At 41.8% G+C, this 215,651-nt stretch overlaps 29 protein-coding genes, 3 non-coding genes and 1 pseudogene across 52 annotated transcripts; 12 read left to right on the top strand and 21 right to left on the bottom strand.

Moving 5' to 3' along the window:
* Positions 1 to 4,507: 4,507 nt before the first annotated feature.
* il10 (interleukin 10) lies at positions 4,508 to 7,426 on the bottom strand. Its single transcript, XM_047026193.1, has 5 exons — positions 6,802 to 7,426; positions 6,562 to 6,621; positions 6,212 to 6,373; positions 5,064 to 5,126; positions 4,508 to 4,976 (listed from the first exon to the last, which is right to left on the bottom strand). The coding sequence occupies exons 1-5, from the start codon at positions 6,967 to 6,969 to the stop codon at positions 4,881 to 4,883; spliced, it is 549 nt and encodes a 182-aa protein (XP_046882149.1). The 5' UTR covers positions 6,970 to 7,426; the 3' UTR covers positions 4,508 to 4,880.
* Positions 7,427 to 10,430: 3,004 nt separating this feature from the next.
* il19l (interleukin 19 like) lies at positions 10,431 to 12,700 on the bottom strand. The gene is made up of 6 exons (XM_047026192.1): positions 12,662 to 12,700; positions 11,741 to 11,911; positions 11,537 to 11,599; positions 11,083 to 11,235; positions 10,870 to 10,932; positions 10,431 to 10,691 (listed from the first exon to the last, which is right to left on the bottom strand). The coding sequence occupies exons 2-6, from the start codon at positions 11,903 to 11,905 to the stop codon at positions 10,584 to 10,586; spliced, it is 552 nt and encodes a 183-aa protein (XP_046882148.1). The 5' UTR covers positions 11,906 to 11,911; positions 12,662 to 12,700; the 3' UTR covers positions 10,431 to 10,583.
* A 2,441-nt stretch (positions 12,701 to 15,141) lies between these two features.
* LOC124471587 (proline/arginine-rich end leucine-rich repeat protein) lies at positions 15,142 to 21,201 on the bottom strand. The gene is made up of 7 exons (XM_047026146.1): positions 21,069 to 21,201; positions 17,662 to 18,103; positions 17,290 to 17,475; positions 17,038 to 17,195; positions 16,737 to 16,933; positions 16,133 to 16,211; positions 15,142 to 16,043 (listed from the first exon to the last, which is right to left on the bottom strand). The coding sequence occupies exons 2-7, from the start codon at positions 18,094 to 18,096 to the stop codon at positions 15,953 to 15,955; spliced, it is 1,146 nt and encodes a 381-aa protein (XP_046882102.1). The 5' UTR covers positions 18,097 to 18,103; positions 21,069 to 21,201; the 3' UTR covers positions 15,142 to 15,952.
* Positions 21,202 to 22,649: 1,448 nt separating this feature from the next.
* Positions 22,650 to 22,721, bottom strand: trnaw-cca. Its single transcript has one exon. It is a non-coding gene; the product is annotated as a tRNA-Trp (tRNA).
* Positions 22,722 to 25,248: 2,527 nt separating this feature from the next.
* On the bottom strand, positions 25,249 to 25,320 carry trnaw-cca. Its single transcript has one exon. It is a non-coding gene; the product is annotated as a tRNA-Trp (tRNA).
* A 1,396-nt stretch (positions 25,321 to 26,716) lies between these two features.
* Positions 26,717 to 31,408, bottom strand: zgc:113307 (uncharacterized protein LOC553753 homolog). Its single transcript, XM_047026150.1, has 5 exons — positions 31,165 to 31,408; positions 30,052 to 30,406; positions 29,417 to 29,741; positions 28,912 to 29,229; positions 26,717 to 27,384 (listed from the first exon to the last, which is right to left on the bottom strand). The coding sequence occupies exons 2-5, from the start codon at positions 30,355 to 30,357 to the stop codon at positions 27,233 to 27,235; spliced, it is 1,101 nt and encodes a 366-aa protein (XP_046882106.1). The 5' UTR covers positions 30,358 to 30,406; positions 31,165 to 31,408; the 3' UTR covers positions 26,717 to 27,232.
* trnaw-cca lies at positions 28,009 to 28,080 on the top strand. The gene has a single exon. It is a non-coding gene; the product is annotated as a tRNA-Trp (tRNA).
* A 9,609-nt stretch (positions 31,409 to 41,017) lies between the features above and the next one.
* fmoda (fibromodulin a) lies at positions 41,018 to 45,232 on the top strand. Of its 3 annotated transcripts, none has more exons than XM_047026154.1 (6): positions 41,018 to 41,095; positions 42,557 to 42,962; positions 43,279 to 43,401; positions 43,537 to 43,677; positions 43,764 to 44,031; positions 44,125 to 45,232. In XM_047026154.1, exons 2-6 carry the CDS (start codon positions 42,612 to 42,614, stop codon positions 44,274 to 44,276), a joined length of 1,035 nt encoding a protein of 344 aa, XP_046882110.1. In that variant the 5' UTR covers positions 41,018 to 41,095; positions 42,557 to 42,611; the 3' UTR covers positions 44,277 to 45,232. The 3 variants fall into 3 exon arrangements, with proteins under 3 accessions (XP_046882110.1, XP_046882111.1, XP_046882112.1); XM_047026155.1 differs by lacking the exon at positions 41,018 to 41,095 and adding an exon at positions 41,102 to 41,119; XM_047026156.1 differs by lacking the exon at positions 41,018 to 41,095 and adding an exon at positions 41,718 to 41,845.
* Positions 45,233 to 48,630: 3,398 nt separating this feature from the next.
* slc6a14 (solute carrier family 6 member 14) lies at positions 48,631 to 64,324 on the top strand. 3 transcript variants are annotated; one of them, XM_047026077.1, is made up of 16 exons: positions 48,631 to 48,749; positions 49,168 to 49,333; positions 49,492 to 49,623; positions 49,760 to 49,909; positions 50,105 to 50,216; positions 50,473 to 50,605; positions 50,721 to 50,861; positions 51,016 to 51,151; positions 51,265 to 51,357; positions 51,449 to 51,574; positions 51,659 to 51,777; positions 51,938 to 52,037; positions 52,168 to 52,277; positions 59,311 to 59,478; positions 59,600 to 59,711; positions 64,299 to 64,324. In XM_047026077.1, exons 1-15 carry the CDS (start codon positions 48,684 to 48,686, stop codon positions 59,708 to 59,710), a joined length of 1,863 nt encoding a protein of 620 aa, XP_046882033.1. In that variant the 5' UTR covers positions 48,631 to 48,683; the 3' UTR covers position 59,711; positions 64,299 to 64,324. The 3 variants fall into 3 exon arrangements, with proteins under 3 accessions (XP_046882033.1, XP_046882032.1, XP_046882034.1); XM_047026076.1 differs by lacking the exons at positions 59,311 to 59,478; positions 59,600 to 59,711; positions 64,299 to 64,324 and adding exons at positions 52,382 to 52,549; positions 52,667 to 52,778; positions 59,712 to 59,940; XM_047026078.1 differs by lacking the exons at positions 59,600 to 59,711; positions 64,299 to 64,324 and having other exon boundaries at positions 52,168 to 52,381; positions 59,311 to 59,453.
* Positions 53,277 to 56,197, bottom strand: LOC124471560 (acidic mammalian chitinase-like). Its single transcript, XM_047026110.1, has 11 exons — positions 56,123 to 56,197; positions 55,981 to 56,010; positions 55,484 to 55,685; positions 55,256 to 55,312; positions 54,988 to 55,153; positions 54,683 to 54,807; positions 54,462 to 54,585; positions 54,163 to 54,348; positions 53,923 to 54,045; positions 53,689 to 53,827; positions 53,277 to 53,618 (listed from the first exon to the last, which is right to left on the bottom strand). The coding sequence occupies exons 1-11, from the start codon at positions 56,160 to 56,162 to the stop codon at positions 53,374 to 53,376; spliced, it is 1,437 nt and encodes a 478-aa protein (XP_046882066.1). The 5' UTR covers positions 56,163 to 56,197; the 3' UTR covers positions 53,277 to 53,373.
* LOC124471561 lies at positions 60,043 to 66,239 on the bottom strand (annotated as a pseudogene).
* A 4,740-nt stretch (positions 66,240 to 70,979) lies between these two features.
* On the top strand, positions 70,980 to 79,426 carry LOC124471519 (leucine-rich repeat neuronal protein 2-like). The gene is made up of 2 exons (XM_047026035.1): positions 70,980 to 71,156; positions 75,920 to 79,426. Exon 2 carries the CDS (start codon positions 76,134 to 76,136, stop codon positions 78,585 to 78,587), a length of 2,454 nt encoding a protein of 817 aa, XP_046881991.1. The 5' UTR covers positions 70,980 to 71,156; positions 75,920 to 76,133; the 3' UTR covers positions 78,588 to 79,426.
* A 259-nt stretch (positions 79,427 to 79,685) lies between these two features.
* On the bottom strand, positions 79,686 to 91,638 carry elmo2 (engulfment and cell motility 2). Of its 4 annotated transcripts, none has more exons than XM_047026047.1 (23): positions 91,565 to 91,638; positions 90,225 to 90,292; positions 88,571 to 88,671; positions 87,823 to 87,863; positions 86,964 to 87,036; positions 86,812 to 86,862; positions 86,370 to 86,539; positions 86,170 to 86,269; positions 85,509 to 85,660; positions 85,113 to 85,191; positions 84,551 to 84,586; positions 84,141 to 84,191; positions 83,899 to 84,021; positions 83,625 to 83,744; positions 83,404 to 83,508; positions 83,210 to 83,318; positions 82,824 to 82,960; positions 82,494 to 82,657; positions 82,212 to 82,324; positions 81,970 to 82,077; positions 81,793 to 81,875; positions 81,470 to 81,547; positions 79,686 to 81,360 (listed from the first exon to the last, which is right to left on the bottom strand). In XM_047026047.1, exons 3-23 carry the CDS (start codon positions 88,646 to 88,648, stop codon positions 81,160 to 81,162), a joined length of 2,172 nt encoding a protein of 723 aa, XP_046882003.1. In that variant the 5' UTR covers positions 88,649 to 88,671; positions 90,225 to 90,292; positions 91,565 to 91,638; the 3' UTR covers positions 79,686 to 81,159. The 4 variants fall into 4 exon arrangements, with proteins under 4 accessions (XP_046882003.1, XP_046882004.1, XP_046882005.1 ...); XM_047026048.1 differs by having other exon boundaries at positions 85,515 to 85,660; XM_047026049.1 differs by lacking the exon at positions 84,551 to 84,586.
* A 78-nt stretch (positions 91,639 to 91,716) lies between these two features.
* Positions 91,717 to 98,912, bottom strand: arfgap1 (ADP-ribosylation factor GTPase activating protein 1). 4 transcript variants are annotated; one of them, XM_047026132.1, is made up of 13 exons: positions 98,725 to 98,912; positions 98,338 to 98,404; positions 97,926 to 98,035; positions 97,609 to 97,780; positions 97,417 to 97,517; positions 97,229 to 97,315; positions 96,946 to 97,060; positions 96,782 to 96,838; positions 96,629 to 96,661; positions 95,582 to 95,638; positions 95,103 to 95,168; positions 94,689 to 94,744; positions 91,717 to 94,604 (listed from the first exon to the last, which is right to left on the bottom strand). In XM_047026132.1, the coding sequence occupies exons 2-13, from the start codon at positions 98,395 to 98,397 to the stop codon at positions 94,253 to 94,255; spliced, it is 1,266 nt and encodes a 421-aa protein (XP_046882088.1). In that variant the 5' UTR covers positions 98,398 to 98,404; positions 98,725 to 98,912; the 3' UTR covers positions 91,717 to 94,252. The 4 variants fall into 4 exon arrangements, with proteins under 4 accessions (XP_046882088.1, XP_046882089.1, XP_046882090.1 ...); XM_047026133.1 differs by having other exon boundaries at positions 95,109 to 95,168; XM_047026134.1 differs by lacking the exon at positions 95,582 to 95,638.
* Positions 98,913 to 99,202: 290 nt separating this feature from the next.
* On the top strand, positions 99,203 to 100,753 carry LOC124471565 (ammonium transporter Rh type B-like). Its single transcript, XM_047026114.1, has one exon. It carries the CDS (start codon positions 99,243 to 99,245, stop codon positions 100,665 to 100,667), a length of 1,425 nt encoding a protein of 474 aa, XP_046882070.1. The 5' UTR covers positions 99,203 to 99,242; the 3' UTR covers positions 100,668 to 100,753.
* Positions 100,754 to 106,140: 5,387 nt separating this feature from the next.
* On the top strand, positions 106,141 to 109,554 carry LOC124471607 (translocon-associated protein subunit alpha-like). Its single transcript, XM_047026173.1, has 9 exons — positions 106,141 to 106,283; positions 106,995 to 107,104; positions 107,190 to 107,283; positions 107,378 to 107,505; positions 107,697 to 107,831; positions 108,046 to 108,122; positions 108,232 to 108,310; positions 108,569 to 108,662; positions 108,787 to 109,554. The coding sequence occupies exons 1-9, from the start codon at positions 106,214 to 106,216 to the stop codon at positions 108,849 to 108,851; spliced, it is 852 nt and encodes a 283-aa protein (XP_046882129.1). The 5' UTR covers positions 106,141 to 106,213; the 3' UTR covers positions 108,852 to 109,554.
* Positions 109,555 to 109,787: 233 nt separating this feature from the next.
* LOC124471632 (neuritin-like) lies at positions 109,788 to 113,490 on the top strand. Its single transcript, XM_047026199.1, has 4 exons — positions 109,788 to 109,823; positions 110,003 to 110,092; positions 111,172 to 111,325; positions 112,036 to 113,490. The coding sequence occupies exons 2-4, from the start codon at positions 110,041 to 110,043 to the stop codon at positions 112,268 to 112,270; spliced, it is 441 nt and encodes a 146-aa protein (XP_046882155.1). The 5' UTR covers positions 109,788 to 109,823; positions 110,003 to 110,040; the 3' UTR covers positions 112,271 to 113,490.
* Positions 113,491 to 114,472: 982 nt separating this feature from the next.
* Positions 114,473 to 116,838, bottom strand: sys1 (SYS1 golgi trafficking protein). Its single transcript, XM_047026198.1, has 4 exons — positions 116,750 to 116,838; positions 115,997 to 116,241; positions 115,849 to 115,916; positions 114,473 to 115,721 (listed from the first exon to the last, which is right to left on the bottom strand). Exons 2-4 carry the CDS (start codon positions 116,156 to 116,158, stop codon positions 115,481 to 115,483), a joined length of 471 nt encoding a protein of 156 aa, XP_046882154.1. The 5' UTR covers positions 116,159 to 116,241; positions 116,750 to 116,838; the 3' UTR covers positions 114,473 to 115,480.
* Positions 116,839 to 117,177: 339 nt separating this feature from the next.
* On the top strand, positions 117,178 to 120,432 carry LOC124471563 (bile acid-CoA:amino acid N-acyltransferase-like). 2 transcript variants are annotated; one of them, XM_047026113.1, is made up of 11 exons: positions 117,178 to 117,388; positions 117,899 to 118,108; positions 118,199 to 118,298; positions 118,433 to 118,629; positions 118,712 to 118,887; positions 119,013 to 119,129; positions 119,206 to 119,291; positions 119,420 to 119,513; positions 119,599 to 119,679; positions 119,779 to 119,914; positions 120,092 to 120,432. In XM_047026113.1, exons 1-11 carry the CDS (start codon positions 117,328 to 117,330, stop codon positions 120,190 to 120,192), a joined length of 1,359 nt encoding a protein of 452 aa, XP_046882069.1. In that variant the 5' UTR covers positions 117,178 to 117,327; the 3' UTR covers positions 120,193 to 120,432. The 2 variants fall into 2 exon arrangements, with proteins under 2 accessions (XP_046882069.1, XP_046882068.1); XM_047026112.1 differs by lacking the exon at positions 117,178 to 117,388 and adding an exon at positions 117,518 to 117,803.
* A 522-nt stretch (positions 120,433 to 120,954) lies between these two features.
* On the bottom strand, positions 120,955 to 123,669 carry LOC124471640 (protein S100-B-like). The gene is made up of 4 exons (XM_047026207.1): positions 123,545 to 123,669; positions 121,958 to 122,280; positions 121,324 to 121,465; positions 120,955 to 121,152 (listed from the first exon to the last, which is right to left on the bottom strand). Exons 3-4 carry the CDS (start codon positions 121,450 to 121,452, stop codon positions 121,000 to 121,002), a joined length of 282 nt encoding a protein of 93 aa, XP_046882163.1. The 5' UTR covers positions 121,453 to 121,465; positions 121,958 to 122,280; positions 123,545 to 123,669; the 3' UTR covers positions 120,955 to 120,999.
* Positions 122,664 to 126,482, top strand: inpp1 (inositol polyphosphate-1-phosphatase). The gene is made up of 7 exons (XM_047026145.1): positions 122,664 to 123,148; positions 123,241 to 123,326; positions 123,936 to 124,141; positions 124,240 to 124,300; positions 124,398 to 124,601; positions 124,710 to 124,881; positions 125,045 to 126,482. The coding sequence occupies exons 3-7, from the start codon at positions 123,938 to 123,940 to the stop codon at positions 125,550 to 125,552; spliced, it is 1,149 nt and encodes a 382-aa protein (XP_046882101.1). The 5' UTR covers positions 122,664 to 123,148; positions 123,241 to 123,326; positions 123,936 to 123,937; the 3' UTR covers positions 125,553 to 126,482.
* On the bottom strand, positions 126,330 to 134,415 carry dnajc14 (DnaJ (Hsp40) homolog, subfamily C, member 14). Of its 4 annotated transcripts, XM_047026060.1 has the most exons (8): positions 134,322 to 134,415; positions 134,011 to 134,223; positions 130,296 to 131,835; positions 130,009 to 130,115; positions 129,771 to 129,890; positions 129,498 to 129,658; positions 129,241 to 129,343; positions 126,330 to 128,957 (listed from the first exon to the last, which is right to left on the bottom strand). In XM_047026060.1, the coding sequence occupies exons 3-8, from the start codon at positions 131,571 to 131,573 to the stop codon at positions 128,660 to 128,662; spliced, it is 2,067 nt and encodes a 688-aa protein (XP_046882016.1). In that variant the 5' UTR covers positions 131,574 to 131,835; positions 134,011 to 134,223; positions 134,322 to 134,415; the 3' UTR covers positions 126,330 to 128,659. The 4 variants fall into 4 exon arrangements, with proteins under 4 accessions (XP_046882016.1, XP_046882014.1, XP_046882015.1 ...); XM_047026058.1 differs by lacking the exons at positions 134,011 to 134,223; positions 134,322 to 134,415 and adding an exon at positions 132,733 to 133,108; XM_047026059.1 differs by lacking the exons at positions 134,011 to 134,223; positions 134,322 to 134,415 and adding an exon at positions 132,958 to 133,108.
* A 94-nt stretch (positions 134,416 to 134,509) lies between these two features.
* On the top strand, positions 134,510 to 140,629 carry nab2 (NGFI-A binding protein 2 (EGR1 binding protein 2)). Of its 2 annotated transcripts, none has more exons than XM_047026109.1 (8): positions 134,510 to 134,679; positions 134,852 to 134,953; positions 135,421 to 136,338; positions 136,495 to 136,628; positions 136,959 to 137,010; positions 137,598 to 137,712; positions 137,974 to 138,125; positions 139,335 to 140,629. In XM_047026109.1, exons 3-8 carry the CDS (start codon positions 135,430 to 135,432, stop codon positions 139,368 to 139,370), a joined length of 1,398 nt encoding a protein of 465 aa, XP_046882065.1. In that variant the 5' UTR covers positions 134,510 to 134,679; positions 134,852 to 134,953; positions 135,421 to 135,429; the 3' UTR covers positions 139,371 to 140,629. The 2 variants fall into 2 exon arrangements, with proteins under 2 accessions (XP_046882065.1, XP_046882064.1); XM_047026108.1 differs by having other exon boundaries at positions 134,513 to 134,679; positions 137,974 to 138,159.
* Positions 140,297 to 143,029, bottom strand: zgc:113184 (uncharacterized protein LOC553745 homolog). 2 transcript variants are annotated; one of them, XM_047026184.1, is made up of 4 exons: positions 142,864 to 143,029; positions 142,404 to 142,527; positions 141,904 to 142,265; positions 140,297 to 141,673 (listed from the first exon to the last, which is right to left on the bottom strand). In XM_047026184.1, exons 2-4 carry the CDS (start codon positions 142,510 to 142,512, stop codon positions 141,497 to 141,499), a joined length of 648 nt encoding a protein of 215 aa, XP_046882140.1. In that variant the 5' UTR covers positions 142,513 to 142,527; positions 142,864 to 143,029; the 3' UTR covers positions 140,297 to 141,496. The 2 variants fall into 2 exon arrangements, with proteins under 2 accessions (XP_046882140.1, XP_046882141.1); XM_047026185.1 differs by having other exon boundaries at positions 141,904 to 142,172; positions 142,864 to 143,023.
* A 197-nt stretch (positions 143,030 to 143,226) lies between these two features.
* Positions 143,227 to 147,643, bottom strand: LOC124471593 (LETM1 domain-containing protein 1-like). Of its 2 annotated transcripts, none has more exons than XM_047026152.1 (9): positions 147,492 to 147,643; positions 146,857 to 146,990; positions 146,586 to 146,701; positions 146,352 to 146,434; positions 146,038 to 146,224; positions 145,683 to 145,784; positions 145,207 to 145,359; positions 144,670 to 144,766; positions 143,227 to 144,259 (listed from the first exon to the last, which is right to left on the bottom strand). In XM_047026152.1, the coding sequence occupies exons 1-9, from the start codon at positions 147,602 to 147,604 to the stop codon at positions 144,195 to 144,197; spliced, it is 1,050 nt and encodes a 349-aa protein (XP_046882108.1). In that variant the 5' UTR covers positions 147,605 to 147,643; the 3' UTR covers positions 143,227 to 144,194. The 2 variants fall into 2 exon arrangements, with proteins under 2 accessions (XP_046882108.1, XP_046882109.1); XM_047026153.1 differs by having other exon boundaries at positions 146,857 to 146,975.
* Positions 147,644 to 155,378: 7,735 nt separating this feature from the next.
* Positions 155,379 to 164,326, bottom strand: LOC124471545 (nuclear receptor subfamily 4 group A member 1-like). Of its 2 annotated transcripts, none has more exons than XM_047026086.1 (7): positions 164,052 to 164,326; positions 158,793 to 159,628; positions 158,519 to 158,648; positions 158,214 to 158,377; positions 157,835 to 158,037; positions 157,541 to 157,719; positions 155,379 to 157,433 (listed from the first exon to the last, which is right to left on the bottom strand). In XM_047026086.1, exons 2-7 carry the CDS (start codon positions 159,624 to 159,626, stop codon positions 157,171 to 157,173), a joined length of 1,773 nt encoding a protein of 590 aa, XP_046882042.1. In that variant the 5' UTR covers positions 159,627 to 159,628; positions 164,052 to 164,326; the 3' UTR covers positions 155,379 to 157,170. The 2 variants fall into 2 exon arrangements, with proteins under 2 accessions (XP_046882042.1, XP_046882041.1); XM_047026085.1 differs by lacking the exon at positions 164,052 to 164,326 and adding an exon at positions 161,038 to 161,173.
* A 2,162-nt stretch (positions 164,327 to 166,488) lies between these two features.
* dgkab (diacylglycerol kinase, alpha b) lies at positions 166,489 to 174,632 on the bottom strand. Of its 2 annotated transcripts, XM_047026045.1 has the most exons (24): positions 174,420 to 174,632; positions 173,562 to 173,653; positions 173,381 to 173,457; positions 173,037 to 173,181; positions 172,744 to 172,818; positions 172,578 to 172,627; positions 172,411 to 172,485; positions 172,040 to 172,156; positions 171,646 to 171,763; positions 171,345 to 171,433; positions 171,085 to 171,195; positions 170,789 to 170,887; positions 170,633 to 170,704; positions 169,887 to 169,960; positions 169,734 to 169,808; positions 169,339 to 169,424; positions 169,125 to 169,214; positions 168,838 to 168,998; positions 168,540 to 168,604; positions 168,277 to 168,367; positions 167,961 to 168,147; positions 167,734 to 167,854; positions 167,571 to 167,631; positions 166,489 to 167,334 (listed from the first exon to the last, which is right to left on the bottom strand). In XM_047026045.1, the coding sequence occupies exons 2-24, from the start codon at positions 173,650 to 173,652 to the stop codon at positions 167,254 to 167,256; spliced, it is 2,211 nt and encodes a 736-aa protein (XP_046882001.1). In that variant the 5' UTR covers position 173,653; positions 174,420 to 174,632; the 3' UTR covers positions 166,489 to 167,253. The 2 variants fall into 2 exon arrangements, with proteins under 2 accessions (XP_046882001.1, XP_046882002.1); XM_047026046.1 differs by lacking the exons at positions 171,646 to 171,763; positions 172,578 to 172,627; positions 172,744 to 172,818; ... (2 more) ...; positions 173,562 to 173,653; positions 174,420 to 174,632.
* A 196-nt stretch (positions 174,633 to 174,828) lies between these two features.
* LOC124471601 (E3 ubiquitin-protein ligase NRDP1-like) lies at positions 174,829 to 180,857 on the bottom strand. Its single transcript, XM_047026166.1, has 6 exons — positions 180,710 to 180,857; positions 179,648 to 179,763; positions 178,104 to 178,375; positions 177,821 to 177,956; positions 177,626 to 177,729; positions 174,829 to 177,436 (listed from the first exon to the last, which is right to left on the bottom strand). Exons 2-6 carry the CDS (start codon positions 179,735 to 179,737, stop codon positions 177,082 to 177,084), a joined length of 957 nt encoding a protein of 318 aa, XP_046882122.1. The 5' UTR covers positions 179,738 to 179,763; positions 180,710 to 180,857; the 3' UTR covers positions 174,829 to 177,081.
* Positions 180,858 to 180,962: 105 nt separating this feature from the next.
* Positions 180,963 to 183,220, top strand: nabp2 (nucleic acid binding protein 2). Of its 2 annotated transcripts, none has more exons than XM_047026188.1 (7): positions 180,963 to 181,219; positions 181,500 to 181,625; positions 181,781 to 181,919; positions 182,130 to 182,201; positions 182,301 to 182,379; positions 182,511 to 182,568; positions 182,697 to 183,220. In XM_047026188.1, the coding sequence occupies exons 2-7, from the start codon at positions 181,547 to 181,549 to the stop codon at positions 182,834 to 182,836; spliced, it is 567 nt and encodes a 188-aa protein (XP_046882144.1). In that variant the 5' UTR covers positions 180,963 to 181,219; positions 181,500 to 181,546; the 3' UTR covers positions 182,837 to 183,220. The 2 variants fall into 2 exon arrangements, with proteins under 2 accessions (XP_046882144.1, XP_046882143.1); XM_047026187.1 differs by having other exon boundaries at positions 180,964 to 181,219; positions 182,658 to 183,220.
* LOC124471514 (serine/threonine-protein phosphatase 6 regulatory ankyrin repeat subunit C-like) lies at positions 182,997 to 203,098 on the bottom strand. The gene is made up of 28 exons (XM_047026030.1): positions 202,869 to 203,098; positions 201,813 to 201,896; positions 200,534 to 200,612; positions 200,169 to 200,239; positions 199,786 to 199,986; positions 199,584 to 199,671; positions 199,325 to 199,467; positions 199,006 to 199,218; positions 198,773 to 198,851; positions 198,472 to 198,586; positions 198,304 to 198,386; positions 197,984 to 198,101; positions 197,777 to 197,845; positions 197,554 to 197,694; positions 197,333 to 197,392; positions 197,108 to 197,219; positions 196,906 to 196,977; positions 196,555 to 196,756; positions 196,284 to 196,371; positions 195,954 to 196,071; positions 195,607 to 195,826; positions 195,352 to 195,439; positions 195,161 to 195,244; positions 194,887 to 195,032; positions 194,698 to 194,780; positions 194,514 to 194,596; positions 194,278 to 194,369; positions 182,997 to 194,101 (listed from the first exon to the last, which is right to left on the bottom strand). The coding sequence occupies exons 1-28, from the start codon at positions 202,893 to 202,895 to the stop codon at positions 193,845 to 193,847; spliced, it is 3,216 nt and encodes a 1,071-aa protein (XP_046881986.1). The 5' UTR covers positions 202,896 to 203,098; the 3' UTR covers positions 182,997 to 193,844.
* Positions 203,099 to 203,400: 302 nt separating this feature from the next.
* On the top strand, positions 203,401 to 205,807 carry LOC124471612 (coenzyme Q-binding protein COQ10 homolog A, mitochondrial-like). The gene is made up of 5 exons (XM_047026178.1): positions 203,401 to 204,295; positions 204,435 to 204,581; positions 204,803 to 204,995; positions 205,121 to 205,222; positions 205,394 to 205,807. Exons 1-5 carry the CDS (start codon positions 204,147 to 204,149, stop codon positions 205,538 to 205,540), a joined length of 738 nt encoding a protein of 245 aa, XP_046882134.1. The 5' UTR covers positions 203,401 to 204,146; the 3' UTR covers positions 205,541 to 205,807.
* A 48-nt stretch (positions 205,808 to 205,855) lies between these two features.
* Positions 205,856 to 211,265, bottom strand: LOC124471566 (citrate synthase, mitochondrial-like). Its single transcript, XM_047026115.1, has 11 exons — positions 211,073 to 211,265; positions 209,841 to 209,888; positions 209,604 to 209,711; positions 209,417 to 209,482; positions 209,083 to 209,214; positions 208,690 to 208,878; positions 208,387 to 208,586; positions 208,153 to 208,282; positions 207,910 to 208,011; positions 207,589 to 207,798; positions 205,856 to 207,313 (listed from the first exon to the last, which is right to left on the bottom strand). Exons 1-11 carry the CDS (start codon positions 211,118 to 211,120, stop codon positions 207,143 to 207,145), a joined length of 1,404 nt encoding a protein of 467 aa, XP_046882071.1. The 5' UTR covers positions 211,121 to 211,265; the 3' UTR covers positions 205,856 to 207,142.
* Positions 211,266 to 211,470: 205 nt separating this feature from the next.
* Positions 211,471 to 213,463, bottom strand: cnpy2 (canopy FGF signaling regulator 2). Its single transcript, XM_047026191.1, has 6 exons — positions 213,365 to 213,463; positions 213,029 to 213,131; positions 212,784 to 212,899; positions 212,461 to 212,658; positions 212,279 to 212,375; positions 211,471 to 212,070 (listed from the first exon to the last, which is right to left on the bottom strand). The coding sequence occupies exons 2-6, from the start codon at positions 213,123 to 213,125 to the stop codon at positions 212,027 to 212,029; spliced, it is 552 nt and encodes a 183-aa protein (XP_046882147.1). The 5' UTR covers positions 213,126 to 213,131; positions 213,365 to 213,463; the 3' UTR covers positions 211,471 to 212,026.
* Between the last annotated feature and the right edge of the window lie 2,188 nt (positions 213,464 to 215,651).

Below are 215,651 nucleotides of genomic sequence, written 5' to 3'. Positions count from 1 at the left end.
TCTTTAACATATTTGAAAATGACTTACCCACAGCAGTTACTTACTGACAGGATGAAATCTGTCAGACGGAGGCCGGAATGAGTTGCATGACACTGGAAGGGTTGACTTTGTTTATTAGACGAGCTCGGATCATTACATTAAGATTACATTAAGTCATTTAGCAGACGCTCTTATCCAGAGCGACTTACAGTAAGTACCGGGACATTCCCCCGAGGCAAGTAGGGTGAAGTGCCTTGCCCAAGGACACAACGTCATGTGGCACAGCCGGAAATCGAACTGGCGACCTTCTGATTACTAGCCCGACTCCCTCACCGTTCAGCCACCTGACTCCGGATCATGTGACTTTCCCGCGCCAGAGTGGTCAGCATGAGTGAAGAACATGTCTCACAGACGTCCTTTATATAATGGCTGGACAGTACAAATATAGTGACCACAAAACATGCCCTAAGCACAATGGAAGTGGCCCACAGCTGATAACGTAACTCTTAGAAGTCCGTTTCTGCATATTTCATGCTGACTGTCTCCCGAGAGTCTGACCCTGGTGCATACCATATTCTATATGCGGCCTGTAAGGGGCCTCACTGTATGGCCTCTTGACCTCATCAAACGACAGTCTTGTGTAAAACTCTGGGTGTCACTTACTAAGCTAGAGCGGGTACAATTTCTGGAAAAATTTGTGCTTGTGGCCGCTGCAGCTGTGGCAGTTTCTTGAACTACTTCACAATAGTTCAATAATAATTGTTTCAATTTATATAAAATGTCTCAAAACATATTTTTTGAAAGACAAGAGTTTTCATGGGTGAGAGTTGTCATTGGTGTACTTAATTTTTACAACTAACATTTTATTTCTGTGTCTTTTAAATAAGTATTTATACTTATTACTGGTATTGGTGTATACCAATACTGGGGGGGGGGGGGGGGGGGGGGGGGGGGGGGGCTTAGTAACTTCTGCGTCTCTACAGAGCACAACCACTCACAGAACCCAACAGGCAGAAGGACCCAGGGACTCAACTACCTGTCGGGCAGAGGCTGATGAGGCACATCCCTGATCAGACTCCTATTAAAGAGGTGTGTGTTCGAACGCAGCCTTGCCTCCCATCTTTTCCGCCACAGGTGCTTAACTACATTTTTACTTAAAGTTTTCCCCTCAACTCTTTTAAGCATTTATTCATATTACATTTCATTAAAAAATAAATGTCTTGCTACATACTAAGTACAAACATTGTTGTTCACATTTCATTATCACGTAGACTGACTTAACTTACCTGAAATATCAATTTCTTTATTTCTTTTCCAGGCACTTGAAGCACAGTCAGCCTCTGACACCATATACTGGCTTACCAAAATGCTAATGAAATGTTTAGCCTACTTAATTGACTCGCCTATATCGGGCTACACAATTGGTGGATTTTATGAAGATGTAGGCCTAATGTATATGAGTTTGGATTAAATGCGGACCATTGGTTGTCTGGCAAATGTGCCTGTGTCTATAAAGAAACAAAATATACCACCTTCACCACCTATAAGACTTATCGTTCGTTGTTGGTCCCCACTGAACCAGGCTTGTGTTGGACAAAGGTCTGGACAGGTGACAGGACTTTTTCTTCTTCTGCTTTCCCCGGAAGTCTAGAAGCCTTGCTTACAAAATCAACATTATCAATATCTGACCAAGGTTATCTAACTAGAAATATTTGTACAAATGTAAATCTAAATGTATGTTACAATCCCGAGCCAATCCTTACAATCCATTCCAGAAAAAGTAAAGACTTCCTTCAGGACATTATGCTCCGATCCGACTCTTTGTAATCTTACACAAGAGCAAACACAATTGTGCTGATTATGCTTGCATTTTTGTTATTGGTTGTGTGCTGTAAGCCTATTGTTAAGTACTAATATGTTTCTAATAAAAAGTATTGCCTTTCAAATGACTGAAATACACATTTGGCAATTATTTTATAAAATGGCCACTGCACTCTGACCTTTCGATTGACACCTCAGCTTCCATGCCCTGTCCATAGCCTTCTAAAGCCAACTAGGTGGCTCCCAAAATGTGTGCCTCCTTCTAAGTATCGCTTTTCATTAGAGACAACAATTATGGAAAGTAATACCTTTTTATCCTAAGTATTTGACTTTGGTTACCAAGGGTCCTTTTGGATTCTCCAAATTGCCCTTAAAAAAAATGCCTGGATGTACCCTTAGAAAAACGTGTAAAATATTAATATCTTGTGGTATTATATTTGACTTTTGACTTGGACTAGGTAAGGCTTCATGCTGTGATCCCATTATGTCTTCCAGCTAATACCTCCCACCTAATAGGCCTCTTCAGGCATCTGTTTGCTAAACAAAATGTAGGCGGAAATAAAAACCTTAAATTGTGCTAAAGCTTCTATTACTCAAAACCAGTAGGACTTACAGGGGTCCTGACAAAGGAGGAAAGCACTTCAGTGTCACCTTTCATAGGAGACCACAGCCATGCATGTACTCCAAATTGTTCAAGAACAGCTTTCAATTTACTTTGGGTACGCCTTGTTTAGGCGTTTTTGGCAATTTTGACAGGATTCTTTTAACACAAGTCAATTTTTCGACACAGCATACTACAGTCATTGGCCTTCTGAGATTGACAGAAAGAATGAGCAGAGGAAATGTTGCCGTTGATAATTCTATGAGAAGTCCTCTTTTCTTGTGGTTGATGTCATATTGTTATATTATGTCATAACAAGGTTATTTCTGATAATTAAAGTGATCTGTCTCTAAATTGACTGTGGAAACAATGAGCTGCATGTTAAGCACAATTTGTTTTCCCATGTGATCTCACAGTAAGGTGTCACATCATGTTTGCAATGAAGTGCAAGTTACAGCAGCAATGATGGCAGAAAAACATGATTACCTTCTGCAGCCTCTGCAATTTGAGTCCAATTGACGTCATCAGGAGAATACGAAACTGGAAAGTTACTGTTATGAAGCTGTTATGAAGCTGTTACGAAGTATAACTGTGCGGTGTTATTGCTTTCTTATTTTGATTTTTCAGGAAATAAATATGCAGAACACAAACTTAATTATTCATAAATTGTACGTATTTGCAGCAAGAAAGTGAACAATGTGCCAAGTAGAGAGTGGATGATAAAAGACAAACCATTAAATTCTGCTGAAAGAATTAGGGACAGGCTTACACTTAACACGTTAAACACTGTTAACAGATCAAAGAAACTGTCAGGGAAAGGGAGGAATTTGTGAGAAGGTATCGACAAGAGTGATTTGAAATAAGACCAACTAGCAGCTGTTTTAAAGTGTCCTGAAAGATGTTTTAGAGGCACTTTTCAAGTAGTCCTCAATAATTAGGTACAGCTTCATTTTTAAAAGTTCCTGACAGTTATCTATAGGCCAATACACAATCAACACTTCTGGTAATCCATATATGAAACACAATGGTGATTAATTTGCATAATGTGATTATTGACAAGTTTTTGAACAACAGAGAGAAGATGTCCGTTAATGTTGCGGTTCTTTTCTGAGTGTATCTGGATTGCTCCCTCACAGTCATCCATCTCTTATCTGACATGGCAGACGTCAGTCTCACCCACATTATGGATCAGGTGGGGCTCCTCCCCCAAAAGGAGCGAGGGGGGGTTGGGGTCCAGAACCACAGCTGTAGCTTCCAGAATTGCTGACCTTGTTAGAATAGGTCAGGTATCCAAGGTCAGCTGCAGACTGTACACATAAATGTACCTGTGGCTGTATTAGAAATTGATCGATCAGCACCCTGACTTGATACCATTATAACAACTCTGACTGTTGAGTCATTTTTAATTACTACAACACCATCATCCTTTTGAAATGTGTCAGAGCAGTGTCTGTGGAGTGGACTGACTCAACTGCAGAATATCATTGCAACATCACAAGCAATGCCAGAAACTGATTAAATGAGTTAACTCTGTATTTCAATGAACAATTACTATCTGAGAGCTGTGTGTCAACACCGTCTCTATTATCACATCAATGCAACTTTCAAAAAGAACACACCAACTACAAGAGGCGAAAGGTGCATGAATGTTCTTGTGTGTATGTGTGTGCATGTGTGTGCATTTGTGCTGTTAGGACAAGCTGACAAATGGTTGTTACCGTAAAGTACAGGGTGCTGCTGGTAAGTGGTGTATTTGGGTCACGTTTGAGGTTAGAGGTTTGACACATTATGTTGTAGTGTGCTTCCCCCAAATCGCATTGCAGGATGTACTAAGTACCATAGCAGTTACCCCAACCACCCTTGATTATTGATTGGTGACATGGATGCTCAGCTACATAAAAACCCTTGTAGCAGTTACATATTTTGTTATATTATGTGCTTCAGACTAAACAGGTAACCTTTGACAAATATTGTCAATGCTGATGTTGTCATTAATAGATTGACATGTTATGAACATATGAAAATATTTATTTTATAACACTTTGCAAAATATAAAAATACATTTGTACCAAATAAATACATTTTACAAAAGGAAGATTCGGATCATTAAGATTTCATCTCCAAACATGTAAACAAAACTGTGTCCCAGTAGTTTTCGGTAGTACAATTGCATTCACATGCAGTTACTTAATGTGACTCAATATGACTCAGTAAGGATTACAGAAAAAGTTGTCCTTAGGACAAATACACTTTCAAATATCAAATTCAAGTTCACATCAGACAAAGAAGAGGTTGGCTTTATGCTGGCAGAGAGAAGCAGCCAAGTTGTATCTTTGTTTTGCATTAAAGTAACACTTGGAACAATCATCTCTAACACAACCCCAGTCATTGGATGGGAAAGATTATTCCCAAATGGGATTTAAAGTTCATGAAGAAATTTCAGTGTGATAAAGGTTAAACTTAGTGGCACTGTCAGTGATCAATGTTTCCTTCGTTTAGATGCCAGGTACGTCTCAATGTGGTTAAAGAACAAGTCCAGCTCTCCCATGGCTTTGTACAGACCTTTGTTCTCCATCTGCAGATAGGTAGATAGAAAACCTGTTAACTGACAGGCACACACTACACACACACAGTTTGTTCAAGCGGTGTAAGACTCACTCACCTTGTTATAGGTGGAAATGAACTCTGTAATGTCAAATGGTTTCTTGCAGGAAAAATAACGTCTCTGTAAGGAGAGAAAGAGAGAAAATTGTTTTATCTGTCACAACATCAACAAAACATGTAACACTTGATCACATTGTTTCATGTTTCATGGACACAAAGAAAGCTGAACAGATCTATCTTGCAGAGTTTCAGGAACACTTTCATGCAACGTCAGCTCTGGTTGGATCATCACGTCCTAAACTGCTGATGTAATCTGTGCTATGAGAAGACCATAGCCTTCTTACACACTCTCGGTCTCTGTCTCTGTCTCTGTCTCTGTCTCTGTCTCTGTCTCTCTCTCTCTCTCTCTCACACACACACACACACACACACACACACACACACACACACACACACACACACACACACACACACACACACACACACACTCTCCCCCTTTCTTACCCACAAACAATTTTCAAGCGTGGGAACTTAGTTTTGGATGCAGTTCAAGTAGGGAAGTCTACATATTGTAGGCGTTTGTGTTTGGGGTTAGTTAGAGGTTTGCGGTCAGGGAGACATTCCTGCTATATTAGAACCAGGGAGGGGAAACACTACAACAATTACCCAGGGCTCTAAACAAATTCTTATCCATGGTAAACACCTTTTGTAAGATTAATTGATCTCTGGATTATCATAAAACCCTGCAATATCATCACCACAAGATAAGCAGCACAAGTGTGTAAAATACATGATGACAATATACCCAGGTGTGTTCTGGGGGAATCTAGCCTAGTTTCTGACAGTTGCACTGACACGTCAGCTATTAACTATCTATTTACAGCTGCATACATAATTATTTGTCCCTACGGCCCTTAATTAATTCATTGGTAGAAGAATTGGCATTCTATGTAATTCTTGAAAACATAATTTATATATTTATTGAAATACAATTAAATCCCATTTAGCCTATTGCTGTACTGCTGACATCTAGAGGCGTCTATGAAAAAACATTCCCACGGAGGGACAATTGCCAGCTCTCTTCAACATGGACTCGCAGCGTAGAACAGATTAATTGACAAGTGAGGTAGGCAACTATTTACGTAATGCGACTGAAAAATTCAAGGTTAGGTATTGAAGTTTAAATTGTTTTTACCAGACACTTACACATTGCTTAAGCTCCTTCTTGAGATCGTTAAGTATGTTTCCAATGGAGTCGATTTGAGATTTGAAATCGTTATCATTCGTCGTTCCGCTGATAGCTGTTGGCAACACGGTGTCCAGATAGAACTTCAGTAGGTTGTCCATAATGTGACATCCAGAAGGCGTCTGTGGAGGGATGGCGAACACGTTACAGTCATGTTTCTTTGGGACTGTGCAGCGTGGATAACCCAACTGACTGAACTGGGTAACGTCCCTCCTACGTTAAGCCTACTGTGAAGAGTATTGTTTCAAGGTCTAAGATAAGTATTCAACGCATTATAATCTATGAGCATACAGGTCAGTAGGCTACTCACTTGAAGACTGTTTTCAAAACTGTCGTCTAGGAGGGCATTATCCAGTTCATCATTGGCTTCCTGCAAAAAGAACAGATTGCATTATTACAAATCCCAGTCAAACAGACATCTCACTGCACCACTTCTATGAAGACAGCCGAGATGGAGACATGCTCTGAACAGATGCTCTGAAATTGTAGGAATGAGATTTGTGCTGACAAAAGCAGCACACACACTGGACTATGGTGCTGTAGTACTTACATAGAAGTCTCTGATCTTGGAGAAGGATGCGCGCAGCTCCTTGAGCCTGGCAGGGAAGTCCTCTACAAAGGAGCAGCAGCGGTCAGAGCACACCACACGAGAGGTGAGGGCATGGCCACACATACACAGTGCAGCAAGGAAAGACAAGAGTGAAGAGTATGGAGTCATCCTGGAGTCTGGTTCTGCACAAAATGCTGGATATAGAGCAGTCTGGAGAGCTCTTGGATGGAGACGTGGATGGTCCTGGAGCTGAGCAGTGGGTTTTCTGGATGCAGCCAGGAACCTTACAAAGTGGAGACTCGGGTCAAGGTCAGAGTTTCTTCTTAAAGAGAGGTTGATGAAAAGCAAGTATACACTCTGGACCAGATACAGACCTGTATATATACACAGTACAATGTAAAGTGCAAAAATTCCTTCACCTTTATTCACTTCCTGAGGGAGGGAGTTCCTGTAAGTATTTTGGGGTATTGATACGTCATTGGCTTGGTCACATAGGAAACGTACTCCTCCACTAGCATTTTCTTGGTGTTGTTGCAAAAATATAATTCATGATTAATAAGTTTTGCTTATTATGATGCTGCTTTTAATAATACCATCACTAAGTGATGTTTTGCCTTGAATTAATGTTGCCCACAATTGGCACACAGTGCCAGTATGGTATTATAATATTGACATTAGCACTTTGAGATTTTTTCAAACGTAAAGTGCATTACATATCAAATCAATTATTATTATAATTATTATAATTATGATGTATTATTATAATAAAAAGTCTAAAGTAATTTATCATTTTATCTCAAATCATAAATCCATTATCAAATGAGGTTTCCTTTTTTTAAATATAAGATCTGTTTATTGTATGCACCAGGAATTCCTGCCACAGTAAATTCTGTGTTTATGTAAACTTACATGGCAATAAAAACAAATTCTGATTCTGACTAGGACCTCATATGTTTACCAACACCATGCATGTGGTATTCTACCCCCGTGTGGAAATAGTAGTATGTTTGCTCAGTATGGAAAGAAGTTCTTTTCGCTTACGCCATCCACTAATGATGACAAGTCAACTATGATGCTCTTTGTCAGGTGGTGATTTGTTGGGGTTTCTAAGAGAAAGAAAGGAAAGATGAACTTTGCTTTGCTATCATCTTATATTCTGGGCGCTAGGAACTTCCTCTGAGTGTATGTGCATGTGCGTGTGCATGTGTGTGGGTTGGCGGGTTGGCGGATTGGCTGTGAGCTGTATGCCATCCCCGGCGGGTGGCAATGACAGAAACCGAGGCAGAGAAGTTGAAAGGTAGAGAGGTGATATAAGAACATGATACAGCTAATTCTGTGGTCCAGGGTCCATATTCCCCCTGAAGATTTCCCCTTCTAGATTTCTGGGAAGTGTCATAGAAGTTAATACAATTCTCCTAAACCTCTTCTATTGTCACCCAAATCTGTGAGTCAATTATTAAAATTTGTCTTTAATTTTTCAGTATTTTTTGTACGGCTCTTGTAATTAACGTCTACTGGGGTCCCAATGGGATCTGTCTTTACTTTCTTCTTCTCTCCATGTGATTTATTGGCTTGGTCAAGTCACGTGGCCTCTCATTACTACTATGCCCCCCTTTCAAAAACAAACATTTGTTGACACAGACACACAGAGTTGATGTTTGCTTGTTAACAATTTTTGGTTTGTTCAGCCTTTTATGGGAAAGACATTCACAGTGACACCAACATAGCCCTCAAACTGAAGTAGGGGTTTCTACATGTAAATGTAACCAAATCAATGTGTACTTATCTGATTTACATAAAGTACAACAACTTCTCAAACTTCTCTTTTTACCCTTTTTTCGCTATGAATAACGATGAATTGGCAAAATCCTTGTAATTTGTTTTCTGCGAAAATAAAAAATAGCACTTGTTACAGAACAATCATGATCTGGTGTCATTGTCCTGTCATAGTCCTGTCGTTGCACAATGATGGTTAGGCAACAACACATCATCCACTACTGCTCAACAAGCAGTAGTCAATTGGCCACCCTGCTCGGACTTTACCCCCTACCCTCTGCCTTCCCCGACAGGTGTTTAATCCTCGTCCTCAGGGTCCACTGTCCTGTATGTTTTAGATGTTTACCTGCTCCAGCATACCTGATCCCAATGAATGGTTATCACATCCCCGTTCATTTGAATCAGGTGTATTGGAGCAGGATTGAGGATCCTGAAGACCAGGAATGAACACCCCTGCCCTACACCCTGCCACCAGTTCACATTCTGCACCCATATCAGACTATACCCCCACCCAAAACTAGGAATGATTATTACAACTATATCAAGACCAAACAATTATCACATACCTGTACTTGTTACAAATGGCACTAATCTTGATTTACGAGCAGTCTATCAGACACAAATAATCTGGGCCTTCTATTTTAGTGTCTGTAGTAACAGCCCATCCGGCCCTAGCATTACAACTCATCTCTCTGTGTGACAGGTTGTTTGATAGCTGTATTGTAAAGTATGACAGCATGATGTGAATGAAAGTGTGTATGTATTTATCTGAGTGTTAAGAGGTCGTATATATTAGCTGACATTGATTCAGTGTGCTTTATTTGAGTTTTTTACAACATTCTTGACGTTATTTTGTTCTGTGTGTGAATGTGTGTGTATGTTCTTGCTGAAACATTACATCCTGTGTTATGTAACACACTGGAATGGTTTCCTTTTCTCACTGGCACTCCTGTGTAGCTGGAATGCTAAAATCAGATATTCCTGGAAGTTGTTACATCAATATGTAATATACAACTCTGTGTCACTATAGTTCCCTTATCCCAAGGTCACACAGACACACACTGATTCTGACTGGTGTTAAACCACTGATATCAGATCATTATTCTTTTTTGTCCATTCAGTGGATGTGTAATGTTGCCGTGCCCCCTAACCCCCCCCAGTTAATGTGTGTAGTGTTGACACGCATTAATCCCCCTATGAATGGCACAACTTGGCCCAGTTTACTATTTCAATTGGACAAGTATGTAGCAATCAACTGAGGGACTGTCCTGAGGAATTTGGGGTCAGTAAAACCACAGTCAACTGGAACTGACCTTCAACGTCTTGGACACTCCTTATGCTGACCATGACAGTTGGACAAATAACTAAAACAACTTGACCTTGTAACCACAAGGAAACAAAAAACTGTTACATAAATACTGCTGATTACGACACCTCATAATTTCCTGCTGTTAATCACTTCTGCTGTCTTGTAGTGCGAGAGTACTCAGTTTCGAGACATCATCTAACTGAATGAATCATGAAAATAGGCTTCAGTTCCTTGAGGTCAATTGATACATAACAATACAATGAATCTAGTAATAATAAGTAGTATTATACAGATTTTTTACAGTTCCCAAAAAAGTTCCGGTATTAATCAGCCAGCACTGTGCTGCTTTTCTGTTCTATTTAAAACCACTAGATGTCAGTAGCATGAATTTCTGTTTCCAGGTATACCAGATGTAAAGGTACTGAATAGGGGAATGGGAAAATGAAATAACAACATCAGTTAATATAATCAAATACAAATCAAATACAAAAATAGTTTTATTGCAATCTATACCAATGTATAGTGATGTAAGGACAAGGCCACACTTTAAATGTCCCTATGTTTTTCCACAGAAGACATTGTACATACATTAAATGTTCAGAGAACAATAAATATCAAATTAAATAAATAAAATGTTAATAATTGATAATATATTCTTTCGCTAAGTCCATTCTCAGGCCTGATCTATCTCTCTGTGTCATGGCGATGAAGGGTGTGTGTGTGTATGAGGACCAAGACCCTCCAGCCACTCCAGGACAGAGTCCAGCTCGCCCACAGCCTTCAGTGCTGCCTGCTGCACTCCCAGCTGTGGAGACAGAGAGAAAGAGAAGGGGAGGTAGAGACGAAGGGAGGGTTGAGACAGGGAGGTAGAAAGAAAGGAAGGGGCGAGAGCAACAGAGATGCGTTATATCTCGATACATTAATTATATTTTTCTCTATATATTCTATATATCTTATCTCCTGTCACAGGCATGTGTAGTTACCTTCCCAAAGTCAGTATGTAGGGAGTCCAGCCTGCCTCTGGTATTCTCTCCACAGTGGCAGTGCTGCACAGCATCGAGACAGGTGCAGTAGAGAGAACAGAAATCTGGGTTTGACTTGGTTTGACACATACACAGGTACAGAAAACACATAGAGAATACATTTTTATGATGTGTTATGTCAGCGCAAGTGTGTGTGTGTATGTGTTCACTCACACACAGTTTGAGGTCTCTCTTAATGGTGATGAAGGCGTTGGCGAGTGCACTGATGGTACTGCGGTCCTGGGGATGAGAGGAGGCGTGGCTGGTGAACACTCTCTCCACGTAGAAGCGCAGCAGCAGACTCAGGAAACAGCATGTCTCCCCCTCCTGGACAGCAGATGGCATTACAGGTCAGAGTACTAAACAGCATGTCCCCCCCTCCTGGACAGTAGATGGCATTACAGGTCAGAATACTACCACTGGTGGACTGTTATGACTTTGAGACGATGGATACGAGAGGATATAAAACAAAAGTCCTATTTATCATGTGAAATTCAGGGTGAAATTCATGTCAAAGTCCAAAATGCTCAATAATAATTGAAGAGCTATACAGGCACACACACGCAATCTAACAAGTAAGGGGACTTCTTTAATGTCATAGCCAAATTGTGGTATCAGTGGTACTCACCTGCATATTCTTCATCACTGCTCCTCTCAGTAATCTCATGTCCATGTTACTGTCTTCTGCAATCTGAAACATACAGAAAATTGTTTGTCTTAGACTCTGTGTATATGTGTTTGTGTGTGTGTGTGTCTATGTCTGTCTGTCTGTCTGTGTGTGTGTGTGTGTGTCCATGTCTGTGTGTGTGTGTGTGTATGTGTGTGATCTTACCACGCTTGCCCGTATCTCAGAGTAGTGTTTGCGTAGTTCGTGTGTGTGTGCACTGACAGTGCAGCTGCCTAGGTGTATCCTGAGGCCCATGGCACATCCTGTCAGACAGAACAACACAAGGAGGAGCCGGGAGCAGGAGGACTCTGACAACACCTTCATCACCATGACAACCTGACAGGGAGACAGGATCACTGACATCAAATCATACACCTAAGGTTGCTGTTTGAATTTATAATAGGTTATTTGAAAACACTGCTTTAACCAATATGGTATAGCATTGGATTTCACTATATTAGTGTTCTGCTGGATAAGTTGAACAAAAACAACCTCTATAGAGATGAAAGCTTCATCCTGTGTTTTATTGGTGAATGACCGAGTCTGTTTATTACAAACTTGCTTTCTTGTTGAAACAGTGAGAAGGCCTAGGGAATCAATAGTTTCTTCAGAAACCATTCTTGCCATAACTTAGTCATCCTTCTCCAGTCTCCACACCAGTCACTGGACTGTGGTAACAGACCACACCAGTCACTGTCACTGGACTGTGGTAACAGACCACACCAGTCACTGTCACTGGACTGTGGTAACAGACCACACCAGTCACTGTCACTGGACTGTGGTAACAGACCACACCAGTCACTGTCACTGGACTGTGGTAACAGACCACACCAGTCACTGTCACTGGACTGTGGTAACAGACCACACTTGTCAACCAGCATGTCTGACAACAGACAATTAACAATATTCAAAATCTTCTGAGATGTAACTCACCTGGACAATTACTTCAACTCGTAACGATTTCACACTTTCATCATTATATTTGCAAATGTCCAGTAATGCATATTCACAACATTTAACTTTAAACTTTCACGTCACCAACAACAGGTCCCCATAGAACCCAGATGTGCAGGTGTCCTGCCTTACCTTGAGTATGTTTTTTGCAGTATGTTCTCTGTCTTGGACATGTGTGTTTGTCTATGCTGATTCTCAGGTCTCTTATAGTGTAAGGATGGATGGGGAATTCACCCAGATACACACACATACCTTAGCAGAAGGAAATGCATAGGTGAGGCAAACCGGAAAGTATCACTTCAATGTCATTTGGTTTCTTGAAAGAGGAAGGAGCAATGGTTATTCTGGGATTTTATAAATAGCATTCCTGTATGCATTAGGGCATGTGTTCTCCAATAAAGAGAAACACAATACAACAGTATGAACTGTCTTCATTGTTTCAAGACAAATACAATTTCCCAATGGGATTTAAAGTTTTGAATATGAGTTATACAAAAAAATTTTTTTTTTTTGGTATATGTTTTTATGTTTTTTAGAGGTCTCCATCATCTGGTACCATAGAAACCTTCCTTGGGTTGTTACACACAACATATTATACAGCACATTACATTTAGTTGACCTGATGTTCATCCTTGTCATACCACTGCTAACTTTCCATGTATCCTTTAAAAATGTGTATTATATCCAGATTGTACATTACACTATTACACTGTATATCTGTTTGAAAAGATTTCGGGCCTTTTATTTAATTTCATGATCTTCCTGATAAAGATTCCATCTGCAGGAATATTGTAATGTAATTTCAAGTTTCAAGCATTTAGTATGAAAACACATTCATAGTGTAATTTAACTGATGCTTTTTCTTGTATTTTAAATGTGAGGAGGGGGGATCCACATTAAAATTACTATTGGTATAGGCAAATTAGGCTCAGGCCATTAAACCATTTTTGTTCACAATTCTGTTCAAGATGGTCGTTTCCATCATATATCCTTTGGCTTCATGCTGTCTCATTGTGAAAGGCTGAAAGAGGCATGTCGGGAATTTCTTTTTGTCACGTGCACTGTACATTTCCCAGCAGTAATAGAATGTGATGTTACACACTAGCCGCACGCGTAAGTAACAGGTAGTTGAATCAGGCACCTGCAGAGCAGGTTGGGTCCCTTCTGAGAGCCAGTTTAGTAGGCTAGGTAACCAGTATGATTTAATCGGAAACAGCCTACAGCGCCAGGAAATCAGTGACAATGTCAATCAAGGTCAAAACTGTGTCAGTCTATCAATGGAACTGACTGTTTATCAGCAAATGAATATGATCCTTCATAATCTCCTTAATATACAATATATTTTGCTAAAGGTAATTATAGAATTTTAAAAATCGAGATTTATACTGAAAAATAAAAGAATGACAATACTTTTTACAGAAAAATGAAATAATTAAAATAATATAAAGCTTGACAGTGTAGCTAAACTATAACAAGTTTTATTATTAACTATATTAAGTACATATCATTGCTAACTATGGTTAATACTCACACGCGACTAAAGCATCACTCCTAGACCTTGATTTTGATGATAAAAAAAAAAAGTTGTGGCGGGAAAGAAGTTGGTTTATTTGAAAACATAAAGGGGTTATGCGTTTCTCTTCCAGGAGACCCATGTACTTAATGTCTGGGCAGGTGGGTCGTTTGACACATCACTTGGAGGGTGAGTACCATTTTCTGAGATGTACTAGCTGGCTAGCTTTAAATTGGTCAAAATTGGTCAAATGTCAAAGTGTCACTCAGAACATTTTATTTTATTTATTTAACCTTTATTTAACCAGGTGAGCCGATTGAGTACATAATTCTCATTTGCAACGGCGACCTGGCCAAGACAAAGCGCAAATGTGCAAGACATATAGTTACACACAAATACAAGGCACAAAATACAAAATGAGGTAGGGATTGAATAAAAATAATAATAATAATAAATAAAAAACAGTACATAATATATAAACAGAAAGGGCAAAAAAAAAAGCCCAGATTACAGATGTGAAGAAAGACAGGCTAAAATGCAGTACAGGGTATTATATTACCCTGATATTAAAAGGAGCAGTGCAGATCAAAAATGCAAGTCTGCCATGGCATTGCAGAAATAAGTAGGCTCAGCTATGTGCATGGTAAAATGTGCGATGGAGGAGAGCTTACACGTACAATGAACGGTCAGTTGCTCTGACAGACGTTTTTTAAAGCATGAAGAGGAATAAGCATTCCATCTACCCGATACATTTATATTCATGTTACATTCCACACCCACAACTTTTCACCATAAAGTCACAAAAAAATAAGAACGGGCAGGATAAAGTTGAGATGGGAGTGTAGTTCCACTTCAACTGGAAAGCTTGCCAGAATGCATGGTGAATGATTAATGCGGTGCATATGTTGAACCACTAGAGGTCCTTGGTGTTTATCAAAGCCAGCTGCACTGCAATTTTCCAGGCAGACATGCAGAATAATGCTCCTCTCTATACATTAACACACCACCACCACTTGAGGGTATACTAGGTTTGGATGGGACAGGAAGTCGTTTCTTACGAATGATCACTGATGAGTGTAGAAAAGCATTGAGCCAAGACCAGGTTTTAATCGCTTTTATTTGAACATCTGCTTTATACAAACAAGGATACAATCATCATTCTGAACAAATCACCTTAAAAACATAGGTACCTCAAGGACATTTTCAACTACACGGTAGTCATGCTCCACTTCTATATTCACCTGTAGGCAGACTTGCCCCCATGTGGTGTTTCAGTACATTCAGGACATTCAAGTCCTATGGTACACCATAATCAAACCTTCTCTGCACATCTGTAGCATGTCAGTCAATGTACCTTTATTTTCAAGGCATCACTTATTCTGAAGTTGTTGTTCTTTACCACTACTGTATCCTTATTACTAACTATTAACAAAACTTAGCGAAAACAACAAAATCCATGCGTCAAGGAGACTATGTAACTGGTTGATTTTCAGCTTCATACATATTCTGTATGCCCTGATGCTGTCAACTGGCAGCATTGACCTAATTAATTCTTATATTTGAGTGATCAAAGCTGGATACATTCAGGTTACTCCTTGTAGGCATCATCTGACATGAGCTTTGAAAGGATGGAATTATTTGGAAAAACAAAACACAAAAATGTGCTATCACAGGCTATTTGCTATTATATTATTAAGATAATAATAATAATACTTCTGGATATGATCTTGAGTGATGCAACGTCACCAAATAGGTAAACACTCTGGAAGTATACACTCCAACTATAGCATGGCAACTGTGTACTGAGTGTACGAGGTGTGCATTACCCCAGAGTGTGTGTGTGTGTATGTGTTTGTGTGTGTGTATGTGTGTGTGTGTGTCTGTTTGTGTGCAGGCCAGGCCAGGCGTCTTTAGATGACAATGGAGTGAAGGTGTCTGAAGCACAAGATGACATCAATAGGGACAGGAGGGCTCAGGTGGTTTCCGTCCAAACGCAGGTACCTGTGGGAAGGACTCACTGTCATCCACTTTCTCATATGTATGGTGGGATGGTTTAATATTCAGTATGTTTTTGATGTGATGCACTGTACCTTAGTCGGGGTATCAGGGCATCATCACTAAAACTGTCGGACTGCAGGTTAAAGGGACAGAGCTGGGTGCCATTGATACCTGTCACGGGAACAATTAACCACACACAATTACAAACACATTGTATACCTGTGGCAGAACAGATGTACAGTGTAGTGATGTTTTAAATTGGTGTCTGGAAAAGAAGAACCGACAATGAAAAGGGGTTGACCAGATTTATAAGTAGCAGGCCAGGTCTGTAATCATTAAACCTTCAAGGTCTATCAAATGTTGGTTAAACAAATGAGGCAAGAGGTCACAGAAGGCGTCATATACACTGGAGTGACCCTGTACAAAGATGGTTACAGTGCAATACTTAAGGCACTGTGTGTGGTCATCATGTGGGTTCCTATCCTTCAAAGGGAATACATGACAATATCGTCACTCATCAACGTGTTGCAAGCTGCCTTCTCCTCGCTGTCTGGAGGGGAGGCCTTTAAGTTGTGTACACGTATAAATGTGCGAAGCTCACCACGTGACCTATTGACCCCCGTAGAGAGCTAAATCGTCTCGCAGAAATTCATTGTATCAGATAGGATGTTACTGTGGTGTGACGGTGCTACTCACTCTCGATGCTATTGTGGTCAAGGTGCAGATGCTCCAGGTGAGGGTTGAACAGGGGCACAGAGGACAACTGGTTGTGGGACATTTGCAGGTCCAGTAGAGACGACACATTAAACACAGCCTTGGGAACACCCTTGTCACTCAGCTGATTATAGTTCAACCTGACAAACGCCAGGTTAGTGAAGCCTTGGAAGTAGTCCCTGAGCGAGAAAGACATGATTTTATTGTGTGTGTGAGTGTGTGTGCATGTGTGTGCATGTGTGTGCATGCGTGTGCATGTGTGTGCATGTGTGTGGGTGTCTACCTAGGGATGTCGTCTATACTGTTCTTGTCCAGAAATAGTTGTGATATGCCAGTGGGAACACTGGAAGGCATCTTCCTCAAGATATTATGGGCCAGGTTGAGCTGCATCAAGTTCTTCAGGTCCTTGAAGGTGTTCATCCCTAAGTCACTGTCACTCAGCTGGGACAAGAGGGACACAAACACCAAAACCATGGTACCTATGACATCTGGCTGTGGCGGTGTCCTGTTGTCTAGACGGAGAGAGGTGTGTTACCTTGTTGTGGTGGAGGTCCAGCAGGGTCAGGTGCTCCATGTTGCCGAAGGCCCCTGAGGGGATCTTGGAGATCTGGTTCCTGCTGAGGCAGAGCTGCTCCAGGCCCACTGGAAGGTCATCTGGTACCTCCTTCAGCTGGTTACGATCTGCGTAGAGGTACAGCAGCCTCGGCAGCTTCTCAAACACCTGACACAGAAGTACACAGGTGTGTGTGTGTGTGTGTTTGGGAGGGCAGGGGGGGGGGATTCATGCCAATGGTCCAGAGGGCCAAACTTACCTAATTTGAGTTAAACAATGAGGCAGAGTAAAGAAACATCTGACTTCAGATCAGGATTGAGGTGCCAGATAGTGAAAGGAGGGAGGACCACTTACCTGTTTATCGAAGCGTTGGATGCGGTTGTTGGCTAGGTTGACCCAACGCAGCTCACTGGCATTGCGGAATGGTTCCGCTGTCACCTTGGAGATGTAGTTATTACTCAGGTATAGGTAGTGAGTTCTTGACGGGATGAGCGGGACCTCGCGGAGGTTTCGGTTTTCACAATACAGGGCATTGGGTATGGAGGGGGGGCAAAAGCACTCACGGGGGCAGTCAGGGAAGCTGGAGGGGGGGCCCAGGATGGGTGGGGGGAAGTCAGTGGGCTCCTGGGGTTCAGGCTGCCCAGGTGGGGGGGTAGGCAAATGGAAAGTGGGTCTTTTGGTGGTTTGGGGCCGTTTAATTGGTTTCTTGGGCCGAGTTCTCTGGGTAAACACTGCCCCCATCAGGAGGAAGAGAGCCAGTGCAGAGACGAGTCCCACACCTGCCTTCATGGTCCGTCTGGGACAGGAGGTAGAGAGGGAGAAAGGAAAGAGGACAACAAATGGAAAGTAAAGAGAGAAATGAATTAAAAGTATATAGGAAAATAGTAGTATGTGATTGTATTTGTATATGTGTTCTCTCTGTACAGTTACTCCAGTAACTCGCTCTGTGATCAGAAATCTGGGGAGATTTTGTGAGCAGTTGACTGCCTCTGGAATTGGAAGAATGCTGAAGCTCAACTTGAGCTTGGTTATCTGTGGTCTAAACACACAGGCATTTTTTCATGCATGCCTGGCACACACATTTGCTTCATATTCCAGATTTTAAAATGAGACAGGGTGTGTGTGTTTGAGTATGTTTTGTTTGTCTAGGAAAAAGACTCAAAGAGGGAGTGGGATGGAGATAGATTCAAGGAGTGGTAAAGGATACAGACTCCTTTGTGTTACTAATAGAGAGGGAAGCACCAAGGTCCAGAGCTGTGGATGATTTACAGCATATCTGGCTCACCCCAGAGAACACCAGGGGAAACCAGTGTGTCCCACAGTGACCATGAGGGACACACATACCCATTACAGTGCACCAGAGACACAAACTGCCTTTTATTTTTCTATTTGTCTTTTTCTTGTGTGCTACTTATTTCCTTTGAAAGCATATTGCTTATATTCAGTCTAGGCTCAATATCATTTGCTGTTGCATTCATGGAGTTGATGCATGTATGCATTGATGCATGTATGCATTACACTGCGATTGCACTGTTGTTACACTGTTATTGTGTTGTTGTTACCAGCATGACACTAAAAGAGGTAGTAGTGATGGATACTTTTTACTCAAGTGTATGTCAGAACCTGTACTTCTTTAATTGAACTTGATTGGAAAAGTTTTAAACATGTGTATGTGTACTTCTACCTGAGTATAGTGTGTGTACTGCCATCTCTGTGTATGTTTCACCTTCAGTAAACAATCATGTTAATGCCATGTGGGTGGTGATAAAGTATTGCATGGAAATTCAATCAAAACCCTGTCTGCAAACCCCAAAATAGTGTTCAGTTATGTTTTAGTTGTACCTTACCACTGGTCAAATCCATTCTGTATCTACTGTAGCTGAATGGAGATGGTTACAGGATACATGTCATGACTGGAGTGTATTATCAAATCTGATGAGCTCACAAAGGATGTCAATATAGGACAGATGGAGATGACACAACATCTGCAGATGTTTGGTTCTGATCCGTGTGTGTGTGTGTGTGTGCGTGTGTGTGCATGCATGCGTGTGCGTGTTTGAGTATGTTTTGTTCGTGAATGATTGATTGAATAACTAAGAAAGGCCAGAAAGACTGCCATCGATTGATGTTGATCTATCAGCATTGTTGACTTATTTCAGCAGTGGAACTGAACGTTAAGCTGATTGTGTGTTGGTCCAACATCAGTTTCATATGACTTTGTTGAACTAAGAAAGGTTGCTGGCCAATTTGGTAAACATCACATCCAGCATGAGTCATGTGAGTCATGGGACAAGTATGAGCTACAGAGCCTGGTCTGTCCAGCCAGGAAAACAGCTCTGAACCCTCCTTAGTCCTCATGGTGTTCCCTGGCACTGCCCCTTAGGGAGGGATTACTCTGTTATATCCCACCACACGCAGAATTCTATATCCCTAGTCTGGGTGACAACCTGTTTCTATCCAGTCATCCAGAGCCCAAGTCTGTCTGACAGCCTGTTTATGTCCAGTGATCCAGAACCTTAGTTTTGCATCCTGATATGGCTGACATCACTTGTCGACTGTTCCTTGTCAAGAAGTCAGAATAAGAATACAAGTGTTGTGCAGGATGAGTCAAGCCACCAATTCTGTGGAGGCGACAGCTTTGCAGAGGAGCTGTCGAGCCTGCAGTCTGTGCTTTAACAAACAGCCTACGTTATAGTCTCTACAGTCTGTGCTTTAACAAACAGCCTACGTTATAGTCTCTACACTACTCAGCAGCAGGGTCTGTTCATAGGGAGTTCAAATGCAATCTATTTGTAGTTGGGCTGTTGAACTATAACCTTGTTGGACCTAAATCCTATTTATACACTTGCATTCAAAGTTGCATATTGTTCATTTCGCCAAATGATTTATGTAGTCTATTGTAGTGGCATGCATTGGTAAAGTTTCCCAGAATTACAATTCCAGAAGAAAGTTTCTGGAAGTTTTATTTAGAAAGATAACTCAGAGATGAGCAGTGTGATGTCTTTCTGCTCTCTCTTCAGCCTGCATTCATTTTTTTCTCTTAAAGGAAAAGTGGAAAAGAGTCCCATCCATCACAATCAAGCACATCCCATTTGATAGGAATGGAAGTGGTTAAAATATTACTGGTTTTTAAATCTTTCACCATGTTTGTCAGTGCTGATGTAAAATTCAGACCAAGCAAAGCCTTACTTTCTGCGACACAACATTCTGCTGGTATACAAAGCATAATACAAGCAATCATTAGCTGCCCACTCACAGAAAAATGGAAAACAGTATTACTCTCTGATAAGAGTTACAGAGCTTCTGAAGGCAGACTGAAATACTGTAGTACCTACGGCCCCAACCAATGTCAGCACACTGTTGTTTTTCATGATCTCATTAGACTGTGAAAAAGATAAGCTCCCCTTTCTGTTCATTTTCTCACACAAATGTGTCTCATGACCAAAGACAGACAGTTTAAACAGTACCATGCTCTGAGTCCTGAGCAAATGTTTATGGTGTCAAAAGAAGCAGAGCAGCTGTGCACCTCAGTCTCTGTCAGCAGAGGAGGAGAGAGCAGTACCACTCGCATGGCACAGGGTTTCTATAGAAACACACAAGCACTGTTTGGATCTGCCAAGTTCTTCCCTCCACACGCACTCATGCTTTACACGGCTCTCTCTGTCACACTTTATTTCGAACACACACACATTTATGTTCCTGCTGTGTTTACATGCTGTTATTAAGCGTGCAGCATACGTAAAATAAATAATGCGCCTTACCTGCCTCTGGTACCTGCCCTTTTTTTTATCAAGTCACAAGTTCTCTGTCTCTCTTCTTTCTGCCTCTCTCACTCTTTTCCCACCCCTCTCTCTCCTTATCCCCCTCCTCACTGCCTCTCTCCCATTCTCTCTCTCTATCTCTCTGGCTCTTTCCCTCTCTTTCTTTCCTTCCCTGACTCCATCTACTTTTCTCTCTTTCACTCCCTCCCCCTTTCTCCGTCAGTGGACAAGCCAGCTTTGGGTCTGTTCCCTGGCTGTGTTCCCTGTGAGGTCACAGTGCGTTCTTTCTCTCAGTTCCCATTCCTCTAGAGGTGCATTCATTATCCGTGTGTGTGGTGTGGGGGGAGGGGGGAGTGTGTACTGTACTCTGACTGTATGCTCCAGGGATCCATCCTTCCTCTCACTCTCTGATTATTTACATACAGTGATTCTCATGTGAGTCTAATTACAACCACCCTACTGCTTGACTCTCTCGAATGTTCTTCTCTTCTTGCTGTAGGTGTTCATTGTCCTCCATGGTTCAATTCAGCTGTGGTAAGCCATAGCGTTAGGTCGTGTGTGTGTTTGTTGGTGTGTGTGTGTGAATTCATGTATGTATGCGTGTATCAGGCTGTTTTTTCAGACTCATTAGCAGCACATTCCTGCAGCTCAAGGGTAACAGGCAGAGCACGGATGGAGATTTGTTGCCCACTCCCCTTGGTGGCTCCCTCCATACTCTGTCCCCTTTTCTACTGCCCCTCCCTCGTGCTCTACATTGGTACAGCTACCACATCAGTTTCTCCTATGCCTTCTGTTGTCTTCACATTGTGCTCTGCCCCTTCCCTCTCCAACTCCTCTCGCTCCACTCGCTCCTCTCTCTCCAGGAAGCACAGCTGAGCTCATTCCCCAGTTTGAGGCCACTCTGCTGGGAAAAGCCATCTGGTCAGGGGGCAGAGAGAGGGAAAGGACCAGACCAAGAAAAACTAAGGCATAAATCATATTTTCCTCCAATATTTGAGAGACACTCCTAAACACGTCACTTACACATTCTTTAGGGCCTCCCCAGCCCCACCCGCCTCAACTTTTTTATGAGACTGTGGGAATCCTGGTTAATGACTCTTTGCTCTCACAATCAAACCACCATGACTTTAGCTCTCTATGAGTCTCATATGGTACTGCTGCAGGGGTGATGTCACTGGAAGCACCTTTGTCAAGGTTTTACAATGCTTGCCACCACTCCATCTCCTCTCTAAAATACCTGTACCAAATACCAAGCTACAAACAATGTTACAAGAAATCTGAAGTTCAAATGATATTACCAGTGCAAGTCTGCCAGGATTGTGTGTCTGTGCTTGAGTGTGTGCGTGCATCCTGGTGAACAGTGTGGTAAAATAGGTAGCGCTAACGAGGCCACCAAAGCTACTTCCAGTACTAATGATGTTTACACAGTAAAATGTCTCAGGCAGTAATGCTGATGTAGAAGTTTGGGCCTGTCCATCACAGTTGCACTAATGGGCTATATATTCTTGTCAACTCAAAGGTAAGAGCACCCTTCTACCAATTGTGATCAATCCCACGCAGTATACAGTCCCTAAAATACTTTGACCCCGACGTGATTTGAACACGCAACCTTCTGATCTGGAGTCAGACGCGCTACCGTTGCGACACGAGGTCGTGTATGTAGCTATGTTCAAAGTCGTCCTCAATCCTTGTAGCATTTCGTAGAAGCATTTCAAAGTGTGTGGTGGCCGTGTTAAAGCTATTTTATTGTTCGCAAACAGGCAACAACACGAATACTGATACTACAACGAATAGCACAATGCAGCCGAGTATCTGCTAACTGTATCTGGAAACTGTTGTTACAGTGACCAAACAAATGACAAGGCTGCAATATATTTATTGAGGAGGTGAGAAGATTTGTTTGTACAACAGCGAACAAATACAGAGGCAGCACTGGGGCCGAGGCAGTCCTGCAGCAGACAACAGCTGCTCCCTAGGCGAGCACAGGCTGAGATAGTTTGTGTATAATAATTTGGCGGTCCTAGATCGGCCCGTCCTGTAATTTAATGGTCGATTGGAATGATTACACTGTTAAGACCACGAAGGCTTGTGAAACTCAGCCAGAACTCAACGTGGAGGAAATGCTGAGAGATGGTCGGATGATAAAGATGCCGCTGTCCACGTACTCCCTCATGCGTCTTCAATGTACAGTCAAGTGTTCACTCAACGGTTGGTTGGACGAAGGTAGGCTACATATAACGTCACTGGTAAAGTAGCATGTAGTGTTCATTATGCGGTAATGTGAAGTAAACATTCCATCTTTTAATCACAACAACACAAATTGACATGTTAATGAGCCTTGGAAATAAATGTGTAACATATGTACAGCCAAACCGATGAGGACCGGAGATTGGATTCATTAGGTTTTTTATGGGGTTTAATAAACCAACCAACCAACAACGGATCTTTAACTTTACCCAATTATACATATAGGCCTACTTTAAGTATTATTATTTTTTTTTACAATTACATGAATCAAAAGAGCAGCCCTGAAAGATGCAGGGGGAAGCAGTATCTAGGGAGACTCGCTTGTGTGAAGGAACTTTGTTCGGAGCAAGGCTTAAGAAAACTCCACTTTTGTTAGAAGGGTAGAGGTCCACGGGTCACGTTATAACAGGTCACGTTATAACAGGACACGTTATGACATGTCACGGGCGGGAGTAACCAAACCAGCCCAGCAGATCGAGCCTCATGGATGTGTGCATACCTGCAGGGCACATTTCTGCTGCATACAGGAAGCAGCTGAAGTTGGTTAGGCTGCTTATGGGCAGACATCCATATCATATTATTGTCATATGTCCTTTGTTTGCCAAAGCCCATCTATCATCCTTCAAATCAGACAGACCCAGACTCAAACCCAGACTGACTTAACTCCAGTAAGAGGGGAACAGGCTGTGGTCTCAGACTGTTTATTTTAATACACCTGCTCATTGCTCTGGATCCCGGTGTTGGTTTCTGACTGGGCTGTGAATGACTGGATATGACACAGGCACTTTTACTTGAGTAACAAAGACATAAACTGCACAGTTAATGTTTGTAAATCTCAGTTTTATTGTGGTTTAAATTAAGGCAAGTTGACTAATTGGTCAATCAAGGCCTACCTTATATTACCACAAACATATATTACATTATAACATCCGTTGTTTCATCATAGTACTACATTGAATGATATTCATTCTTCCACAACAGATGGATCCTATCTGGATGGCGGCTCATCATGACCACCTCCCTTCAGTGGATGTATATGTGCCTGTGTGTTACCTTATGTAATCCCCATGTGTTTCCCATATGAGGCTGTGTCCCAGAGGACTGCCTGATGAGCAGTTCATGGAAACCCCCCCCCCCCCCCTCTTCCCGTTTGCCCTCAACCTGCTTTGACCATCTCCACCACCGTCATTTGAACCCCCTGTATTATAGAAGGGGTGAAAATGTTTGCATTGAGACGGATAACTGCTGCCAATTATGCAAAATGACCAACATCAACTGCCAGTGTGTTGACTCTAGCCTGCTTTTATGTTCACTGTTAGATAATCAAAGAAAACCAATGAATGTAAACACACATGTGGGACATTATGGATAGGATTGTTGCTATATGGAAATATGTGTTAGTAAATTCCTTGTTTGTTAAACTTACTTGGCGAGTAAAGCTGATTTATTATCAGCTTTATTTTGTCCTAAACTGTCATACATGAACCTGCTCTTATCTTTTAAGACTGTCAGGAACCAATGGGTTGGTAAAACAAAAGTAGGTCAACAGAGAGAGAATAATATTGAGTGAAATATACTACATATATAACTGAAGCATCATGTTGGTTGAGGGAGATAAGTTTGTGTGTTTTTTGCAAACAGTTCTGTAAAGTAGGAGGAGTTTGTGTGGCTAATAAATAAAATGTGAGAGTCAGCGTCTGTGAGTATAATGAACAGGATGGAGGGCTCTGGCTCAAACAGACCTGTTGGTCTCCTCTCAGCCTCCCCTACACAGCAGTCTGTCTAACAGCCCAAGCATGGAGGTCTGAGGCGGCAACACTCAAAGCTACCACACAGGAATCTGACTAGTTTAGTCTGTTCACCATCTAGTCAACAGGGTGAGTGAGGTCTGAATGAAACTGCCTTGAGTACAGTGAGTAAATCTTAAAAACCTTGACCCTGACGTGATTTGAACACGCAACCTTCTGATCTGGAGTCAGACGCGCTACCGTTGCGCCACAAGGTCATGCTGCAACACCCCTTTCAAAGTGTATTAATAGAAAATACAGCCCCTGTTTTTTCCAGTGGCCACAGCACTGTGGAGGTGTGAGTGGGTGTCTACGTGTGTATGATCAGATATGAATTGCAGGATCCACTCATTTTCTACGGTGGAATGCAGCCTAGAGAGCTGGGCCCCTGGTATGTGTGTTACGACCCTATAGGGAGAGCTGTGTTTGAGTTGTTTTCAAGACCGGGTCTCTTCTGGGGGCTGGGGGCTGGGGAAGAATGACCGAGGCAAGTCTCAGTGATGACTCTACCACTCAGGGCAGTATATCATGCTGTCCTAACCTGCGCTGAGCTGCACAGTACTGCCTCTGTATTCTGTTATGTCCTGGTTATACAATATTATTCCACACAGGGAAGGAAAGGAACTGTAAATTCAACACTCACAGTTGAGCTACTTTCAGGAATGAGACAGAATTGAGATTCATGTCCAAACCGTCAGAGTTTTGCAGCAACAACCCTCCATGAGGATCAGTCCTACTACAGAACCATCCACAGTGGTTTAAGTATAATGAAGTGCTAATAGTGATGATGAAACTATGTAACAGCCTTTTTTATCCTCTCTATGACTCAATCCACGTTGTCAATGCTGGCTGTGATTACTGACGTCAGTATTTCCGACCCATATCATAACGTCTGTGTCTTTCCTGTCTCCAGTATGTGTGTGTGTGTGTGTTGTGTTGTGTTGTGTATGGGCAAGACAAATTAATTATTTGGCTTAATGGAAGATGACTAACTCAAGAAAAGGCCCACTCATCCATCACGCTCTGCCTTTCACTCTTTCCATCCCTCCACTTTTCCACTCAGTTTATAGACCACATTAAAGACTATGGATGGTCTGTACGAGACACAGTGCAACTTGGAAAATATGGTAGTGAGATTTTTAATAGTAAAAATGACATAGTAACACACACATAGTACACTCTTGCAAAGCTCAGTAAATGTAGGCTTCTGTCAACCCTGAGTGCTGCCAGGGTTACAGTTATATCTGTTTTGTTTGGGGATGTAGGCTGGATGTAATGTCTCTTCAGGTACTTTAGGGGTCTGCTAATGTGATTCAGGCACAAAAACAGTCTGTCGCTATGGTGTTAACAGCTGGCTACTGGTTATTATGGGATGCTGTCATAATAGAGGAATGTTACTGTGTCTCCTTGGTGGAGACACATTGCCCAGCTGGACACAGCGAGACACTCCCATGCTACCTGTCTGCCACCCAGAGACACAGAGATATGGGCACAGAGAAATGAACCAAAATATTTGAAATGTGACCTTTATTGCCTTCTGTAGATCTTATCTGTAGATTTATTTCTACCACTGCATGGTTTACTTTCTGAGGAGAAAAGACAGTGGACATTCAGTAGGGATTTTGGATGTTTATTGGGTTTATTGTTATACAAAACAGTAAGATACAGAAACTTGCCTCAAAAGAACAAATCATAGGTAGGCTTCACAAAGATAAAAATGAAGTGCTTATGCTCAAATACAATCTGCACATTCATATGTATGTTTGCCACTTGTGTTTGTGTGGGTGGGTTGTGAGCATCTGTTGCTCTTGCTACTCCGTAGAAGCTGACCTGTACAGCACTCAGTGTACACTGTGGACTACGTTCTGGATTGTCCAGGTACTGAAGTAGGACTATATGACGGGAGGTGAGAGAGGGTTGGATTTATAGCTTGTCATACTGAGCTCTTGTGATCCTACTGTGATGAGTCAGGAGGGGTCAGTAGGGGTCAGGAGGGGTTAGTGGGGGTCAGGAGGGGTCAGTAGGGGTCAGGAGGGGTTAGTGGGGGTCAGGAGGGGTTAGTGGGGGTCAGGAGGGGTCAGGAGGGGTCAGGACGGTTCAGGAGGGGTTAGTGGGGGTCAGGAGGCAGCCTCATATGTATATGTGATGGAGCACCCGTAGACAGTAGACCCAGTCAGCAGGCAGTTGGTGGTAGGTCATCTTGTTGCCATCAAGTCGTAGGATCTTCATTCTAGAGTAGGACAGAGGACCCACATCCTGGCAGAAGCTGCTCACGCTGAACTCTGGAAGGAACATAGAATCCAAAGTTACTCCACTCTGGGAAAATGAGAGCAGGCATACTAATGGTGAAATTCACTCTGTCTTCACTATCCGTTTAGCTGGATTGTTCCTCTGAAATTAGTGATCAAACAAAAGCTGACCCCATTAGATAGATTGCTGGTGCTTTAGCTAGGGTGAAGTACAGCCACAGCTTGTCTCTGCCATCATCTGGTGTTTTCTACTGGGTTTGGCAGCAATCACAGTAGCTGTCAGGGAGCCAGACAGTGAGGTGAATGTTACTGAGGTAGAATTTCGCTCTTTTCAGTCCCAAAATGGCACACAGACCTCTCTGTTGGATCCCAGGCTGGAAAACAGGAACACATTCTTTCCTCTGGCCAGAACATTCGCTGTGCTAGTCAGAACAGAATGTCTGACTCTTGGACTGCGAATAATGCTATCTATAAACACAGTTTAGTCAGACAGTCGCACACACATCCGAGCATGCATGCACACACACACACGCACACAAACACACAGACAGAGTTAGCTTTGAAGTTATCCACTGATATGGGAATCTGGTTGAATTCCCATGGTATAGATATGGGGCAAATACGAGTGTAAAAAGTTTTTTTGCAAGACTTGAGCAGGACCTCGTGGCGCAACGGTAGCGCGTCTGACTCCAGATCAGAAGGTTGCGTGTTCAAATCACGTCGAGGTCAGTGATTTTAGAAATTATTGCTGTTACGTCATTGGTATTACATTGTCGCCTGTGTTTATCAGCCACAATATGGCAGTCTGTGTTTGCGATGCAGAAGAGGAGGGGGCTGAGATCATGATTAATGCTCCTAAAAGATAACTGAACCAAGTAAAGACAGATTTATGAAGATCATCGTGTCCATGTCATCCTCCCTCTCATAGGCGGTGGTTCGTTTACTCCCATGTCTACCTAAAGCTGTAGATCTACTGTGGCTGCAGTTCCACTGCTTCCCTCTATCGAAATCTAATCTCTGTCTAAGAGAAACAGACGAAGGAAGAAGAAGAGGATATTATAAAGAAAAGAACAGAGCGTGCTTTTGGCTCGCCTGACACCCCTTGTGAATCCCTCCCAGATGTCTCTAGACCGCTCCTCTCTCCTCAGCGCTCCTCTCTCCTCAGCGCTCCTCTCTCCTCAGCGCTCCTCTCTCCTCAGCGCTCCTCTCTCCTCAGTGCTCCTCTCTCTCCATGTCACCCATGCCTCCCCAGCTCTGTTCCCTCCTCTAGCCCCACCCCCTCCTCTAGCCCCGCCCCCTACCCTCCCCTGAGCACGAGGGGTGTGTTGGACAGCTTGTTACTTTGCTTTACAGATCCAGTCATATTTTCCACATTTCCCCTTTCCTCCTTCACAGCAGGGTTAAGGTGTTGGATATCCTATGCCACTCTCACTGTATGCAGCTCTCCAAACATGCACATTGCCAGTGTGTTTATTTGGTGTGGTGAGCTTGTGTGTGTGCCTGTGTGTGTGTGTGTGTGTGTGTGTGTGTGTGTGCCTGTGTGTGTGTGTTGTCTCCTACGGTATATTTGGTTGGCCTCCAGGTAGAGGTACTGCAGGGTTGTGGGGACAGTGGGGGTGAGGCTGAGCTTATTGTAGGAGAGGTCTAGCTCCACCAGGGAGGACAGGTTGAAGGCCAGGGGGTGGATGCTGGGGCTCTGCAGACCGCAGTGACTCAGACGCAGGTATCTGAGCCCGCTGAAGCCCACCAGACAGTCCTCTTCCAGCCCAGACAGGGAGTTGTTCGACAGGTAGAGCTGCTGCAAGGAGGGAGGGAGGTGGCGGGGGACGGTGGGGAACAGGTTCCCGCTCAAATCCAACAGGTTCAGATGCACCAGACCTGAGGGAGAAAGAGAGCGGGAGAGGAGGACCTCAGAAACATCATTAGACTTGTCATTGCTTTGTCCCTCTGTCAGTTTCACTGCACGTCTGATGCTTGTCCATTCTTCCAGTGTGTGTATGTGTATGTATGTGTGTGTGTGTGTGTGTGTGTGTGTATGTGTGTGTGTAGGTGTAGTACTAGCTACCTTTGAAGTCATCCTCTGTGATGGTGCTGAATCTGTTCCCCTGCAGCAACAGTAGAGTGAGGTGCTCTAGATTCTGGAAGGTTCCTGGGGTGATGCTGGTAATGTGGTTGTAGGCCAATCTGAGCTGCCGGAGTCCGGCTGGCAGGTTTTCTGGTACCGTGGTCAGATGGTTGTGGTTGGCAAAAAGAAAGTGCAGCCTGGTCAGGTTCTGGAGAGCAGTGTGGTCCACTCTGTTGCTCTGCAGCTGGTTGTGGTCCAGTATAAGCCAACGCAGGCTGGTGCCATTGGTAAAAGAAGAGGATGACAGGGATGAGATGTTGTTGTCCTGAGGGAACAGAAAACAAGAAATGGAACTGCTGTCTTTCCTTAAAGCCATGAGACCAAAGCGATCTTCTGCTCTCGAGTCATACCCCCTACCATTGTACCCCAAGGTCTGGCTAATAAACCTAAACACATGATTTGTTATTATAAACCCTGTGCTATGTAAGCTAACGCTTGCTGTATACCACTGCCTTGATCACTCTGACAGTTATTGCAATACAACGCTGCCTTAGGCAACACTTACAATAATTTCCATCACAGGAGTCAAATGCTGTATGTTTTTTGAGTAACTATGACAACATGGTAGTGTTCACCTGTAGGAAGAGGTATTCAGTCCTGGCTGGCAGGTTGTCTGGTATGGCTCCCAGTGTTCTGTGGTCACAGTACAGGGCTGTGGGCCACTGGATGGGACAGTCACATGGCTCAGGACAGGCCTGGGGGTTGTTTGCCCGGTACCATGACGGGTCCATCCGGCCACGCAGGGTCAGGACACTGGGCTCCCCTAGGAAACGGTTTATCCACAGGGGGACGCCTCCATAGTCCGTGTCCACATCAGTGGAGGCCTGGGCAGGCATGATCAGGACCAGGACCAAGACCAGGGTGGATGTGTGGAGAGCCATGGAACTGGGTGCTGTGGAGCCAACACTGCTGCGGACTGGATGTAGGAATCTGAGATGAGGAGTAGTGTACAGTTAGGTAAGATGAGAGTTCATCTTGGTCACCGCATGAATTTACAGTGCAGGAACCATCAAAGTGTTTTTTGGTGATTATCTCTAGTATAGCCAAGTCTACAAGCCAGGAAATAGTGGACTAGCTTAGGAATGTGCTGATAGTCAGGTAACTCAGTACTTTACACATGCTGTAAGTTTTAATAGTAAAAATGTATGTACTACTGCAGCTAGGATTAAGCTGGCAGCCAGGATCATGCACTTGGTTCCTGTTTGCAGACAAACATCTGTGTATGAGAGGGAGGAATGCGTGTCTGTGTTTTTCCACATCTGCAGCCTGTTACAGTACAGTAGAAACACACACTCAGACACACGGAAACACTAACACATGCACATGCCTGCACACATGTACACATACACACACACACACACACAGTTTAATTAACTGGTCTCACAGGGACAGAGACTACATGCTCACCACAGCTGTTATTCATATTTGATGTTTGTCACAATCATCATTTAACATGTTTGGAGACTTGGGGACATTTAAAATCGTAGTGTCTTCGCACTCTGTATTGTATCACGCATCACTTTGTCTTTGGAGCATCATCATCCTCAGCATGCAGTATTGGATTTGTAAAAACCACTAGTTTTCCATTTCTTTCATACAAAGTGTACATCTCACAGCACCATCCCCTCAAAAACATTGAAGAACATTGAACACAAAATAACAGAGAATAGATTTACTAAGACACATACCTTTTGTGCGTCTGGTGCTGCAGATGTAAACTTGCTTTAAAGTTGTTCCTGAGTGGTTCCGTGAGGTTCAGTCGTGGTGGTGCTGCATTGTAGAGAGTGTGTGTGTGTGTGTGTGTGCGTTCTACCTGCAGTGTTTACTCACTGCCTGATACATTCCTCCATTCCACAAAGAACCCACAACCTGGGCCTAGACCTCCTCTACAACCTCCTTTTTCTCTCTCATTCTCTCTCTCTCTGTCTCTCTCTCTGTCTCTGTCTCTCTCTCTCTCTCTCTCTCTCTCTCTCTCTCTCTCTCTCTCTCTCTCTCTCTCTCTCTCTCTCTCTCTCTCTCTCTCTCTCTGTCTCTCTCTCATCCTCCCAGCCTATGGTAACTGTTACACCATCAACATTTGGTGGAAACATGTGTGCCAACCCTGTGGAAAAAAGAGGGATAAAGTGAGGGGAAGAGGGAGAGAGAGAGAGAGAGAGATATAAAATAAAACAGTGAAAGACAGTAGAAAAGGAGAGAGAAGATAAGAGAAGACTGCAAGAGAGAGAGAAAGAGAGAAAGAGAGAGAGAGAAAGAGAGAAAGAGAGAAAGAGAGAAAAAGATGAGTATCAAAGGAGGAGTGAAATGGGGTTTGAATTAGGGTGTCATGAAACTTTCAGTGAAAATAAAATATATACCCTTTGTCTCTCTGACATCCCTTCATAACTCAGGAATCTCAGGGCATCTCAGTGCAGGGTGTTGCACTGCATCCCTCAGAGTTGTGGCCAAGAGCTGATGTCCTTGTTGTTTCATGGAAATCCGCCCCATACTGAGCAGTTCTAAAATACATGATGTATAAACTCTGTGATTACAACAAAAGCTTCCAATCTCCTGGACTGTGATGGCAATGTGTGTGTGTGTGTGTGTGTGTTCTTGTTTTAGCATATGTGTTTGCGTGCTTGAGGTATGTATGCTTTCTGGCTTTAACTGCACACAGTGTAGCCAAATAGGGCACCTGGGGAGCCAAAGAGACCACTGCATGAGAATGTATCTTGCTGCACTTGTGTGAGTGTGTGTGTGCTATGTGTGTGTGTGTGTGTGTGGTGGGGGTACATTACTGTATGTGTGCTTGCTGGTATGTGAATAGCTTTCTAACCCAAAGAGACCACTGGATGAGAATGTGTTTCTTGCTTCACTTCTATGTGGTTGGGTCTTTTATGATGGTTCCCATGTGCGTCTAGATGAGTTGACTCCCCAAGGTTACTGCTGGATATCAGGGGGTTCATCAAGAACTGGGTAGAGAGAGGGAATCGATAGGGAGAGGGTGTGGTGACACAGAGGATGGTCTACTTAGGTGCCATGCGAGTGTCCCGAAGCACATACTTATGGTAGGGCATCAAACCCAAGCCTATTAGCCTGTGTATGATCATGCATTCCATTCCAAATGATCTCATTCAGTAAGAAAAGAACATTCACCCAATCCATTAGGCCTGCTAGACTGCTCTGAGGTTCGTGTGGTTTCCGCTCTGTAGGATTTCAAACCTACACGGTTATTTCTGTCAGAGCTAAGGTTATTTCAACCGAACTGTTTCAGGCAGAGCTAGAACAGGGGTCAAGACTGAAGATGGTGGGATATATAAAGCAAACCTCAAACTGTGATCATTAGATGGACTTAGCAGGAGGGGTTGTGGGCCAGATGGATTGAGCCTGTCTAATGTTAGGATATTTGTGTGAAAGTGAGTGTGCGTGTGTGTGTGTGGGTGTGTGTGTGTGTGTGTGTGTTTGTGGACTGTACATGATATTTCAGAGACACTCAGCTCCCTCCATTGCTCCATTCCCCCCTCCTCCCTTCTGCCATCATAAGCCTGATGGGTTTTCCATAAACAGCAGGAGGAAATGAGGAAACCTTCCATTTCATCTTCCCCCCCATCCTCTCCCCGTTTTGGCCAGGCTCCCCTGCACCAGAACAACACCTTTCACTGTGAGGTAATAAGGATCAGCCTCTCCAAGAAATCCTTTCACTCCCAGACATACCATCAACACAGACAGGAAACTTCTCATAAACACAGTTCCTACAGTGTCAAAAGAAGCTTGAATTTTGTTTTTGTGAAGTGGGTTACTTAATTCTGAACATAGTTAATGCCTATGATTTGACTCATAGGGAAGGTTTGTTGGTTTTCAACTATATATAAGGTGTTTGAGACAATATACAGATACAGAATAACATTCAGGCTGGTATTGTCTGTCTTCAAAGGCTGCATTAGAACCACTGTCTTCCAGCCTTAAGCTTCTTTTCCTGTCAGCTCTTAGTTTGCATGTGGTATCTATTTCCACTGTGATATCTCTCTAATACTGTACTGTATCTCCCTCTCACCCATCCTATCTTCATCTCCTGACTCCACCCCATCCTTGACACCGGCACCCCTCTCCTCCCTGATCCCTATCCTATCCATGCCACACCCCTCCCAAGTATCCACCCTCTCGTACTCATCATCCCCTATTCTGCGCCACATTTCATGGACCACAAATCCTTTCCTTCTCCTCCCTATTCCCAACTACGCTCCTGAAACTCTCTGAACTAATTTCCTGGAGACTCTGTGCCAACAAAGTAGTGACAAAACAAAGAAGGTCTGACAGGCATGAACGTGGCTGGAACCTTGCACACCACCTCACCCGAGCCCCTTCCAGACCCGAAGCGAGCCTCCAACAGAGCAGCACTGCACATGATCTCAGCACCCTGAGACAAGCTGAAGCAGGCTGGAGGGTTCTGCCTGTGTCTGCAGGATGGAAGTGCTGTCTGTACGTCTTGTTTCCCAGTATGGTGGAGGATAACACTGTCTGACTGTGCCGGGTAGGATATCATACATGAGCAGTGAGATAACTGTTAATGGCGTGGCTTTGAACTGCCATCAGAACACATGGGAGTTGGATTTTCATTTTCCGTCTCCATTCTCCAACACAGACAGATTTTTAGACTTGCTTCACTAATCCGGTAAAAAACTCCCCGCTTCTCTCTCCCCTGATGTTGTGTTATATAAGCACTGCCTTATGGCAGATGTCCCATCCATATGTTTCTAGGAAGGTCTTCTATAGGCTCCTTTTCCTCTGTGCTACTGTGAATGTGTGGTCTCGCTACACACACACCCTTGAAGGTCTACCTCACTAAACCTAGAGGGCGCCATTTCACCAAGCACAACCACTGTCCTGTGTCCAGCCTGACAGAGAAATGGGATGCAAAGCATTAGAGTTTGAGTAACCAGTTAGCATTGAGTTAACATTCATATCAATGTACTGTCCCACGGTCAATAGAGAGGCTCTCATCTTGAGTCTTAAGAAATAGCATTTGTGTTTACACTAGTGTTATTTCCACTCACATCAAAATGTTAAAAGATGAGAGGCTTTCAGCTTAATTAGCAACATGTGTGTGTGTGTGTGTGTGTGTGTGTGTGTGTGTGTGCATGTATGTGTATAGTATGGTCACTTAACACATCTGGAACATAGTTCAGATTCATTGAGCCACATTTCCTGATGATGTGTTGTATGATTCTAGCTACATGGCAGACTCAAAAGCTTTCAAGTTCTCTGCCATAATGTCGACATACAGTGCCCTCCAAAAGTATTGGAACAGTGAGGCCAATTCCTTTATTTTTGCTGTAGACTGAAAACATTTGGGCTTGACATCAAACGATGAATGTGAAACCAGAGATCAACGTTTCAGCTTTTATTTCCAGGTATTTACATCAGGATCTGATGCACAAATTAGAAAATATCACCTTTTTGTTCGAACCCACCCATTTGTCACGTGAGCAAAAGTATTGGAACATATGACTGACAGGTGTGTTTTGTTGCCCAGGTGTGTCCTATTACATACATTATTCAATCAATAAATACCACAGAATGTCTACACTCAGGTTCAGATTGGGTAAGATAGGTTTTGTCTATGCAGACTGTATTCAGAGGTGAAAACAACATGAAAACCGGAGCGCTGTCTTTGGGTGAAAAACAAGCAATTGTGAGTCTTAGAGAAGATGGAAAATCAATCAGAGCCATTGCAGAAACATTGGCCATAGCCAGTACAACCATTTGGAATGTCCTGAAGAAGAAGAAAACTACTGGTGTACTAAGTAACAGACGTCGAACAGGTAGACCAAGGAAAACATCAGCAGTTGATGACAGAAACATTGTGAGAGCTGTAAAGAAAGACCCTAAAACAACTGTTAGTGAGATCAGCAACAACCTCCAGATGGCAGGAGTGAAGGTATCACTATCTACTGTTCGCAGAAGACTTCATGAACAAAAGTACAAGGGCTACACCAGAAGATGCAAACCACTCATTAGCAAGAAGAATAGGAAGGCCAGGCTGGAATTTGCCAAAAAGTACAGAGATGAACCTCAAAAATTCTGGGACAAAGTTTTATGGACTGATGAGACAAAGATTAACTTTTACCAAAGTGATGGAAAGGCTAAAGTTTGGAGAAAGAAAGGAACTGCTCATGATCCCAAACACACAAGCTCATCTGTGAAACACGGTGGAGGTAATGTCATGGCTTGGGCTTGCATGGCTTCTTCTAGGACGGGCTCATTAATCTTCATTGAGGATGTAACACATGATGGCAGCAGCAAAATGAACTCGGAAGTCTACAGAAACATTTTGTCTGCCAATTTAAGGAAAGATGCAACCAAACTGATTGGCAGAGCCTTCATCATGCAGCAAGATAACGACCCAAAACACACTGCCAAAACAACAAAGGAGTTCATCAGGGGCAAGAAATGGAAGGTATTAGACTGGCCAAGTCAATCTCCAGACTTAAACCCTATAGAGCATGCATTTTACCTGCTTAAGAGGAGACTGAAGGGAGGAACCCCACAAAACAAACAACAACTGAAAGAGGCTGCAGTGAAAGCCTGGGAAAGCATCAAAAAGGAAGAATGCAAAAGTTTGGTGACGTCAATGGGTCACAGACTTGCTGCAGTTATTGAAAGCAAAGGATTTGCAACTAAGTATTAAGTCTTATTCACTTAAATATGTTTTAAGTATATCTGTTCCAATACTTTTGCTCACATGACAAATGGGTGGATTCAAACAAAATGTGATATTTTCTTAGTTCTGCATCAGATCCTGATGTAAATACCTGGAAATAAAAGCTGAAACGTTGATCTCTGGTCTCACGTTCATTATTTGATGTCAAGCCCAAATGTTTTCAGTCTACAGCAAAAATAAAGGAATTCGCCTCACTGTTCCAATACTTTTGGAGGGCACTGTACATCTAACATGCTTTCTGAGAAAAGTCTACTTTAAATGGCATGTGGGAGCAGACAAGATGAAATGTATTTCTAATGTATTTTGTATTTTGAAGGCATTCAGTGAAAACAATAGTGAGATTCTAATGTCCATGTTTACATATTCATGTGTGTGTGTGTGTGTGTATGTGTGTGTGTGTGTAGGACACATCTGCTTTGCATTGCAGGGTCCATACTGGGGCTCAGATTACCTTCAGGACCAACTCTGTCCTGGTACTCAGTCTTTATCATTCCCTTGAAATGAGAGTGTTCATGTGGGTTTGTCTCTGGCTGAATACCTATTCTGAACTATAATGATAAAAAAAAACATGTAAGGTTTGTTGGGTATTAAGTATTGCTGTGAATGCAATAAAGATGTAATTGCCATACAACGCCCCATAAACTGGTCAGACGGAACTAATTAGGAAGAGTGTGTGTGCTGCTTTTGCACAGGAAGTGATGGAGAGATGACTGGGATTTAGGTCTGATCTGATGTGTCTGTTTGTGGTGTAACTTATGGTTAGTGACCTGTTTGTGAAAGTACAAAGCTGTAATCTTAAAACCCCCACAGGATGAAGTATTCCTCATGTCCTGGAGACACAAACAGAGCATGTTTCCTCACTGTGTGACACCTGGCTCCAGAGATGGAACATCTGGGACACTCTGTGACGGACCACCGGATCAAATAAGATAGTTAGAAAACTTCATGGAACAAAGATCGCCTCAGTCTTCACTGGCCCAGCCTGTCTCAAAGACACAAACACATTCCTTGGAGGTTGAGAGGTTTTGGAGCTCTGTAATTGTATGAGGGGTATGAATTAGTTTGTAGAAGAGTAGATTCCATTCTAAAGCTGGATATCTGTCAACATTTGAAAGTGAAGGAATGAGAAAGAAAGAAAGAGTCAGAAATTACATTTACATTTATTCATTTAGCAGGCGCTTTTATCCAAAGCGACTTCCAAGAGAGACCTTCACAAAAGTGCATAGGTCAATGATATAGCAACGAGATAGCCCCAAAAACATTGCGGGCAGCATACATGTGAAAAGCAAATATGTGCCAATGGGAAGAAACATAAGGGCATGTAGTTAAACAATTACAAAATAAACAACATGAACCCCCCCAAAAGGTGTACCTGTAGGAAAGTAGGTGCTTGGCATTCTCAGGGTGAATTCATGGTATGAGCCAAAGGTTTGAAGACTCCTACTCTCTGATCCCTGCTTAACCACAGTCTTCATGACCTGGGGCCATGGGTGGGGGAGGGGGAGCATCCCTTCAGATTCCTGCCTTTGGAGTTTTGATTACCAGAACGGATTCCTTTCATTCTCTATATTAAAATTGTTGGGTTGCATATAACTTACATTTTTACGCATGAACACACACAAATGCAAAGCCAGAAATCCTTACCAGCTGCAACACATTTAGATATGCTTATACAGTATTCTCGCGTATCAATAGTTAAGGTTAGCAGGTCTCAGAGTGGACAGGGTTCAGGTAAATGTTAGGGTTTCAAAATGTTAACTTAACTCTGAGTTCCCCCCTACCCCATCAGTCTTCTTGTTGTATAGCAGTTGTTTGGGTTCACGTGTTGTGTCTCTCAACAACATGTATAAAACATTTATTAAATACATAATGCATATCAATCTGTTAATATCTTTAAAGTGTTTGTTTACTACAAAATACCAAATGGGCAATGACACGGAGGCCCTCTAAACTAGGCCTTCAAAGGTGTTTGTGTGAACGCCACAAAACCCCGTGAGACCATGTAGCGTCTGGCGTGAGTTACAGCAGAGTTAGGAAAGATAGTTAACCTTCAGCCTCCCCAGCCAGGGTTGACTTAGCACAACAACAACCCTGGAGAAAGAGTCCCTAACGTCTACGGGGATGCACAGCGTCCCTTTCTGGAGCAGAAATGTGGACAGGAAGGGACACAGGACACGTGAGGGGCTGGGCAGCTGCTGTGTAGCAGCGTGGGCATCACATTAGATGAGTAACTTGGTAGGTGAATACCCAGAGGCCCCCGGGGTCACTGGAGGGTCGGAGGGTCCGAGCGCCACAGGCCCCAGGGGATGGAAACGTCTAGAGAGACAGGCAGGAATGTAAAACGTTTCCTGCTGCAGGAGGGAGAAAGTACACCCCCCTAACTCCAACCTTAGTCCTGGAGTTCAGTCATTATTTATCTGTAAGCTCCTCATGCATCATTGTTTATCTGCATGCACCTCATGCACATCATGCATTCTAGGATTAGCCCCTCTGACTAACCCTTCTGATGAGGAAGTTAAACACGTTCCAAAACCAGTTAACCCCAGTTCCTCTCCTACTGTAACTTCCTATCCTTTCTACATGACTAGTTCTACCTTTTCTTACTGCACAGCTACATTTAAGTCAGGCACGGCATATAGACATTAGGCACGTAACCAGACCTATGAAGTCCAAGTCAACAGCTTTATCATAGTGGCTGGCTTCACCCGGACACCTTTAATAGCTACATACTACACCATCTAAAAGAACTGACTGAATTAACACTGCACTGCCAACTCTGTGGCTAGCACTCCAGTGGATCTCATCCTACCTGTCGGGAAGATCCTACCAGGTCTCCTGGGGAGGCAAACTGTCAGGCCCACGCCAGCTCTCCACTGGTGTCCCACAGGGCTCCGTCCTTGGTCCCCTCCTCTTCTCTCTGTACACCACCTCACTTGGACCAATCATCACCTCCCATGGCTTCTCCTACCACTGCTACGCTGACGACACGCAGCTGTACCTGTCATTCCCTCCGACCGATCCGGGGATCTCAGCTAGGATTGAGGCCTGCCTCGCAGACATCTCCGCCTGGATGACTGAGCACCATCTCCAGCTGAACCTTGCCAAAACAGAACTTCTCATCATCCCGGCCAAACCCTCCATCTCCCATGACTTCTCAATCACCCTGGGATCTGCGACGGTGACCCCCTCATCCTCTGCCAGGAACCTTGGGGTGACCATGGACGACGAGCTCTCCCTCACGGCCCACATTGCTGCGGTCTCCCGGTCGTGTAGATTCACCCTCTACAACATCCGGAAGATCAGGAGATACCTGTCTAAGCACTCCACCCAGCTGCTTGTCCAAGCACTTGTCCTCTCCAAGTTGGACTACTGCAACTCGCTGCTCGCCGGTCTCCCATCATGCGCAACCCGCCCTCTTCAGAGAATTCAGAACGCAGCGGCCCGTCTGGTCTACAATCTACCCAGACGCTCCCACGTTACCCCGCTCCTCATCTCCCTCCACTGGCTACCCATAACGGCCCGCATCAGATTCAAGACCCTGGTACTGACCTTCCGAGCAGTGAATGGAACTGCGCCCGACTACATCAAGTCTCTCCTGCAGCCTTACACCCCCACCCGCCACCTACGGTCTTCTTCAGACAACCGCCTGGTGGTCCCACCTCTCAAGACCGCCCGGTCCCAGCACAAGCTCTTCTCCTGCCTGGCACCCCAGTGGTGGAATCAACTCCCCACCTCCATCAGAGACACGGACTGTCTCTCCACCTTCAAGAGAAGGCTCAAGACGCACTTGTTCCGGGAGTACAATGGTACTTAGGAATGGTTTGCTGAATCCAACGCTAGTTTCCTCAAGGTTCACAATGACTCTTGCTTAGACTGTTGCTCTTGTTGGTTAGTGGTAGCTGATTTAAACTGTTGTATTCTTCTTTTTTAGTTAATCCTATTTTTATTGCTTTCCTACAGGTACACCTGCACTTAGAGATCAATGTTGTGTAATTTTAACTTGTTTAACTACATGCTCTTATGGTCTCTTCCCTTTAGCACTATTTTTTGGTTGTTCACAATATGTACTTCTTGTCTTTGACTACCCGCAATGCTGTGGGGCTATCTTGTTGTTATTATCAGTGACCTATGCACTTTGTGAAGCTCTCTCTTGGAAGTCGCTTTGGACAAAAGCGTCTGCTAAATGAATAAATGTAAATGTAAATGTAGCAGCATCAGAGGTGCAATGTGCAGATTTAGCCTTGTGGCCATCATCACAGAAACCCAGTCTAAATTGGTGGCTAGCTTCATCATGAGTGGCCCCACTGGTGCAGAACACTATTTTGAGTTTACCCTATGTCAGCCATGCACAGCCCACACTGTGTATGTTGTCTTGTATGTGCATATATGTGTACATCCTCTTGGATGCCCACAAATGAGGGTGAACATAATGTACAGTCATACATATAGACGACCACAAATCATAGTGTGTGATGCTAAATCGAAAGAGCTGGCAGACCAAACAGTATGGGTGTGCAATCAAATGCAACATGGGTAAGTACAGCCCCTCACTCCACACTCCACACACCAGCCTTTTCACTTTCTCTTTGCCCAAAAATATATTAGGCCTTTTTCGCTCTTATTTCAGTGAAAGGTTTCTCCTCTGTACACAACTAGGAAATGCAGGAGACTACATGAACATTTTCCTGTTTATCTTCTCCTCTGATTCCAGACGGAGCTCCCTTATGAGTTGGAACCCCTTATCTGGAAACACATGCCCTCTCCATCTCTCCCCTCTCTCATCCACTAGTTACAGTAAAGCAAGCAAGTACAATCCCAAGAAAGACAAAGTGAGTGAAGAGAGAAGAGGAGAGAAGAGGCAGACCACAGACTCTGAAGGAGGCCCAAGATAAGACCTCAGAACAACAGTAGATTCTCTCCAGGTACTTGTACGAAATATTTGAACAGTAAGTTCTAGGGCAAACTCATTTTCAGACTGAGAAAAGTGATTTTGTCATTCTAGACAGACTCTGGAGATTAGCGTTTGAATGAGTATTAGCACACAGCTCCTGGCTGTGCAGACACAGCCAGACATGCAGGTATGTGGTATTGCTATAACCCCCGAGAGATGGCTACAGGTCAGTGGAGAGGGATGAGGGTGGAATGGGTAGGAACAGGAGGGGGGACCCTGGAGATTGGGGTAAGGCTAGTCCCCCACCCACCCCCTTTAATGAGAAGAGCAGAGCTTAGAGGAAACAGTGAGTAAAGGAACGCCGGCACTGTGGGGGAACAGAGGGGGTTTAAGTCTGGAGAATATAGAGAGCTTGGCTGAGGGGTTCAATGTGCTCCACAGATGCAAGCAATCCTGCTTAGCCACCCCACTTCGGAGCTCTCACTCTGGGGGAGAGAGGGGCTCCAGGAGGGGGCTGGGAGGCTGGGAGGAAGTTTGGGAAGGGGTGGGAGCTCAGGCAGTGGAAATAAAGATGGCAGACGAGGGGAGGAGGAGAGAAGGGGGGAGAGAGGGGTGGAGTGGCGTGGGGCAGTCAGGGGGACAGAGAAGGGTGGAGAGGGGGATGGAGAAAAGGAAGGCAAGCAAGGAGTGATAGTTTTTCACAGTGTTTGGCAGAGTCCCTCTCAGTGTTGAACAGCTTCTTAGAGAGAGGGGAAGAGGAGGGACTGGCGTCTCTGTTCAGGTAGGGATGTGTGTGTATGTGTGTGTGGTGTGTTTGTGTGCGCGCACTTGTGTGTGTATGCATGTGTGTGTACATGCATTTTTATTTTTAATTTTTATGTTTGTCTTTGTCTTTAACATTTTTAAATAGTTGATTGTAAAATATGAAAGAGGAAATGTAGAAATGGAAAACACAGCTTCAACATTTACAGACCTTTTCCTCTTTGAATAAATAGATACTTATTTAACTTCCTAAAATTGTGCAAGGTTTGGCAGCTGTGGGAAACATTTACTGAGGAGCCATTCAAGGATTTAGTTTGTCCTCAAAAAATGTTTTCCTCTCTAAATTCCCAGTGGATCCCAAAGCATATAAGCAAACATAGCTAACGTCAAGGCAACAACCTTGCTTACAAAACTGTGTCACTGACTTCAAAGTTAATCCTTCCAACCCCACATCTCTTCTCGAATAATAACAGTTATCATGTTTGCAGCCATTAAGTATAAATAATCGAGCATATGAAGATTTTTCAAAGTTAAAAATTTAAACTTTGTGTATATTAATAATCCCAGACTGTAGATTGCAAGAGGGACACTAAATATATCTTATAGGATGAAACATGGTGGTTAAACATGTAAGGAATAATCTTTTACTCCTGCACATCCGAATCCTCCTTAGATGTATTCATGATGTGTAACACTCATGACAGAGCTCTCTGTCTCCCTTCTCTGCCAGCTGTTTGAGCTGTGTGTCCAGTCTGCCCAGCCGTGCGGCCAGCGAGGGTGTGACCATGCGCGTGGTGTGTGTGTTCCTGTTTGCTGCCCTGCTTCCCTCGTCTCTCTCCCAGAGACACGATCCCTTCCAGTGGCTGTCAGCCCTGCGTAGCCAAGGCTACCATGCAGACAACACGGGAGGGGAGTGCCCCGAAGAGTGTGACTGTCCTCCCTCCTTCCCCATCGCCATGTACTGTGACGGCCGTGGGCTGACAGTCATGCCCACTGTGCCCTCCCGTATGAAGTACCTGTACCTGCAGCACAACGCCATCACCGCCCTGCCTGATGAAGCCCTAGCCAACGCCACCAGCCTGGTGTGGATGATGATGCACTATAACCAGCTGTCCTCCGACCGCATCGGCAAGAAGGTACAACGCCATCTGGATCCCATCAACACAGTCATATATATACAGCCAGACTGAACAATTTGACAGATTCTTATGTTACTCCTCTGAACACACCCCTTATGTGGTAGTGGTGCTGGAAATTGTCAGGACAAAGATGTGGGTCTGTACAGTATGTCCATTTGAATTATTTGCAGTGACTACAAGTGCACATGCAGCAAACATGTTATTAAAGTTGATTTACTTCCTTTGCAGGCTAACAAAGTCTAATATGGGCTGGACGATCTGAATACTGTTGTTTTTTCTGACAAAGACCTCCATTGTGCCATATGTTCTCCAGGCATTTGCCAAGCTGCAGAGTCTTGAACGCCTCTATCTGCAGCACAACAACCTGACCCGTGTTCCCCCAAACCTCCCACGCTCTCTCCGAGATCTACGCCTCAATGGCAATAGTATCAACAAGGTAACATTCACACAATTCCCCACCCAGGCACTGCTGAACACCTGTTTACTGGTCCTCATTGCCTTCTCGGGATTATGGTGAAAAATGAACATGAAATATATGATGTAACCTTGAACTGTTGGCTCTGTTGCCTAGGTAACACCTGCTGCCCTGGAGGGAATGGACAACTTGACCGTTCTGTATCTCCATGACAACGCTGTGACAGATGTGGCTGCATCACTGAAGGGGTTGAACTCTCTCACACTGCTGGATATCAGCGGCAACAAGCTCAAGAAGGTGTGTGTGTGTATATGTGCATGTCAGTGAGAGTGCATGTGCTACCTTCTGGTAATGGATAACCGTCCTGTGTGGATCCCTGACAGGTCCCAGACGGTCTGCCAGAGCATCTCCACCAGCTGTACCTGGAGTCCAACTCCATCAGTGCTGTTCCAGAGGGCTTCCTGCGCCAGTTCTCCCAGCTACAGTACATCCGCATGGGCCACAACCAGATAACAGACAAGGGAATCCCCCCAAACACTTTCAATGTGACCGGCCTGGTGGAGCTGGACCTGAGCTACAACAAGCTAGAGAGGATCCCCCCTGTCAGTGCCACCCTGGAGCACCTGTACCTGCAGGCCAACCAAATTAAAGGTAGGGCACAGACACAAAAACACACACTCCAATGGCAAAGGATAAATTCTGAAAACAAGGTCTGTCTGTCTCTCTCTATATATCTCTCTCCAGAGTTTACCCTGGGTAGTTTCTGCAGTGTTGTGGATGTGATGAACTACTCGAAGCTGCGGACACTGCGACTGGATGGGAATGAGATCAGTGCCCAGGATGTGCCCTCTGACTCTGCCTTGTGTCTGCGCCTGGCAGCCACTATCGAGCTGTAGCAAATCCTCCAGATTCTGATCAAGGCTAAGATTAGCCTCCCCAACTCCTAAACTTAGCCATTGGTGGGGGGAAATTGATTAGGGATAAGAATCTAATACGTTAAGTTGGTCTGGCTTTCATGCTGCCACTGGAGGGCAACAGACCTTAACTGCATTGCTGTAGTTCTCCTATTTCTACAGTAGGTGGCAGCGTTTTGGTTTATACTGCCAATGTATCAGGTCCCGAAGTGAAGCCACAGAATGAACCAACAGGCTGAATAGCCCAAAGGTCATCTGCAACATGTTTACCTACAACTGTTTAATTACAGGTGATGATTCGTGTTGTTTTCATTACACATAAAATACTTGCAAAGCCACCTCATAAAAAGAAAAGCTTTTGGAATAAGTTTGTAAACTACGTACCACATAGTCTTGTAGTGCTAATACATAGACTTTTGCCTAAAGGCTTCAGGTTACTCTTGTCTGTGTGAATGAGCATGCATGTTTAATCTTCTCCTCAGTAGGTCATGGTCAGTTTGACCACTCTTTTGTGATGTGTAGATACATTATACTATGGAGTATTTTCAATATCTTTCTTGGTATTCTTTTGCAACCATAATTCTGTTACGACAGCATTTGCAGGGGTTGAACAGTGCTATGAGTATTTACTCAATCACTTGGCCTCAGAGAACTGACTCACAAATGTATAATTACATATCACACTCCCAAGGCCTCCATACTCCCTAACCCCATATTAGTTATTTTTAGTCTCAACAAATTAGCACAACACTTTTATCGCTATGGCGGTGTTGCTTTGTACTATGCAAACTGTTTTGTGCATTTGTCTTATTCTGTGGTGCTAAAATTGACACATGAATGCATAGCATTTATTGATCTTCAAATTGACTAAGGTTGTGGTGTTTTAATACTAAGTGCCTGTCTTATGGAATAAATAAAGGTAACCATTTTTACATGTACTGGGATATGTTTGCTTGGTTTGTGTGTGTGTGAACATACTCTGGCATTGTCTTAAAAGTGGAGTATGACCCCACCCCCATCATGACTATGGACTGTTTTCCTTTCTTGCCCCTCCCGGCTGTTCTTACAAACCTGAACACTGTCAATACTACGTTTTCATATGTCTAACAAAAATGATGTTGGGCCGTTTGTGCTAGTTGAAGTTGTGCTAGTTACTAGCTAGTAGTTTCTTGCAAATGTAGCTAGAAATACATGTATTAAAACCCTTTCCTGCCGGACCATTCAAATATGGGCATTAAAATGCCCATGGTTCCCGCCTTAATAGCGTCACCGTCCAATCACCGATTTTATTTCTGAAAACTGCCAGATACTCATGACAACTTAAGCTCAAAGTACATATCATTGGTTAAGGCGTTAGTGGGAGGGGGAAATAAATCTATCGTCTGCAACGGCAGCCATTGTTTTCCGAGGCGGAGCCAGAGCGGAGACCATGGGAGATTGCCTACAGTGTTAGATTTACAGCTTCGAATTGAAATCGGAGACGATATTATGAGTAAAGACAAGTTCCTTAATATGTGTTGTCAATATTGTCAATTAAAAGTCTAAACTTTTTACTTACGAAGAATTTGTTTGTGGGAGTGAAGCGAGTGTTTTCAGGAAAGAATGACGTGTCCGGCTTGGCCGTTTGTGACAGGCAGCAATGACGGTAGTAGCACTGTTTAGCTTCGATTTGAGCAGATTTCTAAAAAACTTCGAAAAACAACATTAACTAGGTAGATTATGTATACTGTAAGCTAAATGTACATGCCTTGTTTGGCCAATTCGGTCGATTGTGGAAGAAACTCGAACGTTTTTTAGTTATCGAGAGGAGTATCCAGCCATAGAGCTAGCTACTTTTGGGACAGGATAATTCCGGTTTTCCCTATGTCTCCACTAGTCACTAGAATGGTCATAACTTTTAATCAAAATATGATATTTCTAATCCGTCTTCTGTTCTACATTGCCTACAGACTTGTGGATATTCCACCCACTCAAAGTATTTCTCCATCTTGTAATTAAATCGGTGAAAATAGCAGTTGTCTGATGAGGTATGGTGGATGGAGGTTTTTGTAAAGAATGGCTGCCTGAAACCACTTTAATAAAATATGATTTGCCTCAAGTGATCATATATTTATTGACATGATAAAAATCTCCTAGTTCTCCTCTTCAAGATGGTATAAACAGTTAAGGTGTATGATTTAATATGAAAATTCATAAAATATGAATATTAATATGAATATCATATTTCAACAGCTTATGGAATGTTTGGAATGTTGGCTAGGCAGTAAAGGGTTAACATACATTCTAGCCGACTGGAAATATTAGCACATTTTGGGGGGCATTTTGAATTTAAGTGGCGTCTAAACCATCGAGGTGAAGTAGGTTTCATATTCGACTTTCGTCTGACATTTGGAAGACGCTACTTTACAGCGTCACGTTAGGGACCGGGTGAAAACTAAACCGTTCAATTTAGAAAATGTTTCTATGGATATAAAGCCTCAAACTGTCAACAGATTATTCTAATAATGCCTGGCCTACTTCCACACCCTTTACCTTTTCAATCAAGGTCTTAAAAAAATGCTAATAAATAATTGAAATTGTAAAGGGTGTGGAAGTAAGACAGACTCTATTACAATAATCTGGTGTATATTTGAGATTTTTTGACACAATTTCGAAAAGGTTATTAATATTAACGAGGATTTCATGCTATTTTCAGAGATTAGCGATTTTCTATAAAAAATACAAAAAATCTTGTTTGAAAAAGTAAAGGGTGTGGAAGTAGACCATCTCAAATATAAACCAGATTATTCCAATTAAATCTGGCCTACTTCTACACCCTGTACATTTTCAATTAAGTTTCAAACAAAATGATAGAAAATTGCTAATCTATGAAAATAGCATGAATTCCACGCTAATCTTAATACCTTTTTCAAAATTGTGTCAAAAAATCTTTTATGTTATTAGTACAATTTAGAAAAAATTATGAAGATTAGTGAGGATTTCATGCTATTTTCAGAGATTAGCTGTCTTTTTTTTTTCATTTTTTTTTTGAAACATAATTGAAAAGGTAAAGGGTGTAGAAGTAGGCAACCCATTATTAAAATAATCTGGTGTATATTTGCGATATTTTGAGACAAGTTTGAAAAAGTTGTTAAGAATTGCGAGGACTAAGCTATTTTCAGAGGTTAGTGATTTTCGATCATTTTGTTTGAAACTTAATTGGAAAAGTAAAAGCTGTGAAAGTATAATAGATATTGTTAGAATAATCGGGTGTCCTTTTGAGGTTTTATATTCATGAAAATATGATAAAATTCATAATTAAAAAAAAATGTATGGGTAGTTTAAACACGGTCCCTAACGCTACGCCCGAATGCGAGACAAATGTTGAATGTCGAATATTAAACTAACTTCACCTCGCTGTCCAACATTCTACCGCCACGCAGGGCTACATAATGATAGGATCATGTACGTTTCTGTTATGAGGTTGATGTCACATTTAGCCTTCCTTAAGGTTTGGCCAGTGTGGTTGTTCAGGTTTTGAATCCTTGGTTATTTACAGTCCTTAGTGTTGTGGTAGAAGACTGAGCGTTTGGCCACCTGTCATCCTATGATGAGACTGGTGTTGTTCCTGACAGAATCCTTAAGTTGACCACTGTAGTCTGTAATAATTATCATGACATCCACAGCATGTGTTGATGAATTATCCAATACAGTCATGTACACCTGTCATGTTTTCTTGGTCGGAAAAGCCACTGGTTGGGCAACAAGAGGCGGTGTTAGTCAGCTAGTGCTTTGTCATCATGGTAATGTTGAGATGCTTCCATAATGACGTAGGCTTAGCTGCATTGACCTGACACACAGTAAAAAAATAAAAATAAAAAAGCTGTGATAAGTGGTCTAGTAAGAATTGTAGAAGTGTACAGTTTCCCATGAATGCTAAGTAATGGCTGTCATCTTTTATTATTAAGGTAGGGACCTGCTTATCTGCAGAGACTCATAGTCTGAAGACTATGAGCTCAGTTTTACTCACCTGATACACTTTTCCATGTAATATAAGCTACACTAAAGTGCTTTGCCAATCTGCTAATGTTTCGTCACTAATCCATCATCTTTTTGTATGTACATTCGTGTGTTTGTCCATATTGACCTCACGAAAGATCAAATGAATGTTCAAGGCCACTGTATTTTTAAGAATTTGCTCTTGTGTAAATGTCTGACTGCCATTGCTCGTAATTTTGATTGTGTCGGGGCGCAGTTTTCGAGATCATCACTGACCTCTGTCTTCCAAATATGGATCATGACAGTGATTGGCTAAAGACGTATAGGTGTCGCTCCAGCACACCGGACTTTAAATACTGTTCCTAAAGCATCCTGGAAAGACTTCAGACAGCTTCACATCAAGCAATCAGCATGAGGAAAGTCGGATTGAGCGGTTTTACAAACTTGGCGTTAAAAAATTCTGCGTCTACTGACACGGTAGGATATCATACCCAATGTTTAGACAGTTAAGAAACACTGACAGAAGAAACGTCACATAATATCGTTGTATTAGGCCATATGTATTATTTTGGTGGAGCCTTCAGCTTTAGTAATAACTTTAGTATGTACACTGTTTGGCGTAATATTGTGTATTTTAAAGTGAATAGGTTGGTGTGCTGTTGAGTATGGATTTGGAAGAGTGAAACTGCATGGCAGTTTATCAATACCCACCTAGCAGCCAAATGAGAAATTAATCAAACCACGTATAAAATAAAAACATGTGATATGACACTGAATAAAGACTGGACAGGTACCACTGTGCCCTACTATTGCTTGGGGAAGATTTTGACCCGTAAGATAAGCAATACGTTTATTATTTGCAGTATGTTCAATTTGTATGATCTGTCTGTTTCAGTTGAGGGAGAACAAACAGAAACAAGCCCCTGATGGTAACACAGATGAGAATGTAGAGAGGGGAAACTGGAGCAGTAAGAGCGAGTACTTGTTGTCTATGATTGGCTATGCAGTCGGTCTGGGAAACATATGGAGGTTCCCTTATCTGGCATACAAGAACGGAGGAGGTGAGTGGTGTTCCTACATCTGGTGTTTCTACATTTGGTGTTCCTACATCTGAACCACTAAAGCTTTTCCAAAGTTGGATATGTTGGCACAATTACAGGAGGACGATGACATGGCAATTATTGAACCTCTCTCCCTCCTCTTTCATGTGTATTACCAGGTGCCTTCCTCATCCCTTACTCCATCATGTTGTTTGTCATTGGTATCCCTTTCTTTTTCCTGGAGTGCTCCATTGGCCAGTTCAGCAGCCAAGGGCCCATCAATGTGTGGAGGGCTGTGCCAGCAATGCAGGGTAAGACTGGCAATGCTCAATTCTCCCAATTGTGAAAACTCTGTATTGTAAAAGGAAAAATGAATGTAACCTCACAAGTAACTGGAGTGCATTCTCTCTTTCTCTTTCCCTTTTTTACTTCTCTTTTTCTATCCAGGTGTGGGGATAGCAATGGTGTTATCGAACGTCATTGTAACCATCTACTATAATGTGCTCATAGCCTACTCCCTATTCTACTTGTTTTCTTCCTTCCAGTTTCCTCTGCCTTGGAGTGAATGTTCCAGCAACTGCAGCATCACACCTAAAGGTTCTGTTTAACTTCATGCTCTAAAATTGTTACTCTGAACTGTACTCTACTCAACTGAACTGTCCTGTGCAGTACTATATGCCAGAGTGGGTCTTTATCAATAGCACTGACTTGAAGAAGGTGGTTATCTTAGAAACTTTTTAGGTGGCCAATATCTTTACCCTGTCCCCCTGTGCCCTGTTTGCCTTTGTATAGACATCTGCAATGGGACAGGTGTCAATGAGAGTCTCAACCTGATGCTGGGAATGAATGACACCTGTCATTCAAACAGCAGCACACTAAAGAGTGCTAGTGAAAAATACTGGGAGTGAGTACAATACGCACAAACACACACACACACTACGGTGTATGAAACTGTTGTAGACTGGTGGTGTGTTTGTAAAAAGCTGTCTCAAACTGGTAGCTTAGTTTACCACACTTTCTGAGTAGCTTGTCCCTCCCTCTCTCTCTCTCTCTCTCTCTCTCTCTCTCTCTCTCTCTCTCTCTCTCTCTCTCTCTCTCTCTCTCTCTCTGTCGCTCTGTTTGCCTCTCTGTCTCTGTTTGTCTCTGTCTCTCTCTCTCAGTGAGGTAGTCCTGCAGCGCTCTAGTGGTATAGATGAGACTGGGCCAGTCGTCTGGTACCTGGCCCTCTGTCTGCTGTTGAGCTGGATCCTTGTGGGTGGGGCCATCTACAAAGGTGTCAAGTCTTCTGGGAAAGTGAGTCTGAAGCCAGAGGCCTCAATCTTTTTCAGGCTCCCCCAACCCCTTTCAATAGTGACTATGTCTGCATCTGTGTGTTTTGTTTCTGCTTCCTTTGTCCCCTCTCTCCAAGGTGGTGTATGTCACAGCTACATTCCCCTATGTAGTGCTGTTCATCCTCCTGATCCGAGGTTTGACACTGGAGGGCGCTAAAGACGGGATCGATTTCTACATTGGCTCCAAGTCCAACTTCTCTAAGCTGGCTGAGGCCGAGGTGAGGTTCTACGGGTACTGAACCCTCACCGTTACCTCAGTCCCACTAATCCTGTGGCTGGACACAGGAATCCTGTTGTTATGTAGGCTAGTAAACATGACATAAACATCTGCTTGTCAGCCTGTCAGTATATGTCTGTGTCTGTCTGTGGCAGGTCTGGAAAGATGCAGCATCCCAGATCTTCTTTTCTCTGTCTGCAGCAAATGGTGGAATCATCGCCCTAGCCTCCTATAACAGGTTCAAAAACAATGTGTATACGGACTCCATGGTCGTCTGCCTCATAAACTGTGGTAAGAATTTGGAGCGTGCATAACTAATGTCAGAGATGATTGCAGATAAGATCGTCACTCAGATTTCATGAATGACCAAACTTTGTGTCATCTTCCTCTCCGTGTTGACTTAGCCACAAGTGTGTTTGCCGGCTTTGCCATCTTCTCCATCCTGGGCCACATGGCGTTCATCTATGGGAAGCCTGTGACTGAGGTCGCCCAGGCAGGTTAGGCAAGCCTACTTGATGCCCTCTTACAGAACATGCTGCCCTGGCTTCATCTATTTGTTCCCTGAGTCGTGTGTTTGTGTGTGTGCAGACTTTGGACTGGTCTTCGTCGTGTACCCAGATGCCCTCTCCAAGCTTCCAATCTCTCCTCTGTGGTCCATCCTGTTCTTCGTCATGCTCCTCACCCTGGGACTGGACTCCCAGTTTGCTGGGATAGGTGAGAATGTCTGACCACAATGACAACCAGGAACAAGCTTCGGAGTGCTGTTGTAAAGCCCTGGCCCCTGTCTGTGGTCCTCAGAGGTTCTAACCACTAGCCTCGAGGATGCCTTCCCTCAAGCCCTGAAATCCAAGCGCTCCATCATCTCCGTGGTAACCTGTGCAGCCTTATTCCTGCTGGGCCTACTGTGTGTTACCAGGGTAGGTTCTCCCACACTCCTGGTACTGCCCTCACAAGTCTCTGCAAACTTGTTTCCCAGATACATTTTGTGTATGTGTGTGTGTGTGTGTGTGTGTGTGTGTGTGTGTGTGTGTGTGTGTGTGTGTGTGTGTGTGTGTGTGTGTGTGTGTTTGTGTACAGGGAGGGATCTACTGGGTGACTCTGATTGACCAGTTCTGCGGAGGGTGGGTCCGATTGATGATTGCTCTCCTAGAGGTCCTTGGAGTCATTTACATATACGGTACACCTAGACCGAGAGATGATTATGATAGTGATTAATAGTAGTGGCATAATAAGAAACAAATAAAGATATAAACAATTCATAATGAATGCAAATGACAATTGTGTTTGTGCGTGTCTCTAAAACAAAGGTGGAAACAGATTCATTAAAGACATAGAAATGATGATTGGCACCAAGAGCTTATGGTTCTGGTTTTGGTGGAGATCCTGCTGGTACTTTATTTCCCCCTGTGTCATCACTGTAAGCAATTCATCCATCTATCCATACTGCCTCAAGGTATTCCATTCACTCAAGTTCCCTCCCCCTCAGCCTCTCAGCCCTGACCCAGACTGTTTCTGCTGCAGGTCATTCTGGCCTGGTCTCTGTTCACCTTTGAGGTCCCAACTTATGCAGGTGTACAGTACCCATGGTGGGGCATAGCACTGGGCTGGTGTATCACCGCCTTCTGTCTCATCTGGATCCCGATCATCACTATTTACAAGTTCATCAGAGCATTGGGAGGACCATTGCAGGTGTGAATATGTGTGAGGCTGTAGTCATGTGTTAAACTGTATAAAGAATAGCCTACTGTGTAATTCTTATATATGTTCATCAGGTGTCAAAACTAATTAGTGTATGTATGAATGCAGCGTTTGAAAGAGATTTGTTCTCCGACGGAGGCCTGGGGTCCCTACCTGGAGACTCACCGTGGAGAGCGTTACAAACGAGACATCAACTCCTACAGTCTCCCACAACTGTGAGGTGTGTGTGTGTGTGTGCGTGTGTGTGCAGTGAGACAGACAGACAGATGGACAGAGAGAGACAGAGAGAGACTGTGTGTGTGGAAACTTTCAGGCACACGTCAGACCTTTCTGTTTTACAGTTGTATATGGGGGTTCTGTTGATCAGCACTGAGGGACACATGGCAGGTTTTGTTAAGCATTACTTCCTACCTGTTTCTGTTACTATCATCCTGGCGATGATGATGATGATGATATGTTATTTTTAATGCCTTGATTAAAGTTAGGTTTTATTGTAGTTTGGTTGCAGTGCAATTTATATTGTATATCGTCTTTGTGTATTTTTTGTTCTATATATGTGCTGCCTGTGTATAAATATATCTGTTTGCTTTGTTGTGTTGTTTATGATGATGATCACATAGTCGGTTGTTAGAGATAGAAAAAATATAAATCAATGTTACGTGATGTCAGCAGCCTTGAATAGTTTGTTCTTTTTCACAATAGAGGCACACTCTTCTGGGTTGCTTGAAACTATGTTTATTACAGTCAGATCAGAAATGGTTTACAATTGTTACATGTGGCTGATCTTGTTCTACTGAGGGATCTGAAGGGGAGGTTTAAGCCCAGTTGCAGCAGGAGCAGCTGGCATCAAACACCAGTCCAGCAGCACAGTGCTGGGTGTAGGTCACTCCCTGGCTGCATTCATAGAAGTGGTTCTTGTTGGTGGGGTCTGGGAAGAGACCGTTGGCCTTGCCAGCACAGAAGCCAGATCCTCCAGTGGCACCACCACTACCACCACTGGGTGGGGGCTGGGGAGGAGCTTGGGTTACGGGAGGGAGGGGGTCTGTGCGAGCAGCACAACCTGGACAGGAGAGATTATTAGTCAGGTGTGTGTGTGTGTGTGTGTGTTAGCGTGTGTCTGCATGCATCACCTGCTCCTGTGCCCAGACCGCTCTTTATGGTGTTGATCAGAGGGTATCTGCCCTGGCCGCAGAAGGTGCCACTGAAGTCATCCAGATCCAGACTCCACACCATGGCTCCTCCAAAACCAGCCTGCTTCAGCCATTGGATCTGTGGGGAGGAAGAAGGTTTACAGACATGTATCACATGACCAGCTCCATGTCATGTCAACTCAGTAGTAGTGACACGTGCGCATGATGTAATACCTTGGTCTGGAAGCTCTTGACATTGTCATATCCAACCCACATGTTCTTGCTGTCGTAGGCGTAGGGCACATCCTGGGTAGAGTCCCAAGCCTGGGTGGCCCCCTGCTTCAGGAAGGTGCAGATCTGATAGAAGGTGCAGTGAAAGGGGTTAGATTCTCCATGCTGTAAACACACACACATGCAGTACACAAGCATTCACAACCACCTCCACTTCACACACACACACGTACACATACAGACCTCATAGTAAGCCCAGAAGCCAGCCTGGCGGGTGAAAGTGCCAGCGGGGCCGGGGCCAGCGGAGGGAGCTCCTACTCCAGTGTTGGAGGTGGAAGCGAGGCGGAAGGTGTGGCCGTAGGTTGGGAAACCAACCAGCAGCTTCTCAGCTGGGGCACCATTGCTCTTCCAGTACTTCATGGCGTAGTCCTGAAAACACAAACGCTCACAGTGTTGATGGATCACCTCTATGAATATATTAAGCTTCTGTCAGACAGCGGGAAGTGGACAGAGAAAGAGATAGACAGGAGTTCATCACTCACCACATTGAAGTAGATGAGGTCTCCCTGGTCAGATGGGCCTCTGTACAGAGGGCTGTTCTCCCCAGTGTTCTTTTCCCAGGAGCCATGGAAATCATAGGTCATCACATGGAAGTAGTCCAGCACTCTGACAAAGACAAACTTAAGTTATCACCACAGCACAGTTGATAAAGAAACTTGTGTATCCTGTGCGTGTATGTGTGTGTGTGCGCGTGCAAACTGACTGTCCAATCTGGGCGATCTGGTATCCAGTGTCGATGGTTCCCTTCCCAGCAGACACAGCGGCGGTCAGCATCAGACGGGGGCGGTTGGTACTCTTTCCTTCCTCCACGAATGCGCTCAGCAGTTCCTAAACACAGAGAACAGCAGAACGTGTCAATATTGTATGCATGAATGCACACAATCGATCCCAAAGTAGAAACGTAAGACTTTCGACGAGGATTTATGATGCCTTGCTTCTCTTACTGTAAGGAGGCAGAGGAACATGTAGTGGAGCTGTAGATCTGCAGGAGAGGGGGTCTGACAGTACCTGCATCAAGGTGGTGTAGCGCTGCTTGTCCTCTGGAGGGGAGCCTCGGGAGCCGGGGTATTCCCAGTCAATGTCCAGGCCATCAAACTGGTACTGACGGAGGAACTTGATCACACTGGTGATGAAGGTCTGGCGATTAGCAGCACTGGAGACCATGGCTGTGAACCTGAGGACAGACATGTAGCGTCAGCATTTCGCTCTTCCTAGTTGGGTGCTGGGTTGGAGGCAGGTGCGTGGATAAGAGAAGGAACGCTCAGTCTGGATTTACTTTTGAGTGCCAAAGTTCCATCCTCCGATGGCCAACAGGGTCTTCAGGTTGCTGTTCCTAGAAACACAGAGAACAAAACGGCTCAGAGATTTGTGCACTTTTATGTGGTAGCGTGAGTGTGTGTACATGTGTGTTTAAATATGTGCATGTGCAAACCTATAAATGTGCAAAAGCGTATGGACTTGTGCACTCGTGAGTGTGTGTGTGTGTCTGTGAGTGAGTACTTACTGGTTCTTGAGGGCCTGGAACTGTCCGTAGAGCTTCTCGTCGTCCCACTCGTAGGTCTTGATCTGATTGCTGTCCATGCCAGCAAAGGCATAGATGAGGTGGTCACAGAGACATGGGTCAATGTCAGTAGGGAAATACTTCCCTGCTCCTGGTCGGTACTGTCCCCAGTTAGTGAAATAACAGGAGAGGATGTAGGAGGATCCTAGACAGAGATACAAAGAGATGATGTTGTTGTCGGGGGTAGGGTTAGTGTCAGGGTTTGTGCAGTATTCAGATAAGATAATTACTTGAAAATCCTGGATTGCATGATAAACAAAGGAATATGGTTATGGTCCACTCAAAGGATAGGAACGTGGATGTTCATTGACTTTCGGTAGATGTATTTTACCACGTGATGTCAGTAAATCTTAGAGTGCAATTTGAGCTCAGGTCATAGAGGTATACATTCCAACCCTGTCCTCATTAACAGACTAACCATTATTTTATATTGTACTTACCTAGCTGCACATGCAGCAGGAGAGCCAATCCTACAAAGAGAAGAAGAGTGAGAGAGAAGTATGTTAAAGACAGGTCATGGAGAAATAACAGCATTTAGTCAAAATGAAGAGAAAATGCTCTGGTGTACCGGTATCTGCTTACCAACGCAGATGAGTAGTTTGCCCATGTTGCCTCTGTACATTGGTGTGAGGGCTGGATGAACCTTATATAGCCCAGGCTCCTTCCTCTATCTGTACACCATGTTTGATCTGGCTTCTCCACTGTGGTTGATTCAATAAAAGTCAGCATTCAGCCACATTGATGTTTGTTTTGACCAGAGATTTCCATTGTGTTGTGCCATGAAAACCTGATAAACTTCACACGTCCTTCTGTAATGATATGATTCCTTGCTTATTTAAGATATCACTTTCTAGTGCAAGTTGCTGCCTCTTTTAACATCCCCCACCAACTCTACTTACAATACAGCTTGTTTGGAGTCAGTCCATTTAAGTCCATCATTATTTTGTCAACATATGTAACTATGTATTAAACATGTTGTTACATTTACTAAATGCTTACCTTAATTTGAAAGAGCAATAAACTAATACATTAGTTATGAGTTAGGCCACTGTAAAAACAACCACAGTAATAGACATCCACATCCATTAATTTCCTTTGGGATCCATAAAGTAAATAGAATTGAATTACATGATGGCAGTCTATCCAGAATGAATGTGGAATTACTGTGACCTCTGTTAAGACGCTACAAGGGCTCATTGTCTGGGAGAGGCCAGAAAGTGTCTTGACAGCTGGTGCTGGTGTTTGCTCAGTGGTACCTACTGTAAGTGGTTGTACCTGCCTGCCTTATCATTCAAGAACACATATCAAACCCTCAGTACATAGCTTCAGTATCAGTCCACACACAAACACGTCCTCTATGTAGGGTGGCTTCTGTGGCTTTCAGTGGTTGTTTAATGTCTTTAATGTGTCTTATCCATATATTAAAGCAATAATGATGACACATACAAAATTCGAAATAATTAATTGTTTATGGTCACATATTAAAATCTGAAAATTAAGACACTTTTCAGTCCCCCTCATATATTCAACAAAGGCGGCAAGGTGCTCACATTGTTGCCAGATTGAAAATGGTATCACACCAAAGGCTCACAATCATGTATTTGGAAGATAATTTTCGTACATCTGGCAACACTGAAAAGGCGGTTGACCAATGACAGTTCTCTCTTCGGTCAGAGCTCGCGCAAGAAGGTGGAACGTAAGGGAGATAGCCTACCCTTCCAAAATTTGTAAGGCCGGGCGTAATAATTAGTTTGTCAAAGACCCAGAGAAACACAAATATCCAACGAGGCAAAATCCCGGACGATTTTGGAATCCCTGCCGGACGCATTTTTTAGGTCTCAAAAAGAGGACATGTCCGGGTAAAAAAGGACGTCTGGTCACCCTACTCTATGACACTGACAGGCTGCGTCACATATTGCTCAGTTGGATACCTGCTTACTACCTGTTTTCCTCTCTAGTGTGAACCAGGGTCGGACTGGCCATCTAAAGACTCGTGTGATTTCCCGAACGGCCTGTCAAACAAACGGCCGCTACGGCCACGGCACTATTCAAGAAAAACAAATCCTAATAGCAGACATCCCAAGTCACCCGGAAGGTCTGGGAGTCTCCTGCATTTCAATAGCCGCTCCCTGACGCCGGCAAATGCTATACAATGTCCCGGAAATCGGGGATTTTGTATTTCGACCGAGCGAGAGACTGTGAAATTGTAATTTCTGTTAGAGATAGGTGCATATCGCGCGTCATGACAGCGTTTTTTTTTTTTTTTTTTTTTTTGGGGGGGGGGGGGGGGGGGGGGGGGTGTACGGGCTGGTTGAGGGGGTACTTCATGCATCCGGATCTTAGAGTTAGGTCGGGATTGCGTCCGGAATTGATTTTCTGCAACTTTGGATGTCTGTAATAGTTTACGCTCACTTTTAGGGACAGCCTCAATACCATTCAACTGTTTAACTGGAGCGATCCAAAATCCAAGGGTGGGGGTGGGCATTTCCCCCGTGTAAACTTGAACGGTGCACTTGTCCGTCCATTTTAAAGATCACGATTGGTCAAAAATCAATTGTTTTCCGGGTACAGCCAATTCGTTAGAGCTATTTTAGCTAACATCGTTGTTTCTTTAGCAAAAAAATGGAAAGGAAAAGAAAAGGAGAAGGACAACGGGCACAGCAAGCATATGCTGTACGGACATAAATGCTGCACAATGTAGAAGTATGGAATACATGTTTACGCCGTCAAAAGACGGAGAGAGTTTGCAGCCCGAAGATGCGGCTGTACCAGAGGCGCCCGGTGCAAGTAGCTGTAAGCTGCTGTAATTTCGACATTAGAAAATTCAAATCAATATCATTCCAAACCATATTGTTTTAATTTTTCTTTAAACATTATACATTTGATATTACTGTTAGCCAATATATAGACTAGCCTATACATTTTAAATGAAGTAATAGAAATGGCCAAGAGAAATAGGCACTCATCTAAATATGCACATGTTTTTTGGCTTCAAATAATAAATGTGCTGTGGCTCAAATGCAATTGTCATGATTTTGACACAGGGAAAGAGATGGAGGCTGCTGTGGTGACAGGGTCCAGTGGAGAGACTATGACTGGTACAGCACTAAAACTGTACACAAGAGTCAGTGTGTTAACAGGGTTATTATATGGAAATTAGTTTGTTGAATTGATTGTCATTATTTAATATAGTTAACTGATTATTGTTCTTTTGCAACATCAAATAGCAGATGCAGAAACAGAGACAAGTATGGAAAAAGAAAGTGAGGGAGAAAGTGGAGGGGGGGGGGGGGTAGGGGCGGGCCGGTCTGTGCTTCAAAGTCCCGGGCTGTTTTTCAGTCCCAGTCCGACCCTGTGTGAACATATAAAGTACAACGCTTCCCACTATAGTGTGGTCCCTCTTTATGTGGATTGAGTGGAAATCATGTTGAAGGTGTATCAATGGGAATGTACCTGTTGTGGAAGGATGGCCATTAGTGAAGATATAGACTTGGAGAAGTCTACAGGTCTCCTACTATCTGTATTTTGGCAGCAGCAGTGTCAAACATGACCATCAGAGGCCACTGTTGTCCCATGACCAACTCGGAGCAGGTTATGACATTTTGTCAGTTTCCCACATAGTCCCTTAAATTTGTCATGCAACTACACACCACCTTTTGCTTCTGTATCGTAATGGACTATTATGACCATATTTTATCACCATCCATCTGATTGTCTCCCTCCCTCCATCCCTATCTTTCTATCTCGCTCTCTCATTCTCTCTGCTGCAGGTCATTCTGGCCTGGTCTCTGTTCACCTTCGAGGTCCCAACTTATGCAGGTGTACAGTACCCATGGTGGGGCATAGCACTGGGCTGGTGTATCACTGCCTTCTGTCTCATCTGGATCCCGATCATCACTATTTACAAGTTCATCAGAGCATTGGGAGGACCATTGCAGGTGTGAATATGTGTGAGGCTGTAGTCATGTGTTAAACTGTATAAAGTAAAGCCTACTGTGTAATTCTTATATATGTTCATCAGGTGTCAAAACTAATTAGTGTATGTATGTATGAATGCAGCGTTTGAAAGAGATTTGTTCTCCGACGGAGGCCTGGGGTCCCTACCTGGAGACTCACCGTGGAGAGCGTTACAAACGAGACATCAACTCCTACAGTCTCCCACAACTGTGAGGTGTGTGTGTGTACAGTGAGATCAAGTACAGTGAGTGAATCAACACTGAAACACAACACATTAAAACAACACTGTTTTAATGCCTTGATTTCAGTTAGGTTTTATTGTAGTTTGGTTGCAGTGCAATTTGTATTGTATATCGTCTTTGTGTATTTTTTGTTTTATATATGTGCTGCCTGTGTATGAATACATCTTTTTGCTTTGTTATGTTGTTTATGATGACGATCACATATTCTGTTGTTTGATTTGTGTTTTTTCTATCTCTATGTTACGTGATGTCAGCAGCCTTGAATAGTTTGTTCTTTTTCACAATAGAGGCACACTCTTCTGGGTTGCTTGAAACTATGTTTATTACAGTCAGATCAGAAATGGTTTACAATTGTTACATGTGGCTGATCTTGTTCTACTGAGGGATCTGAAGGGGAGGTTTAAGCCCAGTTGCAGCAGGAGCAGCTGGCATCAAACACCAGTCCAGCAGCACAGTGCTGGGTGTAGGTCACTCCCTGGCTGCATTCATAGAAGTGGTTCTTGTTGGTGGGGTCTGGGAAGAGACTGTTGGCCTTGCCAGCACAGAAGCCAGATCCTCCAGTGGCACCACCACTACCACCACTGGGTGGGGGCTGGGGAGGAGCTTGGGTTACGGGAGGGAGGTGTCTGTGCGAGCAGCACAACCTGGACAGGAGAGATTATTAGTCAGGTGTGTGTGTGTGTGTGTTAGCGTGTGTCTGCATGCATCACCTGCTCCTGTGCCCAGACCGCTCTTTATGGTGTTGATCAGAGGGTATCTGCCCTGGCCGCAGAAGGTGCCACTGAAGTCATCCAGATCCAGAGTCCACACCATGGCTCCTCCAAAACCAGCCTGCTTCAGCCATTGGATCTGTGGGGAGGAAGAAGGTTTACAGACATGTATCACATGACCAGCTCCATGTCATGTCAACTCAGTAGTAGTGACACGTGCGCATGATGTAATACCTTGGTCTGGAAGCTCTTGACATTGTCATATCCAACCCACATGTTCTTGCTGTCGTAGGCGTAGGGCACATCCTGGGTAGAGTCCCAAGCCTGGGTGGCCCCCTGCTTCAGGAAGGTGCAGATCTGATAGAAGGTGCAGTGAAAGGGGTTAGATTCTCCATGCTGTAAACTGGGGAGTCAGATGGCTGAGCGGTGAGGGAGTCGGGCTAGTAATCTGAAGGTTGCCAGTTTGATTCCCAGCCGTGCCAACTGATGTTGTGTCCTTGGGCAAGGCACTTCATCCTACTTGCATCGGGGGGAATGTCCCTGTACTTACTGTAAGTCGTCTGCTAAATGACTAAATGTAAAATGTAAACACACACACATGCAGTACACAAGCATTCACAACCCCCTCCACTTCACACACACACACACACACACACACACACACACACACACACACACACACACATACAGACCTCATAGTAAGCCAAGGAGCCAGCCTGGCGGGTGAAAGTGCCAGCGGGGCCGGGGCCAGCGGAGGGAGCTCCTACTCCAGTGTTGGAGGCGGAAGCGAGGCGGAAGGTGTGGCCGAAGGTTGGGAAACCAACCAGCAGCTTCTCAGCTGGGGCACCATTGCTTTTCCAGTATTTCATGGCGTAGTCCTGAAAACACAAACGCTCACAGTGTTGATGGATCACCTCTATGAATATATTAAGCTTCTGTCAGACAGTGTGGAAGAAATTGCGATTTCCTGTGTTATTCACTAATCAATAGATAATCATTGGACACTAGTTAGTATGTTCTCATGTAATCTTGCCATTAATAAGAGTAGTTGGTGTCTGTCAGGGTTAATAGATGTTCGGGATCAGGAGAAAGTGCTGGCTAAACGTTCCTTGTCATGACTACAAGGAGAGCTCAAATTATGAACTCTCTAGTCTGAGTGGTCATGTGTTGGGAGCTGTGAATCTTTCTCTGAGACTGTTGTAACGTCATTACTGCCTGACTGTCACTATCGATGTTTACATTCTTGTGCCCTGTAAAGATAGTCCTCCGGCCTTCAGAGCGGAGAAAGACATGATTGAGACCTAAGCCTGGTGTTGTGTTGTCATTTATTGTCAGAGGTCTGGTTTTCTCTACCAATCTGCAGATTGATAAATACACAAAAAATCCAGCACTGGGTTGCACCAGCTATGCGTACATTCAAACGTAGCCTAGTTTGAACTACTAATTTAGGTCGGAGTTTACGCGCTACTAACATTTAAGCGTTGCACCAACTTAAAAAGTTCCAACGTATGGAACGTTTTCCTGACATACTTGGCTGTGTAGTGGCACCCACATCAGAATTAAGGGACCCAAAGAAAACGAGAATGACTTTGTGAACAGGAAGGGATACCACTCGATCAACACGCAGATTGAATGTGATGCTGACCTTGTAATTACAAATTCAGTGATCAAATGGCCAGGGGCAAAGCATGACAGCTTCATCCTCAAGCAATCTAGCCTTTGGAGAGATTTTGAGGCTGGACGATACCCCGGGAGGTTGCTAGGAGATTCAGGGTATCCCTTGAGAAAATGGCTTGTGACCCCATACCGAAACCCAGCAAGTGTCAGTGAGCAGCGCTACAATTCAGCACACACCAAGACCAGAAATGTGGTAGAGCGGTGCATAGGTGTTCTGAAGAACCGATGGGCCTGTTTGCACAGAGGTATCCAGCTATATTTTATTCTAACTTCATTGCGTACTTTATTTTAAAGCACTGCAGGCTCTGGATCCTCACATAGCCTTTTATGTCCCAAATGAATACCTACATGCCTTCCCTTTGTCATAGGCATCTTGATGGAGCCTGACAGAGCTGCCGCTGTAACTAGTGCCTGCATTGTCTTACACAACATGGCAATGATGTGGAAAGTACCACTGGTGGAGGAAAGAAATGCAGATGATAGGGGTTACATAGACATTCCCTTCGGTGAGGACAACCTACCAACTGAGGCTACCACTGTCCGGGCCTATCTTACTACATCCTACTTTGGATGAGCTGCTAATAAATAACCTCCCACAAGAATGGGCATGAACAAAAACTGTATATTGCAATAAATTTATTAGATATAGGCCTACTGCAAAACAAGAACTATAGCTAAAACATTGTTCTCAAAATATTTGAAATAAGAAACTGCACAAATAAATTATAATTATCAATAAAAAAATAATTATCAATAGAAATAGTAAAATATTATTATTTATCCATTTATTCTGCCCTAATTAGAGTTGTCTGAATGCTATGGCTCATTTGAAAGTGTGATGACGTATCTCTTTGTTTTAAGATCTTCTTTTAGTGTCAATATTTCTATGTTCAATTGGATCTTTTCAAGCTCCATTTTTTCTTTTTCTGCTTGTATCTTTTCTGTTTCCTGTTTGAGTTTTCAATTTCCGCTTTAAAGAGTTGACATCTCAGTGTGTCAATATTTTCTAGGCTAGGAATATTTTCTAGGCTTCTGTGCTAGGAGTAGGAGGCCTCCTGTTGCCTTTAGCATGCTTGGCTGCTGGTGGTAGGTGGGTGTTGGAGCCACCCTGAGGTGTCTCAAGCAGACATGTTTCTGCAGGTGGGGAGAGAGGTTGTTCGGCTGTATGAGGGGGAGGTGGTGCTGGTGTTGGTGCGAGGGCTGTTGCTGGGAGAGATTTTGGGGAAACTGGTGAGGAGCATCTTCTGCTGTTCCACTCTCAACCCCACATGAAATCCCAATTACTGAGGGGGAGTCCTCACCAACAATGTCCAATACAAGAGAGGAATATGGTCCCATTTCTGGCTTTGGACCACCTCCTGTTGGGACATTTCGTGGAAAGTCCTCAACGGCTTGCATCTTTAAATCACTCCACTTCTTTCTAACTTCCTTGACATCCCTGTGCTCCACTCCTTTCGAATTGATGGTGTCTGTGATGTCCTCCAATATTTGTTGCTTCACTTTATTTGTTACAAAGGTGTTAAATTTGGATTCTAATGGTCCTTTGTTTAGTTTATATTTTGAAAGCAGGATGAGGATTTCTTCATGTGTGAAGTTTTTCTTTCTTGGCCTACGGTCAGACATTGTCAAATTCCTGAAACAGTACAAACTAATGTGTCAACAGCATTAAACTGTTATTAAACTAGATTAACTAAGGTAACTTGACTAACGTAACATTTTGACGGTAACATTATATTGTTGAAAAGCAAATATAACCCAATTTTGGATTAGATGGATAACTTTAAACAATTCTAATTGATAGTCTAACAGTTTGCCAGTGTAGGCCATCATTATGTTTTTGTTATAATGTTACAATTTTGCCTGCCCAGTAATAGAATACAGTAACTACAGCAGGCTACTACTACAGCTTGTTACAATTGTAGCTAACTACTAGCTGTTGCAGCTAGTTACCGTTATGAAACAAGCGAAGCTGGTTTATGCAGAGGACGCGAGACGTAGCGCGACTAGCAAATCGTCATCACGCGTCAGGCACACCCTTCTAATAGAGCGGGGTATATAGCAGGGATTCCAGGTCCCGTATTGCTAGTACGACTCAAACTCTCTCGGCCTCCTGCGGCCTCCACCTCCCCGGCCTCCACCCTTTTGTCTGGTCTTCTTTTTCTTCTTTCTCAGGGGGAATGCTCTTGCTGCTCTCTGCCCGGATGTCGAGACGGTGTCTCCTGAGACACCTTCTTCACACTTTCTTCATCAACAGCGGGAAGTGGACAAAGAAAGAGATAGACAGGAGTTCATCACTCACCACATTGAAGTAGATGTGGTCTCCCTGGTCAGATGGGCCTCTGTACAGAGGGCTGTTCTCCCCAGTGTTCTTTTCCCAGGAGCCATGGAAATCATAGGTCATCACATGGATGTAGTCCAGCACTCTGACAAAGACAAACTTAAGGTATCACCACAGCACACTTGATAAAGAAACTTGTGTATCCTGTGCGTATATGTGTGTGTGCGTGCAAACTGACTGTCCAATCTGGGCGATCTGGTATCCATTGTCGATGATTTCCTTCCCAGCAGACACGGCGGCGGTCAGCATCAGACGGGGGCGGTTGGTACTCTTTCCTTCCTCCACGAATGCGCTCAGCAGTTCCTAAACACAGAGAACAGCAGAACGTGTCAATATTGTATGCTTGAATGCACACAATCGATCCCAAAGTAGAAACGTAAGACTTTCGACGAGGATTTATGATGCCTTGCTTCTCTTACTGTAAGGAGGCAGAGGAACATGTAGTGGAGCTGTAGATCTGCAGGAGAGGGGGTCTGACAGTACCTGCATCAAGGTGGTGTAGCGCTGCTTGTCCTCTGGAGGGGAGCCTCGGGAGCCGGGGTATTCCCAGTCAATGTCCAGGCCATCAAACTGGTACTGACGGAGGAACTTGATCACACTGGTGATGAAGGTCTGGCGATTAGCAGCACTGGAGACCATGGCTGTGAACCTGAGGACAGACATGTAGCGTCAGCATTTCGCTCTTCCTAGTTGGGTGCTGGGTTGGAGGCAGGTGCGTGGATAAGAGAAGGAACGCTCAGTCTGGATTTACTTTTGAGTGCCAAAGTTCCATCCTCCGATGGCCAACAGGGTCTTCAGGTTGCTGTTCCTAGAAACACAGAGAACAAAACGGCTCAGAGATTTGTGCACTTTTATGTGGTAGCGTGAGTGTGTGTACATGTGTGTTTAAATATGTGCATGTGCAAACCTATAAATGTGCAAAAGCGTATGGACTTGTGCACTCGTGAGTGTGTGTGTCTGTGAGTGAGTACTTACTGGTTCTTGAGGGCCTGGAACTGTCCGTAGAGCTTCTCGTCTTCCCACTCGGAGGCTTTGATCTGGTTGCTGTCCATGCCAGCGAAGGCATAGATGAGGTGGTCACAGAGACATGGGTCAATGTCGGTAGGGAAATACTTCCCTGCTCCTGGTCGGTACTGTCCCCAGCTGGTGAAATAACAGGAGAGGATGTAGGAGGATCCTAGACAGAGATACAAAGAGATGATGTTGTTGTCGGGGGTAGGGTTAGTGTCAGGGTTTGTGCAGTATTCAGATAAGATAATTACTTGAAAATCCTGGATTGCATGATAAACAAAGGAATATGGTTATGGTCCACTCAAAGGATAGGAACGTGGATGTTCATTGACTTTCGGTAGATTTATTTTACCACGTGATGTCAGTAAATCTTAGAGTGCAATTTGAGCTCAGGTCATAGAGGTATACATTCCAACCCTGTCCACATTAACAGACTAACCATTATTTTATATTGTACTTACCTAGCTGCACATGCAGCAGGAGAGCCAATCCTACAAAGAGAAGAAGAGTGAGAGAGAAGTATGTTAAAGACAGGTCATGGAGAAATAACAGCATTTAGTCAAAATGAAGAGAAAATGCTCTGGTGTACCGGTATCTGCTTACCAACACAGATGAGTAGTTTACCCATGTTGCCTCTGTACATTGGTGTGAGGGCTGGATGAACCTTATATAGCCCAGGCTCCTTCCTCTATCTGTACACCATGTTTGATCTGGCTTCTCCACTGTGGTTGACTCAATAAAAGTCAGCATTCAGCCACATTGACATTTGTTTTGACCAGAGATTTCCATTGTGTTGTGCCATGAAAACCTGATAAACTTCACACGTCCTTCTGTAATAATATAATTTCTTGCTTATTTAAGATATCACTTTCTAGTGCAAGTTGCTGCCTCTTTTAACATCCCCCACCAACTCCACTTACAATACAGCTTGTTTGGGGTCAGTCCATTTAAGTCCATCATTATTTTGTCAACATATGTAACTATGTATTAAACATGTTGTTACATTTACTAAATGCTTACCTTAATTTGTAAGAGCAATAAATTAAAACATTAGTTATGAGTTACGCCACTGTAACAACAACCACATAGACATCAACATCCATGAATTTCCTTTGGGATCCATAAAGTAAATAGAATTGAATTACATGATGGCAGTCTATCCAGAATGAATGTGCAAGTCATTACTGTGACCTCTGTTAAGACGCTACAAGGGCTCATTGTCTGGGAGAGGCCAGAAAGTGTCTGACAGCTGGTGCTGGTGTTTGCTCAGTGGTACCTACTGTAAGTGGTTGTACCTGCCTGCCTTATCATTTAAGAACACATATCAAACCCTCAGTACATAGCTGCAGTATCAGTCCACACACAAAAACGTCCTCTATGACACTGAAAGGCTGCGTCACATATTGCTCAGTTGGATACCTGCTTACTACCTGTTTCCCCCTCTAGTGTGAACATATAAAGTACAACGCTTCCCACTATAGTGTGGTCCCTCTTTATGTGGATTGGGTGGAAATCATGTTGAAGGTGTATCAATGGGAATGTACCTGTTGTGGAAGGATGGCCATTAGTGAAGATGGAGACTTGGAGAAGTCTACAGGTCTCCTACCATCTGTATTTTGGCAGCAGCAGTGTCAAACATGACCATCAGAGGCCACTGTTGTCCCATGACCAACTCGGAGCAGGTTATGACATTTTGTTTCCTACATAGTCCCTTAAATTTGTCATGCAACTAAACACCACCTTTTGCTTCTGTATCGTAATGGACCATTATGACCATATTTTATCACCATCCATCTGATTGTCTCCCTCCATTCCTCCCTCCATCCCTATCTTTCTATCTCGCTCTCTCATTCTCTCTGTGTAACCTTCTACCATCCTTCTTCACCAGTAACCATGGTAACCCCAAAGCCAGCAATCCAGCGTGTTGACACTGGAAATAGACCTGTTGCCATTAACACATGACACATAAACACACACACACTCACACAAAGCCATACAAAGGGAAAGGAGAAACAATAAGCAGCTATTGCAGGCTTTATTCACCTTGGCCATCATGAAGCTTTCTCCATTAACAGTGCAGCTCAACAGTGTGGTGGGAAATTTCCATATTTTATTACCAAATGTGGTTTACTGTGTTGAGTACTGTGCTATACTGTGCTGCCTAGCTTTGAGTTGCTGTGTTTTTTGATCCAGTAAATCCATGATGTAACATCCAGTTATGAGTTATGTTCATGCCATGAGGAGAACTGCGCAACAGTCATAAGGTTGTGTTCTTTTAAAGTATGAGTCACACATGATGGTGTTTAGTGTCTCTCTCCCTCTCTCTCTCTCCCTCTTTCCGATGTAAGGTTTGGTATCTAGTTGCTATTAGATACTGCTGGGCCTGTCACCATGGCAGCAGATTCTCAATCATCGTCTCTCAGAAATATTTATGATTTCAACTCACACACACAAAGAGAGAGATTATATATAGAGAGATAATGTCTCAATCCAGCCTTAAATACAATACATGGAGACAACAATTCTGCGGTAATTGTAGCATCTACATGTATGTAATTTGTTGTTTATGTGTTTGCGTATGTCTTTGTCTTGTGTGTGTGTGTGTAGGGTTGCCTACCTGTAGGGCTTTTTTATGTATGATTAATTTACCAGAAACTGATACTGCGACATGCTTCAGTTTAAGGATCTATATGAGTCTAAAGCATGTCTCAGTGAGAGCAGACTTACAAACACACACTATCCACACACATACACAAAGGGTTCAAGTCAGTAATTGTGGTAGCTTAAAAAAAAAGGTATTCTGTTGCTATGCAATGTTGCTGTTCAATTCATCCAGACATGGAAAAATGAACCTATTAAAAAAATCTTCTTTCTTTCTCCCTCTCTTAGCTTCTCTCACGCATACCATACCGACATACACTCCCCCACACCCACACACACACAAGCCTTCACATAATCCAATGGAGTAAACAGCCTTTTAAGTTCTTATTGTGACACTCCTAACTGAATTAGTCACTGAGAGAATCATTTCTACACATTCTCCTCTGAAATATACATAGTGAAAAGATGTTTGTGACAGTATAACTATGCACACAACGGTGCTGGGAGACAAAAGAGTGGAAGAAAAGGAGAAGGGAGAGGAAGCATAGCTCAGTTTTTTCTCTCCAATAAAAGCAACGCTCTCACAGAGTTGCTATGGCAACCTCTTCTTCTCATTCCTTTCAGCATGCTACCACTCACTGCTGTCTTTCTGTGTGTGTGTGTGTGTGTGTGATCTTGAATCAGCCTAATGAAGGAGAGAACCATTAGAGAACCAAATTGTGCAACAATAACAGGCCTATAAACCACATAAAGACATACATGTGTAAACGTAACTAATATAAAATATCTTGGAGAAATACAGATGAAATATATAAAATTATTATGTTGTATATCATTTGTGTCTGTGTGTGTATGCATGTGTGGGTGTGCGCGTATGTGTGTAAGTGTGCCTAAAACATTGCTTTTATGAGATAACCTCTGTGCTCCCAGCCCTTCCTTTTCCTTAAGAAACACTTAAGAACACTTAAGAAACGAAGACGACCCAACAGTTAGTGCTTTCATCCTCCTATCCATCCATCCTCACCTCTCCTTCAGTCCTCCTTTCATTACTGCTCATCCGACCACACAATACAAACAGAATGAGTCCGTCCACTTCCTCCTTCTCTCCTTGTAAGTGGAGCATACTTTGTGAGGGGGGAGTAGAGTACACCCCAAGCACTTACTGTCTTTAATGCAGCCTCTCCTTTTTCTTCCCGTGTCACTCAGCCATCAAGCCGGTCCTTAAAGTCCCACTCTCTCAAGCTCTCAAAGCAGGAGCTGATATTTTTCTGCAGCAAGACAGAAAGCCCCTCTAAGCAGTGAATACGGAAGAATTGTGTTGAGGAACTTGATATCACAAGATAAACAATGACAGGAATTGAAAGTATGTGTTGCTGTGTTAAATGGAGTGTTGTCCATGTTCTTTACCGACTGTAGAATTCATTGAGAACATACAAAGAGTTTTCCATATAGAGTTTGAATACAGTTGGAAGGAAAAGGCCAATGGAAGGTGAATCTGCCGTATAGTATGCAGCTCCACCAACACATGCACACACATACATTCACACTCTCATTGCCATGGGATTTCTGTACTCGACTGCTGAATTATTGTCATTATTTGTTGAGAAGACCAAACTTCAGTCGGATGCTTTCTGTTTTTACCTTGACTGTCAAAAATGGAGGATGAATGGCTGAGGGCGTAAACACAGTGATGCATGAATACAAAGAGAGAGAGAAGAGAGAGAGGAAAGAGAAGGAAGAGAGCGAGGAAAGAGAGAGGGAAGATAGAGAGGAGAGAGAGGGAGGAAACAGAAAAGAGAGAGAAGGAGGAGACAGAGGAGAGAAGTGAGGGAGGAGAGTTCTCATTAGAGGATTGTTGGAGGTTGATAAACCAGGTTTACTGGGCTCTTCGTGAGACAGACACTGAAACTACAAACACACACACACTCTCTCTCCATGACTCCTTCTTTCTTATACATTTATTCATTTAGCAGGCGCTTTTATCCAAAGCGACTTCCAAGAGAGAGCTTTACAAAATTGCATAGGTCACTGATCATAACACAGAGATATTCCCAAACATTGCGGGTAGCCAAACATGAAGCATACATTGTGAAAAAAACAAAAGTGCCAAAGGGAAGAACCATAAGAGCATGTAGTTAAACAAGTTACAATTAAACAACATGAACCTCAAAAAGTGCAAGAGTGTACCTGTAGAAAAGCAAGCAACAGTAAAAATATTTCACAGTGAGTACAATAATTTTTTATCAGTTACAGCTAACCAACAAGAGCAACAAGTCTCTAAGATTCTCTCTCTTATAAACACATAAAGTATCTCATAAAGTAAAATCTACTGAGAAAATAACATTTGGAATGGAACCCTTAGTTTCCATTATTAAAGTACAACTTTTCTTACACTGTCTATTAATGTTTATCTTATGTTCCGTCAAAGAGAGAGCCAAGAGGGAAAGACTGAAGTTAAAAGAGAAAGAGAAGAAGAAATGATACTAGGGAGATGGAGAGTGGTACAGATGAAAGGTGAAGGGACTATGTATGGTGGAGGAGGAAGACGGGAAAAGGGGAGGGACTGACAGGGACAGAATAACTGCTGAGTGCGCCTCCTCTTCTTCTACCTCGTTCAAAGGCTCTGTCTGCTGAGAAAGAGGGGGGGGGGAAGCCAGAGACAGAGTGGGAGACAGAGAAAGAGGGAGACAGAGAGAGGGGGGGGAGAAGGGGGAGAAGGCGATACAGATACAGTGAGAGTGAGGGAGACAGAGAGAGGGAAAGAGAGGGGGATCGAGAGACGGAGGGAAGGAAAGAGATAGGGAGACAGAGAGAGAGAGTGACAGAGAGAGAGCAAGAGAAGGAGGGACCAGTGCACAAAGACTCAGTCTGTGCAGTTTGTTCTTTTGCATCAGAGGAAGAGACAGAGGGAAGAAGGCAGAGCACAAACCTCCTGGATATCCACAAATGTGGCACAAAAAGGAGAAAACATTCATTTAGGAAGAGACCATAGAGTGAGGGAACAGAAAACAGAGAGTGAACAAGGAGGAGAGGAGGGAGAGAGTGAAGAAGAGAGGGATGTAGCCAGACCTTGTGTCACGGTAAGGAAGATGAAATGTGCATGCACATTAGTTTGAGTGTTAGTTAAAGACACTGTACTGGAAGAGTGAAGCACATACACAGGCTTTAGTAAGTGTTGCCACAATAGAAATGATCTGTGATATGGTGTGTAGACTGTAAATGTGTTACATGAGTGTGTGTGTGTAAGTGTGTGTGTATGTGTGTGTGTGTGTGTGTACGTGTGTGTGTGTGAGGGTGCGTGCGTGTACGTACGTGAGTGTCTTGTAGCAATCATGGATGAAAGCCAATGCATCTCTCTTTTCATTGAAAGGATTAACATCTAGCACTCCCCTCCTTCTCAATCTTTCCTGTGTCCCTACTGTTGCAGTGCTGTTATCATAGTTACACAGCACAGCAACTCTGCATCCTGCAGTAGGCAACCTCAGCTACAGCTTAGCATTTTACAACCCCCCCCTCCCTTGGTGGGGGGGGGGGGGGGGGGGGGGGGGGGGGGGGGGTAGGGGTTTGTTCTACCGGGAGTGAGGACATGCGGGAGGATTGGGCCAGAGCTGGCCAAACAGAGCATAAATATAATGAGCATGTTTGTTTATTAGTCTGATTGTGCTCCAGAGCATCGGAGGACTTGATTGGTTTAACGTACATGTGCATCTCTCTGAACATGTCATCATGTCATTATTCTTCCTCTCCAGTCTAGTCGTTCATTAGCTGTTAGAACTGTCTGTGGCCATTCTGTTTATTGTAATAAGGACGTTGTGTTGCCACTGTGTCCTCTTCAGTGTCATTACATACCCTGCTCTATCAAACACCAAAACAAACTCAATAGATACACAAACACTCAAATGCGATATGGAAAACCTCTGTAAAGAAAAAAAAATATTAATCGATAAAATGTGTCTTTCTGTCAAGTTAAGTGGGATCACTACATGATTCCACAGTTTTTATTATCCCAGAAAAATAACTGCCTGGTCTGTCCCATCTCTGTCCACCCCAGTAACCACAAACTACCCCTGGCCACAGAGGGACACACGCACACACACACACACTTACAGGGATGGCTTCACAGGATGCATCTAACTGCTACTGACTAACATCTGGTGCTTTGTCTTAAAACCCCTCTCTCTGAGCTTCCATTTTTAGGGGGTTTATTTGGAAGTCATGATGTCTAACACTGCTCATTTTCCATAATTGTCTAATTGTATTGCACTTGTTTTGCCCACAGTCATGTTACGTCATCACTCACACCACAAGTGTTTGTTAGGCACAGACCAGAACGAGAGAGAGATTGAAGAAAAATAAGGAGAAACAAAGAAAGGAAGAGAGGGAGAAAGAGAAAGAAAAATCATTTAGGAAAGGTGAATTTTGCATCCCAATTTAAAAATCTTTAGCTTTCTTCCATTTTTATCATTGTATTATCTCCTCTCCTCCTCCTCCTCCTGCTCCTCCCCTTCTCACCTCTGGTCAGTATGGGGAGTCATCTCGCTTTTCTAATTAGCTTGTACTGTGGGATGTAGTATGTACTATTATTTGTGTGTGTAATATGTGTGTGTGTGTGTGTGTGTGTGTATCATTATTATGAATATAATGTACTGTTCAGTGGCCCAGAAGTGCTGTCTGTCTGAGGATATGTTTCAGAAGAGAAGATGGCTAGTGTTTGTTTATGGCACAGCTCTCCATTTACAGAGAGAGAGGGACAAAGAGTAAGAAGCAGTAGTGATCCATGTGTGGAATTACACACACACACACACACACACACGCATACTTGAATACATGCATACAGCACACACACAAATACACGTACACACACACACACAGCTCAGTTTTTCTGAAACTGATAAATACACACAATGAGAATGTAAGAGCAAAGAAGAAAAATAGGGACATCAAAAATAGATGAACAGAAATCCATTATTGAACATGGGGGAATGTGGAAACACAGAGAGACTGCTGATCAAAGAGAATGGGTGAGAATCCCGGAAGGTACAGCCAATAAATATTCCTATATTTCTCTCTCAATCTCTCCATTCCTCTTTGATTACCCTCAGTCATTTTCATTTTCAATTTTACTCTAACGCAACTTATTTTTTATTTTTTCACAAATGTATTAAGCTACAGGTGTGTTTCATAAATCTGTATATGATACATCTGAACACATATGTATACACCACACACACACACACACCACACAAACACAAACACACCCACACACACTCTGAGCTGCTAACTGGAGTAATTGAAACCCATGGGGGTGTTTGAGTGCTAATGGTTTGGGTGCATCCTCTTGGTGTGTAAATTAGCTCTATCTAATTTTCCCTCCAACTACTTAGTGGAGAAGCTTTCCTTCTTGGTAAGCATCTCTGTGCAACCCATCCATCTTCCCTTCTGTCCTCACAAACACACACTCACACCCCAACACTCACACACACTCATACACACACTCACACACACTCATACACACACTCACACACACTCATACACACACTCACACAGACCTGTATTTTTGTTTTATGCAGACGGCAGAGAAGTCTCCTAGCTGCACAGGCGGGTGACGGGATGCAATGTCTGCTGAAGGCAGTTTTCTCTAATATGTACTGTACAGCAGAACGAAAGATGCTTTAGTGGAAGAGGATGTGAGGTCAGCAGGCGCAGATGAATCAATGAGATACGCTGAGACAGAGTTTTCCTCAAACTCTTTGGGATGCAGTTGGATAGAATGCTCTTTTTTTATATTCAGTTTGAAATGTTGGATTCAGTTATCATGTACAGCAGAGCTTCCCTCTTTCTCTGTTCATGTTGACCTGTTGGTTGTTCGGGTATCAGCAAAGTTGGGTTTCAGTGTTGTATGTTCAGACTATATTTAGGATTAACATGTGAACATAGTTATTCCACAGACAATATTTGAATGCTCTGACTGGGACAGAACTGACCTTGTGCAGAGAAGCAGGTCTCCATGGCAACTGTGTAGCAAGCAACTACTGCATAGCCTCCTCTGTGTGTGTGTGTGTGTGTGTGTGTGTGTGGCGGGGATGACGACGATGCTAAGAGCCAGTGAGAAGGAGATGGAAGGAATATATATATATGACCATGTACACAATGAGCATACAACGGTATAAACTGTCTATGTGTCTCCATATGTGTTTGAACAGGTGTGTGCTTGTGTCTATGTGTGTGTGAGTGGGTGAGTGTGTGTGTGTGTGTGTGTAAAGTTCCCAGTTCTTGTCTACAATCCATATTCCCCTGAGTAGCTCAGCAGTAGCAGGATCCATCTAACCACAGCAAAGTCAGTTCAACTCTGTGGAGCAGGTGATTGAGAACAGCCGTGTAACTGTACTGGAGAGGATCCATGGAGTGGACTAGAACTGCCAGTGGAGGAACAGAACGCTACAGCGGAATCAAATCTTAGATCTGAATAAAATACAAATGATTAAATGGTGGATTTGTGGATAATGGTGGATAGAACACCACCATGAATGTGAATAGCATTATATATACAGAGATTGACGTATGACAGGCTTTTTCACCTTTGGTATTTCATACAAGAAATGAAATAAAATGAACATCACATAATTTACGTTCCTTTAATAGCAAGCTAAGTACCGGGATATGTATTGAATAGATGACTGTTGTATAATATAGGGCTATCATACAATATTTTACTCTTCAACAGCCCTTTCTCTCACTCTCCTACTCCACTACTTGGGCTGCTCCACAGAGCAGTCAAGCTAATCTCACTCCCACCAGTGCCAAACAGTAGAGGCAGGGTTTATCTAGACTTTACACTGCAGCTGTGGTCCTCGCACCCAGGAGAGAACAAAGATCTTGACAGGAGAGGGGGTAAACAGAGTGAGGCTGTCTAACATACACACCGCTAATCATACTCTGTCACAATCCAACTCTAACACATGCATATTCACTCCTCAACCAGAGCTATGGAAAGGTAGCATGGTGTTCTGATTTAACGTTTCCCATAAAATAAATGATATATCTAGATACAGATAAGGAGCTTAATGGTCCAGTGATTAAATTGGTGTCTTTGATCAACAGTTGGGTGCTGTTTATCAGCAGTTGAACCCTCTCCTTTGCATCTTTCTTTCACCATCCTTCCCATCCATGTAACTGTATCTCCTGTTTTAAGTGTCTCCTTCATCTTTCTCCCTCCATTGTCTCAGATGTGTTGTCATGAAACAAGACTACTCCCCGGCTGTGTGTCCAATCACAAGCCTTATACTGTAAACTAAGCCAGCATGACTCCCTGTGGAGCCACCGCTCCTTTGATGTTGAAGGACAAACAGACAAGACCTAAATGCACACCACCGCCAACCTGGCTCCTCTCCATCCCTCCTCTCTCATCCCTCCCTCCTTCGCTCCATCCTCACCTCTACCTCATACTCCTCTTACCTTCACCCCCCCCACCTCTCCCTCCCCTCCTCTGCACTAATTCTTCAGCCTATTTGTCTGAGTGTGTCCTAGTCTGTTGTGTGATCACCAGATGATTACATGATCCAGTTAGGAGCCAACCAAGCAGTGCCAGTGCCAGCCTGACACTTACACAGAGTGCTGCTAATGAGGGAGCCTCTCCACCCTCATCTTCCTCCCTTCTGAATCCACACTCCTTTTGTCCTCTCCCCCCTGTCCTCTCTTACAACTCTCCCACTCCTCCTTTCACATGCTCTTAATAAACTGATGTAAATATGCTATGTGTGTAGATATGCTTGTCCTTCTAATCTGTCTCTTTCTCTGTCTGTCTCTCTCTCTTTCTTTCTCTCTGTGTCTCTTTGTGTTGCAGTTCTGCTCTGAGAGCCCCATCACCTCCACCTGCTGTCAGGATGTAACAGCAACAGTTTACTTTCTACTATCCACAGAGACCAAGACAAGAACATCAGCCACACAACAGTAACTTCAACTCGCAAGCCGCCTTCAGCATTGCCACTGTCAGTAGACTTTAGAATAATCTAGAACAAACTCAGACTGTGTTTGTGTACTAACTCTGTACTGTAAGCATGTGGAGGCCAACTCCCATTGTGTTGCAGTCTCAGCTGCTCCTGTTTGTGTGTATGTGTGTGTGTGTGGGTGGGTTGGGTGCGTTGGTGATTCAATCCCTCCCATGGCATGTCTCCTGCCCGGGCCGCTGTATCTGTCAGATCAAGCCTTGGTTCTCCCCTGAGTCTGTCTACTGTGAAGCTCCTACTGTCGACTGTAATGACCTTCTGTTGACCAAGCTGCCCTCGGCCCTCCCTCACAATACACACACCCTGCGCCTGCAAAGCAACCTCCTGTCTGCCTTAGACAGCACCGGGTTACATACACTCCCCAACCTTACAGAGCTCGACCTCTCCCAGAACCACTTCAACAGTGTGAGAAGCCTGACACAGAGCCTGACCCTGGCCTCTCTGCTCTCCCTGCATCTGGAGGAAAATCAGCTGACCCATCTCCCCCTGGGTTCCTTTTTTTCCTTGCCTGCCCTTCAGGAGCTTTTCCTCAGCCACAACCGCCTCCGGTCCCTGGCCCCTGGAGCATTCACAGGCCTGGACTCCTTACTGCGTCTTCATCTCAATAACAACAGACTGACCTCCATCGACCCACGCTGGTTCACGGCACTGCCCAGTCTGGAGGTGCTGATGCTTGGGGGGAATCCGGTGGAGGCCCTCCCTGAGCAGGGCTTCCGGGCCCTGGGCTCCCTCCGGAGCCTGGTTCTTGGGGACATGGGCCTGAAGGGGCTGCCTGAAGGAGCCCTAGAAGGCCTGGAGAACCTGGAGAGCCTGTCTTTCTACGACAACCTGCTGACCAGTGTTCCCACTCAGGCTCTGAGGAGAGTGGCAGGGTTGAAGTTCCTGGACCTCAACAAGAACCGTATTGGCCTGGTCCAGACAGGAGACTTCAAGAATATGGTCCATTTGAAAGAGCTAGGGCTGAACAACATGGAAGAGTTGGTTTCCATTGAGAAAGCTGCCCTGGAGAACCTCCCAGAGCTCACCAAGCTGGAGATCACCAACAACCCCCGTCTGTCCTATATCCACCCCCAGGCCTTTCTTCAGCTCGGCCGGCTGGAGAGTCTGATGCTGAACTCCAACTCTCTGACTGCCCTTCACCAACACACACTTCTATCCCTGCCCAGCCTGCAGGAGGTCAGCTTACACTCCAACCCACTGCGCTGTGACTGTCTGTTCCGCTGGGTGGCTGGAGGCCACTCACACACAGACTCAGACACACACACACACCTGGACGCACAGGCTGATGCGCACACACCCCGAGCTGTGAGGTTCATCCAGCCCCAGGCCATGCTGTGCTCTGAGCCTCCGGAACTGAGAGCCCGCAGGGTGAGGGAGCTGTCTTTGACAGAGATGTCTGCCTCCTGTCTTCCCCTGATCCCCCCAGGTCCCCTCCCCCCATACATGGGCGTGAGAGAGGGGGGGAGTCTGGTCCTGCACTGCAGAGCTCTAGCTGAGCCACAGCCCACTATCTACTGGGTGACTCCCACTGGGCTGAAACTGGGACCTAACATGAGCCACGCAGCCAACCACACGTCAGAACCGAGCCCCATGCCTTCCCTTCAAGCCAGTCCAGTCACATCCCACCACCACAAGCACACCCACCCCTCCAGTCATGCCCAGGGGCTTTCCACTGTCCCAGGCCTAGGTTCCTCCTCCCACTATAACCTTCTCCCAGAAGGGACACTGCAGATTGTCCAAGTGACACCAAAGGAGGCAGGTTTATACACCTGTGTGGCTGAGAATGCGCTGGGCGCAGACACTCGCAGCGTCACTGTGGGCGTGCATGGAAGGGGAGAGGGGAGGGTGCCCTCCAGCCTGGTGCCCTCCAGGCTTGTACCCTCCAGCCTGGTGCCCTCCAGCCTGCAGGAGTTTCCATTCCTCAAGCCAGCTGGGGGTTTACAGGTGAAGGAGGTAGGAGAACACTTTGCTGTTTTAACCTGGATGACCGCCCACAACCTCCCCTTTGCCAAATTATCCTGGCACGCCACACACTCGGATACACACTCGCAGACACATTCCACTCTTATCCTGGCTGGCACACAAAGCTTCAATCTCACACATCTGCAGCCGGGGACCCTCTACCGTGTGTGTCTGCACACGGAGGTCAGAGAGGGGCCAAGACAGGCCTGGAGCAGGCAGAGAGAGAGGAGCCCGCCCCAGTGTGTGTCCCTCAGGACTGTGGAGAACTCAGAGCCTTACGCTGACCTGACCCTAAGCCCAGAACTGACCTCCACGGTCCTGCTGCTGCTCACCCTCACCCTGCTGCTGCTGGGCCTCCAAGCCTGGCATGGGGAGCCATGGGAGGGCATGGAGAAACCCCGCGGTGCCCTTCTACAGGAGGTCAAAGGTCATGAGGCAATCCCAGAGGTCACAGTTGAGGATAAGAAATACTCAGCCAATCAGACACCAGGAAACTCTGACCAGTCTGGACAGGAAGAAGAAGGCTTGCAACAGCCTGTGTGATGTTGAGACACACATGCAGTAACACACACACACACATACACAAGTACACAAACACATGGAAAGTTATGACTTTCAAATAAATTACTTGGTGGATGGCACCAGAGATGGTATCCAGGATGATATAGTAAGAGATTTGTATTTTTTTTATATATGAATATATATTCTCATTGTTTGTTTGTGTAATAAGATGTATAAACAAGGATTTTCCAAACCATGCTACAAACCAGAGAGATCAGCATACCATCTGTCTGTATTTGACATCCACAGGACCTATCCCTGACGAAGGCCTGAGCTTACATGGCAGAATAAGCCTGGGTCACACTGAACAGTGACTGAGAGCTACCGAACTATGAACCAAACCCAGAACTGAATATATAGTCCTACTGGTATCTATGAAGGTTACAGTAGGTTTCAACTATCACAACTGGCATGGATGTGGCTAAACTGTCAGTTACTGTGATGTACAGGATTTTTTTTTCTCTCTCAATCTTCACATGCAAACTGGTAGAGCAGTCTGTGCACAAAGGATGAGACAGTGGAAACAGAGATGGACCCTCGGGTCCACATACTGAGTTCACAGAGCAGACTCTCTTCTTCCATCCTATTCTAACCACTCCATCCTGCCTTGTATCTACAAACACAGAGACACATTCTCCGAAGTGCATCGTTACATACACTTCATGCGCCTTCTGGGTCTTGCACATCCAAGAAGTCGATGTGAAAATAACCTGTCTAGCTTTTATCACACTTTCATTTGGTCTTAAATTCTGCAGTACAATCTAGATTTCTTTACCCATAAGTGTTCCCTCTTTCAAAAATGATATAATATATATATGACTGTATTGAATTCTATTTTGAACAATCAATAAAATGTTTTTGACTGATATACTAATGGTGTATCTTACATCTACAGAAAGACAGTGTAACACAAAGCGTGTGAATGTTCAGTATTTATTTTTTGTAATGTAGTGTGAGGCCTGTGCTCAGTTCGCCCTCTGGCTGCTAAAGAGAGGAACTACATGCTGTCTTGACGTTCAGATAGTGAGGGGTGTGAGGCCAGGACGGAAATCTCCAGAAAAGGCTCCCGCCGAGGCTGAGCCAGTTAAACTTGTATTTATTCACACAAAACAAAATACATTTTTTAGAAGGCAACACAATATATACATACAGTGGTTTATATATGAATACCATATTTAAATTGCATGTTGTCATATATATTTTATTTTTTTCTAACAACACTACCAGCACTAGCCTGAACACAGAAATTGTTGAGCAAGGTCATGTAAAAGTATACCAAGTGATAAAGCTACCTCAGAGGTATCCAGACAGAGTGTCCGTACCAATTCTCTTCTGTTCAGTGTGGCCTGTTGAAGTATTCTAAAAGCGGCTACAAGCTTTGGACTGCGACACTTAACATCAAATCCCTTTTAGATGGAGTTTTATAAACAATCAAAAATCCAGTAAACCATGAACTCCCTTTCACCAGGAAAACAAGTTACAACTGAATGGAATGAAACTGTAATGAATGTGCTTATGCACACAGCATGACTGACTAACTCCAACAGCATATAGAGCATATTCCTTGTTACTTTCATTAGCAGTGTACGTTACAGCACAGCAAAAACATTTGATTTAACATTTCTTTCAGACCCAAAAAAGTGTCACCGAAGCCAACGCACAGTGCTTAAATAAAACGAGCGCAAATTCGCAATAGCTGTGATCATGGTCACGCATGCATCCACATGTTTGTGGACCGACTTACCAACTAAGAGAGCTACACAGCTGCTGGTCGCAGCTGAAAAGCTCCATGTCTGTACTGCTGACTGTGCTTTCACAGCATATATCCATTATGATTGACTGTAAAGAATAGTGTTTTAAGAAATATAGAAAGAAAAATAAGCTGTGATGCTTAACTTTCTGCTTCTATTTCGTTTTTCTTTAAAAATGGGCCAGTGGTACCTTGTCATCTTCCCAGCTAAAACAGATTTCACATAATTTACAAAAATATAATTTCTATTCTGCATAACAAACAGCAATATAGATTAGTAATGAATTAGGAGACGAGCGGACAAATTAACTGACTTGTATATACACTAACTCAAAGAATAATTAGTAACAGAACAAACTTTGTTGTTGGGAGAAACCTGATGGTATCAAGCAATAATAAGACTCAACTGTATTCTTTCCAAATACACAGAGCATCTTTTCACATTTCCTGTTGATAAGGCCATGGAGTGATGAATAAGAGGAGGCAACACAATATCAACCTTGTGATTCATACTGAGTTGGCATAGTATTGGTAAATGTAATACACATTTTTCAATAAGTCATCCGTACCCAGCCTTTAACAGTAAAGGGCAGTTTGATTTCAGAGCATTAGGCTAGTGTTGTTGAGAGTTAAGGATTAGGACATCTAGGGGAGAAGCATGTCCTTTCCTTTTCCTTGACACACACGCACACACACACACAAACATACGCACATTTAGACACGCAAGTACACAAGCTTACATACTCACATCATTCTTTGCAAACTCATAAACCCACAGAAGCAGACCAGACACATTCCAACACTTCAGCCATAGTTATAGGTGAAGTTGTAAGAGCTTGGCTCCTTTGGCACAGGGGGAGGAGCCTCTGGAATGGTAATGTTCTCCAAGTCGAGGAGGCGGAGCTTCATCTCCATACTGATCAGTGTATCCAGGTCACTCCGGGTGAGGTCACTACCCATCTCTCTGCCCAGCAGGGCACACAGCCCATCAGTCCAGATACAGTACTGCCAGACACACACACACACACACACACGTTAATGTATATCATTCCAGACCAGGCTGAGCTCACTGTATGAGCTGGTGACTCATCTTCAGCTAAAGCAGGTAACTTACCTCATATTTGTTTGGGGCTACAAAGTTGAGGGCCTCATCAGGATCATACAGGATTGAGAAGGCCAGGTCCAACACCTCCTGCTCACAGAGTAGTAGAGATCCCACTTCAAACCTCTATACTGGACTAGAAGTGCTAATAAGCTAACAGGTCGCAGTATTGATGTAGTACTGTACGTGTTCCCAACCCAACATGCAACACTTTCAAAGTTACAGTTCGTAAAAGGAAATAAGGCAATGCAACTTACTGCATTAATCTTAGGATTTCACGAGACAAAATGTGATATGTTTTAACCCATGAAACATGCAACCTTTAGTGTAGTTACCTTGTTTTGTTTTAGTGCACTCTTCTCCTTCATGTGAGGACAATCCTTTCCAGTCACCACAGACTTGATGTCAGACACAGGGACTGGAGGGAAAGAACAGGACCAGTCATCTTTCACAGGCTGTGGATGTGTCTGGGACAGCACTACAGAGGAGGATGAGGAGGCTTGGAGACTTACTCTTGTCAGTTAGCAGCTCAAAAGGCACTTCCCCTTGGGGAGACTCGTCCAGGTCTCCATAGTGCAGCACCTTGTGGTTCAGGGACAGACGGCAGAACCAGAACTTTTCTGGAGGACAACAGAGAGAGAGAGATAATAGTAACTACAGTATACATAAGTAACTGCTTATTGCTTTTTGAGGCTAAATTCATTGTTGAACATAGATGCAGAAAGTGTAAGTGTGTGTATGGAGGGGCCCACACCTTGCCTCCGGCGGTTGCCCAGCTTGCGGAAGCAGCTCCCCTCACACAGGCGGTTGAGCCTCTGCTGCTTGATCAACTCCAGGATTTCAGGCTGGATCCTCTCACGCAGTTCACTGGAGGATCATCAGCAAAGTTAGCACCCTCTCCCCACACTACCCTCAGCATATCTCACACTACGAGCAACAAGAGAGCAGATGCATTAAACAGGCATGTTTTAGGGTTTTCCAGGTGTAGCCGTGCGCGAGTCCCGTCAAGGGAGTACGCGTGTGCCGTGGGACTGACATGATGGGAGGGGACTGGAAGTCATCCTGGCTCATCCGCTCAGACTGGCGCAGACGGAGGATCTCCGAGTAGCTCAGGCCTCGCAGCTTACTCTTCAGCTGGTCCAGAGACGACGGCTTCATGGCCAGGGCCCGCGTGATCTGCTCACGGACCACCTGCATCACCTGGACACGCAGGGGGGAAACACCAAACACACTGCATCCTAACCCCGTCTTGAACCATCCAAAAACCTACATGACTCAATACTGAGGCCCCATATCGCTACTAACTTTAAAATCAATCGAAACACGTGAGGTGAATAGATGTGTGCCTTCCTGGATGACCTCTGACCTTGTTGAAGTCCTCTGCCGTGGCCCTCATCTCCTTCCAGGTCTTGTTTAGCAGCTGGATGCAGACACAGAAGAACTCCTCCCAGGCCCGGTCATGAATGAAGAACATGGGGTGGTAGTCATTACAGCCCTCGCTGGCTACAGGACCACAATACAAAGGGATGAGAACCATACAGTTATTTATTTCATGCTGCCTTTTGATTAAGACATGTAGCTGGTTCTCTATCATACGGCTGTACAATTAAAGTTCCTTTTGACTCCTTAAACTTGTTTTTTCTTGATAAACTTTAGAAAGCTACAGACAGCCGGGCCGTTGCTTGGCAGCAGTGAGGCGTGTGGAACCATCCGGGAGGGATTGAGTGTGTGGGAGACGGGCAGAGGACTCACGCAGCTCTCCCACTTGCAGGATCTCACACAGCATACGGGTAAGCTCGATGGCACAGCGGCCAAAAGGACACTCGTGTTTGTCCTCACGGCTGCTGTTCTCCAAGACAATCTGGAGGAGGAGAACCACACACACACAAGTAAATAGCTGTTGGAGATGCTTCATATCCATCTTTCTGATTGTGGTCCAGCCATACCCTGATGTAGGTGTCCTGATGCAGCTTGGCCAGGTAGAGCATGTTGTCCAGTGCCAGCATGCCAGGAGGGGTCTGGGTAAAGTCCATGGCAGGGTTCACGTGGTTCTGGACACAACACAAGGACCTGCTCAGTAAGTTCCGACTGTACTAAACCTCCAGCGTGTCAAACACATTCTCAAGTGACTGAAGAGTTCCAGTTGTGAGCTGGTTTGCAGACTCACGGTGAAGCCCAGCATCTTGTAGTCCTTTGTGTACATGGCCTTCCTCTTCTCTGTGGCACCAGGGTCATTATCTCCGTCAAAGGCAATCCTGCGCAGCTCAAAGATGATGTCTCTCTGAGCCTGGACACACGGTGGGACAGCAGAACATCACACGTCAGGATGTTGTGTCAGACAACAATGGAGGCAGACGGGCACAGGAGGCAGATGGGCACAGGAGGAGGCAGAGGAGGCAGAGGAGGTCACCTTTCTGACACGTAAACATTTGCAGCCGTACCTGATCATTGGGGTCCATTTTAGTCATCATGCGTTCCTCGAGGAGGTTAAAGGTCAGCACCTGCAGCACGTAGAGCTGGTGAGCCATTTCTGTTTTGATTGGTCGGTTTCCTCTGATGACATGCTGGGAGAGAGCACACATGTGAGTGTGTAGTTTTGCCACCTCTAACTCCAGAACAAAGGTTTAACCACAAACCAGAGCTGGACTATGGTTGACAGAATTGATGTTGAGATGACACTCACATTAAGGATGATGGAGCGCAGGTGTTTCTGAGCCAAAGTACTCGCCATCTCCTGAGAAGACAATTTAAAATGTCCAACCGGTCAGATCCAGTTAGCCAAGCATACACAGCAAGGCTACCGTTGCTAATTTAAGCTTAAAAACTGCATCGACATTTCTCTAGCTCACAACTCCCTCCCAAGACTCTAAGAGATGTGACATCCAAGCCTGCCTTCTGCTACCACAAGAGGGCCCCCGAGTACCTCTGATAGACATCAGCTAAAAAAGCAGGCTATTCACCTGTCTCTGTAATGGAGGAATTCACAGTCATGGTTCTGTCTGAAGTGTAAGAAGTCTTTGTGGTTTTATAAGGAGCAGAGGGAGATAGAGGGGGGGGGGGGTGAGGTGGATGGAATGAAGGATGCATACTTACAGTGAGGTGCTGGTCCAGGGGATTTGAGTATTCCTCCTGGGGGGGGAGGGGTGGGGATGTGCAGGCGTGACAGTAATGGAGACAAAGAGTGCACACACTTATGCATGGACCATACACTACAGGGCACGGCATGCACAGAGCATGACACAGTACGGTCACAAAGTTGTACAAAAGCCAGTCAGACTGCTGCTATTCAATATATGGTGCATTCCAGCAAGTCAACAAGATATCATGTGAACTGTCAAACATGCAGTCCTGTGTTGAACAGTAATAAAAGCTCACGTTAGTAGTCAGTTGTGAGAGAAGTTATATCTCATTGTGTAAGGCATGGACAGCGGCAGCCAAACATGATGAATGTGTATGAGACAAGTACTGAGGAGTGAGGTAACATGTGAGTGTAACTTCTTCATAACATCATTCCAAGTTGATATCCCAGGGTATGACGGGGTAACATGGAGATGCATGGAGGGGCATATCACACCTCTTCAGATGGCATGCATCGTTCATATGTGTGTCTCTGTCTAAACTGTAGAACAGTGTGGCATGAAAGCCTGCGACTAACCTGTCTTCTGTCCTCTGGCGCCTTGAGGAAGAGGGCATTGATGAGAGCAATGGCATAGGTCTGGATCTCTTGGTTGGATCTAGAGATATCAGCACAAAAACAACCAGTTAGAAGCATCTGTTCCTGAGTGACCCCATGCTGATGCTAAACTACAGTGGTGACTGTTTAGGGCAGGCCAAAGGGATTCTATTATATTATGATTATATCAGACTGGATTTTGAACACTTGTAAAAACATTCAACACTATTTCTTAACACTGAATTGAGGTCATCCCAGCCGGTAAAGCAGAGCAGGAGCAGCTGTGTTCCTGCTCTGCTCTCAGTCCCATCCCACTGCTCCATTCCTCCTCCTGCGCCCCACACCCACGGTGTGGGAGGTGCGTGTGTGTGTGCTCACACTTGCAGGTGTCCGATGAGCTGTCCCACGGTGATCTCCTGCGCCACCCGGTGGTAGAGGCTGTGGCTGTTGAGGACCATGCTCTCCAGGATGGCCAGGGAGCGCTGAAGGATGGACACGTCCACCATGGGCTGGTTCACATAGCCCGCAATCTAAGAAGGTACCACAAAGGGACATTTCAAAAGTTCTGTCACGGGTTCCGTACTTGGGGGATATCTTACACGTTGGCTCAGTATGATGATGAACAGTCAGAAGGTAGATTGAGAGGGAAGCTTCTCTTTCCCTCCAGAACAGAAAGTACAGAAAAAAAAGTAACCATTTGAATCCATTAGTTTCCTCTAAGAATAGGCAGAGTGCAGCATGGCTATGTGGGGGGACTTTATCTGAACACTATGGACAGACTACGCAACCACAGGGGCTCCAAATAACATGGAGGGAAGGTTGCTAGGTAACAGCAACCCACTCAGTTACGGCATGCAATGAGGGTTGAAGGTCAAGCAATTAAAGAAAAGAGGCTGTAAACAAGAGGGAAGACTTAGACAGGCATCACACTATCCCAAATTCATATAACACTGCTCAGAGTCATTTGAAATATCGAACTAAACAGCACTAATTAGAGAACACAGTAAGAGGGACATTCCAGGTGTGTGAATACAGTTACCTGTTTGATGAAGGAGAGTGAGATTAGGTCCCATGATACTATGCCATGGTCCATCAGCTCCAAGAAGGCTGTGAGAGTGAAGGCAAGCATCTCGCCAAAGCTGAGCAACACAGGAGAAAAGACAAGGTAAGGGGACCCCCCATTTCTTAAGGTTAAGACCTGTCCCTGTGAGAACTGATACCTGGGCGGGTAACACTCACTGGTTGCCACTCTCCACCAGGCGCGCCAAGGTCCCGATGCCCTCCATGTTAATAAACTCTGTGGCGAAGGTGGGGTCAGCAGACAGCTTGGCCAGCTCCTTTAGGGCTTCCAAGCGAGCATCGATGCTGTGGGACTGGATCCTCTCCAGAAGCTGGCGGGCAGCACGCGCCTGTAGAAGACCAGCAACACAGCCGTCACTACACACAGCCGTCACTACACACAGCCGTCACTACACACAGCCGTCACTACACACAGCTGTGCATCTTCTCCACTCGCCTCATCTCAGGTCAAGCAAGACTCATATCATGTTTACTTTATACTGGAACTTTTGTAAATGCATTTATAGAATATTTGTACCTATGAAAACATTTGTTATTATTGAGTATGTTTTTAATAAACCTAAAACATGATAAACAATATAAATGATTTGATATGTCCCACCGGAGATATGGCCAGTCGAAGAATGGTTCCATTCTTCATTTCACCGCGACTCTGGAACACAAAAGAATACAACAGGTAAAATCTCCACAGGAAAACAATATTATTTTAACGGCAACATGTTTCCTTGTAATGTAGCATGGAAAGAAGTTCACCTGCTCAGTGATGTAGAGCTGAGGACCATCAGCATAGCGCAAAGCAAACTGCTCAGAGCCAGACAGAGACCAGCTATGGATATACACACACACACAGTCAATGTCCAATCCTCACCTAGAACACACTGATACATTGAGAATATTGTTGAGATAAACCCATGTTTTAAATACACTCACAGTAAACATGGTAACATGTACAAAATGTAAACAACTCAGATTGGTGTTCTAAGCACTTAGTTTGCCAGAGTAGCAGATGGAGAGAGTGGGGAGACATCCAGTGGGCGTTAAATGCAAGAAAAATTGAATACATTCAGATGTAAGAGCGAGGGAGTTGGAGAGAAGCTAGGAAACACACACAGAGACAGAGAGAGAGATAGAGACAGAGAGAGAGAGAGAGAGAGAGATGAGAAGAAATTCTGTTCTTTTCTTGATGGATAGATAATCATTCAGATGACAATGAAGTAAATACAACAATGAGAACAACAAGAGGCTTATAGCAGGAACAGGCAGAATAGGCGCAGACTGACAGAGAGAGCAGGGTAATACACAGTTATGTAAGCAGAAAAAACATCCTCAGTAGAGGCTGGCCCCATCTGTGTACCATTAGAATTCCTTTATTAGTCTAAGAAAAAGGCCTTTCAAGAACACAGACAGGGGGAGAAAAGAGAGAGGAAGAGGGGGAGGGGAGAGTGGAGGCAGCAACCTTGCCTGAATCACTTGTACCAGACTTCAACTACATTCTAAAACTTTGGAGCATAAATTGGCAGCCTGTTAAGAGGAAATGTTGACTATGTTCAGACAAACCCCATACACTCACACTGACAACGTTATTTTGTTAGGAGTTAGGCATATTTCTTACCCATCACACACTTCTCGTACAATGGAGGACAGGGGCTTTTTCTGAAAACACAGAACAGACATGAGCCAGACAAGGGCTCCGCCATTGAGAAAATGAAAGCTCAAAAGCTCAGATTTGAAAATGTTCCTCTTATGTTGTCATAAGAGGAAAGGTTACCCCCCTTTCTCTGCTTTGCCCGCCCAGAGAATCTGGCCCGCCAATGACAAAATGAACTACGATCGTGCGAGTGCGATATTGTTTTTTCCCCTCGAGAGACACATGGCTTGCAAACGACCAAAGCATGGCAGTTAGCCCCGCCTCTCTCCTCCTCATGACGTTTAAAGTTACAGAAATGGCACGTCCTTAGGAAAGCTCATTGTGGGACTGCTCGTAGTTGCTGTAATTCCGCACCAAGACTGAATTTCGGGAAAGAGACTTCAGATACAGCATTAGGGGACCACTAAGGCCTATATAAAAGCATCCAAAAACAGCATGTCATGGGACCTTTAAAATGTGTTATTTGTGTGAAACTACAGTGGGGTCTATATCGGACCAAGTCAGTCCAAAGCCTCATGAAGACGTGGAGGTTCAGCTAGCTGTCAGTGCATTAGCTAGGAGACTTTGCTTTCTTTACCTTTCAATTATTAAACCGTCTCTGAAGTGTAACTAGCACAGGAAAAAAAACATCTATAAATAAGTGTATTGAGTAAGAATGTAGTATAACAGAGGAAGGATGCTTTTCGTGAAATGTTTTTAGACAGTCACTGACCTGGTCAATCTCAAGGAGTTGGGCGTTGGCACCAGGCCACTCAATGGCCACCTTCACAATGTCAGATGGGGGTGGCATTGCTGCTGTCCTGTCACACCACACTAAACCAGGGGAACACACAGCTGAGCTCATAATTTCACAACAACAAAAAAAGAAATCTCACAGATATCGAACTCTGTTGGCAAAGGGAAATGTTTAAACACATAAGAAACCATTAAAAAGTAATGAAACATATTAATGTCACGAGGTAAATTAGATCAAAACCTGTACAAAGTAAATTGGCTCCAAAAAGCATCCGTTTAACTGTGGCATTGACTGCCAAGCTACGGCATCTATTTAATTTGGCTCTATGAAAGGACAGCAATTTGTTTAACCCATTTACATTAAGCCTCTACCATGTCAATACAGGGCTTTTAAGAGGTGAACAGCACCGATTTCACTACTGTCCTCTCAACCTAATGAAGATCCCTTTCAATGCCAACCTCTAAAATGATTGGATAATAAGAGATCATGGAGGAACACATACACTGGTGTGAATCAGCAGCTTTCAGAGGAACACTGCATAGTCCTTCAACTCAGGAGCAACTCACCCTCCTTATTCTAAGACAAAGCAAATGTGAAGTCTTTGATTTAACCAACACATGAGAGTGATAGGAGTGGTTAGCATAGCAGTGTGAGATGGAGAGGTTCACTGGTGAGCACGGGCTAGCTTATCCAGGTAGTGCTTTCACTGCTTGCTCTGATCAATCCTTTACTGTGGGATGTAAATGGCAGGAGAAAGCAGGGAGAGTGGATTTGGCTGGTCTCTGTGTTGGGATGCATGTTCCTTTTTCTGCCAATTATACAATACCTGGATGACATCCAAATAAATCAGTAAAGACCACAATATCCCAGAATTCTTCAGGGACTCCACTTGGCTTGTTATTGGTGGTTAACATGGCGCATGCTTAGAACAGCGTCTTGCTTGTTTGACTTGGTATTCATGATTGTTTCTTACTTGGACAGACAGGCTTGGACAGACAGGTCTGTACAGAAACTTTTTTTTACCCAACTATTCCTGAAACCAAGAACCTGCTAAATAGCACAGTCTTGCATCCACAAATCAGGGGTGTGACTCACTTTAGCTGAAACAGGGCAATAACACAACTACCTTCTTACCAGAATGTCAGACAACCCTGCGATTATGGTTATGCTATGCAAGTTCTTTCAGATGCAATCATATCAAGGTAAAAAAAACAAGTAAACAGCGAGCGGAAGACACATGGCACATGTAATAGCCAAGTAAACCTAGCCAGACAGGAACTCCTGCCACTATATATCAACTGGGCAACAATGCTGTCATTGTTTGGGTCTAAATGAGAGAGGTCCATTCCCAGAGCTAAGGCACTGCTGTCCCAACAGAGGAAAAAAATCAATGATGACAGTATGCGCCCATGCTCCTCCTTAACAAAACAGTAAAAGCTTGCCTAGAGTAAAATACTGATATCACAGTGTACACAGACTGGACTTGTTTACAACATCTATTCAAATTTGCTTGCGCTTTGCTTGAGTGAGCGAGTGAGGCCAAGTCACTGATGTGCATTGATCATCTTCCCATTGATAAAGAGTTGAGATTGATAAAGAGTCTAGATCTTATATGATACAGAAGTCTCACCTTCTGAAGGAGCCTTGAATGGACACCTCACTCTAAGAACTGCAGCTCAAACCATTGCATCGGGTTTTCTGCAAAAACATTCAGACATTGGACATTTTGTTAGGAACAACAGTACACAAATATTGCATTCTTAGACCTGCTTATGTTTGAACTGTATTAACTGTTTCAACCTTCACCACTAAAGATAATGGATGATTATAGTTTACATTTAGTAATTTAGCAGACATTATTATCCAGAGTGACTTACAGTAAGTACAGGGACATTTTATAAGTAGGGTGAAGTGCCCAAGGACACAACATCATTTTTTCACGGCCAGAATCGAACCGGCAACCTTCTGATCAATAGCCCGATTACCTCACTGCTCAGCCATCTGACCCCCATAGTTTTCACTCTTTTTAATCAATATGTATAGTCATACAGATATCATGCCTTGACTTTTACAATTGCATGTGAATACCATAACAATCCAAAAAACATACCAAGGCCAAAATAATACTGAAGTGGTGAACACTAAAACACTGAGGAGGCCCAAGGAACAGTATGTGCTTCAAGCTACCTGAGGATGCAAATAATGTCACAAGCAAGTAGAGTAAGCAGTATCCCTTTCCTGACATGACCCTACAACTTTGCATTACTGACGGTAGAAACCACTCAAATAATGAAGAATCAGGAAAGAAACGCTATCCCATACTGTATGGCGTTAGCCCACTTGTCGCACAACTTGCCGATGAACGTTGGCACAGCAACGCTTTGTATGTACGATATTCGACGGTTTGGATGGTTTCTCACAGGGTTCTACATGTACAGGTTAATTGCACTGCACCGGCAAAATAGCATTTCTAATAGAACTGACACTTATACTAATCGTAAAGTTACATTCCACTAATGTCAATGGAACAATTGATTTCATTATGAACTAACCGCAGAGCAGATGATTTCGTATTTAGCTAGCAATAGCAAAACGTTATGGCAAACCAAAGCGGAATGTGTGAAAGGCAAAGCACGCCAGCATTGCAAGCTTGTAGGATTGCAGCAAACATACGGCTGTTTTAGTATTAGTGATATTTTAACACTGATTATTGAAACTCGGGAAATGCATTCAAATGTACCATAATCTACGTTTCCCTTTGACACGCGATGTTGCAATGTCTGACTAGGATGACTTATTACTGTGATGTACGTTCACAAACATCCATTTTCTATTGGCGCTGAATAGCTAGCTAATATTGTGCTTGATCAGAAGGCTACTTAAGTGTGCATGATACAAGTATTTATTTTCATTTAAAAAAACGCTCTCAGTGAAGGTAAATGCGTATAGTATGCAGTAACGGTTACTTACCCTTAGCTTGAATAATATTGCAGCTGCTTGACTATTCTCCCAGTCCCCACCAATTGAACATTTGGGGGAAAAAAGGCACATAAAACCACGCCTTGTGGGAGTGGCATACAACTTGTGTCGCTTGTTACAGAAAACACACGCACAGACTTGAACAATATGTAGAATATCTTTATTGTATTTCTAGTTATGAGGCAGGACAACTATAAGAACAGAATAGCAGGGTCTATTTCCTTAGAACAGTTTTGAATATGAATATGGCTGGCTCCTAACCGACCTCTGCTGTCAGTCCTCTCCAAAAGGCCAAGCGTAAAATACATCGACAATAACTCGTATACACATTAGCTACTGCTACACTTTGTGTACAGGTCTTTAATACCGTAATGCCAGAAAGACAACAGGTGGTGCACTGAAACACAAACATTTTGCATATGTCAGACCATTGACAGTACTGCTAGACTTAACTGATATTCACAGGATTCATTTACAATAGTCACCATATGGAATGTTGATCTCAGTACAGAGGTAAACTCAATAAAGAAAAAATCCAGTTGAAGCCCAATATGCTATTAACATGTACATGTAAAATGAATTTTATGAAACAGCTTCATGTAGAATATTAAAAAATATAATTTCTTTGACTTGACAGAAATATCTTATCTAGACGTTTTGCGACCAACCCTCCTTATTATGTAACAATTGTATCAATAATGGCCATAACTTGTTTTTACAAAACACTGTGAAAAGACCGCATACCTAACTATCTTTGTTGATCTGCAACATTGATTAGAAATCATTAGAACTATAATTTCTGAAGAAAATTACCATTTAAGGATTAGAATCGGTCAATGACTTATTCAAATGATATATATCAATGGACTGCTAAGTTTGTGATGTCTTGACTTAAAATGCCAAGTATCATCAAAATAATACAGTACAAGAAAAGTCTAGTATAGTCAAGTATCATAAATATAAAAGAATCTGCGATTTATTTAACTTTAATATAAGATAATACATGCTGTCCATATATTTAAGGAGAACAAACACACACTCAAACAGCCTAACTGTTATCAAGAGGCATGAGGACAGCTCATTAAGGCCTGTGATACATCAAATAGGGATGGGGAGCATAACTGCACAGGAAGCACATAACAAGCTTTGCACACATATCACAGTTATTCTGATTTACTAACATTGTTTTTGTCTTTTTATCATCTTGGTTGTGGAAACATGCAAATCCTAGAGAAGTCTTTGCTGCTGATATAGAAAAAGCAGTTTTCTTTCAGTTGCATGCCACTCCATACCACCAAGTCGTGGTTCCACCAAAATAAAGCTAATAGGTTTTTTAGGTGCCACAAAAAGTTGTGCCCTCAAGAAAGAATCAATCATGAATTTGAAGCAATACTCCAGGACACCAAAGACACAGATAACATGGAAATAGGAGACACAATATGGTGATGTTTAAACTAGTTCAAGAGGTCAGCAGTTACAGCTGAATTTGGGATTCATTTCAACTAACTTGTTCCTTTCAAATGCAAACATGACTAAGAAGTTGAAGATCCTCAATTCAAGCAGTTTCTAATATTTGTTTTTGTTTAGTTTGTCTGGATGTTTGAGACATCACAATTTTGTACTTGTAAGTGTTTTCGTAGAGTCTTCTTGACCTCTATGGCCTTGGAAGTGTTTATTTCATATGACAATATAATAAACAAGGTAGTTTATAAAGGTTTCATCAATCCACAGCAACTCAAATCCAACACAACACAGACTTGAAAAACAGCTCACAGAGAAGATTGTGGTAAATAGACAGATGCAATTAGACTATATCCATCTACAGTTAAACTGAGGTCACGATAGGTCACTGTGAGGTCACTGTGAGGTCACTGTGAGGTCACAGTTTTGGCAGTATAACAATATAGCCCACATGCAATAATCCTCTCAGTCTGAACATCACACTCAGCCTTTGTTTTACATTGAATAAACCTCTAATCATAACAGTTGATTTACAACCATAGAAAAGCGGTGGAATTTTACTACCATCATTCTCTCAATCTCTGATTTTCAGTATCAACATCCTCGTTAAAATTAATAGCTCCACGTTACTAGAAAAGAAGGCTGACAATGGAAGATATTTTTCAAATACGAAACAACCCATGAATCCACAAACTACAGCAATACACGGCATCATTGCACAATGTTGGGGGCCTTCACACAAAGGTTATGTGCAAACAGAAAGATGCTTTTCACCAAGATATTGTCAATTGACATGATGCATTGAGTGCAGGGTTTGTCCTTAACAATATCACATAATAACTGTTTCTAGTGTACTTAAACAAATGGTTTAAGTTCACCATTCATAATTAAGAAGAATAAACCTGCACCAATTTGGGGTAAAAATTATATTAAAACAATCTGTACCTCCTCGGAAATCAAATAGACTGCACTCCTTTTAAATTCATGAATTAACCTTAGTTGGGCTCTATACCACATCCAGTCATTCGTATTCAAGAATGAATAATAGGGCCTACATCATTTGCTAATATTGAGCCCCATGCTGGTTCCAGTTCTCATAGACAGAGCTGTGCAACTGTAAAAGTGCCTAAAGGAGGGAGGATAGACAGGTAGAGGGTTTAAAGAGAAATGGTGGGTAGGTGAAGCATGACAGAGAGAGAGTCAGAGAGAGAGATATCTCTACCAGTCTGCATTATCCCAGGTCTCTTCCGCAGGTTTCGAGGGGCTCTTTTTCCCTTTTGTCTCCCCAGTATTCTCCCAGTTGTTGTCCCAGGCCTCCCAGCTGTCTCCTGTGCTGTGTTTGTTGTTGGACGCTGCCTCGGAGCCCCAGTTGTCCCAACTATCGGAGCTCTTCTTTTCGGCAGAGTTGTCAGCAATGGTCCAACTGTCGCTACTCGGGGACTTCTTGGTTGCCTGCTTCAGGGAGTTGTTGCTGCCAAATGTTTCCCAGAAGTCCTTGGCCGGAGGCTGGCTCTGGCTACCCTGGTAGCCCTCGGTGGCATCCATGTTCTGGTAGCTCTCTCCTCCTGAACTGTAATATATGCTTGGTCAGGTACATTCATATACAATGCTCAATCAAGAGTGTAATAGTACATGTTGAAAAATGTATTATTACCCATCCTCCGGTTTGCCAGCAAAGAGGTTTGTCAATTTTGCACCAGCTCCCTGAACCTGAAAGAAAAAAGACTTTTATCGTACAAAACTCAAGCCTTCATCACATAGGGCATTAAGTCTGACAAACCATCTCATAAACATATCAGATACAGATTCAGTACAAAACAACATGTATAGTACTCACCACCATAATTAACAGTGGCAGCAAGAAAGAAATGTGATATAAATTGCATTAATATTTTTCAAATATATTAACATACCTAAACCAGTCTCCCTTTCAAGGTTAAATATGGGAAGCATAGCACTTTACCTTGCCAAGTTAGTGGATGGCCTACAGATGCTTGGCTTGAACCCACAGTCCCTTGCCCAGGAGACTAGTTATAGGTTTGCGCAGTATGACAGAGGTCTGCCTCACCCCTACCTTGTTGGCCAACCCGGTGATGCTGACTGTCATTTCATCTAACAATTTTCCATCTTTCACCTGGACAGGTCAAATTGCATTCCACGTAAAATAGAGGCCACATAAATCTTTAGGTCTGAAGTTTTCAAAGAAAGCATACAACTACAAAAAATCTGACAGTATTATTGATTACAATCCTTTCATGTTGAGATTAAGGTTGATATGTCCATTAACGACAATTCATATTTAATGTTACAACTAAAAAGCATATAAATGCACACACAAATCTGAGCAGCTGGAACAGATTGAAAAATGATCCAAGTCAAACAAATACAGCATCTACTGCACGTGAGCATCTAGGCCTGACCAATAACTACAGCAGACACACATTCCAAATAACAGCCAATGTTCAAAGTGCACATTCACATCTGAAGCTGTTTCTACAAAGCAGTGTGACCCACCACCAAACTGTCAACTTCAAACATCAATGTTACCTTTTCCTGGGTAGGTTTGATAACATTCTCATTTAATGTCTGTCCTAACTCTGTGGCCTGGTTGGGAGTGAGAAGGAAGAAAATGTGTGAATAAAACGAACAGATTTGTTCGACATTCACAATGACAACACTATGCTTCTCAGGTGCAGACAGCAGAAGCAAGCCGTCATTTCACCAAACAACCATTCAGCAGAGCGCAGGGGATCCTCACAAGGACTCACTAACAGGGCTGTCATGCTTGGATGGATAGCAAGTGGGTAGTTAGATATAAAAACAAATATATTAAATGTTGTATTTGGGTTGTTACAGGAATGTTGATACTCTGAAAAGGATTGACAATTGTTGACTATGGTCAAAATAAAGCAATTTAATCGGTATTAATAAAGCATGTACGTAAGACAATATATTTGTTTAAGATTAGGACTCTACGTGGATTAATCAATTCCTTGGCATTGACCACCTTAATACTGTTAGAACGGTGCCTCTTTAGTCCTTGGGCATGTGCTACACTGACTATGCACATGTATATCTGATAAATGGAAATGTATGGTATGTAAAAAGGTATGTAAATCAAATAAAACTAATTAAACTTGCTTTATACCACAAGTAACATATTTTCTATCTATACATGAAGATTATCCATCAACTAATAACCAGAATTAAACGAAACAAGCAGATTAAGTGCAGCCAAGCAAAAGCTGACAGGTAATAAATCCATTACTGGAAAAAAAGGTCTTTATGCAAAGACAAACATGGACCATACACCAGTAACCAGCCACTGGTATATAAATATATATATATACAACAACAACAAAATTATGATAATAATAAACTGAATATAGTCATTATGGTGGTGAAAAAGAGCCATGCAGTCGTTATTGGTTTTACCGGCTCTGGGGGAGGTTTATAGCCCCTTAACTACATCCAGAGAAGGCAGTTTAGAGAGAAGGTTGGGGAAGCGACACAGTTCAGACTACTTCAATATTCACAGTCAAGTCATCTATGCCCATTTAAACTTTAAAGGAAATATTACAATGGTGGTCATACCTTCAGGGTTGCTTGACTTGCCAGTTTGGCAGTCTGTTTAAGAAAAGAAGACCATTAGTTTGGATTAAAAAAAGGCATCCAAGTAATCATAAATGGCATGATGCAGTAAACCAGAGCAAAGTCAAACTCAATAACTGTTACTGAGGTACTTACATTATCTTTGGCAACTGAAGCAAATTTGCTAGCACCAACAGTAAAACTGCTCCATCCCTACAGAAAAGAACATGCCACACAAAATGTTTTAATTTAAACATGGTAGATACATTAAGTAGGAAAATTATTCAAATTCCAATTCCTAAGGCTAAGCCAAGTCATACCGAGTAAATGGAGGACATAGCATTGTTAAACACGTCCTCCTCCTTCTTCTGAGGGGTCACTGTGTTTCCAAAGCCAACATAGCGGTTTTCCTGATTCCCACTATAACCCCCACCACTGCAGGATAGAGCATTTCATATTAACAACATACGGGAACCAATACAGCACATTAAAGAGTAAACTGTGTTGTGTGGAGAAGTAATAGGTAGGTGAAACAGAAGTGTTAAACAAAGGCAGTGAAGCTGCAGACACATATCTTTAAAGCTGAAGGTGTAAAGCTCTCACCTCTGATAAGAGTTAACATCATCACCAAGCCAGTCCTCAAATGCTTTGTCTGAAGGGTTGGATGATGTCTTCACTGGGCCCCCTGAGCTGTTTCAAACAAGATATTTTATTTAAAATATTATGTTGCAAACACATTCCAAAATGAGTCCAATGAAACTAATTCCAACTATTCCGAAGATTTCCTTTACCGATGAGTAGATGAGAGTCCAGTTCTCGGCTGAGAAGGTGTCCAGTCTTTAGCAGAGGAAGTCTCAATGGACCACTCCTTCCCCTCTGCTAAAGTTGCAACCTATGAAGTTAAATAGAGTAGTATGCCACATAAATACTGTCAAACAATGCCATGCCCAATACATTTTCTGATCTACTGTATGTTTTTTCACCTTGTCTCTGAAAAGAGCAGCAGCTTTACTATTATATTTTTCCTGTAGAGTCCAATTAGGGTCGTAGTCATCCTGCAGTTCCAGAAACAGACGGAATTTCCCGTTCCCCCCTGCTTTCATCTTCTCCAGCTCGATGTCCTTCCACTTGTCCATGGTTACAGAGCGCACAAAGCTGCAAAGCGCAGTGGAGTTGAGGACACAATTAGAAAAAGCTAAAACTATTGAACCCTTTGTGATTAGCAAGGTTTGGTAGGTGGAGTGTGAGTTGTACGTAATCAGAAAAGCTAAGAAAATGGTGTTCTGTTAATTGGCCTTACCTGAGATGGACTCCCAGGCCTCTATGTTTGCCAGAACACTCTAGACAAATCCATATCCCATAAGTCACACTCACCCACTGAGGGTTAAAACCACCACACTCAAAGCACAGCTACAGAAAGAGAAATATAGGTAGGATGTATTACAAGCCAAACCAACCACTCTACTAAAAAAAAATAGAAGTACAGCTGCAATACTTTAAAACGTTACATGAAATATGAAAATACACAGTGTATTCGGTGAATTCAGTTATCTCTGTTATTAACAGAGTATAGCTATTAACAAAGTGTATTCATTAACAGACTGCTAATCTTCTGTAGGCACTAACAATGAATGGGGCAGCGGCGATCAATTTCTGACAATGTTAAAGGAAAACAAATTATGTCACAACGGATTTGTACAGATAATACTCACATTATTTTCTTCTTGGGTTCTCACTTCCTTTAGTACCCTTCTGGTTCTTGGACTTGCCATTTTCGCACTTTAAAAAATAGGGTCCGATCAGCATTAATAACAGTTGTATCAAAGTGACTCACATCATTGCAATTGGATGCCGGCAAACCTGAAACCTGTCTTTTCAACAGCCAATAACTTATTTGTGACTGTCTTCGTGCAACAGAAAATATCAATAAGGAGAAATACAGTCATAATTCAACAAAGGATGGTTAATTATTTTTTCTCAAGCAAAAGTTAAAACGTAAAGCCGTGGATAGCTAGCTAGTTAGCTGTCACGTCAGCTCTGGTAGCCTTGCGTTTGCTAGCAGTTGTAAGCTAGCTAGTAGCGGTATTCTTGGGTTTTACCTGGTTCAATAACGCAAGCAGTGTTTCAAGAAGCTGACTTCCTGAGCTGAGTATAACAATTCAAAGTGTCCGTTGATAGATTAATCTATTTTCTATCAGCTTAAATAATACCCATTGACTAAAGATGGATGTGAATGCAAGCTAGCTGCTACCATCAACCACTGGCCATATTCGTGTTTGCTTACGTTGGCGTTACAGTGCATTTTGGGATACACGAACCACGATTATCAGGGTTGCCAGGTTTGTACCTATATAATCTTATTATAATTATTTTAACCATAGCATGCTAGCTTGTATACCTTAAAAAACTAACATCGTTTTAAGGGCCAAAGTGCAATCCAATGTTCAGGGAGAGCGTTCTGAAGTCCAGTACTGCTGTGTGAAACATTTATACAGTGTTTCTACCCAGTATCCTTAGGTGCTCTTATCTGACTGGGAGAGTATAAAAGGACATGGTAGTGTAGTTGCTGAGGTAACAAGCAGTTAATCCATCACTGAGCAGTCAGTTGTGAAGAATCATGAATAATTCCACAAGCCTGAAGGTCCGCTTGCCAGTGCTGGTTCTGGTTTTGGAGGTGGTTTTGCTAGCTCTCTATGCCAGCTTTGTCACTTATGATGACAATGCGAACGCCAAGATGCAAAACAATGAAACCAACCCCATGGACAACTCATTGTATAAAGACTACCCCTTTTTTGCTGATGTGCAGGTGATGATCTTCATTGGCTTTGGCTGCCTGTTGGCTTTCCTGCGGTTCTATGGCTTCAGCGGGATGGTCTTCAATTTCCTTACAGCCACCTTTTCTATCCAATGGGCCATTCTGGTGCAAGGCTATTTCCAATTCTACTATGATGGAAAGATTCATCTGGGTGTGATCAACCTGCTCAATGCTGAATTTGCTTGTGCGGTTGTGCTCATTTCATTTGGGGCTGTGCTGGGGAAGACCAGTCCAGTCCAGCTCCTTGTCATGGCTCTGCTGGAAGTCCCCATTTTTGCTGTCACAGAATGGTTTGTGTTAAAGCATCTCAAGATCACTGATGCTGGTGGCACCATCCTCATCCACTTATTTGCTTGCTACTTTGGGTTGGGAGTGACATTTGTACTTTACCGCCCCAACTTGAACCAGGGTCATGTTAAGGAGATCACCAGTTACCAGTCCGACATCCTGTCTCTTATAGGAACTCTGTTCCTTTGGGTGTTCTGGCCTTCCTTCAACTCAGCCCTGACCGTCAAAGGAGACGACCAGCACAGGGCAGTGTTGCACACGTTCATAGGCCTTAGCTCCTCCACCCTCACCGCCTTCGCTCTCTCAGCTCTGTTCAACAAAAGAGGCAAGCTGACGATGGCTGACATTCAGAATGTGACTCTGGCAGGTGGTGTAACTGTTGGAGCCTCTGTGGACATGATGATCACTCCCTCTGCCGCATACGCACTTGGCATCATGGGCTGCATAGCCTGCTTCTTTGGCTACAGGTACCTAACCCCATTCATGGCCCGCCACTTGAAGATCCAAGACCAATGTGGGATTCACAACCTCCATGGCCTCACTGGCCTCATATCCAGCACTGCAGGCATCTGTGCAATCCTCATGGCCACTGAGGAGACCTATGGTCCTAGCATGTACCAGATCTTTGCTCACCGTGCACCCCCTGAGGGAGATCCCAAGCTGCTGGAGCTGCAGCAGCTGATCCCAGGACTAAAGCCTGGCCTGGGACGCACTGCCCAGGAGCAGGCCCTCTTCCAAGTCGCAGCTATCTTCTTTACCATTGCAGCAGCCTCAGTTGGGGGGTTGCTAACTGGATTTGCCTTGAAACTGCCCTGTCTGGCAATGCCATCTGACAAGTTTTGCTTTGACGATGAGTTGTTCTTCGATGTGCCCTCTGACTTTGACAGCATGGGTGTAAACAAAGCTCCCATCAACTCTGAGGATGACACCAAAGTTTGAGGTAACATAATTTAATATCTGTTAAGGGGACTCTGGGAAAGCAATATTTAGGCAATGAGTAGCCTATGCTGCATTGTTTTTGCTGTTCCATACATTGCCAGATTTAATGGTCCTCTAACTTGATTGTTGCATTTTGTAATGTATTTTGCAATGCATTTTCTAATGCATTTTCTAATGCAGTCCTCAAATGTAACTACAGTAATATGTGTTGTAGCAGCCAAATAACTAAAAGTTAATATATATTTCCTTATTTAGTCTGTATTTCATGTGTGGCGTGAAAATTACAGAACATTTATGATTGTCTGTTATGTGATTTGAACAGGTATGTCTAACCACTGATCAATTAACAATAACTAATGATTACTTTATTACTTTTATACTGTTTGGAATGCTCTGAATATAATAAACAATGTTTCAACTATACCGTTCTATATTTACTCATGAAAACATGGAACGTCAAGGCCATTTCTAGGAGCCTTATCTAAAGCGTAAACAAACGCTATCTAGCACCATGAATGTTGCGTCTTTTGTCTGTGCTTGCGAAGGCTGTGTCGATGTCACCCCCTAATGTTTCTTGTGGGACTAAAACCTCCCAAATTGTGATATTATTTAATTGCCTTTCATTACTGTATTCTTTGTCCAGTCCTCTGAGATGCTCAACTTGAGTGTATCAGACAACTGCACCTTAGAGATCTATAATAAATACATTGATTTGATCTTGAACTTGTGCTTGGCGATTCACTTCATTGACTTGGCACTTTCACAGCAATTGGGTACATACAATACGTCTTCCGATTGTTTCACATGAAAAGATTATTCTACTATCCTGTCCACAAGATCATTGTGGTGGTTTATTGATTATGGGGCAGGGAGGCAGGCATGTGGGCTATCCAGTGGTCAGGATAGAGGCCTTGGTTTGGGCTGTGTTATCTGTGCAGCACAAATATGTCCGGAACTAGTCTCAGTAAGGAATGTGGTAGCAGGGGTTTTGGAAAGTTGAGAAAAGAACAACAGCAGATATGGTGCCAGAGGAGGGGGGGGGGGGTTAGGGTGAGTCGGCATTATGGGGCACTGTGCTGTGTGCTCGTATTCCAGACAGGGATTGTTATAATTCCAAATAAACAAAAAATCCTTCTGGAGAAAAACCCTAAATCATCTTATCAAGGATTCCATATCTGTGCACCGTAAACACTCAAAGATGCTCTTAAGTCCTTCACTTAAAAATACACAAAAGCTTTGAAATTATAGAAAGGTACTGTGTTTAATGTTATGTAGGTTGTGCGAAGGAAACCATTCAACTGTTCAAAATAAACAATTAAAAATGACTTGATGACTTTCTCTGGGTCTTAAGCAAAAGCTCCCACACATTTATTTTATAGGGATACTATGGAATGAAAACTGATTTATTTTATAGGGATACTATGGAATGAAAACTGATTTATTTTATAGGGATACTATGGAATGAAAAATGATTTATTTTACAGGGATACTATGGAATGAAAACTGATTTATTTAATAGGGATACTATGGAATCAAAACTGATTTATTTTATAGAGATACTATGGAATCAAAACTGATTTACTTTATAGGGATACTATGGAATCAAAACTGATTTGACTAAAAACTGCTGAAGAAAATAGGTGTATGGCTTTAATGACAATATTTTAAAAGGGTGTGTTGACTGTTTTCAACCAAAGACTAAGTAATGCATCTGCATTAGTCTCCCCAATATTCTCTTGTGGATTTGTGCAATTACAAACTTCATATCAACCTTTCTGTCAATCAATTACTTTTGCTTGCAGATATACAAGGACATGAATTGGAGAGAGGCCTTTTCTCAAACTGGTATTGCCGTGGTTGAATTTGCAACCCTCATATCATAGGTAATATATCTGTAAAGTTATTTGATAACAGACTTTGTACTTTATCTGCTGACCTAAGGTCTGGGTAGTTTTATACCCTTAACAACACCTTATTCAGATTCAGATTACAAGGAAGGTTGATATAAAATAAAGTGAACGTGGCATTTACACTTCTGTTTGGAGGGGTTACTTCCTGCACGTTTTGTCTTGCCCCCAATCCCACTGGTCCACCGCTTTACACAGGGAAACTATGGGAAGGTTGCCATAGAGTACCCCACAGTTAACACGGGTCAGATTTTTGGGGGATCTTGTCAACAAATTGACAAACGTTTACCAGTAAGGTTTGCTGTTCCAAACTATACACTATACCACTATACACTATACCTTTTAGATTCTTTATCAGAGAGTTGTTTGCGCCAACAAGCTTATCTCTGTATTATTACACCAGTTTGTCCAATCCCATGGACAAACCTTCAACTTTATCTGAGTCTATGGCTTTTGACTTATCAGTATAACATTTTGACCATGATTATTAATGGACATCCAAGCTTAGATAAACTGCTGATAATACATCATTAGTACAATACGTACATTAGGTAATATTCGGTTAATAATTAATACTAGTCAGGACTAGTCAAAACTTACATGTACTGTTCTATTGGTTAAACATTAACATTACAGTATCTTATGGGAATAACATACTGATGATTATTTGGAGGAGGTCCTAAACAACAGAAGTCAACTGGACAGAAATGCATAATTGTTTATTCTGAAAAAAAAGCAATTCAGAATGTTGATGATAATAATAATAATGATAGGTTATTCAGTATGTTTAAGTACATGGACAGCTCAAGTTTTCATTTAAATACTTTCCACTATGGAGTAAGTTATTTTAAATAGAATATGTTTAGAATACCATCACTGAAAAAGATTGCTAAACAAAATCAATCTATTTCATTAATTTAACATTGTCTCATGTTGTAAATGTGAGAAAGAACAACCAGTTTTTCCTTTGGTAATACATCAGATTTTTAAATGCTGAACAACACTGACATCTTGTGGTCACAAGCCAAGCTGCAGCAAGCCCCAATATGCACACAGAAACAAGGAAGGAACAAGTCAACAACAATCAGTCAGACATGGTTGGCGTAGCCTTCGTTTCCCTCTGTCGTGTCTAGGGTCTTAGTGTGGCCAGTTTGGACAGAGGCATAGAGATCAGACAGCACAGAGACTGTGTCTGTGTTACCTTCTGCCACCTTCTCGGTCTCCTCTAACACCTGCAGTGTCACCACATCAGAGTATTCAATCTTTGGAGAGCTGCGGCCAGACGTTTGCTTGGGGGCCTTCAGGGTCAAGTTAGCGTAGTCTTCACCCTTATAGTGTGACTGACAAATACAAAGAAAGTAAGTGGTAAGATGATAGTGTAAACACTTCGTCTTGACAAAATCAATGCTCCAACATGAAACAGAAAGGTTTGTACAGAGCAGGACATTTTTATTTAGTAACATAGGTCTCAAGAAAATAATTTTTGCTTGTAACCTTAGAATTTCGGATAGATGATGGACAGTTTGGAGGGTCAACTCCTGTAAAAAATATGTAGATATATATATATACAGTCACAAGCCCACACCATATTGTTTAAATCCATGACACAACGTTCTTATTTGAGGAATCTGTACTCACTAGTTTGAGTGTAGGTTATATTTCCGTAAATAGGGTTGTCTTCCATGTCCCTCAAACGCAAACTTAAACTGTTTACAGAGAAAAATTGAAAATAGTCAGAAAATCCATGTATGTACCATAAACATATGCATTTCTCTGTCTCTCAAACATTGATTAATATATATATACCTCCTTCTGAAGCGAGGTAGAAACATCTTCCCCTTTTCTGTAACACAAACGTAGTTAATACCAGTGAGGATGCATTAGCATTTGTAAAGAAATATTTATCTACATTAAAATCCTACCTGTGCCAACTTTTAGAATACAGCAAAGAATATTCCATAACACTGACAAAACCAATATTGAGCTGACAGCTCCCAATAGTATCCATAACTCAGAGGACCCACAGAAAACACCAAAGACTGTAGAGGAAAGAACAAAGAACACATCAAAATATATATAAATGTCACATATTAGTCAGAATTTACATCTGACATTAACTTCTTGAGCATTTCTTTCTTTGAGCATCTCTTTCAATATCAAGCACAACTGAAACCTAAGGAAACATTTGAATGAAGATTGTCTAATTTCAAACAATCCTGTAAAACACTGGAATTAGACACTGGAATTAGTTTATGATGTACGTACCCGTTGTTTGTGCTGTATTACAAGTGCCTGTCATAATACCCTTCGCTGATTCTGAAAGACTAATTAAAATGTAGATTTTATTCAGGTTCCTACCACCATGAGCCTTTAATGGAAGTTTAACAGGATGTCAGCAACAGAAGCTCTTGTGCATCAGCAAGCAATCTGCAGAAAACCACAATTCTTCCTATGAAAATAAGACAGAAGATAATGAGTTTTATCATGAGACATAAAGTAGGCCAGAGCTGCATCTGCTTGAGAGTCTGTGAGTTGCTGTGGTGCAATTAGATGCAGCAGCTATGATATTAATACATAAAATCAATTAAAATAAAGAACAGTGGATAGAGCACCACACTGTTAATGCATTTTTATATTGAATGTGTCTGTCCCCCCCCCCCCCCCCCCCCCCCCCGACATAGACTATGACGTACGTTAACATGTAACGTACACTCCTGACAAATGCGTTACATTAACGCACTTCTGGATTACTGTCTTGCACATTGCGCAATCTTCTTACACGTCATACTGTGAATTGTTTGGCACATCCTGTACGGCTCTTCACGGCTCTGTCATATTGTAAACTTTTTTTAAATAGTAGGCCTTTCTTATAGTATTCTTTATTATGTTTTTGTATCTTATTGTAAATCTTTCTTTTTTGTATTTTGTTTATTGTTATACAGTTAGGTGGCTGAGCAGTTAGGGAATCGGGCTGTTAATCAGAAGGTTGTCGGTTCGATTCCCGGCTGTGCAAAATGACGTTGTGTCCTTCGCCTAGGCACTTCACCCTACTTGCCTCGGGGACAATGTCCCTCCCTGTATTTACTGTAGGTCGCTCTGGATAACAGCATCGTCTAAATTACTAAATGTAAAATACAACAGTCGACCAGGGGTCGCTGTTCTGATGGCTACCCAATGCTATGGTTAATGTTTGGGCTCTAACATTTGCTGAACAATATGGCAACCATTTGAACAGCGACACCTTGTCGATAGATGTCGGTCCAACATCTGAATGTGTTTGTGATTATGATAGGCTATCTGCTGAGGTGCCTACCATTAAAGTGATCCGTGTGGAGTACGCGTAGTGTAAGATAGTACACTCAAGAAACCATTTGCTTTATATGAAGCAAATGGTATATGAAATTATTTTCTCCAATCTGTTTACTTGAGACTACTGTTTTTGGATGATTGAATCAAGCCGATCCCCTAGTGGTGCCCAGAGACATACGTTGCCTGAGCACAGGAGTAAAAGTGCCTCAGACTACTATACAAAGCAAAGGGGGCGTGTTTGAGATTCTCTTATCCCTCCCTCTTCTCAACTTTTCTTTCCTTTCTGACTGCTGATGTGTACAAGTTACAACGTTCTAAGACAGAATAAAAATGATTTATTTTCATTCCAAATTACTACTTATTTTTCTTCTGGCTTTTCCGTGTGGATTGATAGCCACTGGTATGTATATTTATGTAATACGAATATATTAGACCAGATGTGTATTTGCTGAAAGATTCTGATAGAGTTAACATCGACGTGGCATTTACTAAAGTTTTCATTCCGTAACAATGGTGAAAGTTGCCGACTAAAACTGTTTTTAACATATAGTCTACAATCAAATGTAGCCTAGGCCAAGATAATTCGTAGATTCCAGCACCTGTAAGTTGAATCATGAACAAGGTAGGAGCTGCAACACTTTTTTCCGCCTGAAATTATGAATACGTTATCGAATCGTAAGTGAAGTTTTGAGAACAAATGTTTTTTTGCTTTAAACATAACTTAATTGGATTGATTTGTTTCTGTTATCGTGCAAGTCAAGTTAATGGCGTTCCTAAATCCTGGGACACGTCACCACAGAAGGAAAGCGCTGCGCTTTAAAAAATAAGAGTATCATTTTTAGTTAACTATTCGAATAGCCTATCTTGCATTATTTTGTGGGGGTAAATAAGTCTGCATTGCATACTTTTTAAAATCAATGTATGCATCTGTAAGATACAGTACATGGTAGACTAAAGCAAGTAAGTTGGAACTTGCCAGAGTTTAGGGGGCAGCACCAAATGTCCTGATAGTGCCGGTTTTGGAGCGTGGGATATGCACAAAGATCTGAACCATATTTAGTAACGTGATGGCTGCGCTACACTTCTAATGGCTTCATCTATGCTGACACAGGCCAGGTATCTGCAGATCATGTTGAGGATGTAGCCCCAGATGCAGCTGTAGACGAGGAAGAGGAGGAGGAAGATGAAGTGCTTGTTGAGGAAGATCAGGTCGTGGGTTTGGTAAGTGTTCTAAGCTTCATCTCACTTACTCGCTTGATTCATTTGTTTTCCTGCTCATGTTGACATTCATTCATAATTATTGTAGGAAACTGAAGATGATTTGGATGAAGATGCAACTATTACTGATGTAACCTTCCATCCTGATGCTGACACCACCATCATCTTTGTGACTGGCGAAGGTTGGTCCTCTAAGTTAAGAAATTTAGCATACGTTGCATGTCAAGTATGCATGTTAAAATAATTGTTTGATTTCTTCTTTTTGAATTTATCCAGAGTTCCCAGCTAATGAAATTGTTAAGTTCCTGGTGGGTTTCACCAACAAGGGAAGCCAGGACTTTACTGTTCATTCACTGGAGGCCTCGTTCCGTTACCCTCAGGACTTCCAGTTCTACATTCAGAACGTAAGTCTGCCTTACTCCTATTAAGACTTCAGGTATGAACTTAAACAACAAACAATATCAAAACTTTTCCTTTGTTTTTCCGTTTTCACATACCTAAATAATGGGCATAATTTTCATTAGTAATGTTTTTTCGATTTATTTTTTACTGGAAACACAAGGCTAGCTTCTTTATTATTTGCTTTGTTTTGTAGTTCACAGCCTTGCCGCTCAGCACTGTGGTGCAGCCCCAGAAGCAGGCCTCCTTTGAGTACTCCTTTATCCCAGCTCAGCCTATGGCTGGACGGCCCTTTGGTCTTGTCATTCTCCTCAACTACCAGGATGGCGAGGTAAAGCCACATCACATTGGGCCTGAATGCAAATGTTCTGAAATCAGTATCAGTTGGTGATGCTGATTTGTAACATGCCCCTTCAACATTCACTGTGTGCTTGTTTTAGGAAGCACTTGTGTAGGTATTTGAAGATAACCCAAATTTCTGAACAGAGACTTGTTGTGGAATGCATGGCTTGAGGCACTAATTCTGAGCTTCCACTGTTATTCAGGGAAACACTTTCCAGACAGCCATTTACAACCAGACTGTCACCATCACTGAGCTGGAGGAGGGGCTGGATGGAGAAACGTAAGTAATTACTTTTATTACAAAATTCTAGTGAATGTGCTAAATATATGTAAGGTCATTTAAAAAACTGTTAACAGTAGAATGACATGGTTTTTTGTAACTCTTGCAGAATGTTCATGTATATATTCCTTACTGGATTGATCATCCTCATGGCTTTTGGTATTTACCAAGTGCTGGAGTCTAGGACGGTAAGAGTTATTGATTGATCTACACAGTGTATCTGAATAATGTTACATGGTAATCTGACTATATTTGATTTCACATTGTATCTTTCTTTTTGGATTAAACTAAGGGTACTGTGTATGTAATAATGAATCGGGGGGGGAAAAATACAGATTTTAAATCAGAATTACAGAGCAACTATAAAACAAGGCTAACAATAGACAGACAAAGCAAAATATACAGTCACTAAAGTATTGATTACCTTTGGCTTGTGTTTTGTACAGAGGAAGAGAGTCCCAGTGAAGGTAGAGACTGGTACTGGTGGAATGAATGATGTGGACATCAGCTGGATTCCCCTGGAGACTCTCAATGTCATGAGTATGTTTTCACTTAGACCCTTGGCTAATATACAAAATAATTCTCAAAAAGATTTTCAAAGTAAGGGGATGTTTTCTGGCTATATGTAGAGGGATAACAAATATTTATTGTCAACCGTTTACAGACAAGGCATCCCCTAAAGCCTCTCCACGGAAACGCACCAAGAGAGCTGCTGGAACAGATCAATAAGCTACTCCAAGCAGCAATCCTCGTCAATGTCCTTTACACAGACATGTCTTCATCAGCTCCAACAACCTGGCCTCCCTCAGCCTTGGGCTAACCCAGTCACAAAACAAGTATTATGTCCTGACTTGAAGCAAATGCATCTGTGTTGGGTTTGTTGGACAGATGACACAAGGGTTTACGATGTGTCCATTCAGACATTTCTTCAACTGGACATTGGCTAACTTTTAACCAACTTTTTTAAAAGGATCTTTCAGTTTGTGAATCACTGATAAGTAAAAGAACGTGTAAACTAAACTGTGTTGAATCATTGAAGACACAATGTGACACCTGGGCCTGTAGGCCCTACAAACAAAAATGACATGATTTTAATGTAATAATGTAAGTTGAAATATTTTGTCATCCATTCCTAAACTGTGATGTCATTGAAGGCTCAGGATGTGATTGTGCAGTATTGTTTTCAAGCCAAGATTTTCCGAGAACTCAGTTTGTTGAGTTTTCCGATATTTTTGTACTGCATAGATACCTTCCTGTGTTCTATGTTGTATTCCAGGCTATTGTGTGGAAGGCCATCAGGTTTTAAGCCAAGTTGTTTGCTCAGTTTAATTGATGTAGTGCTGCCAAGGTATCAGGTCACATGGCCTATCAGCCATTAAACACTTTACACACATTTTTTTTTTCAACCAAATAAAATATATTTTGGGTTGTACAGGTTGTCCTGATTGCCCTTCAGATGCGTCATCATTTTTACAGTGGCATTTTTAACTTTCGTTACGAATCATACCATAGTACAAATAGAACTTGTCACCTGAAAAGATAATTTCTGCTAAGTATCCGGTAGAAAAAATGTATAGCCTATCCATAGGCGCTAGTCCATCGACAGCAAATGAAAAACGGGGGGTGGCACAAATGCACAGCTTGAGTGTATAGCATCCCTGAGAGCGCCTACTTTAGAAAAACAGCTTACATCAGGGACAGGTAGCGTCAGGACCGTAAACACATTTTCGAACGAAAGATGGACAGCAATTGACTTAACTACAAAACGTTCGTCCCCGTGTAGGATCACATTTTATGACGTCTCAAATGGCGTAACTTGATCAATTTATGTTCGCCTTGGTATGATATAAATTCATGAGCGACTTTGTTGGATTCCACAGATGGCGCGAGATACCCTCCGCAGGGTTTGATATGGGATATGGAATTTATGTCGGTGAAGAGTCAAGGATTATGTGTATTTATTGCAGTAGGTAAGGTCGATATTTACTGTACCTGTTTCTGATATAAAGGTTTATCTTAAAATAGCCCACGTTTTGCGACATCGAGGAGGCTATAGGATTGTCTTTCAACAGAAATAGAAATAGAGAGGAAATGCATGACTGTAAATGCACAACATTTATAACACTGTTTCCTACCGAGGTGAGATGAAGTTCAGAACTGATTCATGATGAGAAGACCCTGCAGGGCTTATAATGACACCCCACTTCTCGGGTGGTGGAATAACCTAGGCTAAACAATATTTTATTCAAACCGCAGCATTGCAGTATGGTACTAAAATGACGACCACCCAGTGAGAATATTACATACATTTTCAAGCCTATATCTGAAAAAGATTTTGGTTTACCTTCTACTAAACTGGAAAATCACATAGCGTAATAAATAATTGGGATTGTAATTGCAGGAGAGAAAATTAACTATACTATAAATAATAGAAGATAAAATATTATAGAACAGGTTGTTAGACTGTCCCACTGTTTATAATATCCCGCTGTCTTCCCTCCACCACACCCTGACTGATGCTGTGTTCTCAACACGTGAATTTCACATAAATCTCTTTGATGCTGAAAGAGTGGCCTTGTCCAAGATCTGGTAAAAGTCTAATCTTTAAGCAAGTAAGAAAATAAAGAGTTGTAAAATGAATCCTACAATTATACATTGAACCAACATCACAAATGTTAAATTTGTAGGTCTTGTGACTTGTTTACATGTTTGAAGATTTGAATGGAAGCCCTTTGGTTAAAAATTATACTGTAAATTGCCAGTTTTAAAGTCTGTTGAGTGAGGCTGAGGGATGATATAGCTCCATTTTGACTCCAAGAACAACAAAGGATTATAATGACCTACTTTTGGCAGAACCCCAGTTTTTGAGAAGATACTCATTACTGGTTTAGTCTATGATTCTGACATGTTGGTAACAAGATGAATAAGCTGTCCGTTGTTAACATTCCCAAGTGTCTTTGACCTGAAAGATAGAGTGTATGATTGAATAATACTCCTTATTCTTGGCTTTTTCCTTAATCAGATTTTTTCCTTTATTTATGTTTTTTAGTGTTCCTGTACCTGGCAGTGACAGGAGCCTCGGCTGATGTAAAGTGTGAGAATATCTACAGGGACTTCTCTAACTGTGTCTTGGAGCTTGGGGAGAGCATGGATAACTACCAGGAGAATGTAACCAGCGAGAGAGGAGTTGAGGCTGTGTGCAGGTAATATGTGATAGATAACATTATGTGTGTTTGGTGTGTGTGTGTGTGTGTGGGTGTTTGTGTGTGCATATGTACATCCATGTGACATCTATTTGTGTATATTGTGCATCTATGCTTGCCGTACAAGAATAGGAAATATAGGAGAACGGATTGTTTTTAGGACTAGAGGTATGTACATGAAATTCCATGTATATTTATTGATTAGGGATTTGAATCGATCACTGGGCATAAAACACGTTGAAATTCAAGGACAAATATATATTTGTTAGGGAAGAAATAGGAAAGATGCCTCAGTCTCTGAGGAGGATAGCAGAAATAAATGGTTCTGAAACACTGAGCCACAGTGCTGAATAATTTATGACTTTGCTGCAGCAGTAATGTAATTCAGAGGCCATCTTTTTGTCATTGTTACAGCGTGCATCTCAGTAGCATAGTACAGTATATTACAAACGTACAGATGCCTTGTCGTCTAAGAAAAAATTCCCATCTAGCACCAAGCTCAAATGTTGAGGCTACATAAAAGCAAGATGGTGTAAAATTGTAGAATGGCTACAAGATTCTTTGTAAACCAATATGATGTTCCATGCTAACCAATGATGTTTTAATATGGAAAAAGCTAACTCAGTTATATGCTCTACATTTTAAAAGGGTCTCTCAAGATTCTATATTGTTTAAGATGTTCTGATCACTGGGTCTGTTGTTTGCCATAGCCACTGGGAAGCATTCCACACATGTGCCCTCACAGCCCTGTCTGGTTGTCAGGAGGAGGTGGGTTCCATCTGGGAGACCCTGAGGGAGGACTCCAGGAAGATCAGCTTCCAGGGAAGCCTCTTTGACCTATGCAGCCCCAGCTCTGCTCCAAGTCTGCACTCACCTCTACCCACCCTATCCCTGCTGCTGTTGGGTATGTTGATTCTGAATGGGCCCACCTGGTCCTACAAATAGGTGGAGGATGCCTCTTCCAGGGCTAATCCTGAGCACTTTCCCATTTCCTGGGTTGGTGTCCATGTGAGCACAGCTGAAATCTAAAGGGTCAACAGACACATAAAGCACTTGATATATAAAAATTTCTAGCTCTGGGGTCCTGCCATGGTCAATTGCCATGTAAATAGTGTTGCACTTGTTAATCACAAGTTTATGTTAGCACAGAGCCATAGAAGGTAATATCAAAAAGTGAGTTTTGATGTTACAAACCCAAGCAATTAAAAAATAAATGCTTCTTGAAGTGACAATCAAGCCAATTGTTTAGATTTTGAATATATGTCCCCACAAACTATTAGCCCTTCGTGGGTGAGTTGCATGGCTGCTATAAAGACACCAAAAAGGCATTTCACATACCACAAGTCACCCATTATTGTTCATTTTCTTAGTTATCCCTTTCAGTAGGTGCTGTAAATATCAGGTAATTATCTGACCTGATATTCCCTCTATGCTTTGTAAACACCTTCTGTTTCCTTGAAAATGGTTACATGAGTAGTGATTGTGTGTGAATGTGCAGTGTTACTTCATGAGTCTATATACCATCATCTGCCCATTTAATATTATTTACTCACAGTACCCAAATCTTTTTTTTTTTTTTTTACTTCAAACTTAACTTCAAAATAACACAGAGCACACTGAATGCACATACAGTAGGTGCAAATTATTTGTGATGCAATAACATGCATTCTCCATTGGAACATAAAGCGTTAGGCTTTGTTGTTGTCAAGCTTTATTATTATCATCACACTGATTATTCAATTATGCAACTGAATGCATCTGTAGTTTATAGCACAACAGTGTTACTGTATCTTCTCTGTGACTTATGTTTGCCTCGTTGGGCCTTGTGGACTTAATCCTCTCTCTGGAATCTCTAATGTTTGATAAAGCTATCTGTGACATAAATGCATGATTTGCTCCAGCAGTTTCAGCACAATTCTTTCCACAGCATACATTCAGTTTATGTTCTCTTATTACCTCCCCACGGTACTTGGAATGGATCTCTGCATGCTCTGTCTAGGTGTTAGATTTGATACTCAGTATACGATGGTACCCATTAGTATCCAGAGACACCCTACTGTAACCAGCATGTTTGCACTGGTTGTCCACTCCTCCCCTGTGCTTTGGAAAATTTTATAATTTTGTCAACCAATCTGTGTGTCTGGTGGCAAGTGCAGGAACAATAACAGAGCTGTTCCCAATGCATGAGCAATATGTATGGTTAACATTTGGGGAGGGAGAATTATCTCCAGTTATATGTGAGAGGCAGCTAAAGAAAGCATGAACATGGCCATATTATTTAAAAGGTGTATCATTAACCACCAAATAATACATTTTTGATTGAACTTCAGAAGATACAGTATGCTGTAGATAAAATACATCAGGAAACTACCACTGCTACTATTACACTACTGAATGTAAAAATTGAATATGTATGTGGTCCCTTGAAGATACCAGCTGCAAAGTAGGCCTACACTATTTACAAAAGCCTGCACTAAGTATTGTATTAAAATACATTTTATGTAAATGTGTTTGAATGAATAAAGTATGAAGTTGGAAATACGATATGATCATATCAGTCATTACACACAGTTGTTGTTAGATGTTCAAATGTATTATTGTACATATACAGTGCCCTACATACAAAACATGCAACCATTAGACAGAAAACATACATTAACACTAAAATGTGCATGTAAATTCAAATATCTGATGTTTCAGAGACCAACACTCATCTGGTTCACATTCATTTACACCAAGGTTTTCTTTTTTAGTTCTCCTTGTGGCAATGTGTTAATAATGAGAACTGGATCCAGCTTGTTAAGGCCCAGCCACCAATCAGGCACTCGTTAGTGCAATCCCATATGTTCTCCCCCACCTGGCCCTTGACTAGAGAGGCAGAGGCTTCAGGAAGGATCAGGGCCAGGCCTTAGGGAACTAAGCATCCATGTGTGGTATAAGCCTCTCATTATGCTACCGCGTGCTAGACATTCAGGCTATCCACAATGAAACATAAACCCTTAACAATGTTTGTGCTTAACAACTTATTGTATTAAACGGTATAGGTGTAACATAAACAGTGAATATTTATATATCAAAATGTAAATCTATTGTCTTATTGCATAGTATTGTCTTGCAAAAGTAATGGAATAAAACTCTTACACCAAATACATTAAGGCTATAAAGATTTGACTTGCTTTATTACACGTGGGACCTTAAAATAAACTTCAACAATAGGAATTGACTTAATCATGTTAAACCATGTTACAGCGACAACATTTCATTTTCACTGTGAAAGTATAAACAAATGTCCAGTAGTGAAGCATGTGCAATGTAATCAAATTTACTGACGAGACTTAAAACAAATAGCCCATCCCTTAGAAAGGGTTTGCAAACACAACACCGCATTATCCAGATTTTAAACAAATCAAGGTAACAGATGAAAATAAGACATATTTACACCATGACAAGTTTTCATCAGTTTACATGGGAGTTCTCCATAGAAAGCTTAAGGACAGATGCACAGTGACAGCATCCTGTCAGAACACTGCTGATGGCTGACAAATGCTCAGAGTGGCCATCTGTTCTGCATAGTATAGCATACCATGCATAGCGATAAAACACTAATAAACTGGTGTGAACTTGATGCGTGACTGTAACAATGCAATGCATGCAAACCACCTGCCTGTTATACCATGGTTTAAGACTGAATGAAAATCCTGCATGTTACTTGCTTATCAAGTTAACATTCTACCATTTGAAGAATTAAACGATTTAGCGAACAAAAGAAAAACGATTAAATAATGTGTAAACGATGTGTTAATAAGTGTAGAGAACAACAAAACATGTTTGATATTTAGCATTCAACCATCTTAATTGACAATCAAAACCCCTTATGGTAGACAAGAAGCCATCTAAATAGTTTAGGTTCATTCCACACTTAAGTCTGCTTTCCAATCGGTTCAAATAAAAAATAAATAGGCCTATACATAACCTTTAAGTTGAAAAGGTTAAAAGTCACATCAAGATCCATTGATAGGGGATTCTTTTCAAATCTTCCACTACTTAAATCAATTGCTTCCCATCACTAGTTTGGGTATTCATCATTCCAATTCCTGTCGGTCGGTTGAAAAGTTCCCAGGATGAAATATGTGCCAGAATTGGTTCAGGTGGAGGTCAAAGATTCGACTTGGGTCCACTGTTGACAGGAATAGCCCTGAGCTCAGTCCGCATGCACAGGTACTCTCCAATCACCGCCATCAAAGCCATGCAGGCTACATTGACCAGCCACCAGGAAAGGGCTGCTGGGAGATGTGCATTATAGATCCAACAGCCAATCATATGAAAGAAGTGCACAGTGACAGTGAAATCAAGACACTGCTTTCCGCGACGGATGAAAAACCACAGACCAAGGGCACTGAGGAAACAAAGGCAGGTGCATTATAAATAGTTACTGTAAAAACAAGAGTCAGAGGCATGGCGCATGAGGCATGGTGTTTAAAGAATAGCTAGTGGATCGGTCAATGAGTAACTCATCCACTTACCAGGTAAGTGAATTCAAGATGAATGCCATCATTGACAGCCTGCCCTGCATTGTTGCAAACCCAAGCACCTGCAAGTACAGAATGTCATGACATGTCTGATGCCATTACTTACTTAAAAACTAAACAATCATTCATTTTCAGGACTTACCTCATAGCTGAAGATCTGGTCCAATGACCTATTGGTTTGCACAAGACTGTCCACTCCAGCCAACCACAAACCCAGGAAACTGTAGTAGATGCACTGCATCAGTACTATCTGAGACACAATGAGGATTGGGTCCCAGATGTAGCTGCGGAAATGACTGGCCATCTCAGAGCTGCAAATTGGGACACAAGTCGCCCAATCTGCTTAACTGTACCAGCGTATTTACACGTATGCAACCAGTTTAGGATCTGAAATGACAAACTTCTATTTAGACTTCACGTTTAATCCGCATTAAACATTATTACTGGACAAATATGCTACGGTTCTGTAACTCAGTCCCACCACAAATTTGTTCCACTAGGAGTTAGTTTTGGCTAGCTAGTTAACGGGCGTCTTTACAGCCGCTAGCTAGCAAGCTAATATTTACCAAAGTTTACAATTTTGACACCAATTCGAAAGCGTTCCAGGTAACGCTAGCTAGTTATTTTAGATATAGCTTATCACGTATAACTAACCTAGTTCATAATCGGTTACTGACTCACGATATATGGCGAAAGTGGCTGTGCGAACGTGGTCACTAGCTACCTATGTTTCTGATGCTAACTTATGTTAGCTTTAAATGCCTGGTTGGTGTGGGTGGTCCTAATCAGGCTGGCTAACTATGGCTAATACGCTCGCAAGCTAAGGCTATCGATTGTCATCTGAGCTTCCTTCCTTACTAGCACAGCTCGAGAAGAAAATTACAGTGAACTTCACCTGTTGTACACTGTTACTAATCATCCAACATCACATCTCAAAAGTTCCTCTCATAGCTTTGACTACATAATTGACCAAACAGCTAGCTAGCGCTAGCTACTGTAACAAAGTGAGCTGTCAACAGAAACAACCCAACCGGAAGTGATTGTTGTACGCAGAACTAATTTTTCCGTCACTATTTAACGGGCGACAATCTATGCCTCAAACGGTGGGCAGACTAAGTACTTTTAGAAGTCTATTTCAGACACTGATTTACTATAGTTAACTATAGCGCCACTTCCAGTGCAGAAGACACAGTGAAGTCCAGAATGTATCGGAAGTTGTGCAAGACATAGGTCGAAGGTTACTGCATGAGTAGAAAATGTATAATATAATGAGCGTTTAATATACCATTGTACGGGTTAGTAGAGCAGACCCGATCCTGCTTACTTCAGGGTGGTAAAACAACTAATCATAACAAATAAAAATAAAACAAGTTCTTCACTTGATCATTTTAAACAGTAAACCATTTCTCATAGGTAACTTGAAACCATCATTCTAAAAGAGCGTGTGTGTGTGAGAACTGTGTAAACTCTGAAATGTATGTTCTTCAAAGGATCAACATCCACAGGAGGGTGATATGCCTTCAGCATGGTTTGGGTAAGGACAAAATATAAATAAAGACCGTATTATGAGGATTACAGCTTTAATATATGTTCATATGCAACTTAGAAATGTGTGCAAAGAAGGGGTGGGAGTGGGGGCGGGTGATCATGTTTTCTGATTTACATTTAGTCATTTAGCAGAAGCTCTTATCCAGAGCGATTTGCATTTAACTCTGTATAACTCGACACAACTGTCATCTCAGTATGCCTGCGCTTCGTCTATTAATTGTATATACCGGGATAAGTTATTCCTTACTTTTCAGCATGAGTAATGGTTGAAATGCGTGAGAAATACAAGGTTTTGCATGAGAGCGTGAGACTTGAGAGCCCTATTATTTGGCCAATATGTACAATTAAGGACTTTAACAACCACTATCACCATCGAAATGTTGTCTTGTTCATCTGGTTACGTATGTATCAACCTTTTTAAAAGTTACTTTTACATAGGCATTCTGTAACTGATATGCCATGTACTCAAAATGTACTTCTTTTTTTTTCACCTCAGCGATAATCCGCTGGGGGAGCAACTGCAGACCAGCACCTCTTTTGACCATTTCATCCACTCGATCCCTCATCGATGAGCAGGTTACCATAGAAGGCCGTTACCTTCCCCCATTCTGTCGCATCACCATGCGTGCATGCTTGCACAGCGAGGATGGTGACCTATGGGAGACACTCTCCCACTACAATACAGATAAGAATGGCAGAGTTAACTGTGAGATATGCTACTTATTTTATATTTCAAAGGCCATAATTTCTGAATCTGTCCACATGATCTCTTACTCTCTATTTCTCAACCTCACAGTGACCAGGGATGTGTCTTTGGGGGGTTCATATGTGGGCTGTGAGCCAATGGGTTTATTCTGGAGCTTGCAGCCTGCACATGGGGGAAGAAAGGGTCTGAGGTGGGTAACAGACAAACTAAATATTTCACACACAAACACTATATTTAACAATAAAAAAACACTGAATAGTTCTTCCAATTAATTAAATCAATCCAAGTAATATTGACAGTTCAAATGGAACTCCTATTCTACAGACTAAGAAAGAAGAACGTTGAGACACCCTACCCAATTCAAATATCTATTCTGGATGGTCATGTCACATTTGAAAATAATAATAAAAATAACCAGGAGTTGGCAGCTGTCAACGTAGAACGCTGGTACATGGCTCCAGGTGTCAGAAGAATGGAAATACGACAAAACGGAATAGTGGGGACTTTGTTCCTACCCCCAGGTGAGCATTGGTTGGCTATTAACAGTAAAGTGTAAGGGAATATGCAGTAGCTAATGTTATAACCCCTGATTTATTCCCATAGGCCCAGGCCCATTTCCAGCTATGGTAGACCTATGGGGTATGGGTGGAGGACTGGTAGAATATCGTTCTGCCCTGTGTGCATCCAGAGGCTTTGCAAGTCTTGCCCTTGCCTATTTTGGTCACAATGACATTCCCGGTCCTCTTAACTGCATTAACGTGGGAGACCAGTACTTTAGGGTAACATTTGTAGTTTGTATCTCACAAAGTATTTCATTCTTGTTTTGTATTTCCCATATTGTTGCCAGTTAGGTTAAAATCAGTTTCTTTACTCATTAATTTCTTCTTGGTTTCTCCACTTTCAGGCAGCATTCAAACTGCTACAGGAACATCCTCAGGTGTGTGGGGATCGGATAGGTGTCATGGGCCTTTCATTTGGAGTCTACCTGTCTCTTAGAATCGCCACTCAGATTGGTGTCAGTGTAAGTTTACTTAGACACCAAATATCATGGTCCGATGTGCAATACCTTTTAATTTAATTCACCCAGTTTCTCTCAGCCCAGGTGTGTGATTTGTATCAATGGGCCAATTGGTAGTTTTAACAAGATATCAGATAATGACAGCAGGAACGAAAGCTTTGAACGGTGAGTAGTTGTACAAATGAGAATGTATCTCTGAATTGTTTCTTTGAATAAATGTATTCAATACTTTTTTATGCTGTGTTTAAGCTTTAAATGTTGGTATATATTTTGTTCACATCATTTTGGTTTAGTTATCAGAAGCACTGGAGTTTCAATGAACAGGGGTATGTCAGTTTCAGAGAAGTTACCCTACCCAAAAATATACCACCAGAGAACAAACTAAAGGTATAGTATTTCTAGGCTAAGGGAATATGTAATGGGTAAGAAATTATCAGAGAGCATAATTGCACCCATCTGTGTCTGTGTGCAGCTTGAGAACCTGTGCTGCCCCCTGCTGTACATTGTTGGCGAAGATGACCTAAGCTGTGCAGCAATGGAGAACGCAAATGAGGTTGTTTATGTGTGATAGACTCCACCCTATCCAAAGCCTCGAGAGATTGTTCTATTCAACTAGATAATCCTATTTATTCATCTATACATTTGTCTCTAGATTGAGGAGAGTCTTAAGGCTGCAGGAAAATCCCACCTGCTTGTTCGTCTGTCATACCCAGGTGCTGGTCACCTGATTGAGCCACCTTATACACCGAATGCACGAGCCTCTATGTGGACCACCAGACCAAAAAAGCGTATGCTTTCCTCCCCATGCACTTCTTTGCACTTATTGTTTTCTATAACATCACATCTCTGACAATGTGAAGTACAAAAAAGAAAAACACAATGAGAGTAAGACGCTATAGTCTTGTTTTAGAGAGAGACAGACCTTTCTCTTTTTGTAATTGATCTTTTTCTTGTCTCTACTGTAGTGATAACACTCTGGGGGGGACACCTCGCTCCCCATGCTGCTGCCCAGGAACACGCCTGGACAAGGATTTTGGAATTTATGGAATGCAATCTAAGAGGGTGAAGAACCCCTGAAAAGGGGAAATCATTCAGCATATGTCACTCCTTTTTTTCAGTCAATAGGTAACATGAACAGGAAATGTGTAAGCTAATGACACCCTCCTAAAGGTGTTAAGCAACACAAACCGCTCAGCGCCAGTAGAATGCTTGCGTTGACAGTAGAGTGCTTGCGTTGTCTTGTCTTAAGAATTTCAGTGCCCAGTCTAACCTTGTGTTGCTCTGTGCACCTGACAAATAAAAGACTTGAACTTGAATGTCAATTTCACATTTTTAGAGCAGCCTGCTACTTTCCAGCAAATTATGTTCCAGCCAGCAATACTGTTCCAGACAGTTCTTCCTTTGATTATTTAGTGAAACTACTGTCAATTAAACTTTAGCTGGAGGATAACGCACAAAAACAATTTTTTCTATTTTAATTTATTTTATAATGTTCCCACTTGTCCCCCAATGTTCCCACTTCAAAATTCTATGCTATTTTAAAATCTATTTAGACCATGGTCCCTTAATACCTGGAAGAGGTACACCCGTCCCCAAACTGTCACTTTGGCTCTGATTAAGTTGGTAGGAATTTGTACAGTATACCTGTCTGTCTGACAAAATCTACCTGCGGGTACAAATAAAGTAACCCGAACCTGATGTCTAATTTACTCACATCTCTTTAAAAAAGTGATGATACAAGATTTTGAGTGTGTGCCGACATTGTCACATTCAAAAGCACACTCGTCATTGTCTCGTTGAAAAACAGATGTACACACTTTCACTGTAAGAATCTGAAGTCATCCTGTTCCAGTTTATTGCTCACATTATGCCACTAATGTGTGTGGTGCTTTGAAGCAAATAGATCGTGACAGGATGTTGTGACCATTGCAATCATGGCAATGAACTCGTGGAAGTCGATCTCCAGGTCTCGATTCTGGTCGAGGTCAGCAAAGAGCTCGTCTAGAATTACATCTTCTTTAATTTTCTTTGAAAGGAATATACAGAAAAAGGAAGGGAGTAGGAGGTCAAACTATGCAATTCCATTCATTCTATTCCCAGATTTTTAAAATAATACCATACGTTTAATACCATACACCGATGTTCATCATGCCTTACACACGTGTAATACATTCATTATAGACGTAATATTACTCACTGTAATGAAGTAACTCAGCTCATTATTAATAAGATTTTTGAGCTCATATTTCTTGAGTTTGCATTTGTGGCCGGAGTATTTATGGAAAACTTGGATGATGGTGATCATGGCATTCTCCAGGTCTGACATGTTAATCTGAGATCTGTACGAAAACATTTTCCTTCAGTTAATTTCAAATACACATTTATTAAATTGTGCCTTTTAGTAAACCCTTACCTTTACCCTTACTGTACAATTTGTTCTGTTGTACTGTAGCCACAGCAGAATTAATGGAATTAATTTATTCACAAGGACACTTATAGATGACAATGTCTCATTGAAAAAACATACACTTTCATTGTAATGATAAGTCATCATCCTCTTCAGGCTTAATGTTAACACAGTGCCACACAGCCACTAATGGTTGCATGCTTAGAAGCAAACAGTGTGTGACGTGATCATTGCAATCATGGCAATAAACTCTGTAAAATATAAACACTATTGTAAACATGTATACGTTAGACGTGGATAAAAACCAACACGGATAAACTATATTACCATGCTTTGAATCATGTAATGATGGTGTAGGTGTGATTTAAATAGAATAATATTATTTGTTGTTTATTATGCCAATTTTATTACAAAAAAGTCTTACCTATATGAAGAAACTTTCCTTTTCCGTGGTGTATGCTAGAGATTCTTGCTAGAGACAGCCTGGTAGAGAGACTTTTTGACTGTAGCAAACCACTGGGAAGCTTGCTGTTCTTCTAATGGAGCGTGGTACCAGACTATAGTCTCTGCCTAATATATCCTTAATGGATACCGGTGGCAATGAGAGGCGTTTCTAGACAATCTGAACTGTTCTTCTAATGGACCGTGGTACCAGACTATAGTCTCTGGCTAATATATCCTTAATGGATACCGGTGGCAATGAGAGGCTTTTCTAGACAATCTGAAATCATCTTCTGTTTAATTCATCTGGGAAGAAAGTTATATCCCATGGGTATTAGCTTAATGGACAGGAAATAGCACTTCCCACATCTGTTGAAGGCTGCGGATCATGAAAAACTATTTAAAATCGAATGTGTTTGAGAACCACTTTTTGTCATATGTCCCTAAACTTAGGCAAATCTTAATATCAACCAATACACATAAAGGTTTGACGGTAATATTAAGTCAATCCGACAACTGTGGGCGACGCAAGACTGTAATAAACACAACAAATCATTAAACCGTACTCTGACTAATGACTGGACGGGCTACCTGTCTGTCTACCTACCTACCTGCGTGCACTCAGTGGCGTTACTGTAGTTTTGTGGGAGTGGCTTTGAAGAGGAGGAGGGGGGGGGGGGGGAATTTGTTTGAATCGCGTCAAACAGAGGCTAAAATAACTAGCTTCGCTAATTTCTTGCCTAACCCAGCTTTAAGACCATTGTTAACTAATTAAAACTTGTGTTACAGCATTAATGATTTTTCTACACACCTCTGACTAAACACTTCCGAATGGGCAATGAGATAGCTATGGAAAAGATGTTGCAAAAATATTTCAACGATAAACTACTATAAACGATATAACATTTCACATACTCGATTGATGTTACACTGTTTGGGGCTGCATACTTATATTTGAATGTAGGCTGTTCAGTGTTTGTTTCAGGGAAAGGTTTTTAATCTATGAGAAATGTTTATATTCAATGGAGTGTGCTTTTTAAACTCCGCCCACATCGGCTACGAAGCTTTCTTCTCAGAGGAAAATTTACACCCGCCCTATAATACGAAACATCTGCATCGACGTAATCATTCCAAAGATATTGTAAAACTTTTCGGTTCACAGCTCTGTTTAACGGTAAGGCATTTATTAACGCTATTTGTGTATAAACTGTCATTTCGTGCTTTCTTGGCGACGCGGGAAAGACGTTTGCTCTGCACGACACACAGGAAACTTGCAGCTTGGATACCGACAGGCCAGCTACCAAGGGCAAAGGAAATACCAATACGTTTTAGCGGCAGCCTGAACCTTTTCGGTGAGAGCTATTATTTTGCACCTATTCGTGTGCCTATTCGTATTTTTATTATGACATGCATAGCTTTAGCTCATAGGTGCCGTAAAGACTTGATGTGATGAATTACATGTACTTTATTAGGCTACGTTCAGCCACTGCTGACACCACATTACGAGATAACCGCAATATTTGTTATTAAAATAGTAGGCTATTCTATGTCCCGTTGCAGGCACCCATACCTTTGTGATTTGCTCCTGTGTTTGTTAATATCTTTAGAGAATTCTCAGTGTAACTACATTTTTCAGAGATGTCCTGATTTCATTCTATAGCCTACTTAGATATACCCTAGAGATGGAAAACACAAGCTCACACCCTCTGTCTCTCTCCCCCCCCCCCCCCCCCCCCCCCCCCCCCCCCCCCCCCCCCTTTATCTCTCTCCCCTCTATCTCTCTCGCTCACACATACACACACACACCACAACCTGACCTGCCTTCCTAAACGGCAGTACCAAATCTGTCTTTAGGTCTTTTGAATTGTTCACCTTTTCCCAATCCTTTCACCTCCCATACCCCCATAACTTCTCCTTCATGTTCTTCTTCTGTCTGTCTGTCTCTTTCATTCATGTCTCAGTCATGGCTGATCTGCTGAGACTGCTCCTGCGGGTGGCTGAGAAAGCAGCTAATGTGGCCCGGGTCTGCAGACAAGAGGCCCTTCTCTTTCAGCTGCTCGTTCAAGAGAAGACTGGAAAGGACAAGAACAAAAAGTTTGTTCAGGACTTCAAGACACTGGCAGATGTGGTGATTCAAGAAATGATCCGCCATGATGTTGGAACTCAGGTAAAGCTTAACATTTTCAGAAGCATCATCATTTTATTTTACAATATACTGTGGGTGATTCAAGCCCTAAGCCTTAATTCTTCCCCTTATTTGTTTAGTTTGATGAAATGATTGGCTTTATACATGGCGAAGAGTCAAACAAGTTTGAAAATGGACTAGGTTAGTAATGACAGTTTAATAACAACAGAACATACCTCCAGCATCCCCTTTCTTTTTCTATTGTTGTCATCTGACTAACAGTGTGTGTTCCCACCAGGGGAGAGCGTGACAGTAACAGTATGTGTTACGGAAGAGGAGACAGCAGCTCTCCTGGCTACAGTGTTGGATGGTGACCATATGGCAGCATCTCTTTTGGCTCGGGCCATCCACCAGGATCCAGTGGCAATCACAGACATAAGCACAGAGACCCTCAACATGCCCCTCAGTCCCACAGACCTGGGTATCTGGATAGACCCAATTGGTACCGCCCATTCCTTTGTTAGCCCAAATGCAAAAAGTATGGCAAATCACAGTTGGTCCTTAACATTTTACATTTTAAAATGCAGTGTCCTTTTGTGTGTGTTTTTAGATGCTACCAGTCAGTATATTGAGGGTCGTGAGGAGGTGCTGGTGGAGGGGCATCTGTCTCCATCTGGTCTGCAGTGTGCCCTGGTTCTGATTGGAGTCTACCACCGGGCCACAGGGGAACCTGTCATGGGTGTTATAAACCAGCCCTTTCACCACAAAGATTCAACAGGGGGGTACGTTTTAACCCCAAGCTTTACCATTTGACTGAATTTAAAACTACTTATCTGCTTTTTGAGAATAATTACACTTTTATAGCACTTTTACTTGTTGCTTTCATTGTTGGTAAAAAGGAAAACTGTATAGGCAGTGATATTATTTAAAATGTTCTTGTTTTAGATGGAAGGGACAGCATTTCTGGGGTGTGTCGTATGGGAGCTTCAAGGCCTGCTCAGTGGACCGACCTAAAGACGGAACCAAAGAAAGCACAGGAAGAGGGGGGATATCAGTGGTCCTGAGCTCTAGTGAGAAACAGGCAGTGAAGGAGGCCCTGACCCCACTGTGTGGCCTAGACAGGCTCATGTATGCCTCTGGAGCAGGCTACAAAATCTTGTGTGTAATCCAGGGTCTGGCTGACATCTATGTACTCTCTGAAGGCAGCACCTTCAAGTGGGACTCCTGTGCCCCTCATGCCCTGCTCCGGGCTTTGGGAGGGGGGATGGTTGACCTGGCGGAATGCCTCCGTTCCAGTTCTGGAGAGAGGGGTCATCAAGAAGAACTGACTTACCACCGACCCCTCACAGAGAGCCCTGGGGCAGACCGCTGGGCTAACCAGGGAGGCCTGGTGGCCTATCTAGACAGTAAACTACTCCAAAGAGTCATTCTGGAACTAAAAGGCAAGTTTTAATTGAAGTTGCAATGTTTAGTACAGGTTTAGGCTTGCTGACTGCTAGGATATCTGTGTTTTATATCAACAATGATGTGCAAGTTATTTTTCAAACTGTAGACATGTATATGCAAATGTGAATATTCCTAGAAATTTTAACATTTATTGAACTGTAAACTACTGTATTTGGGATAAATGAATCCTCACATTGTATTGTAAGAGCGTCTGCCAAATTACTAAATGTGTTGAATATGCATTTACAAGTTCACTTGTAATTAGGTAATATATCACATGGCAAAACCTTTTTGAATAATGTGGAAATCTTTCATCAATGGTCAACTGTCTGCAATTCATATGTTTAATAATATATCATGGCAACCCAATAAGATGTGTGGTAAGTACCATAAGTGTATCCTTTTTGACAATAATGGTGTGTGAACAAGGCAAGCGTGGAGAAGAATCAAATGAACCAGTTCAGAATTTGCAAGTCCAGAAAATGCCTTTTATGGAGCAGAGCTGTAAGAGACAGTCTGTATAGAGGCTTTTTCCCCTCTACAAAGCTCTGTGAATTCATCAGGTCACAGAAAAAGCCAAAGGAGGAACATCCACAGCTTCACTCTTGGTTTACAGTAAATTGGGATTAGACCCATTTGAGGTAACAGGATGTACGACTACTACTTTACTGAGTTGACCCTAGATGCATCTGTCACAAAATAAAATGTTGCTCTAAAAGGTTAAATATATAATTACATATATTATAACTTAACAGAAGAACAGAAAAAAACATCAAGATCTAAATTTTTTTTGGTAAATCAACTTTAATATGAAAACCAGAGAAAGCAGAAAATTAACCAAACAGTGATGCTTTATCATTAAATTAAACTTGTTAGCCAACTCACAACTCCACCATCCCTCAGAGAACATCCACATTAAACCCTGATGATTGTCTGATTTTTTGCAATTTTCTTTTTGCATATTCTGTTTGAAATATAAAAATGAAACATTATTCATCTATGTGGTTGGCTCGTTCATTAGCAGGCTCACTTCATAAACGTGCTTCTTCCGACTGCTACTTATACCATAATGTACATTCTTAAGTCAATTAGACATCTAAACATCACAAGTGACATTGTAGCCTAAAATAAAGATTTAATAAAATCTATAATACCTCCATTAAAAAAAATATTGAATGATCACTTGCATTGCAAACATTTTCACCTCAAGGAGAGCAAATTAACATGTGCAACAGGAGACCTTCATCCCACTTTACCAAACAACCACAGAATGACAAAAAGGTGCAATAGAACTGAACTCAAACCAACTATATCAATCTTCTCATTTTAGATTGTTATGTTTAAGCAGAGGTGCTATTCATGACTGGAGATTGACCCCATGCTTTAAATATGAACTAGATGAATAAACTGTTCCAAAATGTTTGACTTTTGAACATAAGACAGGTTATGAATGGAGGAATAAGTTTGGGTGCTATACTCATATTGACAATTTAAGGGAGGAGAGGCAGTGGTGTCTTACCCTTACGCCCTTGGTTTCATAGGACTTTTACAGGCTTGACATCTTGCTTCTAACAAATCATTGTAGTGTTTCAAGACTTATCCCCCGAGCACTGGCTCACATGGCTTCAGTCATGGTCCTCTGATACAGAAAGAGGGTTGTTTCCTGGACACAGTATGCATAATCTCATACTGCTGAATGGATACATGAAATGTTAATGTTCTTTTTATACTTTAGACTTGTATGTCCAGGAAACTTAGCAAGACATGCAGTTTGGTGCAACAGATGAACCCCTCTGTAGTTCTAAATTCTTTATGATACCGTTAAGCCGATAATGTTACAGGATTGAAAACTGTTGTTTACACTCACCAATACCTTTTTGAAAACGTCCTTCTATGTCATGAGCTTGTTTGTCAAATGTTCAATGTTTTGACAGGCATATTGTGCATACAGCATTGGAGCACTGATATCAAAGACTGACAGAGATGCTGATTGATCTCAATTGAAACTTAAATTCAAAGAAAAATTATAAACGTTACAGACAATGAAACTTTCTTTAACTTTCATTCAAAGCAATAAATGGCAGAACAGCAATTGCTCAAATGATAACCTTATTTATCAATTGATCAAAGAAGGCAACGAGTGGAAGGGTGTGCGAGTTAAAGCCACATGGGCAGTCGAGTTGCCCTTAAGAGACTGTTCTCCAAGGCTTGGAGTAGAGCTGTCACTAATGACTACTTTGGTAGTTTACTATTCTGTTGATTTATCTAATGTCTCGGATAAAAATAAAGCGTTATTTAATAAATAAATAAGATTTCCTTTCTAAGCTTCAAGTCCCCACAGCGTCCATGAAAGCCCATTCTACACAATGTAATTGTGAGAAGAAAAAAAACCATTACAATGTGTACAATGTCATTTGGTCTAGAAGATTAGAAATTAGGTCTATAAGACTAGAAAAACGGATTCATTATATCTATAAAATTCAAATTCTGTATATTTGAAAATAAACCAGTGTTTCCAGTGTTTTTCGTAAGTAACTCAATTAATGGACAGAATAGTCCAGTACTAAAAATCGTACTTAGTGACAGCCCTAGTTTGGAGCTTTTTTGATCCATAAATTTGGCTGATTCCAATTGGCCACAATTAGCCCTCTCAACTCCACGTTTCATACAGCAGAAACTGAGAGCTGAAAGGGAGACTAAAGCCAAAAACTAAAAGTAAAAAGTGATAGAACTGTAATGATGCATGCAATGTAGGATTTGGCAGGAAAGTCAGACCTAGAGCATTATGTTGTCCTTATAGCATTAGGCTTGATGTCGGTGGCGGGGCTACAGCACAAAACAACATATTGATAACATGAAATTTGAGTCAATCAACAAAAATGCCACTTCCAAACCCTACAATACTTAACACTTCTACTTCATGGTCCAGTCTTTCCTTTCTCCTTTGGCTGGCTCCTCTGTGTTGGGCAGTCCTGACCACCTGAATCTTCCTGAGTTTTACTCATGTAGGGCAGGTCTGGGTCTACCGACAGCGAAAGGCGAAAGAGACAAACATGGCAACTGTTTGTAGCGTCCCTGTGTTGCTATGGTGACTCATAATTTTGTCCACCGGGTTCACCTCTGGAAGGGCTTCCGAACTTTCTTCCTCCTGCGGGGCGGTTTGCCAGCCTCTGTCCAGGTCTCACTGGGCTCTGGTCTCTGCCCCCCAGGCATGAAGAAGCCAGTCTGAGGTGGGGGTGGTGTGAAGGGTCCACTAGGTCCAGCACCAGGGGGGTGATGGGGGGGCGGTCCTGAGGGGAAAAAGCCCCCATTTGCAGTCAAGTCACTGGGGGGCCCACCCTGGAAGATTCGGTTGAAGAAATCCTGCAAATCAGCAGGGCTGCTTGGGCCTGGTGGATGCTCTGAGGGTGTCCTGGAGGTTAAATAAATAATGATGAGATGGGAAGCATACCTTATGTTCCTAGAAGAGTTCAGTTTGCAGCATCCATCCAAGGACAGCATCCATCTAAACTATGAAAGAGACTCTAAATATGGATGACCTCAGCTATGCTTCATATTTTATTTGTAATTTACATTCTTTTTTATTTCTAGGACCAGAAATGACCATAGTGTTCCCTGAAGTGTCATTATAATCTAAATAAAGCAAATGGGCTCATTTCACTGTCACTTAATGCCCTTGTACTCTGGGGACAAACCGTTGGCGTGCTGAGCTGCCATTGTTCTTGGAGCCAAAGGAGATGTGGTAGGGCACACGGTGTGTGTCAGGAGAGATTCCTATCCTCTGGCAACCAGCCCACTCTGAAAGGGAAGGAGAGGGTGACACTAATTAGTAAGATATTAGAAGCCAACGGCAAAGTCTCATCTGAAATCTAGTGCCCCTGTAAGAGACCAACTCACTTTCACAAAAAAAAGATGGCATGACATAATGCAATTAATACATTTCTAATGGTACCTGTGATGTCATAGACCTTGCCATCCATACAGGCAAAGTATGTGATACGTAGGCCTAGCATGCTGGACTCTGCCCACAGGTCTCCTTCCTCTGCACTGTGACGACGATTACACTCGGCACAGAACCTGGCCTCTGCAGGCTCCCGGTCCATCTCAAACCTCCTGTACACAACAGGCCGGCAATATTTATACAAAGCCAGATTGGTATGTGTTGTAGTAAAAGAAGCTTTACACCAACTTATATTCAGAATATATTGCCACAAGAATGACTTACCTGTGCTTGCCTTCACACTTTGTGCACATCATGGTGTTCATGGCTTCCTTCAAGTCATCCTGTAGTTTGGTGAGGAACTCGTTCATCGACTTTGAGAGTTCCGTTGCTGCCATCCGCTTCCTGTATGGTAACAAACCTATTGTGACGTCCTTGACTTTGCTGTGCAATTGTGGCAATTAGGTATTTCGTCTTGCAATTCAGTATGGCATTTCTATGCTTTGAGTTTGTCTAAACTTACATCTCATACTCTCTTCGTGTGTCTGGGTTACTAACGACATCCCAAGCAGCCCTCAAGACCTTGAAAGCCTCCCCGGCTCGAGGGTGCTTGTTCTTGTCTGGATGGACCTAAAAGAGAAAGATGGATGGAGAAAGAAGAATAGTCCAAAGCACGCTCATTATGAAAGAGACTCCAGTTGGAGCATGTATAGTGATGATTTCTTTACAATTGTATATTGTAACATGTATTAAGACACATTTTCAAGTATTTAAGTTGTATTGCTAATGAAATTTTCCCTAAAGACATACTTGGACAGCCAGCTGTCTGTAGGCCCTCTTCAGCTCTGCTTCAGTGGCATGGGCCTCTACTCCCAGCACTGTAAAGGGGTCCAACTCATCCTCAGGTACAAGAGCTAAGGCCAGCAGTCTGTCCAGCTCCTGTCCAGACTGAAACCTCCCAGTCCCACCAGGTGACTCAGGTGTGGACTCAGGCACCTGTGTTACTCTCCTCTTGAACCAGCCACTAACTCTCTCTGCCATAGAGGCCACTCCTTTCCAGACCCTGGAATCCTGCATGGCAGTCCACACCCGCCTACCCCTTTCACCACCCAGACGCACCAAAGTGTTTTTGGCCCATTGGGTTCCCAGCAGCACCACAGAGCAGAATAACCCAAAGTAGGATGCAGAAGCCTGTTGTGCCCCCCTAATTGACTTCAAACTCGTATTTATTAGGACTGTCACAATATCTCTTGCCCAATCCACTGTGCGCCCTGCGTCTGCCTTCATCCCAGGGAGGTCTGTCATCTTTGCTAGAAGCTGGGACCCGAAGTCATAGAGCACCACCGCTCCTGTCTCAACGCAGACCCCGCAATGGTGCGTCACTGTGACAATAAGCTCCACCACCATATGTATACAGGAAATGCACCAGGGACTGAGCGACTCAGACATTAGCTCCCTCAAGGTCAAGGCCAGTTGGGTGCCCATTCGCCTGCGGCCTCTGCCCTGGTGGTGGTGGTGGTTGCGTCTCCGGGCCTGTTTGTGCCGACCACCGCTAGACGGTAGGGACCCTTTAGGTGGGTAGGATGGGGCAGTGGAGGAAGATGTAGTGTGGCTAGTATGTTCTGTGGTTATCCCCCCTCCACTGTTACGAGGTCTGCCTCTCCTCCCAGCTCCCTCCCTCCTTAATCCAGACTCTCCATTGATGTGCTGCTCCTTTCCGGCTTCATTTTGACTTCCTTCTTCCGCTTCCTCCTCTGTTTCTCTACCCCACAACTCCTGTGGCCCCACTATTGTTTCCGGCTGTATCCCAACTTCCTCTTGAGCCTCTAGAGTCACACGTAACTCAATATTTATGTTCCCAAAAGTGTCCTCAAAGGTGACAGGGCTCTGTGTATCCTGAGGGTTTGATCTGAGATTGTCTGTAAATTCTGCCTCTGGAATAGCCTCATCCAAAACATCAGCCTCATCCTCCCTAGCTTCCCTCTTATCGGGTGTGAACTTGGAAGATGAAAGGGGCACATCTGAGAGGAGGGTTTTTTCAACTCCTGTCAGGCTTTCCATCTCCCCCTCAGCCACGCCTATATCCATCTAACTTTCAGTTTCTCAAATAAAGAGCTAGGACACTACCCACTCTCATTGAAGGTGGTGGCCTTGATTCATTTTCTCAGTTCACGCCTTCACCAAAAGTCCTCAGAGGGGAGAAAGGTCAGAAAAGGATGGCTGCATCCATGAATAGCAGACTCCATCTTTTATAAAGTAAATGCCAATGCAAATGCTTGGCAGATGTTCCAAATAATCAGTCATTACATTTGTTGGATTCCACTGGCCTCATCCAACATCTGAAACTTGCCTGTGAAGAAACATGTAGCTAGTTAGTTTTAACATTACTTACAATCTTAACTTCTAATCAACTTAGGAAAAGCATACTATGACACAGGGAGATAACTACATACCAACTAGATAGCTAGCACTAGCTAACACTCGATAGATTGCCAATTCAAAACAATGTATTTGCTTTCAATTTGAGCAAGTGCTAGCATTAGATATTAATTGCACTGCATGGGGAGGTTTGCCAAAACGTCTTGGTGCTAGATTGGTAGCTTATGCTAGCTTAGTCAGCGTGATGAAACATTTGCATTGTTGAACGTTAGATAGCCCAACTACAGTGTGTTAGCTTTGACTAGCAAGGCGATCCTTCTTGGCCCATAACAAGGCGATGTGACACTGCCCTTTTGTAATTAATGACTTAATTTTTAGATGATCTGCTAGTTAAGAATACGATTTAAGTCTTACTAGTATGTAGCACGAGCGGTTTGTCGTTAAGCTTAGCACGTCACTGCTGTAGTTTCTAAGATTATGTAGCTAGCTAGTGTGTTTATCTCGGGTAAAGCGCAGAGATAATGCCGTTCAAAATATATTCAGTGGAGAGGAACAGATATGGGCTTTGGTGAGCTTGAACCTTGTAAACGTTAAGTAAAATAAAAAAAATAAAAAAGATTAACCCATCTATCCTCTCGTATGAGAACGTAAAGTATTATTACTTGTAAGCGACCATGGTTTAAACCAGTGTCAAAATGTAAACATTGGCGTGCTAAAATGATCTTTGCTCTTCCGACCGTATTGAAAATAATCATAATGTTCTGGTCGAGTCAAAAGGTGAGTTTGTGGATAGCTACATCAGCAATCTAGCTATCCAGCGTTGACACAACCTAATAAGGACAAACGGACACAGCACAGAGTAACTCACTTTTCGCTTCCGTAAAAAATGAAAGGGAGACGAGCGATGACAAATATTTTCTTTCGAGTTCGAACGTTTTAACTTGCTACTAGCTAGCTAGCTAGCGTGCGAGAGTCAGGTCTTATTGCAGTGCAGCCAAGCTCATCGAATAGGATAGCTAGCAGCCTTGGTTTAAGACAAGGCACAACTTAAATCCAACAAGGACTATGTAAATCCGTTTTTGTTCCAACTTACTTCCGTTTTCAATAATTTGTTATTTTCTCAGACAAATATTGTTTACTTTTCAATGGCAGCAGACATTGCCCTTGTTGCATATAGCGAGCGAGCTAGCTTGTGCTACAATGTTTCACTTCCAGGGTAGTACTGGCAACAGACAGCTCATAACCCCGTTTCCGCTGGCACTGCTAACCCTATTACAGTAGGCTGCATTCCTATCCAATCCATGATGCCCGCTATAGCTACACATTTATTATGGTTCTCAAAATACTGTATTAGGTTACGGCTAGAATGGGTATTAGTTCGAGGTCATGAATATTCTAAACGGTTAGATTAACTGAGGGTTGGGAATTAAATTATTATTTGTGGGCCTACCATGTTGGTTTAAGAGGCATAGTTATTTTTCATTCTTTTTTTATTTAAGAGGCATAGTTATTTTTTTCGTTCTTTTTTTATTTTAGTTTACTCCAAATTCTCAGCAAGATAGATTAGGCTACATTCTAAATAATGCCTGTTAGCTTCACGCTTTAGTTTCAATGTTGTCGTCTGCCTCTCCTCAACCTATGAACAACACATCTTTCTGCCCAGGGGTAGGACTGTAGCCATAATTGTGTTTAGCCTTGTTGATAGGCTATAAATAGACTGTAGCCGAGCTTGCTGGTAATGCGTACATGAGAAGGTGTAAGCGGTACCGCCCTTATTCACAATACGTGACTGTCAACTCCGGACCTACCAGGAGGGACAGTTTAGGCCATTAGGTCTCCTCTAAGCGTAGGCCCTATCCACAGAATGTTAATTCTTGTTATTAGACAACTTGGGAGTTTGGGGTGTGGATACATGCTTCTACGCCCATCACCAGCGACCCGAGCACAAGGAGGGGCCTGAAACAATGGCGCTTTGTGCAACCTCCTTGGGATTATCCAGCGCATAACAATGTAAACCATCACTTAAAATAAAATCCTATTCAACCCAATTTAAGTCTTTTGATGTCTAACAACTTGGCAATGTGATGATCATTTTGCTTATATTTTTGAATAAATATAATATAGTAATATATCCAAATACACCTACATCTCCTTTTAACAAAGATGTTACATCCTACATAACCTCCTCTGATTCCACGCAGCTATGATGCCTGTTGCATCATCGGGGAATCCCCTGTCCATAGGCCCAATGCTCTGCCCCTGTCTTGTCTGCGTCATGCGGAGAATACCCAAACCATCGGGAAACTGTCCTCTTGTTGCTGCCCAACGCTGATGTCCAAGTGATCAGCATTTTATAGGCCTGTGCATGAAATGACATTGAATTAGTACTCAGGAAAATGATCCCACAATATTTTCCATGTTATCTTCAGTATGTAGGCATGTTAAATATAGGCTTACCTACTTTAGGCTACATTGACACGGAAAGCAAATAAATAAAATCGGTGAATTGAAGGGTTAACAAAATATCGGTCTTTCAAGCCCCCGCCGCCCACACCACTAATTTGAAAACCGCCTCTTTTACCGGGAGAGGAAAGCTCTTTTTCGGTCAGATGGCGTGCTGCAGTCCGCCCCCAGTTTTCTCGCACCCACACAGCCAGCAAAACGGCAGCCAGGAACCAATACGGTGCGCCGGGGGAGGATTTATGCCAACGAATTCAGACGAGTTACAATACGCTCAGGGAATTAGCTGATAACTTGGAGCCGTCTAAGTGGGAAAGAAAAAGATATCGCGTAAAACACTGAATAATACAACATTGTAAGCCTACCCTACTTGGATATTGTTGTGGTCTTTCGCCAATAGTGTAGCGTAATAACAGGCTAGCTACATGCTATTGCAAATGAGGGTAGCGTGGTCTGGGTATCATTTTAAGCATTAAGCAAAAAAGTTATTTTGCGTGATATTAATATTTTGTCTTTTGCCATTAAAGCATAGGTTATTATACTGGCTAACACTGCACAAGATTGGTTGTTGGAAACGAATAGCCATAAGGGGTCGATCTCTTCAAACAATCCATTCGTCGGACCTAGAGGTAAGATAAGTTTGTACACTCCTGTTATGGTTTGAATATTTTATGGATCCCGAAACCTTATTATAAAACTTCAATGTTTCTGGGACATGTGCCATTGCCAATAAAGTCTATTGTTGATTTCCAAATGTGTTCGGGTTTAGGAACTCTCTGTTCCTAGATGTTACTTTACTGGTCTGATTTCTGACAGACAAGCGGGATATATATTTAAAACGTTTGTCAGCGGACCAATACATTTTTACGTGATTGTGGACCTGGTTGTGTGACAATACAATATTAAGTTGTTTTGTGCATAGTGACAAAATAAGCACAAAGAGAATTTGAGCAGATTGGTCTCAAATTCTCTATTATTAATAATAGGCTACTGACAAGGATTTTAGTAACAACCCCACACATTTTGATAGCCTATCCAAAGTAGAGATACTGTTACAATAGCCTCTACACCCTCCTATCCTCTAATTCCTTTCTAGTCCTGTGCCATGTCTCTGCCACGCACACTGGGGGAGTTGCAGCTGTACAGGGTTTTGCAGAGGGCCAATTTACTGGCATACTACGACACCTTCATCCAGCAGGGCGGTGATGATGTTCAGCAGCTCTGTGAGGCTGCAGAGGACGAGTTTTTGGAGATCATGGCACTAGTAGGCATGGCCACCAAGCCACTACATGTGCGCAGACTGCAAAAGGCCCTCCGGGACTGGGCAGCTAACCCCACCCTCTTCAACCAGCCACTAGCTAATGTGTCTTTAGGTGGCATCCCACTGTTTAAGGTGGAGGGGACGGGCACAAGTGGGGTGGCAGCAGGAGGACACAAGAAGTCCCTAAGCAACGGCCAGCCAGGATCACCATGTGAGAGGGAGGACAGGGCATGCCTAACCCCACTACACAGTGGGAGTCCTAGAAGCCCCTGTTCTCAGGCCTCTCCACTGCCTCCAGACACACATTACAGGGACAAGCTGTCCCCCATGGATCCTCACTGGCTCAGTCCTGAGCCGGACGGAAACAGTGCCTCTGCTTCTGCATCAGGGTTGGAGGAGGAGCAGCCCAGCCCACCCCTGCTCCTTCAATGTCCCCCAGGTCCCTCCACACCCCCTGCCTCCTCCTCCCTCACGCCAGTCCTATCAGCCTGGCCTGGGGGCCAGCTGGATGGGGAAACAGCTCGGGCCGTGGGGGAAAGTGTGGAGAGGCTCCTGAGGACCCTGCCCAGGTCAGACCCTGGAGAGGTGAAAACACTGCTGAGGATGAACAAGAAGATGGCCAAAACAGTCGGTCATATCTTCAAAATGGCACCCCAGGATATGGCCAAAGAGGAGGAGATCCGCAAGTATAGTCTCATTTATGGGCGCTTCGACTCCAAGAGGAGAGAGGGCAAGCAGCTCACACACCACGAGGTGAGGCCGACCATTCAAATGCTGGTCCTTCAAACATGTAGCTTCCTTACCTGTGTGTGATTGTGTGTAGATGTTACAGCCATACAGTAGGCGTTTCCCTATATTCTGCCTTCTTCCTTTGTAATATTTTACCCAATCAATGTATTTTGTCTACAGCTGATCATAAATGAAGCTGCTGCCCAGTTCTGTATTCGTGACAATGCCCTTCTACTGAGACGGGTGGAGCTCTTTTCATTGGCTAGACAGGTGGCGAGAGAATGTGCCTACACCTCTACGCTAAAGCATACCAGGTGAGGGAGCTAGCATGTTTTGTGAAGGGGTTTCCCACCCTGTGATGACCTTCACACTGTTTTTTTTTCCAGCCTCAATTCAGGATTGTGTGTTGTTTGTATGCTTTTGTTGTAGCAACACAATGCTACTTACACTTAGCTGCATGTCTAAAAATAACATGCTTAATATGCTTATAAAACATCAGATATGTAAAATGTTAGAAATTAAATAATGTATACATATTTATATTTGGATGAATAGAAACACTCAATTTTGATATACACCAGGCTTTTTATACCAAAGCAAAAAAATAAAAATAATTGTATTATTCATTGTATTCTTAATTGCAGGACAAGTGCAGATGACTGCAGCTTGTTGCCGCAAAAAAGAGTAAAACATGAGGTAAATGATCTCAGCATCGCTATGCCTTTTCTATAGATTACTGAAGTAAGATGTGCACTGGACACAGGTATCGGCCAAAGTTCAATTAGATGCATCTCCATAATGTTTAACCCCATCAGTTCCCAGGATCACACACAAATTCTACTAAGACATTGCTTTAGCAAAAACAAGCATGCCACTTTTATCCTGAGTCATGCAAAAGCACTAAAGTGTCCCATGCCATATTTAACTTCAGACATGTGAGTGGATTAGACAGGCATAAGCAACTTGTTAATTCCAACAACAGTATATCAATATCAACCATATTAACATATTTTATAGGGGGTCAGATGGCTTAGTGGTTAGGGAATCAAGCTATTAATCATAAGGTTGCTGGTTCGATTCCCGGCCATGCCAAATGATGTTGTGTCCTTGGGCAAGGCACTTCACCCTACTTGCCTCGGGGGAATGTCCCTGTACTTACTGTAAGTCGTTCTGGATAAGAGCGTCTGCTAAATGACAAAATGTAAATATTCAAAGACAGTTAGTGACAGATTCATTTCTTAGTTTGTTTGAATATCACCCAATTGTGCAATGCATGAATCCAGGTGATCGTGTCTGAGTGTGTTTCATCACTGCATGGAGTGGAGGGCTCAGAAGGCGGGGCTCAGAGGGCTGATGAGGACAGCTTGTCTGGAGAAAGCCTGGACAGTTTAACACAAGGTACTGTCTCCAGACCGCTCAAGCAACATTGTAAACTGAATGTAGTGTCGTACAGTAGATATTAAAAGTATGTAACATTGACAAGTGTTACTTGAATCATATTTCATTCCCAGACATTCTTTATGTGTTTATATATGTCACAGAGCCCCGTTGACAATAAGAACCATATAATTAACCAAACAGTGTGTCCGAACTGTCAGCTTTGTCAAAAAGATGACTGCTTGAAAATGGCATTCACACCTAATCCTGTCTGTCTCATAGACGTAGGCTCACAGTGCAACCAATCTCCATCCCCCCGCCCCCCCACCGACACCTCCATCCCTGCCAACTGGAGTCGCCATCTCATGCAACAAACGCTTATGGATGAAGGGCTGCGATTGGCTATGATGGTGTCACATGACCGGGCTGGCAAGGTCAGCCTAGGGTCTGAGGGGAAACATTTCACAGGTGACTTTTTGAATTACAAATACTAGGTTTTTCTAAACCTAGGGAAAAAAAGGACCATAATACAAATACTCTGTCCACTGTCCGTTAAAACAGGAAATAGGAAATTGTAGAAGAATGGGTTGACACCATTTGTCAATAGTTCAAAGGTCAAATTAAGGTTTCCTGTTCCCTCTTGATATCTACTTCAAGTATCTTGTGTTAAACCAAAGTGAGTCACAGCATCTCGATTATGACACCTCCCACCATGCAGGACTCAGTAACATGGACAAAGACAAATTGCAGACTATAAAGGAAAGGAAAGGGAGAAGGGGATGAGTGACAAATAGAAAAAAGCTACAACTGGGACTATGAAACTTGTAGAAAGTAAGTTGCTCATTGGGTTATCACCTCGATTGTATACAAAATTTGAGTTATAATTCTTGTCAAATGCTAATGATTCTGAATCTAATATTGGTAGCATTGAGTTGTCACAGCATGGGGGATACTGGGGAAAAAGAAAAACTACAGAGAGAGGGGGGGGGGGGGGGGGGGGGGGGGGGGGGTGCTAGAGGAAGTGCTGTGGGGGCGTAAAAAATCGGAAACCCCCCTCCCTCCTCCCCCACCAGCAGTTTACGTCAGAGTGTGCTAGGCGTGTGGGCAGGAGGGCGGGTTGGATGGAGAGAGGGGGCGAAGGAGTGGGAGGTAATTGGAGGGGCGTTGCATTGACTCACCAAGCGACAGAGAACCAAAATAAAACCTGTGGGCAGGGAAATGGCACAGGCTTTTTAATACCTCTCTCCCTTTACTTAAGAAGAGGGGGAAAACAACTAAAATGACGTGTTTCATTTCTGTATGATGTTGGTCTCCCTTGCTTTGCTCATCTGTTTATGTCACTCACTCATGGTTTATGTCTCCTTTCTGTTTCACTGAATGTTAACAAAAACTTATCTTCACATTCTGAACTACTATCTGATCTAATATACCACTGTATTAAAGACAAAAATCACATATTGTCTCACTCAACATTGTAAAATGTGTTCAGTTGGATTTAAGTGATAGATTGAACTCTAGCGGCAACTAATCCAAATATGTGCATATTTACAGTGGCTCAGTTGTATATTGCACTGAGAGGTTTGATGGATATGATGTTGAGTGAGTTGGACATTGCTTGATGGTGTTTATCTTTCCTCCCACAGACTACGACGGCAAGGCAGAAAGAAGAGGCTCAGTAGCAGCATGCAGGAGTAGCAGTCCTGGCAGTACCAAAGATGACTCGGACCAGGGGGGGAAGTGAAACCCCCTCATTGAGAAGCTCTTTATGACCCTGCCTTTCGACTGCACTAAAAATCTGGAGAATGACCAACTGAACAGGTTCCCCGCTGTTCTTTACCCACTGACGTTCATGAGGACCAGGTCAGTCCTGATCACCTAACTATGTATGTCTGAATCTGAGAATTCTGGGACAGACAACCTAAGCCTATGAACATTGTGACCTCCAGTGTTGCACCTGTGTAACATGTCACCAGATTTACCTCCTGTATATACCAAGACCCAGTCCAATCATGTTGGTGGATTTGCCTCATACTATCACAAGACCACAATAACACTCATCAACTTGTAGGAGGCAAACACTGTCACACAATTCTGCGGATGATCTCAACGTTTCCTTTTTAAATGTAATCCCCCCGTAATCCCTTTCCCAGTACACCTTCAGAAAATGGATGCAAAATAATTAACTCTAACTTTTGGTGCTATTTTTGTTCTGTTGACAGTACAGTTGTTGCTGAAGAAGGAAAAAATATATTCCGACTGTACAGACAATTGAGGCAAATATGAGGCTGTGAGGAACATGTGAGGATGTTTCACAGATGCAGATTGCACGTTCAGTTTTTGTTTCTCCATTAGGACTGAACATAAACCTTGTCTGTGAAACATGCCCACTTTTTTGAGTGTCAGATATTTGATTTGTGTGGTAACTACAGAGGATTTAAGTGTTAAGACTAGAACATCATATTCCCAAATAATGTTATCAAGTAAATTGCAGCAACTGTCCCTACAGCGACACCCACTTAAACCATATTTACTGGGGTGGGTGTTTATAAACCCATGTTAATAACAGTAAGCCTTTTGATAATATTTGTTGGAGAGCAAACTTTCCTTTTGTTAACTAAGTATAATACCTTGCGGCAATGTGAAGTGGAATAATCTTCCAATGTTTTATTTTTGATACAGTATTTGTCATACCACAGACTCGTGTGATTTAAAGGATTTCAGATTGTAAAGTAATTAAGTTATTTAAAGCAACTTCATCTGATTAAGTAAGCAATTAGACCAATTACGAAAAAATTAATTTTGACATTTAGATTTGAAGGTAGTCAGTTTATAAATCATCACTATTTTCTTTCAGCATTAAACAATATCTTCAGTTTCTCATGTAAAAAAAGATTATTTATTTTGTTAAAACTCAATAAATGTTATTTTGTGGTTTAAATAAAGTTTCTTCAAGTGGAATAATTTCAGTGGGCAGACACCAGAAATGACCGTTTTTGAAGTTTCTGATCAACTATATGACAACAGGACAGTTTTGCGTCATTCAGGGGTTGCCAACATCTAAATAGAATCAATAGACACACCAAGCCCGCACAGTCATATTCCCACTCTCCCCCCACTATCACAGCCATCAACACCACCCCCGCTCTGCCGACTTGTTTGTTCCTTCCAGTTCTGCGCCAACTGTTAATCCTGTACTGACGATGCCTGCATGACTCACCTGGAGTTCTGATGTCACCAGCTCAACTCACTGCATGTCCGCTCACATACCCCACCGCACCCGCACAAGAGAACGTAAGACTAAATATAACGAGTGGCAGGTCAACGAGTGCATCTATGTCCTTCAGCATCTCTGCTCTGATTGTATGGAACCTACACTATAACAATGTTGATTTATTCATTGTCAATACATGCAAGACCTACTCTAGCCCTTTCAAGTGTAAAATGTTATAAACACATACAGGTCGATGAAACAATCAAATGTAGGAATAAACAACAAATACAAAAATACATTCTGGTATTTATATTTCATTCTTTTTTGTACCTGCATGAGGACTGTCACACTTATTACTTATCACACATAATATCACTGTACTATATTAAAAATTTGTTTGTGATAATATAATGCTATGAGGAATTAGTGCCCTCTAGTGTACATCCACATTTTCACTAAAAAGGCATTAATAAACAGGAACAACAACAAAATGCTTAAAAAGACATTTTACTATTTTAACTAGGAGTGGAATATCATTTTCTAGAATCTATGATTAAAAGATGTAGAATCAGGAGATATCACAATTCTGTCAGTCTAAGGGATATGTGTGTCGAGGTGTCGAAGGAAATCTCCTTTGGTGGTGGTGTGTCCGGGGAACACAGCTTGGCAGAAATCACACACCTGAGACTGCAGGGCCAGCTCTGACATCAGCATCCCCCCATTCACAGTGAGAAAATCACTGTCCAGGTAGGAACCACACAGCCTAGGGATCTGGTGATTGGGGGAACAGAGAACATATGGGAAGTACATTTAATGTAAGGTTTGCAGCAGTAATTTAAGAAGTACAAGACTCTTATCAAATAGAGGATAAGAGCCAAAGAGTTATATGACAATAATGGGGGCCTATTATGGAGCACAGAGATGCTGCAAGGGGGGGAGGAATGGCAGAGAACCCCAGTCCAGTGCAATCAACAACAAAACATGTCAGAGGAGACACCTACCCTATACATTCGTGTTGGATCATCACTCAACAGTTGATCAATTTGTCTTTTATCCCTGGAGGAATGAGAAGTCCTTGACGCTGTGTTACATCCAGGAGGATCCAGGTCTACAAAGACAGGGGCTTTGAAGGCATTTTTTTCTATTCCTGGGTAGGTCCCATACAGCTGTAATCTTTCCATATCCCTTGCAAGAACATTAGAGATTGTGCCCACAACTTCAGATGACCCTAAACCATGGAGCTGGTTGTGACATGGGGCCAGTTGAGATTCTGAAAATTCAGAGATTGGTTTAGCTTTCTCCTGGGTACACTGGACTGGGATTGACACCATGTCCTTAAGACCTCCACCTGGAACAGAGCCACCTGCCAAAATCCAGACAAACGTCTTTGAGACAGTGCATTTTTATTACTATTCAACATTCAGTATATATCTGATTTAATGGTTTTATTGTTTAGACCTAAAAATCCATTTATCAATCTGTTACAGTTTGAGAACTACACCTTGTCTCTTCAGCGCCTCTGTTAGCTGCTGTAGAAGAGCAGCCTGTTTCAGACATAACGATCGTAGACGCAGGAACTCCTGGTAAAGCACGGTGTACGCACCCTCCATTCCTATCACTGCAGTCTACACAATGACGAAAAACATTGACGTCATTAAACCATATGAGTATTTTATTTCTTTACTGAAAAAGTCGTTTTTAACTATGTAGCCTTCATAAATCCTGCGGGGGTTAAGGTTAGCTAAGCGAAGTAACTATATAGGCTACACTTTTTTTCTTTATCACATTTCGACTAGGCCTACTCTTAAGTTTCAGTATAATCCCATCAAGGTCTTTACTAGTCTGGACCAATTGAAGAAACAGTTTACATCATTTTCATTTACTTGACCTGTCCTAAATGATAAACGATTGAATTAAAGGTGGAATAAAAACTATGAACAGATGAAAAATACATCACTTACGAACAATACTTCAATTCAAATGCGACAGAATTGTAAAATGCTTCAAACGCCCTTCTTTCTTTTCATAACTTGCGTTGTTCTTGCCTGACAAGTTACCACCGAAACAGGAACTTCAGCCTGCGAACAAGGCGAATTCCATTGCAACCGGGTTACCAGTTGTAATGAAAGGAGAACAGGGAAGCAATTCTTAGGCTGTTGGTTGACAGTAAAGCTTCAGTACTGTCTCTCGCTGGGAGATGACCGACGCTTTATTTTGGCTAAAGTCAGATTTTATTGCAAGGGTTATTTATGGAGATTAACCACCATTGCACATATAGCACTAATAGATTTGCCCTTTTTTAACTGACCATAGTAAAACAAAAAGTCACTTACAATTTTAATTGCAAATATTTCGAAAATATATGAAAAATAAATACAACCATATTCTAAATGAAAACAAAATAAGTCACCTCATTAAAACACAATTTGTACTTTTTCTTTTGACAAAATAACCTGAGCGATATTACCACACAGACCAGAGTGAGATGTGGCCCTCATTTAACATGAAACAACATAAAACATGGTCAAATAATTGGCTAGATAAAACATCTGTTGACATAACATGTCAGTACATATGAAATATCCAATATCACTGTACAGAAAATTATTTTAACCCATGCACAAACATTATTCAGACAACTGTTTTGTAAAAGAAAGGTTGTGATGATACAGTTGCATTGGCACATCTGGGAACCGACTTCCACCCAAAAATGTAGGACTTTTTCATACGATAAAAGTAATACTTAGAAAGTAATCTCTGTGTAGGCGTAATTTATTTTCAATATTGTTAACACCTGCAAGCGACTTAACTCAAGTTGGTGTTCGATGTATGTGCACATTTCTTTGATGATGTCATTTAGTGACGTGTTTTCATGCATGCTTTCCCCCTGAATTCACATGCACAGTGGAATGGATTAAAAAACCTGGTAAAACACCTGATTCAAATGAATGGTCTTCGTCAGGCTTTTGCAGAGCTTGATAGTGACCATTCATTTGAATCAGGTGTGTTGGAGCAGGTAAACATCTAAAACATATGGGACAGTGAGCCTTGAGGACCAGGGTTGAAGACAATTGGATTGAGGCATAACCCAAGGGGCACGGTAAGTCAAAGCATCAAATGCATGGAATCATTCTCTATGTTAACCATTGTCCAGTGTTACTTGTCACACACACGCATTTTCATCCTCTTCCCCGAATGAGATGACTGGATCTCTGGTCCACCAGGCATTGAAGCCTAAGAGCACAATATTTTATAATAAATCGTCTCGTAGCTGTGTGTTTTGCGCCTCTGGTCAGGGTTCAGGATAGTTCACTGAGAGAAGAACCATGTTGTGCAGCAGGAAAGACGTCTCAGATTCTAAAATGTAAATAAGCACATACAAGCCAAATGAGACAAACAAACCTGGGTGTAGTACACTGCTTAATATAATTGTATGTATTTGCAGATAGCTGAGGTTCACTTAACTTAATATGTTAATAACTTAACGTCTCAACAGTATCTTCAAATAGTGTTTTAACCAGTTATGAAGAGGACAGAGCATTATAGAATAGTGGCATGCAAAATCGCCTATTGCCACAAAACTGTAATTATGTAGCTACTGTTCCATTGTACTGTACTGTAACATTCCATGTAAATAACAATGTTAAAAACAGGTGGACTATAAAAACAAAAAAATGCCATGATATATATAGAGCGCAGCGTGTTGACTGTCAATATGAACTACATTTAAAATGGGAGAAATCCAAAGGGTGTAAACAATGTCAGACCTTTGAGTGGGGTGGACAGCTGAAGCCACTGCAGGAGCCACTCTCGACACTGGCTGGGGCTAAGGGTGCTTGGATTGAGCCCCCTCAGGTAACATGCCTGCAAATGGGCAAGACGAGCAAGTCCATTTTCTATTTTGAGCTATTTTAACGCAAACTCCTCTGCACAGTAGAAGAAGCAACAACCACACAGAGAATGGTCCAATGGCAGACCAATAACCAGTCTGGGCCTATTCACGCCGCAGTGACGTGACATACTAACCCCAACCCAAACAGGTCACATTTCACACATACCAACTACATGTGCATCTAAGAGCAGCTGCAGAAACGACTAAAGAGTAGTAATAAAAGTATGCTGTTTGAGTCACAGACTTGGTTTTTACATTTTGGAATTCATGACTTATCGCACAACATGCATATGACATATTTTCAAGTAACATGCTCTCTGACAACATGATTTATCCAAGTATTCCCTGCACAGCAGAAGAGTAATAGTTTTGAAAGTGGACAGTGTGGTATTATTAGTGTTGGGGTCCTAACCTGGTGTATCTCCTCGTCAGTGAGTTGGCCCTGGCCCAGGGCGACTAGAGCCTGGTCAAGGTAGAAAACATCAAGGGCTCTGGCTTTCAGACGACGACGGATCAGAAAGCCTGGGAGCCAGGGGGTCAGGAGGAGCTGAGAGCACAGCAGCCTCTGGGGTACACAGGAAACACCGGATGAAGAACAAACACACAAAAGTTCGGGAGTCAGGTGGCTAAGCGGTTAGGGAATCTGGCTAGTAATCAGAAGGTTGCTGGTTCGATTCCCGGCTGTACGAAATGACGTTGTGTCCTTTGGGCAAGGCACTTTACCCTACTTGCCTAGGGGGCAAGTAGGGTAAAGTACTTACTGTAAGTCGCTCTGGATAAGAGCGTCTGCTAAATGACTAAATCTTATGTAAATGTAGGTTATGACCATTTTTTTGTGTCGTATTTTGCACATTTCATCATTCATGTGGAGTTTCTCTCTCATCTTACCATGTGACCTGAGTCCATGGCTGTTATCCCAAGAGGATGTCCAGAGAACACGCTACGGACTGCATTGATGTCTTTCACGCTGGGATGGGCACCACTCTGCACCTGCCAAAACAAATTCCAGTCAGCCCTCTTATTTCAGATACACTCTTCGTGGACCATGCAAGACAGCTTCAACTGCTTTCTCTTAACAACCTCACAAATGAATAATACCATGTTAGATGTTATGTACCTTGAAGGTTCTCCATCTCTGCTTACTTGAGACAAGGTTTTAAACATATAATACAGCCCGATGATACACACCCCATGCATACATACCCCATGCACACACAAACACACACACACAGAGGGAAGGTACCTTGCTGCAGAGATTTAGGAGGTGACTGCGGAGTGTCCATTGTTTGACCTGAGGTATAATCCAGGCCAAGGCTTTCAGGATCTCCCCGTGATGTCGACACCGCTGATCATGGTAGAGCCCCTGGAAATCAGTCTGCTGCTGCGGTGTCCACAGGTGACGAATCAGGAGCTGGCGAGGGAAGAGGTACCTGCCAGGGAGAAAAACAAAGTGGTGCGGTTACAAATGGTGGATTAATGGAAACATCTGTGATATGCAGAATTGTAAAAATATTTCTGGTGATAAAGCACCCTTTAGGTTGCTAAACGAAAACTCACATAAGAGCAAAAACCACAACAATGGCAAAGGGGGGGATAGATATCAACACCAGGGGAATAGCCTTAAGCATGTCTTTGCGAAACTGAGGAAACAAAGAGAGAGGGTGAGAGAAAGTGTGAAGATTACAAATGTTAGATCATCTGTTGGCTGGTAGACAGAGCCTACACTGGTGTCAGTTATCTGCAGTCACAGATACAATTAGTCAAATTGGTGGCTCAGTGTTACTAACTGACCATTATAAAGGTTTCCATCTCACGATAGGGCAACTGCCTCAAAGGGATATCTTTGCTGAGCATCTTCATCTGTATCCTCCTGGTCTCCCTCATATCTCGGAGCAGTAGACGAAACCCTGCAGGATACATACACCAGTGCAGCATGCACCAATTCCAGAAAAATATAGATCACACACTGAATACTAACTGCTGCACAAAAACACAATAGTAGCAGTATGAAAACACTGAACTGTCATTTTTGGGTTTGTGATACAAATAGATACTGTTTTACCTTTTACAAAGGTGTTATAGAGGATGTAGAGTTGAGGGAACCGGTGCTGAAGAAAACGCTCATATTTCTCATTGGCTTTCTGGAGAATACCAAGTCTGCCTTGGGACAACGAGTAATGCCTGCAGGATAATACACTGTAAAGGCCAAACATTTCGATTTTTTTGTTAGACTCCACTTGAGTCCAGAATAAAATCATTGTGTGTTAATAGCATACAATGGTTAGGATGAAATTGAACAGCAGAAAAAGGTGTGTAGAAAATTATTTAAAATAACATGACAGATGAATTACATTTGTCTTAATATACCAACCTAACATAAAATGTTGATGGGTTGTGAAACATGATACATGCATAGAAAACATGACAACTTGCCGGGCAAGGTGTTTGACATCACGAACACGTCAGGCCACATTGCCTAATAATAGCTTTGTAAAGTACAATTCCTTCTGCTTTTAAAAATTTGATCGGCCTTCATTTTAGTTTTGAGGCGTAGAAATGATACATTTGATAACACTGAAACAAACGGCACGCCAGTGTGTGGCTATCGGGTACTGCTAGCAAAAGCTAGCTACTGTAATTGTCATCATATTTTATTTGATAATATCTATATTTTCAACCAATAAAATTTCCAACTACCTTAGTCTTGAGTAGGTTAAACGTGGGGTGGATGACGCCGAAGTAAAAAACCCGTGAAATGGGTAATTACAGAGTGTTAGACAGCACTGGACCCCTCTCTTGCACAGCGCCATGGTGGTGTTCAGCGAACGTAAATGAAAGAAGTAACCTGCAGCTCGTCTAACGCCGAATGTCATTGGCCTAAAAGATTACCGTAATGTTAACAGTAAGCCTAACGTTGCGTTCTTGTGACGGAAATGTTCATTAGACGTACACTCGGTGTTGCAGCCCAAAATTGAATATTAAAACATTCAAATGTTGCGTCCCGCATAAGCTGTTAAATGTGTGTAATGATATGATAGAGTTTATCAATCTTTAAGGTTTATTTACTAGTGTTACCAAACTTCCAGCAGATGGCAATGTTGCATGAGGTATGATTTATCAAAGGATGAAACCAAAGTGCTACAGGCCTAACTCATGATGTTCAAACATTTCTCATTATGGACATTATGATCCCTCTGGCTCTCTATGAATTATTTAGATTGAGTCTGTTGAGTGGTAACAAGTCTTGATCAGATTGTTTGCTGTTTAGTCATAACCAAATTGACATTTAAAATTGGACAAAGGAGTGAACTGGTAACAGTTTAGTGAAAAGCAAAACCCTTTGTGGTTTGGTGGTTTAGATCCAAGGTGCTGGATGGGATGGTAACTGTAACTCTATGGGTACACAGATAGGCAACTTGCCTGTTCACAAGCCTACATCCATCTGTGGATCAAAGACATAGTGGTCGTATTTCTTCATGTACGTGTCCCTTGATTAAGCCACTGTTCACCTCAGTGACATCCTGTCCCTCGAGGAGACAGGATATCCAATACATTAGGCTCCCCCTCTCTCTTGGATCTATATTGGTCCTTGTCTGAGCATTGCAGAGGAAGATTTGTAGTGACGGTTCTGAGAAAGATAGAGTGGCTGTCTCATGTTATAGTTGAAAAAGCCAAGCTAAGTTCTAGCCAAACGCATAGCAATATATGCCTATATCTATTAATGTTACTGGAAAGAATTGGCAAGAGACATTTAGATTATTGTGCTAAAATGCACTAAATGTCTTGCTTGTGTCCTACATCTTACCACAAATACCTCTTTGTCTATAGGTTTCTTGTACCAATTCAAGGTTTCATCCCTCGTTGATAATTTGATCAAGTAGTAATTTCATACTAGAAATCTACAGACGACATACCATTACCTCAACCTTCATATCATGTGCTCCAACCACCTCTGTGGCCTGTTTCTAATGACTGAGAGATCAACAGCAGCATAGCAGTGTTACTGCTCAAATGGTGTAGCTATTACCAAGCATGGATAGCACTAATCCACAGAGGCTCCTCGCTGCCAACACACACTCTGTCACTTCTAAGTGGCATTATTGATTTCATGTGATGAAGCTCTATTTTTAAAGCCCAGGGCAAGGCTAATATTGGAAACATTTTATGATACCACCCCCTTACCCTCGTGCTGCTCCTCCCCACAGTCTGTGAAGATAATATGTGAGCTTTCCCCAAGGAACAGACTGTTCAGTGTGCACAGAGTAGGATCAACAGCCACGCAATGGTTGTGTGAGAGGGTAAGGAGGCCGAGAAGAGGGTTTGGAAGCTGGTTAGCCACCAACCATTCACAGTCCCTAACCAAATACACCTGAGACCCCATGTTTATTTGTATTTATATATATCATATTAGATTAAAAAAACACAGTATCATATTAAATAAAAACACAGTTTCATATTAGTTTTAAGATTCACTCATTACCAGTGTCACCTGTTGTTTTACTACCTTGATGAACTGTCAGGGTTACTCTTGTTCATTGCTTTTGTATTGATAGATACTGATATATTCATATATTTTATGGTCTCCCAGTACATTGGTTTCTTTCTGTGAACTATCATAGATACATTTTATATTTTGTGTTGCATTTACACATGTGCCAGTGGTACAGGTATGAAATCATGGGAAAGACTTGCACACGGTCAAGTTCCAGGAGGCGCGGAATTCAACGCCACACATGGTCTTACTCTATAAACACTATAAAGGTGTGATAGCTATGTAATTTAGAATAGTTTACAGTATGTGTGGATTCATATTCACATGTGTTGTGTCTCAACAAAACATGAATAAGTAAGTTGACAACAGTATCCTCAGTGTCTTTAGTAAGGTGTTTTGGAGTCTGCCTTTCATGGTAGGTGTCAAAAGATACGGTATGCTGGACTATGTTGTATCACTTCTTACTTACATTTTGACGACAAAGTTGCAATGAGACGCAGCAGCTGTGTTTCACTGAGAGGTCAAAGTAATTTGTCAAAGTCTAATACCTGATATAAAAAATCAGTCTATGCTACCTTCTCAGACCTTTCATATAAAACCATTTAGACCAATTTTCTGCAAAATTTGAAAGGCAGAATCTTGATCAGGGGCCTCACTTTGTGGTCCTAGAGTGCAGGGTGTATGTCATGATGTTCTGTAGGCATTTTGATGTCCTTGCGTAAAGTGACTCTAGGTCTCCATACATCTGTACGCATCATCATGCTGACGATGCATTGGTCTCATAGTTACTACCTTACAGTTTCATGTGATAACTTCCAAACTTCCAAAGTCAAAACTGAAATGTGTAGAACATTTATAAGACAACAGGATGGTTCAAGAACAAAATAATTTGTGGATAAGAATAAAATAATTTAATCAGGAAAGAGACATGTGAGTCAGCAGCATACAGAACACCCACCCTTAATCCCAGGAACAGTCTTTCACTGTAAAACAAGACTGTGTTTTGAAGAAGTCAGTGTTATTAATTTACTGACTGCTGTTCTTTTTTTTTACAATGCAAGTTTTCTCTATTACTTGCGTGGGTATCATCCATTTCTCTCTTTGACAAAGCCAGTCCGACGGATGAACTCAGACTGAGGTAAGTATTGAGATATGTCCCAAAACACTAAGTGGGAGCTCGTGTCGAAGACAATGGTGAATAGAAGTGACCCCTTTAAATCATCTTATTCATGTCTTTCCTCCACAGCCGTCATCTACTGCCATGGGTGTTCTGGTGAACAACGGCCCTTGTTCACCATTCACTTAGTAGGGAACAGTTCCCACCAAAAACTGTCAAATGCATCCATTGAATGGAGATGAATTCTCTTTTAATGTGTGATTCAGGATTTCCCATGCCCACACATAAAAATGTCTCCATTACAGAGGGAGAGGGAAATATGATGAACAAGAAAGCAACCAAAAGGGGAGGAAAAATAGGGTGATTCTTCTGTTGTTGGGGGTTGACTTTTTGCCAGGAGTAGGATTGTGTACAGTGGCTTGCATTGTTTTGAGAAACAGAATGATTAATGTCTTTCTGTGTAGACTGTAAATCTTGGACTTCATCAATAAGATGATTTATAACTTGTAATACAGTTATGGGCTTTGATATACTGTACGTGGACTGTATACACTCACACACATAAATACACGTAGACACGCCCACACTGCCACTTGTTGAAGCCATTCAACAAGACATTCAAGCACCTGTTAAGTCATGTGATAAAATCAAAGCCTACTGACTAGGCTGGATTTAGACAGACCAATGAATCTAACACAGACAGGTGAACAGTCAATTGGTACTTGGGCCATGAACCCTTGACATAGTGAAATATTGATGTTGGCAGCAGTGCTCTCTGTAACATGGACTGATACTAGAAGCAGGAAGGTTTGTGACCCATTGCAATGGTGCTTTTCCACTGGTTGTTCAGAACACAACCAACTGCCTTGCTGAGCTGTGGTCATACTCGACTGTCTGGGATGGTGGTAGGTTTGGCTGGCAGATCAGTCACGGAGATGGGAAGGTCTCATGTAAAAATAGCTTTGTACTTCCTGTCCCATGACAGCAGTATAGTGAAGGTGGCATCCCACACACATGAGTGCTATGGATGTTGACCTCTGACCTCTATGTCTGTCCTGTTCATGCCTAAGAGGGTGTCATCTGCCTCTTCTTGTCCTAAAGGATGATTATGTAAATGACCAGTACTTGCAATAGAGCCCAGAAAGTGAAGGACAGCATCATCCTCTGGACATTAATGCTGAGAAGAACAGGTCTTGTCACACTGAGCATACTTTTCACATTGTATCAGTGCAGCGTGTTACTTTCAGTACTTTTAAGACCCACATAAATAGAATCTCATATTGACAAATGCTTACATCTCAGACATGTGTTGTTGTCTGACCTCACATTATGTAATTATCGAGACAAATGTATTATTTTTCCATTACTGATTTTGTGAACCATGTCTTCAACTGTATGATTTGCGCAATCTAGCACAAAGCAATCTAGCACCTACCAATTTACCATATCTTTCATGCCTTTTATAGCCTGTCATTGTTTGTATAGTGGGGGTTTTATGTTGATTGTGTTGTTATTGGTTGTGTTTTGGAGATAAAGCAAAGGGCTCTACCTAAAATGTATCACCAATGTGTTTAGCAGTATGTATTCCCTTTGACATTGACCTTGTCTTAAGATGGGTGGGGACGGAGAGTATGAAGGGGTCAGGGGGTATGGCTGTGAACAACTTCCTGGCTGGCAGCCAGGGACTGCTAGTGAAATACTAGCTACCCTGTCACTCTTGTTTTATAATTGTAACACTCTCATGTTCTCCCAGTGAGCATAGAAAAGTTTCCAATACACAGTGTGTGGGTGTGTTTATGAAGAGGGTTGGGTGTAATATAATCTGTTTGAATATTCTAAATCTGCTCTGTCCACTGTCATGGTGGGGATACCAGTGACTGGCTGTTTTGCTACAGCTATATACTGTGCCTGCACTCCAAAAATCTGTGCCAAAATTCAATAGAAAGTACATGTTGAATGCACACTAATCTCTGAAAAGCAGAATCGAGTACCCTTCTCCTGTGATTTTCTCTTATATCTCTGCGTTTGCAATATTCTCGCTGACCTTGACCATTTTGGTCCTGCTGACTGTTTCAATAGCACACCAACTCAGATAAATAACTTTTCCAAAGAGGAAAGATATCCAAATTATTATCACCATCTTTGCAATTAGTCGACAGCTACTTCAAATCCCATCCTTTGTGATCATAGGTCACCTCAGGTAGAGTTGGCTTAAAAGTTTGAATTCAGATCTGCCATCTAGGTCTTCAGTTTTTGCTGAACATGCAAGTCCTGTAACATGATGTACTGAGGAAAATACAATGATAATACTGCAGGCTTATTATTCACTTATTTATTGAATCCCCTTGGCCCTCAGGGCTTAAGAAAGAGACATTTGCTGTACTGTATGCACAGGGATGGCATCAACGTGGATGACTGCCAACTAATTTATCACTGGACTTTCTTAGTCAAAGCAGGGAGATCCGATTACAGAGGTTTCCATGGGCACAACAATGGCCAGGCTAAATATACACTCAGCAGAGGGGTTTCCACACATATAAAATGCACATACACACACAAACAGGCACACACTATGAGCCTAGCACCCTAACCCTAAGTATGGGCGGAGTTGCACGTAAACTGGTCAGATAACAATCATATGACAATCTAACAGACATAGTCTTTGTCAAGCTAAGAGAAGAGGGAACAATGTTTTGTGTGGCAAGAATGAAGCATGACAATCTATTTTGGTTCTGTGAGATCTCAGGAGTATGAGAGGGGTGAGGGCACTCATGCTCAATTAGGGAGAAATACACCCTTATTCAGTCAGTTTAAGGTGTTCCACATGTTTGTTGCAAGTGCAGAATTAGTGTAGTTTCAGTTAGAGCCAAGACAGCAGCGGAGGTACGACAAAAGAGAGGGATGTACGGGAGCCCCCCTTGAGCACTACATAACTTCACATAGTTATTTACAGCTCAGTCCATCAACAAATGACAGGTGCAGCATATTCATAAACAAGTCTTTTGGCTCTCCTCCCCTCATAACAGTAATATCCTTGCCAGTAATTAATACCCCTTTCACTCCCTCGTTCTCTCTTGTTTTTCTCTCTCTTTATCTCAAAACGTATTGTGCCTTTGCCTCCCCCAATGGCAGTTCTCTGATCCAAAACTAAACAAAGGTGGAGCTAGTCAGTTTGTGAAATGAGTTTGTGTGGTACGATAACTTGCCCCTGGAGGTCTACCTGTGAGCATGTGTACAACATGATTTGGGGTATGATGATAGTTGATAACGTTCTGTTCAAACCCTGTGTCATGCTGGTCTACCACAGTGTGTGTGTTATTGTTTTAATATATTAATAATCAAATGTACACAAAACAAGCATGTAAAGCAAGTTGTTGCATATGTACAGACACAATGCCTTTAGGAGAAGATCTAGATATATTTAACATATTCTACATTCATAGTGAGAGTGGAAGGACACATGCACACACAAAATCCAGAATGGTATGCTTGAAGTACAAGTCATCTGTGACATACCTTACAGTGCCACGAATGATTGTGCACATGCTGTCTAACGTGTCCAACTAGTTAAAGTAGACCATGCTTCAGAGGCAGGTTGCATGAAAGGTCCATTTGAATGAGGTCAAAAGGTCAAAGCTGTTTTAGACGGTACGGTTCAGTAGTCACAAGAGTGACTTCAAACATGGAGAGGAGTGCCACAGCAGCAACAAATATAGGAACATTCTTTTGCTGACCTGAAATGTGTCCTGTCAGAGGATCACATGAACCCTGTCAGCCTGCTATGAGCAACAAAAAAAACAACCTATTTTCTGACCTTTTTCAACCTTATATGGCATTTTCTCTGTAATTATTATACAATAATTATTATACAATGTAGTTCTGTTACAACATCAAATGTCATGCCTCTTGTGCTAATGAGTAGATTTCTGTGTACAGCTGTAAGAGCCATCAACCTGGAAATGATCAAACAGAGGAGCTTTACTCTCCAGATTTGGTGTCTGCTTGTTCCTGAGGATGTCTAGTACTGTAGCCCGGTGAAGCATGTGACACAAGAAACCATCTACTCCTCCTCTCAGACTTTGGGCTGGGCAGAATTCTTCTTTTTTTTTTTTTGTGATGCGTGTCGGCTTTCATACCATCTCCTCTACTTTTCCCCTCTTGCCCCAATTTTCCACTCTGGCTGCCAAAGCCAAAATCCAGATGACAAGATCAGGTATCAGATGTGCATTGACTGAACACAGCTCAATTTTCCAGTCTGCTGGAGTTGCACAGAGCATGCGATTGGCCTTTGGAACAAGTCATCGTGGTATTAGCGCCTTGTGCGACAAAACACTTCTATATATCCGAAAATTTAATAAAGTGTGAGTTCCAATCCCCTCTTAACTGAATGTCCCATACCACAGTGGTACTAATCAGTAATAATGTCACCAACATACTGCTTGCATCATCTGAACTTTATTTGTCCACGCAATGTGGAGCATTGCTAGTGTTGAATCATCATAAAAATCTGAAGCTGTTACAATGCCATCAAGGTGCTGTGCTATACCAACCAGACATACCCCAAGCTTTATTAAACATCCCTTGTGTTGCTCTACAGGAGAATACCAGAGGTTCTATCCATTCCTGATTTGATTAATCTACTTGTATCTATTTTGTAAGCTATGCCAACAAAACCTGACGTGTGGCACACTATTTTCCATTTTACACAGAGAATTCATGAGAAGATTTACTGTAAGGAAATAAAAGTTTCCTGTTATGATGTCATGAACTCTATTTGGTCAACAACTTGAGATGTAGATTGCGCACTCTAGTTTAAGGGGAAAAGTTCTGTAAGTTAATCTAACATTGAAAAACCACAGATGTGGTTAGAGATATTGGAGACATGAAAAACATGTAATGTTCATGTAAAGTTCTAACCAGCAGTAACGATTACAACAGTTTAAAACATGGTTAACAAAACACACAGACAAGGATATACCTTTAAATGTAATTTTAATATTAAATACTAATATCCCTTTTGCTGAATATACGTATTTAATGTATATATTTATATTTACCACATTACAAAATTCACAAATATAAAGTACTTCTGTTGAACACATACACATTCATCAAAAACAAAAATAGAAAAGGAAGCAGGGAAATAACATGTCAATTTCAATTAGAACTGTATTAGAACGATGGAGTACCCTTAGCTGCTCTGTTTTTGACACATTTCACTGTGGGTTTACTTAAATAATCACTTGAAGTTAAAACAAATACAAATTTAATGTAATAAAACTTTGCACACTCCTCCACAGGGGCTTGTGTAAGGCAACACTTACAATAGCAGAGGATTATATTTACAGTACACAAAGATTAGGTTAGAAAGCCATGTGTCTGAGTGGAAACATTACTGTGATAACCAATTCTGTCTGTATCTCTTGCAGTCTGAGACGTTTGTGTCTAAAATAAACTTTATTTATATTCCTGGGTGATTCCCATTCCTAATCAGGGATTCGTAACTCAGGTCTCTGTAGGTATGAATATTTTGACTTAGCGTAAGACAATCTTCCTTTACTTCCTATTTTAAGTCCTCTAATAATCCCCAAATAATATCTAATTGTTGCACAAACTTAGTCTGTGAGGTATTTTGGAAAAACTTTGCATATACAATGTATAGCATATACATTTAGTTTAGCATATACATCACAGTCTTCTATGATGCAAGAGTTTTTCTAAAGGCACTTTTAGAGAAATTCTGCTGGCACTTTCCTTTACAATTTTTGAGGGCTCAAGGCGGTTTAATATAAACTTTAAAAAATGATTATTTTGTGTCCATGATATGATCGTCAACAGGGAATATAAAGCAGAACAATGCTGTATGCAAATTTGGTGGCAAGTTATTATGGCACCTCCCTTTGAGTAGTTAAGGCTTTAAGGTTTGTAAGCTGTCGGTACAATTGCCTCCCATTGTAGGCAAACACCGTCCTTTGGTCACGACCTTCCATCAGGACTACAAATGGATATCTTGTATCAACAAAACACACATCCATATATAAGCCTGCTCAATTTTGATATGCAGAGAAAATGAATTTTTGAAATATAGGACTCCACATTAGTTAGAGATAATAAAATTTCAGTCAATCTCTCCACCTGTCAATCTTTGAACACTAGCTGTTACCTAAATATTCTTGCAGTATAAATCCCCCCCCCCCCCTGTGAATATTGGTTCAGAGCACACACAAAATCACACGTGTGTCAAGTGTGTGTTCATGTTTGATGTTTGTCTGTCAGTTACAGATGCATTACTTTCTTTCGATCTGTATGTACATAACATTTCACATAGAAAGACCCTTTTACATACCCTACAGAAGACACAATCCATACATTTTGCATAGCAATAAAATCCACTCAACAGATGCACACCTACAAAAAGTAGAAACTAGAAAAATTCTGAAATATTTGCTTTGCCTTGATTAATGAATGTCTATGAGAACTTAACACAAAACCAAAAATACACATTTCAACCACCCACAGAAAAAAAAATATGAAATGTGAGGAAAAAGAAAGTGTCTCTTCACTTTTAAGTGATCTGGACCAGGGTCACATTTCAATGAATCAGTTCAGTGGGAGAGAGGTGACACTTCTTCAGATGAAGTGGAAGTAACCGACTGTCAATAAAATTCAACACTACCAAAGGTGATGAATTTGAGATTCCCCCCAAAATACACAGACTCTGAGTTATCACACACGAATCCTTCCCCATCTTTCTTTTGTCTGTCTTTTCAGAAAGGTAAGGTATCCATGAAGATTTTGTCCACAATTGGAGGAGGCGGGACCAAGTCCTCTAGTTTCAGATAGAAGATGCGCTGCAGACCCTGGGTGCAGAGGGTCCTCAGCTCAGGTAGCTTGCCAAGTAGACGGGAAAGGTAGTTGGGCTGGGGTCGGCCCTGTTCTGAACCACTTCCTGTAACATGGTCCCTCAGACAGGTAATGAGGCGGTTCTGGAATTCCTCTACCCGTTTTGGCTCTTTAAGGCCATGACGATCTTAACACAAGAGAGAACATTATTATGAATCATGTGCCTGCATGTTTCTTTGTATGTTTAATCAAACTTTAGTAGTGTGTGTGTGTGTGTGTTTGTATGTGACTCACCTGTGATGATGACGAGAGCTGCAAGACATGAGAAGGAGGACACATCCAGATTCATACGATGAAGGCTCTGTGAGAAGTCCATAATGGAGTCGATCCAGTCACCAAAGCCCCGCACACATTGCATACGGTGGAGAACCACGCCATTACAGAAGATCAGTTTGTTCTTCTCTGGACTTGACCTAAGAAACACAGAAAACTGATTAAGATATATTTTACAACATTTTACATGAGATTACAAAAAAAATCGATTCAGGGAATAGTTTGAAAAGGTGAGAACCTGTCGAAGGGACCTACCTGTATGCCAGCCGGAGGATAAAGAGTTCGACAAAGGCTGATTCTAGAAGCAGCTCCTGGTCCTCTGGGCAAAAGGCTGTGAATCCTGGGATGGTCTCAGCCCATTTCCTTATCACATCCATGGTGCCTGACAGCAAGTCATAGAACTGCTGGATATCACTAGCATCCTCCTTCTCTGACAGGCTGGCCACTGTTTCTTGGTACTGGTGGGGTAGGGGGTGGGGTGGAGAGGAGAGGGGAGGGGTGAATACAACTGCTGACTCTGAGGTTACAACATAGGATGAAATATACACAGAAGTCCTAATATACTAGGCACAAGTTCCTGTTGATCTGAGCAGTCCACCATACTATTGCTATTGTACATCATCTGAATCCTCACCTTAGAGTAGTCAAGCTTTCCAATAGCTGGATTAGAATCTATATGTGCCCGAACAAGAGAGGTGATGATGTTGACGGGTGGGGGTGTGGATGCAGACTCTGACACAGTCTTGGGTTTAGAGGGCAAGCGACCTCTGCGACCTTTGAGGCTGTCCGTGCGGACAACTGTGAGGAAAAGAGACTTTAAAAATCACTTTCACTGTCTGCTGTACAATATGTGTAAAATAAATTATGTTACGTATGTATTTAGTTTTACATAATATACATTAGTAAATCAAAGCTTGAGATCAGTGTGGCATGGCTTACCCTCTTTGACCATGCCCACAACCAGACACTTCTGGAAACGACAGAACTGGCAGCGATTTCTCCGCCTCTTATCAACTGGGCAGTCTTTGTTGGCGAGGCACACATATTTAGCATTTTTTTGTACTGTTCGCTAAAAAGGGAGAATAAAAAAATGTTCATGATGTTGCACTATGAAGTTGTAATGCAAATTTTAATTAAAACCTTTTAAAAAGGTTGATATATTGTTCTATTTGAATAGACAGCTCGTGGATGTCAAGACTATCCAGGCTCCCACCTTAAAGAAACCCTTGCAGCCCTCGCAGGTGCGGACACCATAGTGCTGGCAGGAGGCGTTGTCCCCACACACAGCACAGCGGCCCTCGTTGGTCCCCGGGCTACAGGTCTTAGGAGAGGGCATGTGCCCTTCCAGAAGGCCAGGACTATCCAGGGAGCCGTTCTCAAGTGACATCGGAGGATAATGGATAGGAGAGGCTTGCGGCTGGGGGGACTGGAAGAAGGCGTCCTCGTCGCAATGCTGGGGGGTGTGGTGTTGCCCTAGAGGTGAATGCTGCTCCGTTGGGGGGGTGAAGGTGAAGAAGGAGGGCTGTTGAGCCAGAGCTGTCTTGTCAGACACCCAGCACCCTGGGCCAGGGGAGTAGGGGCTAAAAGGAGAGTCCCATGCAGGTGTAGGCTGACTCTGAAAGCCCGGGGTTGGAGGAGAGGCAGCTGCAGAGACAGGGCTGCCATAGTAGTCAGAACCACAGGAGGACAGCGTCTCTTCAAGGTAGCTAAGGGCAAAACTGCCTGGGTAGCAGCCATACACCTGGAGATCGTCCAACTTGAAGGCTTGGTGTTGTGCTTGAGGGCTGGAGCCCCCAGCTACAACACCATTACTAGACGGTCCAATGGAAGGGGTTGACGTGGTTACCTGGCAGGAATAGGCGTCAAACTCCCCCATGTAACTGCTTCCCACCAGGGTGTTGATACTGGGCAAGGAGGCAGGCAGCTGGTCCCTTTGGCCACTGATGTCCATGGCCAGCTTTGCACTGAGGTCAGGGTTCAGAAACTCAGAGTTGAAGTAGCTGTTGTCATAGGGCAGGCTTGCATACTGGGTTTGTACACAGGGCATAGCTGGAAAAATACAAAATACAAAAGGTTGAGAATTGTATTTTTCTCAGCAACATATTTACAGCTTGAAAGATGACAGGAAAAACTTGGAATCAGGGCTGAAATTCAGCCAGCCATTTTGTGCATTATAAATAAGCTCAAGCCTGCTGCCAAAATAACACGCGTTTTCCTTCTCTGCCCTCCGACAGACACACACTCTATACACGGACACACACTAATCACTTTGTCAACAACCCTAAAGGATCCCTTACTAACACCTTTCTAGCACTGTATCCCAATCCCATTTCCTCTTTTCTACATGCCACGATACTAACTATATGTCTCTTGGTACCCCTTTGTGATTCCCAGAAAGCCTGGAAAGCTAACTATTACATTACTGGTCTTAATTCTTTGAAAACCCCTTCCGTTATAAACAGGGCAACCCCTCCTTCTCAAGGACTGACAGTATTACTGAGTTCAGGAGATTATATTTCATGGTAGGCTTGATGCCAGTAGAAGTGAGCAAGGCGACAGGGCCCCTTGCATGTGTGTGTGAGTGAGTGTGTGTGTGTGTGTGTGGCGGGGTGGGGGCGTGTCAGCAGCAGGGCTGTTTTACATATATAGCTGCAAACATAGTTTGTAACAAGAGTTTGGGGTTGGAGGGAGTTGGGGGGAGTATGTCTGCTACAAGAATAAGAACGAGACTTCATACTAAATGTGGGCCTTACAGTCAAAACTTTGATCATTCTATGTGTTTCTTGTCCACCACATCAAATTAGGCAAAAGTGGATTCAGAAATAGGAGATAAGCCAGTACATTAAAATGTTTGACGTTTTATATATTTTTCTTGTTGCATCATAAATTATATCCTAAAGGCTGGCGTTTTCTAATAAAGCTAGCGTATTAGGATGAGAGAGTGGACACCCTTGGCAGATACACCTGTTACCTAAGTAAAGTAAGAAACATCCCTGACCTATGAAAAGGTGCTAACATTCAAAAGTCAGGACTTAACCTCTGAACTGGTAAACGAATACGCCAAGGATATGTGCACAACTGATAAGCTGAGGACAAGGTGGACCCAACAGTGAGACATCGGACACCGACACCGCCTGCTGTGCACAGGCACACAATCGCTTGTTTCACCACCTGCCCGCATCTCATGACCATTATCTGAACGATGTAAAGATAAAGACGACGAGAGTTACAAGTCACGCACGATAACGTGTGGGACTGAGCACACCGTAACCAAATTTGTCAACAACTGTCACAATTATTGAAACGAGTTGACTATATCTATGCTTTACAACACCGCATTATTATAGCCTACAATTTAATTTAAAAGTGCTATATGACTATACACCTAAACGAGTGTCCGAATAATAATCCATGAAATAACGTATATGCAAAGCTATGAAAAACCATTAGCTACTAACCTGCTTTACAGATCCTTTAAAATCCAAACTTAACTGTTGTTTTATGTATTCCCACAAAAAAAAGACACGCATCAAACTTATTCAACGGTCTCTGTTCTTTCTACTGTTCACTGAATGAAATCTCTAGGCTTGAGATACACCACAGTATATACAGTCACTTTTATTTTGCCGTTACGTCAGGTGGCCCCCCAAAAAGGTGTGTCTATACCCATAAAAGGCAAAATGGGCGGAGGATTTTCCGGTTAAAGACAGACACAGACGTCCTCGCGTCTGACGCACGCACGGGATTCCATTGACGCAAGCGCCGGCGAAGTGTCTGATCTAAATTTAGACCCGAATGACAACTTTACACGCGTGGGGCTATTACTGTTGGAATTGACTAAAAATAAACGCCGGATGATGATATTTTATTTTTAAAAGATGTGTTAATAATAGTATAAATCTCGAACATATTTGACTTTTGTGAGATAACAAACAAAAGGCTTAGGATTTGTCACCATACTGAACTGTCATCTGATAAACTACTGTATAATTTGATTAGGCATCGAATATGTCATACAGTAGAGGTCTTTCCACATTTTGCAAACAGAGGCAGTTTTGTGGCATGCATCACATTATAGCATTATGTAGGCCATGTGCTATTTTATAAAGGTTTCACTGAATTGTGGGTTGGCACATTTGCACCTGAATTTGCAGAACATGCGGTCAAAAGAAAACTAAGATAAAAAACTTCTTCTGATAAATCTTTTACTGAACCTGTTGTAACAATTTAGGTCAGTTTAGTTCAGAGTTATTATTATTCATGAGTAAAAAGCAATGGCTGACGACTGTTGTCTCTATTTAAGTCTAGAAGTTATTGAGTTACTAGGACTTTCATGTTCATGTTTGATTGAACTAAGGATATGCCTTTGGTTTCTTGTTCAATGGTCAGATCAGCTTTATGAAATACTTGATTTCAGATGCATTGTTCATTCTGTACCAACTCAAACCCAAAACACAACATCTGATCTCTACTTACAGCATTTTCAAAGCGTATCTTAGAAACCAGAGTGGAACAACAGTATTTACATAAACAACCTGAAGATAGCTGGACACAGCAAAACAAACCTGGTTATTTTCATAGAGAAAATATGAGTATTAAAGGCAATGTTGTAGATCTATATCTAACCACACTCTTTATGACCACATGGTAAATATTCAAAAAGAGCTATCCTTCCGCTCTGGTTTGATACTCTTGCATGCAATGTGAAGACCAGACACGTGTGAGAAGCATAATACCTCCGTCCCAGAGGTTCCCATCCATGTGTGTGTGATGCCCAGCTGCCAACCTGCTTCTGTCAGCACTGAAATGAGTGTAGCACTCATCATAATCACACACCACTTACGTAATGACTTCCTCACTAAAGCAAGAAAAACCATGGGACACTAATTGCCACTTGCACTGTCTCAGGGGGTCTTCAGGCATGCTGCATGTGATGTGTAATTTCACTTTAAAGAGCCGTGGGGAGTTAAAAGGATCTACAGAGCAAACAGCTGAGTTAAGAATAAACAGGGTTCCCTGTGTGGAGTTATGTGAGTTGTTATGGAGAGACCAAACTGGTCTCAAGTCACTCTCCCTACGGCAGACAAGCAGCAGTGAGATACCTCCCTCTGTTATGTGTGCGAAGTAAAGCTTTGAGATAACAGTCATGCCAGCAGAGGTAAACTCATACAGGAGGGGCCCACGGTCCTGCACAGTTTGTAATTAGCTGTCCACGCCAGAAAGAAACAAAGACACTTCAGCTGCAGCCTCGGTAGGCACACACTTAGCGCTACTGTACTCTAATGAATATATAATACAAATACATATTTACTAAATTATTTTCAAATGTATACTCTGTTTTTAAACTAAAACAGTTTCCAATGAACTGGAAGTTGCATATCTTATCCCTCAACCCCACACCATGACTGTCATCTCTGTAGTGTGTTTTTCACCTCACAAACCCCCCTTATCCTTGTAGATTCACACCTTGAGCAGTCGTGACAGGAATGATGAAGCTGATGCAGTTAGAAATAGACCCCCCCCCAGGCCTCTCTCCAAGCACACACATTCACACACACAGATTATGGGTTGTATGGAGAGCATGACTTACTTTGTTTTCCCTTACCTCGGATCTGATGATAATTATACAAAGCCAAGCGCTTACAGTCACTAAGTTACTGTTCCGGCACTTCTGTCATTTTAATCACTCAATTCCATAGCTCTTCTCTTCATGGCTTAGTGATGAAGAATTTAATACTACTGACCAATATATGTATCCTTTCCCTAATCTATGGAGCGATACTCTACTTTGTATGCACTTTAAAGCAAATCATAGACCACCATGTCAGAAGCCTAGGAGTTGATTTAAGAATGTGTAATGTATGAGAATGGGACAGTATGTACCCTGACACTAAAGCCTTGTCCAACAGGCACATTTTAAATATCAACACATAATTTAAATGACTCTAGATGCTTGAAGGCCCCACTGCCTTGCTATTGATAGATAAGGACACATACATCATCGAGCCAGAGGTTGACACAGTAGTAGCATTATCACCTGCTACCTGGCACTGCTTAGGTGACAGGAAGGAAGGCAACGGCAAGTAGACAAACTCTTCATGCTGCTTTTCACTCAAGGTGATTTGTGCACATATAATGACTTAATCAAATATTTCATAATAGAAAGCCCTTCTGGGAAAAATTAAGGATCAATATGGTCTTATTTTCAGGCCTAGAATCTACATAAACAACATATTCAGTAATACGTCAGTTGGGTCATGATGCATATCACTAACATCAAAAGTCACACAGACGAATTCAATACTGTATATATTGACTATGTGAAAAAGAAAATGTATGTGCGTAGGCTACAAAACTCAAAAAGTCAAAGCAACTGTACTAAACCGCAAGTCCAGCATGGGCTCTTAACTCAATTTACATAGTCATATTTTACTCTTGTTTATTTTAAGTTAAAACGCACACAAAAACATACCTTTTTGCGCTACTTCAACCTCAATGTGCAGCGTTGATCATACTTTGCTTCGAACTTCCCCAAATGTCTACATTAGTCGACGGATGTATCTGGTCGTTTCCACTTATTTAAATCTTTATTTCTAAGTAATTGGCAGAGATAACAGAAATGTTCAACAGACGGCTTTCTAAATGAAAGACAGGTCTCCTTTATTGCTTTGCAATATGATGCTCATTTCCCTCGCGTATTTACTTCCCCCTTGTTCCATTTACTCTTTAGCATTCGATAGAATGAGAGATGCTTGTCTCGCGCAGAACAACGGCTGCCACTCTCTCCGATGACGTAAATCAAGGTTACCCATTGACGTATGTGGAATCCCTGCATGTGACGTAGCCGTAGGTCACATTCGTCGATGCTGGGGACATCCAAGAGAAAGAGACATTGAATGTCTAAAAATAGATTACGGAAGAAAAGTGTATTGTTGAGTGTGATGTCGGTTCGTTAAAACAGAATAACCACCCCTCTCTCCATTGTCTTGCTTTTCTCACTTCTCATAGCACACATCGCATTTTACATTTTGCGTAACCTACTTAATCATTTTAGTCTTCTAAAAGTAAAAAAAAAAACTTCAGAATAGACTTTACATGTAAACGGAGACATTAATATCCGTTGGCCCTATATATACAATCACATGCAATAATAATTAAGATGTAACCATAATCTGTCATTTAAAATGACGCTACCTAGTGAATATTTTTACAACAAGATTGTTTCAATGCATGCACGTTAATATTGGGTTTTAATGCTTGATGATCAGCAGATAAACAAGCTAGACCTTCTTGACTTAGTCAACAAAATACATATTACATTAGAACTGAAAGACAGAAGTTACAAAAACAATGTACACACTACGATACACATTCAAAGCACTAATCAAGTTAGTAGAATTACAAAACAATACTGACTAAAACACTCTATAGAAACTATAATGGCCATTAAATGTTTTACCTTGACCTTGATAAATAAGTCCAAGTCAGTACATTTTAATTTAATTTGTACTTCACCAGGATAACTGTAAGTCTGTAGTACTTCTCACCTCTCACATTAGTGCATTTGCGTTATAGGCTATATGTTCATATGTAGTACTACTCTGGCTGCCCTACTCTGGGCAAGCTGAAGCTTATTAAGGTTAGGCTTGATCAGGGGCGAATCTAGGTTACCCCTTTTGGGGGGGCTAAGCCCCCAGATAAAAACCTATTATTTTTCCTGTGACCCAGCAAAACTAGGGGGTCTGGGAGCATGTTCCCCCAGAATAAATGTTAAAAAATTTATTTTTAAATAGTGTCCTCTAGTGGGTTTTAGGAAGAGAAAAAAAAAAGACACCGCATTATGGGGGGCTAATGAAACTTTTGGGGGGGCTCCAATAGCGCTAGATATGCCCATGGTCTTGATCATACCCGTCTAGTCTGCCCAGTAGCTGTTGAACATTTGTTCCATGTGATCAAATGTAGCCAGTAGCAGATTTCAGCTGGCATAGCTGATGCTGACCTGTATGTCTGGGTAGAGGCACCAAGAGCCCATATTTGTATGTCTGTGGCAGTGAGTGGGTATGTGAGATGGCAAGCTTGAGTTACAAAGGCAATTCCCCACCTCTAGTCCAACTAGTCAGACATTGTGAGGGGGTTGGAAAGAGACATGGGTTGGGGTTGGATGAGTGGAATTATTTTGGAGAAACTGCGAAAGAAATGGCAGAATAAGAAGAAAAGGCAGAATGTAGGTGCAGTTGCTAAATACTAACCACATGTTTCCACAAAGTGAGGCACAGTACCATCAGCTTTAAAAAAAAAATGTCTACCACATGCACCACCACAGGAAAGCATACTAAGGGGACAAACAAGGAGATTTTAGGGTCGATGGTAATACATACGCATCAAAGAGGGTGTTTTTGCAAGTTGAAGTCTTCGGCAGTATTACTACAGTATTACTCATTCCATTACTGTCTGGCCTATTTGGACTGCAGGTGTACCTAAGAATTATCACACAATCCCAATTAAAATGTTATTGCTTCATGATGTACACATCATAGAGAGTTGTGGTCAAAGAGCCAGAGCTTCTCCCTGGTCGATAACAAGATCTGTGACATAGGACATAGGGCTGACATAGGGCTAACCCAGACGCTCTGGATAAGAGCGTCTGCTAAATGACTAAATATGACTGAGCTCCATGCTTTAAGGAGACCCACGAACCAAACATGAACAAACATTCTAAAGAGGACACAACACGAGTTGGATAGTTTGGTCACTGTCACCCTGTCACCCTTTACAAAACCACATTCAGTCACATAAACCTATTTACCTTCCTAGAGCTGTCATTGAGAATAAGGTACTATCATTATCTGCTGTAAGGGATATAGTTACTGTACACATAAAAACAATACTCACTTAACAGCAAACAACACTTACCCAAAAGATGTACACTTCTGTACATGGTTTATTAACCATCAAATGAGATCATAAAATCATATCAGTCAACATCTTGATATTATATATCTATATCTAACAGTCATATATTGTTTTGATATTGTGAGCAGAAAGACAGCTGGGTGCCTAAACGAAGGAGTGGTTTAGTGACAAGTTGTTAAGTGAGCCTCTGAAGGTCACACATTGCTGCCGGCTGTCTTAAGAACTGTGGAATAAAACATGCTGAAGAAGTCATATGAACTTATAGATTCACAACAGTAAAAGTATGTACTATAGTTACTATACATATATAGCATTCTAAAATCACACAAAGATGACTGTCTCACAATGTTAATCATAACTGATACAGTACAAAAGAAAATGCCTATAATTGGTCAACTCAAAAATAGCTTTCCAAGATTGAAAGAAAACAAAACAACAAAGGGATGAAAATATGAGTTAGAAACATTATAAAATACAATGGAATTATTTAATAAACAGTAGCACACATTAGTACCCTGAATACCATCACTAACTTTAAGAGTTGGACCTAATTCATTAGTACTCGCTATTTATCAAGCTCCCCTTGAACTCCTTTGGGATCTCACAATTTGTTTTAATTGTGCTTGTAACCCAAACCCTCCAATTAATTGGTCAACATCTATAAGTCGTAAGTTTCTCTTCCTCCATGTGCACTGTAGACCTTGACCAGGTTGAGTAGATGCTACTATGCCTGGTATAAACATTGTTCCTGACACCTCGGTCTACTTAAGGTGGAAGAAGCTTGATGACTTAGCAGGGGCAGCCATCAGCATGTTTGCTTGGTTCTTGTGAGAGATGTGTATCTGAGGAAAGTAGGGCAGAGATCCAAATCATTCACTGGCAAACAAAATCAAAATCGTGAATGACAACCAATAGATCGGATTACAAGATTATTATGTTGACGGAGTTATTGAAGCCATGATTGACTTTCACCCTATTTAGAATTAAAATGTAAATGTGGAAACTGGTATGGTGTTGGAACTCCATTTAGGTTTAATGTTTTGTGTGTGTGCAGGCGTGCATGATTTATAGCACTCACAGTGCATGGGGGCTGCATCCAGGGTTCACCATCAATCTGCATGGGCAAAGCTTTATGTGTCCTATTTATAGAAAGAATAGGAGAGAAACATTTGATGGTGCATTGGCCATGCTTGGAATTTTACATGACAAGTGTGTGTTTGTGTGTGTGTTACAGTGCTTACTTTATAGTTATCTGGGAGGCTTGGGCCAGTCTGCGCCCAGCACTCTTCAGCCCTGTGTAGATTTGGCCCATCTCCATTGCCCCCTCCAACCCCACAACCTCCAAACGCCTGTCACTAAAGTCTAGTATCGAAAATAACAATCAGGAAGTTGACCTTTATTATTATGTCTAGTAAAACATATGTTCCCCCCCAAAAAATATATGGAAAAGCAAACAAGCTAGTCTCACCCTGTGAACTAATTTTCAAAGCCTCAGGGTCAGTGATAACCTCATAAAGCTTCTCCTCAGATACATTCTGCCTGTCTGCCTTTTTGGGCTCACCCCACAGATTTGAGCCACCATGCATGCTGGGTATGTTGACCACAGCTATGCCCTCTAAAGACAGACTGCTCAGGTCCAGGAGTATCCCAGAACACTGGGAGGCCGACGGAGAGAAAGAAGTACAGAAGTACAATTTAATTATTTTTCTTTTTTTACAAACAGAATATATCCAGCTATTCAACCACAGAACCTAATATTTGAGATGCAGGACAGTCATTTTTACCTCAATAGTCAGACAATCCTTAAGCTTCTTGCAAGATGCAGAGATGGTTTCCGACGTGGCAAACTCAAAATACCTCAATTTATTCTTTACCCTACCAGAAACATGTGAAACAAAAGACATTCCGATCGCTCATTAAATACACTCTCATTAAGTGTTACTATACAACATACACTCATTAAGTTAAACAGCAAGATATGAAACATATGCATAATCTGAGACCACTAATTCTGGCCAGTGATTTCCTGTTTATTATTTGGCCTCACCTGCTCTTAAACTTCTGGGGGTGCTTTTCCCTCATTGAATGGAAGCGATGTGCAATGGAGGCATCCTGAGGATTAATTATTGGGCTTTAACACATGAGCAGTCATTCATCCCACAGCACACAGTTACTGTCAAATATGTCTTTTAATTTACTACAACCATGTTCAGTTAAGTCCTCTTGTATTAATGTATTATTAGTCTGGTCCTTTTAGCAAAATCCCAATTTAATGAGGAAGGTATGATAAACACATTCATTGTACATATAGGCCCAAAACTTCTTTCACAGACGTCATGCCTCACCACTCCAATGGAGAAGTAATTGTTGATGATCTCAAAGGGCACAAGATCTCCTACATCCTGGGGGTTGTCTGGTATCACCTGCACACTCCAGCGGTCCATGTGCACCAACAAGCTCCCTTCGATCTCTTTCAGGATCTCACTGAGGTCAGAGCCGTCGTATCCTGGCCCATAGAGGACAAACAAAACAGAGATGACAAAACAAATTATTAAACACACATCAAGATACTAGTATACTTTTCTCCTCATGTCACTGATTATAGTTTGGGTAACAACAATGTTGTCTTCACCTCCTCCCCAGTGAAGACAGCGGGCCAGATCGTTCCCTGTACCCAGAGGAAGGACAGACACTGGAGGACGTACTGGCAGATCTGCTTTGTCTGAAAACATGCACAAGTGAGCATGTGCACACACCAAAAGAAAACATTGATGAACCTTTCAAATACTGTGCATAGACTGTTTGGGTAAGCGTGAATACAGTATCTTTGACAGTAGCAAAGTTACCAATGGCATCTAGAATCCAACCAACCGTGCCATCTCCTCCACAGACCAAGATTCTGTAGTCATGAAGGTTTCGAAAGAAATGGAGTCTGGAATGCCAAACACACACAGGGCATCGTCATATTTAAATACAATTTTAATGTGATGGATCACACTCTGGTTGAAATCTAGCAGATGAAGAAAAATAGAACAGGAGCTGTCCAATAAGGTAATGGGGAACATTGCACATCCTTATGGTAAATGAACTGAAGTGAAGCAAATTAAGGAAGCAACAAGAGGGTTTGGGAGCTAAACTTTGGAGAGGTTGTTAACCCATTACCAATGTAGACAAAGTCAGGAAAATATAGAATAAATGTTTGTCTTAATAGGTTTTGTTAATCAGTTCAAATATAATTTACCCTGGTGAAGGTCCTCCATTAGATAGGTTATAAACTTGTCGAGGATTCAAAAGGTACTGGAACTTCCTCAATACTCTGGAACACACAAAAGCATTTTAACAATGGCATTAAAGTGCCCCCAAAAAAAAAACAATATGCCATCGATATTCTTACCTCTTCCCCTGATTTCCTCCACTCTTTGGGTTCACAAACACAAGAAGCGGATGGATGTCTGGAACAGGGACAATCTAAAAGAAGATATGGTCAATAAAAGCTGAACCTTTTTTAAAACACAAAAAAACATAATATGGTGAGTTCTGGTTTGTGCAAAGCCTCAAAGGAAATACATTCTAATGACCACAGCCATCACTCAGTGCAGAAAAAGCTGGCATAGCTGTGTCCTGGAATACATGTTGATTCTGCATCTGTGCATCGTCATTTCATTTCCATGATTGTTTTTACTGTAGGCTTGTTGTATAAAATCTTAGCTAAAAATTATTACCAAAACCACAGCGCTGTATTGGCTATATTCAAGACCTGTCCCTATGGGTGAAGAAATATTGCCTTACCATTCTTATTAAAAATTAAGAAAAATGTATCTGCATAATGCCTGGCATTGGGTGGTTTTTGATGCAGTATCAATTGCTGTAATAACAAAGTTATCTAAGGGTGCTGCTATGATTTGTACAAGTTTTTGTTATCGCATCCAAATACACAAACGATTTAGCTAACTACTTAGCAAGCTATATCAGACAAATATGACTGGAGAAGACCATAAATGCTAAATCAAACATGCATTGATTGGGTGTGTTACTAACACATCTAACACACTGTGTTAGGTGGTTGTGTGAGTTGTAATGTGAAGGTATGTGAAGTTGGGTATTGGACGGTGCACCAGGGGTTGATAGAAAGCAGCACACCTGCAGAAGGTGTCCATCTGGAGTGATGTCTCGCAGGTTAGTGTCGTCAGGGCAACTGGGACCACCAACCTCCTGGGACACACACGCACATGATTGAAACACACCTACACCTATAAGGCACAGTCTTAATGAATATTTCCTACAGCTGATTTGTACCTTTGAAGCTGAATATATAGCCCATGGTGGCAGTATGTGATCTCTCAGTGATCCACAGTCGCATGCTGATGACCCCAATGGTACACAGTCCTCATGGCACTGAAAAAAGAGAAACACTACATCAAGTAGTTATTTATCTCTTATGTAAAAAATGACAGTTATGTTGTATTACTCTTTCCTCACTTAGTGAACATTTTAGGAGTCATTTTGTCTTTATCTGTCTGTGTGTCAATCTCTCATTAAGTATCTCAGTCTTTCTCTCCACACACAGGAAACTCATCTGCCCTCCTCCTCACCATCTGGTGGCACCACACACACTGTTTCCCAGCCAGGGTCTTGATCTTCTTGTGGCAGAGCTGACACTTACTGGAGTCACAGTCTGAACTGATCCAATCATGAGCTGGCACCTGCGGTGCATGACAACCGAACATGGAAAAACACAAGGGGTGTGACAAATTGAGAGGTTTAAAATGACAGAGAAATAAATAAAAGGTACAGAGTCTGTAACAGTCAAAACCCTGTGAATTAGCTACAAATCCAGTAAGAACATAGTTACCCCAATTAATTTGAGGGTTTTGACGAAGGTATGGACACATGGATCAGGGTTTTTGTTTGCACAGCGACCATGGACGGTGTACTTGCAAACTGAAAGGAAAATACATCATGCAAGAGATTATACATTTCACATTGGAAAGTAATGTTGTCATGTATTAATAGCCTCTGGGGTTTTTTCTGTAATAGAGATGATATTAGACTTGAGATCAGGCACTCCACTGGTGGTGGAAAACTGTGCTGTCAATGTTCAGCTAAATGAGATATTTGAATGTTGCCCCCTGCTGTTTGTTTTGTGCTCTTACAGGTGCAGCAGAGCCCCTGCTTCCCCAGACCCAGCAGCATGTTCTGACACACATAGCAGTAGGTTGGTTTGTTGAAATGCTTCATTCTCCAGATATGCTGACCATCCCTCTCTGTTTTCTAACAGAGAGGGAAGGGGGGGGGGGGGTACAGTTGGTTTGTGTCAAACAATGCTTGCAGTGCATCAACATGAAGAAAGCCTACAATACAGACAGGTAATATAAAATAAAAGAATGATTCACTGCCTTGTTTGAAAAGGTTTTTTAGACTGTTAAAAGGTGACACAGGTGAAGGCCTCATTTAGAATAAACTAGCCACAACTAACGGGACAGGGAACTGCATAAAGCACAAACTGAATTGTTCTTTAAGGCCACAGATCTGCTTGTCTAAATGTACCTTCAGTCCAAGCAGCACAAGCAGGGGAATGTTGTTCATGCCTCCTTTCACCCATTCCTTCAGGGTCACTGTCCCACTGCCATCCGCATCAATAGCTGTCATCATGTCCTTCAACACCTGACCAATTACACAGTTACAAAAACCATTCCCTCACAATCATCTAGATATAGTAGCACTACTTAATGTTGTGCACCACACCATCAACTATCTCTACACATTGGCATTTTTCAACTAATGTCTCACACAGAAAGGATTTACTGTACGAAATAATAGGTAGCTCAAGAAACACTAATAAGTCAATTGTAGCAAAATAATCAGTACATTCTGTCATTCATCTAAGGAACTAGGATGGAGACAGTTGGTTGTCTTACTGGTCTGAGTTCAGTCACATCCCAACCTAGGTAGTCTGCTGCGCGCATCATCTGGGTGATGATCCGATCCACCTCCTAATCAGGAAAGAGACACACAGATCAGCATGGTGTCCCTGTTGTCCTTTTTCAGGGTAGAATGAAGGTCCTGTAGTTCAGGGATTACTCACAGAACTATCCAGTAGGCCATTGCCGTCTTTGTCATAAAGTTTAAAAGTAACTGGTAATAAATGACATATGACAAAATTAGTTACACAACCACACTCCCTGTTGAAGCATGGTCACCACAGAACTAACTTAAACTGTCATGCAGCTGAATCTAAAAGGTGGTCTTACATTCCAGTTTGTCCTGTGGCTGCCCCTCCTCCAGCACAGAAAAGTAGCAAGACACATCCCTGAGAAAGACCCCACCTTACAAACACAACAACATACAGGTTACTCACCCAAACTAAACTACTGATTCATGTAAATGTGGCCATATGGAGACACTACTTATTGAAATGAGAAAAATTTCTGATTGACATTCAGTACATAAGAGCATAAATAAGACATAGCATGCTCTGTTGTTCATCCTGGAGTACATGAATAATAGGTTGTTGATAGATAAGTTATTGGATGGTGGAACTTACCACCCTTGGGTGGAGGACTATTCATAGTGCTATCCCGTTCAGCATTCTGGAAGTAGTGAAACAAACGTTGGCTGAAGTCAGCAGGGAAGTCTTCCACCTCCAGGTAGGTCTTAAGGAACAGACTGAAGCCCACTGCATTGATACGCTGGAAGAAGGAATAAAGTGAAAGAAGCGACATTGAACAGAAAGTTGAGAGTGGGACATAATTGTATTGGAGTTGCATTGTTTTTCATGTGCTTCATAGTAACTATTTTACTTTGTCCACCACACAAAGGTGCACTGTTTTGTATTTAAATTTAATAGAATAATTGTATAGATTGGGTAAAATCCTATATTCAGTTTACCTCTCCAAATCTGTGTTGAACTAATCGCCCACCAGCATGAAACTCCTTCATTACATCTTTCACTCTTGTGCTGCTATCTAAACAGGGCAAAGGCGAACAATGGATTTACTGATTGACTTGCAAGTATTCACAAGGCTTTGTCTGGATGGAATATGGAGTGATGTGGAAGGGTGGTACTCACATTCCATGTACTGTTGCAGTTGAATGAAATCCACAGGACTTAGGTCCCTCCCCTCTGTGTTTGTAGATGATGCCATGTCCCACTCACTCATCCTGGGCAGAGAAAAAGGCAGAGAGGGACAGTTAGGAAGAGGGATGAACAGAGATAGGGGAGAATAGATTCAGGTTTGGAAAGTAAATACACGACCCAGCTCTACAGGGGTGACGTCAGCTTAAACAGGTTTGACTACATTTGTTGTTATCCTCCCTGCCATGATTTAAAACAGTCCGTTGTTGTACATTCCACTTCACATTCTTGAAGTACCAGTTTTTTGGTTCAAACATTTCCATAGAAGTATATCTCTCACTTATATCAGCAAATTTGATGTTCCGTTACTTACTGAAACAACGTAATTATGTGTAGTTAAGATTGATTTACAAAATAAAAGTCTGAAAACGGTAGTAACATGTTTTACGACTTAAAATGAAGCTATTAAATTATCTGTTGATTCCATTATGGTGTAGCCTACATGTAAGACAAAACAAACTAAATTCCATTTACTTAAACAGACGAATATTAAATGAGCAAAACTATTTTAAGTATCGCCCTGCATCTGCATGTAATCTCTGCTCATGAGAGTGCACTTGTTTGGAAACTGGTCGAGTTTGGCAGAAAAACGACGGCACCAACAGTTTCGAGCATACGTGATTATTTAGAGAGTTCATTAACTTAAAGCTGTATGTCAATATTTTCAAGAAAGGCAATATTTATTCCACGCTGACTGAGACCGTTTAAGAACATAATTGCCTACACCGGACCAGGATTAGTGACTACTGTTGCCAATATGACGTACTACTTTTGAAGCTATCTTCTACTTACTTTTCCGTTGAGGTGCGTCCCAGCTGAGGTGATGATCGACGGACACCTGCAGTCGAAATACAGATGTAGTATTTCACGTCAGTCAACGTGAAATTGTTTATTTGGTTGATATTATGAGGTGCGAGCCGGCTGCATGTGGATCTTGTCTGCTGTCTAAATCAACAAGGTAGTATTGTAGTCTAGGTCTGTCAGGGATTTAGGAGTGCATGGGGGAGGGGCGTCAGACCAGGTGCAGTAATAGGCTACCGCCTTGCTTTCGGGATTGTGCATATAAAAATGAATTACCAGTGGTTTCTTGAGGATCTGCTGATATCTCTCCGAGGCCTCCCTGGCACAACCTTAAGCATTAATTGTAAATCACAATCACAAATTCAATGTTAAATATCTTAAACCAAAAAATACATGCACATTTTAAATATCATTTTAATGAAACCATACAACTCACTAATTAATAAACAACTATTGATGTGGATAGATACAGACATGTTTTAAGTTATATTTATATAATTACTATTTACAATACATGTTCGATTTACAATAGATTTGTATTTTTATGTAAGCACTGTCACACCAACCTTCAAGAGCATGAGAAATGACAGAAATAAGTATAGAATTACTTCAGAAGTCATTAGGAATTTTCAAACATTTAATAAACAGATGAAAATTTAAATTTTCCACTGTTTCTTAATTTCTTTGTGGGTCAATGGCTGTCCTATTAATTATTTTCTTGTAAACTCTTAAAACTGTATCTCAAACATGCACTCTATGGCCCAGTTTCCCACACATGGAATAAGCCTTGTCTTTGACTAAAAATGTTTTAAATGGAGATCTTCATAAAAGCTTTCTTTAATTTTAGGAAGAGGTTCAATCCATGTCTGGGAAACTGGGCCTGTCTAAAGTATGAGGAACAATGAAGTTGGACAAATGACAAAACTACGCAAGATCAACAATTACCTGAAACTTAACTCAGATGATGAACTGGTTGTTTACAGTCTTTGCCCTCAAAAAGCCAATCAGCGGCTTTAGTAATCCAACAGAGTGCTGAATGTCTCCAACAAATACAGGCACTTTTGCACATATTCCCAAGACTTGAATTTGAGTTCCCCATAGTATCAAGGCACGTAACTGACAGAGCACAGAGAGCCAGCCATGCAGAGCTAAGCAGGGGATTAGGGTTGTTTCACCTTTGTAGCCCTCTAAGCTCTCATGGGTCGAGCACTTAATTAAGCCTGAACAATTAAATAGCGAGGTTCTTTCAGTGATTGAAATAACACGTGTAGCATATATGATTAGTATATTTAATTTAATAAATTCTGGGGAAAAATTGAATTCAGGCAGATTTCAATCTCTCCAATTGAAAATGGTCACTGAACTTTACCATGGCTACAATGAGTATTTTCAAGGCTACACTAGCAATATTTATTCATTGGGACTGAAATAACTACATTGATAAAGTGGAACTGGAAGTCTAACTTCAGAATAGATGAAGACATCACCTTAAAATGACAAAATAATACTTACAAACTGGGGTACTTAATGTACAGATGTCATATTACCAATTTATCTGTGGGAGTATGACACACAAAAGAGGCTATGATAAGTGGCCTTCAGACAATGAGGTAAACAATATCAAACAATATTTAAAAAATCACGGAGAACAAGATCAAACCGCTTAACAAAATAAACAAAAAACAAGATCAAACAACTTAACAAAATAAATGGAAAACCTTTGGTTATTGGTTGACTAATGAGCAGAAATGCTTTGGTATTCTCTCAGACTTTTGTCATATATCTGGACCCACTTCTAACCAATACAACATCAAAACAAGTTGTGAAGGGGACTGAATGCCACAGATCCTTATGAAAATCATATCGACAGCAAAAAGTGTACAAAACCCTAAGGTATGAAACTTAGTCCATCAAGTTAAAAAAAATAAAAAATAAAGTGAAATATGACCCACATTTCATTTTCACTACCCAACTCCCAGTCCAATATTTTCTTGATCATATTCCAATGTGTGTTGACAGAGGGACAAGCTATAGTTGGTAAAGATAAATGTAGCTGTAAATGCTCCAAACTAGCAGTACCTTTTGCTCTTTGAAGTCACTGCTCAAACACATGACTAATTTACCTATGTTTTTGTCAACTTCATTACACACACACTTCCGTTGAAGCAAAAAAATCAATGCTTGACAAAGGGGTTAATTAATTCTTATAATAGGCCACCAATCAGATGCTTCATCTACAGCAGAAAGGGTGCAGATAAGGTACAATAGGCTGCAATCGTATTTTATCGAAAACTCTTAGCAAGATAATCCCAATGTATATTTAACTTATTTTTGATTATTTTTTTCTTTTATTAAAACGTATTCATCATTGAAGCATTATTACATAGGGGCTTGTCTGCTTCAAGCAGTTCTTCTTTAAGCATCCGTCTCTGCCTCCTAAAACTCATTACCATATTCTAGGTTGGGCCAGTCTCTCTCTGTGGCTTTATTAATGGTATTTCCCTGGTATGTCATACTCTCTTCTCCAACTTTGCTCTGTCAGGGCTTCTTCCTCAGCTCTGGGGTCTGACCCTGAGAAAATGTATCCATTTGACCCCAGCACTCCCTTCTGTTCTTTCACTACCAGGTAGTTCTAAGTATCTCTTCAGCTGTGTCATAGGATCTCCTCCACTCCATGAGCAAAGATCATGACCAGGCCAGGCTCCAGAATCATGTCCTCTCCCATGTGCTGGTTCTCACAGGCCATCACCACCACTGCCTGCTTCCCTGGTATACGCTTGGCCACATAGTTCTCATAGTAGCGCCGGTTCATCTGTCGGGTCTCAAGTGTGGCCAGGCCCTGCGGCCAGTTCCTTTCGTGGGCATTCTCAATCAGGTCATTGACAATGGAGGGTGGACAGCCACTGTCGACGAGAGAACGTTTGATGATTGCTTGAAGCACAGCATCTGGCGTGGAGATCATGCCTCCCCAGCGGGTCACACGTGCTGGCTGGAGAGAATTCACCCATCTGGAAGAAGAGGGTGGGGAGGAGGTTCTGTTACACGTGTCTAATAAATGTGAGTACCATCCCTGGACATTTTGATGATTATCTGATAAGCAGCATAATCCTGAACATTTTCATAGTGCACTAAAAGATCATTGTAGACTACAGAAAGCAAGGCCCAATGTGCACCAAAGAGACTGATAACCCACTCACTCTAGTATCTCATTGTATTCTATGGTTTCTTCCAGGTTCTGTAGGTTGGGATTGGCACTGCGAATTGCTCTCATATACGCCTTGAGAAGCTGGATGTCCCGTTTCTGTAAATACGGATGACATGACTTACACTGGCTAGGTAAGCAAAATCATTATTAGGCAGTGATTACAAAGCAAATGACACGCAACACACACCTGTTCTGCAAGCTGGTGCTTGTGCTCCACTGCTGTTCTCTCCAGATCTGCAATCTTGCCCTGTTGCAGCTGTACCACGCTGCGGAGATGTTTAATGCAGTTATGGTTGATCACCTCATCTTTGGGCATCTCCAGTCTGGTGGGAAAGAAACAATCACAAACCTATTCTACAATTCTTCAGTCATATTAAGTTTTATCCCAAAGTGTGTTCCACCTCAGATCTCCCTGATGTCCCCAGATTCACTTTCACATACCCCAGACCCCTTTGCAAACCCACACTTACCCGCAGCCCTGCTCACACTTGACGGGTCTCTTGGGGTTATGCTCGCAGTCTCGGAGATGTGACTGCAGTTGGTCCAGCCGCAGAACGGCGGTGCAGCCAAAGCCTGCATTGTCGCAAGTGATCTGCAGTTTGGAGAGCATGTTGCGCATGATGCGTGGCACGGGACGCAGGTGTGCAAGGGTCACCACGCTCCTGTCCACTGGGCATATCTGCTGCTGGGAGAACCACTGAGTGATGCAAGCATTGCAGAAAGCATGTTCGCAATGAGGAGCCTTGGGGGAAGAATAACATACAGCACACACACACACAGAGGTCAAAGGATAGAAAGTAGGACAAGACATCCACTATTAAGCCCATAAAGTCTCTAACGGACATGGTATGAGTTCGGTGATGCACTGCTGATTCACAGCAGAGCCCTAGGGGAGTATAAATAACATCACCCCCCTCCCAGCACAGTCTAGCACAGTCCAGCACAGGCTCTCCACAGCTGCAGCAAGGTCAGGGAGAACACACATCTACCTACTCCCACCCACCATACCCACCTCACCCCAGCACCCTTTCATCTCTATGTCCTCATTACATCTAAATACCTCACTGTTTTCCACCAGGTCAGAAATCTATTATAAGATGATTTAGAGCCACTGTACTGTGGATGCTAGAATAAGCAACACTGACGGCAACAGCCGAGTGCACATGCAAGCAAACTACATCCCAAGCATTCTCTCAATCTGCGTTAGTCCACTAAAAGCCAATGTCAATGATGTTCACTGTTGCCAACACGCTGCGCAAACTGCCTTTACAGCTGTGAATGCATACTGGGTTTCAGTAAAGCTATACTTTAATACATTACTATTAATATAGGCTACATGTGGCAGACACAATCTGAGTAACATCTGTCTGGATACTCACCTCATGGCCACCTTACCTTACCCACCAGCAGTGAGTAGCTCTGTATGTTAATGAAGCATCACTATTATCTGATCTATGTACTTTCCTCAACAGCAGCGTCTATCGCTTCACGCTGTACCAGAAAACACCAGACTATCCTGCTGCACTCACACTCCAATATGCATACCCCCTTCCTCTTTTCCTTCCCTTCTCTCTCCTCTCTCCCTCACTTGCTGTCACGGCATCCGTCTGAAAGCTGATCTCTCTGTTAGCTCTCTCCTCCATATATCTCTCTCCTTTTGGTGCAAAAATTGTAATGGATCTCATATGTATGCCGAGAAATTGACAAACCCTTAAGAGTTTGGCTTTATAAACATTCAATAAAGCAGAAATTAATCTTTTGAAAAAGCACTTGCACCCCAAAAGCCATTCAGTTTTCCCATCTACTTGTTTTGCACTGCATGTGCACCACTTTATTATACACAGTGAACAAATTGGTGATGAAGCACTTGTACTATTGCTACACTGGTATGTTCTGCACTGGAAGCTATATCATAATTGATAAACAAATGATGCAACAAATGTCTAAGCGCAGTTGTGAACTGCTTTAATTTGAGAAATTCGATATTAAAGGATTAGGATATTAGGATCCTGACCTGCACAGGCTCCTCTAGGACTCCACTGCAAATAGGGCACAGCAGGTCCTCATCCACTTCCCCATGGAACCGTGTGACGTCGTAGCCCATGGCACATCACCAGAGCCAACTACAACCTGAAAAAGATGAGAAGAATGGTCAAAAGATGGGTAATAGAGTTGCTAATCTAATGGTTTTAAAACAAAAACAAATTATAAACCCTCTTTTAAATGAGTAGAAATGCATATTTAAATATTTAAAATATTCCTGTCATGAGGAATTATATTCCTCATAACAAGAAGTAGTTTGACCAATTGTGATACTCCTTCCTCAAAAAGTAAGTGTACTAATCTATAGCTGTATAATACAGTAACATGAGACTATGCTGCTAGTGATATATTGCAGGAAAGTGTTTGATCTCCATGCATTTTGGAGTGCTGTAAAATGACGCAAACTAGGTTAAATCACAAAGAGGGGGGTGGGATGCTTTGCAATGGCACTGTGTAGACCAATGTATAGCCCTTGTATAGCCCAAAAGTGCCACACATTCAAGACAAATTTTCAATAGTATAGGTGTCCTGTCTCCCACATCTTAATCTAGCAACCGAGCCTAGTACCAGCTACTGTAGCAATACACCAACAAAAACGACTTATTTATTTAAAATATGAGAATCTGTGATGATGTTGATATATCCCTACAATCATGTGCAAACAGTGCTGGGATGTTTACCGATTGCTAACCTAGAAATTAAAAGAAAGCAGCGGAGATAGTCATTGATTCATGAAGATAGCTTGCATCAAATTCTTCTGACTTCTAAAACCCCCCATGGCTAATCAGGAGGCATCTTAGTTAGTTAACTACATAAATAGACGCGGGTGAAGACCTGCAAGTTTGCTAGACTATTAGCTAGATAGCTAGTTAAAATACTGTAGACTGGCTAACCAACCAGTGTAAGTGACAGTGTGATACCAGTCCAGGTTAGCCTGCAGGTTAGCTAGCTTGCTAGTACAACCAATCGCACACTACAGTGAGTCACCTGGATTAATCAACCACCGTCATAAACAAATAACTTCGTTATTTACCGGTTATTTCTTGAATATTGTTTGGAAGAAAAACTGCATCACTAGCAAGCTAGCATGGCAGTTCGGTATCCATTATTCCCAGCCTGCTGTCACTTTTCCAGTCCAGGCGGCAGTCCAACCTTCCTGCTCGTCACTAAGCAACCATCAGATTGACAGTTTACTTCGCCTATCATCAACCTCTCCTCAATATGAGCCTATCACGAGCCTTGTCTTGAATATCCGGGAAACAACTACCTATGTACTCCTACTAAATTTGATTGACAATGTATTTGACCATCCGGATGCAAGTCGATAGGGTCGACATGTAGATGCAAAAAAATAAACAACTTTCCAGCTAGCTGGCTAGCCAAATTTAAATGGAAGAGCCTTTTACTGAAATAATGCTATCTCTAATTACGTAGTTTGTTCCACATGGCTAAAAACAGTATTCTATGTCATTAATATCCTAGGCTAAGTTTTCCAGTATAGTAATCCTAAACAAAGTGTATATCGCGGATGTGATCGACTGAGGTATTAGCACAAACGTAGCTAGCACAGGTGCTATTAGCCATAGCCAGAGAGCTAGCAACCATTATAGCAAGAACGGCCTGCATTTTGCTAGTCTAGCAAATCTATCAAACTTCAGCTTGTGCTAACAACAATTCTGTATTTAAGAAGTACTGCATCTGTAAAAAATCCGCAGAGCCATGCAGATTGAAGCGACATAGACAGGCTACAGTTATTAGGGTTCCTCCGGTAGGAGGGAACCAATTGTTTTTGTTTGTATTTATTATTGTGTTGTATTTTGCAGAAATAACTGGCTTCATTCCAGAAATTTGATTTGGATGCTTGAAAAACATGACAACCGAGACTCACGTCAAAGATATTAAGCCGGGACTCAAAAACCTCAGCGTCATCTTTATCGTGCTAGAAACAGGTGGGCAATATGTATATAATAATACAATACATTTTCACTATGCGTCCTGACACTGCTGCATGGAATGACAATCAATATAAATTTGAATTACAGTGCTCCAGCGCTGCTTTAAAAAGATCTACCAATATCGTCCTTTATTTTGTTCTCTAAAATAGGTCGAGTGACAAAAACGAAAGATGGCCATGAGGTGCGGACTTGTAAGGTAGCAGACAAGACAGGCAGTATAAGCGTCTCTGTTTGGGATGAGGTGGGGGGACTTATCCAAACCGGTGACATCATCAGGCTCACGAAGGGGTGAGTCAATTCTGAAAACTGTTAAAGTTTGGATTTCCAAAATATCCTCAATTTCTTGTGTTCTTCCTGTTGGTGGAGGCGGGGATCCAATACATTTTGTGCAACATTATAAAAATATCTTCATTTTTATTTCTAACTTATTGATACATCTCAAAATGCCACGTATCTGAGTAGATTGTATCTTGTGTTTACCTGTATTTTCCTCTCCAGGTATGCATCTGTGTTCAAGGGTTGCCTTACTCTATACACAGGAAGAGGTGGAGAGTTGCAGAAGATTGGAGAGTAAGCTAAATGGGAGCAGTGACAACATATTATTCATACTATAATTCAAAGGGAGGAATATTCACAAATTTACTATTTTACTGTGACTGTTTTGATTAGATTCTGCATGGTGTACTCAGAGGTGCCAAACTTCAGTGAGCCAAACTCAGAGTACCTGACCCAGACGAACAACAAGACAGTAAGAAATTATTAAAGGAATCTTCTACTTATTTATTTTTTTCAGTTGTACTTATTAATCAGTATTTGATTAGCACTCAATATTTGCATCTTTAAAAGCAATATAGATAGAACAAAATTATTTTCTGTCAGGCTCTCAACGACCAAGGAAGCTTGATGAACAATAACAACTCTTCAGGCAACTTATCTGGTAAGTCAACTGACTGTTGCCACCAACAACTCAATGGATTGAGTTTCCATCACCTTCTGACATTGTGTTGGTTTTCCTGATCATTTAAGGGAATGAAACTTCCAATGGGAATGGTGTAAATTCTCCAGGTTCTGGAAGCTCCACCAATTCTCAACAGACAGGAAGGGTAGGCGGAGCTGGTGCTGGCAACAGAGGAACAACCAATCCTGCAGTTGGAGGGACAGCTGTCAGCAATGGCAAGGAGACCAGGCGATCAGCCAAAAGATGATAGTCGAGCCAAGTCCATCCAGATATGAAGGATGAAAGACTTCCTCTCTAAAGACTGATCCCACTTGTTTGTTTTATTATTTTTGGTTTTATTTGATGTGTATAATTTTCTGGGTCAAAGCAGCCTTACAGACCCTTTTCATTCCTTTTTTTAAATTTTATTTTAATTGTTGGATTTAGAATACTGAAAACTTAAGTATACATGTAGTTGACTCCAAATACATTATATTAACTATACCTTCACTTTCTTTGTACTGCAACATTTTTTAAAACAGGCAAGTAAATCAATTTCTTATGTAGATTCCGAAAAGGACAAGTTGCAGTTCAGAGTTTATACAATAAAATGAATTGCTATAATAAATAAAATCCCATATCAAAGCCAGAAGGAACATTTCTACAAAGTATCCAGGAAACTGACACATGGTGAAACCCTTTGTAATTCAAGTTAAGCATTACATTTTCTACATTGAGATTAATCCATGACTCTTCCCTCTGGTTCTTTCCTGTGCAATTACAAAATATCATTGTCCTTTGTGTTCTGTCTTGTGCACTGTAAAAAGATACATTATGGCATATCAGTGTGTGTTATATATGATGGTTTTACAAGTGTAAAACAAGTAAAAAGAATCCATGACAAACATAATTAATAGATATAAGCAATAGCACTTTATTTAAACATAACCAATCAGAAGCCACAACACTAAATGACAGGACTCATAGGCTGCAGCATACATTGTATAAAATAATCTTATAGGATGCCTTGGTTTTTCTTGGTGTCTGAAAGGTCTACAGATTTTGTTTTAGTTAAATCATGTATTTTTACATGTACGTAACAATTAACAATTCACTAGCACATTTATGTTCTAACAAGGCAAAGTGCTTTCAAAGATTGCATTGTCACATAAAAACATTAACAGGTAGGAGATTAGTTCAGAGGTGGGGATATACAGAATGTATAGGGCATCTCCCCAATATCCTCACTCCCTACTAATTGTATCTCACATTCCTCTGCGTTAATCAAATACCAAAGGTTTATTAAATTGGGGGCAAGATGGTGACAGAAATTATCAAAGTTCTAGAGTTTCTGAAAGGTTTTAAGGCTGGATATGATACGTTTTCCCTTCTATCATAAACACCACATGCATCATATTCCCATCATCAGACTAAAATAGGAGCATTTGTTACTTGTTGCTTTTCAGTTAATCTCATAATCATACAGTTACAGTTGTAAACTTGATCTTTAGATGTATGGCTCAACTTGCACATGTAAAATGCACCTTTCTATAAAAAATATGCAGACTTATTTAAGGATACTGAAAAGGATGTTATTTTAAAAATATCAATCAAAAAGTACCATGTCACTACATGTATGAATAACAACCAATGTGTACCCAGTTATGTTTAATTTATGCTACAACAGTTAGAGGTTCAAACGAGATTAGATTTAATTTAATACAGTTTGGCTTCACATTCCAGTGGTTGTGATATCATATTTCCTTCCATGTATGCATACATCACATAAATACACGCAGTCAAGCTCACATTAGCTTTTGCCCTTATGATTAAAATAATTCATAATATTTATTTCATTCTTTGAAACATGAAAAAGGTGGTTAGGAGCTAAGCTGACAGCTGTGTATCAAGGAGGTAGGAAACCTAAGTCACATTTTAATCTATTTACATAGCGTGGATTTTGAACTTAAAATTAGAGATTTTACGCAGAAACCTTTTTATGGGTTGTTACAATAACCTATTTCTGAAACTTCTATCTCTTGCTTGAAAACACAACATAAGTCTCATCTGCTATGAGCAACTTAAGGCTATAAACCAAGGAATATATACGATGACCAAATGAGGACATGCTCAATATCAACTAGCACTAGCCAATCCCTACTTAATGAAGCCAAAGGTGCAAAAAGGCAAGTAAAAGCTGGGTCCTGAAAAAGCAGTTCATTTTCTCATTGCACCACCTGAATATATGGTCAGGCCAGAGGGTAGGGCACCATGGAAAGTTTACCTCCAGCTCACACTGATGTGGGCAGTCATTATGCCAGAGTCTCACTTTAAATGACAAATTATAATTTTAGCACTGAACTGCAACCCTGTAATAGTTTCAACCTACATCCACGCTAGCAAAAGTCAGGAAGAAAGAAGGTACCTCCTGTAGAACCGAAAATGAGACATTGCATTTATAATTTAAGTGGCCAGCATAATCATTCAATGTTTGTGGCAAGAATAGAGTTAAGGTGCAATAACTGTCTTAGCTGGCCTATTGGGCAACATAAAAAAAAACGTAACAGTATAATTCTTAACAATTTCCAACAATCCAAGATACCTCTGCTCTTTGAAAACTAAGCATATATAATCGAAATAATACAGAGGGAAGTTAACGTAAAGGACTGTCTCCTGCCAACCTTTTAAAAATATTTTGTTTGTACCAGTGTTAATTATTAAATTCACAGGTCCTTTAATTTGTATGACCTTATATATCACTTTGGACACTGTATAATACATCATCAACCTTGCCAGCTTAAATTGTTCTATTTTTTTTTATAAATCCAATTAAAGCAAATGTAAGGACTAATCAAAGATTATAACAGACCATAGCACCAAAATCCAACAAACATCACTTGTGTTTAAAAGGGAATGTATTTTGTTTACCAATTAAAAAAATTATATTATTCACCTTATTTGTAAACTTGGAAAGTGTGATTATGTAGATTGGAACATCTACTGTTCACACTACTTCTTTGCCTTTTTGCTGACACCAATTCATGCACATAGTTCTCTCATATTAATGAACATATTTTGACATAATGAGGACCCAACAGATAATACCTAAAACATCACACATTAAACAGCAGCCAACAGCAGAGTCTTTCTGGCATAACAACTCATTCTCTCCTATACACAAAATACAATCCTCTATGACCATCTCAACTAAAACCAGTGCCTTGATGTTATTAAAAAAATGACACAAACTTTGAATACATCACAATACAGGAAACATGAATATTTACAAACGCAGAGGCCCAATTCAAGGGGTTGCATAAAACTAGCTACTGAACAGTTTAAGCTACAACTTTATTTTTCTCATAAAATTTGTTTTTAAATTGTCATTATACTAATATTATTAAGTAAAACGTGTGAACCTACTAATCAAATTAATTAAATTAATTAATAAAGATTTTTTTGTGTATTCAAAATCAACAATCTATGCACAATTCCTGTATTTGCTGTGCATTCTAGTGATGCTGTGCTTCAAAGACTCTCCAAAGTGCACTTGTCACTATTGCTTTTACATTTATTTGCACCAAACTCCTGGTATCTTAGCTACAACTTGGATCTGTAGTTTTACATATGATCTGTCAAGTCCTTTCAAAGGCTAGTCTTTCAATTATGGCTAGCCAACCAAGACTAAGGCATAAAACAAACCATAGAAAACTAATTATAATAAAGTAACCAGAAGAAGTTCATGATAATAGCACAAGTAATTATTTGGATATATGCTTCTAAAATATATTCTGCTAATTATCAAATTAATAAATGTTTATGTGTTATATATAGACACAGTGAAGACATCTTACACCCTGTCTGTTGTAGTTGTGTGTCTGGGAGGTGACCTCAAATTGATCAACTATAAGGCTTTTAGTTGGCATGGATGGAAGACCGTTTTGCCTTAAAATTTACGTGATCGGAAACTACTTGTTCTACATTTGTTAAATGGATTCCTGATGAAGCAAGACAGTATGCACAGGCTAAGTATACTTAAGTTAACATTTTGCACAAAAATGTTCAGCCTACATGATCTTCAAACCAAACTAAATCCCTGTTAAAGAGCAGTTAGACTTACATGTGCAGTATACATAAAAATGTGCACAACTCTAGTAAAGAAGGTACTTTATGATGTGAAACAAAATTATCTGAAAACATCTCTCTCCTTTGGTTGCTTATACTGTGGCATTTTTGTAGTGGATGTCATTTGATTCTAAAAACTAGTCTTATTTTCCACCCAATACATAGTGTAGTAGATATAAACAACTGTGTTAGGTCATGAAGCAACCATTAAACATGAAAGAAAAAAAAAAAGTAACGTTGCATATGTATCACATGACATTTACTCTCCAATGAGGTACAATATATCTAAAAGATATATCGATTTGGGTAAAATCCTTGTACGACACCAATATTTTGAGGTAAGTTGCTTGATGCCAAATTATGGCTTGTCTAGTAAAACATAGTCCCACTAAAGAAAGCTGTCTATCTGGGGGCATGCATTCCCTTCATAAATAGTCTATTTGGATTGAGGGAGGTACTGATTAACTGCCCTTTAAAAAAATAAATTATAGAAATGCAAAGCACTTGCTGTGGTAGCATTAATGTCCCTGAAGTATTTAAAAGAAGACAACTATTGTAAAGAAAAAAAAAAGATAAGTCAACACCAGTTTTCATGGAGCACTACAATTCATAACTTAATCTAGCAGCAGTGACATCTTTCAAGTCACTGTATGTGAACCTGCAAATAGTGACATGTAGGACAAATAAACTATTGTATCAAGACATTAAAATACTCTTTAAATTGGTGCAAAGTATCCTGAATGTTGAATTAGTTTACACACTTTAAATTTGTTTTGGATAAGATTTATAGAGATTAAGAGTAAAAGAACAATGGTTACTCCTTGAGAAATACATTAAACATAAGTTAGTGGAGTGTGGATCAAGTAAATTTGTGTGTGGTGCCCCGGTGGCTCATACCACTAAGGCTAAGGTCTTGACGCAAGGGCCTTGGGTTTATTCCGGCCCGGGTCATTGCCTGCATGTCGTCCTCTCTTTCTCTTTCCTGTCTTTCTCCATAAATAAAGCTGAAATAGGGGCAATAATATTTTTTTGTATTTTTTTGGAGTAAATGTGTTTAATAAAGGAATTGTACAGCTAATAATCCAATGAACGCACACACATAAGAGACTAGTCTATCACAATAAATTCCATCTAAAGGAAATTAACATTTGGCTACATGAGAAAAGTAATGCAAGCCATCATGTTATAATCATGAAATACCTTTAAATTGGAATTAAAGACACAACAAAAAGGAGTTGTCTAGCTATCGCCTTAATCCAATGAGTTTTCAAGTAATGAAGGACATCTGTGTCCTAGAGGTAATTGGGATAAATATCCCAGAGGACTAGAGACCACAACCATGGCTCACTGTTGTACTCTTCACTATACTGTAACATAACAAAACCACCCAGCACACATTCCCCTAATGTATCTCTTATCATTTAAATTTGCATGGCAATGTTCCTTCTTGAATTAATACTTTCATTTTCACTTTCATTTTTATCAACTTTAGTGTTTCAAAGTTAAAGGCAGCTTCATTATGCAACTAGAACGTGAATCTATAGATTTTCATATAATTCCACCTAATCCATACAATTTTGCACAACATTCGATAAATTGCCCAAAATTCCAAGTACCCTGCTTTATTGTAGTTTTTGGGTAGAAAAGAAAATGATGCTTAATTTCTGATTCCCTTTCCAATGTATTGTCTCTCCTAACATCTCTCATAACTCGTTACAGTACTCAACAACTTACAGTAGGTTCAATTTTACTCTTCTCAATTACCCAACATGCTCTTCAGGTGTGACTCTAATGCTTTTTTCAGCAAAACAACACAATTATATAAATAACAACAATGTCACTACTAGGCCGGTTTTGCAGCAAGCACATTCATTATATAATTATATATTTTTGTAAAACTGAAGCTTTGTTAAGGTGGAAACTTTTAATGGTGAGGTCATAGTCTTCTGAGCCATTGCAAGATATAATCATTCCAATTAGTTATTTAATTATGGATTTATTTCCAAGAAAAAAAAGATGACTTTACAGTTGCATAAAATGTTTGCCCCAAGAAAGAACTGTCCCATTTAGGCATGAGTAATATCTGCCTGACTGATGCAGTATTTAGTTCAATAGCCTGTATTAAGACAGAAAAACACCATAAAGGACAAACAATTGTTTAACCTCCTATTTGCCATTAAAAAATATGTTGTCAATCTCTTTGTGCTGACACACTGAAAAGAGACCAATCTCACTGAAAATATATATTTTTTGTGAACAGAAAAATTGACATTTCTTCAGCACTTGAGGGTCTTTAACAGCAGGGGTGCTCTGTTAAAAAATTGAGGTCAATAGTTTTGATATGGTTTTGATATAAGACAAAAACAGACACATTCACAAATGTAGTGTGCTGTAAAGAAAATGTTTCAAAAACAACAAAACACTCTTACTCAGAGGTATTGTAAGGCAATCTCAAAAAGTGTTTCCATCTACAGCTACTGACTGAAGAATTGTGGGCAAGTGTGTGCAACTGTTGAAAGAAAGCACTAGGGGAAATAAAGATGCAATTATCAAATGCAATTAATGTAAAAAATTAATTAGATTGAGATGTGCTGCTAGAAGTAAGGCATTGTGCTAGGCACAAGCATTGCTTATGCAATCCACAAGCTTTTGATGCAAACTAATCCATTGTGTATGCTGATATCTTGCAATGGCTCAAATGACAATGACTTGACCTTAAAATTCATCCCATAAATTGCAAGGACTTGACCGTTCAGCAGTTCACGCAAGATGACAGAGTTACAGAACAATGATTCAATGAGGAAACTAGGGGAAATGTGTTTGCTTAAGTTCGTCTCATTATTTTCCATTATTTTTACTTCTTGTTTTAACAGTGCAGCAACATCATTTAAACCCCTTCCTAATTTAAACCATACATTCACTTTTGTTTGTCAGCAATTGACTAATATGGCTCAGTTGAAATATTCTTAAATCAAAATGTTGTTCTAATTTTTATCCCGTTTATTTGGCAACGTACAGAAAGGCAGTGCAAGTATTCTTTTCAGTCTGAAATGTATTTAAATGTGCTGCGCACACAAAAGTGCAACCTCAAATGTTTGACTGCCCCCCTTTGAGCCTCCAAGAGAGATGTCCCACCCATAAAAGGAAATGTCTCTCTCACTGTTGCTCACATGCATTCACACACAACATCATGAGGATCATGGGTAAAGGATCACCATTTCATCTGCTCTCATCCCACTACTTCTGATACAAACATTCCTAAATATAAGTTAATATCTACATAGGTAACATATGTATACATACACATATACATATAGAGATATTAAATATACAAAAGTGCTTATTCATGAAATAAGTGCTTTGGGGTCAAGAATGAATGAAAATTGTCCCAAAGGTTTTGTTGTTGTTGTTCTTGATGCACCAATGAAAATCGAAAATACTTTCTGCCATCCTATGGTTTCCCATAAGTACATTGCTCCTCTAAATCCACAGTGTAAACGGAATGGTAATACAGGGTGAGGAGGTAACAAATAATAAAATGGCAAAACAGGTTGTGGAGTTTATCAAAACCCTCAACTAAGCTATATCTTCTGTCTTGAAGTCTTTTGGCATCCAATTACTTGTTAAGGATCTCCCGTTGGTAAGATATTTGTTCCACAAAGGAATTACATTTTACATCAGAAACTACCATATGTTCCTTTTGAGCCATGGACAATGAAATGTTAGACAATATCCGGGGGGGAAATTAATTGAATCAAGTTGTGGTCGTTAGTTGCAAGTCTTATAACTAACCTAAAAATAATATGCAACACAGTAAGCCACCCATGAATGTGGATAAGAATGCTATTATTAAATGGCTTATTACTCGATGTGATCTCACTTCATTGAACTAAGCAGTCTCTGACATCATATAAAAAAGGCTTATATGTAAAATGCCACAAAGTTCAGGTAGCTTAATACAATCATTTTCAGTATTATAGTAGTATAAACATGAGGAACAACAATGACACTGGTTTTGGCATTTGCTATTCCTATATCATGTGATGGTCATTGAGTATATAATACATTTTCATAGATGTTGATATTTAGTACCTTGTGGAATACAAGTACTGGCCACAAAATAGGTGCAATGTAAGCTTGTAGTTTAACAATTATCTTTCTTTCCAAGCTCAATTCCTTCCTAGCCCTATGATTGAATGCACCAGGACCAATGAATCTCAAGTTGCAATGATTCAAGAAATGGATGCATCAGTGTTATTCGTTTTGACTAGTATGTACATCTACAGAGATGCCCTAAATGTTACCGATAATCCATTTAAAGAGAACAGTTGTAGGGTAAATTGCATAACTGATAAGACGGGGGCATGTCAAAAGAAGAAATTACAACAAAGGAACTAAGGTGTTTTAGGTTCAGTGGAGTTACTTGCCTTCTGAGTTACTGTTAACTCCACCACAAGACAACTATAATTTTCCATTTGTTGAAGGGGAGAAATGGAAGCAAGCACACATACTTTAAAAATAACTAAAATAGGGAGCATTTCAGACAATTTTAAGAGCCCTTATGATAATAAACTGATTGTCTTCTCAAAAAGTTACAAAATTTGCCATCCATAAATAACTACAATTTCCAATTTTAACAATACCCCAAGACAATTTGTTTGCTGCTAGGAACTCTCAAACAATCTGCACCTCTAGCACTATCGAACTCAAAAGTATCGACTAACGGAACTATAGATTGACAAGAAAAAAATAGTTCGAACTATTGAACTTTGAATATTTTAAATGATGCTAACCCTACTTATTGAGTGAAAGATGAAGCAGCATACAGACTGAGGCTCATCACAGGCCAGGACTTTCGAGACTTTTCTCATCTTTGTTTAAAGTTCCCAATCAATAAAAAGGTTGATGAACGGGGTTAAATACTGTCAAATGTAAATTATTTTGAACTGCAAGTTGTCTTCTTCCGTTTTAAGAAATCTTCAAAACATAACAGAAGACGATCATCGCCAATAGCGACAAGGTACACTGGTTTGGTAAAATTGAGACAAACTGTAATGCAAAATAGTTTAAGCTGATGCACAAATTACGAATTCCATCCATTTCAGTCAATAAAAATTGTTAAATCTGTAGAATTGACAAAAGTGAGGTCAATAAGTTGAATTCTTAAAGCTTGAAATAAATAATAGAAGAGTCTAAATGAAATGTCATAAGACATCTGACCTTTTCTACTTGCCAAAATTAGACGTTAACTGTTGAGAGCTTACATTGCATGCCCACTGAATGAATAATAGAGGATCATTATTTTCAACATCAATGGCTGTTTGACAAGAAAAAATTACAAAACAACAAAACAAATAAAAATGTGTCCTTGGACAGTAGATTTCAAAACAGAACCTTTGGTAGATTGCTGATAAAATCTATGCACTCCTATTGAAAACACTTTCATTTCATCTTTGGAGGTAGAGTGCAAATAAATCCCTTCAAAAACCTTTTAGTTGCTTCTTAATTAGGTAAAAATACCAAAAACCTTATTACAACAGGTAAGAGAAGAATAAAATAAGTTAAATGCTGTGTGAATATTGTTTCTGATTAAAATTAAAAAAAAAACACTAAATGAAGATCTACATTTATGAAAACTGAATAGAATTCATAAAAAAGAATGACAGTATTTCAGCAGCTATATTGACAACACTTTCACCTTCCTACTAGATGTATGGCTCTTATTTTGTGCAACTATAATACAATTGACTAATTAATCTGTGGTTGAGATTGCGTAAACAAGTAACAACATAAGTACACAACAATAATATAGCTTATAAATCATCACCAGTATGTGTGCTTCTCCCATTTCTGAATCAGGGTTGTATTGTTTTATAAATGTCGCTCTAGAATTGTTCTCTTATTAAGTCTCAAACAATCAGGAATAAGGTGCTGGGTCAGAGGATAGAGAACATGGGGTCCGTTTTTCCCCCCCTCAGTAATTCTCTGTTTTCCATAGGCACAACATGTTTTAATTGTTTTGAAACTTTCAAGACACATCTTGAGCTGCAAATATATCGTGGTCAATTGCAGTTAATAGTCAACAATAGAAGTGGGGTTTGAGCGGACCCACATCTTCATGTGAATTTAGGAGGGAGAATATGTAGAAAACCCAAAGAGGCTTTGTCCTTTTCATTCATCTTGTAAACTAAACTTGTCTCTATAATATCTTGTGTCATGGATTGTAGTTGTATTAACTCTTCATTTTAAAACCTATAAATAACTTCTAATTACCAAAACAGTTTGACACATCCTCCACATCATATATGCAGGCAAGCTTTGTTAATCATAGACACCAGACCTGAAAGGTGCCTTACAAATCACCTGAGCCAATAAGGAATATTTTGGTGACCTTTAGGGTCCAAACCCTAGGTGTGTGAACACTAGCAAGTAATCATATATGGGGGTTCTCTTCAGAGCTCTAACTCTTCAAACACTTCCCTGTACAGTCAAACCAATCTTTCTCTCTTCCTCCCATTTTAACTATGAAATTGTCTTTAAAGAGAGGCCAAGAACAAGAGGATAGCTGAATATTGCACCATTTAGTTAAAGGAGAACACATTTCTAGTTGAGTGGTGGAGCATCTTTTCTTCCTGTGAAGTCAGTGTTCACTGTATTGGGATTTTCTTTTGGTCAATTCCTCTATCAACAGTCAACTAGAAAAGGACTTAGATTTCAGCATAAAACTTAACCTAGTATATGATCCATAGCTGTCAGTCACACATGCTAAGTGCATTTGTTAATGTAACCAAACGGATACACAACTTTTGAAGACCATCTCAGAAGAATGGAGCATCTACAAATGATCAATTAGTGATGTGCGTTCTTCTGCACCATGAAGGGGAGCATCTGAGATTACCCTACCTCCAGACAAACAACACAGAGGAGAGGCAAATAATTGCATATAGGTTTGACTGCACTCATCAGGGAGTAATCAACAAAAACACAGGTAGACACACGCATATACAGACACGCACGCATGTGAATCTAAGTATATTCCTGCTCTTGTGTGTTTTAGGAGTGGAAGGTCCCCCTGGATCACAGTTGATCCTAAAGGGAGCTTCAAGAGACATGAGGGGGTAGAAGGGGACTATGGGAGCTGGGGATTCCTCTCACTCAGTGAGGCAGCCGTCGAGGCCGATGGTGCCGTTGTGGTCCTTGGCATAGGCGTGACGCAGGTTGCCGTTGGGTAGAGGTCCGCAGGTGGCGGCGATGCCACAGTGCTTCAGCAAGTTGAGGCTGAAGTGGGAGGCAGCGACAGCAGCAGCACTGGCATCTTTGGGAGGGAAAGGCTTCATGGTGGACAGGATCAGGGACAGGCAGTCAGCCACATCTTTATTAGGAGCACATGCTAGTGCTGGGGTGTGGCCTGAGAGACAGAGAAATTAAACTATTTAGAGAAATAGTTAGTCTTAGATGTATTCTTCACTTTAACAGTAAAGCCTCATAATACCTCATCATTTTTGGGATTATCACTTAAATGTCATTAATCTAAATTTTCGAATGATTTTTTTTAAACAACTAACCGCAAGTGGGGTGACTCACCCTCCTCATCCACCGCCATGACGGCTGCCCCTCGGCTGAGCAGCACCTGCACAACTGTGGCCAGACCGCTCCTTGCGGCGATATGAAGGGGCCTAAAGGACCACCGGAAAGGGGACAAAACATATGTAATATGCCCCAAATTAAGACACAAAGGAGGATAAAGACACTGATGGTTGCTTTTTCCATTTTTGAGCCTTTTCTAACTATTTCATTCAGACCCTGAGACAACGACTCACATTTGCAGTGCAGTGTTTGTTGCATTGATGAGGGAGGGTTCACTGATCTCTCCCAGGATTAGCAGGGCACACATCTCATGGGCCTGCAGAGGGGAATACCAAAGATAAGCACAGTTCTCTGTCCACTTCAAGAAGTTTATTTTTAAACTGTTGTTGGCAGAGGCAGTGTTGTCCGTGACCTCACCTTGCTGCAGGCCAGGTGGAGGGCTGTGTTGTCGTTGGCGTCCAGCAGGGTTAGATCTGCCTTGGCCTGGTGCAGCAGGATTTCTATGTGGTTACAACAGTACATCTCTTACAAACACAAACCTGACTCTATAGTTATGTATTTTTGTTTAAAAAAGGTTAAAAACAAGACATCTCTAATTGAATTTACCGACGGCTGCGGTATGTCCACTGTCGGCTGCAACCATGAGGGCGGAGTGTCCTGATTGGTCCACAGCGTTGATCTCTGCCCCCTGGGCCAAGACCAGCTGAAGGCCTGCAACACTCTCCGAATAAGCAGCAGCATGCAAAGGGGTCCTTCAAGCACAGCATAGCAGACACCAACAAATGTATACATGATTATCCAATTACGCCAAATTGCCCAGAAGAAATGCCATTTAGCAACAACTGTACAAGCGCCACAATATAAAGACACACACACACACCTTCCTCTAGGATCTCTGATGTTAACCATCAGAGTTCCAACTGTCTCGAGTAGTATTTCAGCAGCACCATCATGGCCATTTATTCTACAGGGGGAAAAAAAACTCGAATGAGATTGCGTCTACTGACCGACTAACTGAAGGTGGAGTCCAGGGAGAGTCGTGGGAGGAAGAGCTATACAGATGGTACTTACAGAGCACAGTGCAATGGGGTAAAGGAGTTTCCTTCCTGGATACTAAATGGTTTGTTTTCAAGTAAAATGTCCAAACAGTCCTCATGTCCTGAGGGGGACAAAAACAGACACAAATTAAGAATGACATATTACTTATGAGATTTTTTTTTAATCTCTTTTTTTTTCTTTTCTTTTTTTTTTTTCAAACATCGATATGAAAAAGCAAAACAACGAGGAAGTGTCTCCTCATCTGGGTTGGGGGGCGGGGGGTCTCACCGTGGTAGGCGGCCCAGTGGGACGGTGTGTAACCACTGAAGTCCAGCAGGTAGTCCAGTGGGTCTGCACATGTGGCTGCCTGCAGCAGGCTGCGGAGCAGCTCAGTGTGGCCACAAGATGCAGCCAGATGCAAGGCGGTCCGCCCCCCGGAGTCCCTGCACAGAGCAGAGGCTTCATGCTCCAATATGGCGGACACACAATCCTCACTGCCCATGACAGCCTGGCAGAGCCAGACAGAGAGAAGCAAAGAAGAAACAAAGTTGAAGAAACATACATTTATGCAGAGAGCTAAATAATTCTAACATGAGAAATGCAAAAGCTGGACTAGGGATTGCGCAGTTACTCACAGCTCTGTGTAGGGCAGTGCGACCCTTTTTGTCTGTGGCATCAGGGCTTGCCCCTTTCTCCAGCAAGATGTGTACACAATCAGTGTGACTGCCCAGAGCTGCCAGCATAAGGGCCGTCCTGCACATAGAAAACCACAGCTTTAGTCTCCCAGCAACACCTTAATGACTACTAAATAAACTGAAACCGGACTACAACCTGCCTTGTGGGGAAAAACAAGTTATAACCATTTGTTTTCTCTCCAAACATACACAGTAATCCCAATGTTGGGTATCCCCATGGTCAAATAAGATGGGACAATGGTTTTGTGATGCTTCAGCTGAGTTACTCACTGTCCCTGTACGTCTGTCATGTCGATGACGTCAGCCTTCTCTCCTCTGTTGACGAGCTTGAGCAGGCACTCCGTCTGACCGCTGCCAGCTGGATGAGGACAAGGGTTCAATATTGACAACATACACGCACACTCACACTTGCCATTCAAATCAGGGTTTAATAGACACACACCTAGGCCATGTAGTTAAGTCAAATATTGGCATAAGCCTTAATACACACAACCCAAACACCTGCCATGCTTTTTAGAATCTGGCGCTGATATTCACACACCTGCGACATGGAGAGGGGTCCACTTGCGTCTATACTCTTTCAGCAAACAGGAGGCCCCTTGTCCCAGTAGCACTTCCACACACTGGGCGTGGCCCCTCTGAGCAGCTAGGTAGAGGGCTGTGCGACCGCCCATGTCCCTCACGTCCAGACTGACCAGCGTCTCCGACAGCACCCTGAGTGCCTCACAGTGACCATTATATGCCTGGAGGGTGGGAGTTACAGAATAAGAAGGGATGACAGAAAAGTTCTGCCGATATGAACATCCCCAAAACTTGTGTGTTAATATACAAGTCCAGAGAAGGAAATATTGAGCCAGTGGACATGAAGGTAGAGAGCTGGTAGGCTACTCACGGCTAAGTGCAAAGGACTGACTGGCACGTTGCTCTCCACCTCTCCCAGACAGTTGAAGGACATCTCCAAAAGCTGAGGATCCAAAATTGTTTTTCGTTTCAAGTATCCGAAGCAAAAAGCACAAAGCTGTTGTAACTGGGACATAATGGCCCAAGTAAAGCTAGACATACATTGAGAAAGAGTCAGAGAGACAGACACTCACCAGCTCCAGGTTTTGCTTGTTGCCATGGGCAGCTGCATAGTGGACCGCACTGTAACCCTTGCTGTTCCTCAGAGCTGGGTCAGTCCCATTATCCAACAGGTACTCTAGACAACTACACCCACAAAACAAACACAAGGAATTCAGCCATTTAGATTAACAAGATTCAGAAAGGTTCTGATTGGAGAAGCCACAGGAATGTTTTTTTCACTTTTATCAGAGACTTACAAGAAAGCCTCCTTTTCCCTCTCCTCACTTTGGCTGTTGGCAGAGTAATGTCTGTCCACTCTAAAACACAAACACACCGAGTTCATCACACACACGTGCCATGCTTGGGGAGAAATCCCAATTTTCTTTTCTTTACCATTACAAAGAATCAGCAATCTAAGTTTAATCAATTATAAAACTGTCTCAAACTCTAAAAAGCAGGTGTGTTCCCTCCATCTCACCTGCGGAAAGTCTGTGAGGCAGCGGCATAGTGCAAGGGGCTGCATCCCTTCTGGTCCAGCTCATTCACCTCAGCGCCAGCACTCACCAGGGCAACTGTGCACTGGTAGCTTCCATTGGCTGCAGCGTAGTGCAAAGGAGCTCTGAGAAAAGACAACACAGAAGAGGTGGAACACTTGTAGAAAGAAAGGGGAGGGACTTGTGAGAAATGTGAGAACTGCTTACTTTCCCAATTTGTCCTTTTTACTCAAGTCTGCACCACTGCTCAATAGCAAGTTAAGACATTCAACATTTCTGTGGGAAGAAAAATATGTAGTTGATTCATAAATGAGTGTTTTTTTCAGTATTTCTGTAGTACTTTATTTGGAAACACAGACAGACAGACAGAGACAGACAAACAGACAGAGAGACAGACAGAGAGAGAGGACTCACCCTCCAGAGGCAGCGGCGTGCAGGCAGGTCCTCCCCATGCTGTCTGGTGTGTTTATGTCAAAACCGGCTGACAGCACATGCTCATTGCTTAGAGATGATACAATGCTGTACAGCTGACCTGAGGGGTGGACGCACAGGAAGGGATGCCTGATTCAGTAAACATATCCGGTATAACCAGGAAACTAACATGCCACTTTAAAATGTTACCAATTACAGAAAGACACTGTGCAAAGTTATGGTTTGTGTGATGGTGAGATGGACCCAAAACAGTTTTACACTGACTTGTCAAGGTCTACACCAGGCAGTACTAGATATCTCACCTGAGGAGAGTAACTTGCGACAACAGTCTGAAAACCCGTAGAGCACAGCCAAATGCAATGGAAACATCCCGTGAATACCTTGTCTGAGAGAGCGAGAAACAACAGAGTGATGAAGACTGTCAAGTGTATGTGTATGTATGTGAGTGTGTTATTGAAGGAGAGATGTACCTGGCTGTGTCAGCACCGTTTGTCATGAGAGTGCTGATCAGCAGCTCATGGCCATGCTTAGCAGCAACATGAAGAGGGGTATTGCCATATTTATCCACACAGTCAATCTCCCCACCTGCACACATAGAAAAAAGCATGGAAGAGATGTTCTGGGTCAAAGAGGCAAAAGGTGTGGCCTGTACAGTCAGGAGATGCCATGGTATAAGTTAACAGTGGTTGCTAAGGCCTGAGAGGATTGAGCGGTGGGGGAAAAAAAGAGAGAATAATTGTTTTGCATCTGAATTCCAGCATATGTTATTACCATTCTGGATGAGGATCTGGGAACGTGTGAAGCGCCCATGTATGGCGGCCATGTGCAAAGGGCTCTTCCCTTCTTTACTCTGTAAGAGAAAATGACAAGCCATGAACGTGTCAATCCAAAGAAACTATTTGATTCAGTCTTACAACTATTAGCAGTGATTCATCTCATTACCTCATCAGACATGCTATAACTACACCTATTAAAAGTAGCAAACACTTCCAAAAGGTCTTCACCTGCATGTTGACATCGGCACCGTTATTGACAAGCAACTCAAGGCAGAGCGCTCCATTGGTGGAGACAGCAGCCAGGTGCAGTGGTGTACAGCCACGGTGGTTGGGCTGGTTCACATTGGCGCCACGATTCACCAGATCACTTGCCACTGCCTCCTGACCTGTATAGCAGGCCATGTGGAGCGCCGTGTTTCCAAAGGCATTGGGCTCGTCTATCTGAGACACAGAACATTTAGAGAAAGTAATTAGCACAAGACGTAACAGAGCATAGGCATATCTGCTGCAAACCTTGTTGACGAGACAAACGTATATAAACTCTCACCTCTGCACCTAGCCTCAGCATGTACTTGACAACCTCAATCTGGCCACTAGCAGCAGCAGCATGGAGTGGGGTGTACCCACGCTTGTCCTTGCAGATGGCATCAGCACTGCGAGACACCAACAGCTTCACCATCTCCAGATGCCCTGAGGAAGCACACAATAAATATTCATGAAACATGAAACCCACCAAATGAATCACCTCATACACATACACACACTCAAACCTTTTGTGCACACAGTAATTTTGTGGTCCATCGTACCCAGGTATGCAGCCCAGTGAATAGGCTGTCTTTCTTTCTTATCACTGGCACTCAGGTTGGCCCCTTTGTTGAGGAGTAGATTCACCATCTGGGGGGGTGGAACAAAGACCATTTCAGCAGACAACCTTCACAATTTAAAATGTTGATGAGGAGCAGGTAAAATTCTATGGACAAATCCCCTAAAGCTTGACCCCTCACTGACCTCTAAATGTCCGCTGTGTGCTGCGTGGTGTAGGGCCGTCCGGCCAGAACGGTCAGCCACATTCAGGCTGCTAAGATGAGGTATCAGTGCCTCAGCACAACGTGTGGCCCGGTTAGCAGCAGCCACATGCAGTGGTGTCTGCCAGAATTTGTCCCGTGCGTTGACCTCCGCCCCCTGCTTCAGCAAGAGTGCCAGGGCCTTCTGGGAGACAAGGCAGATAAGCAAGAATGTGAACCAACCAACTTTAAACCACTCCAGTTAATTTGTAGGATAATCAATATTTCCATGTAATGTTACCTCTGTAGTCAATACTATGCATATTTAGGAAACACATTTCACATTCGTACACATTTCACAATAAGCAACATTTATGTTCATCTTACTTCGTTTCGTGAGGCTGCTGCCCGATGCAGGGGTGTCAGCCAGCCTTGGTCCTTAGCGTTAACACTAGCACCTAAGAAAACAAGGAAGAATAGTCAGATGGCTGAGCTAGTAATCAGAAGGTTGCCGGATCGATTCCCCGCCGTGCCAAATGACGTTGTGTCCTTGGGCAAGGCACTTCACCCTACTTGCCTCAGGGGGAATGTCCCTGTACTTACTGTAAGTCGCTCTGGATAAGAGCGTCTGCTAAATGACTAAATGTAATGTAAGAAGAGGAAACTCACAAAGCGCCTTTTGACTCAACAAAAAAAAGTGGCATGGGATTGCAATCAGCCAGATATAATGACCCAGTCTAATAGAAAGTTACCTGAATTAATGAGGAGGTCCATAATGTGAACATCCCCCAAACAAGCAGCAGCATGTAAGGGAGTACGGCGATCTTGGTCCTGAGAGAATAAGCAGATAACAGCCATCACCAAAGAATACCATTAAATTCATTATTTGTTCTGAAATGAATAATTTAGAAACCAACTGGAACAATGATAACAATGCAAGAAATGGTAGTGATAATACACAGAGACAGAGCAACCATATTATACCACATATATATAAACACAAGACAACACAAGCCAATCACATATTCATTTCAAACAGCAGGGACTGCTAACTTACATAGCCACTGACTGTAAACTTGTAGTTGTTAGGCCATGTCAACTACCAAAATAAATACTGGCTTGTAGGCCATTCAACAGCTCACACACGCCTTACCCCACTATTATTTTTCCCAAAGATGGATGTGCCTAGCAACAGAAAATATTCTGGATTTATTTTTAAACAAGAATCATTTTTAAAAGTTTGGTAAACAGATTACTATGTTTACAGCAAATTGATCCAAATATACTTGAATCAATTTTAATTGCCAATAATCACAAGCCAAGAAGGCCTAAATATGATATGACTTCTGCAAAAAAAACTAAATTCCATTTAAAGTATAGGCTATTGATATTCAATAGCAATTTATTTAATGTTTTTTTTCTGACAACTGACAAATTGCAGGTCTTTAACTAACACCTTGGCAAAAGGCCACATCTCTACAATTGCTCATGGAAAGCATGCACTCAGCAAACTGGGACTTGCACTCCACTTCAGCAGATACTTTCCCATTTCTACACACCCCTCTTAACATTAGCAGCCTCTCCATTTAATTTTTGAGAGTGTGAGTGTAATATTGTGTATGCTGATGGACATTGAGCATAGCGTCAAGACAGCCAGCTGGTCAGATTACCAGAAGGTGGAAAGGGTGAAAACCCTGAACTGGCATGCCAGACAAGAGGCCTTCAATCCCCTAAGCTTTTCCTAACATCAATCCCTTAACTATAAGCTCACCTTTTCCTTGTGCTCAAACTAATGTGCACGTTATGCACGCGTTCAGAGCTATTAACATATTCTGATAACAACGTTTACTGTCATTTGGACCAAAATTGGCTTGTGTTTTCATCTGGGGTTACTTAAGACTCGTTCAATTTTCAGTTGACAAATCAGGTCAAACCACCTGTTTAAGGAGATAATCCCTTGCTAACTATCTGACGTTCACGTCAAGAAATTGTGTAAATGCCAAGAGAAGTGAGGAAATTGATTGATCCTACCAGTGCATTGACTTCTTCCTTCGTGTGCAACAAAAACGTCACTTCTTCTATATTTCGGTTGAATATTGCCTGGACCAGTGGAGGCTGTAAAGAAATAGCCATGTTAACATTTCACTGAATAGATGTACTAACAGTAGCCTGTCTATAACAATTATAGAACGTATAGGTATAGAGCAGCTTGTTATGTTCGATAAAATCTCACGTGCGTGGCTCAAAACATTTGGCTACAATTCTATCATTGCATCTGCCTACTCTCCTTAACTAGATTACACTTACCTATAATACCTAGGACGATAGCTAGGCTGACTATATTAGTTAACTAATTGTACAAAGTTGTAATGCAACACTAGGCCGTTGGGACTATTTGTGAACCGACAGGAGGTTGTAAAACCAATACACTTATTTGAAAAACACAGATAGCTCTATAGTTTGTGGCTGTGTAAGTAATTAAATACATCATAAGAAAATGCGTGTTACACATACAAGAGAACCAACCCTAAAGTAGTCTGCTTAGCTGTACAAATAGGTTCCAGACAAGACAACGCGCACAGCTGACTCGTCTGACAAGTGACACTAGTGTTAGCCAGCAAGCCCAATAGCGTGTAGCGATTGTGGATGTGTTCACTTGCTACAATTGTATTAAACCAATGCAGGGGGCCTACTGTAGAGAGCAAATAACACAAGGCAAAGAGAGACAACAAATATGTTATAAAAGTCACAGGTTTTAAGGGTTGCATGCATTGCCATTGTGCCACTAAACTCGGTAGGCTAGAGTACCACACAGGCCAAACATCATCTAATCCGCACCGTACAAAGTAGCATCATCTTTAGCCTGTTTGCTATATATGCGTAAACTGTCTACTTTACTTCCTAACAGCCCCATGCCATAGAGTATAAATAGACCTTGTTAAAAGGACGATAATTGATTTAATAAAGAACACGTGTAAAGAAAGAAACATTTAGTCAGCTAGTTGTTGTAGCTGGCTAGCTACTAGCTAGCTATCCAGAATGCGAATAAAATAGCATTATTATCATGTTAGCTACCTAGCCACCTACCTGGTCTATTATATTTAGTATTCCCATCTCCCAGTCAGTCTGGCCGAAGCTCCTGCATTAGGGTCGGGTGGATGGGTTGCTACGATATTCCTATTTAATTTGTGGAGTGGCTTGCTAGCTAGCTAGCAAATTTCGGGGGAAGAATTCGTTCATTCGCCTGTGCTCGCTGTTGTTTATTGCTCTGACAGAAGAGTAGCTTGCTGCTGCGTATGTATGCTCCTGTGAAAAGTGTTGTTGCGTGCGATGCAGCGACACCTTATGGAGTTTCATCCCATTACACAACAAAATCAACTTTTACATTTTCCGGTTAGCATGGTGCATACATTTCATTTCGAAATCGAGTTGGCTACTATTTCAATTATTTTACCGACCAAACATATGTAGAATACATCTGCGAAACATAGTGTTCGCTGAGAAAGATATCAGGACAGACAGCATTAGCCTAAACTTTAGGAACAAGCACTGCATTTTGTGCATTTACCGAAATGATGAATGAAAAGTCACGTGGAACACTTGCGCAATACAGTGTGGGCGTGGTCACTGTTGGACTTCCGAAGTCAAGTGTAGTGGTGGTCATAGCTAACAATATTATATATATATAAATATGGAGGTGGTAGCCAGTTATTGTTAAATGCAACGGACACCGGCAACGCGTCTTCACATATTTCGCTGGCATGGACTCCGACAACTGTATTTGAATATCAGAGAACGAAAAACTATAGTTGAAATCTGAATCGGTGTCGGAATAAATAGTGTTAGCCATGCTCCTCCTATGACTAGACTAAGATAGCAGGCTAGCTCTACTTGACTAGTAGTTAGCTATACAGTGCCAGTCGGTGTGTGTAGATATCTATCCTGTAGGTCGACCACTAGAATAGCTAGCCTAGCTACCCAAGCTAGTCCTGCTTGTACTACGACTATCAACAAACGTAGCTAGCACTTCAACACATTGGATGATGGACGTAAATTACCGCCTCATTAAGCTAATAACATGTTATTCACTATCGGCATTCAAAATAGGCGGTAACGCGTTAACTGTTAGCTAGCTAACTGTCTAAATAAGCTAGTATATTAGCTCTAGGCTACATTATTCAGCTCTCTACATCAATGTGACCAACAGCAGGAGCTAGCTAACCAATATTGTTACACCATCACTAGTAGTACAGTAGTAGGCTATTAGCGTAGCCACATTGGCTAATGTAGCACTACAATGTCTGTGTGCACCTGTTTCCATTTCAAGTTCTTACAGCTAATAAGATGAATCCATAAAATAATCAAATGGCTGGTTTGGCGGGGTTGTCCTCCCGTCGATTGTCCATGGGTATTTGGACAGTTAGTGATCTGTTGGAAGTGGCCACTTTCGGCAACCGGTCAACCGGTGTGGGATCAAGGGTACGAATCTCATTCGGAATGAGACAACAAAGCAGGTAAGTAAGGGGCGTGTGTGTTGCAGACCAAATTCAATATCAAATCCATAGTAAAAGCTATAAATCCCAGATCAGTAAAATGTACATGGAGGAGGAGAATACTAGTTGTTGTTTATGTGGTTTCTTGTTTTCTCTGCAGATATGTGACATCATACGGTATCCTAATGACCCGGATTCCCAGAGATCTCTTTACTTTGGAGTGGAGGACACTTGCTAATACAAGAAGCAGAACTTTTATAAGTCTGACCAACAAAAGGAAACAGTACTCTGAACGGAGAATTATTGGGTATGTTGAGATTTTGGTATTGCAAAAGTGTTACGGACTCTCATAATAAACATAATTTTTTTAAACGTTCTATTGCTCAATATAGTATGCATTTTATTATTACTGGTCGTTATTTAGTGTTTCTCAGTCAGTGTAGTCATTGTAATACACAAGGCTGATATGTTGCTATAGATATTTATTTCTAAGTGTTATTTTCCTTGTTCCTATTTTGTTTGGTCCAGCTACTCAATGCAGGAGATGTACGATGTGGTAGCTAATGTGGATGAGTATAAGCACTTTGTGCCATGGTGTAAAAAATCTGAGACAATCATGAAGAGGACCAGTCATGCAAAAGCCCAGCTAGAAGTGGGTTTCCCCCCTATGGTTGAGAGATACACATCCATGATCACCAATGTGCACCCTCACCTTGTAAAGGTCTGTAAATCAAGCAAACACAATACTTGAAGTAATTATATTAGAGTTCTGCCATAGCTTCCCACCAGTACAAATAAAAAAATATAGTATTGTGTGTTATCTATTTTGATTGTGCTCGTTTCTAGGCTATATGTACAGATGGCAAACTCTTTAACCACTTGGAGACTGTTTGGCGCTTCAGCCCGGGAATACCAGGGTATCCCAGATCCTGCACTGTTGACTTTTCTGTAAGTCACTCCTCATGACCTTCTCCATTTGTATTTTCCAAAACTATTTATTAAAATACAGTAGGCTATATGGAGAAATAAGTAAATGTTCAAATAATTTAAGCAAGATAAATGTATTTTAGAATCTCCTTTTTCCCAATCTTAGAATTTCTCCTCTGCTCTGTGTTGTAGATCTCCTTTGAGTTTCGCTCGTTGCTTCACTCCCAGCTAGCTTCAGTGTTCTTTGATGAAGTTGTCAAGAAAATGGTGGCAGCCTTTGAGCAACGAGCTGGCACAAAGTTTGGTCCAGAGACAAAAATACCAAGACAACTCATGTAACATGAGGTGCTGTTACTGTGACCTGGAGATGTCAGGGATCCTACACATGTAGCTCACAAGCCCAATACATATTTTTCAGTTGTAAGGATTGTTGGACATTTTCCAGTATATCTAGTTTAATCTTTCACTAACATCAAGAAACTCAAGACACTGTGGTCTCAAGACAATAATTGTGATTGACTTCTTCAGATTATACATCCTCAAAAATAACATGTTTGCCACACCATTGTTTTAGGCATTCAATGATTGTCATGGAATTGTCAAAAGAATACAAGTAAATTCCAGACACCGCACAGAGTAAGTAAATAAAAAAAATTATTTTACTTATTTTTTATTTTCCTTTGTTCACTGTACACACCTTAAGTTTAGATCTTTCATCAACTTTACAATGATCTGACAGAAGACCAAATTCTACAGAACCAGACAGATCTGAGGTATGGTAGAACACGATAAAATTAAGGAAAGTTAAACTAGATATGTAATCCTACAAAAGGGGGAAAATATTTTTTATACATGTTGAAGATCAACAAAATAAAATTTAAGTGTGGTTGCCATTTTAGAATGTGAATAAAACAATTTGGGGAAGAAGTGTGGCACCCAGCTGGAGTGTATAGGATAAGGTCTGCAGTGTCTGTATTGAAACAGTATTACAAATACATGAGGCTTCGCACTCCCCTTGACAACCTTAAAACGATGTCCCAAAGTTGAGGAACTCATCCAAGCAATACACAATCTGTATTTGGTATTCTTAATAAAAGTACTGTAATAGATATTAATATTTGGGCAATTAGACTGACTTCCTTAACACTGACCAAGCATCATTTTGGTGTTGTAAAGTAATAAACATTTCCTAGCTCTGACATGACATTCTTTTTTATAAAGAGGACATCATACACCTTCTTACTATCGTTGGGTGTGGTTGCTTCCTATAAATTCTTTTGAATTACGCTTTTAAACCCAAAATACACAGAAAGAGTTCACGTTGACGTGGAACTCTGTTTATAATCATGGAAATTGACTACTCTCCAAAACGAATCGATTCAGCCATTGCAAAGGCATTGTACGCAAGCCATCTGCAGATTGAACATGAGTATTCCAAGGTGCTGTTGGTTGGTGACTACCCAGCCTACAAGGTAAAATACACATTTTACTGACAAAGGTGTAGCATTATTTATGAGGAGCCATGCTCTGTGGAACATACAGATCCTAGTCATTGCATACTGTACATATTACCTAAAAAGGCCTGATAAGTGGTTATCTTACAAAAGGACCTTTCCTGCCATGGAGTGTTCTCTTTTTTTGTCAAAGGTTGTTTTCTGGCATACAGAGAGCCTCAGCTTAAACAATGAATAATTTAACTTGATATTAGGCTTTCTTTACAAGAACAGAGTCCAATTCACTATCTAAAGACAAAACTGCCATGGCCCAGTCTCACAGAAAGATAAATATCACCCTAGTGTCGCAGACTATGGATCAACTAAATCCAGCAAAGGCCCTTCTTAATGTTTATATTCATAAGTTTACTACACCTTCACAACCCCCCCCCCCCATATCCCCCCCCCCCCTTTGTTCTTCCTTCTCCTTTTTTGCTGATCTTCCATTTTAGCCAGACTTTGCCCCCACCAGGGTCATGAGTCCCTCTGTGCTCATGGACTTGGGGCGCTCCAGAGGGAAGCCCAGGGCCCGGCTCCATACAAGTTGGGCCAGCACACCCAGGGCTCTGGACACTCCAAACAGCACAGTGTAGTAGTTCATCTCTGTCATGCCATAGTACTACAAAAACAGAGAAAATAATGTATGGAAAATAAGTGGGGTGATTAATTTGTTGTAACAAGACTAGAACTATATTAGCAATAACTGCAATATGCTACACAAAAGGTCGATTTGGTGAATTCCAAAGACTTTTTACTCTTAACAAATCAGCAAAAACTATAAATTAGGACAATATAATCTTGCTTTTATAAAGGCCTTTTTTTCTCATCCTGGTCTTTGAGTATCCTAGTCTTATCAGTTCCCTAAATGGCTTCCTCCTGCAACCTCTGACTCACCTGTAGCAGCACTCCACTGTGGGCATCTACGTTGGGCCAGGGGTTCTTAGCCTTGCCCTGTTCCAACAGGACATTAGGGACAATCTTGTAGAGTTGAGCCACCAGCTTGAACATGGGGTCATCAGGCAAGTGCTTGAGAGCAAATTCACGCTGGCAGGTGTACCGTGGGTCTGTTTTCCTCAGGACAGCATGGCCATAACCTGGTACGACCTACAGAGTCGCAAAAGCTGTTAAAATAGCTTCTTTAAAAAAAGCTGTGCTAAAATATTAACGTCATCATGCAACCAACATCTGATAACACAATGACTCACTCCCACTCACCCTTCCAGACTTGAGTGTGTTCCATATGTAGTCTCTCATCTTTTCGTCAGACACCTCTCCTCCCATCTCCTTTTGCAAGGCAGTAAGCCAAACCAGTACTTCCTACAGGGATCAAAGTAATGCACAGCTTCTAATTACAACCCAGCCACCTTTTATTTTAGTACTTCAATCCCAACATCGGCCCATTACATTAAGAGAAACATGAGTATAAGGCCCAGTATTAATACAAACACTCATACACACCTGATTGGCCAATCCGTGAAGAGGTCCAGCTAGTCCATTCATGGCTGCGCTGAAGGACAGGTAGGGGTCTGATAGGGCACTGCCCACTAAGTGACTGGTGTGAGCACTCACATTACCACCTTCATGGTCACTATGACAGCACATAATAATAATAGAATCAGTCATTTAGCCAAAAAACTCATTTATGATTTTTGAGGGTTCCCTCCATAAAGAAAACAAACAATGTGCCCTTACCTGTGGATGGTGAGATACAGACGCATAAGATCAATGAATTGGGCGTCATTGTATCCAAGCATGTTTGTGAAGTTGTGGGACCAGTCTAAACTTGAGTCGATGGCACCGATGCTGCTACCCTCACGATAAAGATTGCGATAGATCTTGGCTGCAACGCAGGGCAGCTTAGCAATCAAATCCATAGAGTCTTCATAAGCAAACTGAGAGAAAAAATTGTTTTTACTGAATTAACCGTTAATACAGGAGGATCAGATCAGCCTATGCAGTCCCCAGGTACACGTTGGCAGTTTCCCCTCAGCTTACCTCCCAGTACTTGGCCTTGTTGACCCCCTCAGAGTAAGCACGGGCAAAGGTGCTCTCGCTATTCAAAGCAGTGATGGCTGCACTAAACTGAGACATGGGGTGCAGATTGGTGGGGAAGTTGTCCAGCATGGTGACCACATGGGAGGGAAGAGCAGCACGCTTGGCCCACTCTGACGACAGCCAGTTCACCTATGATTACACACACTTTATGGTTAGACTGAATCTTGTGCTACAGATATTTGAAAGGTTTTGAGCTTTTCATGTCAGTGATTTTTACAAGGCATTATCTAAATCATACAAAATGTATCCATCTTTGGAAACCATGGAAGTCAATGTTTTATATCAACAATCAAGCCAGAACATTCTCCACACTCTCCAAATTAATGTCCTTACCTGATCATCTGTGGGCACCTGGCCTGTCACCAGCAGCCAGAAAAGGCCCTCAGGCAGGGGCTCCTGACCACCTGGAGCCTTGGGCAGCAGCTGCTGGCACTCTGGAATGCTGTAGCCACGGAACCTAATTCCCTACAACAAGATTGCACGGTATGCATTTCACCCACTGCAAATCCAGATAATACGATATCAAAAGGGCTGAAATTGTCTAATAATTGTTCAGGATGAAATCAAAGGTCACTAAATCCAAAATAAAAAAGCATGGACATGAACCCGTATTTTCTTTTCTTCGATAATCTTCATTCAGCCTAAGGAATCAAAAAAAATAACTCACCTCATCAGGATCAAGCACAGAGGTTTCATATACCAGGCCCTTCATTCCTCTCATTCCACCATAGATCTGTGAACATGCATACAATTTAACACATTTTCATATAGTATACTAAAACTAATATAGTGGAGATATTTGCTAGAATATGTTACGGTATATGTATGGTAGTGTCCATGAAAAAAGTACATACCATGTCCACATTAATCTGACCAATGTTGGTCTTGCCATACTGCTGTTTAAAACTTTTGATCCTGCTCTGTTCTTTAGGTATGAGATCTGATAGCACATCTTTTAAGTTCTGAAAAGAAATAGCAAAACTTAACCAAGAGTTACCACATAACCAATAGTATTAGATAATGACACAACTTCCAAAAATGTAATCAATCTAAATCCAATTTCAAAATGAGAAGTTAATAGTACTACTTACAGAAGATGTAGTAGCATTTCTGGAGGCCACAGAAAGACATGCAGCACTCTGCAAAGAATATGCAGGCTAATATTAGGACAGAAGCAATCGTTCAAACAAGGTTAAGAGGCTACACATTGGGCCTACACTATAGACTGAGACAACAGCAGAAATTGTTCCACATTTCAGAAAGACTTTTGTCTTTTCATTGAAAGTGTAGAATACCACAAAATGAATATGGTTAATGCATCTGAGCAAGCCTGCACTTAACATTATTTGACACAAATAGCCTATAGACCTATAGATATCTTATTTCTGCAGACAGTTGACAGTCAAGCAGTGTCAGTAATCAATCAGCTATGAGTCACCAGTTTAAGATGAATTGCATTTGCAACTCAAAGTTACAACTTCCTAACAGACAAGATATTAGAGAATAACGTTTGTACTTTTATTGATGGCTAACACATCTTAATCTGAAAAGCAGTGTTTAATGGAACAGCCTATACCAGAATGGAAAGAGGGAAGGTATAACAAATTGTTAGTTCAAATGAACCTTTTCAACCTTGAGAAATGTGTGCAACTGACAAACTCGTCTAGTGCTGCCCAAGTGTTGTCAGGCAAAATGTTTCTTTTAGTAAGTTTAGCTAAATCATGAGTTTTAATTACAGCAATTAGTGCTTGCACGATTAGCTTTATTCGTTTATTTTTAAACCCAGTAATTTTACCTAGCTAGTGAGATTTCTAGCCAGCCAGTAAGCTTGACTATATTGTCTACACTGATGTGCTTTTAGAAGCTAATTTAGTTCGTCGCTCGTAGTAGCTCTAACGTCTTAACTCTATAGAAACACATGCCATTGAGGCGCCGTACTGGTAGCTTGCTAGCAATGCTAGCTACCCAATTAGCAAATGCACCCAACTAGCCAACTTCTTGCCACAAAGCTAGTAAAACATTACGTTGTTAGCTAGATAGCACAATATGTATTTACAGCATGCGGATACCTTGCTAACGCCTAATGTCCTAATTTGACGGCCCTTCCATTACATTGTCTCTACATAGCTGTTTTAACTAGCTACTTTATAAGCGTGTTATTCATAATGCTATCTGGTTTGCTAGCTTCATTGTCAGGAACAGCGAATGCTACTTTACAGCTACCAACAGTAACTAGCCTAGTCCATAGCCGGTTTGCCAAAATTGCGCTAGCCAGCAGCTAGCTATAGCTGGGCTGGGATAATCATGCGTATTATCTGCTTACCTTATTCAGAAGCCTTGGGGCAAATCTGCAGGCAGTCAGTAGTGACATATTAGAGACAAAGGATTTGTCACGACAGATAAATATTAACCTACAGTACTGATTTATTTCACCCAGTACTTCTTTGAAGGTGCCCCTCCTGATTTTGGTTGTCTGGGTGAAGGTTGAGAGAGGAACGGGCCTGAAAATGGGATTGGCTGAGAAGAAGCATGGTTTATGTGACGTAGATCGTCAGTGATAATCTGAGAACAGCTACATGTGCCTGAATATAGTTTCACTCATATGGATGTTTTAGAATTATCAAATTGAAAGTTTGTCGTACATTTGTTATTTTGTTAGTTAATGTGAATGGCCAGAAATAATAAGTGCATCAATCAGGAAAAATAACAGCCATAATTAAATACTGTAATCGAATTGATGTTGAGATATATTTCCATAAAAAAGAGGCAAGAACATACAAAATGAGACAAACCACCAACAATAATACATTTTGGGGATATGTAGTGAAATAAGTTCACATTAACAGAATTCCCCATTAATTGTTCAAGTTATTCTTGTGGAATACAAGTATATTGAATCGAGAAGTCTATCAAATGAAATTTATGCATCTTTTTACATATATTTGCTTAAAGAATCAATCTAATAACAAAGACTCTCATATGAAATTATTGTGTAGCTTCAGTGACTTCAAATTACATGGCTCGATAAACAACCATTTGACATACAAGATTGGTTTGCTCATGTTAAATGTCCAAGATATCAAAGATGTCCTTATAACACTGAGAGGTAGTATATACCCTTTGCTTGTACCTAGTTAATGGAGCTGATATTACAATCCAAACATTTATGTTCATTTTACAAAGATATGCATCTGAGGATGGGCAATGTCCAGGGATGGGCTAAGCCCGTACTGCCAGAGGGGTTAGTGCCCCCCTTAGAAGGTAGATCTGTGTTCGGTCAGAGCTCATCATGATGCATTTTCAAGGCATGATCACAGAGATCTATAAAGAAAATCATACAGCAAATAAAACCTCATACTGTTACACGCAGTCCTGACTCCACGTTAAATGTGTTGTTTTCTTGGTCAGTGCTACTCTAGTTACTTCTTCCATTTCACATTTTACTTTTGATTACCTTTATTGTTATTCCAAGTAAATAGTTAAATGCATACAAGTCCATTTCATAGAAGATTACAAAAAGAGAGCATACCTGTTCTCTTGCTGCAGAGTTTGTCTTTAACATTATCCGATTGATGGGCAAAGAATTCAATGATCTCGTCTTCGTGTTGTTCAACAATTGTCTCACACTGAAGGGAAGATTAAATAAATAAATGAATATGGATGCACTTAAAAATGCAATTTGATATTGAGATCAGAAAACCGACTACTCACAGCATATTTCAGACTGGAGCTAACTCTTGAATCCAGTTTGGCCTCTGAGAGGTCCATGGCTTTTCCATCTCGAGATGTGACCCTCTCATAGGTCTTCCTGCTTGTGGTAGGATCCACACGTTCCCCATAGTCCTTCATCCTCTCACACACCTCCTCCATCAACTCCAGGAGGTTACCCTCAGAGCGGGCGAGAGGCACCTGCAAACAAAAAAGACAGGGATGCAGAAGAACTAGGGACATCAACTTATTACAATAAGGATTGTAATCAAACTACTTTTGTACTTATACCAGGATCTGTTGTACCAAGGTAGTCTTGTCCTTACCTCTCTAATAGATTGGCTGCCATCTGGGTTGATTCTAAAGGATCCTGTCTGGATCATTTTCTTGGGATCAACTTGGGATATTGCCCATTCCATTTCATCCACTAAAGCCCTGCAAGCTGATTGGCAAAATATACACGGTTTAAAATAATGGTTGTTTAAAGCCAGTCTCATGAATGGGTTTAAAAAAAGATAAAAGAAGCCAAGATATTGTACGGCTCTGAAAATACGGTAGCCTCGAAACCTACCACCACATCTGATATCCTGCCCTTGCCTGGCTGTTTGGATGTGGTTGGCCAGGAGAAGAAGCATCACGCATTGGACGATCAACTGTGGGCTCCTCATCTTTATCTGAATCAAAAAGTTAAGTGACATCTTCATAAAATTGGAAGACCTGATTGAGACGGTGAACCACAAGTTAAGTGCCAGTCGAAACCTTTAAACACAGTTCTCACCCAGCAGTAGCCTAGATAGCCTTTCCGAATTTAATGAATGGGAAAAGCCAAACACAATACTTCTAGCCCAATATTTTATCAAGTATGCATTTTAACCATGGTTTAATAAACTTCAAAGTTTGAAGTTACCTGTTTATTGCAGACTTTAGCCACCGCTACAAAGATGTGGCTGTTCCACGCTGTTCCATCTTATTCGGTAAAATGTGGTGACGTAGGCAATAGGACGCCAATGGTAGGTGCCCGTCAACATGCCAGAACCAAAACAATTTGGACCATCCAAACAACATACAGAGATATCCACCTTATTTTGACATAAGTACTTTTGTGACACACTGTGAGCAGCAGTGGTACAGGAGTACGCATGGAAGCACACTAATTCTTTGAAGCGTGCCATTGGCCCCTGAACTCCCTGACACAATTCGAGACATCGAGTTGTACTGACATACTTTATTAATCACTGAGAACTAAAGTAAGTGCATTATACACCTGCACATGACAGTAATTAAAGAATTCAATTAATTTTTTTTATTTATTATGGTCTAACATCTCTTAGAGAAAAATCAAAAATGCTCTCATTATACTTTAGCCATATTATTTTACTAACGTAATTAAAGTTGTAAGCCAGAAAAATATACCTGAAGTGTCCTTCAGGTTCTTTGAAAAAAATGGAAATGTATGTGGAAAAAGTCGAAGTGATCATTTTAAAAATACAATGTGACATCTGTGGATGCCTCCATGTGTATGATGAAGTGCATCCCCCAATCACACAACCAAGACTGATTGACATTAGTCAATCAACGGGACATTAGTCAATCAATCAGATCCCCTGCTACGTGTGTGGGAGCTCCTCACCAGGATGCTGCCGTCCAGCAGAGCAGAGGTGATGTTCTCACTCAGGCTGTGTTTGAGGACGGGGCCCTCCCTGGTGTGAAAGGCCACCTCATCATCTGGGCCAGACACACAAATACCATAATCAGACAGGAAACACACATACGTCAAATATACTGCTCACTGAAAGTATCACCAGTATTAGAGACTTCTGATTTGATAACATGTAATTGGATCCTTCAGTGAGAACCAATTAAAATGTATTAGCACATGTTGTATTATTACGCTGCCCTGTAAGAGTCTTCTGGGGTCCATGAATAAAAACAATATACATTTAGGTCTGGTGTGGCAGCAGAGAGATTTACTGTGCGTGCTTAACAATGATTTGTGTCAAAGATCCTATTGAACAACTGTCAAGTTGTGACAACAATGTGTTCCATGGTTTGAGTGGATGAGAAAAAAAAAACATGTTATCAGCAGCATAATGGAAATGAAGAACTGGGACCTACTAGTGTGACCATGAGAAGTCAATGGAGATATAGTGTTACATGGGCATTGGGCAAAGCACCTCCAACAATATATTAGAAAGTGCAGGTAGCAGATGTAACATTTATATCAAACAGTACTGTGAGTACGGTACTTGTTGCTCTCTTACCACTGAGCCAAGTCACATGGAGGTCATGAACTTTAAACTCTTCTTTTTTAAGATCCTCAAGAGTTAGCTGAGAACAACCTCATCTGCAACAGACAGTTACATGAAGAAGACTTTTATTTACGTTGCAACTTTGTGAGTTGAAAATGTCTGATAGATTTAGTTTGATTACATTTGTACATTTGCAAATAAGTATTCTGATACACACGTTATGGCCCTCGATCAACTGCAGTTACAATTAGAAGCTCCAGTAAATGGAATGCATGTCAATTAATGCAATTTAACTGCTTCACTGAATAACCCTGAAAGCCAGTGCAGATACATTTCCTGCTAATTGTGTCTTAGATAATGACAGCCAGGGCAAATCAGGTGACTATGTGTAACCCATTACATTGAGAAGATTGACACTTCAGCCTCATTAAGGAAGACCCTGTGGTGTAGAGATTAGGGTGACATAGTGTAGAATGAAGAGAGACATGATCATTCCGCATCACAAATAAATGACTCACAGTAGGAAGCTAAAGCATTTAGAGGCAAACTTTTAAAGAATGGAAAAATAAATGAACACCAGAAATGTGTATTTAAGGTAATCTGTGAATGATGCTGTATATCAGAAGAAAATGGAATTTAACATTCAACACATAAACCTATAGATGTGTTAGCAGTGTTTGTATACAGACTGAATGGCATTCATGAAATCACATAAAATGTCACTAATTATTGACTTATCTTGTTTTAAGTCTCACACATTATCTACTTGTGTATACATATAATGTAACATGTGTCATATATTGCAACAGATGATTTAAACACATGCATATACAAACCCATGCATTATTTTACCAAGTCTTAGGCCATGTTCTGCTGAGTTTTAGCAACAATCTTAGCCGCGTTTAGCTATTCCAACTTTTAAACAATGCTCCTTATCTCAGTTAC

Source organism: Hypomesus transpacificus, chromosome 9 (assembly GCF_021917145.1).
Source record: "Hypomesus transpacificus isolate Combined female chromosome 9, fHypTra1, whole genome shotgun sequence".
Taxonomy (NCBI): Eukaryota; Metazoa; Chordata; class Actinopteri; order Osmeriformes; family Osmeridae; genus Hypomesus; species Hypomesus transpacificus.
The sequence above is the reverse complement of the archived record's forward strand: the minus strand, read 5'-3'. Positions and strand labels throughout refer to the sequence as shown.

Coding starts and splice junctions, on each gene's coding strand:
- zgc:113307 (XM_047026150.1), bottom strand. CDS start 30,357: ATGGCTCTCCACACATCCACCCTGGTCTTGGTCCTGGTCCTGATCATG. Junction 29,742..30,051: donor CTGAATACCTCTTCCTACAG/GTGAACACTACC, acceptor CTGTTCCCTCAG/GACAACAACATCTCATCCCT. Junction 29,230..29,416: donor CACAGAGGATGACTTCAAAG/GTAGCTAGTACT, acceptor TTTCTCCCTCAG/GTCTGGTGCATCTGAACCTG.
- il10 (XM_047026193.1), bottom strand. CDS start 6,969: ATGACTCCATACTCTTCACTCTTGTCTTTCCTTGCTGCACTGTGTATG. Junction 5,127..6,211: donor AGAAGGAGCTTAAGCAATGT/GTAAGTGTCTGG, acceptor CTCTCCTTACAG/AGACGTTATTTTTCCTGCAA. Junction 4,977..5,063: donor TCATTTCCACCTATAACAAG/GTGAGTGAGTCT, acceptor ACCTATCTGCAG/ATGGAGAACAAAGGTCTGTA.
- LOC124471587 (XM_047026146.1), bottom strand. CDS start 18,096: ATGAAGGCAGGTGTGGGACTCGTCTCTGCACTGGCTCTCTTCCTCCTG. Junction 17,196..17,289: donor TGGACCTCCACCACAACAAG/GTAACACACCTC, acceptor CTCTTGTCCCAG/CTGAGTGACAGTGACTTAGG. Junction 16,212..16,736: donor TGACCACAATAGCATCGAGA/GTGAGTAGCACC, acceptor TTCCCGTGACAG/GTATCAATGGCACCCAGCTC.
- nabp2 (XM_047026187.1), top strand. CDS start 181,547: ATGACAACCGAGACTCACGTCAAAGATATTAAGCCGGGACTCAAAAAC. Junction 181,626..181,780: donor CTTTATCGTGCTAGAAACAG/GTGGGCAATATG, acceptor TCTCTAAAATAG/GTCGAGTGACAAAAACGAAA. Junction 181,920..182,129: donor ATCATCAGGCTCACGAAGGG/GTGAGTCAATTC, acceptor TTTCCTCTCCAG/GTATGCATCTGTGTTCAAGG.
- elmo2 (XM_047026047.1), bottom strand. CDS start 88,648: ATGCCACCCCCATCTGACATTGTGAAGGTGGCCATTGAGTGGCCTGGT. Junction 87,037..87,822: donor GTACGAGAAGTGTGTGATGG/GTAAGAAATATG, acceptor GTATATCCATAG/CTGGTCTCTGTCTGGCTCTG. Junction 85,192..85,508: donor CTCATCGGACACCTGCAAGT/GTGAGCACACAC, acceptor TGATATCTCTAG/ATCCAACCAAGAGATCCAGA.
- LOC124471612 (XM_047026178.1), top strand. CDS start 204,147: ATGGCTGGTTTGGCGGGGTTGTCCTCCCGTCGATTGTCCATGGGTATT. Junction 204,296..204,434: donor GGAATGAGACAACAAAGCAG/GTAAGTAAGGGG, acceptor TTTTCTCTGCAG/ATATGTGACATCATACGGTA. Junction 205,223..205,393: donor CCTGCACTGTTGACTTTTCT/GTAAGTCACTCC, acceptor TCTGTGTTGTAG/ATCTCCTTTGAGTTTCGCTC.
- arfgap1 (XM_047026132.1), bottom strand. CDS start 98,397: ATGGCAAGTCCAAGAACCAGAAGGGTACTAAAGGAAGTGAGAACCCAA. Junction 95,169..95,581: donor TCAAACCTACCCAGGAAAAG/GTAACATTGATG, acceptor TGACCTGTCCAG/GTGAAAGATGGAAAATTGTT. Junction 94,745..95,102: donor GGTTGGCCAACAAGGTAGGG/GTGAGGCAGACC, acceptor TTTTTCTTTCAG/GTTCAGGGAGCTGGTGCAAA.
- inpp1 (XM_047026145.1), top strand. CDS start 123,938: ATGGCTGATCTGCTGAGACTGCTCCTGCGGGTGGCTGAGAAAGCAGCT. Junction 124,142..124,239: donor GCCATGATGTTGGAACTCAG/GTAAAGCTTAAC, acceptor TTATTTGTTTAG/TTTGATGAAATGATTGGCTT. Junction 124,301..124,397: donor CAAGTTTGAAAATGGACTAG/GTTAGTAATGAC, acceptor TGTTCCCACCAG/GGGAGAGCGTGACAGTAACA.
- il19l (XM_047026192.1), bottom strand. CDS start 11,905: ATGGTGATGAAGGTGTTGTCAGAGTCCTCCTGCTCCCGGCTCCTCCTT. Junction 11,600..11,740: donor CTGAGATACGGGCAAGCGTG/GTAAGATCACAC, acceptor TGTATGTTTCAG/ATTGCAGAAGACAGTAACAT. Junction 11,236..11,536: donor CAGTGATGAAGAATATGCAG/GTGAGTACCACT, acceptor TCTGCTGTCCAG/GAGGGGGAGACATGCTGTTT.
- LOC124471560 (XM_047026110.1), bottom strand. CDS start 56,162: ATGTACAGAGGCAACATGGGCAAACTACTCATCTGCGTTG. Junction 56,011..56,122: donor CAAACTACTCATCTGCGTTG/GTAAGCAGATAC, acceptor TTCTCTTTGTAG/GATTGGCTCTCCTGCTGCAT. Junction 54,349..54,461: donor ACCTCATCTACTTCAATGTG/GTGAGTGATGAA, acceptor TTGTGTTTTCAG/GACTACGCCATGAAGTACTG.
- LOC124471640 (XM_047026207.1), bottom strand. CDS start 121,452: ATGTCAGACCTGGAGAATGCCATGATCACCATCATCCAAGTTTTCCAT. Junction 121,153..121,323: donor AGCTGAGTTACTTCATTACA/GTGAGTAATATT, acceptor TTCCTTTCAAAG/AAAATTAAAGAAGATGTAAT.
- dnajc14 (XM_047026060.1), bottom strand. CDS start 131,573: ATGGATATAGGCGTGGCTGAGGGGGAGATGGAAAGCCTGACAGGAGTT. Junction 129,659..129,770: donor AAGTGTGAAGGCAAGCACAG/GTAAGTCATTCT, acceptor TGTTGTGTACAG/GAGGTTTGAGATGGACCGGG. Junction 129,344..129,497: donor CAAGGTCTATGACATCACAG/GTACCATTAGAA, acceptor CTTCCCTTTCAG/AGTGGGCTGGTTGCCAGAGG.
- fmoda (XM_047026154.1), top strand. CDS start 42,612: ATGCGCGTGGTGTGTGTGTTCCTGTTTGCTGCCCTGCTTCCCTCGTCT. Junction 42,963..43,278: donor CCGACCGCATCGGCAAGAAG/GTACAACGCCAT, acceptor TATGTTCTCCAG/GCATTTGCCAAGCTGCAGAG. Junction 44,032..44,124: donor GCAGGCCAACCAAATTAAAG/GTAGGGCACAGA, acceptor ATCTCTCTCCAG/AGTTTACCCTGGGTAGTTTC.
- zgc:113184 (XM_047026184.1), bottom strand. CDS start 142,512: ATGGAGGGTGCGTACACCGTGCTTTACCAGGAGTTCCTGCGTCTACGA. Junction 142,266..142,403: donor AGAGGCGCTGAAGAGACAAG/GTGTAGTTCTCA, acceptor GGATTTTGGCAG/GTGGCTCTGTTCCAGGTGGA. Junction 141,674..141,903: donor ATCCAACACGAATGTATAGG/GTAGGTGTCTCC, acceptor CCCAATCACCAG/ATCCCTAGGCTGTGTGGTTC.
- cnpy2 (XM_047026191.1), bottom strand. CDS start 213,125: ATGAGGAGCCCACAGTTGATCGTCCAATGCGTGATGCTTCTTCTCCTG. Junction 212,659..212,783: donor GCAGCCAATCTATTAGAGAG/GTAAGGACAAGA, acceptor TTTTGTTTGCAG/GTGCCTCTCGCCCGCTCTGA. Junction 212,071..212,278: donor ACTCTGCAGCAAGAGAACAG/GTATGCTCTCTT, acceptor TTTTCTTTATAG/ATCTCTGTGATCATGCCTTG.
- dgkab (XM_047026045.1), bottom strand. CDS start 173,652: ATGAGTGAGTGGGACATGGCATCATCTACAAACACAGAGGGGAGGGAC. Junction 168,999..169,124: donor CTGTCTTCACTGGGGAGGAG/GTGAAGACAACA, acceptor TCTATGGGCCAG/GATACGACGGCTCTGACCTC. Junction 168,605..168,837: donor ATTACTTCTCCATTGGAGTG/GTGAGGCATGAC, acceptor ATTAATCCTCAG/GATGCCTCCATTGCACATCG.
- LOC124471545 (XM_047026086.1), bottom strand. CDS start 159,626: ATGCCCTGTGTACAAACCCAGTATGCAAGCCTGCCCTATGACAACAGC. Junction 158,378..158,518: donor TGTGGGCATGGTCAAAGAGG/GTAAGCCATGCC, acceptor TTTTCCTCACAG/TTGTCCGCACGGACAGCCTC. Junction 158,038..158,213: donor GAAAGCTTGACTACTCTAAG/GTGAGGATTCAG, acceptor CTACCCCACCAG/TACCAAGAAACAGTGGCCAG.
- LOC124471601 (XM_047026166.1), bottom strand. CDS start 179,737: ATGGGCTACGACGTCACACGGTTCCATGGGGAAGTGGATGAGGACCTG. Junction 177,957..178,103: donor AAGTGTGAGCAGGGCTGCGG/GTAAGTGTGGGT, acceptor CTTTCCCACCAG/ACTGGAGATGCCCAAAGATG. Junction 177,730..177,820: donor AGCACCAGCTTGCAGAACAG/GTGTGTGTTGCG, acceptor CCGTATTTACAG/AAACGGGACATCCAGCTTCT.
- sys1 (XM_047026198.1), bottom strand. CDS start 116,158: ATGGCCAGTCATTTCCGCAGCTACATCTGGGACCCAATCCTCATTGTG. Junction 115,917..115,996: donor ACCAGATCTTCAGCTATGAG/GTAAGTCCTGAA, acceptor CTGTACTTGCAG/GTGCTTGGGTTTGCAACAAT. Junction 115,722..115,848: donor ATCTTGAATTCACTTACCTG/GTAAGTGGATGA, acceptor TTGTTTCCTCAG/TGCCCTTGGTCTGTGGTTTT.
- LOC124471519 (XM_047026035.1), top strand. CDS start 76,134: ATGTGGAGGCCAACTCCCATTGTGTTGCAGTCTCAGCTGCTCCTGTTT.
- LOC124471565 (XM_047026114.1), top strand. CDS start 99,243: ATGAATAATTCCACAAGCCTGAAGGTCCGCTTGCCAGTGCTGGTTCTG.
- LOC124471514 (XM_047026030.1), bottom strand. CDS start 202,895: ATGGGAATACTAAATATAATAGACCAG. Junction 197,846..197,983: donor CACGCCGCTGCCTCTGGAGG/GTGAGTCCTCTC, acceptor TTCTTCCCACAG/AAATGTTGAATGTCTTAACT. Junction 194,370..194,513: donor ACAAACACTGCACTGCAAAT/GTGAGTCGTTGT, acceptor GTGGTCCTTTAG/GCCCCTTCATATCGCCGCAA.
- LOC124471593 (XM_047026152.1), bottom strand. CDS start 147,604: ATGGCGCTGTGCAAGAGAGGGGTCCAGTGCTGTCTAACACTCTGTAAT. Junction 146,225..146,351: donor GTTGTGGTTTTTGCTCTTAT/GTGAGTTTTCGT, acceptor TCTCCCTGGCAG/GTACCTCTTCCCTCGCCAGC. Junction 145,360..145,682: donor CCATGGACTCAGGTCACATG/GTAAGATGAGAG, acceptor TGTGTACCCCAG/AGGCTGCTGTGCTCTCAGCT.
- nab2 (XM_047026108.1), top strand. CDS start 135,430: ATGTCTCTGCCACGCACACTGGGGGAGTTGCAGCTGTACAGGGTTTTG. Junction 136,339..136,494: donor AGCAGCTCACACACCACGAG/GTGAGGCCGACC, acceptor TTTTGTCTACAG/CTGATCATAAATGAAGCTGC. Junction 138,160..139,334: donor TGAGGGGAAACATTTCACAG/GTGACTTTTTGA, acceptor TTCCTCCCACAG/ACTACGACGGCAAGGCAGAA.
- slc6a14 (XM_047026077.1), top strand. CDS start 48,684: ATGAGGAAAGTCGGATTGAGCGGTTTTACAAACTTGGCGTTAAAAAAT. Junction 49,624..49,759: donor GGCTGTGCCAGCAATGCAGG/GTAAGACTGGCA, acceptor TTTTCTATCCAG/GTGTGGGGATAGCAATGGTG. Junction 49,910..50,104: donor CTGCAGCATCACACCTAAAG/GTTCTGTTTAAC, acceptor GCCTTTGTATAG/ACATCTGCAATGGGACAGGT.
- LOC124471607 (XM_047026173.1), top strand. CDS start 106,214: ATGATTTATTTTCATTCCAAATTACTACTTATTTTTCTTCTGGCTTTT. Junction 108,123..108,231: donor GAGGGGCTGGATGGAGAAAC/GTAAGTAATTAC, acceptor TAACTCTTGCAG/AATGTTCATGTATATATTCC. Junction 108,663..108,786: donor GGAGACTCTCAATGTCATGA/GTATGTTTTCAC, acceptor AACCGTTTACAG/ACAAGGCATCCCCTAAAGCC.
- LOC124471632 (XM_047026199.1), top strand. CDS start 110,041: ATGGAATTTATGTCGGTGAAGAGTCAAGGATTATGTGTATTTATTGCA. Junction 110,093..111,171: donor ATGTGTATTTATTGCAGTAG/GTAAGGTCGATA, acceptor TATGTTTTTTAG/TGTTCCTGTACCTGGCAGTG. Junction 111,326..112,035: donor GGAGTTGAGGCTGTGTGCAG/GTAATATGTGAT, acceptor TGTTTGCCATAG/CCACTGGGAAGCATTCCACA.
- LOC124471566 (XM_047026115.1), bottom strand. CDS start 211,120: ATGTCACTACTGACTGCCTGCAGATTTGCCCCAAGGCTTCTGAATAAG. Junction 209,483..209,603: donor GTCAGATTAATGTGGACATG/GTATGTACTTTT, acceptor GCATGTTCACAG/ATCTATGGTGGAATGAGAGG. Junction 208,879..209,082: donor AGGTGCCCACAGATGATCAG/GTAAGGACATTA, acceptor GTGTAATCATAG/GTGAACTGGCTGTCGTCAGA.
- LOC124471563 (XM_047026112.1), top strand. CDS start 117,665: ATGGTTGAAATGCGTGAGAAATACAAGGTTTTGCATGAGAGCGTGAGA. Junction 118,299..118,432: donor GGGGGAAGAAAGGGTCTGAG/GTGGGTAACAGA, acceptor CCTATTCTACAG/ACTAAGAAAGAAGAACGTTG. Junction 118,630..118,711: donor GACTTTGTTCCTACCCCCAG/GTGAGCATTGGT, acceptor TTATTCCCATAG/GCCCAGGCCCATTTCCAGCT.